Genomic DNA, 241,010 nt, shown 5'->3' on the forward strand with positions numbered 1-241,010 from the left:
ATTAAAATTAAAAAATTTTGTTATATGAATTAAGTATACAAAATTTTCAAATTTTTTAATAAATTTTGATATAAATATCTTTAGTAAAAATATAACAAAATTTTGGTTGTTATATAAATATTCATTAAATTTGAGTTATAAATAATATTTTTTAATAAAATTTTAATATATTATTAATTTTCATATTAAAATTTTTATTAAACCATTTAAAAAAAAATGTCATAAATTTCAACGTAAGTTTTGTTTCGTATTAACATGATTCTTGAAAAACTCATATCTTGTACAAATGTCAGAGCTCATATCGCTGCAATGACCTCTACCTGGAAAGGACCATTGACATTATGCATTCGAATTACAGCTGCCCCAAGGTCTTCTGCATTTGGATCTCTAATTTCTACACCTATTCCACCATCCCTACTTTGCCACGCCATTGAAATTTACCTTTACCATTTCAGTATTTGGCGTTGTCAACTTCTATTGTGAGGCTGCGTGACTACTCTGCCTGACTTGAGCGTTAATGAAGTCTGCCATGTATTTTCTGATGAAGAATGCAGTTTCTTGTGGGTTTCTTTTATGTTCTTCGGGCTAAAATTTATATGAAAATTTTTAAGTAAAATTTATAAAATTTATTTATAAAATTGATTTAATAAAAAAAATTTTAATTTATAAATTAATAGAGTTCAATATAAAAATTATTAAAAATATTATTTATAATTCAAATTTGATCGATACTTATTTAACGATAAAAATTTTATCACTATTTTTATTAAAAATATTTATTTAAAAATATATATTAAATTTTTTTTAAATTTTGTACTCTTAATATATGTAATAAGATCCATCAATTTATTAATTTTAATTTTAATTTAATTATTTCTAATAGATAATTTCGTAATTTCACTTAAAAATTTTTATCTAAATCTTTCCCATACAATTTTTTATTTTTCTCTTTCTGTATGGCTAAAGAATTCTTATAAATTATAACGCTCTCAATCCCATATTAAAAGAATATGTGGATAAAAAATGATGTATATGTAGAGATCTAAACTTAAATATATTAAGCGTTTTTTGTGAGACAAAACCGTAAAACTCTCAAGTTAAAGTGAAAAATACCTCCTAAATTGGGTATGACTCTATGGAGAGTCAACTCTAGAATCCTAACGTTTGATCTGATCTTGGACGTATCCTATATTGAAAGAAAAGAATATGTAGATAATGAATGATATATATGTAAAGATCTAAACTTAAATTTATGAAATCTTTTTTATAAGATAAAACTGTAAGACTTTCGAATTAAAATGAACAATACATTACAAATTAGGTGCAACTCTCCACATAAATAGCTCTAATTGGCTCTAGTTGAATGAATCACGCCGACTGTTGAACTCAGGTCGGGTGCCAATGATGTTTAATTGTTGTAGAATTGTTTATGAACCTGAGGGGATTATAAAAATTTTGCTTCAGTCAGTTTTTGCTTGGTTAAATTAAGATTTAGTAAAATTCTTTTAACCGAATATTTAAATTTTACTTGTCTATGTCTTATTAAAACTGTTGGCAACCCATCGTATTTTAAAAAAAGTGTGACAACCTATAAAAGAAATCCAATTTCAACGATCTTGCATTTTTCTGTCTAAAGGAAAGAAAACACTTAAAAAAAGAAAGAAAAGTACGAACTCGAGAGCTTATTTAATTTTTTTATTTAATTTAGTTTATTTATATAATTATTTTTAAAAAAATAATATTTAATATTTTTAAATTTTAAATTTCAACACCTATAATTTTTATTTTTATTTTATATAAAAAATACGTTATTAAAAATTCAAATATTTTAAACTGAACCATTTCAACCAATTCTCTTAAGACAAAATTGTTTTATTAACTAGTTTGGATAATAATTTGAATGGAAGGAATAACTGTTGATATATAAGGCGGTCTCATAATTTTAAACGTACAAGTGTAAATACTTGTAAAAATTGTACTTATATCTGCAGTAAAAGAATTATATGATTTTCCTTTATATAACTTAATCCATTTCAAAAAAAAAGAGGGGGGGGGGGGGGGAGTCATGATGACGAAACACCAATGACACAATGAAAAAGTCGATTTCAAGATCCGATCCGGCCAATCTACATAATTTGGTGATTGTGGTTATTATATGTATGTATGGTTCTCAAATGTGAAATGCTATACCTAACCCAAAACTTTGGATCCAACTCGGCTATGTTTTATTGCGTGGTCGGCACATCTACAAATGTTTAGTCAAATCTGTATTTTTCCCTTTGATGGCGCTAACACGATATGACTTCCAAAATCCAAGTCTTTCTTGCAAAAATATTTTTTTATATTGATATATTTAAGATTTTATTCTTAAAATACTCAGTTATAAGAATCAAATTTTAATTAAAAAGAAAAAGAAATTACTCGTCTTACCGGATTAATACTTCATGATTGACTGTATATATCATTGGGTGTTAGAAATATTGTGTGATCTAAAATTCTAAATCTGAACCAATAGGTAAGGTGATGAAATAAATTTGCATTTAACATAAATATTGATTATTTCTTTAAATAAAAAGAAACTAGCAAATAATATTCAGTGGTTTAATAACTGGCTCAAAGGGAATGGGTAGACTGTGGACGTTGGCCTTGGAACCTGATTGGATCCCTATTTGATAATTTTTCTTACCCAAACATTAAATAACAAGGTTATAATTCAAGGCAAGGATCAAGACTTTGACAGGGACATAATTGAAACTTGCTCTCTAGCTGATCAAGTCCACTTAGGCACTAAATGTGATGCACGCCGTTGCTTCTTGGAAACCAACAACCCGTTAGGTCAATCTCAACCATGAAATTTTTTTTTTTTTTTCATTTGAGATCAAAGAACGAAAGTTTTCTGATAAAGAAATTTCAATAGCCGGCCCTAAATCAGGGCTTTAAAGAAGGGCCTAAGTTTGGGCTTATCTACTTCTGCTAACCCAAGCCAGAACCGCAATAGTAGGTTCATAACTCGGTTCACTGTCCCAAACTGTCCAGCTTGAGCTTTCTGTTTCAACAATGTTGTTTCAGACATTGAAGTTAGACACACAAAATGCTCCTATTACCTACAGATTGGCAGACAGCTATGAGACTGCAGCCCAATCAGACAGCTGAGGGGATCAAGATAATGGATTGAACCTGCCTTGTTCATGTTCAGTTGTTGTTTCTTTCATACAAAAGCCTGCTGTGTTCAGCATCTCCATCATAAACAGCAGAAGCATCTCATGATGCACTCTGTCCTCACTCTCATCACTAGATTCCCTCGTGTATTTTTTTCTTTTAAATGCGCCAGATACACATACATATATTAAAATTTACAACTTACAATAATTTCTTGATCTTGGTGGAGAATCGATGAATATGGGACCTGTAACTATTTTTTGATCAACTTGATATATATTTTCGGATTAGATGATGATATATGTGGAATTTAATTTTGATATAATTTTATGCATAAGTGATATCATGATTCATGTGAGTTGGAGGAGCTTATATTAGGGGTTGGATGTACTTAGCTATTGAAAATAGAATCAAGATCATGATTTCAAGGTTGGTAGTTTGGCAATGAAGAAAGTTTAAATTAGTAGAGCTGTAAAAGGAAAAGCATAGCTCTCCGGAAGAAGGACCACCACTCCAAAGAAACTCAAAGAATAGATTAGGTGACATGCAACTATCATGTCAAGAGTATTATTAGTGGGGATCTGTTCTTCTTCTTCCAATAAAAATTTAGTTTGGGCTATGAACAATCAACTGCAGGTCAAGTTTTTTAACTGCTAGCTGGATATGAGATTATTTAAGGACATAAAAATGGAAACCCATCTCTTTAATTAGTCCAATTAGGTGAATGAATCTGTCATAATTGTAGTTTAGATGTAAAAAAGATTCCAATTTGATTTTGGAGTGATGACCATGATCAATATTAATCATATTTATCACTCCTATCCTGCAGAAAATTACATCCAAAGAGCCAAATTGCATGTGACATGAGATATTCGGAAAGAATGATTTATCAGAAACGAATAAACGGCATGAACTGAGAACAGTCAATTTTTGCAAGTTCATTGAACCGCCATTACCAAAGATTTCTTTCATTTGTTTTTTGGTTTTCTTCCTCTACATTGAAACATTGAATCTAGAAAGCTAAACCCATCAAACTTATCTTTACAAACATGTCAGGAAGATCTTTCTTTTTAAGTTATCAAACTTAGAATCAATATTGACCATATATCATCATGATTAGGGTTCATGGTCCTCTGTCTCACAAAATTTTAAGCTAAACAACTTCCCAATGAGTTTAACAAGAGCATGAGAATCCGTGGCCATGTGACGTGCCATGATTACCTAAATTTGAGTAACACAAAGCCTCCGGCTTTATCAACTGTCTGCAATAAATTAGTCATTTTGGACTTTCGGATGAGTTGTAAATGGACACATTAATTTCTTCTTTAGTTCAACCATTCTTTTGTTACAACAAAGGCAGTTGGAGAACACATTAAATTTTCTAGCTGAGGTTGAATCTGTCTTTGTTTCGACTTGGAATCATTAAATCTATTGGTGGAACTGGCTTGTCCCCTCATTGAAGTCAGGAATTTTCCATTGAGCTGGAAAGAAGGTTTTTCTCAGAAAGAAAAGTTGTCTAGGATTTAGATAATGTAGGGGCAAAGGCTGTTCTATTTTGCAACAAACCACATGGTATGGATCAAATAGGCCAAACACAAATTAACTTCCACAATCCTGCCTTTCTCTTCAAGTGGGCACATCACCAAAAATTGGTTGTGCTTGCATGATTTTTCATGAATAATGATATTCTTTTGAAAATTTCGACATATTTGTCAACAAGTTGGGGTACTATCTGGACAGTTAAGACTTAAAGATTTTTTCGTTCCATTGTTTTATATTTAAATTTGAGGAGACCAGGATTTAAAAGATGGATCATGCAATGTGTAGTTCAAAACCTAAACAAAATTCTTTAAAAAATCATTATCTCTATTGATGATAATATGAAATTTTAAAAACATAATTTATGAAAGAATAGAAGATTATACACATTTTGCTATGTACCCTAAGTTAGTGCTCTAATCGTTTGGTTGTAACAGACCAATTATTGTTGATAGTAGGAATTTTCGAAAGATTTTTATTTTTGTCACCCAATTTTGTGTTGGATTCAAAGAAGAGTCCAGACATTTCTCCAAGCATCAATCCCACCTTGCATAGATTCTGCTGATGCAAGTTTTCAGCAGGAAATCTGCATCAGGGTGTGCATACCAAAAGCAAAAGTCTAAATAGAATTAAAAAGAAGCAATTTAGAAGTTTGTGGGCAACTGATGAGATTCTTGATGCAAAATTTTATGTAAACAACAACTATAATATTAGTAAAACTAAGGATTATTTTGGGGATGTATTCAAAAGAAGAATATGATAAAATCTAAGCAAATTTATATAAATTTTTTATTCAAATTTTTAGTGTCATTGGATTGAGTGGATTGGAGCATTGCATGTGAGATGAAGGGAATAAAAGATTGGATAAGAAAAAAAAAATAATGATCAAATCCGAAGTTTAATTTAACTAATTTATATAATTATTTTTAAAAAATAACATCTTACAGATTTGATATTTAATTTTTAATTATACTTATTATTTCTTTCTCTATCCCTAGATTATAAATTTTTTTGCATATAAAAAAAATATGTTCACACTTTGTCCGCTAGCATGAAGTTTAATCAACTACTATATTTAAGATAAATTTTTATGTCAAATTTTTACTATCCATTCATTGAATTAATCACTCCAAGCTCCCACCAGTGCTGTTCTGATTTCCAAGACTTATTAAATCAATGAAAAATATTTTTAAATGAACAAGTAATCAAAATCTTACATAAAAAAATGCTTACCTTATTAGTTTTCATTATACCAATCTCCTAACTTTATGTTAACATCAATTAAATTTACTTTTTCACATTTAAATAAGGAAAATTTGAACTCAAAAAGAGAACATATAATCATAATATCTCCGTTAAGGTTCTCAATGAAACACGTTAATCCTTATAAGAGATTTTAATTTTTTTTAATTTTACACCATTATAATATAATAATTCAACAGCATATTAACGTCTATTGATCCGAGTGATAAAGAATTCAATTTTTTTAAAATAAGATCTCAATTTTGAGTTTTATGAATAAAAAAAATGAACTTAAAAGAGTTTATTCACTTAAAGGATTCGACTTGACTCGAATCTAAATTAATCGAAATTTAAAGTGATTATTAGACACCAAAAAATCTTAAACAAAAAAAATAGCTCGGCAGTATGACCTTTCTTTTTATATTAACTTCATTATTTGACCTCATCTTTACTTTGTATCTGGCTTCGCCCTGGTTTCAACTAACCTTAACTACCTTGTTTCTACCCAAGTTTTGGGTATATTTATAATTTACAAATAAACCCAAAAAACAAGGTTTCGGTTTAATAGATGAACATGGTAACTACTAACTAGTAAGCAAACAACCAACAATTGTCACCCAATTCACGGGGTTCAACAATAAAATATGAAGGTGTAGTGCCATTTGTTATAGCGGTTTTTATATCATAATTAACATAAAAATATTATCTAAAGAAAATCTCTAGTTGGTAGAACATCTTATTCTATAAGATGATGTTTAATGCGTAGGACAATAGATATGATAATACGATAAATTATTATATTATATTTGATTTATGGATAAAATTATAAAGATGATTATCATTTTTTTAATATAAAATGATTTAATTTTTTTAAAATAAAAAAATTATTTTTAATTCATAAAATTAAGTTTATATATTTTATTATATTTTTAAAAATTATATCAATAATTTAAATTATATAATTTTTTTAAAAAATTTAATTAATAATTAAATTATTTTATTTTAATTTTTTGTATATAACAAATATAAAATATAATATTATTATTTAATTTAATCATATTCGTAATATCATTTTATTTAAATTTATTATAATTTCATATTTGAATCATATCCGAAATTCCACTGGATCCGATACATTAGGAAGACTTTTTTCTTTTAAAAAAATTAGTGTCTTTAACATTTTGGTTATAAAAAAAAAAAAAAAAGGGGAAAAAGCAGGCGTGAAAGTGAAAGGTGTCAAAGTTCAAAGAAAAGGCCATAACGAGGTCACGTGAAACCCAGAAATGGGCCCAGGCCCATATCACAATATCCACGATAATTTGGAACATATCACGACAAAACAACAACTACGTATAATTTTTCGATACTTGGTAGCATTAGTAGTAGTATTTTTTTAATTTAAAAATATTAAAAGAGTAAACCAATGAAATAAGATGGATGCCATTATCATCAAAGTACGAGATGGGGATGGATGGGTCGTTGTCGAGTAAACAGGGGATTGTTTTCATCTCACACCACTCTAAAACCCAGTGAAAGTCAGTTTGTATTTGATAAAGGGAGCAGCAAAGTTGTTCTTGTCAGAATTGGCGTGCGTTTTCATTGTAAGAATGCAGACAAGTGAAACCAAAACCCATAAACAAAAGGTTGAAAACTTGAAATTGGTAACTTTGGTGGGGTCCTTTTGTTTTTGCTTTTGCTTTTTGCTCGTTCACAAAGTGTCTTGCTTTACAAAGGTGAATTGTAAAAGGTTTACGCTTTTTCTGCAAAACAGTGGTCAAGTTTGGTTTTTTAATATATTTAAAAAAAATTTGGATTTTTAGAGTGAGAGTTGGTGCGGGTTGAAATCAGAATATATGTGGGATAATAGGGTAAGTATTTTGAAGTGGTGGCAGTGGGGGTTGGGGGCGGTGTGGTGCTGATTCGAAGGAGAGGAAAGAGAGAGAGTGGGAACATCCTGAGATTTGGCTTTTTGTGGGAAATGTTAAGAGGGGGAAGGAAGGGATAGGTGTCAAAAGATGAGGATTAGCTCATCTTTTTGATGTGATATTTGGTTGGGTAGTTTTTATCCTATGTGGGGCTTCTTTTTTGGTTCGGTGTTTCTTTGGTGTGTCCTGGCTAAAAAGATAATAGTGGTTGCTTCATGCACTGAACAATAAAATCCTGCTTGCTCTTTGTCTATTGATGACAGACTTGGATTCTTCGTACTTGGAAGAGTGAGACTAAAGAGAGCTTCTTTGGGACATTCTAACGCTCTTTTCTAGTGACCCCTCCAAGGTATGCTCAGATTCTAAAGCTTCACTTCTCTTCTTCATGTTTTTGATTTGGCTTATTTTTTAATCAAGTTGTCAAGCACTTTGTTTTGTTTCAGTTTGAGGTGGATTCAGTCTTTTTTTTTTTCTTTGTTCTTTACCACAGAGGAATAATTCAGTGTAAGTTATGATCTTGTTGATGTGATGCCATTTTTTTGGGTGGTCTATTTGAAGTTTTTTCGTTGTTTTTGGTCTCAAAACAGCTAAGTAGAGACGTTTTGGGGTTGTATACTTGTGATTTTCGAGCTGAGCATGAATTCTTGTGGTTCAATTGTTAGTGCTTTATTTTGGTGAAAGAGTATGTTCCTGAATTGATATCTGTGTCACATTTCTGAATTTTCGATTATGATAATAAAATTTACCAGTTTCTCCGCTCTACTATGGAGCAATTTTATTGGAATTGATGATTAGTTGAGTAACTTTTTCTTTTAGAAACCTTCAAAACTGATGCTTCATTTTCACTAATTTGTTGGCTTCTTCAACTTACACCGAGAAATGTTGTTCCTTTTTCTTGCAGGTTTTCTAGCTTAAGCAAAGGAGTAAAAAGTTAAAGGCTTAACAGAAGAGTTGTAAAGGAATGTGCATTCTGGGTTTTGGGGTTTAGAGATTTTTGTGGACCAGAAAAGTTCTTGGTAATGTTGTAGGTGAGAGAGAGAGAGAGAGAGATCCTTTGAAAATAGAAAAACAAAGAGAATAAGATAAAGAAATAAGGGAAGGGCGGTGGTGTCAGTTTTGAGCAAGTGGGGTTGTCTTTGGTTTTGAGAATTATATATGTTTAAGAGTGTGTGTTGCCCAGCTGACCTTTTCAGCCCGGAGTCCTTGCTTTCTGTTACCAACCGAGGAAGCAACCCACTTCTTTAGGGTCTCTTCTCAGTCAAAGTGACCACTTTGCAAAATCGCACTCTCTCCATTGATTCCTTTCTCCCTTTATGTGGCCTCATTTTGTGTGAAAGATTAGGTCATACTAAGAAATGCACATGATCCATCCCTTCCAAAGATTGAAATTGAGATATTTTAACATTAGGAAGCTCAGATAGTGGAGATTTCCTTTAGTGGTGATTTTGGTACTGATTTGTGCCACTGGAATATTTGTAGATTTAAGAGGAGGTGAAATTTTGAGTGTTAGAAAGAGAAGAGGTTTCGATCTTTCTTTAACAAGATGAAGTTTATGAAACTGGGATCTAAGCCTGATTCATTTCAGACTGATGGAGACAATATCAGGTGAGTTTGAGATCTTCCTTTGTGAAGCTAACAATTTAAACTCATTATCTTTCTGAGTTTTTCTTATCTGGCACTGAGAAGTGCCCTAAATGCCCAAATCTTATCGTAAAAATCATATTTTTAAGGTGGAATGATTTTTGATACATCATGAGTAATATTGGGGTACAAATTATTATACTAAAAGTTTTGTGTTTTCGAAAACCAGAGGAAGCAAATGTATTTCAGAAATGCCCATAAATGAGCTGGTCGGCTTAGTATCAGCCATCAGGGTTACATTAGCCATATAGATCACATATTTATTATTGAAGATTGAAGTAGCTTCCCTTTCCTCAGTTCTGATATCTAGATACCAGTTCTTCTTGTAGTGTTAGATTCATTTCTTGTTTGGTTGCATTCGAGGTTGAGCACAAAGTAATACCCGAATACAGAGCTCTACCACTAGTTTTCCCTAATAATTTTCCACATTGATAGTTGAAAGAACATGTAACAGTAGAGAGATATGAGAAATCAATCATTATCAACCTCTGTTGAAAGAAAAGAACAAGAAATAATTATGTTTTGGGTAAAAACTACATCAATAGAGTATGTTTGGCAAGCATGTGTTAAACTTTGTTATGTATTTCTCAGATGTATTCAGGAATGATCGAACATGTTGCTTAATTTTGAACTCAAAACCCTTTACTATTTTAAGATACTTTGATTCTATGCTAATGTTAATTAACTAGGTTTGAGTTATGATTGTAGTGACTTAACTACTACTTTGTGTAAACCATAGTTTGTTGTTCCTCTTTTTTTTGTTTTGACAGAGAGAGACAGAATGACCTTGACTAATTCATGAAACTTTTATTTTTATGAATTGAATATTAACAATGTTTTTCTTTGTAAAGTTTTGTCCTAATTCTGCTTACATTTTCCGATATTCAACTTCAGTGACTATTAGTGCATTAATTTTTACTGACATGACTGGACAAACATTTATGTCAGGTATGTTGCGACTGAGTTAGCAACTGACATAGTCGTTAACGTTGGGGATGTGAAATTCTATCTGCATAAGGTAAGAACCTATATCAATCTGTCATCATGCAAAGGATACATTGCTAAGTTTATTTGATAGGTCGACATCTTATTTAGGACTTTTGTTTCACACAATTTCCTACTGGTGCATGGATTATTTCTGTGAATCTAATCATCATAATTGTGTCTCTTAATGGTCCAAACTTGTTGACCAGGCAAATAAGTTTAATTTTGTCTATATAGCAATTATTTTTAGTTCCCCATACTTTTTTGGTTGCTAACATCTATAAGTGTGATGTTTTTGTAGTTTCCCTTGTTATCCAGAAGTGCACGTTTGCAGAAGCTGGTTGCAACATCAAATGATGAGAACAGTGATGAAATCCACATTCAGGATATACCTGGTGGACCTGCTGCTTTTGAAATATGTGCTAAGTTTTGTTATGGTATGACAATCACTCTCAATGCATACAATGTTGTCGCAGCTCGATGTGCGGCAGAATACCTTGAGATGTATGAAACTGTTGAGAAAGGAAACCTTATCTATAAGGTTGATGTCTTCCTGAATTCAAGTATATGCAGGAGCTGGAAAGATTCTATCATTGTTCTTCAAACAACAAAATCTCTACTTCCATGGTCTGAGGAATTAAAGGTGGTCAGCCATTGCCTTGATTCCATAGCTTCCAAGGCTTCAATTGATGCTTCAAAGGTGGAATGGTCATACTCCTATAATAGGAAAAAGCTCCCATCAGAGAATGGAAATAGTCCACAATGGAATGGTGTAAGACAACCACAAATGGTTCCAACGGACTGGTGGGTAGAAGATCTCTGTGAGCTTCACACTGATTTATACAAGCGTGTGATAACAACAATTAAAACAAAAGGCAGAGTTTCTGGTGATGTAATTGGAGAAGCCCTAAACGCATACGCCCTGAGAAGATTGCCTGGTTTTAGTAAGGGTATGACCCAGAATAATGATTTCATAAAGTATAGGTCATTGGTGGAGACCATTCTGTGGCTGCTGCCCACTGAGAAGGGAACTGTTTCTTGTAGCTTCTTGCTTAGATTATTAAAAGCAGCAATTTTGTTGGATTGTGGAGAAATGGAAAGGAATGAGTTGATGAGGAGAATTGGTCAGCAGCTTCCAGAGGCAACAGTGACTGATCTTTTAATTCAAGCTCCAGCTGGAGAAGCAATAATATATGATGTTGACATAGTTCACAACTTAGTTGAGGAGTTTGTGACTCACGGTTCACAAACTGACCCCACTGAAAATGAATTCCAGGAGAGCAGAAGCCCCAAGTTTGGACCAGATGCTTCTAAAGTGTTGGTAGCAAAGCTAATTGATGGTTACCTAGCGGAAATTGCACGAGATCCAGATTTACCTCTTTCAAAATTTGTCAATCTTGCTGAAAATATAGCAAGCTTCTCAAGACCTTCTCATGATGGACTTTACCGTGCCATAGACATGTATCTGAAGGTAATTTCTAAGAATCTCATCTCTGGTTTTTACGATTGGAAATTCCATCGTTTCTCTCTTTCCTTCATTCCTGTACATCAAGTTGAACTATTTCTAAAACAAAATATAGTTTAAATTGACTAAATGTGTTTTTATAAGAGCTATACTATTAATTTCAGACTAACCACTAAAACTAGTTTTTTTTCTTCTCAATACAGGAGCACCCTGGAATCAGTAAGAGTGAGAGAAAGAGAATTTGCAGGTTAATGGACTGCAGGAAGCTGTCAACTGAGGCCTGCATGCATGCTGTGCAAAATGAGAGGCTCCCGTTGCGTGTTGTTGTGCAGGTCCTCTTCTTTGAGCAAGTAAGAGCTACAGTATCTGCTGGCAATAGCACGCTTGATCTTCCAGGGTCCGTTAAAGCCCTTCTTCCTGGAGGGTCTCATGGCAGCTCAAGGTCCACTACAACTAACACCGAAGAGGATTGGGATTCTCTACCAAAAGCTGAGGATATCAAGGCTTTGAAAGGGGAGCTTGCTTCTCTAAGATTAGGCAGCAGTGGCAGCGATAGAAACGGAAATGATGCTGCCAAAAGTGATGTCGAAAAGGTTGCCGCTAGTAGAATGAAAGGTTTGGTCATGTCAAAGATCTTCTCAAAACTTTGGTCAGGTAAGGAAAGAAATTGTGAAATTAGCAGCTCTGATACATCAGAGAGCCCTGGATCAGTTAATGCAGAAGAAACAAAGTCCACCCCTTCCAGAAGTAGGAGACATTCACTATCTTAGTTCAGGATGCGCTTAGCAGAACTGGAGCATGCCCTTGTCTGGCTTTATAAAATTGTCTCAAATGACAGTAGGAGATTAGAACCGACTTTTCTAGCTGGTTTACCACTTGTATTTTTCAAGCAAATGGAATGAGGTTTCTTGAATAGCCTGGGAATTGATTTGTAACAGAGATTCACTGCCCACCTTTTGTTCCCTGCGAGGTGGAGGCTCTAGCTTTTTCATTGTTGCAGCCAGTGAAAAGAAAACAAAATGAATGTTTAGGTTGCCAAGTTTCTCAACCAAAGTTGTGGTATCATGCAAAAATATCCAATCTAAAACTAAAAGTAGGATCCCAATTTGCCAAAATTCCAAAGTAATCAAGCCATCCCTGAAAAATGGAAATATATTTGTAAAATTTAATGAATAAAAACTAAGCCTGATCTAGGGCAAGTTTTGGTTTACTGTTGTTACAGTGCACGTTGGTTGATATAAACAACTAAGAAAGGTAAGCACAGATTATAATAGGCGGGCAGTGAAAAGAAGTAAAGCTATGAAACTAGCTTTCTTATTCCTGTTCAATAAAATATTTTTTCGGCAAATTTCAGATTCCGATAATGTTAATGCAAATAAGATTTTGGCAACATCTTTCATTTCTTCAATTTGAGCTCAACATTTTGAGAGCCCAATTTGATCCCCACCAGACTTTAGACCATAGGGAAAAGTTCAGAGCCTAAACAAAATTTTTTTTATTAGACATACGCTAGATTTTGATCTTTGATCATTAAAATTAAGAATGTAATATTTATTAATAGATCATGTAACTAATAGCAAATTTAAACTACTTTAAAGGGCTAAGAGACACATTTTCGATCAATGTGAGTTTATTCTTATTGATAACATATAATTCTCTCGTCTTTATTTATATTCCAAAATATTAGTACTCCTTTCATCCCATCAACACTGTTATTTGCATATATTTAATTGTTTCATGACTTGTTTGAAAAATTAAAAAAAAAAAAATCTCACTTTCTCTTATTAGCCTTAATTTATAACTACAAGCTTTTTTCATTTTCTTTTCAAAAGGAGAATAATTCAAGTAAAAATATCTTATAATAAGTGAAGGTCAAATTTCAAATTAAAATTTCTAGATATATTCATGGAAAAAAGAAATATCTTCAATTCTCCTTTCTTTTTTCCTTTTCTTCCATATAAATTGGCAATACTTTGCTTTTATGTGCAAAAATAAATTTCAGTTGTATGATAAATGGGTAATTAATATAATAATAGTTAAAATATCCTATCGAGTTTTCATCCAACAATTACTACCATAAACATACTGCAACTCAGTGGAATTTTAATATTTTATACCACTGAATTACAATTTCATTTTTCTCCATTGTCTTTGTTTTTAATTTTTAATTTTTCTTTCATTCTATGAAGATAGTGAGCTGAGGCTCGACCTATGAAAGAACTAATCCAGGGAAAAAAATGGCAGCGTCCCAACTTATATCCAATGGGCCGACACCCATGAGCTAATAATACCTATGTAAAACCAAAAGAACCCATGATAAAAAAAAAAAAAAAAATACCAGATGAATGCAAAAAACAATGAGGCCGACGATCAGATATGTAGCTCAGTAATAACGAGCATACTCAAATAAGATTTAGGAATTGTTCTCATCTGAAGAACAACACAAGATTTACCATCAATATTAGGACAAACATGAAAGATGGAATAAACTAAAATTTCCCTTTGGGGAGACAGAAAAATCAGAGACATTGAAAGACTTCTTAACTGCTAGCTCAACCACGACACAAATAATCTTCGGTCAGACTACAAAGCCAGGATCCCACCATGCACTCATGAAATTGGCATGCTAGCTACGACTTCTGCTGCTTTCTGCGTTTCTAATTGGGTCAAAACAAGGATGAGCCTGCATTATGATAAAAGCATCCAATTAGGGAACTTCCTTGGCGAGATAAAGGTCACATTAAAAGATAACTCCATTACTACTAGGTGTCTTTAAATGCACACAGACAGACAATCCAATGGCTATACAATTTATCCGAAAGCGGTGTCCAGCAAATACAGTGGGTATTCTTCATTAGGTTCATAAACATCAGGAGTTTACCATTGCTTCTTATGCAGTTGGCCTTTCTTGATGATCATATCGAAGCAACTTTTCAAGGAAGTCAACCGCCTCAGGTAATGCCCGATGTTGATTCTCAACATTAATGAACTTCATCCAAGGTTTGCGACTATGCCTGTATCAAGAAGAGAATATACTTCTCAACAGAAAATAACAGCACTTCTGCAGCATCAATCTGACTAAGAGATTATACACCAACCTCCCGACAAGGGCCGCAAGATGTGGATTCAAATCTATGCAATACTTATTTAGATAAGCAGTTAATTCATCTGTCCCAAGAGCCTATTGCAGCAAAAGAGAAGGAAGCTATTTAGAACTATTAGGGATTATTTTTATATCCCAAATATATCCAATTTTAAACACTCAATGAAAGGACTCTCTCACTCTCCCTAGACCTCCGTGATGCATAATAGAAGTCTGGTATTTTTTCAAAAACAGCACCAATATTACAATAATGAATAGGAAAAGAATATCTACACAAGCCTCAACAACAAAATAATGTCATTACAAGATTGGCATGTACATAATGGAATACAGTTCTGCCAGTTCAGTGTTACTTAAAAAATCCAGTTCACATACCTTGGCTATCTTGACCAGTTGATCATAATTATCACGCCCGTAGAAGAATGGCTCCTTTCGGAATATCTGTATAGCACAACCCTTTAAAATAAGCATCTCAAGAGAGAGAGCATCAAATATCTTGGCGATATATCAAATTTCAATCCGCCTCTGCTATCTGCCACCCATGGATGAATATGCAAGCAGATAAAGATATGCTCATCTAATGGTGATATTCTACCCCATAAAAATGTAGGACACTAATATTTGAACAAATTCAAAGGGTCCTGGGAGGAACAAATCCAGTAGCCTGATTGCCAATGACACCATATATTGAGGGCAGCTTTTGAGCCGAGACATCATGATGATCAGGCTTTCCAAAAGACATGTCCAGGTCTACTTGCATAACACCACAAATATACACAAGGAGAATGCGATATATGAATGCCAGGGAAAGGACAATGAAAGCCTACCTTTGAAGAAGTGATCTAAGCCTAAAAAGGTAAAATAATCCAAAGGTAGTACTCACCATTCCAGCAAACATACAACCAAGGCTCCACAAGTCTAAAGAGTAATCATAGTCTTGCAAATCAACAAGGAGCTCAGGACCTTTAAAATATCTGCAAACCAGAAGTGAAGCGATAAAGGAACCAAAAGTAATGCATAAAATATAGTAATGAGAATTGTGAGACATGCAAACAAATATGATATCCACTAAAAAGCACCTATTTCTAATATGTATTAAAACCCTTAAACTAACATATTGTCAGAACTAGAAGTAACAGGAAGTTATATAAAAAACAATGCACTCTACTGCTCTTAATAGGAATTCTTATACATCTCCCCCCTTCCTTCCAACCCTTTGTCCTTTTTATTTCCAAAACATACTAAGTCTTTAATTCCCTATCTTTCTTCTTCTAACTTTACTTTTAAAATTTTCAATGTTACATTAATTACATGTTATTTCCTCAAACCAAGTACAAGAAGCAATAAGCAATGCAGTCTTGGTGATTGCTTATAGCCTACACACCTGCTGTTCAACTCTAATTTTTGAAGTTTCAAGTTAAAGTACAAGCTACAATACCAAGCACTGAACTTCACCCACTTCTCTTATTCTTGACCTGAATTATCTCATGTAGGTTTCCCAGATGTATTTAATAAATTTAAACAACACTGGGAATTAACAAGTGAAAAAGCCTTTTACCTTCAAAGTCAACTAACTGTAGGAAGCAAAATTTTCAATAAATAATTTATACCAGTTACCATAATTTTATTTAAATCAACTTCCATTACCATTTCCAGAAGTAAGTTATCCAGTTAAAAAAAGCTATGACAAAATAAATAGGTAATTTTCGATAATGTTATATTTAAGACAGATAAGAAGTTTGGTGCAATCAAAAGGATGTCAAATAAAACAGATCATTGCAAAAGGAGAAGAAAACGAAATATGGCCAGCCACTTGAACAATAGAGAACTTTAAAGAAAAAATGCCAAAAGGGAAACAAACCTTGAAGCAACCCGAACATTGTATTCTTTCCCTGGATGATAGAACTCTGCAAGGCCCCAATCAATAAGACGAAGTTTCCGCTGCTCATGATCAATCATCACATTATGGGGCTTCACATCTTGGTGAATAATACCTTGTGAGTGGCAATAATCCAATGCCTAAAATAAAAGCTCACAATATTTAAAAGATTGAACCATCTTTTCTCTTTCCAAAGAAAAGAGGAAAAAAATCAAAATTCACATTGTAAAAAGATCTATCTAACAAACAAAGTCTAGAGATACCAAAATTTTTGGAATCCATGGCAAATAAACATGCGCAAGCAGCCTTAAAATAAAAATATGACTATATCCCTGACATTACAGATGTATATTCATAAGTACTTACAAACACAATATATACATAATAAAAAGCACAACCAGGTCATCCAATTTCTTTTACTTACTTCCAAATCTATGGCATGCATGCTCATATAAGATCCTTCAATTTAAAGTAGAGAGAACTAGAGCAACTGTGTAGGTATATTCTCAGACAATAAGAGTGTTCGAAACCTTGGGTCCATCACTTAGATACACTTCAATTTTCATCACAGAAGCCAATAATAATCTCTTTCCAAAAATATTCAACAAATTGCAAATACATCTAGGAACATTCTAAATATTTCTTAGAAACTAGAGCCAAAGATTAAACTGGGTCAATGTTATTGAGAAAGCTAATAATCCAGCTCCACAAGCATGTATTATACAAGATATGAATGAGGCCTATAATTTCCACAACATTTACACTACCGTCTTAATACCCTTCTTGATTTATACAAAAAGTAAAACAACATTTGATGACTTGCAAAGAAAAATCATTACATACACATCTAGTTTAAAGTTTAAACAACAGAAATACAATTTTCTTTCTTTGACCCAGAAGCTTGGTTCCAGAACCAAATGAACCATTCTCATCCTCCACCATGACCCCTAACCTAATCATCTAGGTTTGAACTCAAGCTTTCATTACAACGAAAGCTTTGAGACAAATGGTAACATGCTTTTAGGCCTATAAATATACATCTCATTTTCAATTTCAATGACAATAAGCATATATAAAGAAATAAAGCAAGAAGCGAATCATTTACTTGCCTTCAGAAGTTCATAGATATAATATCGAATATCATAATCAGACAGCGTTGGATAAAGCACTTGAAAATCTGTGTTATTCACATATTCAAATATAAGACTCGGAGTCTTCGATTTCTGATCCCTAACTATATTCAGCAACTTCACAATATTTGGCCCTCCACAAAGATTCTGCAGTATTTTAATCTCCCTCTTAATCTGCATTCCAAACAGTCATTTTTAATTAAACATAAACACATATAAAATCGATTGAAGCAGTACAATGCAACGGGAACAAACCTTGTTCTTCTTGACCGGTATAAGAATCTTGATAATGCATTTCTCGTTATCCGTACAATGAACCCCCTCGAAAACCTCACTATATTTCCCTCCTCCAACTTTCCTCACCACCTCGTAATCATCCTGTTCCCTGCTAAAACAGTACTCAAATCAATTAATTAACCAACTTTTTACGATCTTTCAGCCAACCAATTAAGCTTGGCCTAATATTCCAGCCAATATAAAACAAATAAAAATTAAAAACCCCACGATTTGAATTCAGAAGCAGTACATAGCTAAATTCTGCATTGAAACAAAAAAAAAAAAAAAAACGCAAACAAAACAAAATACGGGTAAGAATACGTATAAAATACAGGCTTCGTAGATAGAGGGAGAATACGAAGAATAATACCCCCATTAGACAGTGAGGGACTCGTAATCCCAATATTCCTTAGGACGAATAACGTTGACATCGGCCTAAAGCCTAGACTTAGATGGAGCGCCAGGGCGCCGAATAGATTTTCCGGTCTTTTGAGCCAGGGTTTCGGCTTCTTTTAGCTCCCTTAACCGAGGGTCTTTTTTCTGTTTTTGTTGCTGTATTTGTTGTTGTTGAGAGATGGGAGAGGAGGAGGTTATGGAAGCCATTCCACAGAGGAAGGAAAGGGGAGAGGGAAGAGAGAGGTGAGAGAGAAGGAGACGGTGGAGATGGTGGTGAAGAGAGATTGTTATCAAATTCGAGGGCCTTATGGCAATTTACAGCTTCCACCAAAAAGGAAGGAAGGCTTTTATCCGCTGCCTGGTAGCATTTTATTCTTTTTTCTTTTTTTGTCTGTTCTCCCTTTTTCCACTTTTCCGAAGTAAAACGGCACCGTTTACTAGCTTAATCAAAACGCTCCGTTATTGATTGGACTCAGCTATAAATTTTTAAAAATATAATAAAATATGTAAATTTAATTTTATTAATTAAAAATAAATTTATTCACTTTAAGTAAATTAAATTATCATATATCAAAGTAATGATTAATTATTTTTTTAATTTTATCTTTTTTTTAAATATAAATAAAATATAATATAAAATTTTTATTATTTTATTATATCTATCATCTTATGCACTAAAAATGAATTGAATTTATAAAACAAATTTATTGTTTTTTATTGATTAATTAATTATATACTCTTTATCTTGTAATTTTAAGATAATTAGAGAAATAATCTCCAATGAGACTTTATTTTAAAATTTTTGGATTAGAATTAGGACATGAATGAGATCAAGAGAGTTTATGAAATAGTAAACTTTTATTTTATTGCAAATTATGAAAAACTTTTTTTTTTTTCATATGTTCTAAGCTATATGAAAACATACGAAGGATTTGCACTTTATTTTTCTTGATATAAAGGAAGACCAAAATCTAGGAAATAAAAGAAAAGAAATTACAAGTTTCAGAGATATGATTTTTAACTTTACAGTAATTTAATTTTTAAGAAAAAATGAACCATTTGACTCACTTGCTAAGCATTGGATATGATTTGTGCCTTGATTTCAACTTTGTAGGCGCAAAGCTTATTGCTTAGGGTTTGCATTCATGATTTCTTCAACTTTTCATAAAAGTAGTCATTCAAAGACAATACCTTGCATACAAATGAAAGTCATTATTCTAATAACAAGGGCATAAAGCCATAACTAGAACGACAGAATCCACTACGGCACCTCCTTTTGCCTTTCTTTTTTTTTTACGATCCCAACATCAGTAATCAGCGTCTTTGCCATTTTTTCTATTCGTTGCTTCGCAAGCACACCTTCACTTTGAAACAACTATTTTGTAATAATATGGTTCAAAATATTTTTTTTTAAATTTTTGAACGATTTTTTTTCTTAAAAACAACCTTGTTTGATGCAGCAAACTCATTGATGTTATGGGTTTTTTTTTTTTTTTTTTTCTCTTGCCAAACCAACTTCTCCAAATGGTTACCGATAGAGCATTGAAGGTTGGCGGGCACCACCATTCCAAGTTTCATGACCATGAGTCAGACAACCACTAAAAATTTTTTTGCACATATAATTTGAAATTTTATTATAATTACCAATCATGTCAACATGCAATATCAATGTCTGAACTGACATTACATTCCATTTTAAACTCGTTAAAATAAGTTAAAAGTTCGATAGTATGAAGATTTGATCCCAACTAAAACTTTGAAGCTCTGATTCTCACACTATTTTATTTATTGAATAAGATTTATATAAAAAAAAAACATACACTTAATATTTAATCTGATGATCGATTGCCCCAACACTTCTAATTTTTTTATTATTCTTTCAATGTGAAAAAGATTAGCATCCCATGTATTTTTTCTCTCTTGCACTCATTTTTTCCCCCAATTTCGTGGTGTACAGAAAGGTCAAAGAATAGGAATTGATGCATTACCATTGGGTTTGATGTCTAGTTGTCTACTTCATTGTAGTAAGGCTTGCATTGATTTGTCTCCTGACATTCACGATATACTAAATCCAAATGGGCCAATACACAAAATTTGTCAACGGAATTAATTGAATTGATAAAATCTAATATTTCATTTATAAAATTTATATTTGAATTTTGTTGTTAATAATTTTTTTTATAATAATTTATAAATTTAATGTAAATTTTTTTATGAAACTTGCAATTTATTTTAACATGAATAAAAAAAAAATCTCCCTTCATTTTATTTTTTTTTTAATTTTCACAGCTTAAACATTAAAACCCTACAACCCGTTCCAATTTCCAACCAATCCATTATCCGCAAAACTGGAACAAGTTTTGTCAAAAAGGGTTAGCCCATCCACATTTTCTGCCCTTTCAGCTAACCCTTATAAAGTAAAAAACGTGACGAAACAGAACCCTTCCCAACTCAATCACGTGAAATGGGTCAGCTCGTTGTCCAGCCGAACCAATGCCGAACCCATCTGTCTCTAGGACCAAAAACTCGACCAAGATATGGTTGAAGACTTAAAGTCCACCATAAGAACAGAAACAAACAGAAGCGGGAAACTTCGAATTAAGGAAAACAAATGGTTCACAAAACCTGGTAGCCTGTCTGTCCCAACCTCCAAAACTGACCAATATATAAAGAAAATATCTTTGGTTTTTTGTTTTTTTTTTTTTTTAAATCTTGGTTTCTTTAGGGTTATTCAAGCAACAAATTAATAAGAAAAAAAAAAACTGTTTCTGCAAACGCGGCGGCTATGGAGGAGGTGAGACAAAGCTCTGCTTGGGTGGCTCGTAATTCTTCTCACGTTACTGTCGATTCTTCAGGTTCTTCTCTCTCTATCCCTCTGTTTTTCTTTTGCCTGTTGTTAAGTTTTTTAATAGAAAATGTGTTCCTTTTTATTTTTTCTTAAAAAGAATATGTATGTGGTTTTCTTGGAGTGCAGGGATTGAGAAAGTAGTGGAGAAAATAAAAGAGTCGATTCCGAAAGTGGAGTGGGATTATGAAGGGATTCATTACTTTGATAATGGACCCCTCACTGTTCAGTACCTTTTTGTTTTGGATACCTTGAATTTCTGTTTTTGGCCTGGTAAGTTTTTTTATTATGTCATTGTTTGACTATCAATTCCCTTACTGGGTTTTCTTTTTATACATTTGTTTTGTTGTTTTGTGGGAATAGTTTGAGACTTGTTTGAATTACCATTGATTGATATATTTGAGTGCTAATTTTATGGATTATGGTCATCAACTGTGTAGTCCGAGAGTATTAGACTCTTAATTTCAGTTATCAGGATTCAAATTCAGACACCTCAAATACCAAAAAAAAAAGTTTTATGGGTAATGATTAATGATAGTGTTTTGACTTGTTATAATTTGTCTTTGGAAAAAGTAAACTATTGTTTTATTGGAATTCTAAACTTTACATTGCCTATTTTGGGAAAAAAGTGGAAGTTAAATTTATATTATGTGTTTATGCTTTATTGGACATTGATTGAGAATCTATTTTAATGGTCTTATCAGTAATCCACATGAATAGGTTTTCATGTTTCATTGTGTTTTTTTGTTTTACCACTTTCACTTTACCCGCTGGGCAGTTTTCTTTGTAGCATAGTTACATTTCATGTTACAAAAGAAGAATTCTCTTCCATGATCTAAAAGGACCTTATGTTAAGCATTTGTTAGTTGCTAACCGCTTGTTACAACAGCCCTTTAAAAAGATATATATATATATATATGTATGTATCTAATTGTTCACATTAAACTTGTAGTGTGGTTGTGCATTCATTTTTGTTGCCATTAGTGAGTTTTAGTTTTATAAACTTATATTTTTCTTTCTTCTGTATTGGGTATTCTTAATAGATAAGGATCTAAATTATGATCATTTGGCCAAGGGATTAAAGGAAGCTTTGCTGAATGACAACTCTGCATTTGATGCTGATCGTCTCCAAAAATACACTGGTAATTCTGCTTCATCTTGAATAACTTTCAGTCTTGTAATGTCATCATAGAAATGTTGTGCTCTAGAGAAATTAAAAGAAAATGCTCCTGTTTACCTGTTTTCCTAATTAATAATTATTTTAGGTAATAAATGAGACAGAATATGGTATTGTTTATGTGTTTGGCCATTCTAACCTTCACACTGGGGAAAGCTCCTCAACCTGATAGGAAATGATGGATCGATCTTTGTTTTCAGGTCCTCAACTGCGTGAATTATTGAAATGGCCTAGACCACTTCCTTTAGAGGAGGAGCGGGTTCGTCTGTTGCATGAGGTCGAATATTCATTATACACTGTGTGACATTCGAGTTAGCCAATATTTGACTAATCACTAGGGGTTTTTCTCTCATCTCATAAATATTTATCTTCAAATTTCTTAGTGTTCGAATTTCATAGATAACATGGATGGTATTGCCTAGTTTCTCCATCTTTATCTACTTTTTCTTTCATGAAATTCTCTAGTGTAATAAGAAAATAAGTTGTTGGATTTTACAAATTTCACGGTTTAGGTTGGGTTTGAACTGGAAAGAAGCTTTGAGGGTATGGCATCCAAACTTGTTGAATCATGTGGAAAATCAGCTGTGAAGCTTGTTTCTCTCATTACACGTCATTTTCCGGGTACATTTTTCATCTGGTTTTTTGTTATGTTGTCCTATATAATAATAATTGTAACAATAATATTTGAAGCATGTAGATATACTTCAAGCGAAAATTTATCATGCCAAAGAATTGAAACATTTACTCCTTGCATGACTAAAATATTGTAGGCTTTCGAGATCACTCAGTGTACAAAGGCCACCAGGTATTCTTCTATAAAAGAGCACAGATATTTGCTTCTGACTTGTGGGGTGCATTCAAGGGCCAAGGATATGGAGAATTTAATGACATTAGCTCAATCACTATGTTTGCTGACTATATTGTTCCAGCTGTACTCCAGCAGCTTGGTGTACTGAAATATAGTTCTACCCTTGCAAGCATTATTGAGGCTAGCAGCGAAATAGGTGCTGGCACTGAAGAGGAAGTTGAACTACGAGCTTGCTCTATTTATGCTGTGGAGAAAATGAGGGAGTTATTGAGCATAAAATCAGGAAAGCAGGTAGGGCAGAACTATTTTATGTATTTTTACTTCAATTGTGTGAAGCAATTTTGAATCTCACATGCATGGACGTTTTTTCTTTTCCTCTTTATTGGTTTTCTGATTTCCATCAAAATATTGTGTCACCCATTCCTTAAACATGTATGTACACTAGTTCTTAATGATGGTTTATGAGTTACATGTGTGTAAACTCTCTTACTAAAGGTTTCCATGTCCTTAAATTAATCTTGTGGTGTCATCATTTCAATTATTTTTGTTGGAAGAAATTGATTTCAAGTTAATATATATTCCTTTGGTGAGGAAGTCCTTGGAAGTTTGACGTATGGCCTAGTGATTGGCCTGCCTAAAGCTGGCATGCCATGACTTTGGAATAAGTTAGTCCATTACTGGGTCTTCATCTGCAATTTTAGCTGCAAGAACAATCTTTCATCTGGATTGTATCAAACAGAAATAACAGGTTATGATGAGGATGTTTTGACGGTGTTTATGTTATACTTCTTTATTCTATATTCCTTTGCAGTTGAAGCAGGGGCCAACTTAGGTGATATTAGTCTTTTGCACTTCCTCAGTTTTTTTCTTTTTCGTCCTCTTGGTAATTATGCAACATTTTCTTTTTTGCTCTTTTTCCCCATTTACAGGTTCTGAGTGTGGAGTTAGATCTTTGGCTCTGGTCTGTTGGTGTCCAATGCCCATCGCTCCAACATCATCGAACACTGTCAATATATTACTGAGTAGATCATAGTCCTAGTAATCTACCTGTTATATGCTTGTAAGCAATAGAACAAGAAAATTTTGGCTTGGAATGTCCAAGGTAACTTAGTATAAGTATCATGTTAGTCAATGACATCCTTTTATGTGTTACTGGTTTCAAGGATCACAGTTTTCTAATTCAACTGTCCAGTTGATTTAAAATCTAGTGAAAGATCTAATGAAAAAAAAAAAATCAGTCTCATGCTTTATTTTCTGAAGGAAATAGTTCCTTATAAATGCATCTGTTTACCAGCTAAAAGCAAGCATTTTGTTTCGATGTTTGTGTGTTTATATATTGCTGGCTCTTTTATGCCAGTCCGTAGATGATTGGGCTGGTTCTTTGAAAGGGGTCAAGTGTCACTATCATCTATCCAACATACGTGTAATTGCAATGTCGGTGTTGTTGGCCAGAGGGGAGTATGCAGAATTGTTCTTATAACATACAACATTCTCTTAAGGATATGACCTTGGCCAGTGATTGTAACAGTTTTTCACTGAGACAGGAACTGGAGTTTATTCTGTCACATTACTGTTTTTCCATCCATAATTGTTTCCAAATGCATAAAGCCCAACTAGGCGTCGAAATGTAATACAACATTGCAGTCTCTTGCTTTTAGCTCCATGGACTTTAGTTACATCAAGGCAGCTGGATTCTTTGTTGTGGGAAGATTTCCATCGTAAGTGCATCTTAACACATCTGGTTTTCTCACTACCCGAGGCCCTACTGGCACCTTTCCAGTTTTTGGACGAATGTCCTGCAAATATGCCACTGTCTCTTAGTTGAAGCAAGGAAAGTTAACGGGTTGGTAGAGTTTTAGGAGACTGGCAAAACTGGAGTGACAATAATATGTGTTAATTTACTGGAGAAAGCATACCTGGTCAAAGATAGCAGTTGGAATTGCAAGAGTTGCAACGGCATTCGGTGAATCCACAATTCCGGATATTCTTCCTTCACAGGGGCAGCAGGATAACAGAAGGTAGATCTGATGGTCACCGTTGTTTCTTCTGGATCAGTAATAACTTAACTATATGCTATTTCTTTTTGTGTAGAAATGTGTCCTTGAGTTTTTATAGTGTCAGAATTGAGGAACGGACCTGTTCTTTGGAGTACCCGAACTTAGAGAGGTAGTCAATAGCATTGAGTACTGCACGTTTATATGCAACACTTGCATCAAGGAAATGTTGCCTTCCACTCTCATCCACGCTTATTCCCTCAAATACCAACCATTCTGAGAATCTGGGTTCAACCGGGCCAATCTCGAAGATTGGGTTTACATGAAGTGGTGTAGGCCCCATTGGAGTCAGGTACTCTTTCATTCCACCTCTTATGATTTCACACCTATCAAACAGATAAAAAATAGGCAAACAATTTAATATATGAGAAAGTCCAATAATTTTATCAGGGAGATTTTCTACTGGATTACTGTCCATTTTTGTCTAAATTGTTTAAGAGGAGCCTGAAGTGGATTCCTAGCATAAATATAGTAAATGTGAAAAATACGAGGCCTGAAACTCACTTGAGCTCTAGAAAACCACTCATCTCAATTGCTCCGCAGAAGGCGACTTCACCATCACCTTGAGAAAAATGCATGTCACCGGTGCTAAGATTTGCTCCTTCTACAAACACAGGAAGATATATTTTTGAACCTCTACTAAGGTTTTTGATGTCACAATTTCCTCCATTTTCTCTTCCTGGAATAGTCCTTGCCGCCTCCTTGGCAATCTTTTCCCATTCAGCAGTTCCATTTTTTATCTGCATTTTGGCGATTATGTTACATGTTAGCATTTAATCACTCTACTATTAAGAAGTCTCCTGGCTGGAAATTGCAGCTAAATAATTATATTATGGTCTACTAATTCCGGTGAAATCTCGAACTCAGCTTTAGTCGGCAAGACATTGAAGTATTGGTCAAGGAAGTTGATGTAAACTTACCTTCCCCAAATGGCAGCCTTTGGTTGATGGAAGGTTTGCCAATGGTCGTGAGTGCAAAACTTCACATAGTTTTAGGGACTTATGGCCATTTTCTTCTACTTCTCTTTCTCTTTCATTCCATATATTCAGAAGTTCCATTGATGGTGCAGTCCCAATTACTCCAGGATGAGTCAAACCAGGAAATCTCACCCCTGCTATGCATATAAACCTTTGTAAGCAGATTCAGCTGAATCATTTAATTTTCAATCTTTAGGTAGGCATGATAATAGAAACACAAGGGAATTGTTTAAACGCTTACAACTAGTTTTAACATAGGGAATAGATGGAAAATTCACCCGGTATATGAGGAGAGTAGGCATAAATTCCTTCAAAATACCAAATAGCTTTGGCTGCACATGGAAAATGGTCTGTCAAAAAGCCCCCACCATTTTCTCTGTCAAACGTGGCTGTAAAACCCCATTCATCCCCTGGCAGAGGACCCAGGTTAGAAATTTCCACTGCAAGAAGATCACCAGGTTTGGCAGGTATGCCATCGTTGTCTAGAACTCTTATCGGCCCACTGAGATAATGAACCTGTGTCATTTATATGATGTTTAAGCATAACAAACAGATTTCAAAGATGATTCTATTCAATTAATTTCTCTGACAGAAATGATCTATTGATCTTACATTTCCTTTGCTAGACGTGTTCTCTAGCTACATTTAACAAAAGAGTTTCATGTACTCACAGTGGAGCCGTCTATAAATTTTACATCAGTTGCAGAATCATCATCTTTTATGATACCTCCAGTGCAGTCTACCATCTCTACTCTAAAGACCTCACCGACTTTAACATCGGCAACCGAGGGTATTTCAGGGTGCCAACGGTTGTGAAGAGGTATAGCTTGTTCCCATGGCTTCTTCTTCATGTCTATTGGCACCACTAGTCTTGGAGTTGGAGGAGCCATGGATTAAGCGGAGGGAAAAACAAGGAGATCGTGGAGATATTAGTTGCAGAATTGTTAGTCTAAGGCAAATGTCACCCATTGAAGGAAGTTTCGACTCTTAAAAAATACTACTACTTGCTGACAAATGGGGATTGACCATTTTTCCAATGTTCCATTTTGTTTTTACGGAGATACCAAGGTTCGCTTGCTGAGCAACAGAGCTTGAATTTACATATATTTTTTACAAAAAGACAAGCAAGTGATTGCAGATAAAATTGCTAACTGGAAACAATGAAAATTGTTTACTTGAAAATATTTAAGAAGCTATATAGGAAAAATTCTATGTTCTAGCAGCAAAAATTTGTGCCTGACATTTTCATTGAGGTATTTGCTTTTAAACACCTGGAGTAGAAGTTGAAAAAAGAAACTGGAAGAAGATCGAACTAGAACTCACAATAGAGTTATCAGCATGCTTGACATCATCAATAGAGTAGTCATTTGTAATTCCACCGCCACTAAAATCCATCATTTCAACTCTGAAAACCTCTCCAACCTTAACCTCTGCAACAGCTGGTATGTCGGGGTGCCACCGATTGTGGAGGGGATGTTTCTGTTCCCATGGCTTTTTCTTCAGGTCTATTGGCACCACGACGCTTGCACCATATTGAGCCATGGCTCAGTATAGAATTGCCACCTCGGTTTTTGCTGAATGCAAGAAACAGTTAGGGATTATGATAAAATGAAAGACTCACAATTGCCAGCGACCTTCATTTTGACAGCCATAGGTTGTGATTTTTCTTTGAAGAATGGACTGATTTGAGTCTTTGATTTTTGACATATAACCTGGGATTTTTTTAGGACAAAATGACAGCCATTAGAGGGTAATCCACAACGATAAAGTGCTAAACCTATGCCTAAAGCTTGTGCTTAGGAGATGACAAATTTGAGCCACTGGTTAAGGAATGATACCCCGTACTCGATGGAACATTTTTTGCATCATGGATATGAATTTAAGTGGTGTCTGAGACTGATTTGCTTGGACACATCTTGCATTTGACGTAACCATCCTTTAGCAAAAACTTTGAGCCAAAATGAAGTCAATCTAATTCATTAAATTGCGGATTGATTATATTGCTTACTTCAACCGAAGAGTTGGATCGTTTCCTTCCATCATTTTGGGATTCAAAAAAACTTTCAAAGCTAATCCAAACCCTCTTAGCCGACCCCGCAATTTTGAATTCTTAGAGCTTCTACTTTTTCTTAAAGAGAGAAAAAACTTCGTTCGGCTTCTAAACTTTCAATATGACTAAGCTGATGTCACCACTCCAATTTAATGAAAGATGGGAGCATTGGACCTCAATCGTTTCTGTCAACCAGCCATAGAAGAGAGTGTATAAAAGAATGAGTTGGTTTAAATTTATGTCGTTGTGATATACTTGTGAAGAGCACTTCCAATCATTGTCAAATCAATTGCAGGCTTTTTTGTTTTCCTGGGGTTCAATGTTCTTCCGAAATAAACTTAAAAGGAAAAAAAATAATAATAACAATGTGCTTTTCATTTGTTGTATGAGTAAAATCTGCAAGCTCTTAAATTTGGTAAGCTGTAAAGGTTCCTAAACTTTAAGGGCCAATGGCTGAACAAGCCTACTAGGCATGGTAATGAAATCCAAGGTTCCTGTTGTTTCTGCTTTAGGCTTCCTTGAGTCAAGCTACATGGAGGCAGCTGGGTTCCTTATGATGGACAGATTTCCAACATAAGTATATTTCAGGATATCTGGCTTTCTCACTAGCCGAGGCCCAACTGGAACCTTTTCAGTTTTAGGATGAATATCCTGCCATTTTGTTATGGTTTTAAAGTCTTTACAGTTTAAGCTGGTATTAGAGTTGCAGCAGCAAAAACTTCATTGAGGGTACAAGTGTTAATTTTCTTCATAGATTTAAATTATACCTGGTTAAAGATAGCAGTTGGAATTGCAAGGGTTTGCTAAATGAATGTGCTTGATTGTGGGAGTTCTTGAAGGAATTATGATAACAAATGTTAAGGGAGCAAACCTGTTCTTTTGAGTTTCCAAATTCAGAAACGTGCTCAATGGCATTGAGTAAAGCAAGTTATAAGTGTCATAACGACTAGATCTGTAGACTTATTGGTAAACATTCACTTAAAAGTCGTCACCAATATTTTTTTTTAAGTGTAACTGACTATCAACCGAATTTATTCATTTTCAAAAAGAAATCCTAAATTTGACTCAAGTATTTTTAAAAGTTCAATTCAATATTTATGAAACTAAAATTAGGTTTGAGAGGACGATTACGTGTGAGGAATGTTATAATATCCCCACAATGCCTATTCAAAGATAGTACCAGCGTAATTTCGTGTTATCCATTAAGCTTTAAAAATTTTATCGAGTAATTAATTATTAAAAATTATTTTTAATTGACTCTAATTCTTTTGACAGAAAATTAAAAAAAAAATTTCATTTCAGGAGTATACAAGAAAACTACTATTTTTCTTGCATAAGCTCCGTCGTCGGATTATTTAACATTAAAAAGTTTTAAGAAAAAAAAAAGGAATAATACTTAACCTTTCATAGGGATCTTTTTTATTATTTTGTTTTACTTTAAAAAAAATTCATGCCTCTATGCAAGGAAAATTGATACTTTCAACTTTTCTTAAAGCATTTTAAAATTTTTATCTTCAAAAAAAATTAATACCTTCAACTTTTCTTAAAAAATATATTTTTTATTGAAATCTTATTTTTTAAAAAAATTGATACTTTCAATTTTTTTTTAAAAAAATCTTTTTCGAAATTTGTATTTTCGAAAAAAATTGATACTTTCAACTTTTCCTCAAAAATACTTTTTTTGAAAATTTTAATTTCAAGAAAAATTTATACTTTCAATTTTTCTCAAAAAATATATATTTTAAAATTTTTATTTTAAAAAAAAAATTGATACTTTCAACTTTTCTTCAAAAATACTTTTTTGAAAATTTTTTTTCAAAGAATATTGATACTTTCAACTTTTCCTCAAAAATATTTTTTGAAAATTTTTTATTTTTAAGGAAAATTTATATTTTTAACTTTTCCTCAAAATTTTTAAAAAAAATTTTATTTTCAGGAAATCATTGAAAATTAAAAAATATTTAATTAAATAAATAAATGATTTCAATTTAATCAATAAATACATAAGCAAAATAATAATAATAATAAATAAATAGATAAATAGAGAAAAAAAAAAAACCTTGGTGTTGCTTGGTTGGGCTTGAACAGAGTGCGGCTCCAAAGACAAACTTGGTTAGAACAGCTTGGTGTGCACCTCAACTCAACGGCTCAGGAGGGAGGAATGAAACGGGTTGGCAGGTCAATATGCAACGAGTCAAGTCGGATTTCAGGCAACATACGGATCCTACCCACTTTTTAACTTTTCAAAACAATGTCATTTTGCATTGGTATAAAAGGTAAGAATTCTTTTTTTTCTTCAGATGTCTTTTTCCCTCTCTATCTTTTTTTTTGTTTCCCTTTCTAGGTGATTTTTTATCACCGTTTGCTGTCGAATGTTATCGAAAAAATTATCAATTTCTAGGTTTTATCGTCGAAAATTGGATTTTTCGTCCAAAAGTCACCGAAATTTTGAATTTTCGTCAAAAAATTCAACCTAATTCTGGAATTTCTAGAAAATTCCCAAAAAATACAAAAAAATTCCTTAAAAAAAAAAAGCTAATCCTCCAATCTAAACAATGAATTTATCAGAAACTTTATATTGTAAACTATAGCTTCTTTGAAATTTTTTTGATTCTGATTGCCTCTTATTTTTTTCCCTCTCCTCTCTATATGTCCCTATTGTGATTATTGGATGATTTATATAGGGCTGGGCATGTGAGTTTGAAAATAAAAAATTCCTTATCCTCTAATATGTTTATCTCATTTAAAAAACAAATCATTTTCTTGATCCTATTTTTAAATTTTTTATTTAGCTATTTTATTAGGAATAAAACTCTGTTTTCATTTATTATTTTATTTTTTATTCTATTGTCCTTATCTACAACCCATCGAGAAATTTGATTTGAAAAGTGGGTGTCTACAGTTGCCCCTCTTGGCATGTTTTTTATGAAATAAAGATTATGCAAAGACGTAGACACTCATCATGATCTTATTCAAAAAAAAGAACAAGTCAGACTAATATAAAGTCTGAAGATAAGAAAGTTCATATTGGACCAGAATTCAAGATGAATGACTTGAACTAAGTCGAAAAAAGACTTGGCGCAAATCGAAATCCAAAAACGTAATGATTTGGATCGAATCGAAATTTGAAATAAATAACTTGGACAGAACCAAAGAAAGATCTGACATAGGCCAAAATCCAAAACAAAATGACCTGGACCAAATTGAAGTATGAAATAAGTAACTTAACTGAACTGGAGAAGAATTTGGCATAGGCTGAAATCCAAAATAAAATGACCTGGATTGAACTAAAGTCTAACATGAATAACCTAGACCGAGTCAAAGAATGATCTGGCATAGGCCAAGATCTAAAACAAAATGGTTTGGACAGAACCGAAGCCTGAAATGAACAACTTGGATTGAGTTGAAAAAAGATCTGATATAGGCCAAAATTCAAAACAAAATGACCAGAATTGAACCGAAGTTTGAAATGAATAACTTAGACTAAGTCAAAGAAAGATCTAGCATAGGCCAAAATCTAAGATAAAATAACCTAAACAGAATCAAAGCCTAAAATGAACAACTTGGACTAAGCCAAAAAAGGATCTGGCATAGGCCAAAATCTCAAATAAAATAATCTAGATTGAACTAAAGTCTGAAATGAACAACTTGGACTGAGCCGAAAAAGAATCTGGCATAAACCAAAATCTAAAACAAAATGACTTGGATTGAATCAAAGTCTGAAATAAGTAACTTGACTGAATTAGAGAAGGATCTGGCATAGGCTGAAATCTAAATGACCTGGATTGAACCAAAGTCGACTTCCCAACAATTACAAAATTCAAAATTTCAAAGGTTCACGATTTAAAGCATTTAAAAATTTTATAATAAAAAACTTATAATATAAGTTGAAACTCAAAGATTCGTAAATTGAGTTAAAAAATTGAAATTCAATTATTCACAATTCAAAAATTTGCAAGGTTCAAAATTTTGTAAGAATTTTTTGTTCACAAAATTTTAGATTCACAAGAATTGAAGAATCGTAAGATTTTCAGATTTGCAAGATTTGAAGATTCGTAAGAATTTCTTATTTATAAAATTTTAGATTTGTAAAAATTAGAGGTTCACAAGATTTTCAGATTCACAAGAATTGAAGATTCGTAAGAATTTCATATTCGAAAAAATTTCTAGTTCACAAAAAATTTTAGATTTGTAAGATTTTTTAGTTCACAAGAATTGAAAATTCACAAAATACAAAGATTTACATTTGAAAAACTTTCTAGGGATTCACAATCAAAATTTCAAAGGTTCTCATTCAAAAATTTTAGATTTCATCCAAGATTTCAAGGATTCTGATTCAAAAACTTTGGGGATTCACATAAAAAATTTTCAAGATTCTCATTTAAAACTCAAAGCTTCTCATTTGAATTATTAGAGATTTTTCTTGAAGGTCTTACAAATCATCCTCAACATTGAAAATGTTTCTTTAAAAGGTTTCACAACTTTAAAAATTGGGATGTTTTCCTCGTCAAAAATCTCATCATGAAAAATTTCTTTATTCTAGGTTTTAAAAGTTCAAAACTCTCATAATGACACAACTGCTTTCTTAACGATGCAAATGCAACAATTCTCACAATAATACAGAAGCCATACTCTAAACCACGATTCAAATATCTACTACATGAAGCAATGCATGACTAAACCCTGATGCAAATGCAATTATCAAAACAAATATTTGAAGATTCACCAAATTATGTACATTCATTATTTAAACAACAATGTAATGCAAATGTCACTAAAATCAATACTATGAAATCCTAATTAATTGTGATAATAAAGTTCTCAAGACTCCACCATCTTACATTTCTTTTTTTAACTTCCCAGCACTAACACTTTCGAAATCAATTCACCAATTTCATTAACTAATCCATGTTATTTTCAACATTTGGTCATAACTCATGTATTATATTGGTTGATCCATCACTATATTCACCACTTGGGTGCCACATTTACCTTTTCAAATTAACTTCTTAACCTTCTTTCATCTTTTTTATTTTTTTTTCCCTTGTCATCTTGGATTTCTTTTCAAAAGAATACACGAATCTTATATGAACATCGTCATTCATTCATTATCATTTCAATTCATGGCAAACACAATGCAATCATATATTTTTTCGATTTATTCTGGGAAAGCCAAAATGAGTGAGGGTAAAGTAAATTGAGAGAACAAGTTTGGTACAAAAATAAATATATCAAGGAATAAATTCAAAGCATGTCACTATGGTAAGTGTTTGAATGGTATAACAATATCCAAATAATAAATATTTAGATAATTTTTAACATTAATCTAAGATTCTTTTTAAAAAACTCATTCTATTGACTTTCAAAATCATTTTGAGTTTCACACTTTGCCTTAGTTTTGAAGGTTTTTCATATGACATTGATATTCCATATTGAACTGTCATTCTGGTTTTCAACTCAATTTTTTTTACCCAAATCTCCTTTTTGGGTTTTCAATTTGAGTCTTCATTTTTTCTCTTTTTTTTTTCTTTTTTTATTTTTTTTTCACTTTATCCATTATTAGTATCCTCTCAAACATCAATATCTAAAACATAAGAACATAGCATAATTTCATTGCTCTGTCACAAGCATGCCTTAGTTCAACAAATGATCATTCAATTTGAGCATTCATATTTATTTAAAATAGACTTTTAAATATTGTAATGTAGGCTATGGTGAAGGGTCATAAAAGAAATAGATAAAATAGGCTCAAGACATGTGTTTAAATGGTTCAAAACAAAGCATCATTTTCTTTTTTGTTATGCAACTTAGCATTTTACCTTATTCCATATCATTTCACTATCTTTTTTCCTTTTTATTTATCCTATTCCTCATAATAAGGTTCTCACTATTTTGCCCCAAATCACTTATGGCATTCATTTTTCTTTTCCTTTATTGTTGTGTTAATTTTTTTGTATAAAGGGTTCTTCTTTCTTTTCACTCCCTATATTTGAGATCTTTTGTGATCTTTTATTTTTTTCAAGTAGATTTTTTCAAAATTTACCCCCTAATGTGGAGAGTGATCTTTGGTTGAGGTTCTTTAGAAAAAAAATCATAATAAGCTCAAAAGGGATAGTAATAGATGATTTTATTTTTATGAACGGTAAAAAAAAATGGTCATTTTTCATCTCAAATGTGAATGCCTTCTTTAAAGTCCGTATTTTAAACAAAGACAAATTGATTAGATGACTTCAAGACATGTCTATTTTCATGAATGATATCTGCTTACAATTTTTTTTGCTCAAATAATCTCCACATATTAATATGAATAAGTTTTCAAAAATAAATCCCAAAATTATTGTTTATAATTATCCAAACATTCATCATTTAGAATTTGAGAGTGGGAATAAAAAAGATATGGAAAGTAATAAAAATAATGATTTGGATGAAAGAAAAAAAATAATGAAATGCATCAACTTGCCTTTTATTAAAATGATAAAAAATAAAATCTTATTACATAAAAGAAATTTTAGCATTACTCTAAAAAAAATCCAAGCAACTTTCAACTAGTAATTTGTCTTTCCCCAAAATTATGCCCTTGTATGATTAAGTGAAGGATTTTTGTTAACATCTGATTTTTTGATTCGTCAAAACTCACCAAGCTTTTTCGAATCAAACTTTGCACCTTATGCTTGAAAGCAAGGTAAGTTTTTATAGAATGACCCACATTCTCATTATGGTAATCATATGTGGTATTAGCATTATACCATTGGGGATAGGGTATAGGGTATAGGGTGGCTTTAATGATTCTAGAATAACTAGATATACTAAGTTATTTTTAATTAGTTCTGAAAATAACTCAAAGTAAGTTATAAAGATAGGATCAATGTGGGTCTTTTCTTAATTATTTCGATATTTCTTTAAACCACCCGCTTAGTTATTAGGCATTAAAGCTGATGTAGTAATAGGACCAGGCCCATATACAAGTGTTTGAAAAGTTGATCGAAAGACTAGGTATAGAACAAAATGGTAAGAGATTGGTGCAATATGGTTAATGGCTAGATAATAATTAAAATATACTGGCTGTGGCTATGGAGCATAACTTTTGAACTATTGTCCTTAAAAACTCATAGCTTAAGCTTCATTTTCTTTTCTTCCGGACATTCCACCATTTTTTATACTGAAGGTCTCACCTTCTTCAAGCTTGCCACTCTTAATGGCATACTCTATCATTTTTTTGGATATCACCATATCGTTAAAATTCTTGGTGGCATTTTCAATCATTTTTTCATAATATAGAGGCTTCAAAATACTCACAAATAAAACCATCATTTTTTTTTTAGTAAAAGGTGATTAAACTTGAGTAGCTACATCTCTCAACCTTTGTGCATATTCTTTGAAGCTTTTAAAAAGTTTCTTTTTCATACTTTGTAAAGATAAATTATCTGGAGCTAAGTCTATAATGTATCGGTATTGAGTGATGAATGCATTTACCAAATCATTTCAGGAATGGATACGGGCTCCATCTAACTGGACATATCACCTCGCGACTGAGCCAGTAAAACTATCTTAAAATATATGCATCAATAATTTTTCATCATGAGTATGGGTAGTCATTTTGCGATAATAAATAGTAACATGAGTTACTTGGCATTTGGTCCCATTGTATTTTTTAAATTTGGAGACTTTAAATTTTGGCAAGATAACCATGTCTAAAACTAAGAATAGTTCAACTACATCTATAGAGCCAAAATAATCCATTCCTTTGATAGCTCACACTTTCTCTTCTAAAAGCTTTATTTGTTACATGCATGAGTTTTCCGTTATCTTAGAAGTCTTCACTTTTAATCTCTCTTTCTTCTTAAGACCATCAAAATCAGAAACCTCAATCGGATCATACACATTTGCCCTAAAGGTAGGGTTAGTGTAGCTATGAAATGGCACTTCAGGATATGCCCTAAAAAATGGCATCCATAGGGCTTGTGTATTTTGAGGAGATTGGCCTTGATTTGAGCCAAACCCGAAAAAGAATAGCGGATCCACAATATCATGTTTCTCATTTGAATTAAGGGTCTTTTTTACTGTTTTGCTTTTATCTAATTTCTCTAGCATCTTCATCATTTTTGCTAACTTCTTTTTTATCTTTTCTTGAGCTTTCTCAATCTTATCCATGCTGCTATTTTGCTTCTGTTCCATTTGTTTTGTTCGTAATTGAGTATTGTATGGATGATGGGTAAGTTAGATAGGAGTCTTCGACAGTCGAGCTATCCTTGAACCTTTGATTACCACAAATCAAGATGCTTGCATTACTATATGCTCATGTCATGAAAAAATGATTATAAAAATAATTTTAATATGCAACGCCCAAGATTTCAAGTTAACACATGTGAAATGAATGCAAAAAATATATGCAGTTTAATGTTATTTTGCTTTACACAAAAGAAAAATATGTGAAAGGAAAAACATTCAACTAACATGCACTTTTACATGATTTCATGCAACATGTCATGTGCAAAGGTTAATTTTCACACAAGAAAAATCAATTATTGCAAAAATGTAACTTAATTATTGGTTTTTTCTATAAAAGGGGAAGGTAAGGCTCTAATTGCAGGTTAGGTTCTTTATGCTCACTATATATGGTTTAAGGTTGATAGTCTAAGAGTTCTCAAATTGTTCCTCTCATCCTTGTCCATCACAAACTAGTGAGGCACTCTAATCCTTGCTCATTATACGCTACAAGCGAAAATGATTCAATTTGAGTGAGAGTATTTTTTTAGCCACTACGGAGGCATTAAAATCTCATGAAAGTATGGTACTTTACTCCCTACTAGAGGGACAAAACTCGAGTATAGAGCTTATATTATGCGCACGCATATAAATGGCATCATAAATAAATAAATAAACAAACTTCTTTTATAAAAATCAATTTTATTAAGCTTTTGGATAACACAAATTTATTTGTTGGCTTGACTCTCGACATATCCCGAATGGAGTCACCAAACTGTCATAACATTTAAGTCCATGGACCTATCGCTAAACATTCACTTAAGAGTCACCACCAATATTTTTTTTATTTAGGTGTGATTGATCACATAACCGAATCTGTCCATTTTTAAAGAAAAAATTCTAAGTTTGACTCAGACATCTTTAAAATATTGATTCAATGCCTATGAAACCAAAACTAGATCCAAAAGTGCGATTACATGTGAGAAAGGTCATAGCACCCCCACAACATCCATCCTAAGATGATACCAGCGTAATTTCGTATTATCCGTTAAGCTTTAAAAATCTTACTAAGTAATTAATTATTGAAAATTATTCTTAATTAACTCCAAAACTTTTGGTATAAAATTAAAAAAAATTCCTCACCTCAAGAGTATACAAAAAAAATAATATTTTTCTTGTATGGGCTCTATCGTCGAATTATTTAATATTAAAAAATTTTCAAGAAAAGAAAAAAGAATAATACTTAACTTTTAATGGGGATCTCTTTTATTATGTTATTTTATTTTTAAAAAAATCATGCATTTTGAAAATTTTATCTTCAAAGAAAATTGATACTTTCAACTTTTCCTCAAAAATATATTTTTTTAAAATTTTAATTTCAAGAAAATTTGATCCTTTCAACTTTTTCTCAAAAATACCTCTTTTGAAATTTTTATTTTCAAGAAAAATTGATACTTTCAATTTTTTCTCAAAAAATATATTTTTTAAAATTTTTATTTTCAAGAAAAATTAATACTCTCAACTTTTCCTTGAAAATACTTTTTTGAAATTTTTTATTTTCATGAAAAATTGATACTTTTAACTTTTCCTCAAAAATAATTTTTTTAAAATTTTATTTTTAGAATATCATTGAAAATTAAAGAACGCTTAATTAAATAAATAAATGATTTCAATTTAATCAATAAATACATAAGTAAAAATAATAATAATAAATAAATAGATAAACAGTGAAAAAAAAAACCTTGGCGCAGCTTAGCTGGGCTCAAACAGAGTGCGGCTTCAGAGACAGACTCGACTGAAGCAGCTTGGTGTGCGGCACGACTCAACGATTCAGCAGGGAGGAATGAAACGGGTTGGCGGGTCAATGCACTGTAGGTCGAGTCGGATTTCGGGTGACACGTGGATCTTACCCACTGTTTAACTTTTCAAAATGGTGTCGTTTTGCATTAGTATAAAAGTTAAGAATTCTCCTTTGTCTTTAGATGTCTCCCCACTCTCTCTCCCTTCTCTTCTGTTTCCTTCTCTAGGCGATTTTCGATTGTCGTTTGCCGTCGAATGTCACTAAAAAAATCGTCAGTTTTTGGGTTTTATCGTCGAAAATGAGATTTTTTGTTGGAAAGTCCCCGAAAATTTTGAATTTTTACCGAAAAATTCAACTTAATTGTGGAATTTCTAAAAAATTCCCAAAAAATGCAGAAAATTTCCCTAAAAAAAAATAATCCTCTAATCTAAGCAATGAATTTCCCGTAAACTTCCTACTGCAAACTATAGCTTCTTAGAAATTTTTTTTTATTCTGATTTTATTTTGTCCTTCCTCTATGTGTCCATGTTGTGATTATTGGATGATTTATATAAGGCTAAGCACGAGAGTTTGAAAATAAATAATCCTCTATCCTCTAATCTGTTTATCCCCGTTTAAAAAACAAATCCTTTTCTTGATCCTGCTTTTAAATTTTAAAATTTTTATCCAGCAATTTTATTAAGAATAAAACTCTGTTTTCATTTATTATTTTATTTTTTATTCTATTATCCTTATCTACAACCCACCGAGAAATTCAATTCTAAAAGTGGGTGTCTACAATAAGAAACACTTGCATCAGGGAAATGTTGCCTTCCACTCTCATCAATGTTTATTCCCTCGAACACTAGCCATTCTGAGAATCTAGGCTCAGCCAGTGCAATCTTGAAGATTGGATTTACATGAAGCCAAACAATTCTTAGGAGATTTTCTCCGAATTGATTTAAACCAGGCTGAATTTTTACATTGTCAATCCTAGTATTTAAATTGAATATTTGAATGAATAAGATGCCTATAGAATAATGTTTCTATAGGCTGACCTAAAAGCAATTTTAGAGAGAGCCCTTGTTTTTATCTGAAAAACTCAAGAACATGCATCTAGCATGCATATCCATTGCAGTTGTTTCTGATAGGAAAAAAGTTTTAAATTAGAATATCATTGGATGTTGGGTAAATCATGTTTGTTGCATGGTTGCTTTCATGTCTTACAGAAGAGAAGTGATTGACATCTTTTGCATATGTCTGTCAGTTCAAGTGCTCACCAGATTTTTGTACCACTACCTCAATTTAGTTTACTCAATCTTCTTGTCTCATGGTAAATTTCTCATTGTTAAGTTGCATGAAGCGTGATTACTTCCTTATTAGATATTTTCAAAATAAAATATACAAAATAATCCTACATTGAAAAAAAAATAAAAATAGACAGTTAAGTTTGTATAAAATAAATAGATAAATCTGTTCAAAATGAACAGTTTTAATTATTCAAAAATAGATAATTTTTATCTATCCAAAGTAAACAGTTAAGTCTGTAAAAATTGACATTTATCTGTTTATAAAAGGTTCTTCTTATTTTATGAAAAATATAAAAAAATAATTTTTGAAATTCTCCCTTTCTCATCAAATTCTAGATTTTTTTTTATAAAAATTTTGTTGCAAAAAAATTTTACAGAAGTTCGATGATCTTGTGATACGTTGATGAATACTCAGTAAACTAATTTTGTATAATCAATCATTAAGTTCGGTGATTTTGTGATACGCCGATGAATACTTGATGGACTAATTTTGTGTAATCAATCATTAGGCTTCATTATATCATCAACGTTTATTATAAAACTTTGTTAGCCAACTGAACTATTTTCAATATTTAGACATGAACATGATTAGAGAAACATTTGGGAAGTAATTTAAGATACTTCTAATTGATTAATTGGGTTTAACATAGGGTATGGATAGAAATTCACACGGTATCTGAGGAGAGTAGGCAAAATTTCCTTCCAAGTACCAAACAGCTTTGGTTGCACATTAAAAATGGACAAAAGCCTCCTCCATTTCTCTATCAAGTGGTCGGTATAGCCCCATACATCATGAGGCAAGGGACCGAGGTTACATATTTAATTTCTACTGCTAGAAGGTCGCCTAGATTGGCTGGTATGCTATCTTTTTCCACAACTCTTATTGGCGCACTGAGATCATGGGTCTTTGTCATTTATCAAACAGACCATTATCGACAAGTTTCAAAGATGATTCTATTCAGGGAAACTCGCTCGCAAAAGCGAGCTTTTAAGACAACTCCTCTCCAGTTCTAAAATCTCTGCAAGCAAGCCAACTTTTAGCATCTGCAACTGAGGGTGTAAAGTTGCAGAGTTTGCTCCCAGCGCTTCTTCATCAAATCTATTGGTGCCACTAGTCACCGAGTATCACCTGGGAGTGGGAGGCCATGAAGATATTTGTAGCAGACTTGTCAGTCTTAGTCAAATGGTATTCATTGGAGGAAGGAGGTTAATACTTAATACTCCAATATAATTACTGGCTGAAAATGGGACTGACAATTCTGCCAATGGTCCCCATTTGCGTTCTACTATAGGACAAACGTACAAAGGTTCAATTGCTAATGTGAAAAATGCTGGAGGCAACATGTTTTACAAGTTTCTGAGAAGAAGAGAAAAAAGGGGTTAAGCAAGCAAACAATGGCAACCAAAATTGCTAGTGAAGGACTGTAATGATTTCAACTGTAAATAGCTGCCCTCCCTTGACCTCTGCAATAGCTGGTCTGTCAGGGTGCCACTGGTTGTGAAAGGATATTTCCGTTCCCATGTCTTCTTCTCAGGTCTATAGGAACCACCGTCTTGGACCACATTTAGCCATGGTTCAGTCCAGAATTCCAGGCTTGTTTTAGCTGCACACAGGAAAAGTTAGGTATGTCAATAATGAGGAGACTCATGGGAGTTGCCGACGTCCTGGAACGTTCATTATCAGTTGAAAGATTGACATCCATGACTGTAGGTAATAAGTAATTTTTTTTTAACTTAGAGGATGGACCACTAAGAATTGATTGAGCTTTGACATGTTATTAAAAGAAAACAATAGTAATTAGAGGGGTAAGCTAAACAACAATAAAATTCCAAGCCTATGACTGAAAACTGAAAAGCATGGGCTCCGGAGATAAACCAAAGTGAACCACTCATTAAGGAATGATACCCTGTACTTGGTGGAACTTTGATCTTATCATCCCAATTGAATTTGAGTGGTGCTTGATTTGATTCAACATCGTACATTTGACGTAACCATCCATTAGCAGGAAAAAAAAATTGTACAAAACAAGATGCCGCTTTAATTTCAAGACTGCAAGACTGATCACATTTTTGCTTAAAAATAACCGAACAGCTGGACTTGTTTACTGGCCTTCAAGCTAATCCAAATTGCCCTCTTATCCGACCCTACAAATCGGAATCTTTGAGATATTGCCTGCATTTCATGATGATTTGAGCTTTTGTTTGTTCTCATAGAGAAAAACGTCACTTTCTTCTGCTTTATTTGAAGGATGGTCCCGGAAACTCCCCCAGCTCGGGCTAGTATTACTTTCAGTAAGACTCGGATCTAAAATTTATGACTTGATTGCCAGGTCATCAGTCCAAATCAAAAAAGCAGAAGATAATGGGAATTTCATTTTGGCTCTTTCAATATAAAAAATTTTGAAACATTTTACAGATTACAGTGCTAGCATTTCTTCCATTACCATTCTTATTTGTGTTACTGAAACAGAAAATTGAAATGATGTGGCTATCTGAAAGAGTAAAATATTTGTATAAACTGATGGGAACTTATCCTGTCTTGTTAGGTACGCTCTTACGATGATTGAGCTATCCTTAAGTAACCTAATCAATTATTGAATCTAATTCAATTAATTAACTAATACAAAGAAAGTTGTTAGGTTTTATCCATGACACTCGAGTAGCATGGTAAATTCCTTTTGACAGATTCATCGTCAATAAAAATTTAAATTTAATTCAATTGAATCATATAAAAATTATCTTAAAATTACATCACATTTATATAAAAAAAAATCATTATCAGGATGAGATGAAACATTTTAAAAGTTAGAATTAACCCATCTCTACTAAATTATTTTCAAATTTTATTTCTAGAAGCTTTTTGTAACCTGCTTAATTACCTGAATTTAAGCTTATCAATTGCTAGGGATCTCTAGTTCAGAAATCATGATAAAGGGTTGAATTCAGTTCTCAATGAATTAACGTTGAAAATTTTAACTTGGGGGACTCGTATTCAGAGAAAAAAAGGAGTTCCCAATTATTCTACCATTGAATTTTCAGTTGATCCAAGAAAATAATTTATGGGTTTTGTCCTTAAGCCAAGATTAGGTAAACTTGCTCAACCTTTTCCCCACTAATTCACATCCTATTACTAAAGGATTATGGTCAATGCAGGGTGGACACAAGCCAGGGAGGCAAAATGAAAAAAAGAAACAAAGTCCAAAATGATAAAACCGAACGACTTTATCATCATCATCAGGCAGAGCAGGACGAGGCAGTTTACGTGTTGGGTGAAAGATATATCAATGATTTCCACAATTTCATAGGAAAGTGACTTCCCTCGCCCAGTCCCAATGCCTGATAAAGTCATTAATCTCCCATGAAATCTTGTTCCTCACGGCCGCAGAAAAGGATTCTACATTGTGCCCACATAAAAAAATAAACACGCGGACACACTCTGAATACATCAAAGATAAGCGTTCTTTATTGGTTCCAAAGTTCAATGTTGTATATTATATATTTTTTTCTCTTTTGAGCAAGTGGGGTGAGGAGAGTGACAGGATTGACACAGTGGATAAGGACGCCACGTCCGCAGATAGACACCCATGACGTTTCCATTTGCTCACAATTTCTCTAATCACGCGCCGCATGTACGGCTACTGTATATAAAAAAAATAAAATTTTATTTACACTTTATTTTATACTTCTCAAATTTAAATTTAAATTTTTTATTTTTACTAAATACACTCAATCTCATAATAATTGATTTTTTTTCATACCTTAAACATTTTTTTCTTTTTTTTCTCTTCAATCTCAAACCTAAATTAATCCTAAAATTATATATATTTTTTAGTTTTTAATTAATTAAAAGTAAGATTTCGATATTTATTTCATTTTGTTTGGTTTAAATGCATACAAAAATAAGTTAATATTTATGAAATAAATTTCATAAAATTTGAATTTCTTGAAATTAAATTTTTGAAAATCTAAAAAATTTCTCAAAAATAAAATTCTAAGAGCCTTTAAAACTTTTCGAAATACCCTTTGAAAGCTATTTTTGAAAAACTTTATTTCTAAAAATATAACATAAATTTTAAAAATTCATTTCCAAAAATATAACTCAAAAATAGATTTTTGAAAACATAAAAAAAATCAAATTCAAATACTTATATGAGAAAAAAGGATGGAAGAGGAGAAAGAAGAAGAAAAAAGAAAAAAAAAAAAAAAAAGAAGAAAAGGTAAAATTATAATTTATTAAATGATAAATTTGATATTTATTATGTGAATATTTTTGAAAAAAAAAAATGATATTGTAAATAAAATTTTGGATAGTGTATATAAAAGCCCAAAAAAAAATCCTACTCTGAATTCGTTGATGCAAATTTTGTCACGTCTATCTTTTCTTTCTTTCTTTCTTTTTTCAATAATGAAACTTTGTGTCTTGAGTTAATTATTTTTATATTTAATTCAATAATTAATACATATTTACTTAAAAAATTAAATTTAGTTTTCATAACATTTTCTAGATGATTTTAAAATTATGACATGAATTTTGTTTATTAATATATATTATATAATATATATATATATATATTGTCCGAAAGAACTACTTTAAATAATAAAGATTATTCTATGATTTTGAGAAGAACGAGCTTTTTGTTTATATCAAGATATCAATCAAATATGTCGATTCGAAAAAATTTTATGAATTATTCATACTATATATAATTTAAAGTCAGTGAATAATTGAAAAAAATTATAAAAAATAATGACAAAAAATATAAAAAAATTATCATTACATTTATCATTATGTTATAAAAAAAAAAAATCTACTTGTGTGTGTATATATATATGGAATGATAGACGAATAGTATGAAGTGTTTTCTTGTCTTTGAAGAAAATATTCGAAGTTTGACTGACTTGTTTTAATGTCATACTATATTGTCTTATCATTAAATTAAATTATATTTAAATCTTCATGAGAAAATTCTGCAAAGATGTCGGTAATTGCTATGTTTTTTCTTAGCAATAACATAAGTATAGGAAAATATGATCTCTAGAATTAGCGTGTTGGCTTTGTCCGAATTTTCTACGTTATTTTCCACACTAATAATGTTTATGCTAATAGCACAAAGTAGCTTAATTATTTACTAGTAATTTGAAATCCCTTAATTTTGATCAACTGTATTAATCTTGAAGCTTAATTAATTTAATTGTTTTACTTCATTTTATGGTTTGAAAACTCGATAAGTATCCAAAGACTTTTTTTTATAAAAAATTATTTGATATATTGATAGTAAAATTTTTTAATTTCACAAGCAGAATTTAGATAATAACACATGTATTTTTTTTTAATTAATTTTTTTAAATATATAAAAGATATGTGTCACCATTTTAATTTTACGTACTAAAAAAATTAAAATTTTTATGGACCAAAAAAATTAAAATTTTTATTTATATAAATAAAAAAAAAAGTTGAATTGAATTGGTAATTTCTTCTTATAAATTTAATTACTGATTTAAATTTTTTTGGATGCATGTATTTTTTGTGATCATGACTTGCAAGATGCATGAAGAGAAAGGAAAACCAAATGTAAAGATTTTGTTTATAATTAATATTAAAAGAAATTAATCCTAATTAATTACATGAATTTGTTGTGAACAAGGAGTTTATACCAATGCGAAGCAATAGCATGATTCTTCATGTAAAAAGCATGAAAATTTTGTGTGGGAGTTTTTCGATGAATATGACAATAATTATTTTGTCAATAATAGAATTAAAATTATCAAAGTAATTGTTTCATGTTAAATCACACTCCAAATGTGGAGTTTATAAGATAATATTATTATATTTACAATTTTGAAAAGATTTCATATGTTTTCTAATTTTCTTTATTAATTATTTTAAGAACATAAAACATTTATAAACCTAAAGCAATCAAATCGTAAATAAATGTTGAGGTAAAACCGCAAAAGCACAAAATTATAAAAAAAAATCACATGAAAGGAAAAGAAAAATAAAGCTTTAGTACTTGTTTGCAGTTTTTTTTTTTTTTTTTAACATTTGACTGCTAATTTTTTATAGAATAAATAAAAAATAATTTTCATTTGACTCCGTTAAAAAAAAAAGGTATTTTTGTGAAACTTGATTTTGAGGTCAAAAACCTGAAATTATAAAGTAAGAGATCAATTAGAAGTAAAGATTGTAATTGTATCGATGTTTATACTTTGATACTTAAGTTAATGCTAGAAAAAGAAAGGAAATAGTGAAAATAGGAACATAAAGAATGGGTAGGCTCCCTTGATATGAGATGGAATATTTATACTTGTCTAAGAGGCATAGCCGAGCCAATGAGGTCCATACTAAGTAATCGAATCTAATAACGAGTGTGGCTCAACCTAAGTTTACATGTCATGCAAGTTTTCAATCAAGGTTGACATTTAGACCTAACCAAGTGAGTTGTTGATTTGGCCGTTTAGATACAAATTTTAATAAATTAGGTTGGTCTATTGCATGAGCTTAACAAAAACGTTTAGCATATTCTTTTTGATACATTGAGATATTCTCTAGAGTGAAATGATAAATTTATCTTTATGATCATTAAATATTTCTATCAAAGGAAAAAAATGTTTTAAAAATTGTTTTGTTTATGAATTTTATGATTTATAAATAAATAATTGTTAATGGTGTTCCTAAGATGTCTTAGTTGTAAGGAGCAAGGTAAGGTGAAAAAGAAAGACAACGATGACCTATAACAAAAAAATACGTAAAAGAATGTCAAAATTATTACTTTAAGGTATGCTTTGACACTTAAGTCAATATAATGCTTAAGATAAAATTAGGAAGCAAGACAATAAATTGTGTGTTAGAAATTTTAATGGATATGAGAGAGTTTAAAGAGTTCTCGAGTCTAATTTTTGTTACCTTAAATATTTGATTTTTTTATCTACCTTTTGCTTGAAATTAAGAGTGATGGTTCGATTGAGACAATTGATAATTGATAAAATATTTATGTGAAATTTGAAAAAGGTCATAAAAATTACATTTAATAAACTTAAGCAAGCATAAATTATATTTAATAATCTTAACCAAATTGGGTACTAACGAGTCATTTATTATTTGATTGCCTTACCAAGTTGTTGGTGGGACCTTCGATGAGTCTTTCTTCCTTTGGTGGATGGTGAACCATCCCTTTAAAGCAGGTGATAAAATTGTTTAAACATGCTTTCCGCCATTTTTTACACTCTTTTTAATTATGCCTCTAAGAATGATTATATTTCCTAATATGATACAAAACCCACATTAGTCTCTAGAAATACAACTTTTTTTTACTAAATATTTAATTTGAGAAGAAAATTTAATATCGTTATTTATTTCAAGACTATACATATTATTTCAAACTAAATGTTATGAAATTCTAACAAATTGAAAATTTTTAATGAGAATGATATACACATATTGTTAACTTTTTTAATTATAGCATGTGAAAAAAAAAAAAAAAACTGACTCATAAAACAATAAAAGATTTTTAAATAAAAATTTAATACTATTTTCATTTTCTTCTCATATCATTTCTAACATTTCTCTCTCGTTCTTCAAATCCCATAGCCTCTCACCATTTTCCTATCAGATTTGCTTCTGTATTGTCTCTATCCCCCCCCCCCTTTTTTTTCTTATCTCAACTCGGAATTACTAAGCCAACTAAAAATAAATACTTCTATCAAAAACCCGTTGGTGCCTGTTCTTAATTATCAAGTAAAAATTATCAGTTCAAGAGCCAGCCAAAATTCCGGAAGAAAAAACAATAATACTACTTGAAATATCCACTGTCCTATATCTTTATCCGTTTTCTTTCTATCAAAAAACTCAAAAAAGCACATACCCAGCCCTTAATCCCCTAATGGATATTAATTTTTTCCACAGATATTGCCAATTCTAATGCAAGGGCTATGTAGCTGAGTTTTTTTTTTTGGGTGCATGAGATGTTGGGGATCTTGTTTCGTCTGCTGGAGAATGAATGGTTCGGGCATGCCAAACCCAGACTTGAACTTTTGAATATGGAAAGCTCACAGTTGGGTTCTTTGAGGTTCGTTTGATAATGGTTGATTTTCTTGGTTTTAGATTTTTTTGTTAAATAACTTGTATAGGTTTTGGTCGATTTTCAAGGATTTGAGTTAATGAGTTGCTTTGCCAATTGAAAATTTGAGGAATTTGTAAGAATTGGTTATAATTTTGTTCTTTCTCCCTAATGTTTTCACTTTGGTTTGATTTTTGTAATCAGAAATTTAATATCTAAAAATTAAGCTTTAATTTATAATTTTGTGAGTATAAAACTATGTGGGTCACTTAGCTAAACAAAAAAAAAGACATGTCAAACCTAATATTAAATCTCTGACGTTATTATACGTACATTTTGTTATTTTTTTAATTAAAAAATTTTAAATTATTATATCTCAATAATATTTAATTTAATTCAAATAAAACAAGACGTTTAATTTTGAAAAACGCTAACATCTTAAAAATTTACTCCTAAATTTAATATTTAGCTTATTTTTCCCCACTAGCATTACAATATAACTTCACCCCACAGCTCCAGGGATTTTCAATTCATGTGCATGCTATGCCATCACTCCTCACAAATCAGACCCCTTTCCATTTTTCTTTTTAAATACCCCTCAAACGTAATATTACTTTATTTCAAGTTAAAAAAAAAATCATAGGAAGAAGGAAAAATAAATAAATAAATCATGAAAGGCCATCAACATCCACTCAAATGTGATACTAAAAATGGAAAAAAAAAAAAGAAAGGAATCCAACGGTGGAGCGACAACCATCCGCGGAAACCCGGAGCCGCTCGCGCCCAAGACTTTGGAATCTAACGTCCCTCCCTTTCCCTTCCCCCAATCTCAAAGAACTGTACCCACACTTTCCCCTATAAACGCACCCCACCCACTGCCAAACTAACCCAACCCTAGAGTTTGATTTCAACCCTTTTTCCCTTTAAAACCCTCTGGAATCTCTCTCTTGTGTCCCCGTACCCTCTCCCATCCCAAACTTAATCTCTCTCTCTCATCCTGCTCTTTGCCAACCCATTTTCATTTTGCCATTTTTTTCCTTCCTGTTTCTTGTAATCCAAGTAACAGTCAGCTAGACACAGCCAGCAGCGAAGTTTTGGGAATATCTGGTTTCATGTTAAGGAAGGGAAGAGTGGTTGGTTGAGCCATGAGTTGCAACGGGTGTCGAGTCTTACGAAAAGGGTGCAGCGAGTCTTGTATTTTACGTCCTTGTCTGCAATGGATCGAGAGTCCTGAAGCACAAGGCCACGCTACTGTTTTTGTTGCCAAGTTTTTTGGGCGTGCGGGGCTTATGGCTTTCATTTCCGCTGTTCCAGAATCTCAACGTCCTGGTACGGGTGCACAACTTCATTTTTCAATCTTACATATTTTGGGTTTTCATTTGATTGCAGATTCTGAAAGTCTTTTGTTATAAAACTATCCGTCAGCTTTATTCCAGTCACTGTTGTTCGAAGCTTGTGGGAGAACAGTGAATCCTGTGAACGGAGCTGTTGGACTTTTATGGACTGGAAACTGGCATGTTTGCCAAGCGGCAGTTGAAACTGTGCTACGAGGAGGAACTCTACGGGCGATGCCTGAACTTATGGCTCCGACACCAGCATCCGACGAAGCATCCGAAGCAACTTGTACGGACATGTGGAAGTTGCAAGAAACATCAACAAATCTGAACTCGAACCGTCGGTTTTCCAATTCAAGATCTAAGGTTTCACCTAAGCGTAAAAGGATTGAAGAATTCAATAAATTACAGCCGTCCGATCTAGATCTTTGCTTGACTCCAAGCTTTACAGGCAAGCAAGTACCGGATAACAGACGACCAGGGACTCCGTCTATGAACTCGGAGGAATCTGTCATGACGACGTGCTCTGAAAGTGGGTTTGCAGATCACCAAGGACAAGGCGAAGGAGCAGATAAGAAGTTACTGAAGTTGTTCATTTGAAGAGAAAAAGTCTTTTTTTTAGGTGAATCTAACGTTGAAATGATCTAGTTTCGCTGTAATATTCTTCCTTTCTACCACTACATTTCTTTTTTGGGGTTTAGATTATTTTTGGTGTACTTCTGGGGATGGGTTTTCCCGGAAATGATTTTTCAGGCGAGTTTTTGTAAATTTCCGGCACAGGATTTCTCTCTTTTTTATGTTTTAGTGTGTTAAAACTGTTAAAAGAGAGAAAAATGAAAGTCTGTCGGAGATCTTAAAAGCATCTCTTTTTTTTTTTTTTTTTTTCTGTTTATTACTTTGTAATCCTCTTCTTCTTCTTCTTCCTCTTTGGGCTTTAGTCATAACTGTATGACAGGAATAAATCAAACTTGTTTTTCTTTTTTATGACAATTTTCCCAATTTATGATCTCGGATGCTATATTGTCTCTGAAGAATTTTCTGATTGGTCAGGAAATGAGTGTGATATTCCCTGTTATATCCTTAACCTGAATCAGAATCCATCTCTTCAACAAATGACAGGAGAAGATATAATATAATCCAGGCAAATCAAACATTTTTAGCTGGAGAATATAAACATGATTTGAAGTTTTGTATGCTCCAACCAGGTGTTTGATAATTTTTATGTAACCCCAAGTATCCTGTTCCCGTCCTAGTACTATCCAGGTCAATGAAAATCCATACACGTATAATTCTTCATAAGAACCTCAAAAAGCTACATTAATAACCACATATGGTAAAGATGCCGATGTTAGAAATGCAAGACCTAATCCATATTTATCTTAAAGCACCACATTCTTGGCTTTATTGCTCAAAAAATTCAGTCTCCCGAATTGAATTGTTCTGTTTGACGAAGTCAGACACTTGAATCAAACTGTTTTGTGAAGTAGCTAATTCTAGAAGTAGGTTTCAAGCTTTGACCTATCTTGATCAAAATTTTCTCCAAAGCCAAATACGTGGCAATGAGTGTATGCCTCCATTGTCATTGGAGGTAAGCTGAAAAAAATGTTTCAGCAGAACCAACAAAGCTATTGTCTTGTACCTAAAACTGTACTCATCCTTTAACCTTTCTTCCATGGTCACTGCATCGTGTCCCCAACATTCCAAAACAAGCGCGTGTCATCCATTCATTCATTCGTTCAGGCATCTAATTTTCTCCTCACAGTTATCCACAACAAATAGATTAAAACACCAGTGCCGAATGAACAAGCTTGCTAAGGGCTAAAGGCAAAGTGATGCAAAGACCAAAGAGGGAAATTTGAGAAACTGTTGGGGCCATCGGGAGAAATGGGGACATTTCGGCGCTGGACAGATACACCTGATTGCGGGGCAGGCGGCTTTTGGAGAGTGCATGAGGCGGAGACAGCATATATTGAAGGGGGCGAAACTTGGAAATAAAATTAAAAATTTGAGGGCTCTTTCAATTTTTATTCATCAATCTTGTGGGGTCAGGCAGGGGGTGTTGTGGGACCTACAAAAGTTTGCAATTTCTACGTCTCATTCACCCAATGGGATGTCAATCGTACGTCTCATTCACGCTAAATTAGGATTGAAAGGGTTGAGTTTGATTCAATTACAAAGCTCAAATTGCAGCATAAAACATGGTAGTTTTTTTTATGAAATTATATTTATAAAAATTATAATTATGATTAAATAATTATCATGTTTAATAAAAAAATTGATAAATAAAATACATTTAAAAAAATATATTAAAATACTTTGAAATTATAAAATTTAATTCCCTTACAAATTTTTTTGATTTGAGTAGTAAGATAAGTTGTACTTTAAGTGCTATTCGAATGTTAATTTTATTTGATATGAACAAATATTATTTAAATAATTCACTAATAATTTAATTAATGATTATTTGCTTTTAATTTGTATCGAAATTGAATTTAAAATATTTAAATATATCATACATGTTAAATAATTATATTTTATGTCAATTGATTTATACAATCATTCTTAAATAATATCTAATAAAATATGCAATTTGTTCTTTTATCTTTATATTATTATTAAAAAAAAAAAAAAACTTGTGTGGATTATTTTTATCTTTTTTTTTTTTTTTCAAATTTTGATCTATTCCCTTCCACTTAAGGGTATTATTATTTCCTCCTAAATTGGCAAGTGGTGGGAGCCACATCATAACTTCAACTCATTAACAGTAGAACATAAATGCTGAGGAGAGGGTACAATAATTGTTCATGAAACTTGAATTATTTAATTTTTAAGAAATAAATTTTAGAAGAGAAAATTTTGGTTTTTTTTTTTTTAATAAGTGAGCAACTTAGGGGGTTTTCGTTTTTATTTTTATTTTATTTGTTTCCCCTTTCTTTAGCTATTATTTCTGCAACGCTGCGTTTCGTCCCATTTGTTGCTGCATTTTGATATTTTGATATTTCATCTTTTTATGAAATCAAATTTAAAGTCCATTTGAATTGGTGATGAAATTCATTTCAATGAAATTAAAAATAGTGATGAAAGTAAGATTAATCATTATAATAATAAGATTAAAATTAGTTATAAAATATATGTTTAAATATAAATGTAATAATGATAGTGTGATAAATTATGATAAAATTAAAATAATTATTTAAAATATTAAATTAAATTTTATGTATTACAAATTTTACATGTAGTCAAATAATTAAAATTAATAATAATAATAATAATAATAACAACAACAACAACAACATATTAAATAATATTTTTATTATATTAAATTAATAAAATTATTTTATAATTTTTAGATAAAATCTTTTAAAAAAATTAATTAAATTATAAGGATATAATTATCTCTTCAATATAATTATAAGGACAAAACAATAAAAAAAATTTTAAAAAGGCAAATGGCATTGGATTTAGAAAAAAAATTTAAATATCATAATTAAAACTACTAAATGGTTTTTCTTTTTTTTATTATTTTTTAATGAAAATGATACCTGCCTACTTTTTTTATGAATAAATTCTAATTAAGGAATCTTTTCAAAGGGTTATAATAAGTACGAACGTCATTAACCACTCTAATAAGGTTGAAAAATTAACAAAACAAAATGATTATCTAGTAGAAAATGGGGTTTAATATGTAAATTATGTTAGTATGTTTCAATTTGTTCCTTCTTTCTTTAATCAAATAATAATGCTACCACCTTTTTCGTGCAATTGGTGGATTGGTATTGCTAATCAAAAAAGAAATCATTGACTTAATAGAATAAGTAAACTTAGTGTGCACTATAGATGAATTTAAAATTTAATTTAATTAATTCATTTGATTATTTAAAAAAAAAAGATATTTAATAAATATAAAATATAAACTTTTACTTATAATCTGTTTTTTATTTTTAAAATGTTGATCCGTATTAAAAAGTGAATAAACCAAATTAGAATAAAAATTTTTATATAATTTAAACAAAATATTTAAATTTATTTTTTAGATAAAAATAATTATTAATTATTCAATGAAGTATTCGAGTGTTTATTAAAATTAATTTAAAATTAAAAAAAAAAAGGCAATACAGGTGGGAAGGGGGGCAGAAATCAGAATACGAAGGTGGTGGACAGCACCATAATTGTGAAACAAGAAAATGGAAAGAAGGTGTGACGCGGATTTCACCAACGCTCCGTTTCGTTGAATTGAGGCAACCACGACAAATTCCAAGCTTCTTGGTGCAGATGCAGATATATTTTTTAAAATCTTTAACTGATCGGATTTTATTAGTTTTGATTTAATATTTTTACATAATACTTAAAATTATAAATTCCTTAAATTTAATATGAATTTATGGATTTGATTCATTAATTTTAAAATTTTATTTTTTTGTTCTTTATATATTATTTTAATATAATTTTTAATATATTTAAATAAATTTAAATATAAAATAATTATTTTTATTTTAATTTTATAAAAAATTAAAAAATATATAATTATGTTCAGTTTTTTTTTTTTTTTCAAAATTTTTACTTTTTGATCTAAAACTCCACCTAAATTTAATATATATTGTACTTGATAAAATTAATTCTGCCCAGCTAGTCTCTTTTAAAATTAATTAAAGTGGACTTGGATTAAATTATGTGAAATTTGTTTGGCAGATATTATTTCATGTAAATTAAGACTATGAATGATCCATTGAAAAGGAGTTTTATGCTTTTCTTAAAAATTGAATGGATATGAACTATAATTTTAGTTCAATAAATTTATATAATTATTTTTAAAATATAATATTTAACATATTTAAAATTTAAAATTTATTTTATATACAAAATTAATCCAAATTTGTAAGCAATTAGCAGAAATACGTTTTGATTTAGATTTTCAAATTCATTAACACCCCTTTATTTTTCACAAATATTCAAAGAAAAAAAATGTAATTTTAACTGAAAGAGTGTGAATTAATAGGGTATTCTACCCCCCATAGATATACTTGGTGAAAAAAAAAAAAAAAGCAAACCTATTTAACAAACAATTAAAAACACCAAATCAAAAAGCGCAAAGTTGGGGAATGATCAGAGCCATTAATTAATAATTATTATACATTTTTGTTCATATTCTTTTAGATTGCAAGTTGGAGCAGCTTCGTGCTCAGGGTCCTACCTGAAATTAGATGGGGTGACGTTGCTATCCCATATATTTTAGGTAACCTCATGTTGCCTTTTAAGATTCGCAATAGTCTGCCGCTTGCTTCTTTCGGCCCCTTTCCTGATAATAAATATTTATTATATTAATTATTTAAAATATTTTAATAATATATATGATAATTCTCTACTTTCATTTGAAAATAATTTTTTAATGTAAGAAATCGTGCTGCATAATTTATTTTTCAGTAATTTTAAATAATAAAATCAATAATATAGTTGAAAAAAATTTTGTTTTCAAAATTTATTGATTTTGGATTTTTTTTAGGCTTTTTAGTAGTCATGAATGGGTAATGTTAACTGTAAGCTTCAGCGGCAGGTTGGTAAGGATTTCTTAGTCTGATCATTTGGTAAGGATTTCTTTTAAATTGTTTTCCTATTGTTTTTTATTGAAAATGGTAAAAATTTCATATGGGGTATATGACATAACTTTACCAAAATGGTAAGAATGGTTTTTGTTAAATTAAAAATAATAGTGATGATAAGATTATTTATTATAATAATAAAATTAACTATTACAATGATGAAATTAAAATCAAGGTGAGATATCAATTTATATACAAATGTACTGATGGTGATGAAAGGAGAGAAAAACTATTAAGGTAATTAGATTAAAATTTATAATATATTTAATATTTATGAAATTAATAAATTATTAAAAAATATAAAAATATTTTATATTAAATAATAATTTTATTCATAAATAATTGAAAAGTAATAAAAATGGATTGAATAAAATTTATTTAATAATAAAACTTATTTAATTATTAATTAGTTGATTATATAAAATTCTTTTATATTCACGTATAGTATTTATGTTTTATGTAAATTATATAAATATATATAGTTAATGAGTGATTACATTTTCATTTATGAGTAAAAGTTTTGTCAGAATATAAATGCTGGGAGCATCGGTTACCGGTTCTCTCCTTTTTGAGGCCAGCATGTGGCGAAAACAAGTACTGCATTAATATTACTGCAATAATGTTGGGGTGAATTTAATATTTTATAGACAGTACGAAACCCGAATAAAACATTGATTTTTTTTTTTTTTGCTATTTGTTATTTTTTTATTTTTTAAAATAAATAAAAAATAAATGATAAAAAACTAAAGATAAACAACAAAAAAAAAAAAAACGAAAATATTAACCAAATTGAACTTAATTGTGGAAAAAAATTGCTAACATTGTTTTGAAGGCACTTTTTCAAATCACCATAATAACTAACAAAGTTAATAGCTCAAAAGAAAATTAATAAATTGATTTGTTGTGTCAACATTATATGATTTTTTGGATAAAATAGTAAATTTTAATTTAAATAATTAGGGTTTAATTTATGATAAATTTTAAGTATAAAAAATATTTTTCTAGTGCAATTGTTTTTTAATTATATTAATTCTCCTCTATTTTATTTTTTGTTCATCTTTTATTTTTGGGATGTCTTAAAATTATAATTTATTTTTTTAAATATCTAAAATTTTTATTTTTTATATTTTTAAATTATTATTTTTATATATTTTTTATTTTTTGACATTTAAAATTATGAAATTTTAATTTTAATATTAAATATATTAAAATTAAAAAAAATTTAAAATTGGATAAAAATTAATATATGAGAAATATTTTGAGATGGAATGAATAATAAAATTCATCACTTTTTATAAATTTAAAAATCTAGGAAAAATTAAATGTAGGAAATAAAATGGGTGATATGTGAAATGCAAAGGTGATAGCGAAAGACAGTGATAAGGAGCTAAAATGGGATAGCTGTGGATTTGCCTTTAATGGATTGGAGCACGACGTGTTAGGTAAGAAGAAGATGGACAGAGAAATAGGAGAAAGGGGAGGGGACAGAGGTTCGTGTAGGAAACGAGGACTTCACGTGAGGGTATGGCCCACACCCCGGCGGGACAATTAGAAATAAGAGAAAAAAAAATGAAAAAGGTTTGGCCGTGTCTGGGGACTGGATTGGGATTTTGGAATCGATTTGGTTGGGATTGGGGCATGGTTCCTGCTGCCTTGGGGTAGCAAGTGATGGTTGATTCCAAAAAGCTAGTAGCCCCCAAAACCCTGGCGAGGGGATGCATGGCATGCTTTCTGACGTTGGAGAATGTTTTTCTTGTGCGTGAACGTGTCAGCTCCACATCGCCTTCCTTTCGTCTCAAGCCACAGTTATCAAAAACAAGGCTGTAAATGATTCGAAGAACGTATGTTAATAATTTATTTGTTTATTTTTAAAATTCTTCATGTTTGGTTTGTATACGATAAAAAAATTATTTTTATTTATTTATGTTTAATTTATTTAAATAATAAATTATTTTAATTTTATTAAATTAAATAAATTTATTTGTAAATATAAATAAATATATATAAATAAATATATTCACAAATAATAAAAAAATCATAACTAAATAAAAAAAATTATAAACGAATATAAATAAATTTAAATAAATATAAATAAATTTTAAAATAAAATTAAAGTAAATAATAAAAATATAATTTTATTAATATTATTATAAACAAATAATAAACAAACAAATTTTAAATAAATTTATTCACGAATATAAACGAATCAAATATACATTTATTCGTATTTAATTTATTTAATAAATAAATATAAAAATATTATCTAAAATTATTTGTTAAGCTTAATAAACGAATATAAATAAATAAAAATTGAATATATTCACAAATATTTCGTCGAAAGTTATATTCATTTGCATCTCTAATCAAATATTATTATTAAAAATAACATTTAAATTCTTAACAAAATTTTAATTAATCAAATAAAAATAGTAGGATAAACATAATATATATTATTATTACAATATATGTAAAGGGTAAATGAAGTTGTGAAGGAACTTTAGAAGGATTACTTTAAACAAATTTTAACTCGAAGCTTGAAAGTTGAAGTGTAAATAATTCTCCAAGTATTTGGGCCTTCTATTCAAAGTTAATAGGCCCAAAAAAAGGAGGAAGATGGACCTTTGCAAATGAGCTAATCCAAACGCTTCAGGGCTGATAGTATGTTTGGGCTAAGGCCTGTTAACAATTTAAAAGGGAGGTAAAGATACCAAGGGCTCTAACTTAGGATTGAACCATAATTGCCCTAGAAATCAAAGTTGGATGCCAATAATCACAAATAAAATTCACCAATTATAATTTAAAATTATATGAGATTTATTAAATCTTTATATAGAATTTATATTTATAAGTAGTAAATTATATATATTGTATTAAATGTCATTATTTAAGTTGTTTATATGAATAAATTAAGGTGGTATTTGATAAATTGAACAAATTTGTCACTAAAAATAAAGCATAAAAAATTTAAGATTTAATTTATGATAAAATAATTTGATATTTTATTAAAAATTAAATGTTAAGTAAATTTTTTATTAATCTTTTATACAAATGAGATGTAATTTTATAATTATTTTCAATTGAAAATTTTTAAAAAAGAATAAATTGTTAAAAGAAAAGAATATGAAATTAATACCATTAAATTATATTTTTAAATAAAATTAACTTAATATATTAAATAGTTAAAAATTATTTAATATTTTTTACACTTTTCATTAAAAAATTTTAATTAAATAAATTTTAAAAATAATTTATCGATCCCATTGAAAATATAAAACTATCATTGATGCTGTTCTCTTACCAAACACAACTCACAACGTTGGGAATCCACGTCATATCAACAAATTTAACAATCACGTTATTTAATCAAAGATTACTCCAGCATTTTAATAGTAAAACATTGATAAAGTTTGTGATTAAATTAATATTATTAAATTAAAGTAATATAAAAATTAAAATTATATAAATTATATTATACAAAATTTTCGTAAAGTTTAAAAATTTTTGACATAATTTGATTCAAATTTTTTTTTTATTTTACTTTTTCCTGGAAGCAGCATAAAAATAGCATTTTTTTTTTGGAGGTACACCATTTTGGTGGGCGTTAGACTGAAAAAAAAAAAATCGTAAAGTATGCAGAAACTCACACGTTGATTGGACGATCCGAGCATACAACGACAAAAAAGGTTACCAGCTTAGCAGTTTACAGTTGTTTAAAAAACGCATGTGTTTCTTTGACCATGATGACTCCAAAAGAAGCTTCGAAAAAACCGAGTCTTGCTTGCTGCTTGCCCTAATCGCTGTTCTTTCTACTGTGAAGTTTCTATTGGAACAATAATGTTTAAATTTTTTTGCTGTAAATTTAGTTCAACTCAACTGAGTTCAGTTACGTAGTTCGTTAATTCAGGTGGGTTTTGCTTTATTTCTATTTTAGTATCTTCTGTTTATTACATTTGCTGTTTTACTGTCTGGGTTTTTTTTTTTCTTTTTTTTTTGGTTTTGTTGGGTTTTATGAATAAAGCTGAAATTTTTACTGTATGGAATTAGTTCATGTCTTATTTTAAGTTTTTTTTTTTTGTTTAATTTGAGATTGGTAGGTTTAGATTTTGTGAACTTGTTGTTCCGGGGTTCTCTTTGATTTGTGGTTTTTGATTGATTTATGAGTTAAATGAAGTTAATTTATTGTTTAGTGTGGTTTCTATCTGGGTTGTTTTTTTCTTCTTTTTTGAATAAATGGTATTTCATTAATCCCAAGAAGCAGGAAACCTGCTACCAGTCAACAAATCATATATGGTTTTTTTTTTATTATTATTTTTTTAATTTTAGTAACTTTCTGTAATTTCAGTAGGAACTGTTCGACTTTGATCATCCTGTTAACTTGCTATGTTGATAGTGGACTTTTGGGTTTTGGTGATTTTGATTGAGAATTAAGTTGATTTTATCTGAATATTGATATTTTTTTTTGCTGAAATTTTAGATTTTGGATGATAGTGACGAACTTGGAAACTGAAATGCCGGGTGGTCGGCATTTTTCTCGAGTAGATACTTTAGAGCTGAAATCTCAGATTGAAAGGAAGATTGGGCGTCTAAAAGCGGAGAAGTACTTCAATCTGCTCACTGGATTTTTAAGCCTTAAGATTAGCAAACCTGAGTTTGATAGACTCTGCATTGGTGCAATAGGGAGAGAAAATGTTCGTCTTCACAATCATCTCCTCAGATCAATTATTAGAAATGCTTCACTTTCAAAGACTCCTCCATCAAGAGAGAACAAATTGGAAGGTTCTTTAAGTGTTAAATTGGCAAATGGGTATCAAAGAAGTAATCTTCAGTCACTGTGCAAAGACATTCCTCAATCCCCTCGTAAAGGCAGGACCCCAAATCTTCGTGATCACAAGTTCAGGGACCGTCTAAGTCCTTTAGGGCCTCATGCGAAGAGCCATGGTACAGCTTGTGAAGATGCACTTCCTAAAGTTCAAGAACAGCAGAGTACTACTGAGTTGCTTTCATTGGGTAGCAGGCCGCCTGGCTCTGTGGAGGATGGAGAAGAGGTTGATCAAGCTGCAGGAAGTCCAAGCATTCACAGTAGGAGTCCTGTTAGAGCTCCACTCGGCATCTCTTTGAATGCTAAAGGAATGCAAAAAGTACCATGGAATGGATTGGCATCTGCTTCTGAGACTTGTCAGTGTAGAGGTGAACTTCCTGATAGCAGTTCTTTGAGGAAGAGGTTGGAACAGAAGTTGGAGAATGAGGGATTAAACATCTCAGTAGATTGTATCAATTTGTTGAACGATAGTCTCGATGTTTTCATGAAGAGATTGATAAAACCCTGTTTGGAACTGGCTGGTTCAAAGAATGGACAAAATCTTATTGACCAATGTCATAATTGGTCCATGGCCTCTTTGAATGGGATGCAGCCTGTGAGATATACCCAAAAACAAAGTGGGTCCATTTCTGCATCAATGTTAGACTTCCGGGTTGCGATGGAGCTAAATCCCCTGATTCTTGGAGTAGACTGGCCAACACAACTCGAGAAGGTATGCCTGCTTGCTTCAGAAGATTGAACCGTAACAGATTGGCCCGATTATTTGGGTTGGAGCAGGTTCCAGCCAGAGCAATTTTGAGATATTTCAATTATAAAGTCCACTCTAACATTGATCTTGATCATACCATTTTTATAGAACAGATGAAGTAAATAAGTATAAAGGCTACATGAGTTTTGGATCAAGCTGATTAGATTGTATATAGGTCATGGCTTGGATTTATCATGGACGTGTGTGACATCTTGACATGGTGAAGTCCAACCATATTGACACTTTGTGAGAATCTACCTTTTACAAATAGGTTAAGCAACTATCCCCTTAATATCTATTGTTTTTTGTTGCTTTAGTAAACACTTATTTTTAAATAATATAGTGCATCTTTGAGTTTCCAAGCCTGCTATTGTTGAATTTGTCATGTGAGCTTTAATCATCTATTTTTTTTTTCCCTCTGATATAGCCTATCATTTTCTTATATTAATTTATCCTTCTGTTTGTCTGTTTACTCCTTGCCACCATAAACTCATTTACTGTAGTGGCTTTTGGATGCTAGTTGGCAACAAATTTATTTCATTCCTTCTATATCGAAATCAGAGCATTAGAATGCAAAAATTATTCTTTTGAAGGGCGCTGTAGGATTTACATGAGATTGGATGCTTTTCACTCATCTTATTTCCTTCTCCTTACCCTTTTATCTGCAACTGTTTTGAATCATATGATTGTGAAAGTTTGTCATTCTTACCTTGATAGATCAGTCTGTTCTCCTTTCCATGGCTTGAGAGTGTTGAATTTGAACCTTTGGTCTTTTCCGGATTTTTTTAGTTAGGTAATTTGGGCACATAGGTCAAAAAATAGAGGACATGCTTTTATAGAAGCCATTTGTTTTATAATTGTGCACATGTAGAATGAAGAAACAAAATGTCGGTGGTGGAATTTTGCTGGTTGAACTTAAGGCTGCTATCTGATACAAGATGGTGTAATGGAATCTGATTCATTCATGCATTTCATATGTCTAGCCCTGCTCTTCTTATATTTCCCTCACTGTTTTCTTTTTCATATCTTGGATTAGTTGGCAACTTGGCATTTAAACTCTAATACCGGTGCATCCAATAGGCATCATTTATCTATCATTGATATAAGAAGTCACTACTATTGCATTCAATAGTTCGTATTTGTGATGACAAATGCAAAATTATTTCTCAAATTCTTAAGGGTGACTTGATACAGAATGTTAGAATGACTAACGTTCAATGTCATGATGATGTAAGGTGGACTCGTTCCCAGTCAAAAAATAGCCGGTTGAACTTGTTTTTAGTACAAATCATTTATGAAACTTCTGACTTCAGTTTGACAAATAAAAGGAGTTGAGCCAGTCTCTTACCTTCTTTCAGAATCATAATGTGTGTTTCAAGAAAGTTTTTTGAGTTCATAAAGAACCCTGGCATTTGCTGGAGGACCTCTGGTTTTTGTTTTGGGGACGTATGGTGCTCTGAGTTTGTTGGTTAGACAATGGGCTTTAAATATCAATTCAAACATATTAAGTAAACAGCACCTCTCAATCAAAGTAAGCCTGTTTTTATTCATGTAATTAGGTTTATTGGATGATACGGAGCAACTTCTTTAGTTGGTTTCACAGCAATTACTCGATTGCAAATAGTTTGTTATGCAGGCTGCGTCTTAATTCTATGGCCCATTCTACTTTCCCATACGGAAAGTACAAGAAAAAGTAGTCTAAATCTATCTATTCTTGCTTCTTGGTTTTTCTCATTTAAGAAAAAGAAAGGCTTGTGTTGGAAATTGTGGAAATTATGTTGGAAAACGTGTAAGAAAAATCGGTCTGGGCATTCTTGTAAATAAATGGGATGAGAATCATAAAACCAAGGGAAGATGGATGAGTGATAAGTTCTTCAGTCTTCAATCTTGAGTGTACTTGTTCATTCAAAGGATCAAAAACTCAGTGCTGACTGTGATGTTTGGGACTACAAAAGTGAAAGGAAGAGGAAGGAGCAAGAACCAGGAATGCAAGGAACATTATCCTTTGGCAAAGTAAAATACAATGGCAGATTTTAATTTCTTGCAATTTGAAGCCAAACATTTATCACGGGCATCTGAGATGGGGTTCACATCTACCAAATAGATCGATGAGAGGGAAAGCAACATGACCTCGTCAATTCCCCAGGCATACGCCAGACAAGCATCACAATCTCATAAATTTTTCTCGGAAATCAATCAATGATGAACTACTATTGAAGAAAACATAAAAGATAAATGGTAAATTATTGAAGCCAGATCAGGTTGACATTAAAGTTTGGCATACACCAGACAAGTATCACAATCTCATAAATTTTTCTTGGAAATGAATCAATGATGAAATATGAAGAAAACATAAAAGATAACGGCAAATTACTGAAGCCAGATCAGGTTGTCAATAAGGTTTTGATTTTAGTTCAATTATGATTAGTTCTTCAAGTCTTCTCGAGTTTTTTAACCTTTTCTTTTTACAAGTATATTTTATTGATATAAGATTTCATAACCTTTAATCTTTACTTAGTTGAAGGGTGTCCTCGGCGTTGTGTACAAACCATTCAAAAGAGATCCATTTGGGGAGACTATCGGCTTCCTATAACAAAGACAATTTGCGGGCCATTTTGCCTTTTACTTCTTCTGTCTAGGCTTCATTAGCTGAAATGGTCAGAATTCGGAAACCCACCCCTAAAGAATCAAGAAAAGTTGACAGGTACATCAAAACCGAACATTTATTTTACATCTAAAACAGGCTCAAACAACGTTTGCTGTCTCTGTCACTTTTATTTATTTGACTTTTATGATCCTATCCAATCCTCCTTTCCCATGCAATATTAATAATAATAATAAAAAAAAAACCACATTCTCTTAACTTATTACAACACCAAGTAATCTTGCTAGAAACTAAACAAACCATGTTTCAAAACCTGACTTTGTCCAGCAAAAGTTCAGCTTCCAGAATCTCTAGGAAACTTTTCTCAGTTAAAGGCATCGCAGTTTGTTCGAATGTTCCCGTTCTTCCCAGTCTTGACACCTACCCGGCCCAGCTTAGTAATGGCAGTGATAAAGGCTTGGTTAAATGCTTGTGAGTTGGCGGCCCAGGCGTTTACAGTAGGCTTAGACCTTGGGTCAATGAATAAAACCTGGTCGGAGGTGAAGAGACCCTGGCCTTTCTGCAGGTTCTGGTAGTAGACATTGTCAAATATCCTAGGTGTGTTGGGGTCCATGTTGATGGCTATCCTGGGGTCCACATTCCTGGGGCACATTTGCTGAAGTTGGGTTGCATAGGCTTGGTTCAGTGTAGGGTCCACTACATTTTGAAGGCTGAAATTGTATATTCTGTTCGCAAATTTGCCGCAATGAGAGAATCCAACGGTGTGCGCAGCTGTAAAATTTAAACAACAAAGGTCATTTAGTAAAAGCCAGAATCAATGCCTATGTATGTTTTTTAAATATGAAAAAACTCATGCTTATGTTAGAAAGCTGACATTCACGTTGCAATCATATATACTATCTTAACGTCTATATGATTCATGATTTAACGTCCAATTTTAGGACAGGACACACTCAAATCTTACTTTATTGTTTTTATAATCTATGTAACTGATGCCAGCTAATATAAGATGCAAATTACATTAGATCCATTCACAAGGGACATAGTGGCCTGTCAGAGGGACCAGAGAGAAATCTTTTCAGGCTGTGATTGGTCGTTTAGTAAGGGAGGTAGTACCTGAAAGAGCAATCATGTCTGTTTGGGTGAGTCCATTTGCTGCAAACAGAGAATTGAGCTGATTCAAGTTGAAAGATGGTGGAGGCAGCTTTCCATTTACACTGGCAGCTGTGGAGCTTAACCCATCCAATCTCCCCAATTCAACAGCAAAAGATGGTCCACCAGACTGCAATTATCATCACATTTACCAATTTTTATTAGCAATATGACAAGCCATTTCTTCTTTAGATTCAATATACATATCTGTATTATGTGAGAAGCAAGGTGATATCAAAGAAAAAAAATGTGGGGTGAAAGGAAAGGGGACAAACCAGAGCAATAACATCCCGGGTTGCCATGGCCAAGATATCAGCACAAGAGACCTTGTTTTTGCAGCTTGGAACTGCATCAACTGCTTCTTTGGCTTTGATGACAGTATCAAATCCATCTCCAGCTAATGACAGGTTATCAGGGTGATCCTTTTCAGCTGTGTTGCCACCAGAGGATGCAATGATTACTGAAGCATCACAACCCTGTTAGTGAATCCAAAGAAACCAAAGATTAGAAAACAATAATTCACTCCAACATGAAAGGTAACAAATTTAACCAATATGGACAAAAGGTATCCTTCAAATTGTGCAAAACCTGAACAAAACAATCATGGAAGAAGAGACGGATAGTTGCAGGAACTGTGACAAAAGTTTGGCTGAATTTCTTGGTGACTGCAGCTCTAACAATGTTTTCTACATTGGGGCAAGTCTTAGCATAGTAATTTTGTCTTAGTTGAGCTGATGCCGAGTCAGGAAGCAAACAAAAACTAAGAGCAAGTGACAGCACAACTATAAGATTAATGAACTGACCCATTTGATCAAGATATTGAACAATGGCAGAACAGAGAGGGTGTAAAGATTTATATAGAGAGGAAAGGCTTGGAAAGATTAATGAAAAGATAAAAGCATAGGAAGAAGTTTCCAACTAGCCGCGAGCCAGTTGGATGAGAATCTTTTTTAGCAGCAAAGAAAAAGTATGTAATATTTTAATAATAGAGAGAGAGAGAGAGAGAGAGAGAGAGAGAGAGAGAGAGAGAGACATAGCCAAGTTTGAAAGAGAAGTTAAATGTTTCGTTTCGCTCTACTCTTGTTATCTCATATCCATTAAATTTTAAATTTTTTTATAATTTTATATTCAAAATTTATCTCTTCATCTCCGTCAATGGTTGCTTTATCACTGTTCTCATCGTCGCCCTGAAACTTGTTAGACTATTATCTTTGAATCCAGCCTGTAACCAAAATAAATTGAATCCATCCCAGATCGTGGTCCAAGAGAGAGTGGTCGTCGAGAGAGATAAGGTGGGGGCTGAAAAATGGAAACAACTAAATTCGTAGCATGCACGTTTAAGGCTAGTTTCTATGTGCTTCAAAGACTAGAAACAGTTAAGATTCCGAGCAAAACAAACCATTGCCTGCTTTGGAGATCTCTTTCTTTACTTTTTTTTTTCCTGTCGAATTTTTTCAGGCTTTGGATCATTGCAATATTTTATGAATATATTAGTCAAATAGATAGTATGATCATGGTTAGATTAGAACTAAGTTTAAAAAAGAAATATGAGCTGTAGGAAGAAGGGGTGCATCAAAAATGGGCCATGCTTTTTATAAAGAAATCACTGATTGATCATGCATTGTGAAAATGGCCCCGTCTAGCAGTTTGATTCTTCCTTGCTATAACGTGCAGAGTTTATAATTAAGCAATAGTACTTGAGAAAGTGACAAAAAAGGAAAAAAAAAAATAATAGGAATCATCAATCAGCTAAAAGTTCTTACTTTCTTTCTCCATGGTTTTCCATTTTAATTCATTGTTTTCAACTTTTCTTGATCAAACACATGTCGATCCAATATTATATTTACGCTCTAAACATGCAAAATGAAGAAAATATTACAAACACACTTTGCATCTTCAATTAAAAATACATCCAGCTGAAGAGTGAAAATTTTCAAGATCTGCAGCTTGGATTGTTCATCCAGCGCAGTTAAAACTAGTCACAGTCATGGATGCTACAAATGCTCAGAGACAAACCAAACAAAGAAGAAATCATTGCAGCACACCAATGAATGCATGTTTCTAATAATTAAAACAACGTGATCAACACATGTATTTTTCTTGGTTTTGGCTGTTATATCATACTTTCAGACAAATCCTGGCCCAGAATTATATATGATGAATTACACGGATATGATTGAAAAAAAGGAGTAGAATTGGAATATGATGGCTATAATTGGCTAGTCATCTATGTAACCTTTCTTTTCTTTTCTTACTTTTCTGTAAAAAGATTTTCTTTTCCTCCTTGGCCTAAAGCAAAACTTGTTTATAGCTTTATCCAGGGCAGCCCTTTGCTAGGTGTCACGTTCTTTTCTGACGCTGGGGTTAATTGTTTGCTTGAAAATTGAGGGAATTTTAAGATTCCATATATATATATAAAAGCAAACAAAATGTTTGGAGAAAAAAAATAGAAAATAAATTATACTTCAGTATCGTACACTTAACTTTTGATTTTGGAAGCCCACTTAATTCACGGGTATCAGGCTTACTCTGATATCAATAGTGAAAATTCGCATCCAATGAGATTTGTCTACTTCTGAAAATTTTATTATTTTATTTTATTAAATGTCTCACAAATATAATTTAAAATTTTTATACACAGCTAATGAAGGTGGACAAAAGTGGTGAGAGGTGAATATTTGGTACATTGGTATTCAGATTTAAATCTCTTCATGATTTTTTATTAATGCGTGATTTGTAAATTCGAAAAATCATTAAGTGAAAGTTCAATAAATTCGTAAATCTTAATTAAATTAACGAATTATTTTGACTTTGAAAATGGAATAACCTCCTCAACTCTTAAACTTTTTTGCATAAAAAATTATTTATATATATAAATACAAGATCTTCATAATATTTCAATGTACAATTATAACGTTACATTGAGTTATACAACCTTTACTAGCATATGAAAAGGAAAGTTCCCTTTGTCTCTTTTTTCTTTTCTTGTCTGCCATGTGATCTGCTCAAATAAAACCAAAATATAAATATAAAAAAAAATAAAAAAGAGGGAGAGGGGATAACATTTTTGCATGAAATTTGTTCATAAAAATTAAATGAAAAAATATAAATTAAGAAGATATATAATAAAATGAGGACAAATAAATTCAAGGTCACCATAACTGAAACTATCATATCAAATCACCTATTCTTTATCTCTTCCTTTGGCATTTTTCGTTTTGGGAAACATATAATAAGATTATAATTTTATTTTTTTTCTAAGCCACATTAAATTATATATATTATCCTTATGATCACATGCATCATGTAGAATTATGGGATAAAGGGAATTGAGCTGGCAAACGATCTTGTCAAAACAACCAAGTTAGACACGCATCAATTCATTATTGAAGGAAGAAAAAATTTGCCTACTCCTAGTTAAGAGTTGAGAAGAAAGAAATAGTCAAAAATACTTCAACATTTTCCAGGCAATTGTTCAAATTCCAAGCTATAGATGACTGGAGCAATCTTTTTTTTTTTTTCAACTTCAAAATTTAATGTCTAGACTTGAATTGATCAAAACCTTGACAAAAATGGTAGTATCATAAATCCTGAAAGATTTATTAGGAAATGGTCGGTTGAATTTGGACCGGGAACTTCCAACATAGCTTTTGGTTATTTATGGAGTTATCTAAATTAAAGGTCCACACTATAGCACTCACATGATATAAAGTAATTCAAGAAGAAACTTTCTTCCAACATATTAATGCTTCATTTGAATGATTAATGGAAAGAGATTTGATTGTATCACTATGTTATTTTATCATAGAATTTTATTTTTAATTGTATTATGGGATTAATTAAGTAATTTCTATTTGAAATTGTTCATCCATAGTGAAAGTTCAACTCTGCTGTCAAAATATGCCGCCTTAATTTTGCTGGACTGAAGGAATGTTCCTTTCAATTATGGGGTTCTTCATGGTATCCTGACAAAAAACAATTCTGACAGAAAAAAAAAAGTCGGTATAACCTGCTTCTCTTCACCTTACTGACTTGAGTTTATAAAAATTAATTAGGTTAAAACAGGCATCACTTCTTAGTCTTTACAGGTCATAGATCGTTTTCTCCAGTTACCCTTTATTCCACGAAAGTCAACCGAGGAAAGCAACCAAACCTGATGGTGATGATAGTGATTCTATAAAACCAACGTCTGGTCCGTTCAATTAACAAAGAATTATCACCCTCAACGTTGGATTCAAGTTTAGTCAGTGAATGTATGATCATCTATCTTAAATTATCGGATAAAGTACATATTGCTCTAACTTAAAAGATTAAACAATTTATCTTAAAATTTTTTGAAAAAAAAAAGAGATAGTGATTCTATAGTTATATTTATTTATAATTATCTCTTAAAATAAAAAATTTAATATTTAATCAATAGATCATATTATAATTGATGATATCGACAATCAACCGAGAAAAGCAACCAAGCTATACAGTGATACTGATTATATATATATAATTGAGTATTTCATAGATTGAATCTTAATTATTAAAATTAAAATTTAATATTTTATCAATCACACCACGGTTGGTGATGTTGATATTTTTGGAAGCTAAGCCTAGCGAGTCATAACCCAATACTACCAATTTGTACGACTTGGACACTGGAGGATTCACATACCTGCATGAGTTTGGGTAAGGTGACCAATTAGGCCTTCAAAATTATGAGAAATTGGGCTCTAGTTGGGCTTAGATTTTGAGACCAAAAGCCACCCATAAGCCCGATTAACATATTTATACAAATATTATTTTATTAAAAACATTATTTTTTATATATATTAGAATTTTGTCTTTTTTAAAACACTTCAAACTTTATTTTTGTTACATTTCAAATTAAATTTAAAATTTTTATTTAAACTATTGATATATAAAATATCAATATCATAAAAATATTTTTAAAATTTTAATATAATTAATAAAAAATTAGTGAACTATCATTTTGAATCAAATAGAAATTTTCATTTTAAAAGTTATATACAATTTTTTTATAAAGAAAATTATAAATATTAAAATTAAAACTCAAAATTTATTAAATATCATCACTTAAAAATAATTACATAAATCAATTAATTTAAACACCGAATTCAATTTATTTTTCTTTATAGGTTATTTTTTTTCTAAATTTTTCTTCTCCACATTACATGATTGCCACATCCATTTATCATAATCTACTTGAAAAATGGGTCCTGCAATCGAATCTAATATCCTATAAAAACAAAGGAAAATGTTAAATTGCACGAACAAACAGACTTTAAACAAGGAGAAGAATGTGTGGCTAAGGTGAACATGGCACAGAAAGGAATGGAAGGAGACAAAGTATCCAAAATGATAATATCTACCCCACTTGAAACAAACAAATGAATAAAGTTAAAATGAGAAATTTGAGTCCACATTTGTCCTCTCCTCAGGTCATGCTACTGTCCAAGCCACGTCATGCTGCATTTCCAAAACCCACTTAATAATAATAATTATTATTATATAAATTCAAATAAGTAGTTTAATTCTTGACCTGTATCCGTCGGCTTCAACTTGATTTGATCGGGTCAATTTTTTTTTTTTTTTGAAAATTAAATTTCAAGTTAAGTAGGGTTAGCTTTTAGGCAAAAATTATTAGGGTGGGGTTTTAAATAAATTCACTTTGACTCGATATATATATATAATATTTATTATTATTTATTTAATTATATATTTTATATTTACATTTTAAAAAATAATATTTTATTAATTTTAAGTTGAATTAAAATAATTATAATTTTATATAATATCAAGTTTAATTAAATTTAAATATAAAATAATATAAAAAATTTAAGTTAAATTTAATTAAATTTAAATATTAAAAATATAAAATCGAATTAAATTAGATCGAATTTGTGATGAAAAAAACTCGTTTCACCCCGACTTGTTATCATCTCTAAAAACTAACTTACATTGGGTTTTTTTCCTTTCCTTTTTGTCATTTTTGGCTATGCCAAAGTGTTGTTGTTGTTGTTGTTTTTTCTTTTTTTTTTTTTCATTTAATGCAACGAATCCTGTACGGATACTTCCTTTGACTACTAGGACTTTTTTTTTCCCATTCATTTGAAGTCATTGGTTCATGCAACAAATTTTCGTTGAAGTTGTCTTTTATAGCAAAACTGGATTCATCTTTTGAAACCATTTATGGGTCTGACTTAGTATTTATGAAATCAAAGCTTTCTTTTCAAACGGTTTGATGGACAAAATTATATCTTTTTATTAAAAGAAAAGGTGATCTTAAGCTTAACTTTCCCATTTAACCTAATTTTAAATTCATATAAAAATATTGTTATATATGAACTCAATTGGTTGAAGATCATCAGTTTATATGGCATAACTCCTGAAAGAAAAGACTGGGATTCATACATTTCTTCATGTGGAAGAAATTTTAACCAGTTTCCAAACAATCTCCTTGACTATGAAACAAAAACAAACAAAATAAGAGAATCTAAATCTAGAATCTATATACATGCATAGAGAAATGAAATAATTATAGGAACTTCATCAAACAAACATTATATCATGCATGTAGCTCCATTAGTGGAGGAAGTTAGGTATATATATCTATCACCAAGTCTCAAGACAACACTACTTCAAGTACACATGATTAAATCTATAAATCTAATATGTCATCAATGGTAGACATATCTTAGCACAATTACCTGTTCATGACAAGCTAGTCTCACCACAAATACTCTAATAAATATCAACTTTCTCTTTTTAATATGTTTATTAGATTATAATAATTTCGAGTTATATAATGAATGTAATTTTCTTGTCTCATAAATTTTATATTTTATTCTAAGATTTTATAATTAAAACTTTTAAATTGAAATTTTAAATTTTAATTGTTTGTGGAGAGTCATACTCAACTTATAAGATATTATTTATTTTAATTTAAAAATCTCATGATTTTATTTTACAAACAGTACTTTCATAAGTTTGAGTTTAAATACTTATTTATATATCATATTAGATTTTCAGAATCGACTAAATACTTAATTTATAATTAAACGTTTAGATGGTTACTCAATTCAAGACTAAACGTTTTTATTTTATATGAATAAACACTAAACGTTATCAAATTGTAACAATATAAGATTTTTTCTAACATAATTGAGAAAGTGTATTACAAGCATTGTCAACTCAAGTAAAATATTGAATTACATAACACACATGTCATTTTTGCTGATGTGGTAAGTCAATGGTATTTTTTTTTTGTTGATGTGACATTATTCTTGTCCACATATTCAAGATAATAAAATATTAATTTAAATTATAATTTTAAAAAATTAATTTAATTAATTAACTTCTAAAAAAATTTTATCTCTCAATCTTTTTCTCATGTTGCCTTTTTTAGAAACTTTTCTACCAGTCAACAATTTTACTTTCTTGCTTGTTTCCCATAGAGAAATCACAATTAATTTTCAATGTATTTCTCTTTTTTCTTTTTTTAAGTTTTCAAATCAACAAAAATTTATTGAAGCCCAAACATTACAAATCTCATTCATAGCAATTAGATTTGTAAAACCATAAGGGTTTAACCTTGAAATAGAATCATAAAGTTTTGAATCAGCAAAGATTCCTTTCGTCTTTATCCATGGCAAAGTTAGGGTTTTTTTTTTAAGGTAAGATTTTTTTTAATCAAAACTCTAAAATAGAAAAATTATGGAAATGGCTTTTGGTTTTGAATATTGAACATTATCTATTGAGAAATCAAAGTTTTGGGTGTGTTTAGTTGTAGAAAAAATTTTTAAATTTTGCTTGGATTTTCTTCTGAAAGTCTGTAAAAAGGAATATGAGATTATATTCTTGAGATGTTGGCTCCAATTACTCTAGAATCTTTTGCTCGTGGGTTTTGCTTTTCAGTTAAGTTTTTTAGGTATATTTGGCATTAGTTTTTTTTTTTTTAAAATTAAGTTTAGATTTTGATTGTTACTTGAAATTACATATTGATTTTGATCATTGATTAAAATTGTATCTGGGTTTTGATTGTTCATTGAATTATATCATTTTAGTATTTTTTGCGGTGTTATAAACTCTTTTTGTTAACAAAAAACACAAATAAAACCACGGTATCATATTATATTATATGTTAGGATTCTAGAGATGACTCTCACCGTATAACACTTAACTTATTTTAGTATAAAATTGAGGTGTCACAAATTTTCTCTATTAAAACTTGATGTCTTAGTCAAGCCCAACATAAAATACAGACAGAATCATAAAATTAGGATCACACTAGACATTGAGATTCTAAAGATGATTGTTACTGTGTAATATTTAACTCTTATTTGATTGGTAAACGCGTTGATACCATTTGTGGATACCTACATTAAATGTGTGAGATATTATCAACTTTAGCTTAAAAATCTTACGATTTTATTTCACAAAAAATGTTTCACAAATTTAGGTTTAATTCTTTACTTATGTATCATAACAAATTTTTAAATTTTTTCTATATGAAATAGGAATATCACATTGTTCGTGCAGATGCTTTTTGAAAGAATGTAAATAATTGTATATAAAAAATTATAATTAAAAATAAAAAAATTATAAAATTAAGATTTTAATTGTAATTTTATTAAATATTATCTTTTAATCATGATTATAGGTATCAAATAAATTTTTTTCTCTATCAATAGCTTAGAATTACATAGATTATATAGTGACACAATACGAATAAAAAATATAAAAATAATACGGGTTAAAATTTTAAAAAAATTATAAATAAATTTAATAAAATTAAAATTTTATATCGTTATGAAACTATGGTAAAAAATTTTCAAATAAAATAAAATATAAATATAATATTTTATACTATATAATAATACAAATTATCATCTTTACGTGGAGTAATGCCCTCGACATGTTCCAAGTAGAAGTTGCTGTTAATGGAATTAAAAAAAAAAAAAAGTGAGCATGGCGTGTTGTTCCACTGACTTACATTGCATAATTTTAATTTTCTATCCAAAATCTTGTTTGGAAAGCATTAAAATAATGGTTAGATTCTGATCATTCCACCATCATTCATCATTATCGTTCTTAATATTTTAATGACTAATAAATTTTGATTGATTAATACTTTAATTTTTACCTTTGTACTTACTCGTGATTATGAAAGTAAAACCAATAATTTATTCATGTTTCCCAAACATAGATGATCGTGACTCTTTGATCTTCTCAATAGCTAACTGATAAAACATTATTCTTTTTTTTTTTTAATGTCATGACATAGTCACGTCTCTTATGAAATGTTAAATCAAAGACTTTGGACTCATGATCCAATGAGTTATTATTACGAGAGAATAATTTAATTTGTTAACTTTTTTTTTTTACAATATTTTAAAACTATACTTGGTATAGCTTTCTATATAAAATTTATATAGCAATTTGAATTTAAAATTTAATATAGTTTGTTGATACAATAATTTATATAAATAATAAATTTAAAATTTTAGTATCCATTAAAAAATTAATGCAATTTAGATTGCAAGGAAAGGGATAAAAGAATTAAAAATATAATAAGCCGAATAGTCTGAATAAACATTTAAATTTGCATGATTTATGAATGCTGTCATTTGGTTTTATCTCCCATATATATTTGGATTTGGTATTTAACACATTGATCAAATTTCATTTTATAATCTAAAATATATATATAAAAAATAAAATTTTACAATCTCAAATATAAAAAAAATTTCCTCTATCCGTATCTATTTTTCTTGCATTGATTTTTATGGAGTTTAAAAAAAATTGATTTTAATATATTTAATATTAAAATTAAATTTTTATAAAATTAGAATGTTATAATTTTTAATATCAAAAAATTAAAAAATAAAAAAGTAAGATTTTTATATGTTTAAAAAAGAAAATAAAATATAATTTTGAGACATCTTAAAAAAGAAATGAGATAGAGGAAGTAAATAAATCAAATTTTGGTTCAGATTACAGGTTTAGATGCAAGCTAGTGAAATTAGAAGCAAATGAGAAAAAAGAACAAGTTTTGTCCCGTAAAGACATATCCTTAATTAGAAAATGTGGTAGTGGGAAAGCCATTTGAGATCAGTGCTTTGCCACTACATCTTGGTTATATGTGTATTTATCCGACGACATGGGGTCATTAGACAAACTCCGTTTCTCACGTTTTGTGACTTCGGCTTTCCCCTTAATTTCACTGTCATCAAATCAAACGGTGTAACGCCCAATCTCATATTAAAAGAATTTATAAATATAGTATGATATATATATATTTAAATCAAAATTAATGAGATATTTTTTGTAAGATAAAATTATAAAACTTTCGAATAAAAATAAATGATATTTCATAAATTGGATATAAATCTTTACAAATGCTATCAGAACATTCATCAATCGGTAAAAATTAAGTATTATATCGTAAAAATCACTTAATGCTATATGATGAGATATCTCAAATTCAAATGATATCAAAATTATCACCAGTCAATAAAAATTAAATATTACATTATGAGAGTCATTAAATGTTATACAGTAAAATATCTCTGATCTTTTATTGAAAGAATATATTGATATAGAATGATATATATATATACACGTAAAAATTTAAATTTAAATTAATGAGATATTTTTTATGAAACAAAATAATTAAAACAAATAATATCTTGTATAGATACGAATCTCCACAATCGGAATGTAAGAATAAAAGAAAACACTAAACGTTTGTAGTCTATGTTTTATATTTGTAGCAAGATTTTGTCATCTGCGTAAGCATCAGAGTGATCAAATTGATGTTAGTTAAAGTACCCCTGGTTAAACTCAAGAATATCTACATTTTTTTTTTTCAAAAATGCTTGTATTCTTTGAATCAATAATGATCTTCCCTCTTTTTTCTCTTTGAAAAAATCTCTTGAAAACCCCAAAATTTCTAGCTACTTTAAGCTTTTCCAGACAGCAGATGACACATTGAATTGTTGAATCCTGGAAAGATGATTTTGGTGTTGTGACTCAAATTTTGATGTGTGGAAAGCTCAAAGATCCAGGGAGGACATCCAGGAAACAGAAATGGCAGTAATCAGATTCCTCAATATCATGTTTTGAAATCCTGTAACACAAATTGGTGGGGTTTGGGTGAGGGGGGAAACTAAAAAGGAAAATAAAATAGCTTGTACCCTTCTCTCCTCACTAACTTCTGTAGCACTGATACTGTGAAAACCCGAAAATTTTGACATTTTCTGTTGTTTTCTTTGCTTTTTCTTCTCTTCTTTAATGTATATGAGTACTGTACCTAACAGTGATTAATTGTTTCTAAATTTCCTTTTCAAGGTGGGACCAAATGGCAACCCAGGCCTATCACCTGGCCCCCTCCCCGCTCTTTGTTCAGACTTTTCAGCAGCCCCAATGGACCCACCGCCCCATACGGTTGCTCCTCCCCTCACCGGCAACGCGTGCTTCCATGTCACTCTCTCGAATTTTTTTATTTTCTTTTTTTTTTTTATTAAATCCCAACTTTCTTGTAATGCATAATTCATTATCATATTCTACAACTCTGAGAGCCCAGCATGCATGTGATGATGTGATTTTTTTTCCTTCTCATGACAAGAATGGGCGACATGGATTTTTATTTTTAGTTACATTTTAAAGTTTTTTATTTTTTATTTTTTTAATTCTACTGTTTTGATTATTCCTGAAAACCAAATCCATTTATCTTCGTTTATATGGTCCTGGATGAATCCCCCTCCAGTATATACTATGTACAGCTATATTTTATGTTCTATATATCCCATAGAGTATAGACCTGCATATGCCATAAAAATTATTATTATAAAGATTTATACAAGTACATTTAATGTGTACCATTTCTTTTCCTTTTTTTTGGTTGTTGAGAATATAGGGGTCCACTTATCTGGACCGTCGATTCTTGATTGATTTCCCAACAACCCTCCCTCACATGGGTAATCAACGGCTATAATCATTGTGTTGAGGTCTTCTTTGGTGTGGGGGTGAAACCGAATCTAACAACTCAGATCCAATGATCCCCAATCTTTATTTATACTACCACATTGTACAGATAAAATCCATCATCTTTCTTTCAATGCCTCACCAGTTCTTCAACTAATATAATCATTATCAAATAGAATATATTCAAGATTTGCCTTTGCATATTTTTCCATTTGGGATATCTATATATCTGATATATTTATATATAAATCAGAAATCAAGATCTTTTAAGTTTGTGCAGTGTTGGATTTTAGATCCTGTGGCCAGTCTTTAACTTTTGGGATAGTTTTTGAATAGGGTAAACCCCCCCGCCCCCAACTTATCGTACGGCAGGGATGTAATTGTCGGGGGACCAGGAGATGCCACCTTCGGCTCCTTCATATCAATTTCCACTAACATTAAAATGGAAAACATTAAATTTTTTATTTATATAATTGAGAGAAAACTGTTACCAGGGATATGGAATTCTTGGGTGCATGTGATTCACCTTAACAAGCTAAGCTGTTCTTTTTTATGATTTTCTGGACAAAGTAGTGGTAGGGTTAGGCCTTGTGATCTTCAAATCCAATTATAGAAATGTAGATATCCTGAATTATATATATCTAAGCAAATACATGTTTGAGTATTTTTATATCTAATATTATATAACTTGCATTGCTGGACCTGTCTGAGGCATCTCTTCCACAAAACTTGAATGTCATTGGCTAAGGGACTGGGATTTGTTTGGCATGCCTCAAAACACCCAGATGCACCAGCACATTGGTTTCTGTACTGTGAAAGAGAGAGAATCTTAATTCTTCTTCCTCAGCTTTTTTATATGTAGTTTATTTGAAAGTTCTGTGCACTATATACTGGTGAGGAATGTGAGGACAAGGTCATCTTCTTTCTCTGTCAAAGCAAGCTGTGGCTCAAGTTGAGCTTCAGGAGGAGTTATATAGCTTTTTTTTTTTTCGCCTTTTCTGATCTTTTTCCTTTGCAAAACACAGTTCCCTTTTCTTGTGCTCTTTCGTTTCTTCTCCAACCGGTTGGTAACGTAAAGCTGTGATCTTCTTAATCGCTATAGCTCTTGAAGAATCTCTAACAGGTCAGAATATGGTCTTTCTTACCATCCTTTTTCTTTTCTCAAGCATGAATCCATTTCAAGGAGAGAATAAGGAGATAAAAATACAGTTTGATTTTGATATTAGGGAATTTGTTTAGATGTTCACTTGTCTTCCATAAATGCATTTGGTTTTTTTTTTTTTTTTTTCAATCTTTTGAAATCTAACAGGTTCATTGATCTCAAAAGAATTCTTCAAGAATTTCCTTTCAACATGATACAATGATCCTATTATTACACACAATTACCGCCTTTCATGTTTGCATGATTTTTTCCTTCTTAAGGAATGAATTTTCAGATTAATGATGATCCTTTTCATAAATTTTCTGATTACTGATGATCCTTTTCTCTTCTCCAGTCTTACTAATCAAGTCTGCATATCCAAAACTTCTCATTTACTTTCATGGATGCTAGTGCAGTTTGATGTACATGTCAAATATATATATATATATATATATATATATCTCTGAAAGCTAGAATTCTTTGCTGGAATGAATATTTGGGCTTGAAAATTTTTAAAATCATAATAAAAATTCCTTTGAAAGTAATCTCTTGGTTTTCTGATAACCAATATATCCAAGTATATTTCTTAAATCCTGAGAGAAAAAACACTGACGTCCCTCACCATCTAAAATCCTTCTTATTTTTGTTCCACTCCTATTATTTAAGTTTGAATGCCATTGTTAGGTAATTATGTAACTATTTACTGATTTTAAAACTTTAATTTACAAGAGATCAGCATGTAAGACTGAATCTGAATGGTATTTCACTGTTAAGTAACCAGAAGATGCAATTAATTAGATGGAGGAAATTATAATTAAACATAATTATTGTTTTGTAAATGTAGTTATAAAATGGTTACAATTGGATATGATTGATAAATTCAGAATGTTTACCAGAAAAGAAGTATTGAAATATATATATATATATATATATATATATATATATATATATATATATAACCAGAGGAGAAAAAGATAAATACTGATTGATTTTGAAGTCATGGGTGTGGATCGTGTGGGAAAGATGTATTGGAGCCACATGTGATATGTATGCACCATAGATAATGCTGCATAATGGAAGATATTTTGTATGGAAGATTATCAGTGTGGCCCAAAAACATGTGAACAAGCGGACAAATTATACTAAAAGTAGTTGATGTTATCATACTTTCATATTAGTGTTGGAAACATTAATGCCCATCATCCCTTTTCTATTGTGAATAAAAACAATCCATCACCAATTAAGGATACTCAGCGTTTTTCTGATCTTTATTATTATTATTTTTGGCAATTTTGCTCATTTTACAGGTGGAATAGTGAAAGGTGATTGAGCATTGGAGTAGATATGTGATCTACTTTTTAAGCAAATTTATTGGAAAGAAAGGGATCAAATCCCAAATTCAACTCTTTTTATCCTTAGATATTCTTTTCTTGGGATAAGCCCATTTGCATATTGTACAAGAAACTACATTAAACTCCAATGGAGAAGCTTCTTAGGCCGTACGATAAGGAGTGTATGAGGATGGCAATGTTAAAACATGAAGAAACATTCAAAGAACAGGTATATATTTCTTAATGGTGTATTTGTCTTCATCTGTTATAGGTATTATTTGTTAATGTTCTAAGCTCGAATCAATGTTTCAGGTCTACGAGCTTCATCGTCTATATCGAATCCAGAAGAGATTGATGAAAAGCTTTGAAAGCGGCAGGCCTAATGGAAACTTTACCTCGAAGAATAATAGTCAGCTTGGGAATATGCATCGGAATTCAAGGAGACTTGACTTGGAACATCCGGCTGTTGAGGAATACAGTGTAGCAGAATCAGATCATGGTAACAGAATGTTAGAAGTCATAGATGAGAGCGAGATTGAGCTGACGTTAGGGCCCACAAGGTACATGCCGAGGAAGAAACATGGGACTCCCCCTCTAACTTCGGATTCTGGAGCAAGCTTCTCTTCTTCTTCCACTGAATCCAGTCATATGAACAGGACAAGTAGTTCCATGACCAAACAGACCAGAAGAGAAGAATTAAGTGAGCGTGAGCTGGGACTCCTCCAGGTCACTGACATGACATTGGGGTATCAAAATGGAAGTAAAAACAATATTGATCTTGAAGAACAATTGAGACAGGAGAGATTAAAACAGCCTCCTTGGCTTTTCCAAGTTCTAAGTATGAATATGACTTGAAAAAAAGAAAGAAAAAATCTTTCAAAATTGATATGATTAGATTTTAGACTGCTTCTTATGGACTAATTTTCGGTGATTGATCTTTGCGTGGAAGTTTCTGCTTAGTTCTTTTAGCAAAAATGGGTGATGGAGTCTTTTGTAAAGATCACTTATTTCCCTGACTTGCAAAACCCATTACCATACATATTGACTTGATATTTTGTTGAGCTCAGCTTTCCAATCAGTCAATCCTTTCGAGTCCCACTTTGGATGACTTTTGAGTACAAGATAACACCTTTATATTTTTCTCTTTGATTTGATCAACCTTTACCGTATGACCATTGTTTTAGTCTAAAAAATCTATTTACAGGACTTTTTATTTTTGTTTTTTTACCAAAAAAAAGGTTGGGAATAGAGAAAGATATGAAAGTTTTGGAATTTGAATTTTATATCTGTTAAATGTTATTTAAAGATAAGTTCATTCACAAGACTTTTTATGGTTTAACAGGAATACTCACATATGTAAAAAGTTTGTCGAAGGGAATTTATGTTGAATGATGCAACATTTAAAAGTGCAAGTTTGATCCCAAAAAGAGATTTCTGGCATCTTTCTAAATATTTCTTTTAGAGTAGTTAATTTGTTCATATGTCCAGATTGAGTATAAACAGATGCTATAACAGTTGTTTAGCATTTTTCTAAGAAAGAGAAAAAAAAATCTACAATAAATCAGGAGACCAAGTGAATCTAAAAAGAAAAGCAGGCCCATGTCATATGGGGTTGCCGTGGTCTTGGAAACAGTCAAACAGGGTTCCATTTTTCCATACATGATTTTCCTGGCAACATATTTGTCAAATTGCCATCAATGATCAAACCAGTTTGGAGAAATCTGAAAATGAAGCATTTTCTTTACCTTCAAGAGCATGTAATTTTTATGAAAGACATTTTTTTTTTTAGTTCTCTCCAATTGTAATTAGCTCTTTTTTTTTTATTTTTTATTTTGTCTATCTGGCATCAGGTGCAGCTGAAACTTCTATATTACAAGAACCAGGCTTGTGATATAAGAGCAATTATGCCTAGCCTAGAGAAAGTCTGAAACCATGAAAACTTGAGTATTTGGGAACCATCTTTTAATATCACTCATGCATGCCTTTTGCCGCAGACAACATATACAACTGCTAGCCTGTCCCTTATGCTGCAATTGCTTTTCCAAAGTTCTTTATCTAAAAGGTGTAAATAATTTAGATACAGACCCGACACTCTGCATTAACAGTACAAATGGTCCGTTTTAGATTAAGACGAGTTTAAGATTCTAACCCTTTCAGGACATTAATTAACCATATTTCTAGGTTTTGACAATTTTGAGTTTAAATGTCTTCAAAGAGGCAACCAATTTCTTTTGTTTTCTTTTCTCCAGGACACCTGTCTGATATAACCTGCTGTTTGTTTTAACCCTCTTAGGGAGTAAGAGTCCAAGGAGTGCAAGTAGAAAGTAATATTTCCACACGCCTTTTTTTTTTTTTTGTTCAGTTACTTCCTTAGGAATAGGATTAGGGTTGTCCAGAAATTTTGAGTTTAAATGTCTTCAAATCCTCTCTTTTGTTGTTAACATCCAGATGAATATATAGTATTTATTTCTGAAGCCAAAGACTATTGTATCTCAAACAGCAACTTTCTGAATTATATGTCCTGCAGAGTTAAGCACATATGAAGTTTAAATCACATCACCTATAACTTTTTTTTTTATCCCCAGTGGCTTTTTGTGTAAAAAATATTTTTTTCCCTAATCTTTAAAAAAAAAAAAAAAGAAGTTTGGGAGAAGGGCAATTTGAACTCATCAGGATTTCCTGGGGAGAAAAGAGGCTACTGCTTTGACTATGCTATTGCTTGATCACAGCTACGGAGAAGTAGCCTTCAGGACGCAAAAAGCCAAAAACCTCCATGATTCCACTTCCTAGCTATCACCATCCCTTGAATAATGTGTTTATAAAACATAAAGATGATATTATTTACAGCAACACCACACAAAAGAAGCAGACAGAAGGGGTCCAAGGGTCGTGGTACCCCAAAAAACAAAGAAGAAAAAGAGAGATGACAGCTACAAGTTTTCTCAAGCCTTGAAGCACAACACAGACATTAAAACTCTTCAGAAAAGTACTGGTAGAGGCAAACCAATGTGTCAAGATATGGAGTGCCTCCTATCTTTGCTGAGCCTTGTTCGACCTTTGGCACCGGAAGGTGAAACTCCATCCGCGCGCACAAAAAGATAAAGCCGTCCTAGCTTCTTAGAAACTGAATTCATAAATGATTTTCTAGGCAAATGAGGCTTATCAGATGATGGCATAATATTTCCCATAGGACTGTTTACTGCTGATCTAACTGATGATGGTCTTTCTATTTCCTTCAATCTCATTTTCATTTTTACTAACTCTAGTTTCAGGTCCTCGTTCTCTCTTTTTAATCTGGAAAGTTCATCTGAAATTGAGTGGATATCTGAGGGGTACAAATTCGTTCTGGTAGAAATGGCAGGGGTATCCCCCCTTGAGATGCTTCCATTCATGACATCTCGAAGACGTTGTTGCTCATAGTAAAGAACTTGAACCACGGTCTGGACAGGAAGGCGGTCGTTTTGAGTAGCATGAGCACAGGCCTCCCGAGAGAGTTTCTGGCAATCCATCAAGCTGCAAACTTTCTTCCTCTCCAAGTCAGTTATAGTGGGGTGAGCCTGTCAATTATTATCGAAAGGTGGATAAAAGAGACTGCATTCAGTAAAGGAATCACACTAAGATACGAGAGAACTATTCATCCAAATAAAGAAGGAAAAAGCAAGAAACGCTAAAGGGTGCTATTGATACTTCTAACAGTCCTATGACAAAGCAGATTTACTTGTGGATCAAAAAGATCTTAATATTGCCAATGGTATTGGAAATTTGTGTATCTTAGTAGTAAAATATCTTGTATAAGAAAGCTTCAGAATCACCATTACTGCATTGCGTTCAAAGTCTTGAAATAGCCAGCACAGTAACAGTAAACTAAGGCATTCAAAGGGTTATTCGAAAATCTGTGATTATTTGAAAATTACTAATAATATTTGGCATATAGAGCATGAATATAGGAAGAAAATGGTATTCTTATTTGTAATCACATAAGCTTAGAAAATATAATCACACTAACTAATCATAATCGTTGAATGAGTAAAAAGTTGCAGCAGATTCTTAAGATGAGGACAATTATATAAAAGAAATGTACCTTCAGGTAGATATCTATGGCTCTATACATTCCATCCTCCGTTACCCTCAATTGTTCAGGAATGAGTTCAGCGAGACCAATGAATTTTGAGACAGATAGGTTATGGTCAGATGCTATTTCAGCTACGTTGCTCTCCATTAGCTTTCCCACCCTTTCCGTGTCGCTTGGTGGAGGAGAAATATACCCATCTTCTTCTTTGTAGCCAAAATGGCTCCCTTCAGTTTCATATTCTAGGTAATTCATCATGATCCGTTGTACTGTGTCCACATCAAACAATATATCCCCAGTAAAATAACAGGCAGGAATCAAGAGATCATCCAGAACAGCCTGTCCTAATTGCAAGGCCATCCTTTTCTCTAAATCAAGTCGACAAGCAACAGTTGTTTCAAGGTGTACTGCTGCTCGAAGCAGCACAGATAGAAAGCTCACAGACATTGCATTTTTCTCCCTTGGCGGAAGACTCACTATGGTCTACAAGACAACCCTCTTCTCATGTTCTTGACTTGCCTCGATTTTCTTCCTCCCCTTTCCAAACATTTCCTGCATGAAAGAAAAGTCTGCACTTGAGACATTAACCATATCAGGTAAACAAGTCAATTATGTTGGTATGGGGTCTCACCAAACCTCTAAGAGCTTTCTGTGCGTAAAGCATAAGCACAGGACCAAGAGCATATTGTTTAAACCCTCTTGCTATCATTGCAATCAAAACCCGTTGGAAGATGTCGATTCTAAGAACAGCTAAATCTTCAGCCCACCAATCAACAATAGGCTTCCAGTTAGAAATTGTTGAAGAAATTGCACTATGATTGCCACTCTCTGACCTGCCAGACATACAAAACTGGTTCTTTTTGCAAGCTAAATATGCTATCGCATCTATGCACCGGCCCACCAATTTAACTTTCTCTGAGAGGGCGAGGAGGTTTTCTGACATGTGCAACACAGAAACTGCTCCTGCTAGGCTCTTAAAGTGCCACTTCATTCAAGTGGGCTTCAGTTATTCCCACAAGGTTTCCAACCGCATAGTCCTCAGTCATCTCAAGGTACTCTGCCACACATCGTAGCATGGCAATGTTTTCAGTGCTTATCTCAAAATTTATCCCATAACAGAATTTAGCTGCGAATTCATATGATTCTGCTCCACCTGGAACATCAGGAATTTCTATGTGTGAAAGATCAGTATCATTGGATTCTGATGCCACTTTCCTTGTGTATCCACAGTTAGAGACTAATGGAAACTGCAATTGAAGTAGGAAATAAGTTTTAAAAATGCACGATTCTCTGTCATTAACAAAACTAGGAGCTTGATGCCATACAAACCATAGATGCTATTATGCCTCCATGGTTCCCAAGACATCGAGAATTGCTTTATATGTTGTTACAATATACATGTTATGGCTGTTTGTTTTTCTGTTGAATGGAAATGGAGTCATACGTTTCAAAAGGAACATAGGAAATGAAGTGCTTGCATTCTACCTTATGCAGTGAAAAAGAAGCTCCTCCAACATGAACAGTGACATCACTGGGAGTCTCAATCCTGGAAAAAGAATCAAGTTATCAACTTCAGTGTGCTTTTCTTTTCTTTTTCCTACCTGAAAAGCAATTTAAGCAGCCAGTTCACGAAAAAATGGATCCCTGGTTATAAAACAAAGATACTAATCATACCACTCGCTGGTTCTCTTCGTGGCTGTAGACAGAAGCTCCTTTTTAGAGGACATTTTAAGACTGGTGGGTGCAGTATCCTCCTGATCAAGATCCACCATGGCAGAGACTGAAGGAATTTTATCATGATCATGTCTGCATCTCCATCACATCATAGATAATGAGAGCCTAGGAACAGAGGACATATCATTTCCTGTACTATTTTGTTTCTTTTTGACCTTTGTTTTTCAAATGTTAAATGAGAAAAGTCTTCCACCCAATAATGAGAAATAGAAGCTCAAGCTGAAGCTCTCATCTCTCTAATAACCTGCATTATCCGATTTCAGCCTTACAAACAATCATCAGAACTGGTGTACAACATTTAAAATGAGTGGCATTTTGGGTATTAAGGGAATGAAATGAGGTGAATATAAGAACATAGATGAAGATAATAGTGTGTGGTGTGGGTTTAGGGAGTTTTGTTGAAGAGATAAGATGGCTTCATGTTCCTTGGCGGCTAAAGGCAAAAGCTTCCACGTGGGAAACATTCCCATCCACAAAAGTTTCCATCTTCTGTTCTCTGTTGATCTTTCATTGCACGTTAAACAGCAGCGTTCAAAACCAAACCTATCCGGCTCAAAAGGAAAATGGAATTTAAAAGAAGATAGCATGGTTCCCTGTCTGACTTTGGAGGCTTAATTGGGTCTTTATTTCAAGTCAGATGGCCCTCATAATTATGAGAAACCAATCCATGGATTGTTAATGTTATAGTTAAAAGAAAAGCTGTTATCAAGAAATTTTGTGTTTAACTTTCTGCTTCACATGCTTCTGTACGGTGTAATAATCGGAACATTTTGGACAGAACACTGTTCCAGGCTGCTTTTAAGCGTCAAATCGACATTCAAGTCTAGCCCTGTAGTAATTGTGGAACAGATCTGTCTACACGTGAGTGACAACTTGTTCACCGCATTAACGACTTTCCAATGCATCCAATCAGCATTAATATGAAGGTTCAGCTGAGAAGGTGAAAGGATAGTGTTTAAGTTCAAAGCAAACATAAGATATCTTACACCAAAATTTCCAAACTGACCTATCTAGCTGAAAAGTCTTCAACTATGTTGATAGTTTATTGAACAGAAAATTTATCACTTGATCTCCAACCCAACGTAAGATTTCACATCCAGTAACTGCATCGGGTCCATAATTCAAATTCACTTCACAGCTCCTCCGGTCCCATTCGTTGGACTTCTTGGTTAGACTAGATTAAAAGGATTCTTGTCTTTAGTTGCAGGCAAATTGTCCACTATGTTGATCAAGTGGTACTGCTTTCCAGACTACTTTCAACTACTATGGACAAAACCCTAAGAAAAGAAGAACAAAGGAGAAGCTAATTGGTGAGGTTGGGCTTTTATAGTGCTATTTGTTCAATCTCCATAGTTCGCACAAAATTCCTGGGACAATTTCATAGCAATGTTGATTCTAGTACAGTCCAGTTCAAGGGAAAGGCCAAAACTTGAATAGAAAAGGTCACTTCATCATATTCATGGGAAACATGGCACCTTGTTGGGGGTCACAATCAGGGCAATGAGTTTGATTACCACCCGAGAACCGAGTTGGGATCCATAGATTTCAGAAACGTGTCAAAAAATGAGGCAAGCTGTTTATCATGCCAGAATCTGTCCCCATACTCACTTGAAAAAATTGCTAAGAGTTTCAGCCACAAAAATGATGGTGAACCTCTCAAAAGGAAAAAGAACCATTTTGCTAATTTGCTACCATCAAAGATTGTCCCCATCCCCTGTGAACTGTTCCAAAAATATTTCCTGATAAATTAACAGGTCGATTTCAGTGATTCATTTGGAAGTAAGATTGCAGCAGTATATCATGTAGGAACTCCTGATTCTGAAACTGATGCGCTGAACACTGCCAGGTACAAGAACTTCAAATGTAAAGATACCTATCAATCTTTAAATGACCGTAAAAATTCTTAAAAACCTGGTTGTTTTGACCTTATTTGAAAGTTTGTTAGCAGGAAACTTACCATTCATGACATGCAGATATATAGTCCAAACACAACACAAGTGAACTTGTCATGTGGTGGTGATGATGATTAGGACATTACCATGACAGATACGAAAATAGTTGATCACGATTGATTCAGATTAAAAAAAGGGTGAAACAAATGTGGAGATAATTGGGGTAGTTATCAAACAAATTGAAAAAGCAGTTCTTTTCGAAGCTGATCAAGAAGAAAAAGCAAGATGAATAACGCCAAAAGAATACATTCCTATGGACCAAGTTCTTTTCTGTAAAATTACTGCCAACCTTAAAAAGGAAAGTAAAAAACATCAATCTTTTAAATATATGCTCTTTTTCATTAAAAAGAAAAAACTTTCCTCCATTCCAATAATAACCTGTCACATCACTAGATTCTCAACTTATGAAATTTCATAAATGAAATTTGTAAATTTTTTTTATTAAAATTAATTAAATAAAAAATTTAAATTAATAAATTAATAGTTTAACGTGAAAATCAATAATATATAAAAAATTATTAAAAATATTATTTATAATATAAATTTAATCGATAATTATTCATAAAATTTTTTAATTTTTAATTTTAACTTTTATTTATTCCTTTTTAATAAAAATTTTTTTTCACCAATTTCATATATAAACTTTCGTACAAGTCTTTTTCCTCCTCAGACTCCCATATTTCCAACCCAAACTGCCCTCCGATATTTCCAAAACAAAAAGGTCAGATCCCAGCTCAGCTCATCGGAGCAAACAGAGGCGCACTGCGCACACACCTCACCCTAATCCATCCCTTCCATTTCTCTTCAAAACCAAAATCTTCTGAATCTAAGCTTAGACAAAAATCATTCAAAGAAAGAAAAGAAATGGACTGGCTTGGCTTGGCTTGGCTTGACTGAATGAAATATGCTCGACGCGCCACCAACCAACCACTTTTACTCCGCCTGTTGCTAGTTTGCGCCATCGTCTCCTGCCGCTCTCCCTTCGCCCACGATTGTTACGATAACCGTAAGATCGACGAGACCTCCTGTCCCTATCGCAGACAAATCATGTCCAAATCTCGCGTTTATGCTGACGTCAACGTTCTTCGTCCCAAAGAATACTGGGATTACGAGTCTCTTACTGTTCAATGGGGGTAAATTTTAAATTAATTCCTCGAAATTATCCTTGATCCTTGATTAGGTTTGTCCTTGATTTGTTTTAATTAAAAGTTAAACTGGGTTACATCAACTAATTCGAATTTTCTCTAATTAGCTTAACTTAACGAAATCTTCTAATCTTATTAATCGTGCTTATTTAAGCATTTCTATGACCTTTTATATATAATCTGAATGCTTATGTTAACTGTTCGATTCGGTTCGTGATCGGTTTTTTTATTTGTTTTTTTATTTATTTTTGGTATTCTGTTTTACTATGATCTGCTTTAGTGATCAAGATGATTATGAGGTTGTTCGAAAAGTTGGGAGGGGAAAATACAGTGAGGTTTTCGAGGGCATAAATGTCAATACAAATGAGCGCTGTATAATCAAGATCCTCAAGCCTGTCAAGAAAAAGAAGGCTAGTACTTATTATATCTGTCAGATTTGATTAATTGTTTAATAGAATTATGTGAAGTAAAATCTTAGGGTAAGGTTGCGATGATTATAAATATGATCTTTATGATTATTGTAATTATTGGCAGATTAAGAGAGAGATAAAAATCCTTCAGAATCTATGTGGTGGCCCAAATATTGTTAAACTTTTTGATATTGTAAGAGATCAGCACTCGAAAACGCCTAGCTTGGTGTTTGAGTATGTCAACAGTACAGATTTCAGAGTTCTTTGCCCTACTTTGACAGACTATGACATTCGCTACTATATATATGAACTTCTCAAGGTAATATTATGCTCCTCATTCAAACTTTTGATATATAAAACTTTGCTCCATGGTATTCGTTTGGTGATTGTTTGTAGTTTTATGCTTTACTTGATTGGATTCCAAAAATTGATGGTCTTTTGTAAGCTTTTGGAGGATTTGTGGTTTTCATGTTTGTATTATAGGATGATAGGAAATATTTCTTTGCTTTGTAGGCATTAGAATACTGTCATTCACAAGGAATAATGCACAGAGATGTCAAGCCTCACAACGTCATGATAGATCATGAGCTACGGAAACTTCGCTTGATTGATTGGGGACTTGCTGAGTTTTACCATCCTGGCAAAGAGTATAATGTTCGCGTGGCTTCTAGGTAATGCTTTAAAGACATCATGAACCATTTGACTAACTTTCCCGCTCATATACCTTTGTATATTTTCAAGATTGTTTTTTCCTTCAAGACCTTAAAAACAGACCGGCCATAAATATCAGTCCATGATTGAAATAGAAAAAGAAAATTATTTTGGGGGTTAGTTACGCGTATGCTTGCTGTGTTTGTACCTTAAATTGGCTTTCATTGGAAACTGAATTTGCTTTGTATTATGGGCATACAGATAAAAAATTTAGCATGAAACTCATTAAACAAGTTAAGCTAAGGGAAATTAGATTGGTACTACATTTAATTTTCTTTTAAACAACTATTAGCTGGGCCCTTGAAGAAAATTTCTGCCTTTTCTTTAATTTTTTATACACTCAGTATTAGTTTCGACATCCTAGGTGTGAAAGAGCTCAGATTCTTTTGATCTTGCTATTCTTGGATGCCAGAACCTTCTAGAAAATGAAAGACCAATAATGTTTTCCAAGCAACTGAACTAAGCAGATTTGCATGTTGTTCCATTTTAATAGCTTTCTAAACGTTTCTTTCAGTTTACTATTCCATCTACAATCTGGATTCAGTTCAGGGAAGTTTAATTTCCCTCCTTATTTCTCAGGTACTTTAAAGGGCCTGAGCTTCTGGTTGATTTACAGGACTACGATTATTCATTGGACATGTGGAGCCTTGGTTGCATGCTTGCTGGAATGGTGAGAAATACCATTATTCTAGTTTAAATGTATTGAACTTTCATTTGGAACTTCAATTTTGGGTGCATGATAGAGTAGTTATGTTGTTTAATTTGTTTGTTGTACTTGTTTATTGTGTAGATATTCCGGAAGGAACCATTCTTCTATGGCCATGACAACCATGATCAACTAGTTAAAATTGCCAAGGTAATATGTTTCTGCAAATTGGCTGATGTTTTTAATATTGTTGTTGTTTAAGATTAATTTTTCTTATCATTTGTCTTGTTAAATTAAAATTTTGGTTAGGATAGTGTGCCATTTCTAACTGCTAACGGGATAATTTATTGATCCATATCATTGTCTTGTACCTTGTCTATCTCATATTTTATCCATCTTGCTGTTACAATTTACGTCTGGAGTATCAATGTTAACCTTTTCAAGCGCCTGGTATTGTTGTTTATTCACTATTCTTTCTAGTTGCAGCATTATCCTTGCAGGTTTTGATTTAAATATTTATTCTGTCTTCCCGACCATCACTTGATAGGGGATAGGTACCAGGGGCATACTTTACATGGACTGTTAAACAAGAAGTTCTATTTTCACTTTTTTTGCAGCTTTTCCTAAAAAAGTATTGCCAGATGATGTTGATGCTGCAAAGTTTTTGACTGCTATTAATGTAACTTCAGGTGCTAGGAACTGATGAGTTAAATGCATATCTGAAGAAATACCATTTGGAGCTTGATCCTCAACTTGATGCTCTTGTTGGAAGGTACATTAAGCATGAACATATCCAATATGCAAGGTTGTACCTAATTATAAACAAATGCTCTGGTTGCATTAAACCATGGCAATGCACCCTGAGGTGCTGCAGTTTCACACACAGATGACATCCATCTGGTGGACATGTTAATTGTTTGGAATGGTTAACCCTTTCTCTATTAACATTTTGTTATATTGTTTTTCAGGCACAGCCGCAAACCATGGTCCAAATTTGTCAATGCAGATAATCAGCATCTTGTTTCTCCGGAGGTTATTTTTCTTCTTTAGGCAAACATCGAGGAAATTGAATACTATAAGCTCAGTTACAATGCACTAATCTAAATGCCTTAATAAGTGATATTCATTCTTTAAGCTCTTTAAACTTTCAGGCAATTGATTTTCTTGATAAGTTGCTTCGGTACGATCATCAGGAAAGGCTAACAGCAAAAGAAGCTATGGTAGGTCTATCTAACCTTATTATTGCATGCCTTCAAATTCTCTACCATTGCTTGTCATGATGTTTTCTCTCATGCAGGCCCATCCTTACTTCTCCCAAGTGAGGGCTGCAGAAAGTAGCAGGATGCGTACTCAGTAAATGGTACTTTCGGAGTTCATTTGTAAATCAGTCACTCATTTGAAGAGACTTATTGTGCTTAATGTTACATAAATTTTTGGAAGTTGAAGGGTTGTCTAGGAAACATTTACAATCGTCATTCTTCGCCTGAGTAACTTAGTTTGTTCGAGAGAGTATTAAAGTGTTTTTTTTTTTTTTTTGGGTACCTTTTTCTTTATTTTCAATATGGTCTGCACGTGATACTCTAAGGTTCTCTCTTATTAAAAATGTGGAAGACATATCTGTAATTAAAAGACAAATCATTGAGAAGATTCAATAAAAAAGAATGTAAGATAAGCACCTGAATTTCATTTCTCACACATCAAACCTCCCGTTTCTAGCTTAGGGATAGAGAGTTTAGGAGGGCTTTTAAAAGCAGAACATGAGTTGCTGCCAACAACTGAATACGGGTGAGAATGGAATGATCATTCTATCCAACCAAACATGGCTCGCGTGTATAAATCATTGTTGACGCTTTCCATAAGGAAATGATTTTCCAAACAAGTCTACATAGCATTTTTTTGTTCCAACTACATCACTTCTGCAGATGAGGAAAGCAGGCATAGACATCGGATTTTGGATGCTTGGCTTCAGCATGTTCCCTGCACTTCACCTCTGATGTCTGTGCACATAAATGTCTGCATGCATACCTTGCACTGCATTTTAAGTAAATAAATTGTTACTCAACAATCACCAATAATTAAGCACATCAATCAGATAATGAAGTTAAATGCTAAATCATAAAAATCCTTGCACTCCATGCATAACTTAAACCTTTAGATTCTAAAGCATTCATCCAAAGTTCCAATAAATGATTTACTCTCACTTTAGTCCCATCAGCAGAAGGTTTAAAACCCACGAAAAGCAGCACTAAAGGATATCATCTTGAACATGCTAGTAAGTTCATCCACAACCAATTACCAAATAAAGAGATTCCTCCATAGCCAATACAATGACATTAGTCCCCTACCCCAATCACACGGCTGCTTCTCACGCTTCCAAATGCTACTTCATAATAACACATATTTCACTCCTTTTTTCTCAAACTTTTTTCCTCTTTCATACACTACCCGTAAACCAACAAGAGTAAAAGAGGAATGAAGAGGACAAACAACAATGCACCACCGACCCATACAAACGGTGCCTAATGGAAACACGTTGAACGTAAGGATGCATAGATTAAATATATAAATGCAATTGCAAACCAACTATAGCATGTCAACATAGAATTTCATTTACAATTTCAGTTACTAGCCGTAGGCACAATTTTTAAGTGTTAAATACACAAGCACGCAGACTATTCTACAACATGAAAACTAATTATATTGAAAAAAAATGGTATTTGAAGCCACTTTCATAAGAGGAAATGTTTCCTCTTCCTCTGTGAAAAAAACTCAAATATCAGATTTCATCCCATCCTTTTTAGTGTTGAAAGTAACAGCCCCAACCAAATCAAAACAATCCCACATATTTAGAAGCTACAATGAAACAAAATATCAGAACTTTTCATTGCTTTCCTCTCTCTATAAAAAGACCAAAATATCTTCATATTTCAGCTTTCAATGAAATGGAAAAAAGGGAAAAAAAAACCAACCTTAGGCAATTGCAACCCATATAAAAATCAGCAAAGAAACAAGAGAACGAAACTAATAATGGTTAATAAATATATAAACACAAAAATTACCTGAATCGACATCCCTTTCTTGTTTGATTCTAGTTGGCTTCCTCAAAAAGCATTAAAACAAACAAATATAACCAATACAAAGATCTAATCCAAATGATAATAAAAAACTTTCCAAATTTTTACTTTTTCTCTAGTTCTTGCTAGGAAAAGAAAAGAACGGTGAAACCTTTTGCGCCGGCTTTAGCCTTCTCGACGTTTCTTTCACGCGCCATCTTGGACTTTTGTCCATTGCCGCGTCCCATATCTGATCGATTTGGCGTGAATATGACGAACCTCAAAAACTCTACTTTGGTTAAGGAGAGAAAAGATTCAAACTTAACCAATCAAATTGCTTTCTGCCATATTTATAGAGCGGTGAGAGATATAATGATAAGATCACTTATGTTTCCGTCACGGACCAATTATTTTGCTGGCTTTGTGTCGTGTTACATGGTTTTGATTTGATTGAAGTTTGAGCAATTAACACTGACAGACATGAAATCAACGAGTCATCTCCGTGCAATATTTTTTGGACTTGAAAACTTATGACGTCGAATCATAATAAAATATTATATTTTAAATAAAAATAACGTATCATATTTTATGTAAATATAGAAATATAAAATATATATTTTTAATTTTATTAAATTTATTTATAATTTTTAATAATATTATTTTTATATTTTTTATTTATATTATTTTCATATCTAATAATTATGTCATATTTTAAATTATTAAATCTGAGTTTTTAATTAATAATTTTCTTTTAAAGTTAAAAAAAAATTTTATTTTAGTAAAAAAAGTAAGAAGTGTGAAAAATTATAATTATATTTTTTAATTATAAACTTGGATGTATAGAAATTAATAATGTATAAATTACATAATACAAATGCATTTGAAAAGCATAATTTATATGTATTTTTAAAAAATATTTATTTTATATTGTATAATTTAATATATATTTCTATTGATGATAAAAAAATTATTAATTTTATTGTTATCAAATAATTTAACAATGGCAATGTAATTGTGAAATGCGATCATTAGTTAAAATATAATCTCAAATATAAAATTCTTTTTATTGTGGTTAAATTATTATTAATAAGTATAGATTTCACATGATAGTTATTAATACTTATTTATTTAAATTATTTTTTATAAGCATTTTGTCAAACAAGTAGAATTTTATCCTCGCTTTTTCTTTCTTTTCCTAATTTGCTTTCTTAATTCAATTTAGTCCAATAATAATTTTATTTTCATTATTCTTTACTTTTTAAAGCAATTTTATAAATTACACAATATATAACATATAAAAAATAGGGCTATAAGCTTAATAATTATCGAGTTTGATCCAATTTGATGGATCCAATAATTATTAGCTCCCCAAATTAAAATTTTGAGGTTTTTTTTACTATTAATGAATGAAATTGGCAATCTCATAAGTTGAGAAGCTACTTTCATCCATTGACAATACTTTCCACCAGTTGATACACTACCCAACAATGTTAGAAGAGAAAGTAAGGTTAGGTTTAACAAATGCATATGTGCTGTCCAATGACAACAAATAATTCTCAATTTCTAAATTCATTGCCCAATAGCTGCACATGAACTACTAGCAATGTTCAGTACAGATCATAGCTAATGTGGTCAAGCCATTGTCACTTGTCAAAAAAACTTCTGAAATCGACAAGGCAACTGAAATCTACCTCCCAATTTCATTCATTCTCATCTCTCAATCTAGATTTAGTCTAATTGTGTAGTAGTTGATAGGATGATCATTGTTTTCTGCTGTTGTCCGATGATGCAACAGAGAAAGTACCAGTCTTTGCACTTACCAGGATCAATTTTTTTCTCTTTGTTGATTTATCAGCCTTGACAAAATGGGCTGGGGGCCTGGGGCTGCCAGCCTCCTGAAGTAATGATTGAAGGTAGGCCTCAAAGGAACATATATTCCTCTTTATTTTGTCCCGAGTAGGGGGAAGAAAGCACCACCGACACGAGAGCAACAAAGTTGATGGTAACATCGAAAGGACAAGACAAGATCAAGGGGGGCTGAAATCGTGAGGAGGATAACCAGGAGATGTCTAATCTTGAGGTTGTGAAGGAGTTTAAAACAGACTATTTGAAGAACTCATTTGTTTTGGTTTTACTGTTGGATAAATGTAAGCTTGAATGAGATGTTCATGTATCCATTTTCCATTTTGAATGCTTCAAATCATGTCAACTTCTTAAATTTAAACTTGAATCCGTAAAACCAAAACAACATTAACTTAAAAAAGAAAAAAAAAAAAAACCTTGGATGTGAACTGATTGCACTCAGACTTGAAGTTATAACAGGCAACAGTCCCCAATGTCTCATTGGGTTCCAAAGCTGTAAAAAGAGAGAGAAAGAGGAAGAGTGAAAGAGCTGATACCTTAACCACTTCCTAGTCCACAAACAGAGCAGTTAGCGGAACAGTCCTTTTCCAAAGAGCTGTCCCTCTTTAATCTTTAAACTCTCCCTGGGACCGACCAGCACATTTGCCATAGCTCCAGCTATTGCAGTTTCCAAAACACCAAAAAAAAAAAAAAAGAAAACAGAACATACTTTGCTTTGCTCCTCAAAATCCGACTTCTCCTATCCCTTCATATATTATTTTCAACCAACAAAAAAGAAGCCCAACTCTTCTCTCCTCTCACTTTTTTCCTTCCAATTCTTAACCAAAAACCAAGGTAGCATGGAACTTATTCTTGAATTTGTGTTTACTGTTTCTCTTTCTTTTATTCTTTCCTTCATTCTTGCTAAGCTTCTTTCTTTGTCGTCTATCATTGATCAACGTCTTGAGGCTGTGTCAAGATCATGGATGGAAGTCACAACTAAATCAGAAAAATATGTTCTTCAATGTGAAAAGGAACTTGGGTCTGTTTCAGAAGTTGTAAAAGTTGATGCATTAGGTGAATCTGTGGAAGAAAAGAGTACTCTTGAAGAGTCTTTGAATGGTAGTTATGGATCAACAAAACTAACGGAGGAAACTATGGAAGAAATTAGTTGTGGTGAGGAGAATTTTGTTAATGAAACCACTGAGATAGAACTAGCTGAAGAGGGTGAAGAAGAGATTGAGGTTTTGGAGTGTGAAAAAGAGAATGAAGGAGATTGCTTAAAGGAGGGCTTATCTGATGAGGATGATGATGATGATGGTGATTGGGAGGAAATTGAAAGAACCGAATTGGAGAAGGATTTTAGTGCTGCAGTGTGTTTTTTGGAGTGTAGAAGTAGAGCTGATCAAACTTTGAAACTTGGCAATAATGTAAAGATGCAATTGTATGGACTTCACAAGATTGCCACTAAAGGGCCTTGCCATGAGCCTCAGCCTATGTCATTGAAGTTGTCTGCTCGTGCAAAATGGTAAAATTCTCCTCTGAATTTGGGGGTTTAAACTTTGTAAATCTTGTTTGTGCTTTCTCCATTGAATTTGAAAAAGAAAACCTTTTAGGTGTTTGCCTTTGATTTTTAATTGCAATCTTGTGAATGAGGATTAACTTTAAGCATCTAAAGCTGTTTGCTTTTGTAAGGTTGATAGGATTGTCTGAACTTGAAATCCATAAATACATTGAATCAAAATCTGGATATTGGTTTACTTGAGATCTAATCTCATCGAAGATGGAATCCGATTGAAGGGTATAATCCGCATGGAAAATGTGTTCCTGTTCATGATTAAGAACTTCATAGATAGACATGCATAAAGAAAAATGACTAGAATAGACTTGATGAAGACTGGAAGTAGAGAACAAAAGCATATTGATAGAGAAAATGAATGAAAAGAATACAAAGAAAATGATTGTGGACTGATGGATTGAAAATAGTAAATTGAATCCTAATTGCTTTGTCGGTTCAATTTATCATAACCAATTGAGATCCTTTCCTTTGTTGCTTTTTGCCTTTGATAGTCTTCCATCTGAGTTTCTGGATGATTGCCCATCATAATTGTAGGATTTTAACTGTTCAATTCGAGTGATTGAAGAAACTGGTTTTTGTTGTGATAGGAATGCCTGGAAAAGACTTGGGAACATGAGTCCAGAAGCGGCCATGGAGCAGTATATCACCCTTCTTTCAAGAAGCATCCCTGGGTTGATGAAAGATGACATTTGGGTAAGTATACTTTCACCGCACCCTGCGGTTTTCTGGTCCCTTTAGTGATTATGCACCAAGGGAGAATCCGGGGTTAACCATTTATGTTCCTTGCTTGTTTTGGTGTTCTAGGAGGATGGTAAACAGTATTCTGCAGATCTCAAAGCATCATGGAAACTGCCTTTGGATGTAAAAACGATGCCAGCAAATCAACCAATAGCTGTAGATTACAGGTAATGGTACAAGTACTTTCATATAGGATTGACTCAGGACAAGAATTCTTAAATTTCCTTTTCTTGCTTGGCTTACTTTTCCACTGATCACAACTCCGACAGGACTTTTAATGAATCAAAGGCGCGCATTTAAAGTTTTGACAGGACAAGATCTGCTGTTTACACACCTGGAATAAGGTATTACATCTTGCTGTTTCATTTTGTATGTTCATAGTTTGAATTTCCTATTTTCCTTTAGTCTGGCACACTCGAAGGTAAACAGGAAATTTTAGCGAATGGTTCTGGATGTTGATGTACTTCAATTTTGCAAATTATAGATAAAACTAATGGCATCATTATTCCCATAAATGTGCTCAAAAGGCAAAGACCTGCTTGAAATTGCCAATTGCGGTTCCACTATAAACAGCTTAGAGAGATTCATTAAGCCGAATCATCCCTCACAGTCACAAGTTAAAACTGACGAGCTGGAATGTAGTTATATTTATAGAACCTTGAAGAAAAGTTCTGTTCCAGATCCTCTATTATTTTACTTACCTCCTGAGTTCTAATCTTTGATTTCAACAGTTTTATCACAACAACATCTACAGTGTCAATTTGTGAACGTGTTCCCTAGATAAAACCAATTTTCAGACCATAAGCAGACATATGCAGACACAGTGGTGGCTTAGAACTTGTTGATACAGTAAACTTAACAATATATGCTACCAAAACGTGTATGAGTTTGACCAATGGGTGGCTAGCTCAAGTGGCAAAGAGAGTGTGCTTCTCTCTTTATCATCTGGGTTTGAATTCGTTAGGAGACTGTGAGAAGGTAATTTTTCATGAATGCACTAGGATCGAAGTAGATAAATTAGCTTGGATCAGCTTGGGAGGAGGATGTATTAGACAAAGCCTCGGAACCCCTGCCGCTTAAAAAATGTGTAAAGTTTTGAAATTTTAGGGAAACCAAATGGCTGTCAGAAATACTTCCTACTCATGCAGCCATTATATGCAACTTCAGAGTTTCTTTTCCACAGGATCCAACTTACAGAAGATTAGGATATAAATTCTATGAATCACTGATATGTGCTTTGACTTTGAGCTGCATTGGATACCAAGTCCTTTAAAACTTACTTGTGTTCACAATTCAGGAAAGGCAACTGGATCATTGCATCCTATGCCGGTTTGCTCTTCATCAACCAGCTTTCATCTCAGAAATCTCACAGCTTCAAACAACCATGGATAAGGAATTTGCTTAAAGAACAATTGTCAGGAGCTTCTGCTTAGTAATATCCAAAATATATATTACAGTGCTAATAATCAACTAACACTGTATTTGTACAGCTTTCAGCTTTGTGAATTTTTCTTTTTTTTTGTTTGAGTTGGGATGTACAGCTTTCAGCTTTGTGATATTCATATTTCTCATGTTTTTCCATTTCTGGACCAATTTTTTCCTTTTTTTATTTTATTTTATTTTGAGAAATGGAGATTCGAACCGGTTCATTGAATAGAAGATTAATTGTTACTTACATGATAGTTTCACATGGAAAACCATAAAAATATTATAATCTTTCTTGTCAATTTTTTTTTCCTTCGTTCTTTTGCAACTTGAACTTCAAATTTTGGTTGGTTGTTAATTTATATATCAATTATTTATACTTATAAATTTACAACTATAAGACAAACTATAAATAAAAAAATTACAATATGAAAATTAACAATATTTAACAAGTTTCACGTGAAATTAAAATATTTTACCTACTCTTTTTTAGAACGTTTAGCATGACATTAGCACGTGAAACTCGACTTTTCTTTATTTTTATACTGTAATTTTTTTTGTACTAAAAAAAAACTATTTAATTAAGAATGCCTGAAGTAAAACTAATCCAAATTTGATGAATATTAGAGAAAACACAAACCTCTATTTTCCTATTGATAATATTCAAATTTTAAATTTTTCATAAAATTTTTTTTCTGCAGTGAAATTTTATTTTCCTAAGATGTCTTAGCTTCTTTATTTCAGGTTAAAATTTTTCTTTAACCCTTTATTTTTGGTTTTAGAAGTTTAAAATTTAAAGACAGAAACGGCACCGTTTTCCAGGAAAAAACCAAAAAACCGATTGCCTCTTTTGGAACAATAAAACGGCGCGTACTCAAGCTCCTGAGAACGAATTCCTCCTCGTTTCTCGGTTCTCAGTTGCTCAAAATGCTTTAACCGTTGCTTTCCATCTCCTCCTTAATTCCTGATTCGATTTAGGGTTTTCCGTCTGAGATCAAAATGGGAGTTGTAATCGAAAGCTCAGTTTGGGAACCAAGTGCCTCCGTCTACATCTTCATTTTCCTTTCTTGTTTCCTCTCACTTTCTCTCTTGCCTGTCTATCACTCCAAAGACGCCCCTACAAAATCTTCTCCTTTCTCCGACAACCCAACCACCTCCTCTTCTCTCCGCTTCCAACGTTACTTTCTCCTTCTCTATTCCCTTGCCTCAGGTACATTATCAAAAAGATTCAACCTTTGTTTTTTAATTGCGTTTTCTTTTCTAAATTAATAGCGGACAAAAAAAATGAAATTTGATTGTTGATCTGATTTCTACGTCGTCGTTTTCGCAGTTTTGGAAGGATTATGGTCGGTCTGCGGAGAGTTTGAGCTGGTTTACTATGGAATAAGCAAGGAAGATACTGTGACGCTTATGCTTATTGGATTTGGAGCTGCTCTTTTTGTTTGTTTCTTAGGTGTTGTCTCTGATTTAATGTGAGTAAAACTAAATCTCCCCATTTGTTTTATTTAATCACTTTAATGCCTTTGTTTAATGAATTAACCAATGTTATTTATGGACTAATGGGTCGTATGAATTCTGAAATTTTGATGGTTTTTCTTTTTATTAATGCAGGGGTCAAAAGAAAATTTGTTTGCTGTTTTATACCTTGCACATTATTGTTGGAATATGGAAGAGGATCACATCAAGTCCTAGCTTTTGGGTAGCAAATGTATGTTTGTCTTTGGCAACATCAATATTTTCCTTCAGTTTCGAGACATGGGTCGTTGTTGAACATGACAAGGTTGGGGCAAAGATACTTTTGGCTCTTTCTCGATATGTTTCTTGGTTTGCTAACTAAAAGTGAGAAGTTTGATCATGATGTTGATACTTTTTTTTTGTTTTTTTGCAGCAGGGTCATAGGCAAGATATTTTGAATGAAACATTTTGGTTGATGACTTTTTTTGAGTCTGCATCTTTGATTGGAAGTCAGGTGATTGGCAATTGGTTGGTGAGTAGTAATTTGGAGAAAGGGATTGCATCTCCTTCTACTGCAGTCATCTCACTGGCGATAGTAGGCATCATCTATATGTCCAGGGATTATGATGGGACTCCACAGTCAGTGACGTTTAAGGATTATAAGGTGTCCTTTTGTACATATATTCTTGGTGGTAAGAATTTTGTAGTTTCATTAGTGATTTAATTCTCTCATCTTTCATGGAAGAGAACTCGTAGGGCTAGAACATTTCAAAATGACAATTTTAGTAGTTCTCTCATATTAGCCTTATTTGTAACTAAACACAGTTATAAGTTTTGGATGTGTGGTTACATGATCAAATACATGAAATCATTTAGGATACATTGGAGTTTTTCTTGAAATTCACTTTTCTTTAAATTCCTTTCAACTGTGATGACTGATTTGACTGCTACATGATAGAATGATGGGTTTTGGGTGAGATAATAGCTTTGACTCATAGTGGTCTTCTTTTACCACAAAGAAAAAATGTTACGAGTGGTGGCTAAATTGCTTGTGTTCTGCAGATAGAAGGATATGGCTACTGGCATGTGCACAAGCTTGCCTACATTTTTCCATTGTAGTTTTCTGGATTCTTTGGGCACCAACACTGGTGGTAAGATCATATCTGTTGTTGAGAAGAATGTTTGATTAGTTCTCAATTTTTTATTTCTTCCCTTTAAGTTTTCTAATTGTCTTCTTGGAAGCTTGATTCTTTGAAGTGTACCAATATAAGATAATTTTACATGTGAGTTAGGCTGATGGTCGAGAAGTGTATCTAGGGTTGATCTATCCATGTTTGCTGGGGGCAAGGATGTTAGGAAGCACAGTGTTTCCATGGCTTATTAATGCATCACTTCGAACTGAGGATTGCATAGCATATGCATTTATCATACAGGGTTTTCTTTTGTCCATAATAGCTTATGATTACCAGGTTTGTGCATGCTGACTCTTTGTATATATATTTGTATTTATATAGATTAGGGCCACTTGTTCTTGTTACAACCATGGCTTCAGAGTTTGCGTGGTTTTGCTTGCAGGAAATTGGAGTTCTGGTAACACAGTTTTCTTTATTCCATGCCTGCATTGGCCTGATTCTGCCTTCACTTGCAAGATTGAGGACAATGTACATTGCATACTGTTTTTCTTTTATCAAGTATTAAAAATCTTTTATTGTGCAGTGCCTCTTATTTATAGAAATTTAGTTTTAAATCATTCTGCTTTAATCTTGTTTATGTAGGTATGTGCCAAATGAGTTGCGTGGAGGAATGATAAGCCTTTCTCTAGCTCCGGCAAATGCAGCAATTTTGTTTGTTCTAATGCAGGTGTGTCCCTCGCCCAATTTACAATTGCTTGCATTCATCCATGCACATCTGCATACATGTATGATTTGTCTTTTGGGGAAGAGGGGAAATGGCAGTACAAATCAAGATACACCACTTTAACCTCCTGTCACTTGCTGCTATATAAATTGGTTAAGAATTCTGACTTAAGGCTGACCAATAGTTATTTTGAAATAAAATGCTGAGTATGAATTCAACAATTGTGTTTTCTTTGGTGCCTGTGCTTATCTCTTGTCTGGAGCTGTTGAGGGTAGGAAAAATAGACTTTAGCATCTCCTTGGTGAATCTTGTGGGAGAATTTGGAGTTATGATATGTAATACTACTTTCTTTTCCAATGAACTTACAAGCTAGCTTCTTAATTTTGCAGAGAGGCTACTATAGGACCATTGAGAATGCAACAATCATAGCATTTGCTGCACTCGGACTATTCGTTGCAGCTGGTTGCATGCATGTTTTGAAGCGGTGGGGAAAGCAACCATATCAAAACTGGCACAAATTATGAATTTTATTGGCCCATATTTGCTGACGTGGATGGTTTTCTGGAGTCTGTCATTAGTTACTGATGGAAGCAAAGGATTAAACAGAAAATGATCCTGGACCTTAAATTTGCTGCATAAGCATATGATGGGAGGCATTCAACATATGCAAAAAGGTAAAAAAGAAGAATCTAACAAAATCCAAGTTTCAATGATTAATGAAGGTAAGCGATAATCGCATAGGATTTCTATTGAGAAACTTCAAGTGCAGAGGTAGTCAGCCAGTAACAATTGGCCATTGAATTTCCACTGCAAGTTGTCTGTTACAAGGGCAATATTTCACAAGCAATTTCGACTCTGCTCCACAAATTCAGCCGGAAATAATAGGACTAATGGCAAGATATCCATGAATGAGAAGGTTCAGTTTGAAAGTGGATTAATGCAGCAGTGGACCTGACTGATGAGAAGGTTGAGATTTGTTTTCAAGGAGTTAGTATTAATAGAGTTGCAAAAACTTCAGGCATGAAAGATTCATTGAGAATCATCTTTTGTTTGAAACCAAGTTTTATTTTCCTTTAGTGGGGTTTTATTTGTCGTAGTTTAAAGGTTGTTTAAATTCGAAAGACAAGAAGATCCTGCTTTGTTTTGTCATTTTGATTTACGGCTGACAGATTCTTTTTATAGAATTGAGAATAACAAAGAAAGCGTTCCTTCATATGCTGTATGTAGATCAACAGGCAAGGCATTGGAGTCGTCCAAGTTGACTGCCGTGTCTTGGTCACTGGAAAGCATCAGAAGGTTATGCATCTGTTATTATTTAGATCGCCAGTATTTATCAAGTGGAATTGGACAAAAGTAGATTTTGCAGACAAGACATCATATGAAAATGATAGAAAAAAATAAAAAGCAAACAAAAATCTTATATGAAATTTTGTGTTTCGTGTGTTGTCATGCAATCGAAATAAAAATAAAGATGCAAATATTCGAATTATTAGATTTAATAAGAGAACAGAAATTTTTTTCTTTTGCAAATATTATTTTATCCTTTTTGCTATTATATCTAGACACATGTGAAATCTGTATAAACTTATTCTTCTTTTTCCAACAAATACATGAGAAAAAAGGATCAACCTATGTGCAAGAATTTTTTTTATTGGTATTTAATGGGAAAATTTTGTTATAAACAAGAAAAGTCAGAAACTCTAAACAACTTGACTGATGTCAGGAGGCTGAATGCTGAATGCCAGAACTAAAGAAAATTTTGATCCCTTATCCACTTGGTAACCACCCATTTTGCCCCTTTGATTACTGGACAGCTCCCGTGAAGTGATGTCTGCAAAAACATCCATCAGATGATGAAAAATAAAAGAACAATACAAAAGTTGCTAACAAATTTGCAATGAGAGAAAGGACAAAGCAATGGAAAAATGCATACCGGATCAATCGTATTATTGGGGAACAATGAATAAAATAGAAATCCATCTCCCATGCGTGGCTTCACTTTCAGACCAATGCATTTTTTGAAATCATAACTTCCATCCATGTTCAACCCATTCTGCAGATGATCAGAAGCTATTGGAACCATATATTTTATATTCAGAAAATGTCAAACCAAAAATAAAGAACTGGAGAAGCAGAGGTTTTGACCTTATTACCTCATATGGAAATGCAGTTTCCCCTCCTACTTCAACATCTGATAAGTAAACCAAAAAGGTAGCAACCTGTTTCTCAGGTGCGTGAGCTTTGCATGCCTTTGGAGAGAGGAAAACAATGAAAATCATAGATAGAATAGCAGCAGAAAAAAGGACATACCCTTTGGCTCTTTTGTGGGCCATATATTTCAGAAGGGAACGCGTCTAAATGTGAGTCATACTTTTGACCAAGCTCATAGCGCAAGACATTGAAAGCCTGAAACAATGGAATATATCCCCAGAACTACATGAGGAATCAAGCTGATCTGAAAAGAGGGAGAGAGAAAGAGAGAGTAAAGAAAAAGGAAGTCCTCAATTAGGCTCTTCCTAGCAGTAAATTGTTAATTTATCATGCAATGATATACCTCATAATGAGTCCTTGGAAGCTTTGTGGCCTTTGCAATTTTTTCTTCAATGGCATCCAAAACCCCAGTACTATCTTGAGAAACACTAAGAAACGTGCCCATGCTGTTAATTAACAAGAAACTGTTAGCTGAGCTTAGCAAATAACATTTTGCTAGCAAGAGGCCGCAGCTGAGACGAGAGAAAGTGTTGCGGAGATTTGAATTCTAGACTAATTGGATACCACTTGTTACATGAATCAATTGAATTAAACTCTGAAATCGCTTACTAAATAACTTTGCAACTACATATGTAGTTAGTGTGCATACCTTGTTCGAACATTCTGCCGCTTATGTTCTGATTCTCCCTTCCTCAAAGCCAATTTGGAGGGTTCAAGGTTTGACTTTGCCATGTTGATTATGTGTTGGCATTGCTCTGGAGTTGCAAATTTTGGAAAATAAAAAGCCCGCGGCCTCCAACTTATAACCTGGAATGAATTTGATCATGCATATTAGAAACATCAGAATCGGTTCTAACAAAATGTTACCACTAATAAACAAAAAAATAAAAAAGAAAAAAACCCAAAGCTGAAGAACCTGAAAAGGAATAACAGAAATAGAATCATCTCCAGTTTTTCCATGTCCCATCAAATCATACTCCATCGAGTCCAGCTGCCTCTCTGTTCTCCGCCTAACTCCCGAAACCCACTTCCAATGGTAAAAGGAAATAAAACTATCAATTACAGATTAAAAAAAGGAAGGAAATGACAATGAATATGAAAGCACAAATGAGAAAAAGAAAGGAAAGTTGGGAAGAACCTCAGAGCGACGGCTCGAACTGAGGAAGCCAGCAATGAAGAACAAAAAACAGAAAAGAAAAACAGCACGTAAACCAAACCTTGCTCTGGAGTTCCAGTTCCAGTTCCAGTACCAGTAAGCTCTTGCTTTGGCTTTCATTTTAGGAGTATAATCATAAAGAATCTGAGAGGTAGACATTGTAACATGCAAAATTCAGTATAGCTTTTGACTGCAAAACTATGTATGTTGTTTGTTCTCTGTCTTCGTCTGATGTTAAACTTGTAGCCTGGGAGGATACAGAGCGGAAGTTTTATTTATAAGACACAGAGAGAAATCAGAAACGAAATTTTCCATTTGGGAAATGGGAGTCAACGGAAATAAAATATAGGCGATCAGTACGCGGATTTGTGTTATGAAACTGTTGTCTCCTGTCTTTTTGGCACACCGGATTACGCCCTCTTCCCGTGTTTTCAATTCTGACAAAGTTGAAACTTTGGTGACAAAGTTGAAACTTTATTATTTCCTACTTTGTATAATCTTATTTCCATGTTTTGGTTGAGATTTTCTCAATTAGAATTTTGGGTCAACGTTTTAAAAGTTTTAAACATTTTAATTTAATAATTTAAGTTGATTTATTTGTTTATAAATTAATAGATAAGTGCCAAATTTATATATATATTTTTTATATAAAAGAGATCTAAAGAAAAAATATATATATTACAAGTAAGGAAATTTAAACTTTAAATTTGTGATATGACCCTTTAAAAAGTGTTTGATAGAAAGTGATTCGTTTAAAAATTACAATGATTTACATTTAGTAATTATATCATTTGTTCGATAATAATTTAAAAATTTTATATGATAATGATTTTAAATTATTGGAATGATAAAATTATTGCCTAAGAGAGTGCATTGATTCTAAACCTACACCATAGGAAAGTTTTATGGCCATAGAAAGTAATTTTTAATATTATTTTTGATTAATTTATTCTTGTGAAAAAAATTGTTAATATTACTCTAAGAAATTGGTCACTAAAAATTTTAAAAAACTTTTTTTTAATTATTTATTCTAAAAAAAAGTTTTATGCTATAAATTTATATTGACTAGAAACAAATAATGAACTTATTTAATAATTATTTTAGAAATTAATTTTATCAAAATTGATTTATATTTTGTAATTTTCTATAAAATACCGTTTACCAAATTTATAAATTATTGATTCAATAAATATTAAATATTTTATTTTTTTATAAGGTTATGTTAGATATTTTGTATTATATGATTTATTTTTTCACATAATATAAACACAATAATTTATAATATGATACCAAATATAATAATCTAAAATCATTAATTATCAAATCACTTTGATAATTTTATCACCATGATAATTAGATCACTACAATGGTTTTGAAAATAATATCAAATGCTACTTTAATGTAATAATTCTTAATATTGTTTGTGTTGAGTGCTTGATTTTAATTTTTTGTATATTTTATGTATGATTTTTCAAAAAATGTTGAAATTTTTAGTTTAGGCAAAGTGATGAACCAAGAAGGAGAATGTAAAATTGCTTGCAGAATAAATAAAGTTGAAAAAACAGTGTAGAGTTATTACATATTTTTACACATCTGAAATCTGTATCACTGTACCAACTGATTCTTTGTTTTTCAACATTCACAAAGGAGAAGATGTTACCCTAAATGGGAAAAAATTTTATTGAGTAGAGGTTAATTGGATACAAAGACAAATCTAAGCGAATTTGTGAATCAAGCATCTAACTATAAGTAGACAGGAAATCTAAAAATCTTGTTGATCTCTGATCCACTTTGTAGCCACCCATTTTTCTCCTTTGATGACTGGACAGCTCCCATGAGCTGATGTCTGCAAAAGCAGCCATTAATGTTGTTTCATAGTCCGATACCATGTTGTTTAAGCCTTGAATTTGACAGATTAAATTGAAAATAATAGAAAACACTTACTGGATCAATTGAATTATTTGGGAACAATGAATAAAATAGAATCCCATCTCCTAGGCGAGGCTTCACTTTCAGGCCAATACATTTTTTGAAATCATAATTTCCATCCATATTCAAGCCATTCTGCAGATCAGAGCATTGAGGCTTGAGCAACTACCAATCCATATGTTTCTATTGAGAAATGTTCAAACCAGAAGCAAGAGGACAAGCAGGAGTCTTGAAGTTACCTCAAATGGAAATGCAGTTTCCCCTCCTTCTTCAACATCTGATAAGTACACCAAGAAAGTAGCAACCTGAGTGGAGGTTAATCGAGATTTATCAGAATGTTTCATTTAATAATGATCAGCAGAAAGTCTTTTTTTTTTTTTGAAGTTTTTGCACATTTTAACCATTCCCGTGTTTCCATTGACAACGGACTTGCTCTATTGTACATACCCTTTGGCTCTTCTGCGGGCCATATCGCTCAGGATCAAACACATCATAATGCGAATCATATTTCTGTCCTACTCCATAGCGCAAGACATTGAATGCCTGAAACATAGTGATCATATCCACAGATAATTTGGATTAATCCATTTGCTGATCAATACTTTTGCTTTTGCTATTTGTTTACGCTCTCATCTCTCCGGTGATTGTTATGCAATAATTGGATTTACTATGATACAATACCTCGTAGTGATCTCTTGGTAGCTTTGTGGCCCTTGCAATATTTTCCTCAATGGCATCCAAAATCCCAGTCTCATCTTCATCAGCACTAAGAAACGTGCCCATACTGTTTAACAAGAAAATACAGGCGAAAAATAATGTATATATACATATATATATATATATATATATATCACTGCAAATATAATGACTTCCATCCTAACTATTTTTGAAGAAATTATAATTTGCAGAATTCGGAAATCAGTTCTACTCTTAACCTCATTTACCAAATCATACCAGTGACTTTCACTTTCTGCACTGCCAATTTATTCAAAAATGATTTATAAAGCTAACCCCAGAGTGATTAAGAGTTCATTTGGATGCGTGGTGGGAGAACCCATGCTGTGTATGTTGTTTTATTCAAACACAGCTGAGGGAGTCCCTCCCACCATGCAAACAAAGGGACTTTAAAACAGATACTTCTTACCATTCATTGAGTTGAAACATAAGGTATCTTTCATGAATATGATATAAAAACCACAATAATTTCACATTAAAAGTTTTCAACACCTAATCAAGGTTCTATGTTCTTAACTGTCACAAGTTCATGAAGACAGGCATACAGGCACGTGCACACACTCATATACATCGGCATATTAAACATAGTACCTTGTTCTAATGTCCTTGGGCTGTTCAGTTTCTTGCTTTGTTAAAAGCACAGTTGATGGTTCAAGTTTTGGTTTTGCCATGTTGATTACTCGTTGGCATTGCTCTGGAGTTGCAAACTTGGGAAAATAAAAGGCACGCGGCCTCCAGCTTATAACCTTTTATAGATAATAGAGTCATATCAAATATAATTCATTTTATCAGAAGAGATCAATTTTTCACATCCAAAAAGACCAATCAAATTACCAACACATTCTTTTATCAAATCGAACTGTAATAACAAAAAAGAACCTGAAAAGGAATCATAGAAATAAAACCATCTCCTGTTTCTCCATGTGACATCAAGTCATATTCCAGTGACTCAAGCCTCCTCGATCTCTGCCTTTCTCTAGGAACCCCCTTTCAAATAAATGAATAAAAAAATCAACAACAAACTGAAAACTCTACCATTTTTTCAAAGATGAAAGTTAATCAACTACCTGAGAGAGAAGGTTGAAAGCAAAGAAACCAGCAATGAAGAAGAAACAGCAGAAAAGAAAAACGCTGGGAAACCCCAGGTTTGCTTTGGACTTCCTGTACAAGAAGATGTAAAATCTGCTTTTGGCCTTCTTTTTTGGTGTATAATCGTTAAACATTTGAGTGCTACTCATTCTAAAAGGCTTAATCACTACAAAGAGAATTAAAAATCAAAGAAAGAAAACAAAAGCGCTGAAATGTTGAAAGCCAGTTAAGATAAAGTCTACTTTGTTTATAATAATCTGCTATTGCTTCTTTGCGGGGAAGGTATGATCATAACAACTAAAAAGGAGGCAGAATCAGAATTAAGTGAGTTTCCAAAAAGTGATGGATTTGGTAAGGTGAATGAAATTAAAACGCAATCAGATATATGACCTGTTCTAATGTTAAGACTTTTAATTTTAACGATTATAATTTAAATTTTGATAATTTTAAATATAAAAAATATATATTAAAGGGGAAATTTTCAACACCTGATTAGGGTAAATAAAAAAAATTAGAAACTAAATCTATGTTCGGCACGTTGATTAGGTGTTATCAAAGAGTGAAGACAGCCATGATGTAAACTTTAGGCGACGAAAAAACAAACGAAAAGACTCTCATTCGACTTTGACCCACAAGCCAATATTGGTTGATTCCATGGCTGAAAGTGAAAATATATCAATGTTCAAAAGAAAATAAAAGCCGACGAAATTGCTGATGAGAGTTACATTTGTGAGGTCAAATATTTGGGCAGTTGCAGAAGATTAGAAATGTAAGAAAACCCGAATTGAATTTTCTTTTTTCCAAAGGCCGCAGCTCATAAGGGAGAAAATCCTAGATCCATCGCTCTCACAATCTCACTCTCGCCCGTGGAAACACGAGGATTGCACACAAAAATAGCGTGCAAGGCAACAATTGCCACAGTGCTTCAAGCTACGCTTCCAAACTCTCCTTCTCGGACCACAAAAAATATTGGCAGTTGTTTATTTCGTGATTATCGGTTTCATCCACGTAAAAGAATCATCAATGAAAGATGACAAAAGCATTTGTATCGTTGTTTCTGCTCCACGGAAAAGACCCAAATGAATCTAATCCATGCCCTTTTAAGCAGTGAACTCAACAATCATTTGTTCCTGCTCTTTTCCTGTTCGTAAAACATACTTAACAGATTAGTTGGCTGCTTCTACTTCGGGCAATAGATGCTTAGATTAAATGTTTATTGTTCTCCAAGTGTTCCTAGTCCAAGACATATCAAGCTTGGGAGCAGCTATGGTTCATGCTTAACTACGTATCATAACTGACAGAAGCTTCCTCGGGGGGTATCTGTCAGGGTGTTAAAAGATGAGATGGACGATGGTATGAGCAGTGGCTTTCCAGGCCGGAGCTGGGAACCTGGCTTGGAAATTGAGGTCCCTTTTGAACAAAGGCCGGTATGTTCAAATCAAAACTTTCTTCATATGATGTTCACTTGCAGAGATTAAAAACACAGATATTTATGTTAACTTTCTTCATATGATGTTCACTTGCCGAGATTAAAAACATAGATATTTATGTTATCATAGCTTAGCAGACAACATATGATCATTATTGAACACTGAAAGTTCTACCGGCGTTAGCATACGAGAAAAGAATAATGTAAAGCATGAAAAAGCAAGTGATTTGCCAGGCATACGTGGATTCTGATTCGGATGTAACATTCTTGTAGGCTATATTATAATCAATGCATTTCTTATTCATACTTACAATCATCTGTTCCTGAAATAGGTGAACGAGTACTCGTCTCTGAAAGATGGACCTCTGTATTCGTGGGGCGAACTGGGACCGGGGCAATTTTTCCTTCGTCTAGGAGGGCTCTGGCTAGTAACTTTCACAGTTCTTGGAGTCCCAATAGCAGCTGCAAGCTTTAATCCTTTGAGGGTAAGTCTAAGAGCAGAGGAACTGGTGCAGAAACCATTGCATTATCACCATTTGCATAAATAATGTCTCAATAATACATAAAAGAATTAATGCCAAATTATACTTAAAAACTACTGATGAAGGTTCTATTACTTCTATGATGGGATCAAATGGAGATAAAGGATTTGAACCTTGTACCCATTACCACCCACCTTTTAACAAATAAATACATGATCACTCCACTAGACCAAAGGGCCATACATAAATTTGAAAATTCATTCAAAGATTACTAGAAGCAACTAATCACACAAGCAATCAAGAGAATACTAAATTTATGACAAGCTACATATTTTCAATCCCAGAAAAAGTTTGCCACTTAACATTCTAATTCACACCTTGCAGGAACCTTTAAGATTTGTGCTTGCTGCTGGAACAGGAACTCTTTTCCTCATGTCACTAATTGTATTAAGAATTTATCTGGTATGACTGTCTTCTTTTCAGGTTTAACTATTTTGTTGCTGTGGTAAATAAGGATGTTTCTGTCATGGCCATTTGTGAATCATTTTGGGGATATATGATTGTGTATGCCATGCATATGTAAGAACAGAAAATATATCGTGATAATATTGGAGCCTCAGGTCTATTCAAGTCTTTCCTTGATTGGAGACATGGAATCAAAATGTCTAACATGCCAATTAGCTGTAAGAACAAAAGCATAATACAATTGAATTCATTTGAGAGGCTACATTTAGAATAATCATTAAGCAATTTAACAAAAAATGTCATAATGCTAGATGATTGCACAAGCTCAGCACCACAAAACTTCTCATAAATGAAACAACAAAAGAATTAATTTAAGATACAGCTTGTCCTTAGTAGCAACCATATACAGTTATTGTTAATTATCCATAATTCCAAAGCTTCAAGCATCAATTTCTTTGGAACTTTAAAACGTTAATGTTCAGCATGTTGCAGGGATGGAGTTATGTTGGCGATAGACTTCTATCAGCAGTAATACCATATGAAGAGACAGGATGGTATGATGGTCAAATGTGGGTAAAACCACCTGAGGTTAGTACATATTGTTTCGTTCTTTCTTTCTTTCTTTCTTGTCAGGAGAGGAGCAAAGGAACAATCAAGGACAGAAGCCCGAAGTTATTCTTAACAGCTGCTCTAAATTTCCTTCTTTTTTTTTTTTTTTGCCACAAGCTGCTACAAGTTTCCAAAGCAAGAATAATTATTAAGTTTTGAGCATTCAATATTGGAAATCAAGTGAAATGGACCACCTTGCTAAGATTGAATTAAGTTCCAAGGGCAGCCAACAATTCCCAGATGGTTCATAGAAAAGTGGCTCATTGAAATGTCTTGTCTGAAACAGAAAGCGTAGTCCAAATACTAAAAAACCTAAACACTCTGCCTAATGTATGTAAAAGATTGAAATTTTCGAGAAACTCAAGTTTCAAGCACAGCCAATTAGAGTTGCTCGTTGAAATCAATTGAACTAAAACAACAAGAATGAAATATTCTTCATCAGGCAGATACCATTTCATGCACTACATTGATATCCATAATTCCTTTTTCCTTTGCAGGTCCTGGCTCGTGACAGATTGTTGGGCTCTTATAAGGTACTAACATATGCAAACAACTTAGTCATTGTAGTAGATAGCATGCAGAAAAAGTTGTGCTTATGAAAAAGGCATGCAAGTTTCACATAAAAAATTTTTGCCTCCAGGTTAAACCAGTTATCAAGTTGTTGAAACAGACACTAGTTGGAACAGGAGTCGTACTTGTTACAGCAGTATTTCTATTTATCTTTGCGACGCCAGTAGAGGATTTTTTTAAAACAGCCTTTGCCACAAAGGACAACCCATCAAATGTTGTTGCTTCAAAACCCAACACAAAGCTCAATATAAGGTACATGGGCATATGAAGATCAGCAGATAATTCAAATTCTCAAGGTTTTCTGCCATTCTCACAACATTTCCATGTATATTGTAGAAAAGAAGAGTTGCTTCGACTGCCAGTGGAGGTTATGACTGATGATGATCTAGCAGCAGCTGCTGCAGAGGCTGGTGCTGGAAGACCAGTCTACTGCAGGGATAGATTTTATCGTGCATTAGCAGGAGGGCAGTACTGCAAATGGGAAGATCTACGCAAGTTGTTAGATTGCATATTGGTCACTTTGAATTTTTATATGGTCAATTTGCTTTGAAAATTGTACCTGTAGAAGATTTAAATGCCAAAATCTTCTCCAATTATTTAAAGCCATTAGAAAAATCTAAAGGAACAAGAAAGAAACTAAATCCAACAAGAACTGAAAAGGAAAGACAGAAGAAAATAGAGAAAATTTTCAATCCCATCGGGATGGTTGAAGTGATGAAGTCATAAATAAGCTATTTTATCTTTAATTATAATTTTTACCAAGATTACTTTTGTTTACTTTAGCATACCCAACGGGAGATGACTGATAAGCCCACAAACCTTTACTCTTTTAATCAATTTTCGGAATTTTGTAAGCCAACTCTTTATTCTTTTTTAGGCACAACTCTATTCTTGGGTGATAAACAAATTCAATTAATCTCTCCATAAGAACTCATTAAGTATTGAACAAATGAAAATGAATACCATATCAAAACTCCATGATCAATGCAGAATCTTTTCAATTTCAGTTTTAAAAATCACTGTAAAGTTATGGCAACACAAAGGAAATTTCAACAGAAGATGTTTCTGGACCTGTTTTTTTCACAACCAAAACACAAACAAACAGATATGTTGGCTACTGTCAATGCCAATCCGGAAACTTCAGCCTTTCATTTTTCAAAGTAAAATCAAATTTAAAGTGGTCCATGACCTTAAATCTCCTGTTTTTTTTTTCCACATTTTACAAAAAAACTTTCTCGTATACAATGAAAAATACATGTCGTTCCTTTCCTGCTTGATCAGCGAAGGCAAAAACACCTTTCTAGAACAAAGTAAAAAAAAAAAAAAAGACCCAATGAGTCCTATTCATCCATGAAAGGTCACCCCGTTGCCATGAACATTCAAAATCTTTAGAGCTCCATTTTGCACCACATAAATCACAATCTATCCCATAAAACCAAACCCAAGGCCACCGACTCTAAAAAGTTACACACCCATTTCTTTTTTTGTAAAATAAAAACAACACCAGCCCTCCTGTCTCTAGTCTCTATTAGTCTCCATCTCAACAATATATATGCCATTATCAACAGTTCAACTTTTCTTTTCTTGAATAGACCCAAAAGAATTCCATTCATAAGATGGAATCCTAGAGCTTGCTTTGCTGCCCAAAAGACAATTGACACTGTGAATTAACCTAAGATTCTATTTTTAACTATTTCATGTTTTTTTCTTTCCAAAATTTGGAAAAATTTTGCATGCCAATAGTCTTTAGCTTTAGCCCCACTAGAGCACAAAATCCAACCCCCCATTTGTCCTCCACGAGAGTATTGATGAAAATGAGAGTGCATAAATACTAGCTTGGCTGGCTAATGGCCAGCCTAGAGCCCCTCACTTTCTTTTACTCCCAAACAAGGAAGAGACCCTGTTTGCTTCGCCTGCACCGACTTATGGCATTTTCTATTGTTTCTTTATTGCTCCTTTTGCAGTAGCTTATAATTGTTTATATTCCACTTGTCTCCCTATTTCTCCCCCCTTCTCTTTCTCTCTCCGCAATTCAAAATTACTTTGTTCTTGCTATATAAATCCAACTTTTGCACCCTTTGCTACATCCGAGGAGGACCCAAACAGTGTTTGAATTTCAAAAGTTTCAGTTTGTATTAACTTTCAAGCCATGAAGAGTACCGCAATTAGTTGTGTTGATGAAGAAAAATGGGAAGCTGAAGAAGAAGAAGAAGCATTGTCATTGTGTGATCTGCCAGTCAATTTGATTGAAGAAGAGAACCAAGTCCAACCAAGGAATGAGGAAGATGGTGAATCCCAAGCAATTAAAACAGAAGAAGATTTCAAGTTTGGCTCATGGGGTGGCTCTCTTTCAACAGAACCAGAAATGTGTTCAGCTGATGAAGTGTTCTTTAAAGGCCAAATTCTACCCCTGCGTCTCTCAGTTAGTTCAGACAGCGGCCTGACAAGGTGCCGCCAAGATAGCCAAAACACTAGCCGGTGCTTGTCAAGGTCAGAGTCCATGGACCATGGTTCATTAAGCAGGTTCACAAGTGTTAGTAGCAGTAGCAGAAGCAGCAGCACTAGAAGTAGTCATTACTCAGCAAGTAGCAATAATTCCTCCACGGTTACAGCAAGAAATTTCAATTCAATTACCAATTCCAGTTCCAATTCCAATACCAAGTCAAAGCCAATTAAAATCAGAAACAACTTCAACACACATCCAAGTCCCAAACCCCAGATAAGATTGTCCAAAACTCGGCCAGTCAATGTCAGCAGCCGAAACCAGAAATCATCAATGTGGGATTTTTTCAGGTTAGGTTTGGTTCGAGCACCAGAACTTGGATTGCAAGACTTGAAAGTTCGTAGCAACAACAATAACGGTAATAGAAACTCTGTCAGCAGAAACAGCAGTTGCAATAGCAGTAACAGCAGTTCAAGCACCAAGAACAGCACCAGCAAGATTGTTAGCAACAGTGGTACTGAAGTTGCAAAGAATCAGCTAGATTTAAACAAGGGTTTCTTAGAAAAGAGAATAGGGTTGTTTGGTGGATGTAAGTGTTCAGTTAATACAGTTGAAACGGTTCCATTGAACAACACAGTAGTCATCAAAAGTAACAAGAACAATGAGAAAAAGAAAGCAATGTTGCATTTCGCCATGGAAGCTAAGAAGAAGAAGAAGCTGCTGCAAGAATTGAAGATAAACAAGAAGATGAAACAGAAAGAAAAGAAGAAGCAAGAAGGAAAGCAAGCTTTATCACGTCATCGAACGTTTGAATGGTTAAAGGAGCTTTCAGTTTCACATGCAAGCTATGTTGATGAGGCCTAAGCAAAGACCCATGAACAATCCCTCGCATGCTACCCTTTTTCATTTCTTTCATCATTATCAACTTTTTTTTTCTTTTTTTGGTTTAAGTTTTCGTTATTTTTTACGTTATAGCATATGGAAATACTTCAAAGTGCAGACTATGTATGTAGAAAATCTCTCACTGTCTCTTGAGAGATTTGAAGTTAATTATTGAATTTTCTTTTGATTATATTTGTCCATTCACGTTTCTGATATGTGAATAATTGATGATTGAAAAGATGGGTGGGAAATGATGAGCATGAACAAATATGGCGATGGTTGTGGAGAATGATTGAAGTGTCAACTTTAACAGGACATTGAAACCGCAATTCGTGACTGTCACTAAAGCACACAACCGCAATGAAACAGAGAAGCGCACAGATAAAGGGAAAAAAAAAGAAATTGAAAACATGCAATTCAAAAGAAAAGCAAAAGTAAAACATGGAAGGAAGGAATTTGGATAATATCTCTTTCAATTTCAATCCCATTTTGTTCTTTTGATGATGAGAGGTTTGATCTTGCTCCGGATAGCCAAGAAAGCTGCTTGCTCAACCAAAGAATGCTTATCCACAACAATGCATGTTGGGCCCTCCTATAGGCAAAAGAAATATACCTAACTGATTATTGGAAAAGTGGAGAGTTTTCTAATTATTGAATCTATGATGATTTCAGTTCATTCCAAACATGGTGCGTGATAGACAACAATGATTCATTGGACCGTGGCTCAAGTGGGCATATTTTGATGTGAAGTTATTGTTGGTGCGCAAGGAAATCTGATTCCTATCAACTCTACAACATTGAAGTATCAGGCCAAGTTGGCCCAACTAGCTTGGAAACTAAAGCAAGGCCTAATCCATGAAAAACCATTTCTTATTTGCTTTGTTTTTATTTGTTAAAGGGGGATTTTAATTTGTTCAAGTAAGAGATCATATACTGTTTTTTGTGAACAAAGTCAAATAAACTGAAGAATAAAGCATGGCAATCTTACTAGTCAGCCACAAAACACACTTAAAAATGGCAGCTGCAAGTAGCAGACCAAAGAGACCAACGAAATTGATCAACCAAACGTATTCAAGAACTTTAAAAAACAGTAACTTAAAATTTTCAAAACGATTCCAACAAGACACCAATCTTGTTCAACTACAAGATCTTGTCTTGAAATTTTAATGGCATGCATTTGAAGAATTTAATTAGACCCAGGATTTTTTTTTAGCTTCTTTATGTCACCCACATTTGGTTGTTCATCAAAAGCAGCATAAAAAATAATAAAACACATTACAAGGTAATTAAGATGGTACGTCACTTTCCACTGCCGACAAACTTCAAGTGTTTTCAACAAAATGGAGTGTTATCAGATTTCTTTATTGTTTTCCCCATTTCGGCAAGGAATTAAATCTTACTCTTATAAAACATCCTTCATGAGAATCAAAATGTTACGTGTGTTTCTTACAAGTGTAAACTGTTTGACTTTGGGGTAAGAGTTTAGTGATATGTTTTCAGACATTGCCATAAGAATGTGAGATTGTGAGTGTCAGGTACGGCAATGAATTTCTTGTTCTGATTATAATTCACATAATAAGACAAAAATTGAGACCTTGAAAGTCAAGTGACCAGGCCTTGTTGAAAAAAAATGGTGAAATCTTTTTTTTTTTATTCTTTGTTCCTGTCCATTGATTTTATCGAAGGGTGAGTGGTGATACCTATTTTTTCTTCCTTTTTCTCCCATTACTAACAATACCAAATATCGCCACTTTCAGTGGAAATTAAAAGGAAATCAACTTTCAAATCAATCAATTGGCGATTAGAAAAAGCTTGTTCTACTGGTATAAAAAAATCCATGAAACTTTTTCAGCGTGATTACATGATGCAAAGATGGAAAAATCAGTTTGATTTTATCATTTTTTTCCGAAGAAATGATAGTTTGAAAAAAAAAAATCATTTAAATTCAAATTTTGTTCAAAGCTACCTTGTAAAGATACAAACAGAATTCATTAAAAAAAAAAAAAAAACCCTGAACCTGAGGTTTCAACAACCGCCAGCTGTTTACAAACCTTAAAATTTTGCTTAGCTTTGCCTATTCTCTCTTGTAATCATGCAATTGCAAGGTAAATTCTCACTTGCAATGTATTTTTCTCTTTTATTTTCTCCAATAGCAACACATCAAACCTTTGTAAGAAGAAAAACTCTACTTTACTTACAGCTAAAAGATACAGTATGATTTGTTCCAAGCCGCACTAAACAAAAATTGGGTTCATACATCTCCCATGGCTACTAAACAGTGAAGGAATTAAAATAAGGAAAAAAACAGGACTAAATTCTTCAGAGAGTTTGAATTTGTAGGTATCTAATTTTTCAATGGAACAAAATGGCAAAGCGTAAACGTGAGCTTCACGGCTTCGTGAAGAATTTAAGCAGAAGATTGAGGGCTGATTTGGATACTACGCGCGTTCGTTGCTAAAGAATTGGATTCTAACTAGCTGCCATGCACTGGATAAGTTTTCCAACATCAACGTCAATTCCTCTCCTCTTTTTCTTTCTTTCCCTTCTTTTCTTGTTTGCTTAACCGTTTACTTTGAACCATTCCAGTTTGGACCGGAAGTTTTCGACCATCCTCCTGTCCTGTTTGAAACTCCCACAACATACCAATATCAACAAAAACAAAGGAATAATATATTCCATTATATATCACACATTTCACAGCCGCACCCCCTTTAAAATTTCCTGGAAAAATTCCTTGCAAACCCCGCAGTTTTTCCCTGGAAAAGAAATTCCCCATTATTTATTATTGGGACAACTTTTTTTTTATCGTGAAGTTCAACAAGTTTTCTAACAGTCAAAAAGGATGTTGGAGATGTGCACAAGGCCATTGGAGAAGTGCTTTGGAGGAGGGGGTGGAGGAGATGGGCTGTTGTGGCATATGGAGTTGAAGCCACACGCTTCAGGAGATTACTCCATAGCAGTTGTGCAAGCGAATTCTTCCTTGGAGGATCAAGGACAGGTGTTTACTTCCCCTTCCGCCACATACGTTGGCGTCTACGATGGTCATGGCGGACCTGAGGCTTCCCGTTTCATCACTCACCACTTGTTTCCTTTTCTTCATAGTAAGTGCATGTTTCTTGGGATTTTTTTTTTAGATTTTGAACTGGTTAGAATGTTTAGGACAGAATAAAAAGAAAAAGAAACTAATGATAAAATATAATCTGATTCCAAAATAACATTTGCTATAAACCAAAGTAAACAAAATTTTGGTTAATTCATAGCTCTTGTCAATTATATAGAGAAACAAAAGTTCATTTTTTTTGCTGGTTCAATTATGGTAGAGTTTGCATCAGAGCATGGAGGGTTGTCAGCAGAAGTAATAAAGAAGGCGTTTGATGCTACTGAGGAGGAGTTTTTGCACTTAGTGAAGCGATCATTGCCAGCTAGACCACAGATTGCTTCAGTTGGTTCCTGCTGTCTTGTTGGGGCCATTGCTAACGATGTTTTATATGTGGCTAATCTGGGAGACTCGAGGGCAGTGCTTGGCCGGAGAGTGTCCCCAAATGGCACTAATAATCTGGTGGTGGCAGAAAGGTTATCAACTGATCATAATGTTGGTGTTGAAGAGGTGAGGAAGGAGGTTGTAGCACTCCACCCTGATGATTCTCACATTGTAGTGTATAACCATGGAGTTTGGCGGATAAAGGGCATAATTCAGGTACAAATTTCTGTATTCTTCTTGGTTTCTTCAGTTAACTGTCTTAGTGGTTCACAGTTTTCGATCTTCTGTTGTTATAATACCATAAATTTGTATGGTTGTAGATATTAGTTTTAACAAGTTGCCCCAATAGCAAATGCAAATCTGCATTTCTGGTTAATGTTGAAATTTTTATTAGCATTGACTTTGCAACTTTATGAGCATTTGATCCATTTTGTGATATCCTGGTGAAATTTTATGTTCCTACTACGCTGCTTCGTCAAGAATCTGCAATTCAAATGGCAACTTATGTGCTCCTAATTCCTTATGTTATGCTCTACACACCAATTAAAATGTGGGGTTACCACCATTTCTATATTGAAGAAATGAACCTTTCTATGATAAATTATCTAGGCATTTTTGCAGATATGTAGATCTTCAGAACCCTTTTATGGTTACCGAAGTCTCTTTCATATTACGAATTGACTTCACTTTCTTAGTCGAATGTTTAGCCTTTCTCTTGGGTCTATCATGTAGTTTCTAATTGTTTCTTTGAATATTATGATACGCCAATAGATCAATCAGGCATCTAAATCTTCTTTTAATATTTGATAGATGCACACTTTCTTCACCTTCCTATGAGCATTAAAATGGCTATAAAGGTTTGAGATTTTCTGACATTTAAAAAGTTGAAAATTATTGGAGAAAATCTAGCTTTATGCTCAAACTCATAGATGTGGTGCCAATGCACCCAAAACATTTTTCCATCTCAATATTCCTTTTGTCTTCCACTGCTTGCGTCTTTGTTTACATTGCAGTAATTTATGAATCTCCCAGATAAAATTTTCTTTTCGTGTTTAATATTATTTTTCGAGTATTTTAATTTATAGTTATTCCTGGAAAGCAAAAGATTATTTCATCTGAACTAAAAAGGAAGAGCAAAATATAGCTTTGGTTTATGATAGAAGGCATGATATTCTATTCTTTATTCTGTGGTAGCCCTTGAATCAGTTATATGTGTCATTTAGAAGTTTATTATCCAAATGATTATATTCCTATCCTATAGAAGTGTATTAGGAAATCTTCAAACGCAATTTCTTTGAGTCGCATCTGTATTTATTCTTTCTCTGCATATCACATTTCCACCTGTTCCGGCACTGTCGCTCTCTCATCTGATATATTAGGTGTAATGAATTCAAAGAGTGAATGGTGAGGTATAGGTGAATCACAACCTTGAATGTATTGTCTTGTGATGGTACATATTATAATAACTGGTGAATGAACATTTATATTGTATACCTGCTGCTGCTTGTGACTTCCGTGCTTTCACTTTGCTAACACAATTTGTAGCACTATGAGTCAGAAATAAATTTCAGTCTAGAACTGAAAACAAAAATGGTTTCTCCAATTCTACTTTGGGACCATTCTTGTAGAATGAAAAGAGTCACATGGTATCTGTTGCTCTAGTACAACTTTATGACTGTAAATGTGCTTTTCTTTCCTTCAAGTTGATAGTCTGATTCTGATATCATCCCTGGAATATGCACCATCTGAGTTAGGAGGCTTTAACTAAAACTCTTCTTCCTGTTAGGTCTCGAGATCGATTGGAGATATATATCTGAAGAAACCTGAGTTCAACAGGGATCCTCTATTTCAGCAGTTTGGATTCCCAATTCCTTTGAAAAGACCTGTAATGACAGCAGAGCCTTCTATATTAATTCGGAAGCTGAAGCCTCAGGACTTGTTCTTGATATTTGCATCAGATGGTCTTTGGGAGCAATTAAGTGATCAAGCAGCTTGTGAGATTGTTTTGAAAAGTCCTAGAGTAGTATGACTCCATCCTAATAAATAGTTTCATGCACTTCTCGTTTATAACTTTATCAGTCACTTTCACTGTTAATATACTTGGTCTCAAATCATTAAATATTATGCAATGTGATGATAAAGGTGATGATGATATATCCTTCTTTCATAGGGAATAGCAAAGCGATTGGTAAGAGCTGCACTTCAGGAGGCTGCAAAGAAAAGAGAAATGAGATATGATGATATTAAGAGAATTAAAAAAGGAGCAAGACGCCATTTCCACGATGATATCACTGTTATAGTGATATACTTGGATCATCCTTTGGGATCTTCTAATGGTAGATCCAAGGATCACAATTTTATTGACTGCACTAGCGCCCCTGTTGATATCTTCTCTCTTAATGCCAAGGAAGCAGATGACGCATTCCATCCTGGCCACTAAACAGCACAACCAGGACAAAGGGGTGCTCTCTTGTCTAGTGAATGAAATGATATATCAGGTTGAACCGGTCCTGATCAGAAGAAAATGGGATTTTGAAATAATGATCCTTGGAGGTTGCTGTACATAATTCTGTGTCTTTTAGAGGTGCTAAATTGAAGCTGCTCCTCACTTCCCAGCTTGGGTTTTTCTTGGTCATCTTAAATAGTTTCCTCTTTTATATGGAATTACCTATGCATACCATTTGTTATTTTATTCTGTAAGATAATACACAGGAAAAATAGGGAAATTTGTTTCTAAACAATGTTTTCTATTTATAATTTACATGCCAGTCATCCCTTGGTGGCAAGAAATTAGTTAAATTTTGGATGTTGTTGCCTTGTTGGGGTGCAAGAAGTGACAATTGATTACATGATTTATGCACCCTATGGAAGACTTTAGGGCTCTATGGATGCATCTCCCTTGACTCCACGAATAATAAATCCATCTGCAATTATAGGGTTGTTGGCTATGACTATTGGTGGATCTAGAAGGAATTTAGATCTAGTGGCATATATAAGTAGATCTAGAAGGAATTTAGATCTAGTGGCATATATATCCTACAAAAGATGCCTCATAAGTTTAGGTTTAAGCCTCTACTTATATATCATAGTAAATCTTCAAACATCCCAATGTGGGATTGGAACGTTACAATATAATAACAATATCTCAAGATTAAACAATCTTGTAAGAGAAAATTTGAGAAGTTTCAATAAATTTAAAGATTAATAAATACCCACGAAATTGGTAGGTAAAAAACTAGAAATTTGATCTCCCCCGTTTAGACTGAAGAACAATAAACCGTAAACACACTGATAAAATTTTAACTCAATCAAACCACAAATTGACCTTAATCAAACTACTTGATCGGAATTACACAAAACTTTTTTTTCTTCTTTTTCTTTTCACTATTTTGCCGCTACACTCTCTTGTTTCTCTTTTCAGCCATATAAGGGTTTAAAACCATATAACTAAGCATAAAATAACTAAAAAAATCTTTAGTGAATAGGATTTAGTTTTAGGCCATCTCTACATAAAGGAAACTAAGCCCAGCAAATCTCTTCATTTTCGACTATGTAAAGGGAATCACCATTCCGATGATTGAATGATAAACTTCAAGCTTCTTTTTTGGTAGCTTTACCAACTCAAAAGTACTATTATCATGCAAAGACTTCATCTCATCTTGCATGGTATTAACCCTTTTTTTTTGTGTTCATCTTTCATGGCCTCTGCATAACATTTGGGTTTTTTTTCGTCAATTAGTAGCACATACTCACAACCAAAATACCATATGGAAGGTTGTCGATCTCTAATAGATCTCATGAGTGAAACTTCTGGTAAAACCTCTAGTTGAACCTCTGATACTAGTGACTATTCATAAGTATCATCACCTATCTTAACCTGTGTAAGACTGATATCAACATCACCTGTATTGTATTGGTTATCTTCAACATATTCAACCCTATAGGCACATGTGTTAGAGAAACTAGATCTAAATCAATCAAATCATCATTGTATCATGAAACTAATGTATCAGTCTTATGAATATCTTAAAAGGTTTGATTTTTAACAAAAAATAACATCCCTACTTCTCATAAGTTTCTTCTACATTGGATCATAAAATTTGTACCCAAACTCATCATGGCCATAATCGAGGAACACACACTGTCTAGTCTTGACATCAAGCTTGGATCTCTAATCTTTGAAAATATGCACAAAAGCCTTACATCCAAAGGTGTGTAAGTGATCATAGGACACATCATTGCCTAATCAAACTCTATCTGAAACATCAAAATCTAAAAGAACACATAGTGAGAGATTCAAAAGATGTACAACTATACTCAAGCCTCACCCTAAAAAGATTTTGATAATTGTACCTGTGAAAGCAAACATCTCACTATTTTCATTAGTGTCATGCTTATCCTTTCAGCTAACCCATTCAACTGAGGAGTTTTAAGAGGTAATCTTTGATGTCTAATTCCCTACTGTCTACAATACTTATCAAAAAGTTCAGTGTATTCACCATTATTATCAGTCCTTATGCATTTTAATTTCAATCTTGTTTGTCTTTAAACTAAAACATGAAATTGTTTAAATACATCTAACACTTGGTGTTTTGATTTCAAGGTATAAGCTCATATCTTCCTTGAATGATCATCTATAAAAGTCATAAAATAGATGAAACTATCAAGTGTTTTCATTATTATAAGACCACAAACATTAAAATATACTAAATCAAGTATACTTGGCTTTCTTGATGGAAGGGATGTCTTGAATGTAACTCTTATTTGTTTCCTTGCCAAGCAATAATCACACTTTTTCAAGGATATATTCTTTACTCCAGAAAAAAGATTTTTCTTGGCCAAAACCTTCAAACCTTTCTTGCTTATGTGACTAAGTCATTTGTGCCAAAGCTTAGTTGTATTATCAAAGCTCAAGCACAAGAACATCAAATAATATTCAAATCGAATATGTCACGCAGCGAAAAAAATCAAATTATCACTTTCTTGTGTGAATCTAGTAGGAATCAAATAAATAGAGCTAACAAATAAATCACCAAACCACAAGTACAAAAACACAAGCAATTTACGTAAAAAACCTCAATAAAACAAGAAGTAAAAATCACGGGTAGCAACAAATAATCTCTACTATTAAAATAATGAAAATACAAAATTCTTTTTAGCTAGAACTAGAGATATACAATCACAATATCTCAAGATTAAATAATCTTAGTAAAGAAATAATATTACAAAAAAAAATTAGAGAAGTCTCAGTAAATGTAGGGATTAACAAATACATATAAAATCAGTAAGTAAAAAACTTAAAACTTGATATTTACCGTTTAAACTAAAGAACAATTAGTCGTGAACACACTAATAAAATTTTAGCTCAATCGAACAATGAATTAACTTCGATCAAACTACTTGATTGGAATTACACAAAATCCTTTTTTCTCTTTTTTTTTTCTCTATTTTGCCATCACACTCTTTTGTCTTTTTTTTTTTTTTTCAATCATATAAGCGCTTAAAACCCTATAACCAAACCTAAAACAACTAAAAAGTCTATGATAAATGAGCTTTAATTTTAAATCACCTCCACGCGGAGAAAACTAAGCCCAACAGGATGCATGAGCACTAGTCACCTTTTGTTTACACAATAAAATATGTCTGTTCTCCCGTGCGTCTCATAAATTTCATCCCTTCTTTTTCAAGATTGGAAATTGACAACAAATAAGAATTCCAAATTCTAATAGCTAAAAGTCTCGTGCTAACCATTCATCAGTCCATCTAATCCTTATCATATACGACTATGTTTTTAGAAACAAAAACCAACAATTTCCAACAACTATGTATTGAAAGATGCAATTAATACCATCCAAATCTAGCAAAAGCTTTCACAAATAAAAAATTATACATATATATATATATATATTTGCCGCTTATGGCGCTTAACAAGTTAACATGAGGCAAAGGTCTAGTTCACTTTTGGAATAGTGAGAATGCAGACTGAAAATGCATATCTTGTTGTTATTAATTGCCTATCACTGATTTATGAGCTATCGAAAGTCAAGACAGATCCTTTCAGCTTCTGTTCAGTTATCCTGTCGAGGCCATTTGCCATATGGGGTGTCAGGTAGTTGCGCCAGTCTCCAACCTTGTTTTTCCTAAACGAATCGTTGTCACTAGCATTTGCCTTCACAAGACAGCTCCAAAGCCTCCTACGTATAAATGGGTTTATTTTCCTTGCTGCAAAAAGAAACAAGGAAACAAGCGTATCCTTTGGGTCTATGCCAATCATGCGGCCCTTTAAACAGTAAAAATGTAACAACGTAAAAAGTAAGTGCCTTAATCCAGGCGATGCCTCTCTTTGGAGTGCTGCAAACAATGATACAACTTGATTCAGCCTTGAAGCATTCTTGAGCTAGCATGATACTTTCCAGGCGATATGGGGTAACACCAAAAGCCTTGGAATAAGCGGAAAGGCTGGAAACCTCTCCAGTCTCCAGCCATTCTCTTCTGGTAGTGTTAATATGATTTCCCTGATTCCTTCCATGGCTTTTGGGGAGACAATTACATCTTCCTTCCCGAAGTAAATCAACTTTTGTTATGTGGTTCTCTTGAGGACACACCATCTTTTTTCTTTCCCAGAAAAACAAGTTTTATCTTATAACTTGATTGTTGATTAATTAGTCAGCAGGACAGAACACGATTAATTGGTGGGATATGTCGGCCATGAATTAGTTGGAGCTTTAACTAACAGCTATACGTTATTGTCCAAGAAAAGGCTCTCCGAGGGAATAAAAAACAAAAAGTGAAAAGGAGAAGGGAAACCGGGAAAAAGCCACAAAAGGTGAAAACCTTTAAAAGTGTTAACTTTGCAGGACCAGCTGATTGAAACAAGTGGCTGGTGTGCCGTTGAAAAACGGGAGCTTCAAAGTCCAAGCCCCTTTACATCAGCGCTACTCCTTTTCGGTTGTATATAAAAAGAGATTTGGATGAACTGTTCATCAAATGATTAGTTTTTAGTTTTTAATTTTTTATATTTATTTTTTAAATTTAATAAATAATTTTAAATAATAATAATTTATTTATTAAATAAATAAAATATAAATAAAAATTTATTTTATTTATTTATATTAATAAATATATTCGTTTAAAATTTATTCATTTATTATTTATTATTTATTTGTAATAATATTAATAAAATTATATTATATTTTTTATTTTATTTATTTATATTTTATTTTAAAATATATTTATATTCATTTAAATTTTATTTATTTAAATTTATTTAATTTTGATTTATTTATTATTTATAAATATGTTTATTTATATATATTTATAAATATATTTATTTAATATTTATGAATAAATTTATTCAATTTAATTGAATCAAAAATAAATCGAAAGTAAATTAATTATTATTTAAATAAATTAAATTTAAATAAACAAAATAAATTTTTTATGCAAATCAAATTAAATTTTATTTAAAAATAAATAAATATATTATAAATATATTTTTTCTATCGGGAGAGTAAAGCCTTATATTAAAAAAAAATTAAGATTCGAATTTTAATTTTAATATTTTTTATAAAATTATTTTAATCATTAAATTAAACAGTTAAATATATATATATATATATATATATATATATATATATATATATATATATATATATATATATATATATATACACTCATTCACAATGGGTTCCTTTAAAGTTGGGTAAAGTAGAAGTCACCTCATATCGCTAGGATAAGGATTAAAGAGATAGATGCCACTGGTCCACCCACGAATTTGGCTCCAGTTTCTTTTTTTTTTTTTGTTTTTTTTCTGGTTATGGAATAACCTTGACAGCGCCTAGCCATGCGGCATAATCGACGGGACGTGGGTGCCGTGGCTGGAGAAAAGATGAGAACGAAATAATTAAGCCATATTAATATATATTTATTTAAATTATATCATATAACTATATTATTAAAAAATTAATTATTAATTATATATTACATATAATAATTAAATAACAAATGTTTATTTTAATTAATTAATAATAAATAAATAATTTTTAAATAATATAACTCTATAATATAATTTGAATGAAAAATTATACGTTCACATGATGTAATTCTTTCAAACAATTTTCTATACTGTGTATTTTTTTAATTGCAAATAGAAAAGAAGTTATAATTATAATTAATTATTATATTCATCTATCATTAAATAATTAATTAATAAATTAAAATATAATTAAATAATCAAAATCATAAACAATAAAATTTAAATTTAAAATCATTCTATAATCTTCTTCTTTCCACTAAATCAATTTTTCATTAAATATTATTATTATATATATTTAAAATTGCAATAAATTAAGATTTATCATTGAAATATAGTGTATCATTAAACTAAAAATTTTAATCACTTTATCAATAAATTACATGATTATTTGTTGACACAATTCTACATGTTTTCCACGTATCACAATGAATACTCGAATTATTTCCTATCATCTAAATACATGATTATGCTTAATTTCATTTATATATTATAACTTTTTTTGCAATTTTACAATTTTATATATTATCACTCTTTTTTACAATTTTAAATATTCCATATGGAAATTATTTGGATGTTTGTTATATTTATAAGCACGAAACAAAAGTGGTATGAATGGGTGCTGTGATGAAATTTTTCGCTCTTACCGATAAAAGGGCGGAAGAGTTGTGCAATGAAGGGAGAACATGTGATGAGAAGAACTATAGCTTAGATAATTTCCTTAAACAATATAGGTAGATTAAAATTATATTCCCTTTGTACCTATGTGTTTGTTTTGTATTGAGTTTTACGAAATTAAAAAAAAAAAAAAAGATTTTAATGTATTTAATATTAAATTTAATTTTTTTATAAAATTAAAAATTTTTAATTTTTAATGTTAAAAAGTAAAAATAATTTTAAAATATAAAAAATTTGGATATTAAAAAAATATAATATTAAGATATCTCAAAAACAAGATGGACAAAAAAAATTGAGACGAAGTGAGTAATTGTTTTCTTGGATAACTGGATAAAATTTTAATAATTTTTAAAACAATTTTTTTTTTTTATAAATTTGATGACAACTAATCAAAAAAAAGAAAAACAGAAACAAAAAGTGAGAATGGGACTTTCTTCCACCACTTGCAATCAAACTTTGGATCTCATTGTCAGGTCCATCTACCAAAGGCCCATTTTGTGTGGAACCGGACCTGTCGATGTCTGGAAACAGTTTAGTTCGACCATTAATGACAGGTTCATGATCATTCCAAAACCCCTCTCAACCGTATGATTTAAAAACAGTAACTCTATGCCCAATGATACTGTAGAAAAACCCAATAACCTTATCCCAAGAAAAATATCGTCTTTGTGAACCGCCAGCCATTAATGCCCTTGAAGCGTCACGGAAATCAATTGTAACAGATATAAATAAACCCACATGTGACAGATAATTCACTTTATTTGGGATTGGCGGCTTTGGGGAAGAAAAATAATGGGTATTGTGGAAGAAGCTCACAACGTGAAGGTTTTGGGGGCAGGGGATGGTGTCATAGTTTTGGCCCATGGATTTGGGACCGACCAGTCGGTTTGGAAGCACTTAGTTCCTCACCTGGTGGAGGATTTGCGTGTGGTTTTGTATGATAACATGGGAGCTGGAACTACCAACCCAGAATACTTTGATTTCAATCGTTACGCTACTCTTGAAGGTTATGCTTATGATTTGCTTGCTATACTTGAAGAGCTCCAGGTTGATTCCTGTATTCTTGTTGGTCATTCTGTTTCTGCCATGATTGGTGCCATCGCCTCCATTTCTCGCCCTGATCTCTTCTCCAAAATCATCATGATCTCTGCTTCCCCCAGGTAAAATATATGTATATATACATATACTAGTAGCTTTCAGGGAGACGTAAGATATATTAAATCATTTGTTTCAAGTTATTTTTTTAGTTAAAAATCTATTTTTATATCCAAAATTGAACCATTTCTATTATTGATGTTGTTTTAGGTATCTGAATGATGTGAATTACTATGGAGGATTTGAGCAAGAAGACTTGGATCAACTTTTCGATGCAATGGGAGCCAACTACAAAGCCTGGTGTTCAGGGTTCGCACCGCTAGCCGTGGGAGGGGACCTGGAATCCGTGGCGGTTCAAGAATTCAGCCGTACCCTCTTCAACATGAGACCTGACATAGCCCTTAGCGTGGCTCAAATCATATTCCAAAGCGACATGAGACAATTCCTCAGCCTTGTCACGGTCCCTTGTCACATCCTCCAAAGTGTCAAAGACTTGGCTGTCCCGGTCGTCGTGTCCGAGTACTTACACCAAAACCTGGGTGGCGAATCCATCGTTGAAGTCATGACATCCGATGGTCACCTTCCTCAGCTTAGCTCCCCTGAGATCGTTATCCCAGTGCTCCTTAGGCACATTCGTTTCGATATCAAAGCATGAAATCAAGTACTACTACCAGTTCGGTTAAAGCTAAATCAGGGTTATTTTAGTACTAATCTTGTTTTCAATTTTAATAATCTTGAAATGTTAATCTCAAGTTGAAAAGAAGTTAATTATGATTTGAAGCTAATTCCATTGGCGACCGTAAGGCGGCTGGGATTTTCTTTTTCCAAGCATTTCATTAATTTATTTACTTGTTTTGTTGACTGCTAATACTTAATTGGAAAATGACGTGTATGTTCGTAAGTGGGGTGATGTGTTCGACTGAGCACCAGTCACTAAGGAAACAAAAGGTGCTCTGATTCGACACTTGTCAAAATGGGCGGCCTGGTGCCAGGGGTTTGGTTTTAAGAGTGTCAAAAACTCAAAAACGAGCTTAATTCTTCCAGTCGTCAATTAGTCATGAAACAATTCTTTCATTTGTAAATGAATTAAGCAAAGGGTCCCACCTTTTTTCCCTTCCTCATAAAATAATTCCATGTCTCGACAAGGTTTGAATGCCTCGTTGAAATAATGCACCTTAATTTCGGATCGATTTGGTTTTTTTAGATATTATTGAAACAAATTTGTTAAAAATAATATTTTATTTTATCTCATTTAAAATTATGACATTTATATCATGAAAATGTATAAGTATATTTATATATAATTAAATATATAATTATTAACAATATATTTTAATATATCCCCTCAAGTGATTAAAGAAAACTTTCACAAGAATTTATTCTTAAAAGGGATGGAAATTTGAAAAAAAAAAATCGTTTGATAAATATATCAATTAGTTGTAATTGAGAACAAACAAAAGGGATTTGAAGAAAATAATTTCAAATAAGGTATGAACAAAGTGATAAGAAGTCTGTATATGCTTTGTGTGAGCATGAAAGATTGGATTAGTAACAAATTGAGTAGCATTCATATTATCAAAATATATAGAACAAGGTAGTGCAAAAGGAAATCTAACCTCATTCAATACATAAGAAATCTAAAGTATATCTCGATAAGTTATAAAAAGAGCCATATACTTTGCTTCATTACTAGATTGAGCAATAAAAACTTATTTTTTAGTATATCAAGAAACATGATTGGAACCTAAAAAAATACAGTAATCCATTGTAAAACATCTAATGTTTGAACAATCAACCCAATCAGCATCAATATAACATACCAAATTCGGTATAGTGTAAGATAATAATCAAATACCACAATTGATAATTCCTTTAATATATCTCAAGATTCGTTTCATAGTCTGAAAGTGAATATTATGAGATGTATGCATAAATTGACAAACTTGTTGCACAGCATAGGTAATGTTAGGTTTAGTAAAGGTAAGTTATTGTAAAGCTCTAACAATGATGGGATTTGTGATGGGTTGGAAAGTAAAGTTTCATCATATAGAGAAAGCTTCTTACTAGTAGTTATTAGAGTAAAAGTATGTTTACAATTTTCCATACCTAAACGTGACAATAAAAATAAAACATATTTTGTTTGTGTAAACAATAAATGTTTAGGTGTATGATGTGCCTCTATGCCAAGAAAATAATGAAGACCAATGAGATCTTTTATTGAAAATTATGAAAAAAGCTGTGAAATAAATGAATGAATAACATTTAATGAAGAGCCAATGAGAATGATATCATCCACATAAAGTAAAAGTAACATTATGTCAGATAAGGAATGCCACATGAACATGAAGGATCTGCTTGACTGCTTTTGAAACTAAAAGCATGAAAAGCAAAACTAAATATCTGAAACCAAGCTTGTGGAGCTTGGTAAAGACCATAAAGAGAGTGATATAATTTACAAACATGATGAGGATGATTAGGATCCACAAACCCTGGAGGTTGTGTCATATAAACTTTTTCATGCAACTTGCCATGTAAAAATATATTTTTGACATTTAATTGCCTAATGGACCATCCTCTACTAACAATAATATGGAGAACAATTCAAATAGTGGTGGACTTAATAACAAGGCTAAAGGTGGAGTTAAAGTCAATACCTTTTAGTTGTGTGAATCTTTGGCCACTAATCTTGCTTTTATACCGTTCAATGGTACCTTCAGCTCATTCTTTGATTTTATAGATCCAACGATAACTAATAACATTCATGGATAAATTACAAGGCACTAAAGACCAAGAATTATTTTGCATCAAAGCATAATATTCATCATTCATAGCTAAAATCTATTTTTCATCTTGACATCCTTCTTTGAAAGATTTTGACTTAAAAGATGGATAATTTGTAGCATATAAAGAGTATAGTACTTTAGGCCTTTGAGTACCATCTCGACTTTGAGTAACTATAGGATGTATGGTTCTAGAACTAAAAGAAGTGGATGGCTCAGATGATGGTTGAGCAAAGGGTGCCAAAACACTTGTATCAAGTTCAAAATTAGTTGTATTTTGAATTGAAGCATTTGGTAATGGTTTTGACACAATTATAGTAGGAGGTATAGGCAGAGATAACTTGAAACTAACTTCAGGAGATGTAAAAGAGTCAATGGAATGAGAAAAAAATCCCATGAGCTATAAAACCAAAATATTCTGCAAAAGGAAACCAATTTTTATCAAAGACAACATGCCATGAGATATTAATCCGATCATTAAAAAGATCTAAACAACGATATCCTTTGTAGATTGAACTATACCCTAAGCAGACACAATGGGTGGATTTTGGAGAAAGCTTATCTTTTTTATAAGAAACTAAATGAGGATAATAAACACATCCAAAAACTTTCAAATGATTGTAGTTTGGCACAGAGTTAAATAACACCTCAAAAAAAAATGATTACCTAAAACTGATATAGGAAATCGATTGATAAGATAAACAACTGTAAAAAATGGCTCAAGCCAAAAAGATCATGGTAAGGAAGCTTGAAACACCAGAGTCAGGCTCATTTCCTCAATATGTCTGTGTTTTCGTTCTGCTAAACCATTTGTTCATGGATATGTGGATAAAAAATTTGAAGAAAAATACCATAAGATTTTTAAAATCATCATTAACAAGCTCATTAGCTCCATTACACTAAAAAATTTTGATCTTATTGCCAAATTAATTTTCAATCATAATTTTAAAATTTTTAAAATAAGTAACATTATTGGGATGATGCTTCAATGGATAAAACCAAGTATAACAATCGAAATCATCCACAAAAATAATATAATAGCAAAAATTAGTAATAGTAGCAGTGGACGGTGGCCCATAAAGATTACAATGAATTAATTCAAGAACATTAGAAGTTATCCTAGCAATAAACCAAAAAACAAATTTTTTTTCCTACTTGACAAGCTGTATAAGTTAAGTTACAAAAAGAAGAATCCTTAAGATAGATAAATTTATTAGATTTTAACTGTGTTATAATATTGCTAGCTAGATGCCCAAGTTATCATTATCAAATTATTCTAGAAACTGAAAAAGAACTGTCACTGAACAAATCTTGTTGGTTGCATTGTCTCACACCAACGAATCGTTCAACATCTATTGCAGGAATCACATAAAGGTTACCTTGAATTGGTCTATCCAGAAGTACTTTTCCTATACAAAGATCTTTAATAACAAAACCAAGGAAAACAATGAAAACCATAGTTATTGTTTTGGTTAGCTTAGAAATAGATAAATTTTCCTTTAATGTTGAAACAAATAGAATATTTTTCAATGCTAATTTTGTATAACTAAGACATATAGCAAAATCACCAATAAGAATGATGTTTAGAGAATTACCATCACCAATAAAAACACTTTTATTGCCAGCATAAAAAGTGGACTGATGTACCAACGATAGATTGAAAGTTATGTGACTAGTAGTACCTAAATCTGTCAGCCAATAGACATCATTGTCATTGTCTATTTGAGCATTAAATGAAGTATCATTTGAAGTAGTAGTGGAAAGATGAAGACTAATAAAAAAATTACTTAGACTATGATCAAATTTATTGTAATGGTATTGACATGTCTAGTAGTATGGTTGCATTAGTGACAAATCTGACACTTTATGATATGGTTTGCATGCTAAAAAAGTGAAAAATTCTTATTATCTCGGTTATTTAATTGAAAGTCTCGTTGAGGCATATAATTTATGCAAGAAAAAGATCAAGAATCATGATAATTATACTTTTGATTAACCTGTTAAGTGCACCAAAAATCATAACGAGAATTATTAAAGTGCTAACCTTGACAATTTGGGTGAGTTACCATGTCTGTCTCATAGGAACAAACAATGGCATTCATAGGTTGTAATGATAATACCGATATTCTTTTCAAGCGCTGCTTATGAACTAATATTCATGCTTTTAAGAATAAAGATAATTGATTGATATTCAATGATATTTGACAGTCTATTCAAAGTACAAGTCACCAATTTTGAATCAGAGGTAAGATGATTTATGGCCACTAAATTATCAAAAATAGATTTGATTTTAGGAAAATATTTTTCAATAAACATAGTTCATTTACTCAAACTCTATAATTTATCATGCAACAGATCTAACTTTGCTTGATATTATTGATGAAAAATAGTTTCTAAAGTTGTCTAAACTTGGTAAAAAGATGACAAACTCAAGACCTGTGCTTGTGCACTTGGTGACAATGTTGCCTTTAGATAGGAAGGAACAAATTGATCCTTTTTTATCGACTTTATACATGCAAGATTGGATATAGTTTTATTATCTTTATTTATTTTTAGGAAAAGGTGCAATAGTACCATCAATATGCTCCATTAAATCACTGCATAATAAAAAAAGTGTTATCTCACTATGCCAATACAAATAATTTTTTGAGTTCAACTTAATGAAAATAAGGCTAGAAATGTTAGAGAATGAAAGAGATTGTATAAAAGAGGAGTGGTTGTTGAAAGCCATTAGAGGGTTTAAAAAATAATATATTATAAAGAAAGTCATTGGAGTAAAATAATAAAAAAGTAATTGTTTTTAGATCAAAGAAAAAGACAATTATTTGGATCAGAATTGAAGATGATGAAAAGAGAGAATGCCATTGCTCTGATCCCATGAAATGAATCTATAAAGAATAAATTTTTTACCCTATCATATTTAAGGTTATGACATGTATATTTATATCATGAGAGAGTATAAAGATATTCACACATAACTAAATGTATAACTACTGACAACATATTCTAATAATTATATAATATTATAAAATTTTAAAATTTGATTTGAATTCAAATAGAACCTTCATATAATTTAAATTGAACCAAATCAAAATTTATCTTTTCAGTTTTGTTTATTGATTTTTAATTTTTAAATATTATTTAATATAAAATTTTAATATATTTAAGTAGATTTTAATATAAAATTTAAATTTTTATTTTATAAAAATTTAAATATATATAAAAACTAAAAAATATATATAATTCGATTTAATTTAATTTTTTTTTATTTTTTACCTCTTAATCCAAAATCTGATTTAAATCTAATATAAATATATTTAATATCTGAAATTGATTCAAACTAAATAAAAAAAATCAATCCAAACCAAATATTACAAATTCAATCCATCTTCGATTTTTTTGATATTTTTTCTCATCCCTACTTTAATCTCATTCTTCAAATTGAAGTTGAAATTGCAACATAAATTTAGCTCAAATTAAGCAATGTAACGCGGGCTAAATTTGGCATTGTAGACTATGAACAGCTTTTTTTTTTTTTTCCATTAGCAGACAAAACAAAAATGTAATCGGAGTTTTTTGTTTTACGCCACGATTTTTATTTATATGTTTCTAGAGGTTTTTTAGTCAAATGGGAAATTAATCGTGAGTTTGAACTTCACCGATTTTGGAATTTCGAATTTTGGAATCTAAGTTGTGATTAAACATAAAACCATTGTCTTGTAATAGTAACCACAGTGTCATGTCATTGTCTCGTTGACTTGTGGTTCAATGGTTTTGTACTGTACCATCAATTTTGTGCCGGCATACAAATCAAAGGCATGCGTTTCGAGATGTTGAAATAATTCCTCAACGAAGAAAAAGAAACAGAAAAGGAAAGAGGGGGGGTGGTGGTTAGAGGCCCAAAAGCAAGGGACCGTAAGTCCGTAAACTCCGAGTGGCAACCCACGCACATGAAGACGAGCCGTTGGCAGGCAGGCTCCATCTCTATTATCCAATTTTGAAAGACCAAAACTAAAAGGGGTCAAAACCAGATCCACACGCGAACCCTCACCTGACCCCGTTTTTCCCCCCATCACTTTCCTCGCAGCTTCTCATGTTACTCTTTTCCCAACTCGCTCTCCTGCTTCAATCACCATGAACTCAGCTATCTCGGAGCGAGTCGAACTCGCCAAACTCTGCCGCTCCCGTGACTGGTCCAAGGCAATCCGAGTCCTTGACTCACTCCTCGCTCAGTCTTGCGCAATCCAAGACATCTGGTCCGTTAAAACTTGTTTCCATCTTTGTCCCAATTGATCTTCAAATTTTTACCATTAAATTTTTTTTTTCTTTACATTTTCATTTCGCTGATCGGTGTTTCCTTCGATAACAGCAATAGAGCGTTTTGTTATAGTCAATTGGAGCTTCATAAGCACGTGATTAAGGATTGTGATAAGGCGCTACAGCTTGACCCTACGCTTCTTCAAGCTTATATTCTTAAAGGTATTTTGTTCTTGATCCTTAAATATCCAACTGTTTCGGTTTTATTTGACATGTTAATTGCATTGTTTGGCACTTGATTTCCTGGCCTTTTAATGAATTCAGTTTGTTGTTATTTGAAATTTAGATTAATTTTAGATGCTTTCCCAATTCATGCATCCCTTTTCGGTCCAAAAATTGAGTTCTAGGCTGTGTATTTATAGTACTAACCAAAATCCTTCAATTCTGGTGATTTTGCTGTAAATAAGAGAATTTGGAGGGTTCAGTTGGGTTTAATATTTGCTTCTGAGTCACGTAATGCACATTTTATTTCAACATCAAACCTAACGTTCGAGTTCGACTTCTTGAAATTTAGTTTGCTATCATAGAGCACAGACATGCTCATGGGTGATAGAGCTGAATGAATATGGTAATATAGAACCTTGATGCCAACAATTAAGAGGTACGAAGTGTATCTCAAGAGTCTAGGTTGTAGCATTGATGCTAGTTAGAGTAAGTACTAATAAACAGTTGATGCAATTTACTGATAATTAAACCAAGAACAAAGATTAAGCTTTCTCTCTCTCTCTCTCATTTGAAAAGTCCGTTGTGGTTTTACGACATCAGTTTGGATTAAAACTGTTCGGATAATAACATAATGATAAAATTGACTGATCTAATGTAGAATTTGTAATCAAAGTGGTGTTTCCCCTATCTTTAGATTTTCTTTAGAATTTTGTGTATGCTTTATGCTATTGATGATTTTTTGTTATGTATCTCTGTGGGGCATCCTTGATGCTTTTTTCTGAGTAATCACTGTTTATTTGACTGTAGACAGCAAAGAATATTCTCTTGTCTTTAGGATAGGGTGCTCAAACTCAGTGCTTTTATTTCCCTTGTTTAGGCTGTGCATTTTCTGCGTTGGGAAGGAAAGAGGACGCTATTGCTGTTTGGGAGCAAGGGCATGAACATGCATTGCGGCAATCTGCTGATCTGAAGCAATTGCTGGAACTGGAAGAGCTTTTGACGGTAGCAAAACCAGGCAAACAAGACATAACTTTTACTAGTGACAAACATGTGGCTGACCCTAAGTTATCTAACCCTGTATCTGAATCAAGACTTTACATCAATGGAAAGTCAAATGAAACTTTCAAGCATCAAAATAAATACAATACATCTAGATTATTGCAAGAACATAGTGATAGATCAAAGATCTACAAAAAGTCTACTGACAATTTTGAGACACACAATAAAACAAGTGATGAAGAGAGGAATAAATCATCAATGTCTTTATCTGAGTTAGCATCTGACACCATTGACAAAACATTTGAAAATTACAAAAGTCTCAATGTGTTAAGTGATGGATCTAAATTAAGTGTGGAGTCTGTTGATGCTTCTGAGAGCAGTAGCATTTCTGGTGATAATTTTGACATAGGGTTAAGTGATCAAACTTGTCCGAATGAGATGCCTTGTGTCCTGACAAATGGAACTCATAGTAATTTTGACAAACCAAGTTATGCTTCAGATTCATGTAATGATCTAAGTGAGAAATCAGAACAATGCAGTAGATCCTCTGTCATTTCCAGTAAGTCAAGTGATAAAACTGAAAGTCACTCTCTGCCATCTAACATATCTGACATACATAATGAAATAACTGATGAAACTAAGAGGAACAAGAAGTTTTGTGTTGCTAAGATTTCAAAGACCAAGTCAATCAATGTAGATTTTCGCTTATCAAGGGGCATTGCACAGGTATGTTTTCACAAGTTTTGCGGTTTTCAACTTGGTGCAATTACCATTTGTACTGTAAACAAACTTTAGTCTTGCATTCTGTTTGATCTTTTTTTTGCAGGTTAATGAAGGGAATTATGCTTCTGCCATATCTATATTTGACCAGGTACATCTTTGGTTTCTTTAATTGTTGTAGTTGGGTTCTACCATGTTGGGGTGGCCTTTGTGGTCTTTTTCTGTCTTTATTATATAAAAATTTTACATATGTGCTTTTATTTTTTATTTTTATTTTTACTTTTTTGATATCATGCAGATACTGAAAGACGATCCTACATATCCTGAGGCACTAATAGGAAGAGGGACTGCATACGCATTCCAACGAGAACTTGAAGCCGCTATTGCTGATTTTACAAAGGTACATATATCTTCATGATTCTGCAGTCTATATAGAAGTGACAACTTCTATTTTATATGCTCCTTATGATTAATTTTTCCTTTAGGCTATTCAATCAAAACCATCAGCTGGTGAGGCTTGGAAAAGGAGAGGCCAGGCTCGGGCTGCTATGGGAGAATCTGTTGAGGTGAGGGTCTTTTATAATTTCATCCTCATATTGTCTTTCTATCCAAAGGAAAACTTCTTGCAGTGTCTTTCCATAATTGCATGAGATCCTCGGCTTTGGTACATTGATATGGTCAACCAGAACATAAAGGTTTACTTAAGACCTTTAAGTTAGAGGCTGATTTCTGTTGCTGTGCATGTTACATTAGTTTTTCCATAAAATCATTGGATTTTGCGAAGAGAAGGGAGAGGGATGCAAAATGTCAATTTATGTTATTTATGAACTAAATGATGGAGAGTTTTAGTGCCTGTCACTACATTATATTTCTGAGTATATTTCATTTGTGAAGGAAATAAAGAGCTTAGTGCTTGTCATAACTCAAATTTTACATCTTATGCCAGGCAATTGAAGATCTGACCAAAGCATTGGAGTTTGATCCAAATTCAGCTGATTTATTACATGAAAGAGGTAACTTGTTTAATCCTGCTATTTCATATTTTCATTTCCTCCCCTTCCTGCTTGCAGTTGACTTGCTCATATGCTGAAGAAATTTTGCTCACCTTTTTATGTCCATTTTTTTTTTTGCTCAATATGAATGTCGAAAGTAGTTATGTACATTTGTGTCTGATTTTTCAATTATGTTTTTTCTATCTGATCAGTTATAAATTTTCATATTATATCTCAAAAGAATGTTGTTACAAGAGAATAGTGACATCTTTGTGCCTAAGAAGTGATCTGTGGAATTTTTATTTAATTCAGGAATAGTGAATTTCAAGTTTAAGGATTTTGTTGCTGCTGTTGAAGACCTATCTGCATGTGTGAAGCTTGATAAGAATAGCAAGTCTGCATACACATATTTGGTTAGTATTAAATGTCTTTAACCTTGCTGTTTCTGGAGGAATCTGATACTTTTTGGAATTTTGTCTCAATAACTTGTGTTCACTCTGGTAGGGAATGGCATTATCTTCAATAGGTGAATACAAGAGGGCTGAGGAGGCACATTTGAAGTCTATCCAACTTGACCAAAGTTTTCTTGAAGCCTGGGTTCATCTTACCCAGGTAACGATTGCTGATTATTGTGCTTTATCCACACAATTTCTATCAAGGCATTGCTGTGCTCTTAAAGCTAAAATTCCATGATTATTCACAAAAAAATGTGTCAAAATGACCAAAATAACTTTTTTCTACTAAATTTTTTTCTGGCCTAAATGGTAAACTCAGTTTCCTAGCTGAGAAGTTGAAAATTGGCTGGCATATCCTAGCTGACGACTGAAAAATCCCAATTTTGATAGGATTCTGTAGGTCAGTGCCAGCAGCGTATGAAACTGACAACAATTTGTGTGCATTTTCCTAGAAACTACTACTTTATGTTTTAAAACTAGTTTTCTCCATGAATTTATTGCTACATTACTAGGAAATATCCTTGGCAGTTTTTTAGCGAACAGAGTATGGTGGTGAGTGACCATGTGTATGCATCTGTGAGAACTATTATTTTGCCTAATAAAATTAGTTTTTTTTCTATTAAGCTGCTTTAAATGTCTTGCGGCATGACTAAGTGATTCCCTGGCAGCTCTATCAAGATCTAGCAAACTCTAAAATGGCTTTCGAATGTCTTCAACAAGTTATACAAATTGATGGAAGGTGCATTTGTCTTTGCCTTCTTAGCCATCATATCCCTCCTATAACAGTGTGTACTTTTTTTTTCCAGACTTTACTAAATTGTTTCATTTATGTTTTTCTAAACTTGATGTTGTTAATGTCTTTCTAATAGGTATTCTAAAGCATATCATTTACGTGGGCTACTACTCCATGGGATGGGAGAGCACAGGTGTGTTCAATCAACTATGTTTTTGTGAATGGTTTAGTTTTCTCTGATTTAATGCAATGTATTTAATCATTCTTATGATGATACAAACCATCTGTGATATAATTGTTCTCTGAAGTGCAACTATCTCATGACGTAAATATTCTGATGTTTAAAATATTTCATCGATCGGTATGATGGCCCAATTGTTATCGGAGCATCTGCTATTTAATATTTACAGTCAGTTGTTCGTGTATAGGTCAACCATCAATATTATTTCTCACCCCTAATCTTTATTACTTGATCTGTTCACTTGAGGTCTCTCTTCATTAGCAATATTATTTTTTTCATCTCTGATTAAGTGACCCAAATTTTGCTCCTAATTATTTATTACTTGATCCGATCACTTGAGGTTGTTCTACATTTGCACTATCATTTCTCATCTGTGCTTAAGTGACCCAACTTGGCTGTCGCAGGAAGGCTATTAAGGATTTATCAAATGGGTTGAGCATTGAGAACTCAAATATTGAGTGTTTATACTTACGAGCTTCATGCTATCATGCTATTGGAGAATATGCAGAGGCGGTAACTAAGAATTTGAATTAAAATACTTTGTTTCATTAAATTATAACACTGCATTGATTGCTTTTTGGCATTAGTTTATTGTACTAAAACTTAACATTCACAGGTCAAGGACTATGATGCTGCATTAGATGTTGAACTGGACTCAATGGAAAAGTTTGTTCTTCAATGCTTGGCCTTCTATCAGGTTTGTGTTGAAATAATATAACTTTTGTATGAAATTTGCTTCATTAGGTTTTTCTTTCATATGTTTCTTTTCATTGAAGGAATTATTAGCATACTCACCTGTCTGTTTCTTTCATGCTTTCGCTTGTCATTAGTACTAACCTTCACCTTATACAATTTCACCTGCACCTGAAACTGGATATTTCTGTTGAACCCAAAAGTTATTTTGTTACTTGAAGATGAAAAAAGGTGTCATATGCATGTATTTTCTGTGTTTTCCCTCCTTTTTGTTTTCTATATGATAGTGGATGGCTTCTTATTGTCCCAAATTCTTTTCTACTCTTGACTTTTTGGGGTGTTTTAGTTTTTATAGTCGAGGTGTGTCTAGGCACAAAGGTGAGGTGTAATACAGCAAAATAGCCTCTCTCACCTCTCAAAGTGAGGTGGCTCTATTACAGTGCATGCCTTTTGCTCCCAAGTGTATTCATTGGTTGTATGCCCTTCAACTTAAGGCCAAATACACATGTTTCCATCGTATTTTATGAACTACCCTTCCATATATATATATATATATGTGCAATTTTTTCATTTTGTTTCCGGTGCAGTTATTTTGATATTACCATTTTATGTATGTTATATTGAAAAATGGAATTACACATTGCTTAAAATGTGCATTTGGAAATCTGTTCTACTTGAGTTTTGGGTTTATTGTTGTTTTGAAGAATATGCTCAAGACACAATAGTTTATAGTTTAGTTGGCTGTCGTAATGATTATCTTATTTGACAATAGTTGTTACTTTCCTTGACTTGAAAGCAATAGGGTCTCTGAATTTGCATTTCTTCACTTTCAGAAAGAGATTGCTTTGTACACTGCTTGCAAAGTCAACAGTGAGTTTTGTTGGTTTGATATTGATGGAGACATAGATCCACTGTTCAAGGTAATTATTCATAGTGATAATCATCATTAAACTTAAAGCTCCTTGTTGCGTGTATGCCTTTTTGTTTTGTGTTCTTTTTTAGTTCACTGGTGTATTTCTTTTGCACAAAAGTTGTGCTTGTCAATTTTGGCTTTATGTTACTTGTAAGAAAAATTAATATTTGTCTCTTCCATGGCTTCAGTTTTCCATCATTTGAGAGTTTATCATATTTTTGAGAAATAAAATCAGTCTACCACTCTAAAGATATAATAAAGCAAATTCCTTAAAACTTCAATTATTTTCCTGGTGGAGATTTTTCTTGTCTTTTGGCCTTTTAGTTTCTTATACTTGTTCTAATGTAGGAATACTGGTGCAAGAGATTGCACCCCAAGAATGTATGTGAAAAGGTTTTCAGACAGCCTCCATTGCGTGATTCTCTGAAGAAGGGAAGGCTTAGAAAGCAAGATTTTGCCATTACAAAGAACAGGACTGCTCTTCTGCTGGCTGCTGACTCAATTGGCAAGAAAATCCAATATGACTGTCCTGGTTTCTTACCCAATAGGCGTCAGGTGAATAATTTTGAGAATAATTCTAAAGTACTTTTGGATTTTTCCCCTTCCCTGCCCTCCCTCGGTGTCCTTTTTGGCTCCCTGGAAAGTCAGTTTACATCCTACTCGTTCTCGTTTAAGATTTTTCCTCTTTCTTAAATTTAACAGATTTGATGAAAAGTATGAAACTCTTTCTGAAAGACTACAGTTGTTACATGTTTGTTTCAGTTTGAAACATTCTTAAAAGGTCTGTGTACGAAAAAAAAACAAGGATGGATTCCTATATGTTTGTATGTATAATATAGCAGCAACAAGGATGTTGTTGGTTTTATTACAGTTGTTTTCAAGTTTCAAGCATGTCTATGTATGTGCTTGCCCCACATTTTTATTATTTTGCCCTGATACCAATCAGAAAAATGTCACAATATGTTTTGATAAAATAACTACTTAGTTTTGTCTCATATCTCAAGTTAGGTTAATTTCGACATTAAGATTCAGCTTTATACTAATTCTGTTGAGAGTCCGAATGACCTATGTAGCTTTGTAATTCTCATATTTTCTTCCTTACTCTTGCTCACCTTTTTCGCCATTGAAAAGGAAAAAACAACTAAAAAGCTTGCCATCAAGTTGCTTTTTTTTCCCCATGATCTCCCTTGGTTATAAACTGCTTTTTTTTCCCTGCATTTTGGTGTATTAATTATTTTACATCATGTGGTATGTGCCAGCATCGTATGGCAGGATTAGCTGCCATTGAAATTGCGCAGAAGGTGTCAAAAGCATGGCGTTCTTTGCAAGCAGATTGGAAGCATTCTAATAGAAGCTCAAAAAATGGTAAGAGGGCTCGAAGAAAGGAAAGAATCAGTATGGCTAGCCAGAACAGAGGTGGTGCTGGTTGTAGTACAAGCAGTTCCTCAGAAATATCACCTTCTTATGGCATTACTGAAGATGGATCATCTAGTCGCCCTATGATGTCATGGCAAGATGTTTATTCATTGGCTGTCAAATGGAGACAAATTTCTGAGCCTTGTGACCAGGTTGTGTGGGTTAACAAGTTGAGGTCTGCTATCTTTAACCTTATTACCTACACAATTATACTAAAATGTGTTAAGCATAATATTCACCTTATTGTTTGTTGGCATCTCTTGTGTTGTCAATCTATTATGGGTTTGACCTTGTCATCTACAAATTTCTCTGCTATCTTGTTCTGGATTTTTGTACAATCCTAAAGTCTGCTTTTTATTGATTCTTTCATTATTTATTGGTTTCTCCCCCAACAGTGCATACAAGTCCCACCTGGTCATATATGCAATTACCATAATTGAATGCTGCATTTATTGCAGTATTGGTTGTTTTCAATTTGGAGAAAATCTTATAGTTCTACTCAGGATCATACATCTCAATACAAATAAACTAAACATATGCTGTTGAAGATCCTGAGCATATTTATCACCATTATAGTACCTAGGATAAGTCAGATGACATTTTTTGAATAGTTTCAATTTTTACTGAGGATTTCACACTAAAATATATGATTGGTTACTGTGCTTGTGCCCCACTGTTTTGCTTTGCAGTGAAGAGTTCAATTCTGGATTTGGTTCTCACACACCAATGGTCCTCGGACAAGCAAAAGTTGTTCGCTATTTCCCAAACCATGAAAGGTAAATATCTGGTTTGATTCGTTAACAACAGGGTTGTTATATATCCTCATTGTTTGATGATATTGCAGAGCATTAGATATAGCAAAGACTATCATGAAGGATAAACTTTTTGTGCACAACAAGGCAGATGAAATTATTGATCTATCCAAAGAGGGGAAATCAGAATATGTAAGTTCTGCATGATTGGTTTAGACCTGTTATATCATTTTGCCATCACCTTTTTGTGGAACATAACATCTTCATGCAATTGGAGTATTTAATAGTCTGCAATGATCTTGTATCCTCTAAATGAGCAATCCTGAAAGAGTAACTTTTCACTTTTCCAGTGATAAAGGGATTAGTGTTGGTTTGACATAGTTGTAGGTTCAAATCATACCATTCAGGAGAAAGGAATAAGAAAAAAGTTAGTGTCTGACAGAATGTACATTATTGTGTATTAGTTACATAAATAGGACTATGTTGTTGCTAACATTTAAGTTTTGACATCATATGTTAATTGCTCTGATTGTAAGTTAACCATGGCTGACTGGCTGTCATGAAATTTGAAGAATTAGAAACTTAGATGGACATTTAGAAATTTTTGAAGTGATTTGAATTTTGGCAATCTATTGCAAAATTGATGGCCGTGATAATATAAAAAGGATTTAAATTTATGGATGTTTAAGATGCAATAGCATTCCTTACTAAAACTTTAATATTTAGAATATATCAAGTACTTAAATCCATTAACTGTTTGGTTAAAGTCACATTCTGAAGAAATTTTGTTCTGTAATACGTCCTTAATTGGAATTTTGGTTTGATCTCCCTTGTAAGAGTTAGAATATGCTTTAGTTTGTTATATATCAATTTTAATTTGAATAAGCTAAAATTTAATACAAAAAGAGCAGATTGATTGGTAGTGTGTGCATAGCATCAATTTTTTGACGGTGGATAAAATAAGTAAAAGAAAAAAAATTGAAATAAAAATATACTTTATTTTTACTTGTGATTAGTTATATTCTTAGTAGTAAATCTTTTCCGACATTAGAGCACTAAGTCTCAATACTCTGTATTTCAATTTTTTTATATGTCCTGTTCCTCAAATTTTCTGTAAACCAAACAAAGCCTAAAGGATTCTTTGAAGTTCTTTTACGTTTTATCTTATGGAGTCCATGGTTCTGCATATTATGACTTTTAAGTCATATCTTCTGACTGATTTTGAAGTGCAAATAGTTTTTCGATGTATCTGCCTTTATAAAAAAAATTCATGTATATAGCAATATTAACATACCACTTGCAGATTGTGCATGCAAAATCTTGTAATGATCTTTATGACATTGTGGGTGAGGACTTCTGGTTGGCTACTTGGTGCAACAGCACAGGCGTTGAGGGGTAAGCTTCCAACAACTTAGAAGGATGATCTTTCTTAGAATCTAAAGTTTCTTGTCATAAGCTAGTCATAAAATACTGGTTTATTCTTATTTCAGGAAGCAACTTGAAGGGACTAGAATTACCTGTGTGAAAATGTAAGTCTATGTCAACTTTTTTCTTTTTATTTCTTAAATTTATTTGTTATACAGTTCTTTTTCTTTTTCAATTGACTTTTGTGGTTGAAAAACATTGAATGTTTCTTACAGGGGAGAGCATGGATATGACTTCGCAATCAGAACACCTTGCACACCTTCCAGATGGGAGGAATTTGTTGCCGAAATGGGAATTGCTTGGGAAGTAAGCTGCTCTTGATCTCAAACTTGAGCCAATAGTCAATAATTATTAGCCAGACTTACTCTATTAGCATTCTGCTTTGCCAAAAATGTTGTTACTCCATATTTGCTCTAACTATCTCAGATAATTTCATACTGATTTTCAATTTTAGCAGATATGTAAATGCCTAAACATACAACTTACTATTGAAAATGGCATTGAATTGAGTTCCAGTGTCTGCTGGGTTCTTATTTACTATGTAGATTATCTGTTTCTCTAATGCTGCAAAATCCACATAAAATTCAGGAAGCAGCAAAATCCTAATTAGCTTTTTATTTCTATCGATTGACAGCCCTTGCCTTTCCTTATGGTATTACTTTAAGTATCTTTTTCTCTTTCTTCTATTTGTTTTCTGATTGATTGTGACATTTGAATTTACCAACTATGGGTTTGCAGGCCATTTGCAATGCTTATTGTGGTGAAAATTATGCGTCCACTGATTTCAATGTCCTTGAAAATGTGAGAGAAGCTATTTTAAGAATGACATATTACTGGTATGACATGTGATATGGAATGCAAACGGTTGCTTTATGTTTTTACAATTTCAAGATTTTAATGCAAACGATACTTGATTGCTTTTCAGGTACAATTTCATGCCACTCTCAAGGGGCACTGCAGTAGTTGGCTTTGTTGTTTTGCTTGGATTGTTACTCGCTGCTAATATGGAGTTCACAGGCAACATTCCAAAAGGTGTGCAGGTTGATTGGGAAGCCATTCTGAACTTTGATCCAAACTCCTTTATCGATTCCATTAAGAGTTGGCTATATCCATCCATAAAGATTACGACATCTTGGAAAGATTTTCCAGATGTAGCCTCGACTTTTGCAACAACAGGATCAGTTGTTGCTGCTCTCAGCTCATATGATGATTGAACTCTCAACTCAAACGGGTGGGTCAGAAGTAGTCGAATCTTTCATCATTTTTGCATCTCTCAATCTTTATGATCTTAAATGGCATATGAAAACCTTGGGTTTATCTTTCGAGTGGCATCATTAAACATTATGAGTTAGACGACTGCACTTAAAATGATTCGAAGTGAATATCAATCATTCTATGATTATATTCTTGAAATAAACTTGATTTGATCATTAGATGGTATCAGGGAAAGACCTCGATTTTGAGGGTTGTAGGAGTAGACTCATCATTTATTGATCAACACATAATTTTTCTAATCCAAACATTGTTGCAGAATTATTGACAGCATAAATGTAATTTGTGCAGTTGCTCTTGTACTGGAGTGGGTTGTTCAGAACGCTCATACATCAACCGCAACCTCGGACAGTTATCAGTTCGGGCCAGATTTCTTTTTTTCTGCACTGTCTTGCGCTGTTGTAAAACATGTGTTGTAAATCAATTTGTTGTACAACATTACAAAATAATGTTGTAAATCAAATGTCTCACATCTGGATAGATATCTTTTCTTTGGCAGTAGATCTGGCGATCTGGCTATTCGTGTCTTATGAAATATTTGTATTGAAATTAGTGTATTTGTGTTGTATTTTATACTAAAGTTATATATTATAATTCATATTGATTCAAAAATATTAAATTTTTTTTGTTAAATTTATGTATAATTATTGTTAAAATTTTAAATTATTTTTTTATCATATTTGGCAGTACAGCATTGTTTCAACAGCCCGTTTGGACAACAAAATGATTTTGAAATTTTTTTAGTTTGATTTTCATTGCTTGAATTCGTTGTTCTCTATTGCAAATTCTTCTTCAAATTACTCTCTATCGTGCAAAAACAAATTCAATCAAAACTTTTTTATTTACAAAATAGATTATTATATTTTGATAATTACCTGCCCAGCTTATACATGTGAAATTCCAAATAAATTAAATTATATGTGAAAATAATATTGTTTTTTAAAAAGATTTTTTCCCCAAATTCAATCATTTGAATGCCTCCAAAGGGTAAATATTGCCTGGTCAGTGGTGTCCGGATGGTTCTTTGAATAGGGGTAAGGTTATGCTATTTGGCCAATTTCCAAATATGATTTGGATTTAGGATAAATTGTGTTTGATTGAAAAGTATGTTTTACTACTTTTATAGGTATGGTTGAATTAGGACAATATTTTACTTTGTAAGAAATAAGATAGTACGATCGGTAAGAGATTAGTTAATACCAAAGATTTTTGTTTAAATTTCTTTATTTTTTTTTTAATTTATATTGGTTAAGAGGTCTTAATTTGTCAAAATCCCTCTTTTAGGAGGTAATAGCTGGACTATGGATTAATTAGTAGACATTAAAAAATTAGTGTTATCGAGTTCGAAAATTAATTTAATTAATTTATATAATTATATTTAAAATTTCACATTTAATAAATTTAAAATTTAAATTATAATAACTATAATTTTTTTTTGCTTAAACTGCAATCTCATTTATAAAAAAAAAATAATAATAACCATTTTATCATGCAACACATACTAACTCAACCTTTTTCTTCTTTATGCAAACAAAATTAATGATGTTTTTAAAATTGAAACAAAATTAGTGATTGATAATTTATCTTTGGTTAATTATTGAAAGTGTCATCATCAGCAGTCTTAGTAGATTCACCATATTCTCCCTTCTCAGGAAGAGGGGAGGTCCAGGCAAAGGGAGATATTCATATAGGTTGGTATAAGATTGAAAAAAATTCAAATGCATTATCTGCTCATGATAGAAATCTATCCCTAGTTTTAATATTATAAGAAATAATGGAAAAGTATGGGTGATTTCTATGTAGCTTCCATTTGCATTTGTAGTTCAATTAATTGCATTGGTCAAAGGGAAAAAGAATTCAAGTTACAATGGTCGTGGGTTCTTCTCTACCATGGTGATGGTGGCTCGAAACCACATGAAAATTGAACAATATGTTTTTGACAAGTTGCAGTATGGACTTTTAGATATAATTTTTCCAATGGGATTGACACTTCAACCTTGACTCTTGACATTTGACACATTGACCCTCCAAGTTAAAAACAGAGTGCCCCAAGTAGAAAAGGATGAAGAGGTCATTTTCCTTGGCTAGGCTGCATATCATAGGTAAACTTTCTGATTATTCTACCATCCCTCCTACTGTTTATGGTTATCAAAGGTCAGTTATTGTTGATCATGGTCTCTTTCCTTCTCTTACTGTGTGATGGACAGCACTTGATTATCTCTCATCCCATTTTGGCATGTGCCAATCCAGCAGGGATACTGATGATGCCTTTTCTTCGTCTCCTGCCTGCTTTTGCAACTATAGGGTCTTCTACAATAGTTGGCATATCTAAGACACCAACAAAAAAGGGGAAAAAAACATCAACGAACTGTTCTGAAAAAAGCAAAAGATTTTGCAGTAAGATCAAAGAAATTCCATTGCATGTTAACTAATATCAACAATGGCAATGTTTACAGGGTTCACGTTATAGGCTTACCAGGGAAACCCTTGACCTTAGCATCCATCAACTTCAGCAGCAGTTCCTGCAGCTGGTATTTTCCTTTGGATTTATGTAGTTCTTCCTCTTTTATACTGCAAATTTTTGACTTGGCATTTGCAAATAGCCACGTGGCATTCATCTGCTTGTTGATCATCCTTGCTGCGTAGTATGGGATTCTGACACGCTTGGTGTGCTCGGATTTTATGCGACTATTGATGAACATTAAGCAGTCCATCAAGCTCTCTTTGGCCAATCCTTTCATGTCATAAGCCTGTGACCTTCTCCACAAGCTTTTACTGTGAGGACTAGCTGAACTTGATGAGCATAGAGCTCTAGTTGTGTCACTAATGGCGGCCTCTGGGTTTTTTAGTAGCAGAAAACACTGAGCTCTGTTGCTGTAAAGAACAATTCTCTCTTTTCTAATGTTTAATGGACACAAATCCAAGGCCTTGGAGTATATCTTGCAAGCTTGATCAATTTTACCAGACCAAAACTTTTGGTTGCCTTGTTTTTTCAACTTCCCAATAAACACTTCTATCTCTTTCATGTCTTTTTCAGACATTATTTTGTCTCTCTTTATATTCTCCACCTTCAATTTCCATAATTCTTCTAATGCTCTCTCAGCTTTCTTGCTCTTCAGCTTCAAAAAACCATAATTGATTTTGTAGTAGTCTTGCAACAGTGTCTGGGTGATTGTTTCTCCCACCCATTTTCTTTCTCCAAGGCTTCTAAGTTCAACTAAATCAACAAGAGACAAAGCTGCAATGTCAATAACTTTGTATCTTGTATCTGGGTCTTTGAGAAGCAACAAAAGATCATCAATAGCCATGTCTTGCCAATCATCTGAAGATCTTGAAATATTGCAAAGACTCACCATTACTTCTTTCAAATTTGCTACATTTTCTCTTCCTGTTTTGGAGGAACAAATAGTTCTTAGCAATCCAATTCCAGCAGGAGATGTGAGATTCACTAATCCGCCCCACATTCCACACAAATTATTCAAGAACTCTTTCTTGCAGATCAGGTTGAGAGACCTCTCCTTGCATGCAAAGCAATTCAACAGATAAAGTGACCAACATTGAAGCTGACTAGCCCATTCCTCAGCCTTCCTGAACTGCAACTCCAATCCTCCAAGTCCTCTTGTAAGCAGGTCACAATGATATTTCGGTCTCTTCCTATCTTTTATTCCAACAAACTCTTTATAAACCACTTGAAGGCAATTTCCAGCTATCTCCATCGTCAAATTTACGATCTCTACTTCATGCTCAGCAACAGCTTCAAATGTTTTGTCATGTCTGGCCAAGTGACCCAGTGCCCGGACTGCAACTCTTTGCTCAACCCAACTCATCTTACCTCTCAAAAGCTCCATTAATGGCAAAACAACACCTGATTTAACGGCTCTTTCTGCAAATTGGGCTTTGTCCATCGTATATGAACCGATAATATGAGCAGCATAGTAGGGGATATAGATGTTCTGACCTCTAAGAAGCCAATCCTGATCACTGATGCCTCTATGGATCAGTTTGGCCATGCATTCAAATATACCGAGGGAGGGAAATTCTGGATCATCAGGTTGAGTCATGGAAATGTTCCAGAGCCCACTTAAGACCAACACGTGTTCTTGGTCATCTCTGAGAGGCATCTCTTTGAAACATTCTCTGAGTTTTGCTCTTCTTAGAGGTGGTTCTGGCTCATTCAAGGTGCAGAAGAAACAATTTGGCTTGTTGCATGGTGGCTGTGAGTGCATCTTGGCAGTGTTATTGGCTTTATTGTTTAGGTGTGGTGACTCCATAGAAGGAAAAGGAGAGTTGGAATCCAGATGAGTTTCATCTTCAGATGAATATGACAGGTAACAAAAAGGCTGCACTCATCAGTTTCTTTGAGCTCTCTGGTGGGTGAAGAGTTACAACTAGGCAGCTAAGCTGAACATGAGGCTATTATGAACAACAGGAAAAAGTAGAGAGACAGAGAGCCAGAAAACGAGGTTAACCGATATTTTACTAATGGAACACTTGTCAGGCTAGAGCCACAAAGAAGTAGGACCCTGATTAGCTAAACTTGGAAGTTTCATGCGTTACGATATGTATAAAAACCATATTCATTGAAGGAACACTTGTCAAGCTAGTGCCACAAAGAAGGAGGACCCTGATATAGCTAAAATGGGAAGCTTCATGTGATAAAAGGAGGACCCTGATATAGCTAAAATGGGAAGCTTCATGTGATAAGATGTATAAAAACCATATTCATTGAATGACGAATATGCTTGAGGTAGTATCCAGATTTTAAATCAAATGTAAAATAAATGATCAGAATATTAGACATTTATATATGCAAAAGCATTAAAATGAATACCATACCAAATTTCTCTTCTTCCAATCTATGTTGAAAGGGTCAAGACTCAGAATTGGATGCTGGCTATAAATTAAATTCAATTCAATTCAATTCAATTCAATTCTTATTGCTGATATGCCAAACTCACATATGCTATATTATTAGACATATGTTGTTCTTATTGCCTAAGCAATTTGATTACACTTGACCTACATGAATCAGTTCTAATCTGGGGAAAAGGTTGATACATTCACCTAAAATGGAGGTTGTATGATTCAATCAAAGAGTTAAAAAGACAGCTATCAACGATATAGACAATGGACCACACTCCTCTTCTAGCCTACGAATAACATGCACGCTATAATTTTGAAATGAATCATTCAAATTTCAGAGTGTAAATGTAAACCCCTTGAAAAGCAAACTGTTAAAACATTTTTTTTTTCTGAACGAAAACTTGCAGTTGCAGAAGTGTGTACAAACTGAGTAATCATTTTCTACAACTCGCTCCCTCTAGATCAAAGTAAACTGAAATCATGGCCCCTCATATGAAGCCAATCAAATGCAGTTTGTCATCAAAATAATCTATTCAAAGGTGCTTTTTAGTTTGTTTCCAACTCAAAAAAGTGAAGAACTCATAAAAATATGCAGTCAAGTACAACTGGGGCTGCTCTCAAGAAAATGCGGCTTCCGATTTGAAAATGTATGATTAGTTCTATACTTTATTTTCGCTAACATGGTTTTTTTATTCTTGTTGATGCAAATGCAGATACTATATGCAACTTGTAACTCTATACTGGAAAGCATGATTAACTCTACACAGTTTAGTTACACTAGCTAGGATTAGTATCTTAATTAATCTGCCTAAGAGAACATGTATCTTTCCTCGGATGTTGTTAACTGTGATTAATGATTATAATTAGGATCTATAGGAGTTATGTTCATATCTTGACATATGTCAATATTGAATAATAAGATGCATGAAGTTCAGTTCAGTTGGTAGTTTCGCGTGCTCAGCATTGATTTCCAGGCACATGAGCTTACCAGCTTATAGCATGGAAGAGAAAGCCTAATTAATTAAAATAGCTTGCTAAAAGAAAAATATTTTTCTTGGACATGAAAAGGTGTGTAATATAATATTTGATAATTCATTGGAACACTTCAATGTCAAATCAAAATATTTTAAAAATTTAATATGATATATAAGTAAATATTTAAATTTAAATTTATGAGATATTTTTTATAAGATAAAATTATAAAATATTCGAATCAAAACATGATTTTATTTATGTTTTATATTAGGTTTAATAAAGACATCAAATTTTAACAAAAAAATTTATGATATCTTAATCTCATATCGAAAGATTCAAAAAATAAATCTTATTTCAAAATATTAAAAAAATTTATTATAATATATAAATAAAAACTTAAACTTATGAGTTAAATTTTATAAAATAAAATCTCGAGAACTTCATGTCACAATGTACAATGCCAGATTAATTCAAAGCGGACGTCAAGCTGACATGTAACCAGTCAAGCCAAACTTGTGAATCTGATATCCTAGCCCAAAGATATATTGATTCATACAAGCTGACCCGAAAGTGGCCCATGATTTTTGTTGGATGGGTTGCCGTAACTCTGCTCAAACCAACAGAAATTTTGGGCCATACTTGGGCTCACATATGAAACCTTTGGGCCTTTCAATCCAATACAATATCCAATTCTAAGGATTAGCTTTGACAAAAATAGTTCAGGTTCAGGAGAGAAAATTGAGTGATTTGGCTCCGAAAGATTGGCCGAGTGAACTTCTAATTTTTAGATACAATCTATCCATCATAGTCACTCTGAACGCATTTGCTCAATTAACATATATGAAAAAACTAATGTTAGTGTTATAATGAAGGGTATAATTTTATAAAAATCAAGCTTACTCGATAATTATATTATAATGATGTTCAATTTTAAATACCGATTAAAATATTTTAATTTTATATTTAAATTATGAATTATTTATGTTCGGTATCTCCTTGAAAAAGATAACCGATCTATTATTAATTGGTTAGGTAAAATTTCATTCATAATCACTACTCTCTCTCTCTCTCTTAAACTTGTCATGAATTTAACAAACGGCTTATTCTATCTCTAATTAAAAAGGAATTTGGTCACAGCTCACCAGCAAGTAAGAAAGGTAGTTGATTTAGAGAGTAACTTGAAGAAGGAAAACAATGGAAGAAAGGAATTAACAAAGTATCCAAGAACTTGGGCATTACTAAAACTATGGAAAAAGAAAAGGAAAAGTTGGTACATTTTGTGAAATTTTTGAGTTTTAGTGTCACCAAAATTTCACTACAATACAGGAATAATTAAAGGTTTAATTGATTGAAAAAGAAAAGTAAGAGGACAAACTCAAAAGCATGGGTTCTTAAGTAAATCCCAAAATGTCATATAGAATCTTTTCACTCATCTTGTCTTTCACCTTTAAAAAGAAAAAATAATAATAAAAAAAAAGATGGTAAAGAATCTGATGCTCTTCCATTGTCATTAATTAACATATGATTTTAAAATATTAGGGAAAAAAATAATGAAGCTATTGAAATCTGATCTGTCCCTTTCCTTATTAGACTTACCAATATAAACTACATATATTAATTGCCAAAAAAATTAAGTAAGCTTCTTGAAGATGTTTGACAACCTAGCTACTGGTTATTTCAACCAATGATTTTTTTTTTCTAAACTATAGGAATATTATTCAAATTTCACCGTCAAATCAAATCAAATCAAATCAAATAAATACAATTAAATTCATTTACATAAAAACAAAAGAAAAAGCTAAATATTTTAAGCTTATTTTAGCATTTTTATTGAATGGAATCAGCAATTGTAAGTCTCTATTTAATTTTGTAATGAAAAAATAAATTCACTTCAACTAATGTTTTTTAATCAAAATTTATATCTTACCTGATTTTACATTCATAGCAAACTATAATAATTACTATGCAATTTAAACATAATATCACATCAAGTTTATTATTTTTAAAAATTAAACCCTTAATAGATTTACAATTTTTAACAAAATGAAAATTTGGGTGTGTTTATATCAATGTTAACATAAGGACATCATAATTTTGAGGAAAATCGATATATTTAAATTTATATACATATATTATTTATATAAGTTTGTATTGATTTACGTTAATCATTTTAATTTATATTGATAATCTTAATTGATACATGATTTTTTTTATTTTTAATTTTATTCTTCTTTTTCTATTTTTATTTATTTTATTTATTTAAAATTTACTTTTAATAATTCATCCAAAAATAATATATAATCATTAAAATAGATTATTAAACAATAAATTATTATTTTTAATTTTTAATATTATTTATTTAAAATTAAAAATTTTTAGATATTAAATATTTAAAACTTTAAATCTATGCTTACATATAAATATATCAATTATATGTAATAAAAATGTATTTTTCTAACAATATTAAATAATACCACATCAAAGCAAATTGATACCAATATTGTAAAATAACAAAGAACAAAGACGATACCTCCATTTATTAGGTACCGATAAATGGCACGTTCACGGACGCAACTTTTCCATGGGACCCACAATTTTTAGCCGGTGACCCTCCGTCCTCCGATAATCCCATGTAAGCCTCACGCAACCATCCGTAACAGCTTACCCAACAATCATTGCCGCTAACCCTCTCGCTGGCCTCCTACTATTGGTTTGTCACCTACTATTGGTTTGTCACGTTGCGCAGCATGACCCCACCGCAAGACCGTTCCAGCTGTCTCTGCAGTCCATTAATTCATTTCCTGCCCAACAAAATTAAAATAAAAACGCATCCTAACGCGTAAAATAATTAAACCAAAGGTTTAATTTGAATTGAATTATAATTGCAAATCACATGCACTAATTTTGGAAGCCCTCTTCCAAGTGGGCCCCTAATCCAGGCTGTGTTGAGGGCCAAAGTACACTGTGTTAAGCCTATTTGTTTGTTTGATTGTTCGATGCCCGTGGCCCGTGGGCCCCAATAGGTTCATCCAACGGCTATTTCCGAACCATGCAAGCGTGGGGCCCTTTTATTTTTTACGGTCCAGATCTGTCTTAACCCGTTCGTTACTTTGATCAGCATCGTCATCATGATTTATTTATTGATTCTTTTTCGTTTATTTATACTCTCTCTGCCACCATTTTCTCCTACCACTTCACTCCCTTAGTGACAACTCTCAAACGAATAAACAAAAATTAAAAAAAAATATGGACCGTGGAAGCGCGTTTGCTATTGCTTTTATTTGCATTGTGGTGGTCGGTGTCGGTGGTCAAGCTCCGGCCGCCGCACCCACTAAGGCTCCGCCGGCAGCGACTACGCCTGCTACTGCTCCCGCTACAGCTCCTGCGAGTAAACCTAAATCGCCAGCTCCAACCGTTGCTCCTACCACTTCTCCACCAACTTCTTCACCACCGGCTGCCGCTCCAGAGAAGTCCGCGGCGGTTCCTGCTCCATCTAAATCTGCTCCTTCTTCTTCTCCTCCAGCTGCTACTCCAGAAAGTTCTCCACCGGCTCCAGTTCCTGTGAGCTCTCCTCCAGCCAATTCGCCTCCGGCTGCTGCACCGACAACTCCTCCAGAGAGCTCGTTGTCTCCTCCGGCTCCTGTTGCGGCACCAACCACTGCTGAGGTTCCCGCACCAGCTCCAAGCAAGAGCAAGAGCAAGAAGAAGTCTAAGAAACACAATGCTCCTGCTCCTTCACCTGATTTGCTTGGACCTCCCGCTCCACCTATCGGAGCTCCTGGACTTAGCAGCGAAGCTTCCTCCCCCGGCCCTTCTGTCGCCGCCGATCAGGTATATTCTACTTTTCTCACATTTCAATCTGTTTTGCTTCTACTTACACCGTACGACAATGCGCTCCCAGATCTAAATATTTAGTTACACGGCGTAAGTTAGCTAACTCGACTTTATAATTAGATGTCTCAAAATGAACTTTAGAAATTAGAATGTGGAAATGGATAGTGGCTCAAAGTTAAGAGCATGTTTCGTTTAAGGGCGTTTGAATGACGCGCCGCCGAGGAAGGTGGAGGTATCCATTAATTATTTTGAAAAAGATCCAACGGATCTCGAGGCGATCTATACGGCACTTAAAGATCAGTAGCAATTAATGTCAGATCGTACATACGCGATGCATGGAAGCAATAATTACAGCAATCCGTGTATTTATATAATAAAATCCAATTTTTTGTTGCATTAATCAAGGAATAATTCTAAAATTATGAATTTTTTGGAAATAAAATAAAATTGCAGAGTGGAGCAGAGACAATGAAGAGCGTTCAGAAGATAATTGGAGGATTGGCATTGGGATGGGCAGCCATTGCTTGGATCTTCTAGACAGACAGAGAGATTTGAATTCAGTGTTCGTTTTTCTTTTTTTGTTTTGTTTAATTCCTCTTGTGTCTCACATTTGATATATAATCCCATTTATTTTACTCCATTTGTTTCCTTTTAAAGACTAGTAATTCCACTGCTTTATTCCATTTAGTATTTTTTTTTTAACAATTGATTTATTCTACGGTTCTATTTTTAATAAATCATAATATTTGTTTAGCAATTTTTTTTTAAATGAAGTGAAATTTTTTTGCCTATGCTTATTATTTGTTTGTTAATAAATAGGTTCCAGTAATTTTTTTTTTTAACTCAGTTTGAATTGGAAAATAGTGTATAATTTTTCAATGACAGTTTTGTCAAATCCAACCAATCTAAAGTCCAAGATATTCCAGGCAGATGAGCCACGAGTGGACGTGACTGTGAAACGCATATTATTCTATTATTATATGTAAAAACGTTTGATAATTCACTATTTAAGGCTGCAGTTCTTGTCTTTTTTTTTATCCTCCGATAAACTTGTATTGTCACAATTCATTCAGGATGGTTAACCACTTAACCAATGGGTGCATGCCTGTCTCACTTGAAACAATGCGTGCCATTCTGATCTGACCCCATGGCTCATCAGCTGCAGTCTAAATGCACCGACAAATGCACAACTCACGTATGACCCAGGCGTTATCTGCTTGGAAGTATCTTCTTTGTTTAGAATTCAATCATTGCTTTTTTTCTTTTTATATTGGGAAGTGACAATTTGAATTTTGTTTTTTAGCAGAAAATCGTGTTTCAATTATTAAATCAAATATTTGGGTGTAATTTAATCATTTCATTTTAAAAGAAAAAATAAAAAAAAGGGTAGTTGATCATAGTAGTTTTCGTTAATTTTCGTTGATAAAGAGTGATTTTCATTTCCAAAATTCAAGAAAATGCTGATTGTAACAGGTTAATTTAGATGAATGATCCAAAATTCAAGGGGAAAGGATGTCAAATTGAGTTCCATTTTCAGGTATAAAAGAAAAACAAATTTCATGGAAACTATCAAAATCAGCTCTAAATAATAGCCTTGGGATTCTCCTTCAAATCAAAGTTCCGTTATTGATAAGCAAAAATAATCTTTTGATTCTGTCAAATTATACGAATTGACAAAAGAAAAAAAAAAAACGTACTGACATCTGAGATCTGAGTCACCTTCAGAGTTGGGACCATAAAGTACCGAAGCAGAAGGCACCTTGTTGTTTTTTTGTTTTAGCTTCAGCTGCAACTCATCCATTTGATTTCTATCACAAAATGGACTTTCGCAGCCTCTAGGAACCGAAAGCTACCATGGACAGTCAAGTAATTATCCTAGTTGATGCTAATAAAACTTTGCATCACTAGAAAGAAAGATTTTGAAAAATTTTTCATGCTCAAATCTCAGCGTCACATGTGAATTTTATTCGAGAAATATTTAGTACATTATTAATGAATTTTTTAATTTTATAAATGAAGTTAATAAAGTAATATATATTTTAATATATTTAAAAAATTAAAAAAATTAATTAAAAAACTCAATTTGATAATTTATTATTATTATTATTATTATTATTATTATTATTATTATTCTATGTATTATATCAATTTTCTTTTTTTATAATTGACAATTAAATAGGACTTTTATAATTCTTATTTATGGCGGTGAACCCACTTCTCACATGGATGTGTCGGCTTATCATGTAAAACAAATGCCAATTGGTTATATCACTTAATGATTTTATTTCCCTTTACTTATTTAATTATTTTTGTCACACCAATTCTTTTTTCTTTTGTAGCATAATTATAAATATATATATAGTAGTAGTACTAAATAAATTATAAAATTGAGACAAAAAAAATAATTAAGAGACCAAAAGAAGTGCATAGCTTCCTTGTAGGCCATCCACAAAAGAGAAAGGAAAAAACCAAAGAGAAGGAAAGTATGTTTGCAAGGGAAAAGGACAGAATCAAGAATGTTTTTACTTTGGGGTCGTCTATTTGAAGGCATCTTCAAATGCTTTCTTCGTACCAATTACCAAGTGCCTAAAAAAGTGATCTATATGCTTCCTGCCGATGCAAAATAAATAGTAATAGTTACTTTATAATTATACGTAAGTGTCTGTTAATTTGACAATGAAATTTGTTTTAACATTCAAGATTAATGGTGCTATGATTGAAAAAAAAAAAAAAAAAAACCCTTTGAAGCATGCAAGGAGTTGATTGGTTAGAGCTAGAGCTAAAACCCCAAACTTGTGAAAACCCCATCTTAAAGGTAAGGATATGATATCAAAAGCTACCTTAAATAGAATGCTAATGTGCCATAAAATGGTTACCCATTATTCATTTCCATGGATATTTCCAGGTTATAGGTTCGTCCACTTTTTCTTGCGTAATTTCTGTTTTCTTTCTCTTTTTTTTTTCCAGGTTAATTGTTCAATTATTGTTTTTGAGAACCTATAGTTATGATGGTCTGATTAAATGGAGTTGACTTTTGATTATGAAGAAAACCCTGCGGTTTAGAATTTGTAGATATTTGAGGTAATGGTAATGTCATTTCCATGAATCCAAAGTGGTATTGCAATTTAAAGCAACATTTGTTTTTTAATCATTGTTTTAGGAATGCCACTGATGGGTGTAATCCAGCTGAAAAATGTTGACCCTGTGAACTGATTGACCTTCGATAGATTAGGAAAGCTCACTTGTTGAAACTCGACTAAGAACTTGAAAGAGTTTCCTTTCAGTTGCTGAAGAATAAGATTAACCCAACTTGGTTTGGTTATGGTGGGATGAGTGAGAGACGTTGTATAAACCCATTTTTCTGATCCATTATCTCTTTGATTTGATGAGCCATGGTTATACTTTCATATACGCATTTTCTTAATATAGACATTTGGTAGCCAAATTGTGGGTTGTTCATGGGAGTTTCAGAAGAAAATAATACCCATTTTCTCAAGGTCTCTCAATGCTGCCAAATTTGGGTCTTCCACATGGCCATTCTTACATCCTGTGTTCAGCTTTACCCATGTATCCAAAGAAGAAAATAAGAAGCTTCATTCGTGCAAGGCAATTTGTGTACCATCCTTCCAACTCCAGCTTTGAGGCCTTTGGTACTCTGATGGTGAAATAGTTGTTATCAATCATATGATATGACTGGGAACATGTTGGCTATAATTCATCTATAGGAAAGGTGAACAGTGTTCTAGGACTCTGTTAGTTAGAAATATAGTTCCAAAATATGGGTGCACTGAAATGCACTTTATTCTCTGATTATATATTTTTATCTACAGTTTCTAGTTACCCAAGTGACCTGTTTCTTCAATCTGAATGAAATTTGTTTCCGTATGGTAAAATAATGTGAATTTCATTACGTCTACAGATAGTATATATGATAAACAAAATATATAGTTGGCTTCAGATTTACATTAGAATCTTTTGAGGATTTGTCTTTTGAAAAATGAGGAGATTTTCAAGCTCTTTCTGCTAGTTGTTTATGGTTCATTTTCCCTGGGAATTGATCTACTACATACTCGTATCTCATGGATTTCTCAAGCAACATTAGCAAACTTTCACATTTCTTATTCTGAGATGGGATAAATTGGATAGCAGTTAATTGCCTGATCATATATTTAATTTTACGTAATAACCATGAGCAATACACAAAAAATATAACACCACAATCTCATGTCAAGATATTTTGAGTGTCTATTATGGTATATATATATATTGAGACTTAAACTTATGCTTACACGATATTTTTTTTATACAAAATTATGAAACTTTTAGATCAAAACAGATAATACATTCAAATTTGGTGTGGAGTTTTCACCTAGAAATAGGTAGTTGAACCTAATTATATCTTGGGCAGCTCTATGTTGCTTCTTGTAACTTTAACTATCAGTACAGATGGTTTTCTTCTGTGTTGAACAATCAGCATGTAGCTGGATCTGACAATGGTTGCTTGTAGTTGTTCAACGTTAATCATATGCCAGCCAAACTAGGAGACGCATGTTGTGGCTCTGATGCAGTGGATTTTGAATAATTAACTTCTGTTCATGTCAACTCAACAGATGACCGGTTCGTTGCCAGTGGAACTGGATACTCAAAAGGCATTGTTCTTAGCAGTGGAGGGCGTTTACAAGTGTTAACTAATATGCATCGAGAACCTATTAATGTTGCTAAGTTTGCTTCTCATCCTCGTTTGAAAAAGATGTCAAGATGTGGGAATTGAGTGAGAGACCAGAGAGGCCTTGCTATACTGCTGTGGTATCTAATTTCTTGTCTCTGTAGTTTTTTGTTTTGTTGATTTTATGGGATCTTTTCCAGATATTTCCTCCCTCGAACAGCCTGGACACCTCAAAGAACACCTAATTAGTATTGATGTGATATTGACTTGATCGAAAATGATCTGTTTAAATGGGTTTAATGGTTGGAAAATGATTGAAGTACATGCTAAATGCTAACGCATCATCACAAATTCACAATAAGTCACAATCTAGTAATGAAACCTATCAATAAGTCACTTGATACAGACATAATGTCATAGATCAATGTGTTAAGGAGTCAAATAACTATATCAATCATGCTCAAGCCTTTGGCCTGGTGACTAAAGGTTTTTGAAAAGACATTAAGGGCCTGGTTTGAAATCAGGTCTTCTTACTCCCTTTTACTTATATTAAGATTTTACACTCATGATGTAACCAAAAAAAAAAAAAAGAACTATGTCAATCTTCTTAATTATTGATTACAAAGATAGGAACACGTTTTCATTATTCGAAAAATGCAAGGTTCGATTGGAGTTGAGGCAGGTGATCATCTTAAATAGAAAAGAATTAGGGTCTCTGCAGAAAAGGTTTAGGTATCTTGTCGATCCTTAGCATTTATATATGAGGCAATTGTCCCCGCACCCCACAAAAAGGACCACCTTACTGCTTACAGTCTGTACCATAGCTGCAGCCACGAGCATTTCCTTTTCTTTCTTTTTCTCCATAACTCCCAAATGAAAAAACGCCTCTATAAATACCTTGGCAAAACCTGACAAATCCGTCAGCAATGATAACTAGCAGCACCTGGAGGGCCACAAAATCACTCGACCTTTTGTTACCCCTTTTCTCTACCTTGCTTTATATACCTTTACCATCCATCCCACAAAGGATAAATAACAAAAATGAAGTTTATATTTGCAACTTTGTTGTTTGTTTCCCTGGTTTTGAGCTCATCTTTTGTCCAACTCTCCTTTGCCAAGCCCGTAGTACTTCCTCTTTCTACACTTGATGGCCCTCCTCCACGTAATGTTCTTTACTCCTTAGTCCTTACCCATGCATGCATGTGACATAATTTTACGTAAAAATAATCTACCAACTATAATTCATCCTTTTTGAGGGGTTATATATATATACTTATATACATATATTTGTGATAAACTTTTTTTTTTTTTGTGTGTGTGAGAGAGAAAATTATTAGGTTTCTGTGATAGCAAGTGCGGGGAGAGGTGTGCCAAGGCTGGAGTCAAGGACTGGTGCTTGAAGTATTGTGGGATATGCTGCCGAGAATGCAACTGTGTTCCTTCAGGGACCTATGGCAACAAGTCGGAATGCCCTTGCTATCGAGACAGGTTGAACTCCAAGGGCCAGCCCAAGTGCCCTTGGACACCTCATCAGATTCACCCTAATCCATCACCTGTGTCTTATTATATATAGTATCGTATTCCTTTGCCAGTATCAGTTCGTCAGTTTAGGGTTGATTCTGCCACCATTCTCTGCCTTCCCATCGGTTCTGAATTCTGATCCGCCGCTTCTTTGGAAAGCAATATGCTGATAGCTATCGCCCATTAATTATGTATAAATTTTATAATTATTTCCTTCAAATAAATCTGTGACTTCGACTTGTTAACTCAACAATATATATATATATATATATACATATATATACATATATATATATATATCATGAAATAAAATGTCTATTTTAGATCTGTTTGATCATTATTAGTATATTTGTTACTTTTCTCTACTAAAAAATCTAACCTCAATTTTATGTATAAGATCTCCAAAATATCAAAATTCACCCCTTTAATAATTTTGGGCTTGACGTTACTATTTTATCAAAATTTGTACCAAAATTAATTACATACAAACTTATCATTAATTTTTTTTATCTATTTTAATAAACTTTATTTTCATCACAAATTTCAAAACTTATATCTAAATATCAATCACATTACAAAATCACAAATCTGATTTTAATACCATATATCATTTATAAAAATTTCGTACTTAATTAAAATATTATTTATTTTAATTTAAAAATTTCATGATTTTACCGTATAAAATGTACCTCACGAATATAAGTATAGATTTCTACGTATATTATCGCATCATCACATTCTGTAAGATAAGAGGCGTGATTTGCATGTGACACAAAAATTTATTATGAAGAATTTTTTACAGAACTTTTTGGGACCCGCCTGAACCAACACCTCGTGAAAATGCATACTTCAGTCCTATCACTATGTTTGATTTTTTACACCAGGTTTGAGATCGGCAAAATTTGAGACATGGTTCAAACAATATTGAGGATACCTCTTGCTGGTGCAGGAGGAAGAATAAACAAAGTTAAAAACTGAGATAATCCTAGCAAGAAAAACCACTTTTTTTGTAGCTCCTCCAGGAAGCTGATTGCTAGCTGCAAATTACAAGGCAGGAATAAGGTTGTGATAGAAAGTAACTGCAACAGATGATGGATTCCTTACTTACACTCAGCAAATGAACTAAGAAGCTATTCTCCAATCTTCCTGCAGTTTCCATATACTCTTTTCCTCCCATTGTATATAAACAATATATCATTGTTGAATGAATCCACTAATATTGTCTCAAGTTTCATTCAAGTCTGTACAACATGGGGAATTCCATGGGGAATTTCATTGGAAAAGGTATGCTATCTTTTTTCTTCTCATGCCTGCCTGAAATGAGAAATGTTCCTCAACTTTTTTTTTTTATTCATGACAGGGTTGCCATCTACACAGATGTTAAGCTTTGTGTTTAAATCACTTTACGAACAGTTCGCTGAAACAGAAATCAAGGACTTCGATGATTTCCGTGCTGCTATTCTTGATACCTTGAAGTAAGAAATTCCTATTTCATCCACAATTTTGTAGAATAAAATCAACATGAAAAAAAGAAAAATCGGTTTCTCCTTTTTTCAGATGACATTGCCTATATGTAAAGCTAGGAAGTAGGATTCTTCACACATGAAGACCACAATAAAGCAAGGGCATCGCCTTATTTATTTGTTTTTGATCATTTCTTTTATTTGAAAATTATCTGATTTTTTGTTTAACAATCTTCCATTGATTGTAGTGTTATTAACTCAGCATTGCCTGGTAAACATTATGATGCTCCTGCTCGCAGTGAAGTAGAGGTCAGTCTATTTTGATTTAAACTTTCCATATACTATCTCTCCTGAAATGATCTTGTGTCACTTACACCATCAGTATTTCAGAAATGTTTTGAAGAATGGAAAAATGAAAGAGAGGCAGCTAAAAAGGAGGTGTTTATTCAATTTATGAAGAAAATAAAGCTTAGCAAGCTGGATTACACAACTATTTTGACTGGTATAGTAACCCCTCCGGCGGCCATGGCAGCTAAGAAAGCAGGAGAACTTTTGCCACATTTGAGTATGATTAAGAATATTCCTGATGTTGCTTTTGTTCCATTAGTGACCATGATTGCCCTAGTCATTTCCAAGCTGTCCAGAAGGCTTTACAGGCGAAGCCTGCAGTCCGAACCCAGCCGATCCATGTCTTTTAATGGAGATGAGACCAAAGACCTTGAGCCCGTGCCAGAGAAGCTTCTTCTAAAATGAAAGTAAAAAATAAAAAAATAGAAATAAAGTAAAGAAGAAACATGTGATCTCAAGCTTGCCTCAGTCAACCTCACACAGCAATATAAAAAAGATGTCGTAGGTTTTATACAAAATTGTAATTTACAAAGCTAATGTCAATTAGCATCATTAGCAATAGCATGCATATATGCATACTGTTATCCCAAGAAGTCAAATATTGGACAAGAGAGCTTTTCTTGTCTTACAAAAATATAAGTGCATTGCTTGGATAAATCTAATGGTTTTCGCTTAACTGCGAAGACTCTTTGTAGCAGGGCAATTTACTTCGAATGTTGCTGGTTTTTTGGCCAGGGGCTTCATTTGAGGATAATTTACTAACCAAAAGGGTTAGGAAAACACCCACGTAACTTAAAGACAGCACTTCGTTTGATGACTTTGTAGTCAGAGACCGCACATCATCTAAACTGAACGACAATGTTCCCATCAGGGCGAGAAGTGCACGTACAGATCATCCTTGAAACATGAAACAAGAATATTGGAGAATAGACATTGAGCATGAAAAGTTTACCACTGCTTCCAGAAGTTGTTTGCTTTGAACACATACAGATACAAATTCCCAACTTAATAAATTTAGCTAACCTGATAATCTCTTCCACCTACTTGTGTCTGATTTTCGTTTCCCTCTCTTCCTTTTGTTGTTAGGGCGCTTTGACTTGGAAGTTGAAGATAATTTCACATTTAGTTGAACAGAAGGGTTTGTAGGGAGGTCATCTCCTGGGGCAAGAACAGTAGAAACAGGCTTAGGCTTTTCAATTGGTATCTGCGGCTCCTCTGACTGCTGAGTTAAACCACTTCGAAAATTAAACAACTCTTCCTTGGCAGCCTGGTTATGTATCAAAACATCATCCTCGGTCTGCAGATAGAATGAAGATCACTTTGAATTATAAATGAAAACGAGATGATTGAAATACATATTTGGAATCCAAAACTAGCTAATATTCATAACATCTTTTCATAAAAAAATTCAAAAAGAAACCTGACTACAGAAAAACAGGGATCATAGAATAGTGTGAAATACTAACCAAACAAGTAAAGAGGGCATTGCAAGAAGAGGAAGGGAAAAGCAAGGAGGATTTTCTCCTTTCATATTAGATGTGCAAATGAAAAACTTTCTTTCTCAGTCATTATTCATAGATAAAAATAAAATAACATTTTAGCAGGATCAGCACTAGCAGAAGCAAAGAATAAAACCAAAAATCTAATTACAAAGTACAATCCTTTGTTGTCCTCTACTACGGCCTTTAGCAATGGCAAAGGAATAAAGTGTAAACCTTAAAAGAAGAGAAGAATTGTTAGCAATAAAAAAATGATGGAAGAGAAAATCTAAAGATCAACCAATCAAGAAGAAGAAGAATATGTCAAAAGAGGAGAACTCACATTTTCATAAGAAATCCCAGCAAGATGCTGACCTGTGCCCTCAATAATATCAGGAAAAGGCATCACCTCTCCATGACTTGAAACTGCACTTCCAGGCATAAAAAAATCTCCCATGTTACCCTCAGATAGATGCTGGGATGAGGCACATTGAGATTTAACTGGGATTCTATCTCCACTCTCAGATGGAGAAGCACGATTTCTAGAACCAGTTAATGCATTAATGGAAGCGAACTTTCGAGGACTTTCATTCACCACCTTGTCAACTCGGGTCTTTAGTTTGCAAACTTGTGATTGAACCAGATCAATCTTTTTAAGGATCTGTTCAGACCAAGTATCACCATCCCTGAATTCAAGACTTGACAATCCATCATTAAACCCAAAGTCATCATTGCTGTTGACTGTTTTGTTTCCTGCAGAAATTATCAAGTAAGAAAATGGGCAAAATCTCAAGTAGTGAAGGGAGGTCAATTTTGCAAACACACATCACAAGGGTTATTTGTTGAACCTTGTTCTATTATCTATAAGCTACAAAATCACCAAAGCCGAGTCAAATATAATTCTTCTTACCTAAATTACCATTATCATCATCCAGAGCAGCAGTAGCAACAATAGATTTCTTACTCTCTGGAAGCAAAGAAAATTTACTGATCAGATTTGTACTTGCAAATACATATTTCATGAAGAATGATGAAGTTCATACCATAAAATGAGAAGAGGCTATGATGTGACATATAAGATGCTAAATCAGCAGTATCTTCAACTCGCTTTCTTTTCCTCCTCTTCATTGCTTTTTTTCTCTGAATTTGACAAGAAAAAGGTTTTGACTTCACGTCAACCCCTTCCAATGTGAACTTCTCATATTCAAACTTCTTTCTCTGATCATATTCTGCAAGTTCTTTATCATACGTCAATGCCTGAGACTTAAATTCCTTAAGCTGCAGCTCTAACCATTTACACCGCCACATAAGGGGATGTATAAACCTCCTCCAATGATCTGTCAACTTTCTCTTCCTGGAAAATTTAGGAAAAAGATAAAAAAAACTAAAAAAAGCAACAAATTGGACATCAAATTGTACAAAAATATACACTTCGCATAAGGGTAAGATAGTAACGGACAGTTTATTATTTACCATTACTTTGCCAGCCAAAACAGTGGAAACAATAATTCTTTCAGCAAGCATCAATATAATTTTTTTGAAAGGAGCATCAATATGATTTTAAGTAGTACATTTGTAGTGATTTTTTATAAACCACAAAATTGAAAACTTTTCATTAAATATCAGTAAAATAACAAATAAATGAGAGCTGAAAAATTTTCAAAATGAAAATTGTTCTTCACACATAACCTTAGCAATTTTAAATTTCTAAGAGTGCGTTTGGTTAAAGAGAATCCACAAATTTTTCATTGAAATCTTGATGATGGATATTTGTTTTTCATATTTGATTTAGGATAATTCGATTACGAAGGAAAATGTCAGATTTCTAACAGTACCCAAAGTTTCAGAATAAAAAACCCACCCCTCCCTCTAGTATTTTAGGATTCCGAAGGAAAAATTATTTTATTTCCAAATTTAACCTGAATAAAAAATTTGTCATATATCCGTTGCCCTTTTGAAAAGTAAATCTAAAACTTAGTTTTAATTTTTTTTAAAAAAATTTGTCTTATTTTTAATTCAGTTTTAATATATGAGAGTTAAGACATTTGTAGGAAAAAAATACCTTAATTAATATTAATTAAGGTGTTTTTTCTTACAAACACCTTATTTGATATTTTTTTTTAGAATTTATACAACAGCATCCAATAAGGCATTTCTTTGAAGAAACGCCATATTTGATCCATTCAAATAAGGTGTTTCCTTTTTACAAACGCCTTATTTCATAAATAATCTTTCAAAATCTTTACAAAAGTAAATAAGGCATTTCTTTGAACAAATGCCTAATTTGATACTTTTTCTAACATATTTACAAAAACAAATATAGCGTTCAACTCTTCCAAGCGTCATAATTGATTTTTTTTATATTTTAATACAATAATTATGGCTTGATGTCTAGTTAAACACCACAATTAGATATATTTAATTAAAAAAAATTAAAATCTTTCTTTTCCTTTGCTGTTTAAGGCATCAGTTGTTGTTTGGGTTTTTTTTGTTAAAACAAAATGAATGGTTATCTCCAACCAAACGAGTGAATTTGATAATGAGATACTCTGAAAATCAAACAAAACCCCAGATATCAAACTTTCCCCAGAAATCCAAGATTCCGTGAATCAAATGAGCCCTAAAAGTTATTCTAAATTTTCAAAAAAAAAAAAAAAGGAAAAAACGCAGAAACCTTAATAGTTGGGACAGCAGTGGAAGGTTTAAGGATCAATCATCATTCATCACGACCAATCTCCCAGATAAGTTTATAAACTAACACAAAAAACAAAATAGTTCAAACTACAAAAAAAAATACCTCATTTGAAACAATCCATCAAACGCTGATCCCAATGGACTGACACCACATAATGCTGATTGAGCTTCAGCATCACTTATCGCCGAATCATTCTCACCCCCTGACACCGTCCCACCAAAAGAACTTGAATTCTCGGTGGCATCCTGACATTCAACTACAGCCAACCTATCCACAACAGAATTTGTGCATTCAGTTATGTTAATCTCCATATCCTCGTTTCCTTGGGATATCTTTGCTTGTCCTACTCCATACAAAGTTTCTTCACCAAAGTTGTGGTCCTCGCAATTACTCACACAATGCATAAACTTATCTTTCGAATCATGAGGCAAGTTTCCATTTTCGTTATTACTCGAAACCACTTCCATCATTGTTTTCGACTTGTCTTTAGGCTCAGAGTCAAGGCCCATAATAATAACAACCAGAAAGACTCCTTCAATTCATTATAATTCAGTTAATTACTAACTCCCTGCAAAATTCACATCAATAATTTCAACATTACCATTTTGAATAAGCTGATTGAAAAACATAAACAAACTAATAATAAACAAAAAAATCGATTTTTTTTCCACAAATAACAAGTTAGAAGAATAAAAGAAAAAAAACCTACACTTTCGGTCAAAGGAGACAGAGGAAAAACCAACATTTACACATTGAAATCAACATAAATCGCGAAACCTTAAACCGCAGAACAGGGAACAGAGAAGAGGAAAAGGAGAACCTGGCATTCGAGTCTCTTTCCAGCTGTGAACTTTGATTGGTGGACTAGGAAGCCAAGTCACCGCGGGAGAATGTTCGCTGCCGCCGGTGACGACGGTTTTTGTTTTTTTTTTTTTTTTGAGTGGTAAGAAAATCGAAATCTAAATAACAATAATTAATAAAAGGGAATTTGCGAGGGTGTGAGTGTTGAGGAGAAAAGATCAATGGACCATAGCAAATAAAGGAGTGATCCGTCCCCACGTGATTTCTCTTTTGAGCCTTGGCCCTAATCATTTGGGCTGTTTTGGGCCACTTTTAAAAGTAAAATTCCCTTATCCACTCCTTTGAAAAAAATTTTGCTTTCTCTGTTTACGAAATTAAATATATAATTTCATACCGAATATAATATACAAATCAACAATGAATACATAATTTTTAGGATAAATTATATTTTTGGTCACTCTATTATAATTTTTTAGAAATAATTATTAAATCAATAAAATTTTTAATTTAATCACTAAAATTTAAGTAATAATTTTTTTTATCTCTTAACGATTAGGATCCAACAATGTACTGACAATGACTTGTCAATGGAACATGCCATGTCAACACATTGTTAGAAAGTAACTGATATTGACTAAAATAAAAATTTTAAAAGTTAAATAATCATTCTAAAAACACAACTATAATCGAGTACCAATGATATATTTTACTCTAATTTTTATTTTAAAAATATATTTCATTTTTTTCATATAAAAATATATAAATAGAAAAATGCATTTTTTTCATGTTTCTTATTTTTCTAAAATTTAGCCCCTTGGAAAATAAAATCTAGAAAACAAATTAGTGTAATACATATATTTATTTTAAAAGCGACATGAAGTAACAGTAAAATCCGAAATAGGATTTAGTTTTCAACAAGTATTATTTCTCAAAATCATGGAAAATAAATCATTAATTCCCTGCTCTTCGTTGCCTGCAAAGAAACATACCTTACAAATCAGTCTGAATATTTAGTAGTAGTTTCTGAAAATCAGTGAGTCAAAAAATAATGATGGAGCATCAACCAGGACAAAGATTGTTCATCGGTTCTCATCCTGCCCAAGCTCGTTGCAAAGACTTGAAAGACTCGCATGTATGAAATTCTTTTCCCACATTCACAATTTCACATATAAAAAAGTGTCACAAGAGGACTCAATCAAATCCTCCACAATTTTTTTTTTTTTTTTCTCTACAACAAACCCTGTAAATGCAAGCAACAAAATCTTCACATGCATTATTTGCAACATTAAATGTACACAAACTGTATAGACCCAAAACCTCGGATGGCAATGAAGGTTGTTTTCCTACTTTCAGCCTCTTCCAGCATTACCATGTCGTTGGTTTCTGAAGTAGCTCAGAAGGGCCTGTGCCTGCAACCAACAGAAGCTTATGATATTATTTGCCGAAAAGGTAGAAGAAAGAAAGTGATATAGAAAACCTAGCAGAAGCAGTATACCTTCTCTTTAGCTCTGGGGGTGCCAGACTGGGACAAGGCCACTAGTGGTGGAACAGCTCCTTCTTGGAGCACCATACTGCAAAATCTATTACTGGTTGTGCAGAGCTGTAAAAGAGCAGCGGCGGCATTTTCCTTTCCTCTCGCTGAACCCAACTCAACAACCTCGACCAGCACGGGAATCCCACCCTCCACACCTATTGCAGTCCTCCCTTCAGGAATTGTAGCAAGATTTGCCAAAACAGCAACTGCCTTATCAACCATTCCAGCAGCTGGATCCATCAACTCCACAAGGTGTCTTACAGCACCAGCTTGCACAATCCGGCCCTTGTTTTCATGAAATATTGACAGATTAAACAAGGCTGTAGCTGCATCTTTCTTTCCCCTAGGAGTACCATTCCCCAATAAATCAACAAGAGGCGTGATTGCCCCAGACCTTCCTATCTTAACTTTGTTATCCTCAATGACTGAGAGGCTGAAGAGAGTGGCAGCTGAGTTTTCTTTAGCTTCAGGACTTCCTGTCTCAAGGACATGAATCAGAGGCTCAATTGCATTTGCATTAGCTATAGCTGTTTTATTGTTATCATTAATTGATAAATTAAGAAGTGCCGTAACAGCATTTTCCTGAGTCTTTGTATCTGGTGAACGAAGCAAATCAACTAACAAGCTAATGGCCCCACAGTTTGCTATTATAATCCGATTATCCATATGGTGCTTGGCAAGTAACCTGAGTTGACCTGTGGCCTCTCTTTGAGAATCAACTGAAGTGCTCTTCAAGTCCTCTACCAACTTTTTGACCTCAGTTTCAATGCCAGAAAGGTCAGCCCTGTTCTCAATAGCAGGAGAAGAAACTATCCTTGGAATGAATCTCTCTGATGGACGGCGCCAGATTATTTGGCTTCGAGATCGTGCATCCAACAGTCGAGGAGGGAACTCAGGTTCTCTCTGTGGGTTGGCTGAGCTTGCTGCAGGCTGCGGGTCAGATTTCACCTCTCCAGAACCATCGCTACTGTAGGCAGCAAGATGAGTTGACCCCTCAGAAGTCCCATTGGCATCTCCCACTGCCCCTCGAGGAAAATCTGAATTAGAAAGCATACTAGAGGCTGAAGCGGATCTTGTATGGTTCTTAGATGACTGTCCAGCATTATGAAATTCTTTACTATAAGGCGACATAGTGGGTTGGCCAACTGAATCACTATCCTGTTGTTCCAAGTTTGACCTGTCTTCAGCACAATTTACTGATATTCTTGCAACATCCAGATCCTCTCCATTTCCAGCTGTTCCTGGCAAGGAATCCTCTGAGGTAGACCGTGGATGCAGTGGGGAGGTTCCCTCCTGATGAAGTCCACTGGGGGTCAGTAGGTTCTTACCAGATTGACCTGTAGACCGTGACTCAGGAGACATTGATTGGCTGCTTCTAGAATGTGGATGACTATTTGAATCCCTTGACAGGCCAAACTCTGCATTCACAAGAAGGGGGTAGGGCTGGTTTAAACTCGTGGACATCATGGGAACAGGCAACTTCACATTGTTTGACTCACACCAGTTTGCAATTAGTGCCTTTACTGTGTAATTAGGTATAAGATTGGTATGAGCCAAAGTCTGCCGCGTCTTGGGGCACACAGTGAGCCCAAGATCAATCCATTTCTTGATGAAAGCCCGCTCATAGGTTTGTCCCGATGCCACAATCACAGGATCAGTCATTAGCTCTAAGGAAAGAGGGCAGCAGAAATCAGCAGGTATGGGAACTGGGCTACAGGTCTGAGATTGTTTTAGTGAGACAAGGCGGTCATGCATGCGAGTTACAAGAGCAATTATTTGATCAATAAACTCAGCTTCAGCAGTTTTTTCAGCTTGTTCAGCATTCTCCTTCAACTTTTCAAGGGCCACAGCCTCTATAAGAATCTCCTGGTTTGACCTTAAGCTCAAATTCTCCGCAATTTTCACTAGTATTTCTGAGCTTGGTCCAACACTATCCACTTGATCCCTTATGGCTTCCCTAATGACAGACAAAGTTTGTTCATATCCCACATGCTTAATTTTCTGCAAGCAATGCTGCAATCAATCATGCCAATTGTTAGACATCCTGAAATGTGGATTCTCTTTTAGTGTTAAACCCAGAAATCTGAATCAAAAGAGCAGCTATTTATTTTCTCACATCTCAAAACTGTATGTTAGATGCCATTCATTCTCCGATAGATGACTTTTCATCTGAGTAATAACATTTTGGTAATCACCGAGAGAATATAATAGGTATGCTCTATTTATAACACAACTCGAGTACAAGCTTTAAATAAATGTAAAAGCTTCAATAATTTTTGGTCATAAATTACCTCAAGAGATGCTGAACTCAATTCATCAGGCAGATGCTGAGGGGAAGACTTCAAGAACTGGAATATATCCAGGCTAGAATTTCGAATCTTTGATATTAATGACTCAACTTGCAGAACCTAGAAATTAAGTGGAAGAGAAGATGGTTATCCAAGTGCTTTAACAATAGAGGCTCACACTAATTGACTAATAGTTTGTTCCTAAAACAGCACCCATCTATAGCAATTTCCACCAGAATATAATCAAACATTCAAGAATCACAACTTAGAGGCTAAACTTATTCCAAAAAGCCATACAATCCAATAATTGCTCTAACAAAAAAACATGATAAAGTTCTAATAACCATAAGAGATGAGAAGAAAAAGAGAACATAAATAGACCACATAGGCAGAACATATGTCTGACTAGTTATTGCACAATCATTTAGTGTAAAATGACAACAATAATCTACAACAAACATCTCACAAGGAAATATTAATGCTGACAAGAGTAATTGATCAAAGCCTTACTATATCAGGAGTACGCCAATACCTAAAAGGTTAGATAGGTACTTCTTGCCACTAGTGAACTAAAATTGCCAAGTAATGTTGTGAACTGAAAATATAACTTTAACTTACAAAGTAAACTTTACTCAAAAGGGGTTGCCAGCTTTCAAATTGCTCTCTCAATTCTTCTGTACAGAGACCCAATCCTTCAAATGCCTTGGTAAGCACTTCATCAGAAGTAATTTCTGAATCAACAATTGCGATAAGAATCGGCTTCAACAACTTTAGTATCTCTTCTGCTCTCAGGTAGAACTTCTGAACTGGTTCTAAGTTAATGTTCTCCGAAGATGACAAATTTAAAAATGAGGAAATGTTGCTAAGAAGTGCTTTTAACATAGATATCTCCATATGATCTGTGTCAACAACAAAAAAAAAAAAGTAAGAGGGCCACAAATAAGAAAGAAGAGTAGAGAAGGAACAACTGAAAAAAATAATAGGCAAACTACCATGTATAGCATGCAAACCATATCCTAATCAATTCATCAGGTTTGAAGTCCCACATGAGATGTAAAACAAATGAAGTCATATTATTGCATTAAGATGACAAGATTCAGGGTAACATAAAATAATCACTAGATGATGTACCAAAATATTTCATAAGGTACAAGGTTTTAAAAACTATTTGGAAAAAATTAATTGTTTGACATATTCCAACATGTCAGTAACTTCAAAGTAATATTATCTTCTTAAAGTTCATGATAGCTGGCCTACAGCCCACATTATTTTAGAGTAGCCAAGTTTGTCTCTCAGTTATCAATTTTTTTCCATTCACTTAATGTCATTCCAGAATTTCAAATAATCATATGTCATGTAGTGGTATTTGCAACAAAAAAATACCCTACAAAAGGATCAGTGATTTTCAATGTAACGATCACCCTCCAGTACATCTCTTTGCATACTGATGACTGTAATTTTATACTAAATTTAAAAAATTTTTGTGATCTTTGATGAATTTTTACCATTTTTCCCTTAATGTGCTTAATTTCTTGTTTTTTTACGTGTATATGAATAATTCGGGCATTCTACCTAACTTTGGATCGAAAAGCCCTAAGAGTTTGCATGTTCTGCATGGTTTGCATGAAATTCAAAAATTCATGCAAAGGTGGTTGACTAGCGTTCAGCCAAAGCCCAAGGAATTCAACATATCCATTCTGCAGTACATGCAAAAAATGCAAACCCAAAATCATGCCAAGGTGACAAGCCTAGAATTGATCCAAATCCACATGCAATGCCAACCCAAGAAGCCCAAAATCATGCAAGTGTATTCGGCCAAGTCAAAGAAGAGTGGTGCATGAGGATTCTTTCAAATTCCATAAGAGTTTGAACTCAAGTGAAACCAATCAAGCAAGATTGGGAGAAGAATTCAAAATGGCCAAATCTACTTCATATCTCCATTTAAAATTCAAATGCAATTGGCATGGCATGGACACCTAAGCAAGAACAGCACCAGTGAACCAATCCAAGCTCACCATTTGGCCACACAAGAATCCAACTCAACAATCTCTTTCCTAGTCAGCATTTCAACCTTAGCTAAACAAGAACACTTTTTGAATTTAAATGAGTTTTAACTAGAACCAAAATTTCTAGGTTCATCCCCCTACCCATGGCCTTGTACTATAAATAGGCCTCTTTAGCTAACTTGTAGAGCATCCCATTTTCTCCATTCCTCTCTTCTTTTCTAGTTTCGGTTTAGATCTAAGTTTTCTTGTATTTTCTTAGTTAAGTTCGGCCAAGGTGACAGACTAGCCAAAACACCCCTTGTTTTCAAGCTTTCTCCTTTTTAATACAAGTTCTTTTACAGCTCTTTCATTTACATTTCAAGCAGTTAAAGTTCAAGTTCATTTCCTATTTCTATGTTATGCCGTTTACTTGCTTAAGGTTTAATCACCTTGCAGTTTTCTTGCCTTCCATTTCATTTACATTTTTGCAAATTTATTTTCCTTGTTCCTTTTATATTCAGCAACATCAAGTGCTAGCAAGTAATCATCTTGTGTAGCAGTTTAATCGGCCTCCATAGCATCATTGCATTCGATTTTATGTTTCTTAAGTTCAACTAGCTTTGTTTGGCCCTTGTTAGTTAATTGGCTTCACTCTCGCCATTTGCTTACCCATTCGGCCTACACTTCATTTCCAAGAAATTTTAGAATGCCTCAGTTTTGTTTTAACCAATCTCCACCCAACCTTTGAAGTATCTAAATATAAGGCCAAAAAGATTAATTTTGGTAATTGGTTTCTAAGCACCCATTAGCTAATCCTCAAGGGAACAATACTCATTCATAACTTTATTACTTGATGGCGATCTGTGCGCTTGCAGGCTTAAAAAGTAGCAATCATATACAGCGAAGGACATCCCATAGATGAGCTTAACATTCAATGTTATCAAACCAATCAAAGAAAATGCAAAGATTCATCTCAAAATATCATCATTGAGCATAACCAGAAAAGAAAGAAAGGAAGAGTAGAGAAACTAAAGAAATAACCAAAGAAAATGATGCTCAATAAACCTCCAACACAAATCAAGAAGGTCGATTCAAGCATAAATCATGACATGAACCAACTGGAGAAAGCTTTCAGCCTAATTACTTTGGTTCAATTGCCTAATTCTTTTCTCATCATTCAACTTAACCTAAAGAAAAATCATCACTGAACTAGGGCAATCACATATTCTGCCAACACTGCTATCATCACAGTTCTTTTGTTGCAAAACTGATATAGGGACAAAATGCATAAATTAATCTGCAAAGTTTGAAGCAAAAAAGTGAAAGAGCAAAGTCCAGATAAAGTAAAGACATAGTACATACCTTTTCTCGTAAATTTTAACAGAAAAATTCTTTTCAATTACTGATCGTTGGAAAACCATATTATTCCATGAAACTGAAGAAAACCCTTTTGAATATCCATATCATAGCCTATGTAGCTACACTAGCTAGATAACAAGAACCACAGATTCTTGAAATCTCAACTTTGCCAACTAGCAATCCCTATACAGAATCAAAATATTAAATCAAGATTTAACGAACTTAAAATACTAAGAATGAAAACAAAAATTAAATGTAAGTACAATGAAACTTTAAACATTCAATATAATATTTATCACCAAAACACCCTCTGAAATTACAGCAAAGTTTCCTTTCAAAGTTTATTATGCAGATAATCTTCCTAGCATCCATCAAAACGTAATTAAGGTAAGCCTAAAAAAATAATAAAAGCAGTCACCTCTCCAAATCAAACATAATATGATCCCAATAACAGCATAGTAAAATCAGAACTTAATCAAATCAATTTTGATACGTTGATGATTTTGGCACGCATACATATTCGTGTTATAGTCATAAAAAATAATTACTCTTTGAAAATCCAATTTGAAGCCGTTTTTTGCACTCTCACAACAGCTAAACAAACTAATAACTAAAATTAACCCTAAAACCCCCTCAGACCTTCTTAAAATCTCATTTACCCAGAAACCCATTTAGCCTTTCCATTTCATACTATCAACCAACATGATCATACAGAAAGTAATTAGATCAAATACGTTTCCTTATTATTTCAAAAACAAAAAAGTCCAAATAAGTAATTAGCCAAAATATTCAGAAATTGCAAGGAAATGATAGCAAAGGGAATAAGAGACACCTCAATCAAGATCTTTCAACAATTTTGATGGGTCTATGATCTTTACAAGTAACCCCAAACGCCGGCTTTGATTCTCTAAGTCGTTAAACAAGAGCCCAAATGCATATATCAAAATTAAAAGTAACTAAACTAAAAAATAAAGAGAGATTTCAAAGCCAAAAAAAAAAAAAAAGTAAATGAAAAAGGAAACAGAAAGATATTGAAGAAATGGTACCTGAAGTAGCTCTGAATTTTGGGTTTCCTTTTTTTGGGTCCCTTAATCTTTGTAATAAGGAAAAAAAAAAAGGAAAAAAAAAGACAAAAACCCAGATTTCGCTATTCTGTTGCTGGGTCTTCAGGCTTTTTTTTTTTTTTTTTCCAATTTTTGGGGATTAAATATTTGGGGGTTTAGTTAAATATTTTTTGTTTTGTCCTTTGCAAAGATTGCTTTGCTTAGCTGGAGAGTAGGAGTGGGGCATTATCGTCATTTTGGAATTCCTTTACGAATATTTTGATTGGAATTTTGGGCATCGGTTTTTTTCTCCAACAAACTTCCTTGGACCTAATAAAATATTAATAAACGCTTCTCATTAAGTAGACGGTGCCGTTTTAGCTTTTCGTTTTCTTTAACGACTGTGAAGCAGACATTTCGGGAACATGTTGCACTAAAAAACATAGAGAGATAATTAAGCATATCTTCAAACTTGGTCTGAACCTAATTCTCCTCCCGAATGATGCCAGTAATTTGTAAGACAATTTGTTACATGCCAATGAAAAAAAAAAGAATGCAATTTCTTGCATGATAATGGGACTCAACAGGGAAAGACGTAATCAAAATACATGTCCTACGTTAGCATATCTAATAAGTTTTTAAGGCATTAGAAGCTTTTAGAAAATGTGTTAAGTTAAGAATTTTTAGGAAAAAAAAAAAGTTAGGGGTGGGGGCCAAAATTAGCAGTTAGCACCACAGAATGGCTAAAAATCTGATGTAAACTAATCATGCATCTAGGGTCAACTTTTCTATCAAGAACTATATATACGGCGGCTGTGATGGTTGCAATCCGCTATCACTGTAGTTTCCGTAGTTGGATGTAGCTGGCATTGTAAGAGGGAGTTGGACTTCTGTCATCTTGAGAATAGTAGTATAATCTTTGATCATTGGCTTGACGAGCACAAGCAGGTTGGTTCGGTACTTGACAATTATTAGGGATTTAAACGAATAAAATTTTAGATAAATTATTTGTGCATATTTTTTATTTTTATTTATTTATTAAATTTAATAAATAATGTTAAATTATATTTTTTATTTATTTATTAAATAAATTAAATATAAATAGATATTTATTTGATTTATTTATATTTGTGATTAAATTCGTTTAAAATTTATTTAAAATTTGTTCGTTTATTATTTATTTATTGTTCGTTTATAATAATATTAATAAAATTATATTTTTATCATTTATCTTAATTTTATTTTTAAAATTTTGTTTATATTCATTTGAGTTTATTTATATTTGTTTGGAATTTACTCGTTTAAATTTATTTATTATTCATAAATATATTTATTTATATATATTTGTAAACATATTTAGTTATTTTATTTATAAATAAATTTATTTAACTTAATTAAATTAAATATAAACGAATTTTAATATTTTATTATTTAAATAAATTAAATAATTTTTTATCGAATATGAATAATATCTAAATATTTTTAAAAATAAAACAAAAAAATTATAAACATATATTTATTTGTTAATATTTGATTCGTTTGCTAATTTAATAATTATATGGGTTAGGACCCGCGTAAGGATACCTTCCAGGCATTCCTGCATGTGGCGCCCTCTCGTTAAAAACAGGTGGCACTGGCCTACTAGGAGGTCCACGAAATCCTCGAAATCCACCATTGGGTCTTGACTTCTTCCGCTGGTGTTGTTTACCAAAATCTCCTACTTTCTTCCTATAACCAAAAAACTTCTTTGGGTTTTAGTCCGTTTGTTTCGTAATATTGAGCTCAATTTGAACAGCCTAAATTTCCGTAACTCCCAGGCTCCCCACCTCAGTTTCCAGTTTTAGCTTCCTTGGATTGCCATTTGCCACAAATTACTGGTAAAATTAGCAGGCGTCAACGGTAAAGAACAAGGAAAGGTAAAAGTTCAAGATTAAAAGAATGCTAAAAATGTAGCAAATCCATCAGTAAATCAATAGAATTACATGTTTGTTCAAAGCTGGTTCACATATAGCCAGCTTGAACAAAATTTCAGGTACATTATCGAAATAACATAGTTTGGCTCCTCCAAATGTTTCAAAAGAATGTTATATTTAGGGCATCGCTCTCTCCAATCCTCTGTATACAGCAGGATATGATAAATACATTCTTCAACGATAATATGGAAACTAAACAACTGCGTTGTTTGAAACAATAATTGAGACAAAGTAAGCTACTAAAATGAACTTTGTACGTAAAGTCCCTATAAGGATCCATTCGCAAAAAGGATTGCTTTAAAGTAGAGGACTTGAGATCTGTGAAAAATAGTGTTTGATGGTCCCTAACCTAAAACAATTGGCAGTAAGCATTTCCTGCTTCTGATCTCGTGTCCAAGACTGATCACTCAATTCCCTGTGTCTGTTTAGAGGGTACCGAACAGCGCCAAGCAGATAAAGTAAAACCCCGAGAAACAAGGTATATTATAAAGGTGAGATATGCACCCGTAAATGCACACACTACACTTGCGAACATTACACCAGTGACTTCGGAAGAGAAGAAGTCAAGCAAAAGATATCCATTAATAATTATCACCATCGCAGCCACAAGCCATGCAACTGTCTGCAAAAGATAGAGGGGAAAGTTTAAGAAGAGGGAAAATTAAACTGCATAAACAAAAACAGAAGCACAAAATTATAAGATGGAAGCCAAAAGCTAAGCATGGGTTTCCTACAGAAAAGAAGTGACGCAAATTCTTGATTTCATAGGATCTACAGCAGTCAAGGCAAGTAAACAAGGGATAATAAGAATCTCTAGACCACAGAAGTTAAATGCCTACTAATCCACATAGCTTGAATGTTGATATGGCAAATTATCTCAGTGAATTTCCATTCCCATGTCTCCCTAATTCCTCTGGAAGGCAGAAGAGAGAAAGAACCAAAACTCTTACAAATCTTAGACACGAACTCATGTGGAGCTTGAAAATTGGGGAAATTTTGGTAAATTGATGCAGGGATGAAGATCTTGATAACCAAATGTGTGGAATTTATAAGCTAGCATAAATCAGTAGTTGGCGCTTGGCATAATGAAACAGTACAGGCACCCGGTTCATGACCAAGTATCCAAAACAAGTTCAGATATATCTATAATGTCAAGGAGATGTATAACAGTTTACATGAGTGGAAAATGTACTGAATCTAGAACTCTCAAGTGGCAATTTCTTTTTAGACAAAAAAAGTTGTTTTTGCTCCCCTGCTAAAAAGGAAGGTAGGAGGTTAACTACTATTTTGTCGCAACACCTTTATCAATAACCTGATTTCAGATTTTATCAAACAAAAAGCAATGAGCTCTTCTGAAATAAGAACTGATCATGATCTGCAGCTCAGCAAGACAAACAGCCACTGATCAAAGTTTACCAATAGAATAGTAACTCATGCCACAGGCAACATCACTTACGGCAGCAGATGTACAAATGCATTCAAATCAAACAATTTCACAGCAAAAATAGAGCATCATATGGGAAGAGAATTTTAGGCGCCAGCTAGTGAATTAGATTAGAACTATGGTAGGCAAGCCAAGTTAACATATTAGCAAGGCGCAAAACATGGAAATTAGCGGCATACCTTGAGCACAAGGCCAATTTTGAAGGTCCCCATGATTTGCTCCTTGGATACCAGACAAAGAAGTGGGATAAGAGCAAAAGGGATCTGAATTGACTGAAGCACATTAAGCCATTCATTTAAGACATCTAGCGCTGCTTCAGAAGTATCAAAAATAAGAGCAACTATAATAGTAGGAATAATTGCAAAACTCCTTGTGATTAATGCTCTTAGCCATTTTTTCAATCTCAGGTTTAGGAAACCTCCCATGATAAACTGTCCGGCATAAGTGCCAGTAATTGTGCTACTTTGTCCAGCTGCTAACAATCCAATTCCCCATATATATAAAATCGGGAATAATCCACCTCCATATTTTTCTTGAAGATACTGCCCTGCATTCACAAGGCCAATACTACTGGCTAGTTTTGTACCATAAAATGCCTTGGCAAAGACAGTCGTAACAAACAGATTAATTATAAAGGAAATTATAAGTGCCACAGTGGACTCTATTGAGTAATAATTGAGAGCTTCTTGCACCCGGCCTTTCTTGCTGCGATCAATTTCTCGTGATTGCACAAGAGCAGAGTGCCAGAATACGTTGTGAGGCATGATAATGCAGCCCACAACTCCCACCGCCTGCCGTATGGTTTTGGAGCTTAGTTTTGGAACCAAAATACCTGCAAATATGAAAACATTTAATCATCAGTCAGCTGCAATAAGGTATGAAATTTATTAAACATATAGAGAAAAGAAGGAAAAGAAAGAGAACCAAAAAAAATGTTACAGCCTACAATGAAAGGGAGTTCCTCACCAAGAAGAAGTTCGGTGCCACTGGGTATTGTTTCACCGAACATCCAAGCAAATGAGGCTGCCATAGTTGCAATGAGGACTGCAAAAAATGCTTCCAGCTTCCTCACTCCATAGTTTTCAAGAAACAAGAAGATAAAACTGTAACAATGCAAAGACAGGAAGAACCAGGTGAGCATACTGCGCTAAGTTTTTATGATGTTCTGGCGAGCTACTTCCAAAATATAAGAAAATAAATGAATTTAAATTGGATTTGACAAAACTATAACTTTAAAAACTCCTACTTTTACAATTTGATCAGATGAATTGAGTTTTTTAATTACTTATTAAAGCTTGAAATTTGATATCTATGCCATCAAACTAAGTTAAAAAGAAAAAGAATACTTACCAATCACAAGCTGTAATAACCACACCAGCCCACAAAGGCAAAGCACCATTACTCAAAATCTTAATAGCAATGGCACTACCAATCACTTCCTGGATATCAGCTCCAATCAAAGCCATCTCTGCCATTACCCATAAAACCATCCTAGCCCAAGTCGGATACTCTTCTCTACACAGCTCAGCCAAGTGTTTCCCCGTCGCCACACCAAGCCTAGCCGCCAACAGCTGAACCAACAACCCCATAGCAGTAGCCCACATCAACAGCCACAGCAGGGAGTAACCAGCTATAGCTCCGGCTTGAAGATCCCCTTCTAAATTCCCAGGATCCAAAAACGCTATTGACATTAAAAAACCCGGTCCAGTGAAAAGCCATAGCTTTTTCCAGGAAAAGGGTGGGACAACCAATGAGCCTTCCTCGTCCAGTTCATTGATCCCGACGATGTGGACTTTTTCACCGGACTCATACGCGACATCCTGGTCGGAGTCCTGGTCAGATAACAAAGGAATCTGGTTGTCTTCCGGTGGCATGTTCGGGTGTGGTTGCGTTCACGGAGGATCGCTTTTGCTTTTGGTTTTAGCAAGGGATGAGGAAAGGAAAAAAAGAGTGGCAAAGTACCTGTCTCCTTCCCACTGTCTTGTTACTCTTTCGTGGCTTTTTCATTTCCATTCTTTTCCTTTTTTCTTTTTTTTATAGTACTCGTTATTTCGGGAATATCTATAATTTGCCACGTGGATAAATGCGATGGCATCTGTAAAGTACAAAAACATTCGAATGAGATATCATGGAATACTATTTATTTAAACAACTCCAAGTTTTTTTTTCAAAATTGTCAAATTTTGTTAAAATTAAATAATCAAGAAAAAATATAATTATTGTCAATTTCTTATAATATGTTTTCATTAACTAAAACCAAATTTAATAATAAATTAATAATATTGTTAATTAAATTATTTTTTATACATTATTTAATTTCACAAATAAGATTAAAAATAGTAACATCTTTTATTTTTTAAATTATTTTTTATTATTTTAAATATATATGTTATTTTGTTAATTTTGATGATATTAAATGTAATAAATTATTTTAATATAATAATATTTTATCATTTTCGTTAATGACATCTAAAAATTGGATTGTGGTTTGAACAATAATCTCTGTTAATAACTATCTTCATCAAAATAAATTTACAAGGGATCAACGCAATTCTATTACATTGCCGGTTACATCCCTTCGGGCCCCACTACACGACTACTGTGAAAATTTCCGGTTTTCTAATCGAACACTAATCATTCTTATTATGTCGTATAAAATATTATATTTATATTATATATTTTATAAAATTTAAATATTATAATTTATGTTAATATAAAAATATAAAATATAATTTTTTAAAAATTTTAAAAATTTTAAATGATATTATTTTTATATTTTATCATTTTAAATTACGCAAAAAAAAATTTCAATGCGGCGAAACGACGTGACACCAATAACAAGGGATGGCGGCTTTTAAAGGCCGACGAGAGCGAGACGAAACCACGACAAAGGACGAGCCAAAATGACGCCAAAGTGTGTGGGGACGCAGGGCAAGCGTATTTTTTGGCCGTTCATGGCTTGTGGTAGCACGAGTTTTTGTGTTACCTTTTCGCAACGTATTTTAATTTCAATTTTTAACATTGGCCTTTTTCTAGTAAGGCATGAAAAAGAACCGCAATGCTTCCACGTGAAGGACACGCTCCTTGCTCTGACCCTTCCTAATGAAACGCTTTGACTTTTTTTTTATACCAAATAGTTAAATTTCGCTTTTGCATTTATTGATACATGTATAAATTTTATATTAAATTATTACATTTTTACTATAATTTTTTATTTTTATATTAAAATTAAAAATTAAAAATTTTACCAACAAATCAAATATATATTTAGAAATTTATAATTATTTGAATATTAATTAACTATTATTTGTTTTATCAACAAAACCATTTAAACACAATTATTGGAACATAAAAATATAGACACCTTTCTAATAAATTAAATACTCAACTGCATTGATTGATATTTGTAACTTCTAATAAATAAATACACCATCAATGATTGGTGGTGATTAAGAATGTAAATGATACATTAGTACTCGTAAACTATTCGGATTCGATTCGAAGAAAACTCGAATTCGGATCGATTATTATCGAGTCGAGTTCGAATTCGAGTAGCTTGACTTATCGATCGAGCTGAATTCGAGTATTTTTATATCCGATTCGAGTAGCTCACTAACCTAATCGAGCTTTTTATATTTAAATATATTTTTATTATTTTAATTAATAAAATATTTCGAGTCCGAGCACGAATAATCGAATTCTTATCGAGTATACAAATCGAGCTTATTTTTACATATTAATCGAGCTTAATCGAGCGAGCTCGAGTAGCTCGAATTCGATCACGAATCGAGTTCGAACCGAACATCAAACTTCGAGTTGTGAGTCGAACTCGAGCTCGAACTTCTCATTATTCGACTCGACTCGACTCAACTTAATTACACCCATAGTAGTGACTATCCTTTGTGCTTGTCCTTATCATTCACAGGTTTAGTAGCTTTGAATCAGTTAAATATGATGATTAAGGTTAATATCATAAATAATTTTAAATTATAATAAAATATTTAATATAATATTTAAATTATAAATATATTAATTAATATTACATTTTAAAAATTATTTATATGTAAAGCATCATAATTTAAAATTAATCATATTAGTATAATATTAATTAACATATTTATAATTTAATTATTATATTAAATATTTTAAAATTTTAAACATCATATTTAATATTTTATTATAATTTCAAAATTATTTATAATATTATCCATGTATTAATAATTGAGTTAATTGCAACACTGGATTCCATACTAGATTCTAGGAAATTAACACACCGTGTATTTCTCATTTTAGAACAAAAATCCTCAGCCTAAAGCTAGCTAGTCACTCCGATGTGGCATTGTTGGGGCTCAAGATCTCAAATAGTTGCAGCTTTGGAGTTGACTAGTTGAAATGAATGCTGCCTAGGTACAGCTGTCGAAGCTGAGGAACTCGAAAAATACTTGTTTGAACTTCACTCAATCTCATTTAATAAAAAAAAAAGTTAATAATTTGATACTCGAAACAATTATATTTAAATTAATCTAAATTTGAAATGAATTTAATGTGATCAAAATAAACTTAAATTACGTTGATTTAAATTTAAAACTCAATAATTTGAATATAAAATAACTTGAAAACCGTGATCCAATAGTTTTCACAAAAAAAAAAAAAAAATTGTAGCTTGTCTAAAGTTTAAACTTGTTCCATGCATCATTACTCTGCCATGGATGCAGTCAATCATCCTGAATCTGAAAACTTACATTGAAAAAAAAATTCCCACAGAAAATAAATTTTCTCTCAAGGAAAAAATATAAGAAAGAATTAATGGTGCTATGGAGCAAATAGTTTTCTGACTTTGCCAATGACTCTTCTGCAAACTGGGCAGACCTTATTTTCCCCATCATAAATCCTGCAAAACATGTCCCATAATTAGATTTCTAAAGCCATCATTTAGTAAGGAAAAAGGGTAAAAAATTCACTTGTTTTAATAGGGACCTTTGAGCACAGTCATAGCAGGTAGCACAATGGCCACAAGGAACAAAGAAACAATTCCTTTGCTCATCATAGCAAATGACACAAATCCTTCCGTCATATAAATCCTCCCCACTGCTACAACTTCCTGTTTCTTCATCCTCTTCACATGTTCCATATGTTAATGGTATTGCCTTGTCAGAGCATAAAGGGGTAGTCTCAGATTCAGTTGCTGCTCTCATGTCCTCCTGATGATATCCACTCTCATCACTGAAGTCCGTCATATACTTCAAAATCAACAACACTATCAACACCATCACGGCTGCAGACATATTTAAAGCATTCAATATGAATATGAGAAATTGGAGAAAAAATTTTGCGTTATTTTTCATCCATGAAATGTAGAGATTTTCTCTCTTTGTTTCTTATAATTAAGTCCTCACCTAAAACTCCTACATAAGCCAACAAACGTGCAAAGAAATTAAGGGCGTAACACCATTCAAGTAGATCGTTCTGAATCATCAAGTCAAAGTAACACTGGTGATTATAATAAAAAGGAATGGAATTTTTTTTTTTTTTTTTGTTAGTTGAAGATATGTAATTGGCAGGAAACTGGAGACCAGGCCTTACCTCACTTGACAAAGTCACGGATTGAGAGTTGCCATGGTTGAGTTTTAGTTGATTCATTGCATTTAATATAGAGCACATGGCTATGGATTTTGCCTGCTACGTAGCTGTCTTCTTTTTAACTTCTATCAGCAGAACTAATAACAATTAGAACTTAGAAGCTTCAAAAAGTGCTTTTAAACTATTCATGTAATTTTCATAGAATTGGAAAACAAATGTCTCTTGAACAGGAAAATTGTGTATGCTAATGCTACTGATTGTTCAATGAATCATAAAAAAATAAAAAAATAAAAGAAACCAAGTGCTCAAAATGGAGTGAACGGATACTTTCATTGTGTAAAAAGTACTCATTTATAGAGAAAATGTACTACAACCACGATTATAATGTCTAGCATTGAAATTTCAGGAGAAAATATTCCTACATTACCTCTAAACACCTTGAAACAGAGCTCAGCTCCAGCTTCTTGATTTGATATTGGTCCAGAACTGGTGCATCTCAATTCTCAAAATACTTTCACACTTTTCAAAAGGCTAACGAATCTTAATGCAAAATGGTGAAGAACCTGGAAGAAATACTATAAATCAGCAACTGCATTTTTCTATAAAAACAGGAGCAGGACAACTGAAGCTTCAGGTTCACCCTATCTCTTCGGACGGGTTGAAAACTAGAAAGCGGGCGTTTGCATCCCAGTCCTGGACAAGATATGGAAACAATGCCCGAAACATAATGATGGGCAGCAAAATTTAGACGAAGGAAGAATGGTAGTTGTTCGAATCTTGCTTGGGCCACAACTAACACCTTTGAGAGCTATAGCAGGTAACTGCGCTGCCAAGTCTTTCTGATTTGAATGGTAGGTTAATGAGATAGCTCAGACTGCCATATGCCCATAAAAAGACAAAAAGGTTAGCAGTCTAGAAAAATTTATGTGAACATGAAAATTTTAATATAAATGATTTAATTAAAATTTTAATAAAAAAATTAAATCGACAAATTAATAAAATTTAATGAAAAAATTAATGATATGTAAAAGAAATTTAAAAAATATAGTTTATAATTTAAAAAATTATCATTTTTTATTAAAATTTACTTTTTTAAAAATATATTAAAATTTAAAATTTTTTTCAAAATTTACATATTTAATTTATATAACAAAATTTTTTAATATATTGATTTTAATTTAAATTTTTTAATCATTTTTAAATGAAATTTTTATGAAATTCACCTAAAAATTTTTATTTAAAATTTTTTTTTCAAGCATATGACATTGGTTGAATGGTTGGCACATTATTTGACTCTTGCTGAAAACAAAGCCTTCTTTTCCTAAATAAATTTAAGTGTTCCAAATCAATTTGAAATGTTTGCTGATAATTACCAACGTATGTTTTTTTGAATGGTAAAAGATTTGATTTTTTTTAAAGTAAAATTTTGATTTTGAATCTTGTAAACGGAGAAAATAAATTAAAAAAAAATTATTTTTTTTATAAAATTTGATTTGATTCGATTTTAAATTAATTAAAATTTAAAATAATTATCGGATATATAAAGTTCTCCGACCAAGGCAAAATGTTTGCTGATAATCTAGAGAAAAAACCTAGCTGATAATAAACGAGTATAAGATGGGGGACATGGGTCATAGGCAATAGTAAATTTTGGTGAATGATCAATTTGGGATGGGGTCTCTTGGCTGATGGTTTGGCAGTATGTATTGAGGTTCATCAATTATTTGGTTCAATATTGTTTCAAGACTTTTTTATTATCAAAGCTTCAGAAAATATCTAAATTCAATAACAATAGAAAAAAAAAATACTGGAGAATACAAAGGTCATCTTTCATGATTGTGACTTGATTTGGGCCTTTGTCCCTAGCAACATGGGTTTTGTACTGAGCACACTCCTTGTCTTGTCTTGGCCCATTTTTGCTCCCATTCAGGATAGATTAAAATGCACTTCCAAAATGTTAATTTTTTTGTTTGTAAACAAATGAGTAAGTGAAAATAATGCAAACCAATGATTCCATGAGCCGTAAGGATTGAAAAGACAAGATGCGATCCTAAATTTATGAGGCAAAAAATATTGGTATTTATGGATAATTATAAGTGCATATAACATTTGAAGACAACCAGCTTTAAGGATTAATTTTGTTCATATGTCAATTTTACTCGTATTCAATTGAAAATTAGATTTTTTTTTATTTTAATAAAGATGAAAATAGATATTATATTGTTGGTATGGGAATAAAGATGAATGTGATTGTAAATTTTTATTAGGTATAAAAATGAAGATGGATAATATAAGATCTGTTTCATATGTATATCTTATATATATTTATATATATATTTAGTAAATAAAATTTTTATTAAATAATATAAATTATTATTTTAAATTAATTAAAATTAATATATTTTTATTGAAAATTATATTAATATATTTATAAAAATTACTTCAGTATACAAAATTAAAACAAAAAAGATAAAATATAAATTTTGATTATTATTGTTTAAAAAAATTATTAAAATTATCCATATCTATTAAATACTTATGAAGATGAAAATAAATTTAAAATATCCATTATATATGGATACTAAAATAAATATAATATAAAAATAAAAAATACTTTACTTTCTTTATACCTTATCTATTAGCATCTTTACCTGTAATAAAGGCCCTGTCCGTTAAATGGTTTGTATTGGGCCAGTATAGACAAGTTATAAAATACTATCCAGAGACCCACGCAGAAACAACCAAACCCAAATATCCTACGGCTTCAACCCTTCCGTCCTTCCTCATCTGAATTCCGAATGATAAACTCGGATTTGGTAGGTTGAAGCGTGAGTTAGAATGGAGAAAAACCAAAACCAAGTTAAACGAGGGTCGAAGCATGAATTATGCATAAGCATTGTAGCAGAGGTACATTTGGAAAGGCAGTCATTTTTAGAGATATATAGCCTAAACGGCTGAAGGCTGAAACTTAAAAGCAAACGAATCCTAACATTGTCGGCGCCGCTTATAAGATTTGCATTGGGGTCACGGTCCAAACTCTATTCTAGAAATATAATATCAAAACTAGCACTCGGAATCAAATTGAATTCAGAGTTTTCAAATAAAATAATAAGACAAAACTTACATAAAATTATTTAAATGAAATTTGTAAATTTTTTAATTTAATAAAAATTTTAATATAAAATTCAAATAGATAAATTGATAAAGTTTAATTTAAAAATTAATAATGTGTAAAAAAAAATTATTAAAAAATTTATTTATGATTCAAATTTAATTGACACTTATTTAATAGTAAAAATTTTATCAATATTTTTATTAAAAATATTTATTTAACAAATATATCCAAATTTATTAAAAAAATTTTAAATTTTATACATTTAATCTATATGATAAGATTTTTCAATTTATTAATTTTAATTTTTAATTTTGATTTTTATTTATTCATTTTTAATAAAAAAATTTCATGAATTTCACCAACAATATTTTATAATATTTCATGTAAATCTCTTCTAGGTTGACAAGAATACTTATTGTGAAAACACAGTTGTCCAAAGCATGGCAGCTAAAGTTGCGGAAAGGGGTTAAAGGTTGATTTTGCTTTGTACTATAGTGGTCCTAAACAAAATTAAAGAGGGGGAAGAAGAGGAAGAAAATCTTTTATCTTCTATAAATGGTTAATCAAAAGTAAAACATAGTTAGGCAGAAAGAACTAAGATGAAAAATGGGTAGGGTTAAAGTGCAGCTGAAAAAAATTTAGAACAAAACTTATAGGCATATAGCTTTTGCCAAAAGGAAAAGTGGGTTTGTCAAGAAAGCTTATGAACTTTTGTCAACTAGGTGTAAACTATTTAATTTGATGTTAATTTCAGATTTTCAGTACAATTTTGAAAGGATCATCTGAGTAATTCTCAAGGCAAATATAATTCCTTTCAGTTGATCAGCTGGTGCATTATTACTCAGATGAGACTTGAAGCTGGTTTTTACATTCAATCACCCCACCATCTCTAGGTTTGCCTTCTCGTCAGATTGGTTGGTCAAGTGATCTATAGGATGGTGACTGACTGACCGTACTGTAATTTATTTTCTTTTACTAATTTCCTGATAGAACCAACAAATTGGACATTGATTCTCAATTGCAGGATATATGCTTGTCCGCTAAATATGCACTTTAATGTAAAAATTTAATGATTTGAGTAAATTATTGTGTCATATATATGTAGTAATGTAGGCAACGGCAACAAGAAGCGCATCGCAGCGCGAAGCGGGGAGTTCTATTAAGGACTTTCTGCAGCAATGGTTCAAACCTTGACTCCAGTGTCTGGTTTCTCCATTGATGCCAAAAGAATGTCAAGGACAAGGGGGGACAAGATAATCTTTTTCGTGATGCAACCAAAGCTTTAAATCTCTCTCTCCTTTGGCTTTAGGCTTTAGCTTCCCTCAATTATTAGATTCCAAAGAAAAAATAACTGTTGCCTTCGCCGATTGTTCATTAGATACTTAGACCAACAATTACTAATTAATCATATTTCATCAAAAGTAAGGTTCGGTATTGTAATTTTCTGTGATTTTGCCTGGATCGAAAAACTTTAGTTTCATCGCCTTTTGTGTTCACACTTGAGAGTTGAGACGGCAAAATTTTGAGCTCTTGTTAGGCTTTAAACGACATGGACGATATTCAAAGATTTACTTTCACAAAGATTTGAATCACCTTTGAACGACAATATTACTGTTTTATACAAAGCCAATTACTTTAACAAACGACAACTTGCTTTTTAAACTATGTTAAAGCTAGCGGCTGCATCGTGCATGCATGTTGAGAGGTTTAATTTTGTAAGCCATTTAAAGGTAGAAAGCTTGGGTTTTTTAACTTTTTATTATGAGTCAATTTTCTTGCTTTTTAGCTGCACTTTCATTGATGGTAATCAGTTTTGCTTAGCTATATAAAATCACATGTCTCTTTCAATAAATTTATTAAGTTAATGAATGGCAATTACTGCTCACAGGTTCAAAAAGCACATATTGTATTTGGAAACTTTGAAACAAAAATTGATAATTTGGTAAATTAGGGATAATGGAACTCAAAACCTTATAGAATGATTTAATTAAATGTATGTTCTTTTTAATTTTTCTTTTGATTTAGCCTAACAGCTTATATATTGCTTCTTAATTCAAATCGTTGTTGTTCTATCCTCCTTTTTATTTATTAATTTTTAAAAACTTGCTTTTAAAAAAAAAATAGTGAATGTTGACTTTTAATTGAAAAATTCTTTAAGGATATATATTATTGCATAAACACTTTAAGAATGTGCAGAAAATCATGCATCGGATTAATTGGTAAGTTTACTTTTATGAAGAGAGTGGCAAAAATAGGGTTGGCTATAGTTGAAGAAAAAAAAATGACGTACCATATATAATTTTGCTATAATAGCTAGCTAGTTAGCATATGTGCATTATGTTTATATTTACTATATATATATATTTATATATATGAATTAGTTCAGTCAAGAAGGAAAACCTTTTTTAAATAATAATAGTAATAAATGCTGTCCTCCAAATTAATATTATTTTTTAGAATTTTACAATTTGCAAGGCATGTGCAAAGCTAACTACTATTTCACCATTAAAGTGTTAATTATTAATTATGTTTAGGGCAATGCTACATGCATTAAAGAATTAAAGAATAAGCTTAGGTAGAAAAAACTCTAGCAAAAACATCATTAATTCACACACCAAACCAAAGTGATTAGCCCATGAATGAGAGTTAGGAAAATTGATTAACCTTTCTAAAATTCTGAGCTTTGGACATGGAATATTGCTTTATGAACTATATGATTCATAATGAATAAACAATAAATTAAATTCATTAATTATTGTTAAAAATATTAGTTTTCTTGGTCTATTATATTTGTCTTTTATTAATTTTTTGGATCAAAGGAACTCAATATTTAATTTAATATAATATTTTAAAAATAGTAAATAAAATTTATTTGATAACAAAAAGAATATACAATAGACCACACAATCATCAAATCAGCTTTAGAATAAGACTGCTATATTATTTACTCAAACAAGGAAACAACAAATAGAACTATGGCTGACATAAAGCCACAAACAGAACCCATTCTTCATATACATCCATTCATTAACAATCTATTGCATCCTTCCAAACAAATGACTTGAGCAAGAGCAAACCTAGCCAGTCATCACAACAAATTCTATCCTCACAGACGTTGTTGACAGAGGAATATGTAGCACGTGCGCTAAAATCCATGCAGAAAAGAGCTGGAGATGTAAAAGTAAATTGACAAGAAAACCATTGAAATACCAACAGATTTACAACGTTTGACGTTGCATGACTTGCATATCTTCAATGTCTTTTCCTCAACTTTATGAAAAGGAAGAAAAGACCGATGTAAGAAACGATTGCAAGGGACAAATAAACAAACAAACATGACATGGAGAAAAACGAAAGATTACATCATGCGTACACAAAGATTATATCAACTGAATTTATTACACAAACATTCTTGAGTTAAAAAAAAAGAGGGAAACGATGCTGTTGTTTTTTGGTTGGTGGCCAGGCAGATTATTTCTGGGAGTTTTATTCTTTCCCCAACATTATGCAGTGTGTGATCAATGACGTCGCTCCGGGGTCCAGTGTGGTAAAGCTGGACTGAAATGTTTTGAGACAACCCTTGAGTCGAGAAGTTCCATGATTGGGGTGAAGCTGACGCATCTTGGAACTTTGTATTGATTTATAGAGGCACCCCTTGAAATTGCATAGTCCATTAACTCCTCAAATGTGCCGTTTTTCACTACCCTTATCTCGAGTGGACCGATTGAGTTGTCTGCAACTCGGCTTTGGCGGTACACCGTGTTCAGTGATGCCTCCATTTGTAAGCAGCATTGGTTCAAAACTTCGTCTGTTGGGGCATTAGCTGAGTCTTTGACAAGTAATTCCCAGTAAATAACGTAGTGACCTGGTATTTGTTTGGTGTCCGCGTAGCTTGTGTACTCAACAACGCTGGTATTGAAATCCTTTAGCAAGACGGAAGCATTTTCAATGGCCTTTTGCAACTCAGGTTCATCAGTTTTGTCTGACTCGATGCTCAACAGAACGTTCTTTCTCCTAATGAAACGAAATTGTGGAGCTGCGTTGTGGAAACCGGTGACTTGAAGGATATCACCGACCCTGTAACGACACAACCCCGCATAAGTGGTGATGATGAGCTCATATTCTTTGCCGACCTCTAGATCAGCGAGATCAACAAGACGTGGCGGTGAGTCACGAGAAAGACCCGAAGTGGCTGACTTATGAGGCAAGAACTCAAAGTAAGCCATGTTTGGCATGATAGTGTATGAGACTTCGGATGGTTTGCACATTGGCTTGAGGTTCAACCCAAAATAACACTCTGACGAAGCATACATGGTGCAAGCCATTGGCAAGCCACCACTGTAAAATTCAAGGGTGGGAATATATTGAGCCATGGCTCCTGTTACGATCACATCAAGGTATTTAGTGTTTGGCCAAATTCTTGTGATAATACGTTCCCATTTCTCCCCCGAGCATTCCTTGATAATGAGCTCAGCAAGTTCTAGGTTAGGTTTCAAGATTTTGCTCATACATTCTCGAATTGAAGCATCAGTTACTTTACGGTTTAAGCTTCCCGTTGCAATGTCCCGAGCGAGTTGTTTCCAGTTGATTTGAAGGAAACGAATGGCCCTAAGCAGGCCAGAAGCGAAAACGGCACCAACACGAAGGACCTCTTCCCTCATGATCAATCCACAGAGCATCTGGGTATACATGCTCTGAAAAGAGTCGACGCAAAGAATGGCTTCGTTGGGGCTGGTGTAAACGTTGAAAGCGTCATATGGCCTGGTCTTAAAGTGGTCACTGTTGTAGTAGCTTGTAAGAACAGGGCGTGCCACGAGCCCTCCAGGAGTCTTCGTTTCAGCTTTCACAAACAAGAAATAAAGACCCTTCCCTTTGTCCAATCCCGGAACGTAACTGTCACCACCAAAGACAAAAATATCTAACTTTGTTTTCAACAAAAAATATCTTTTTTTTTTCCATGTAAAAAAGCCGTTGAAAAAAAAAGAAAAAAAAGAAAAAAATAGGACAAAATATACTCACAGATTCATTACAGGCATGAGAAGGCTATACAAGAGTTGACGACGATCCAACTCTTCATGAATTGTTGGCATCAGCTTCCTTTCTCCAGCTGAAGTCCCAGAACTGCACATTCAACCAAAAAAACAAAAAAAAAATTAAAAACTCCAAATCATACACAAATAAGAATACCAGAAAAAGCTCCATTAGTTATGGCTAAAATTCTCACCTAGTGAGAAACTCTGAAATTGGGTGAGCAGATAAGATAGGAGACTGGTCACCACTGGCGATCCTTTGGATCTCAGGCTGGAGATCCTCATAAGTTACAACAGGGATTTTAGACTTGAATGTTTCCCTGTCCGTAGCTCCATTAAGCTGGAACCGTTTGAGATACTCTGTCTCGGCATTTCGACTTAGGATCTCACTTAAAACCCTCTCTTGAACAGACTCAACATATTTTGTCATCTCTTCAATGAATTGAAGAGCTTTGGCATCTTTGTCACAAGCAGGAGCGCCAAGTGGAGACGGGAGAGTTGAATCAACTGCCATGTTCGATATTGAAAGGGAAAACCAAAAAAAGGTGAACTAAGTAATCTTAATAAAGCGAAATTGATTGCTATGGTGTGCGAGAAGCTGGGGAAAGATGGGTTGCTTATATAGGGAAGCCAGGCCATGAACTTTTTATGTGCCATGTCAGCACTTGTCTAATCTAGGGCCGAATGGGAATTTTATGTTGCTGAAAAATATTTGAGGTGTCCCCGAGTTGTAGCTTTGAAAGGAGACATGTGAGCCCCACGACACGTAATACTGATTATAAAAACCCCGACATGTGGGTCTAAGTGTCGTGCCATGTCATCATGGGTTGAGCTTTTATGTCTAGCCTAGACGTCAGCGGGACCACCCGGCTCTTTCTGGTTCATCAGTTGGTCTAGCTGATGGCGACCCTTGCCGGGTCTTGCAAGGAAAGAGACGGCCAAGCTACGGTCCAATTTGGTGTTGCTTAGGAGGGAGAAGTTTACAACAACTACTACTAGGACTATGATTAATCAAGCCCTTAATTACAATTAAATTATTAATTAATTACCACAGAAATCAAATTGGAATTATTTAAATAAAATATATATTTTTTAACAGAAGAAAACATTTTAGGGTCATAGTAGAAATCACGTGGAAGTGACTAAAAGGGTTTTCCTTTTTTTTTCCTAAACTTTTTTAAATGAAAGATTTGGTTAGAACTTAGAATTTGTGTTTTGTACTTGTTCTTCATGCCGAATTTCACTAGTAATAATTTTATATGATAAGGGTAGGTGGGGTTTTGTTACATTTGATTTTAAAATCATTAATTCATGGCAGTTGCATTACAAATGCCATTGTTTTCTCCACCATCTTTTGGGAATGGCTGTTTTTTTTTTTTTTTTTTTTGATAATTCTTCTTTGCAGTTGATTGAATATTAAATCATAGGATTGATTAAAAAAATTTTCAATTGTAAAATCAAACATTGACATTAAAAGGAATCCTAAGAAAAAACAAATGTAAAAATTGATTTATTTAGTAATATTGTACTATAGAATACCTAGAATGCTAGATCTAGATTTGGAGGTAGGCACCTCAATTTTAGATTATAGTAATATCTAGTTGTATGCCAACCAGCAAGATATTTATTATCATTATAGATATTAAATAAATCTATATTATGTCTAAATATGGAACTTTTCTTTTTAATTTTGTTGTTTTCTAAGCTAATTAATAAATATGTGTTTATAATTTTGTTATCATTATCAAGTTTTTCACTCAATTTTCTAGTGAACTCATCATGTTTATGAAATTAAATTTGTTAAATAAAGTAGGTATAAATGACACATGCTACGGCTAATAGATCATGAGGGAACAAAACCCAAATTTTTTTCTTGATAAATTAAATGAGCATTTAATTAATTTATTGGTTGCCAACTTCATGTTGTGCCATTTTGAAGGGAATAATTAATAAAGGTAATCTAGCAAAATTACTTTTGATGAACTAGGTAAAAACGAGAGCAAATTCCCTTAATATGCTTCATTAAAAATTACCAATTAATATATTATTATTATATATATGATCAATGCCTCTATGTTTCACATTTCATCCTAAAATGGATAACATCATTAATTTTAACTTATGACATTCATGTTAAGATTCCTTAAGTTTAATTATCATTTTGATGTTGATTATTCTTACGTAAAGTTTAATAATAATGAAAATATGTGACAATTACAAGTAAACATAACTCTCGTGTTAAAAATGAATTATCATAAATCTCATATTTATTTATTATCATTTTTTAAAAATAAGATTGGACTTTAATCCTAACAATTATAATTCTTTACCATGTTCTAACTTTTTTCAATACATTCATGAGTCAACCTCCACTAGTTTTTTTTCCATCCAATCAAATTGAAATTACATGGCTTGATTGTCTTCTTGTACGGAATAATTATAGCAAAAGAGATTGAGCTTGACATTAATTAATTACCTTTTAAAATGGGAAAGAAAATTAATAATTTTGAAAACACATATGACAGATGTATTCTAAATGTTCGATTATATATGGATTAAAGGCCAATTATGCCCTCTCGAAAGTTTTTCATTGTTGGTTCATAAAAAGAAATCAAGACGTAACATATACTAACAAAAATAATTTAATTTCTTAAAATTTTTTCATAAATCTAAACTTAATTATAATGTAAAAAAAAAATGCTGTGACATATAAATTAAACCTGTCCATGAACAAGGCACAATCTTCCATTTATCAATCTTAGGAAAGTACATTGAAATTGTACCATAAAAATAAACAGTTTTTCAACTTTGCAAGGCAAGAAAAGTTTTTGATATTGTTCTAGTGGTAAGCAAAACGTTATTCGAACTCCATTGATCATGCCAGCATGGTTAGGAATAAGTCCATTCTCTCTAAATCGTCAGCCATGACATTAACAGCATTTGATTAATACAGATGTTTAATAACAAATTAATTAGTAAAAATTAGAAAGATTGTAGCAATGTAGCCCTTGGGATTACAGCTGCCAATGTTGCCGAGAGCTGTGGCCAACCCTACCCTACAATTAAAACGAAAAAGAAGAAACTGTTTCTCCACATGCTATGAAGCCTACATGTGATGGACTGCGATTATACTCTTTCTGAGTTTGTCACGCATCATTATGTCTACGCATTCAAATGATATTATCCCATGTTTATTAAATTTTGATGTAGTTTTATATTAAGTTGAACTTCATTATTTATTGTCAATTAATTTTAAATTATATACTTGATAAATTCAAATTTAGTATAATACGGGAATATTTTAATTTTCATTTTTTTTACATAATAACAATATGCCCTATAATTAGATTTATCAATTCGTGTTATCGTATCATGTAAAATATTATATTCGAGTTGTGTTTTACACAAAAATTTTGTGTTATAGTTTGTATCGATATAAAAACGTAAAATACAATTTTTTTTTGTTTTATTAAACCCATTTATAATTTTTTTTTATAATTTTAAACCTTATTATCTTCATGTCTTTTGTTCGTATCGATTTTGTATCATATTACTGTATCATATTTTAAATTGTTAGGTCTATTTATAATCTAATATATAGTTTAATTAATATACCATTAATAGAGATTTATCAGGGGAAAAATTCAACTGTATATGAAAAACATATTCATGGCAGAAATGAACTAAGATGATTAGAGAAGTAAGCTATAAAAGTCTAACAGAGATGATTTAAACTAATCAAAAAAATAATGAAAAAAGATTTTACCAAAATTTCTTAAACAGATTATTCTCTTGATGTCTAATTCCATCACGATTAGGGATTTTTTTTTTATTATATATGGAGGAACATATTTCATGGATATTGTCTCCCTCTCTATTACCCTAAGCAAAGATGTCGACCTCCAAAACGTGCAACCCTTTATGTGATTTATATTTTATATGATTGTGACCCATCCTTTATCCCTAGGCCAATTTTGTAGTCTAAGCTTGGAGGGGAAATTCGAGTGATTACAAAGAAGTTTCAAGGTGATCAATAAAAAATCTAAGTTTTGGGTTTTTGTATGATTTTTTTTTTCATCAAAATATCCACTTTGGCCAAACTCTTGTTTCAAAATCTTACTACATTAAACTAACTTAATTACTTAACCCTACTCTTGTTTGATTTTTCACTCAATTGAGTTTTACTTCTTTGATTGTCTTCAAGGGAACATGGTCAAACTAGATAACCCATGAAATCTTCATATAACCAGCCATAACCCATGAAGTTATTGGTTAATCATTCCTCAGTCCTTTCTTTTATAAAGGTTCTTAGCTTAAATCTTATTCAAACTATCGAAATGAAAAAAATTCCCATGTTAATAATTAAAAAAAAAGATATATAGAATTCTCTTAATCTTATTTGTAAAATTAAAAGAAATATATATTATCAACAAAAACAAATTCAATCTTTAATTAGTTCAAACTCCGAGAAAAGTACTACTAGAATTTTTAGTTTAATCATTGAGATCAAAGGATAATTATAAAAATAAGTAACCACCAAAACATCAAAATGTCCACATGCCAAATGATCAATTGCAATCATAGGAGCCCCTATTATCCAAAAAAAAAAAAAAGTAAAAGAGAGACCATTGAAGATCAATAATATCGTTGTATCATCCAAAATCAATTGTGGATCCTATTTAGGCAAATAGAGTTGAAACAAGCACAAAGAAAGGGCCAAAATCTGGAGGAGAAGGCACAAAGAAACATCTTGGCGAAAAGCAGGAACATGAAAATGACGATTCAAAGTCACGGGCACAAAAACAACTGAACATGGAAGGGATACAGCTAGCTTTTGTGGTCCCTGACGCCTTTGAAAGTCTGCTGTCAAATAGCCAGAAAGAGTACGCAGGAACATTTCCACCACCTTGTTTTTCATCTTTATCTCTTCATAATTTGAAACCTTGTAACACTTGGTTCATTAAAAGATTCTGCTCATTGGAAGCAATTTCCTTATTTTATTCATTCATGCACACTGGCTAAATTTTGTACAAATTCGTGAAATGAAGACTTCCAACTTTGAGCTGTTTGGTTGTCTTCGTTAACGTAAAAATTTTTCAATCTTTTGAAAGCAGAAACCTTTGCTTCTCATCTTTTTTCCATTTCTCTCGACACCTACTTTTTCACTTGTCTTGATCTATATATTGCATTCGATATGCACTGTCTCCACTGCAAAAAAAAAAAAAAAAAAAAAGGGTTTTCAGCCAAACAGTCCTTGTCATCTTTTCTTTATTGATGTCTGGTAATTGAATTTACTATCTGCAAGTACGTTTATGACTCAAATTCATTTCATTACTTAAAAGTATGATTTTATATTTCCAGATGCATATTTTCCCTTATCGTTTCTATTATAATTTTTTCAAGATCAACAACAGTCTGGTTTTGTCTCAAGCCAAAGGGAGCATTGATGAAGTGGCCAAAGGCTGTAAAAATTTGAAGCATATAAAAACATGGTAAAAAAAATGCCATTAATTCTGCTCTCATATATATAGGCTACTTGTATAATGGAAAATACTAGGAAATGATGCAATATCAATATTCAGTAACAATTTCAGTGTTTCCCTAAATCAGGTTAAAATTTATGTGTCGCGATTTTATTTCCATATAATCCTTGGTTCAAATGAGCAAAACTAAATAGTTTGGGGAGTCCATGAACTCCATGTGAGGTTGGTCTTTTTAGTAGTTACCATCTAGCCTGAAAAATTAACATCACTTTAACATGTCTCATTATATGTAATATAGATAAAAGTTTATCACGTGATAAATTTAAAAAAAAACAACAAGCAAGATTAACGGACAAAAAAATATAATAAAACTTGAGCTCTTATAAAATATTAAGATTCAATCTAAAATTAATTGATTATAAATAAAAAGACTCAACTTAATTATAAGATAAAAAAAATTAATATTTAACATTCGTTAGATAACATCATTTTATCACTAATCTCTCTAACAAATTTATATATATATATATATATATATAGAGAGAGAGAGAGAGAGAGAGAGAGAAAGAGTATTTATTTGCTTTGTGTTGGTTATGCATTTCATTAGTTATTATACCAATATATATATATATATATATATATATAAATATATGTTCTGGAAACCTTCTCGCCTGTTATTAATTAATGGAAAAGAGTGACAAGACTACATGATAGAAGCTAGAACAAAAAAGAAATGAAGCCAAAGGGGAATGGAGTTGCAGAAAAGCATTAAAATTAAAAGGAGAATTTGGAATAGCAACATAAAGAGGTTCATTGCATCTCACAAACTGCAAATGAAACAACACTAATAATGCTTTTTAAGTTTGAAATAATTGGTTGAAGGATAATGACCTTCATGTGGGGAGGATGATGAATGCATTTATCAGCTGTTTCGTATTGAGAGTGACAATTCATATTCAAATCTATACATCTACTTATATTTGGCAAATACAAAACAAAATCATCTTTCATTTTTGCCTCTTTCTTCAGTATTCATTCAAATTTTCTTGCAAACTATACAGTCACCGGCCAAGGTGTAGCCCACCTGCTTTTGTCATCATACCAAAATGAGTAGGAGTAAGAAATGTCAAACCCAAATACATTGTCCAGAGAAACAAAACAGATTGATTAAATGGTGTCCTTTGGATCAAAAAAATTCACAAAGTGAGGAACTAAATTTGAAGTTGTAAGCTTTTATCATCCACTAATTACTTGTCAAACAGGTGAAATGATTCAACGTGATCTTTTACATCATCCTATCCGAGCCTTTTTTTTATTTATTATTGTGACATTGTCAAATAAAATATTTTCTACTAATCTTTCAGGACTAGTAGTGTAAGGATATTTTCATACATGAATTGGCAATTCCATTAATTACTTGTCAAAATGATCATGTATTATCAAAAAACAACAAAACAAAAATGTTTATGTACTTATCTTTGAATTCTTATGAGGTTTCCCAGTGATAGGAATTTGTCAATATATTGTGAATAATATCACGCATGCATGCTTGTATGCTTTCTCTTTCTTTCTCTCTTCAATGTGGTCCAGCACCTCTGCATGATCATGACTTGCCAGGACAGTGAAAAAAGGGAAGAAACAAAAACAACGAGATGGTAGTGAAACATCATGTTTTTTTAAATATAAAAGGAATTTAATGTTACTTTCCTATTCATTTCCATGAGTTAATCGGCTTCTTTCTCAGTTCTCAAGGGTATGAATCATACCTGATTACATTCCTGAATTCTGCTTAATTATTGCTCGGTAGTAAAAAGGCCGGCTCATAGTTTCTTTAAGCAATAGCACCGATTAATTAAATCGTGCTATGCATGGGGGCATTTAAGGCATTTAAGAAAGTCAGTCAACCCATTAATTGCAGCAATGACCAGTTAACAACATCAGACATCGACATTTTTGTCAACGTTTTCAGATTTTATTGGAGAGTAGTGAAGACCAAATGGTACCCAAGATCTTGGGTTGATTTTACTGAACTAAATTAAGGATTTAAACCTATTCCTTGATTTTGTTCAGATATAATGAATAGGGTCTAGCTTAATATTTCACTTTCAGGTCCGCAGGGATATTCATTTATGCTTAGATTATATATGTATGTCCTGAAGTGAGCAACATGGAACCAGAACCATTTCACAATACTCCCATACAATCCAAATTATAATATATATATATATATATATATATATATATATTAACCTAAGGGCTGAAGTTTTTCTGTTTTGTATAGAGTATAAACTGTAATAAGAAAAAGGTTGGCTTGACCAGCTTGCAATTTTGGTCCTCGGGCCTGATACCTATAACAGCTACTCTCAGCCAATAATCCAATATACACATTAATACCTTTTTTTTCCTTCTTTCTCCCCCTTCGTTTAGCTTCATTGTCCAGTTTATGTTGGAACATTTTCAATAATAATATATCATATAAAATATATGTGATGATAAAAGTTATGTGATTATTTATTAAGAATTATATTTGAAAAATTGAGTATATCTAAATAGACTTATATTTGAACTATTATATCTATATAAATAAACATCTATTTGGATGATCGTCGGTCGCCAAGAGATGTTTATTTTTGCAATTTCATGTGAAATTTTGATGAAAGACAACAAAGTTAGACAAAAACATTCATTTTTAGATTACAAAAGTTAATTCCGGAATTATGTGATATAAAAATTCACATGAATTCACAAGATATGTTTTGCATAACTAAAATTTTTTTTAATTATATTAATTTTTGTTCAATGGAAAATGCCACATGCACCGATGGTAAAATAATCTCTTAAACATTTGGGAGCCAAAATTAGAATTCTTAGACTCATGTTGAATTGTATATGGCTATTACCACCGAATGATGAATTTAAATTGGTTGAATCTATTCAATGTTTAATGGGATAATTGAAAAGAAAATGGACTAATAATAGTGGAACCCATGGATTGGCTCGTTAACAATAAAAGTAAATGGAAGTGGGATGCATGTAGGAATTCTTCTTGGCTTTGCCTATGCATGTCTCGATGAACGTTAACATTTCTTTTTGTCCCTTTTTGAGGCTGTTGTGGTCATTATTGTTATAATATTTTGTGCTTTTGTGCAAAATGTTTCTCCTGGTTTTTCATAATGAAAAATTTTAGACAGTTCTTCGTGATGGAAGATGAATAAAATATGCTATTGTGTATCCTTTGCAGGATCAAGTGCCATGTTCTTGGAATCTTGTTGATTCTTTGTTGCCATGCACTACACATAGAAATGCGACCTAAATGTCTTACAGCGCATATAAACATATATTGTCGTTTCAGTTTTAAGAACACATTGCGAGTATCAATGGTGTAAATATTTTACATTGCACAATTTGGTCAAGGAAGCAATGTGAATTCATGTTGGCCGAAACATATGATTGGACTATTCTACAATTTTTAAAATCAATTACGTGATTTTGATTAGAAATGAATTTAAATCATATATTATTTGTATTTTTTTACACAAGGGCAGAATAATGGGAACAAGAAAGCATAGGCCTTTATATTTAAGTACACTATTCTGACATGAAAATAAAATTTTCTTTTAAAATGTGTTTTGTAGTGGTCATAGGTTTAGACCAAATGATGCTATTATTATATGTAATATGATTCTTTAGAATCATATTTCATGACTTTTATTGTCATTATGATTTGGATATAAATATAATAATCACAAAATATTTGTGAAGGCATTTGAAATTAGAGATAAATATTAATAAACTTTAATTGCAATTTCATGAGAAATTTTGATGAAAGGCGACAAGGTTAGACAAAGACATTCATTTTGGATTACAAAAGTTAAATCCGGGATTGTGTGATTTCAAAATTCACAAGGTATGTTTTGCATACCTTTTATTATGTCTAATTGCACAAAGGCATATTAGTCTTATAAATAAAGTTTAAATTTATAAATACAAAATATTATTATGACCCATTTGGGTGATAGATATAGTTTTGATTAAGACTATAAAAATGATTAAAAATGTCCATGACAAAAGATGTGTACATGTATGATATTTTGATAGTCACTTGGTAGGTCCATCGATGGCCCTCTAATATGACTACATTTTAAAGAGATATATAAAATACCCTTGTCTATATATGTAACTTGTTGATTAAAAAAAGTCATCATTTGAGTGACGTACACAACAAGTTTTAAGTCTTGTATTGCCTATGATTAATAGCAATGGAAAATGACAAAAGATTGTCTCGTTACACTAAAGGATTTGAGGTCTCTTTGTAATAATTTACTTGATGAAAAAGACAATATGATGTATGATTCATAATTTGGCGGCAATGACCTAAGAAATATATAAAATGAACAAATGTGAAACTATCATGATAAGAATAAAAATAAAGCGATCACTATGAACTAAAAGAATTTATGATAATTGTACAAAGAATATCTATAATGATAAGAATAAAAAGAATATCTATAATGGCTGTGGGAGAGCCACTGACGATTGTGGTGGAAGCAAATGTCAATCTTTTGCCAGACCTCCTTATTGAAAGTGACTCCAAAGTTGTTATCTCATGGGTGAATCACATTAGCGAAAACCCATGGAAGTTCAGTAATGTTATCAACCGCCTCAGTCATTTACAAGCTGTCATAAAAAATATTTCGTTTGTTCATGTATCTAGAGAAGCTGATCACTTAGCGGAATATCTAGCCAAGTCGAGAGTGGATAGATCCACTGACTTGATTGCATGGTTGTAATTTTGTACCCCTCTTTGTCCTAATAAAATCTCATTTTTCAAAAGAAAAAAAAATCTATAATAATTGTATTACTGTAGAAAGAGCATTCCTTAAAGAATAGATATACATACATGATGGAGGTATTGATCTTATAAATCTTCAATATACAAATTAGTATAAAAGTTTCACCGTATGGTATGAAAAATTAACATAACTATATTAAAAATTTAGGGATGAGATTCAAACCTATAATATAAAGTTACTCACGATGAAAACTTGACTTAACGTTTAATATAATATCAAGTCTTAAAATTAATGAATTAAAATACATTATCTGTATATAACTACAAGCACCATAATCTTATATTTTTATCGCAAGTAAAATGTTTGGTACCAATAATGATAAGAAAAGAATGAGGTTATAATTTTAATAGACTCATAGCATAAATATATTAAATTGTTATAGTTACAAGAACGCTCTTAATTCTATTATATATAATGAGTAGGATCTAACTAAATATATTACTTTTAGGTCCCTAGGGTTCATTTATGCTAGATTATATACATGTCCAGAAGTGAGCAACATGGATACAGAAGTCCAGAACCATGTCATAGTACTCCCACACAATCCAAATTTAAAAAAAAAAAAGAAACCTGTATTAATTTTAACCTAAGGACTGAAGTTTTTCTGTCTTGTATAGAGTATAGACTGTAACAAGAAAAGGATTGTCTTGACCGGCTTGCAATTTTGGTCCTCGGTCCTGATATCTATAACAGCTACCGTCAGCCAATTACACATTCATACCTTTTTTCCTTCTTTCTCCCCCTTCTTTTAGCTTCTTTGTTCCAGTCTATGCCATGAAAAAGTATGGTTTACTGGTAAAATTATTTACTCCCCCACAATTAGGTAGTTATGGTTAAGAATTTTGTTTCATGAGTACTGCATTTTTTGATGAAGTTATGAGTTGAAATCTTTGTTTTTTCCATGATCGAGATGAATCGAGAAGACTGGGATACGTGATCCTTGAATCAATAAGGTCTTGGGCCTTATCATCAACAATTAACTCTTCTGATATTGAAATAATGATCTCTTCTATTTCACTATAGTTTGTTTTCAATGATGATCACTTACTGGTTAATTTTCAAACCTTCGACCTTATCTAATGTAAGTTTTTTTCTTGGTCGGTCAGTGTCAACCCACAAACTTTCAACAGTTGTGGCCATGACTATGAAAGAAGCTTGTCGGCTTAGGTTTATAGGCTAATAAAAGAAGAAAGGAGGTTAGTTCCAGGTCAAGGATATCTAAACCCATGCTGCAAAATTCACATGGCTTATGTCATGGAGATAATTATAGGTTTGTTATTATTCTCATTTCTAAGCCATCTCAATATTTTTTTTATTTTTATTTTGGGTCTAGGCTTATAGTCAATTGCTCTCTGTCATCACATGAAAGATGCTTCTAGGCTGATTAATTGGTTTTCTTTGGTCAATCTACAACCTATTTTCATATTTTGGCTAGTCTGCATAGAGTAATTCAGTCTGCTGCCTTCAATTTTTATACTAGATAATTAAGTTGGGAGATTATTGAAGATTGAAAATCAAAACTAATGACATTTGGGGGAAATATATGTGATCATTACAATTCAATTATTGTCTCAACCATCTATCAAATTGTATTTTCAACAGTAGATATTAATAAAATATTTTATTCTTAATTTTAATAATAAAAATTCAAATAATAATAATAATCTCAAATATCAAAAAATTGTATTTACCAACAGATTCGAAAGGATTTAAGCCTTAAATTTGAAAACTATTGAGCATGCTTTTTTTTGGTGCAACTAATAAGCATGCATTGCTATCATTAGTTGTGAAGCTTTTTTTTTTCCTTCTCCTAAACAAGTAAGTTTCATGATAATAATGGAAACAAGGAAAAGAAAGTCAGCTTGATGGGACAAAGAAATTTTAGTCAAGTACAATTGTAATCGAATTCCATTTATCCAGTCTGAGATATTTTAGTAAAATTTTGCTTTATTGGACGGATTGATTTAACTACTTCGAAGTGCCCAAGTTATGACCCTGCCATGCTATTGATTGACGTTAATCATTCATGATGGACTTTGGATTTGGAGCAAAGCCCAAAATCATCGTCAAGCACAATGTTGGAATCCATACTTGAACTACTTCACGAGTTGGTCATAGCCCAGACAGAAAGGAAAACTATTCTCATGCAGAGCCGGCAAGTAACAGCAAGATTGGATAGCAAAGCCTATAAATTTTAAGGAAAAAAAAAAAAGAGAAAATTTCCCAAAGTGAGATAGAACAGTTAGATAACACTTCTACAACCGAAGATTTAAGTCTAGCTTTTGCAAATCAGGTTTTTGCGTTGGCAATTTATCAAGGAGCAAGCTTCCTGGCGAGATTGAATCCATAGATTCCTCGAACATAAAGGGTATCCATGCCATCCCAAACCGCGGACTGGAATCACCAAATCTTGCTACCATTGCAGACCCTTCTCTGATAGGCTTGTGAACAAGAGAATGAGGCTGGACCCCTAGTGATCGAACCGCAATAGAATTGAAAGGAAATCCCACTACTGTCATCATCATCATTTTGTGAGACTGGAACCTTTTAGCAGCTCCCCTTTCCCTCTTGTGTGCATTCTGGTGGCCACCCAAGGCCTGAGAACTATAAAACTTTCTCATGCAAAAGTTGCATGAGAAAACTTTGTTGCTGGCAGGCTTTGATTGATTGTCACACTCTGCAGCTGTTGCGGGCTCACTTCTGTTGAGCCCTAAACTCAAAACTTCCCCGAAGTTATCTCCAACTCCTTTTTCATTGACTGATTTAGCATCTTGATTGTTGACTGATGTCTCATTTATTTCTTCATTATCCCTCAGGAAAGCCATATATCGCACAAAGAGTCTCGACTCAGACAGGTTTGTATATAGGAAGTTTTGGACATAAAAGGGCTTCAGGAAATTGTAGATCAGCTGTGGTTTCCCATCTGATGATGCTTGAACATTTCACAACTATTAATGTTGGCCATGTCAAACTTCGGATCCTGTCTCGAACACTACGGATGGACAGGCTTTATGTTATCCAAAGATTGAATAAGTACAACAGAAAATCAGGGTAAAAAGTTATAGCTCCTTTACCATGTTCATAAAATATGTATCAAACTTCCTACCAATTGGTAAAAGTAGCTTGTCCAATTACTTCAATTCAAAGTACCCAAGTAAATTACTTTCATCTAACTGAGATGGCCCCAAGCATCATGTGCTCTATATCCTATTCACCCCACACCATAATTTTCAATCTCTTTTGCGGGACTTGGCCAATTGTGGGCCACTCCTTGCAAAGGGTAGGTCTGCTTACTTATATCTGGTAGAATTTTTGTTAAGATGGTTGCAGACATTAGAAGGAATCCTGTTTTTCACCAACGTTCAAAAAAACAACACCCTTTTTTGGGTGTTTATTGAATCAGAGAACTGACCATTTTGGCAGGGGTGGTGGCTGGTAGGCAATGACATTCAATGATTCGTATCCGCACCGTGACTCTTATGATATCCTGTACTTACCATCCTCTGTACTTGAATTTAAAAATAGCTAGATCTAGACATGTAGATTCAAAGTTGTCTTTTCAAATATAAAATATGTTTCATGAATCAGAATTTTCAATTTTTTCAAATACGGTCCGAGGTATCATCAGTTTTTATTTGAATCTAATCTCATCTTAGACAAAATTAAAAATACATTTTTTTCATTTTAATACATTCAAAATTTTATTTTTGAAATGCTTTCAACGAAAATGGAACCAAATTGATAAAAAAGAATTCTTCTTACAAACTGAAGTAACCCTTTCAGGATCAATTGTCATCAATTTCATATAAAAATAAATGATCTGATGCTAAATCAGTCTAGTGATGTCAAGTTTGCTAAAACATGTAGAAGCAAAGGTGCATTAGGTAATCCTTTAGTTCATGATAAATATAATAACATTAGAATTATTAAGGGGGTTTAGGGGGCCCAACTGCCCAAGAGAACTGACAATAATGGCGATAAAAAAGCAGGGCAGGGGATTTTCAATTGGTTTCTTTCTATAAACGAGGATCAAATGTGTGTGTCGTGATGCAGTGGGCAGTGTGTATGTTCAGTAGAAGTGCGTTGGGAACCACTTGTGCGTATTCTCAGAATCATTCTGTTCCAAAGAAATATCAAATTTTAAAATCTCAGCTTCCCCACATTGGGGTGTAATGAAAGCAGCTATGATGCTGAAGCTTCAGGAGATCAAAAAATTGTGGTGTTGGAATGCTGAGTCAGAATTTTGAGCATTAGACTTGTCTATCAGTTAGTTTGCATATATACTGTTCTAATAAGAAATAAACAACAAATAATTCCCATAAAATAGTAGCAATTCTCTCTACTTCAGATATGCTAAGCAGGTAAGTCATTTTTTCAAACAGAGATACTAATAAAATCACTAATACCCCAGCTTCAAGAGTCTTATCTCATATCTGACCAACTCTAAAAAAAATAAACTTTTCGTAGTTTTCCATCTGCTAAACATAGTCATAAAGAAAATTATTGAAACCCCACAAACTTGAGCATGAACTTTCATTTTGCACTAAAAATGAAAACCAAGGAATGTTGTATTCATGGTAAAACACTTTTAAGAACCAAATTCATGAGTCTCTGAATGGTTATCAAATTATCATATTGTACTTAAGGGCATTTTTGGGTGGGAATGGAATTAGAGAGGTGGAGATTCTGTTGGTGTGGAAACTGATGAAGGTTGAAATTTACTGGGACTGATATATAATCAGAAGTAGTTCCCTAACTATGGAACAAAGGAAGCATATATGATATGAATCAGGACTGGCACATGAATGTAGATATATCAAATCTCTGTGTTGTCTTGGTATCAAGTTTTAAAGCATTTGATTACAAGGATAGAAACAGAGCAATAATTAAGGATGCCATAGAAATGCTGGTTCGAAAGGGAATTGTGGAAGAAATATATGCTTCCACACATCAAAGAAATAAGTAAAGAAAGATAAAAAGGCCAACAGATAATAGGAGGCCAATGCCTCCCAACTGGCTGCGCACATTGACTCTGGCAACATAGTGAATGCCACTCAATTTGGCATTTAAAATGATAGATTGGTGATGAAGAGATATCGAATAAATAATAAAAGTGATTAAATGTGCATTTTGGTTTTGAAAATCTGAAGACAAACCATTAGAAACCACATTGTTAATGATATGTTTGCACCGAGTTTCGTTTTCATTTTTGACTTAGTGGGAAAAGTTTTGGATAACTACCCTTCAAATGGGAAAGGAATTCACAGTTGTCTAAGATATGTGAGACCGGCCCAAAAGATTTCTAAGAACTTGAAGGCTGGGGAAGCTTATTTTTGGCAAACATGGCGTGGCGAATATGAAGAGTAAATGCTACTCTTTTCATACATGGTAGTTCAGGAAAATGAACCAAAAAAATCATTCTTTGCTGCCAGTGGGCGGAAGGATCTGGTTCCCGGAATGAGATTATAATCCAACTAACCAGAGACTTAAGGATTCTTTCTGATTACGGATGGATGATTCAGAGCTAAACAATGCTGTACAAAGCAGGCTACTAGTTCACAACTAATGCCTAATCCACAAAATAATAACAAATTTCCCTTTTCATTCAAAAGAAAATACCTAACTATAACTGATTATCTAATCTAAGAGCAGGAAACGTGGCATCTTCCCCACAGAGAGAAGCTTTCCATGTTGTTACATTCTAAAGTCTAAGACGCATAACGTATTGTTTGCGAAACAAGCAGCAATCCCGTCACCTTCCCTGTTCCAACATACTTCAAATATACCCCCTTTGCCAGTATATGTCTTTACAATCTTCCCTTCCTTCAAGGACCAGATATGCATCGATTTATCAAGAGATCCACTGGCCAGATACTCCCCGTTTGGGCAAAATGCAACAGCGTATACAGGGTCCCTGGCAGTTTAATCAAAAGAAACTTGTGAGAAAAACCAAACTGCCTAAATCATGCTAATTGCTCATTTCACCATCAACAAGGCTTTAAGTGACCTTATATAATTAAAAAGGTATTCTATGCTGCCATCATTTAAATGGAAGAAGCAAGTAGAGAAGAATAGATTCGATGGATGGTACCTGTGTCCATTCAAGCAGTAGAGAAGTTTCCCTAGTTCCACATCCCACAGCTTCACCGTAGAGTCAAATGATGCACTACATGGAAAAGAAATGAACAAAATGTTAAGGAAAACTTAAATGAAGATTCACAGCAGCTCTTGTTTTGCAGTCTACACTCTACATGAATTTCATTGAATTAGAGAGGAGTCCCTTGGAACTAAAAAGGGGAAGCCTTGGAACATAGAATGTATTAGACGCATGTTATCCTTCTCTTTTACTTCCCCTTTTCCTCTTCTGGTTAAGTTAGGTAATACTGCAATATTGTTGCATCCCTGATAAATAGCTATTTAGACTTCTTTAACTTTGTTTAATCCTCAAACCATTGCATCTTAAATTGTGATCAATCAAGCAGTTGCATCCTCAATCAACAGCCAGTACAGTTTGTAGAAACAAAGCCTTTATGGCACACTGTGAAATATAAATTAAAATTTTGAAAATTATCATCCACAAATATGTACTGAAGAGAGACAGAGAGAGACTACAGAAATATAAAGGATACAAATGGGCAATTACATCTTAATCTATAGCCTAAATCAAGTTCAAGCTTGAAAAAATTATATGTAAGATAGGTGTTTTGCTTTTTGAGACTACTGAGTCAGGTTGGTCTATCAACTGGCTTCAAATATCAGACCTAATAATAAACATAAGAATGATATGTATGCACAAATCGTGATCCAGCAAACAGAAATTAAAACAATTTCTACTACACCTGATGGCATATATCTCCTGCAGAACAATTGCTCAAATTTTCTCCTTAATTTACAAATGAATGCACCCAGGCATGTTCACAAATGGATTATATTGAAAAAATTGAAAGCTCAAAAGTAACTCTCCCTTAGATCATGGACATACTTGTCCTACTTCATACACCATATCTGCAGCGAGACTTTCCATTAGTTGAAGCATAAAAGAAGAAAAGAATGAATACTAATACATAAAGACACAGCAACAAAAAATAGGGACTAAAAACCAACAGAAACAAAGCTATAATAATCCAGAAAGCTGGCATATTGTTTCAAAATTATTTTTTTCAAAAAGAAAAAAATCAGACAAAATGCAATCCAATAAAAATGTATAATTCATGCAATAAAGGATGTCTGTTAAGTAATGATAAAAAAGATAGTGTATACAACTTTTGCAGTAATATCATCAGAGCAAGAGGCCAACAGTGAACATGTATGATCCCATTTGACACAATTTACTTCACCCTGAAATGCACAAAGTTCAAATATGTGAATAGAAGAGCAGAAATAAATTCAATTCAAAAGTTTTGCTTATCAAAATCCAAAAGCAAACATTGTTTGTAGTCGGTAATTAAAGCCCGTGGGTGGCAAGTTACAGAAGTCATAAAGGCTTTTTCATTGTTGTAAAAGTTTCCTAGTAAATTGTTTCTCAGAAAGAAAAATGTAAAAGAATATGGAAATGAAAAACATTTTTTATTCTTGAAACTGTTTCCTGTAAAAGAAAAGCTTGAATAAAAAACTTGGAAACTTAGCCCTTCACTAGATGCAGATAACAAAATTTATAGAACAGAAAGGGAAAGGGAAAGAAAGAAGTAGGAGGCGAGGTATGGAGAGATGGTGTATAAATATACATTTCATATAACCAGCAACTATGAGAAGTATTAGAAGATTGGTATATCAGTTCAAGCATAAAAGAGAGAGGTTAGAGTTCAGCATTTCCAGCTCAGATTGAACCTTGACCTCAGACCTAACTGTTATTAAGTCTTTTCTTTTATCAGATGCAGGTAACAAAATTTTAAATAGAAAAGAAAGGTTAAAAAGAAAGAGGGGTAAGGAAGATAGACAAATTTAAGCAAGACAATACAGGCAGTAGGAGGTATGCATTTCATACAACCAACAACCATGAGTTGCATCAAGATTAGTATATCAGTTAAAGTATAGAAGAGGAGGATTAGGTTTGGGATGTCCTTGTTACTTAGAATCTTATTTTGATCCAACAGTTAGCCCACTCTTTTGGATAAAACCAAAAGAATCACATAAAGAAATTATGAGATTGTTGGACCAGTAAGAAGAGAAACAAACCTGATGCCCCGCAAAGGTCTTAATAGGGTGGGTTTCTCCAATCTTGCAAACATATATCATATGGTCTGTGGAGCTTGTAGCAAATGAAACATTGTTGCGCCAATCAACATCAAGGGTTGGACCTAAAAGGTCAAAATGATGAAACTCTAGATGAATGAATATTGGTTATGCGACTAAAAGCCAAATCTTAATGCTTACTCCAATGGCCCACCTGTGTGAAATTCAAATTGCTGTTTCCATTCCTCTGCCTTTACATCCCACACAACTGCCATCTTATCAGAGCTTCCAGTAAGAAGATAAACACCCTTCTTGTTCCACTTCAGAGAAAATATAGGTCCTTTGTGTTTACTCAAAGTAGTCCTGAGTTCACCTAACCAAGAAATAATTGAGTGAGAAAGAGGAAGAGAAAAAAGGGGGGAGATAAGTAGTCAAACACTCACAATCAGTCAAAAACATATACCAGTGGAATTATAAATAGCTAAAAGAGAAACAAATTCAGTTAAAACCACAAATAAACCTCTTATTTTGACAGGGTAACCAGCTAATGATTTAATAAAGAAAAAAATTATGAACACCAAAAAGCACATGGAAAAATTGGGTATGAACACCAAATCAAAGGCTGGTTTAACAAAATAGATTTTGTGGCCTTTAATTGCAAAAGTATATCACCTACAATAACTGTAGTACAATTAACTAATCAGAATTTAAGTTATGTAGGGACATTAAAATATTATGTGGAGTCCACATTTACAAGTGATGGACACCTACATAATTCTTGATTGTGATTGGGTAATTGTAGGATTTTAGGAAAAAGAATTGCAGGTGAAATGCTCCCCTACAGAATGGCATAAATAAAAAAAACCCAAAATGACTTACCATTTGTCATCCAAATTCTTGCTTGGCCATCATATGAACCTGTTACACGAAATGTCCCCTCACCCTGAATACAGGCAGGCAAAAAGAATGATATTTTTTCCATATCAAAAAGAATGACAACCAAATAGGCAAGCAGCTAAAGTGCCATCTATAGCATTTTCAATTAAGTTCACTTACTGCACAAGAACAATTAAAAAGACGCACATTAGACAGCAATGTAAGAATGACAACCAAATAGGCCAGCAGCTAAAGTGCCATTTATGGCGTTTCCAATAAAGTTCACTTACCGCACAAGAGCAATTAAAACTGCACACTTTAGACAGCAAGGATTGGAAACAGAAAACAACTGCAAAGCAAAAGCATTTGCATTAAATTGCAGTCCATACTAACCAAACATCCATTAAAAAAACAGAATGGTACAATTACATTGGTCAACTTCCCATCTGCTTGAACAAAGTAAATCTAGTCCACCTAAGGATGACACACCACCACGTTTGCTCCATCAGCACCTGACTGCCCAAAAAATGGCTGCCACTCCAAATCCACTGCTCAAAGAACTAATTTCATTATATGATCATAACAGCTGAACTAATCAGGTTCATCCTATGATCTTGAGAAAAATAGATCCGGATTCAACCTAATTCCTGCAGCTAAGTATTTTAGGAAAGCAAGACGTATACCATAAAAAAGATAACTATTCTTTGTTGCTTCTTCTATGTTATATCTCTAGTTATTTCTTTTATTACAGTCAAGCTGATTGGTTCTCTTGCATAGTATTAGCACTATAACAACATGTTATATAGAATTGCAAACCATAACATCAAATTAAGGGAATGAGAATATAAAGTGTTGGACTCCATTGGTGATCTGTAATAAAGGAACCAAAAATTTGTAGGAAACTTAAGCCCACAACAGTGACAAAACTCACATTCCAATCGAGTGTTGTCGCATCTTTGCTCTTCTCATTTGTTCTTCCTTTTACATGCTTCAGCACTAGAACATTTAATGAACTGTTTTGTGCACCAGATTTGCAAAGCCCATCAGCTATTGTCCAAATACGAGCTGTTGAATCTCCAGACCTACAAATTCAGGCAACAAAAGTTAAGTGCAAGTGATATAATGAAACGACGAAACTTCATGAATATAAACTGGTTAGTGACATTCTGCTATCATGACATCCAACAACTGAGATTAAAACCAATAGCTACAAACTTATCAATTGAATACTTAGATGACATGTAAATCAACAGAAAACAACAAGAGGAACCAAGTCATATATAACGAAACTCTTAGCATAGAGCAGCAAGATCTCAGTTTAACTTTTTCTTTTTTTTTCAAAAGATCTCAATTAATGTCAACAACAGTGCAATTAAGCATCTCTGCTAGATAAGGAGAACTTCAACTTGCCAGTCCTACAACAGTACTAACACCAATACACAGGAAAACAGATCCTATATTCACACAACCAGAGACTGCACAAATTGCCCTTTTGTTTACAGACCACTTATCCAATGAGCAGAAGGATTGATCAAAAGGTTTTGCTACCAGCATCCCTTAATTTCTATCTTTCAAATGATTCGAACCTCTAAAATTGCACACTGAACTAATACACATGGTACATCTCATGAAGCAACAGAAATCAGCAAGTTCTGACAATAAAAAATGCTAAATGACTAGAAATTTATAACAAAGGTGGAAATAAGTACATATGTGAAAGAACAAACCATCAACATCAGAAACATTTCATCACAGAAAAATTCCAACCCTGATGCAAGAAGTGAACCAGTTGGACTCCATGCGCACGCACAAAACTGCAAAAATAAATGCTCAGAGAGAGAGAGAGAGAAAGAGGAGAGAGTAAAGAATAAATGTGTGCACATGAAAGTCCATCTAGGTATATAAGAAAATTCAAAAAGGCTTAAACCTCAGAAGTGTGCCCTTCCAAAATTGTAACATCAGAACTAGGAATTTCACAAGCCTCCTGAGATGCTAGGGTTGACTAGTAGCAATATCCATAGGTTCTGGTCCTACTAAACACAACAATGCAATATAAATGAAAATGAATGACCAGCAACACTCGTTAAGAGTGCTAATTTTGCAAATCTATATGAAGACAAATTTCATGTGAATTGTCAAATATTCAATTAAAGAAAATGTCAAGGCTAATAGAAAGAAACAGATATCAAACCAGGAAGAAATATAACAAAGGAGTTAACTAACCTACAGAAGTTCCGTTTTCTTCATGCTTGACAGCATCCTTTTCTTCTTGATTCATAAACATATCTCTTATAGCAAGTTCCTTAGGTTGCTTTTCTTGCTCCTTACTGCTTTTCAGCCTTCTCCCCTTCCTTTTCACCTTCCTTCTCCCTTTTGTATCTTTCTTTCTCTCTTACTTGTGCACGCTCTCCTTCATGCTCCCTGTCAACCTCTTCATCTTTATCTTTGTCCCTATCTTTGTCTCTATCCTTTTGGATATTCTTCCTTTCCTCTTTTGTCATTTGCTGCAATTGATTTACATCCTTTGTTATTATATCCAAAGGTTGCAAGATTGAGAAATCTTCATCCATTTCTACATCATTCTGCAAACTCAAAATGAATCATGATGAACATATGCTCTTACATATCCTCTCACCAAACCCCCCAAAATAATAACAATAAGCATGCTAACATTTCTCAAATTGGCTTCCATCTCCAAGTACTGAAGTACCTTTTGAACAAATGTAATAAGCACCCCTGGCGGAATCAAATTCCCATCAATAGTACCTTATTAATGCCTGCCTCATATCCTAAAGTAAATGCTGAATGCGTAAAACCTGCAGGCATTTGATAAGCAGAAGATAAGATATATTGGACACTATTTACAAGAACTATTCATTTGACGCTTGAAAAACAACAAAGCAGAACCAAGGAACCCTCCACCTATTTTTCTCTATACAACCACCACTATGTTTGGTATCAAGTTAATCCAATCTCTCCTAATTTTCTCTTCTATTTGAAAGAGAAGGAAAGGAATGAAAGCTGTTTTTCCTTTCTTGTGTTTGGTATGAAGGATAGAAAATAGAGGGAAAGAAAGAGGTTAGGAATAAAAATGTAAATAAAAAGGTTAATTCAAGTTAAATAGTGTTTTCCTCCTGAGATGATTGGATTTGGAAGGAACAGAAAGGTACAATTCCATTCAATTTTCCTTCCCTCCACCTAGTTTCCTCCTAACAAAAGGATGGAAGGAAGAACTATTTTCCTTCCACACTTCCTTATTCTAATTCTACCAAACTCAGTGTTAGTTAATAAACAAAATCTGAATAGTACATGTAGGATGTGTTTGGTACACAAGATTATGTAGGATAGGATAAGATGATATTATGAATAGGATTAAATTAAATAATGTCATCCTAACTTGCATTTGACGTGTGCAAGGACTAAGATAGGATAATTTATTTATTAGTAAAAATTATCCTTCCTCAAAGTTTACACAATTTAAATTATTGATATAATTTTTAAAGTTATAATAGAATATGTAAGTTCAATCCCATGGATTAAAAATAATCCTCTCCACTTTGGAAGGATTGAATCATCAGATTGATTAATCCTCATTGTAATCCTATCCCTTCATTTAGATACAAACCAAACATAATATAAATGATTATCATTCTATCTTATCCATCATCCTATGCACCAAACATAACCGTAAATTTTCAATTCAATATTATGACTGTGCAAAATGTTAACCAGGATGTGTCTGTCTCAATCATTGCAAAGATTATAAAAACTAAATAACTAATATTTCTGAAACTGAGAGTTCATATAGGGATTCTCATCTAAAGATATCCGGTGCCCTAGCCGGCCGCATTCTATCACGCCGGTAATAAACACTATGAGATTGAAAACCCTAGCCAGAATAATAGCCAATATCAACTATCCATTTTCACGGATCAAAAGCCACAATGTAACTTAAGAACATTATAATACAAAAAATTAATCTCAAAATTACAGGTCACACGCTTCAATTAAATATTTTTCTCGCTTATTTTCTTTTACATTAAACGAGCAACAATAATAACAGATTAAAGTTCGTCACTAATTGCAAATACAGCGAAAAAAATTTCCCCAGGATATAGAATTAAAACGAAACAAAAACAAAGAAATAGAGTTAAAAAAAAAAAAAAAAAAAAAAAGAGATCGCTACAAAGTAAAGGAAATTTTGAACTGACCTGACTCTTGAAGGTAACGGAAGACGAGGTAATTCAATTTGACGGAGGTGATGGAGATCATTCTTACGAAAGTAGCCTAATCCAACGGCTGTGATAGAAGCTCAGATTATCATTAGATAAGCGACGCAAAGCCTTTTATTTTGCAGATGCCAAGAGGCTTTGGGGTCTCAAGATAAGAAAGAGACTATTATTTTCTGACCTTTTTTTTTTAGATTTTTTATTTTGTCAAAAGGTTTTCATTGCTCTGGGCCTAATTTACCATTGGTCGAATTTGGGCTCAATAGTATCCCACAAGACCTGTTTAATTTGACATTAATGATATGAATAATACTATATTTTAAAATATTATTATTATTTAATATGAATATGATATGAATAATATTATATTTTAATTATATTGATAAAATTAAAATATAAAATATGATTATATTAAATTTATATATATATTTTATATTATTTTTATATTAAATCAACGTGGCGTACTTAAAATTATCAAATTTATTTTACCTATTCAAAAGGATCCTGAATCATGAGATCATCCAACAAGCTCTGAGCCAGAGAGGCTTGAAAGCAAGGAGATCAGTGATCAGGCTTATAGGCTAATGGCATTCGGGTTGGGAAGAAGAGCTTGCCTTGGAATGGGGCTAGCCCAACATGTGTTAGGGTTGACATTGGGGTCACTGAATCAGTGTTTCGAATGGCAAAGGGTGAGCCAGAAGAAAATCGACACGACAGAAGGGCTAGGGCTCACTATGCCTAAAGTTGAACCATTGAAAGCCATGTGTAAAGCAAGTCATATTGCAAATAATGTTCTTAATTTCTACATTTGTTCAAGGTTAATAATTTTCCTTCTTCTTCATTTCTTTTTTGTTTAATTTGATAAAAAAGGTTAATAATTATTTTATGGTACGTTGGATTGTAACGTTTATCTATTAAAATTATTGAAATTATTAAGTATAAAATTTAGATAAAAAAATTCATATATTTATATTATAATTCATATATTTATATTATATTTATATCATATCAAATATATATACAACATAAAAAATTATAATATTAAATTTATATCAACACAAAAAAATAAAATAAAATATTTTTTTAAATTCATATATAATTTTTATTAAAATTTTAAATTATATTGATTTTATATCTCTTTTATATAATTTTCGTATCATATAATTATATCATATTTAAAATTATAAGATGTAATAAAATTAATATCGTTGTAATTAAATGATGATAGCTCTTAATACTCCTAACTTCCAAGTTGAAATTATAAGGATCTAGGATATTAAATACAAGGCACGCAAAAAAAAAAAAAAAAACCATTGCTAGTTAAGCTGATATTAGATCATTAATCATCACTCTCAAAACAAATTACAATTTTATTATTTCAAAAATATATACTAACCATATACTTTTATCACCGTCATCATCAATACTTATCCAAGAAATAAAATATTATAATTAATATTATTTGGATTCTCCGAATTGTTGATGTGTATGTATTTTAACAAATTTTAAAATACTAATGATCATGCATGTACCAAATATAATATTAATGGTCATCGAACTAATGGTTTTGTGCCTATTAATTAATTTTATTAATTTATTCCTGGCTGCTATGGAGCCATCTCAGTCTCCAAGCCAACCAAAATAGGCACACTTTGAGCTCTGTATCAATTATATAATACGAAAGTCGTCAGATGATTTCTGGGTTAGTATATAATGATTGCTCGAACTTTCTGGGGTAGTAAGGGTCGGCTCGTCCTCATTTATTGATAAACATTTCAGGGTTTTTACCGAAGGGAATAAATAGAAATCTCCAAGTCGGTCTATTTGGGTAAGTAGCAAAATTAATTTTAGTGAGATTAAAAATAAATATAAAAAATATTATAATATTATTAAAAAATATTTAATGAAAATTTTATTTTAAATAAATTTTATTAAAATTGATATTTAAATTTAACTAATGAGATTATATGCAATCTTATCACACCAAAAATATGATATAATCCAAACCTAACCTAAAACGAACAGGAATTCTGCCGTTTAATATTGATCTTCAGGTGACCTTGGAAAAGATTATTTAACAATAACTCTTTCAATGCAAATACAGCAAAGAATATCAGAACTCAACTCATGAGAAGCAGATTTCCAATCATGGCAGAAACCGTGTTGCTATATTCGTCTTTCTTCAGTCTTTTCCTCGTATTGTTTTTCAAGCTTTTGTTAGGAATTAAGTACAAGTGTCATGGATCATGACTTAAGCTTCGATCCGCGTAGTTTCAAGATTCAGACATTCATTTATCTGATTTCTCAAATTAGTTAGATCGTCATAGTTCACACCGTTGTTAAATGACCGTTCTAACCTTACGATTTTATCTAACAAAAGACATCTCATAAGAAGAAGACGATGTGAACCCTTTTATAATCTAATGACTCTTATTTTATGTTCGATGTGAGGTTCATGACTCTTTTTTAAGTTCGTGACATTCTTTTTCACCCAATATGGTGATGCCCTCGTCACGGAAGCTGGCTATCTTACCTACCTCTCTCGAAGTACTTGACGTGGGTCGAACGATTTAAAGTTGGCCTGATACCAGTCCGAGACTTAAGTTGCTTCAGAATTCAGACATCCACTCATCAAATGTGTCAGATCAACCTGACTGTCACGATTCATACTCTTGTGAGATATTGTCTGCTCTTACCTTTTTAGCATTACAATTTCATCCTACAAAAATCATCTTATAATTTTATCATACAAAAATCGTCTCACAAGAATAAAACGATGTGAACAATTTTATACTCCAGTAACTTTTTTTTTATGGTCAATTTCGAAACTCTTCCTTATATCTGCGACATAAGAACCTCCCACCAAGCCCGTTGGCTCTTCCATTTCTGGGTCATCTCCATCTCTTAAAGAAGCCCCTCCATCGAACACTCCACAATCTTTCCAAAAAGCATGGTCCAGTCTTCTGTCTCAGGTTTTGGCTCACAACTTGCGGTCATCGTATCATCTCCCTCGGCTGTTGAGGAATGCTTTTCCAAAAATGACATCATTTTTGCAAACCGCCCTTGCTTTACCCTAAACAATTACATAGCCTACAACTGTACCACCCTTGCCTCATCATCCTACGGTGATCACTGGCGCAACCTTCGCCGTATAATCACTCTTGAGTTGCTATCATCTAATCGATTAAACATGTCCATAGGCATTCGAAACGATGAAATCAAAATTTTACTACGCAAGTTATGCCACATTTCAGCAAATGATCAGCTCAGCAAAGTAGAGTTAAGACCATCGTTTTCGGAGCTGACGTTTAACATCGCAATGAGGATGATAGCAGGGAAACGATACCATGGTGAAGAAGAGGCTGGAACCGAGCAAGCAAGGCAATTTCGGGAACTTATAGGAGATTTTTTTTGCTTATGGAGGTGCGGCATATCCAGGTGTGTTTTTGCCAATTTTCAAGTATTTTGATATTCAAGGTTATGTAAAGAAGGTCAAGAAGCTTGGTAAAAAGTTAGATATGTACTTTCAAGGTATGATTGATGAGCATAGAAGGAATAACGGAGATCATTAAGAAAGTGGAAATACCATGATCGACCATTTGCTTTCCTTGCAAGAATCACAGCCCGAAATCTATACAGATGAAATTATCAAAGGCCTTGCACTGGTTAGTGATGTATTTGTTTGCTTTTGGAAGTAGAAAACAAGTAACAATAAAAAGGGAAACTAACCTATTAAAAGTATAGCATGTGTTTTAATTTTTGTTTACCATAAAATTTTTACCATGATTCAACTCTTACATGCATAATATAGTAGCAGCAGGAAGTCATACAACAGCAGTGACAATGGAATGGGCAATGTCTAATTTACTTAATCATCCTGAGGTTTTGAAGAAGGTTAGAGAAGAGTTAGATGCTTTTATTGGCTCTAAACAATTACTAGATGAGACTGATCTTTCCAAACTACAATATCTGCAAAATACTATTTCCGAGACCTTTCGATTATACCCGGCAACCCGTCATAATCCCTCATATGTCCTCTGATTATTGTACAATAGGAGGATATAGCATACCCCCTAAAACAATTTTGCTGGCCAATGCATGGGCTATTCACAGGGACAATAAATTATGGGATGATCGAACAAGTTGCAATCCTGAAAGATTTGATAACAATGATGTAAATCCCTACAAGCTATTGCCATTTGGTGTGGTAAGGAGGGTATGCCCTGGAATCGGCTTGGCCAACCTCATCTTTGGCTTGACTTTGGGGTCGTTGATTCAATGTTTCGAGTGAGAGAGAATCAATGAGAAGCCAGTTGACATGGTTGAAGGGACAGGTGGTCTAGCCATGACCAAGAGTGAGCCACTGGAAGCCTTGTGCAAAGCTCGTTCAATCATGGAAAACGTTCTCATTCAAGCTGTACTCTAAAGTACTGCTAATACAATTGTTCTTTTTTGTATCTTTCCTTTCAACTTTCAAGAGTGTTTGGTTTTTCATTGTTGTAATTCTAAATAAGAATGCTATTCTTGGTTGTAATTTTTCAATATCTTTAGCTGGAATCTGGCTTTTCATTCCAATTCAGATTTATTCCAGATTAATTTCACCAAATTGGACAATGTAATTTAGATATCTTCATTCCACCAAAGATGTGCTTGAAGTTGATACATACGAACTGATATCTGATAATTCATTATACTGTGGCTAAGGATAAGAATTAATTGGTTGGGAATCACGTTAATTTCCCTTTCCAAAACTCTAATGAGCTCATGTGACAATTATTGTTTAAGCAAAGTTGGTACATCTGTGTAGATCTAACAACCATGACTCTGACTAGAGTTGGAAGAAACAAAGACCTTGATCAACAACACAACTGTCTTGAGACCATTGAACAGAACAATACTTCCAATGCCCTTTTCATTCTTCTCATAGACAGAAAAGCCTACATGAATATCTGATCTTCCTCAACGTTAGGAATCCAGTCATTAGTTGCTGGGTTGCTTTTGAATGTTGGCCTATTGACTACCATTCCAGCACCCTGGCCATTTTTCAACTGAATATCATATCCATTTTTTTCACCTCCTTCTCTCATCACTCTTATAAACCCACTACCAGTCTGTCATCAATAAACAAAAGAAAAGAAAAAAAAAAACAATTTAAATTCAATGAAAAGTAAAAGGACAATTCAGAGATCAGACAAAACAACAACACTATAAGAAAACAACAGGTAAAGAACAAAAACCGTGTGATGCTCTTTGTTGATGGAATCCATCTCCCTGTAATATTTTGTCTCCACAAATTCATCTTGCACCACAGCATCTCCTCCCACCGAAATCTTCACCTATGAAAGCAAAATACAGGACCAAAAAAGGGCACCCATAAAAAAGGGTAAAGAGTCTAAAGCTTGAAAGACAAAGCTGATGGAACCACGTTAAGGAATGCATACATGAGATCGAGATTGAAGACAACGTAACTTGTCTAGCTCGGGTATGTTTTGGTCTACAGCAGGAAGGAGATTGGAGGTGATTGTTGCTAAATCAGGTTCACTCCTGTTGGGCTTGGTGGTTCGTTTTGGGGCCAAGGAATCGAACTGAGCTCTGATCTGATTGGCGATTTGTTGCTGTTGATCTGCGTCCAACACTTCATCACTCCTGCTTGGTTTACTCACCGCCCATTGACCCACCATCTTGATCAACGACTTTTAGCCTTACGTTTTGTTTATTTCTTGTCGCTATTGATTGTATTCTCTTTTTAGCCACGGAGAAGAGAAAGTGAATAACGACTCTTGGCGATGTAGTGAGTCGGCAATCTATTGCATTTATAGTGAATATAAAAGTTGAAACTATGGGCTTTAAGATACCGCTTCCTTTTGCACAGTAAAACTAGATTTGAGTTCTATTGGGATTTTGGTGCAGTACAATTGAGTTATCACATGATCGGATGAATTTAAATATAATTTTACTAAGATTTATTTTGCATAAAATTTTTATTAAATTTTTAAACTATAATTACAATAAATTTTTTTAATTACAGTTTTAATAATTTATATTATTATTTTTAATTTTATCTAAATTAATATTTTTGTAAATCCAAATATAACATAAATCTGTTTGTTCAAACATATCTTTTATTATCTATGAAGCACATAAACATAATACAAATATAATATTATACAAATTTGATAATACGATAATTTTAAAAGTTTTGAGAATATTGATATAACTAGAAATGATAATAAAAAAATTTATATATTATAATTATCAATTAAAAATATATAATAAATATTAAATTAATTTTTAAAAGATATTAAATCTTGTAAAAAAACTAATGATTAGATCTCATTATTTATATGAGAATTATTTTTTTAATTTTTATTATATTTAATCAAATTCGACATTTGATTTGTCACAAGTGTCAAAATATTTAACATGAATATGACACAAATACGCGAGAGGTTAAAAAATGTCCGCGCTTATGGTCTATCAAATTCCAATCTTCACTTGGGTTCTATAATGATAAGTTGGGAGGTCTGGGCTTTTCTGAGCTAGCCTCAGATTTGGCTTTTTTGAGCCTTGGACCCAATCATCTAAGAAACTCTGTTTCTGCAATTGATCGAGCATGGAGTGGAAAATGAGAATATCATTAGTCAATGACAGGGATAGAAGTGTTTAACATTTGGATTGGCATTACTAAAAGGTAAAAATGGTGTTGAAACAATTCATCACAACCTAACTAACTTGATATCATCATTTTCCTCTTTTAACAATTTGAAGATATTTACCATGCAACAATAGTAGCAAATACCCTCTGATCACAGAATTCTTGCTTACAGTCTACCCTCGGAAATCGATCATCTACTTCATCTACTGTATCAACAATGAGGGGCTTGCTGGGAAAGATCAGAATATTGTATATGAACGCAATCACTTTGGGTCTTTTCTCCACCAGGGATTAGGTTTATAAATTGCTTCTTTATTAAAGTGAACCAGAAAAAGATTATCCTACTTTTGGACTGCCCCCTGCAATAATTCATCTACTTTCGAATCTTTTTGGTTTACCTAAAAGTAGAGGAAAAAAATGTACTGGTAAATTCTTTAATGAGTTGTTCATCACATAGAAACGGACACGAGTCAATGAAGAAAATGTTACTCCACTGTTAATAAAATTACCTTAATGCATCACATGGAGACAGACTCTCAATTTCTGTTCTTCCTTTTACCTTCACTTTTTCCTGCTTAAAATACAGGTCAACAACTACGCGTCTATCTTTAACATCTTTTCTTTAAGATTTGTTTTCATTTAATTAGCCATGTTTGATTGATTATCAATTTATCACCACCTTTATTCTGTTTCATGGTGTCCATAACCTTCACTTCCACTGTAAAAAAAGTTGGCTACTAGCATCTCATTCCTCCTATGGAAAAGCTTCACAACCTGGAGATTCTTTGCCCACTATTCATTGTTCTCCTTCCCCTCCAATTATTTTCTCTTCTGCCTCTCTCATCAGCTTACACGGCTCCGGATGAGTACTTCATCAACTGTGGATCAAGGTCCAATTTCACAGGCAGTGGAAGCCGGAACTTTGTTGGTGACCTGAATTCTGGCGTTTCCTTCCTTGTTGGACAAAGCAGCCCTGTCTCGGATGCAAGTTCCTCAGCTGGCATATCTCCACTCTATGAGTCTGCAAGAATCTATCGACAGCCTTCTTTTTATGAGTTTGCAATCAACCAGAACGGCACTTACTTTGTACGTCTCCATTTCTTTGGTTCGTCCTCTTCTAATTACTTAGCCAATGCTATATTCAATGTTTCAGCTTCAGGATTTTGGCTACTATCAAATTTTAGTGTCAAGAATAATTCTGGTTTACCTGTCATCAAGGAATTTTTGGTCACGATCAATTTGGGAAGATTTAAAATCAACTTCATACCTTCTGGAGGATCACATCTAGCTTTTGTAAACGCCATTGAAGTCTTTCTTGCCCCTGAAAGTTTCATCCTTGATTCTGCTCCTCACGTTGCTCCTACAGGAAGTAGAAATTCTTTTGATGGTTTGACCTCTCTGGTGTTACATACCCTCTACAGGATTAATGTTGGAGGGCTTACCCTCACACCAGAAAATGACACACTGTGGAGGAACTGGATACCAGATGATAACTTCTTGTTTAATCCAAAAGCTGCTAGGAACAGTGAATTTTTCACTGATACACCTAAATACCAAGCAGGAGGAGCCACAGAATATACTGCCCCAAGCCTTGTCTATAAGACTGCAAAAGAATTGAATATAGATGATAGCAGGCAATCGAATTTCTTCAATATAACTTGGAGTTTTAGTGTGAGTAAGAGTTCTAAACACTTTGTTCGAGTGCACTTTTGTGACATAATTAGTGTTTCTCTTGATGTTATTATTTTTAATCTCTATATCTACGACAAGTTTGGTCAGAGGATCAGTCCATATGATAAAATGGGCCAGTTGGCAGCTCCATTTTACTTTGATTTTGTGGTTGATTCTGATGAATCAGGAATCATGAACATAAGTGTAGGCCCTCGACATGATTCTCAGAATCCAACTGCTTTTCTGAATGGACTGGAAATAATGGATTTTGTGAAGAAATCAGAATTTGATTCGTTCCCAGAGAAGCCTCGAAGTAGAAAGACTAGTCTCTCTGCTATAGTTGGTTCCATTGTCGGGGTTGCAATTGTCTTTGTTTTGATAGTAGCAGCGCTTCTGAGTTGGAAATGCAGGAAAGCAAAGCCTGAACAATCTTCAAGTTGGCCTTTGTCTCTGCCTTTGTATGGAAGAGGGAGTTCTTATAACAGAATGTCTGACAAAGCATCCAATATGTCCCCTTCCAATTTGAATCTTGCTCTGAGAATATCTTATTATGAAATTGAGCAATCAACCAAGAACTTTGATTCCAATTTGCTGATTGGAGAGGGCGGATTTGGAAAAGTCTATGAAGGAATGTTTCGTGGTACGAAAGTGGCCGTGAAAAGGAGTGAACCAGGACATGGCCAAGGCCTGCTGGAATTCCAAACGGAGATTGTGGTCTTATCTCAAATTCGCCATCGTCACCTTGTTTCCTTAATTGGATTTTGTGAAGAAAGATCTGAAATGATATTAGTCTATGAGTTCATGGAGAAGGGGACTCTAAGAGATAATCTCTATTATTCAACTGCCAATCTTGAGAAATCATACAGTGCACGAAACGAATTATCTTGGAAGCAAAGACTCGAAATTTGCATTGGTGCAGCAAAAGGCCTTAATTACCTACACACTGGTTCATCTGGAGGAATCATTCACCGCGATGTTAAGTCAACAAACATCTTGCTGGATGAACAGTTTGTGGCCAAAGTTGCTGATTTTGGTCTTTCAAAATCAGGCCTTCCTGATGTAGAACATAGTGTTGATGTAAAGGGTACCTTTGGTTATCTTGATCCAGAATACTTCATATCACTGCAATTGACAGATAAATCTGATGTGTACTCTTTTGGAGTTGTACTCCTGGAAGTACTTTGCGCTAGGCCAGCAGTTATCAACTCAAATAGGAGGGAGGAAGTCAACTTAGCTGAATGGGGAATGCTTTGGCTGAGGAAAGGTGAACTTGAGAAAATTATTGATCCAATGCTAGTGGATACAATTAATCCCAACTCATTGAGGAAGTTTGCTGAAATAACAGAAAAATGCTTGAAGCCATCTGGTAGTGAAAGGCCTATTATGCGTGATGTGTTGTGGGACTTAGAATATGCATTGCAGCTTCAGCTAACTCCATTGAGCAGGGGGCCACTTGAAGACAGTACAACTAATGCTTCATTGGAATTTTCGATGCCTGTTATTAATCGTTTACCTTCCAATAGCTGTCCAACGGTTGATGAAGAAGATGCAACTGTATTATTTGATAATGATTCAGTTGTAACTGCCAGTGAAGTATTCTCAAAATTGAGGATTGGTGAAGCCAGATAATCTCCACTGGTTTAAAGGTAAAACTATATAGTAACTACTATTTTTTTGGTATATTTTTCTGTTTTATCAGCTTCCAGTGAGTCTTCATGCTGCAAAACGACTCACATCCAGGATGATTTGCGTGTGGTAAATTATAATAGAGATCACCTTTGGAAACATTTTCCTTTCCGTTTCTCTCATTTTAGGACACGTCCTTGTGTTTTATCAGAAACAGGCCTTGCAACCCCATCAAAGTACTTCGTTCAGTGCAGCTATAATAAGTAATCTCTTATGTTATCTGGTTTTTTTGGTTTCTATAATAAGTAATCCCCTGGAAATACTTGTTGCGCCTGAAGCAATAATCACAATAATACAGAAGTAATAGACAACAATCAATAATCAAATACGCAGGAAAAATAAAGCACATCAAGATTTACGTGAAAAACCCTCCAGTGTAGAGGGAAAAAAATCACGGGCCACCAGAAAAATTTTCACTATCAAATAATAGTTATACAAAGTTCTTCTCTAGCTAAAACTAGAGCTAATCAACAACTAGAGAAACAATTGGAGAAATCTCACCAAATAAGTGACTCAACAAATACACCCTGGATTTGTTCTTAGAGAGCTTCAAACCCGATCTTCATCGTTCAGAATGTAGAACTCTGAATCATAAACCTCCTGACAAGGTTCCAACTCAATCGGATCACGGATCGACTTTCGTTCAACCAATTCTCCCTTCTCCTTTTTCTCTCTTTGCTTTTCCTGGCTTTTTTTCTTTCTCTATTTGGTTTTCGACACACACCTAAAACAACCCCACCTCTTTTTTATTAAGTAGCTAGGGCTCTGTGTAAAATAAAAGATCAAGGCCCATGGCCTTTACTTGGTCCAAAACCACTTACATGGGATTGGACCTCATTTTCCTAACAATCTCCCCCTCCAGCCCCATTAGGAGAAGATTCATCACCATAGCAGTTTCATTTGGAACTTACCTTGGCCAGGAAACTCATTCCGGGCAAGTTACTGCAAAGCTCAAGCTTTTTCCTGGGAAGTATCTTAGTCAACATATCTGCTACATTCTTATCAGTATGGATTTTCTTCAATAACATCTGATGTTCTTCAATCACTGAACGTAACCAATGATATCTAACATCAATGTGCTTTGTTCTAGCATGATACATGGTATTCTTACTCAAATCTAAAGCACTCAGGCTATCACAAAATATCACATACTCTTTCTGATTCAACCCCAATTGAAGAAGAAAATATTTCATCCAAAGCATTTCTTTACATGCTTCGGTTGCTGCAATATACTCAGCCTCTGTAGTTGACAAAGTAACACACTTTTACGACTTAGATTGCCAAGATACAGCTCTTCCTGCAAAAGTGAACAAATATCCTGAAGTAGATTTCCTACCATCAAGATCGCCTGCCATGTCAGCATCAGTAAACCCTTCTAGAACTGGTTGTGAAACTCCATAAGTCAAGCACATTTTTGAGGTACCCCTCAAATATCTAAAAATTCATTTCACTGCTTCCCAGTGAACCTTCCCTGGATTAGAAAAAAATCTGCTCACTACACCAACTGCATGAGCAATGTTAGGCCTTGTATAAATCATAAGATACATTAAAGAATCGATTACAGAAGAATAAGGAATACTAGACATAGCTAGTTGCTCTTCCTTAGACACTGGACAAGATTTTTTACTTAGATGAAAATGGTTGGCAAGTGAACTGCTAACTGATTTAGCATGTTACATGTTGAATCTACCAAGCACTCGTTCAACATATTTTTCCTGTGACAACCACAGCTTTTCAGCTTTCCTATCCCGGATAATATCCATACCAAGAATCTACTTTGCTGGACCTAAATCCTTCATATCAAAGGACTTAGATAATTGTTCTTTCAACCTGCAAACCATACTAGCATCTTGTCCTACAATCAACATATCATCAACATATAATAATAGGATAATGAAGTTACCATTAAAAAATTATTTAACATACACACAAGAATCCGCTGCTATTTTTTTATAGCTATGACTCACCATAAAAGAATCAAACTTCTTGTACCACTGTCGCGGAGCTTGTTTCAAGCCATATAAGCTTTTCTTCAATTTGCAAACTAAGTGCTCTTTTCCTTTCACTTCAAAACCCTCAGGCTGATTCATATAAATGTCCTCTTGTAAATCACCATGCAAAAATACAGTTTTAACATCAAGTTGCTCAAGTTCAAGATTCAAACTAGCTGCCAATCCCAGTACCACTCGAATAGAACTCATTTTTACAACTGGAGTAAAAATCTCATCAAAATCGATGCCTGGTTTTTGAGAAAAACCTTTTACTACCAATCGAGCTTTGTACCTCACTAGTTTGTCACCATCCTTTTTCAACTTGAACATCCATTTATTCTTTAATGGTCTCTTCCCTGTTGAAAGTTTAACAAGATCATAAGTACCATTCTTTCGCAATGACTCCATCTCTTCTTTCATTGTTTTTAACCAATGCTCTTTATCCGGAGTAGCCTACACATCTTGAAAGCTTTCTGGCTCCCCTTCACTGGTAACTAAAATAAAATCTGAACTTGGATACCTGGTAGATGGCTTGCGCTCTCTAGTAGATCTCTTGGGCTGAGACTCTACATCACTTGATGTCGAAGGTAGCTCTCCATGTTCAACACTCTCAGGTAGAGAGGATTGCTCCTCCTACTCAAAACTAATAGCATTTGGCTCATCACCAACTGTAGCTGACTCATTCATATCCTCAAGTTCTGTTTCTTGCTCATTTTCACCATCTGTGGCTCTTTTCTGTGGAATCTCTGTCGGTGTTGAAATATCACACTCAATAATAATCTGTGTAGTTTTCTCATTTTTCTCAAAGTCTGCTATGGTTTCTTTTTCATGAAAGACCACATCTCTGCTTCTAACTGTCTTTTTCTTTACTGGATTCCATACCCTGTAGCCAAATTCCTCATCACCATATCTTACAAACACACACTGTGTAGCTTTATTGTCAAGCTTTAATCTCTGCTATTTCGGCACATGCATGAATGCTTTACACCTAAAAACTTTCAAGTGAGAGTATGAAGTATCTTTCCCTGCCCACACTCTTTCTGGAATGTCAAAGCTCAAAGGAACTGATGGTGACCTGTTAAGTAAATAACAAGCTGTGTTGACTGCTTCACCCCAAAATGGTTTTGGTAATTTTACCATCTTCAACATACATCTGACTTTTTCCATAATTGTGCAATTCATTCTTTCAGCTATACCATTATGCTGCGGTGTTCTAAGTTATGTCCTCTCATGCCTCATCCCATGCTTTGAGCAATACTCTTCAAAGCCTTTAGATGTGTATTCCCCACCATTATCAGTTCGAATACACTTCAAGGGTAACCCTGTCATCCTTTCAACTATGACATGAAAATTTTAAAAATACTGCAGTACCTGACTTTTGTATTTCAACATATACACCCAAATCTTACGTGAAGCATCATCAATAAAAGTAACAAAATATCTGTTACCACCTAATGACTCAACCTCAATGGGACCACATACGTCAGAATAAATTAATTTCAATTTATTTTCTTTTCTCTGAGAATTTTTACGAAAAGAAACTCTATGATGCTTACCAAACAATTGAGAGATATACCTTTGGTCAAGGGAATGAGAGAGTGCCTTGCCAAAACTTGTAACCCTTTTTCACTCATGTGTGCCAGCCTTTTGTGCCATAAGTTTGCTGAAGCATCATTTTCAACGATATTTACCTGGTTACCATTCAATTGCATCCATGTCTTATACATTGTGCAGCATAATTTTCCTCTTGCAACCTCCATAGATCCTTTGAGAAGCTTTCACTGTCTATTCTTTTATCGACTTTCATATCCCTTCTTATCAAGAACATTAATAGCAAGCAAGTTCATTCTCATATCTGGAATGTGTCTGACATCCCTCAAAGTCAACATATAACCTGTACCAGTTTGTACAACAATATCACCAATCCCAACAATCTACGACACACTCTTGTTTCCCATCTTGATACAATCAAAGTCTACTGCTTTGTAAGTTGTAAACAACTCTCTCTTAAGAACACAATGATATGTCGCTCCTGTGTTAACTATCCACTCAATGTCGGGATCACTAACATGATTACAATCACCATGTATACAAATCAAAGTAACTGAATCACTATCTGAATTTACTGCTGCAATATTGCTATCATTTGAACTCTTGTCTTTCTCATCTTTTCGCTCTTGTTTCAAGATTTTACAGTTTCATTTTATATGACCCGTCTTACCACAATGGAAACACTTCACTTTACCTCTAGACTTGGATCTATGTTTAGACTTATCACGATCTTTTGGGTCCTGACCTCTGTCGATATTTTTACCCTTGTTCTCTGTGACTAGAGCTTGATTCCCAGGGTTTACATCTTTTGGCCTTGCTTCTTCGTTAAGCATACTGTCCTTTATCATCTTCAATGTTACCTTATAATTAGGAGCTGAATTAAGAACAGTCACAACTAGAGTATTTCAGTTGTCTGGCAATGAACCCAAAAAAAATAACGCTTTCATTTCATCATCTATCTTAAGCTCCATAGTAGTCATCCGATTAAATATATCTTGAAAATCACTCAAGTGTTCTGTAACAGATCGTCCATCCCTGTACTGTAAAGTTGTAATCTTTTTAACAAGCATAACTTTATTCATACCTGTTTTTCTCTCATACAATGCTGCCAATTTTTCCCAAACAATGTGAGCATCTGACTCCTGCGCTACATGATGAAACACGCTGATATCAACCCATTTTCTGATTGTAGCCAGCGTCTTTCTACCTAGCTTCTTCCAGCTTTCATATTTTATATCTGCTGGTTTAGTCGAATCACCCAATACTGGCTCATACAAATCTTTGCAGTATAGATGATCTTCCATCATAGGCTTTTAAATTGAATAATTCGATGTTGTCAATTTTATCATGGAACCTATATCACCCCCCATGATCTCAAACAGAATTTACTTCTATCCTGGGTTGCTTCTGTATCGATGTCTCAAAATAACCCTTGCTCTGATAACACTTGTTGCGCCTGAAGCAATAATCACAACAATACAGAAGCAATAGACAACAATCAATAATCAAATACGCAGGAAAAATAAAACATACCAAGATTTACGTGAAAAACCCTCCAGTGTAGAGGGAAAAAAATCACGGGCCACCAAAAAAATCTTCACTATCAAATAATAGTTATACAAAGTTCTTCTCTAGCTAAAACTAGAGCTAATCAACAACTAGAGAAACAATTGGAGAAATCTCACCAAATAAGTGACTCAACAAATACACATTGGATTTGTTCTTAGAGAGCTTCAAACCCGATCTTCACCATTCAGAATGTAGAACTCTGAATCATAAACCTCCTGACAAGGTTCCAACTCAATCGGACCACGGATCGACTTCCGTTCAACCAACTCTCCCTTCTCATTTTTCTCTCTCTGCTTTTCCTAGCTTTTCTTCTTTCTCTGCTTGGTTTTCGACACACACCTAAAATAACCCCACCTCTTTTTTATTAAATAGCTAGGATTCTGTGTAAAATAAAAGATCAAGGCCCATGGCTTTTACTTGATCCAAAACCACTTACATGGGACTGGACCTCATTTTCCTAACAATACCAATCAGCCTTCTTCCAAAGAAAGAATCTAGAAACCTTAAATTGGTTATTAGTCAAAACAAGTGTCTTGCTGCAGGTTTTATCCTGCTCACACCATTGAATTTTGAAGACCTAATATGTTTTGTAGAAGAAAATAAAGTATAAAAATAAAATCTATGATGTTTCTTCATTTGCAATGCAGAAAATGCCACAAATTACAGGGCTATATTAGTTTGTAATTTATAGAGAAGAAAAGAAACACAAACTACTTCAAGTTGCCAAGTAAACAACAATACCAAATGCATGAAAATGTGTTTGCAACTCATAAATTGCTATATGATTTGGTAAAATTTCTCTTTAACATGAAAAATACATCCCTTGAGACATTTGCTATTGGCCTAGTGTATTTTTTTTCACCCGCAGCTGATAACTCATAACTATACCAGACACAATCAACAAATTCCCTAAAACTCTACACATGGTAGCTAGATAAAGAACGATATGAATCCGAAGGAGAGATTACTAATGACCAGGACCTTTTCTACTAGGTCCGGAAGCCATAGTTGTCACTTGCAGTTCTGCTAAAACCAGACCGCTCATATCTTCAGCAGAATTTGAAGTTGAACCTATCCTAACATCTTTATCCCCGGGAACAGCTCCCTGGGTTGCATCTCCAATCTTGTTTGTTGATTGAAGAGGCCTGGAAAAATCAACAGAAGCCGAGTCTGAACGAACAAGCATGGCCGATAACACTAGAACGAGACAGAAGTGTCTCATTGTTAATGTTGTTGTTGGTTTATGGTCGTAAGGAGGTGACCCCCTTTGTATAACAAAAATTCTTAATCTTTCAAAATATTCTGCCAGTAAAGAGTGGAGCTAAAAAGAATGGTCAAGCATCTCCACTGAATGAGGTACCGTCGCTTTTATTACAAGGGGTGGTTTGGGTGGCAAAGGAAAGGACGGTTTATGGTTTTTTGCAGCGGTTCCATCAATGGAAGTATTTGACTGACTTAGGCCTCGTTTGGATGTAATCGGATCTTCCATGAGAGACCAGTTGCCATCTATTTCTATGCCAATTGATTGGTTGAGATTCAAACGGATTTTTGATGCGACACGATTAGCTCCGATCACCCACTACCATTTTTTCCTCCCATGAATTCTAATGCAACTTTTTTTTTTCACTTAACTTATAGGGACAAAATGTCCCTACAACTTTATATTTCTTTTCTCTAATCTTATTTTTATTTAAAATTATAAATTAATAAATTAATAAATATTATATAATAAATTAATAAATGAAATTTTAATTATTTATCTTTAAAATTATTAATTATTATTTAACATAAAAATAACATTTAATTTTTAATCATTTATTAATTTTATTATCACACTTACTATCACAAAAGAGTGGAATAGGAATAAGTGTGTCAACACCTAAATCCATAAGTAATTAACTATTGCTACCCATTAGGAGTACCGCAAGTGTACAGATTACAAAAATAATAAAGATCGAAAGTATTTCGGATTATCTTCTCTTCAGAGATTGAGAATTTTAAACCTATGGGTAAGTACCAATTTTGACACTTCGGATATATTTGGTCAAACCGAAAATCTTATTTTTATTAAATAACCTACATGAAAATTAAACCTTACTAAATATTTAAAATCTAATTGCTACAAATTATGAAAAAGGTAGCTACTGAGAACCAAAGCTTACTAAATGTAGAAATTACTAAAAATGAAAAGTTGCTAAAAGTAAAAAATTAAACAATTAAGCAAAAATTAACTAAGGAATGAAAAATAATTTAAACACACTTAAACAAGAATTTAAACATAAAAGTTTAATAATTTAAATGCAAAAAATAAAAATAAAAAATAAAACTTGCAAGTGAACCAACCGAAATTCTTCCATGAGCTATGTGACTAATTCTCCTAAACATGCATTAAATATAGATAAAAATAAAAACTATTTTACATGGTTAATCTAGACCTAAAATGGAACCAAATAACTATAGGAACCTATGCAAAAACTAAACACAAATGGAAATAAAAATTTACACAAACCGAAATACGAGAATGCATGGAAACTAAGACCTATGAACTAAGATGCTAAGAAAATATAACCCTACCTAAGGAATTTGTAAAAACTGTTTTCCTAGCATAAAATAGACATAAAAACAAGCCAAAAAGGCATGAGAAAGCTTTGTTTAAACTAACCAGAAATGCTTAAAAAAAACACTCAAGTTGGAACATAAAACATAACCAAAACTATGAATCAAGTGAGCTAAATGCAATCAAAACTAATCATAGCTACATGTAAGGTGACAAACTGTTTTATAACCTCAAAATAGACTTAAAAATGAACAAAAAAACATGCAGAACACTCAAACCAAAAATTGCACACAAAGTGAAGAAAAACTACTTGAAATAATGCATGAAGAATGGGAGGAAAAATGCATGAAAAAACAAACCTATATCTAAGGCTAAAATCAACCAAGCAATAAACACTTAAATATGATTTAATAACATAATAGAAGCATAAAAACAATATGTAAACAGCAACAAAAAATTAAAAGGCAGGATATAAAAACTAGGCAGAAAAATTAAAGAGCAAGAAATAGAAAATCCAAGTAAATAAACACACAAAGATCAAGCTTGTAGAGCCCTATGATGTTTCCATCAACTAAGCATCCAAAGCCATCCTTTCCAAGCTTCAAAGAGCTCCAATTTCATGAAAGAATTGCTGGAAATAGATAAGACATAGAACTAAAATTTGAAAACAAAAGCTGGCAAAATCAAATGTAAACTGAACTTGAAATATAATAGGGAAATACAAGAAAGTTTCAATATTTGTAAGGAATGAAAATTAAACAAACTAAAGAATAACTTAAAAGGCTATAAAAGTGCTATAAAATAAACTAAAAGTAAGAAGAAAATGGTGTCTCAATGAAGATCTGTTTGGCTAGTGAGCGTGCTGCCAACAACCTTGATAGAGATACACCTAAACTAAGAAGAAAATTAAAAACCGAACAAGCTTCATCCCAAAAGTCCCTTAAACATAAGTCAAACCCTTATTAAATACATGCAAACAAAATGAAATCATTCCCCAAAAGTCACGGCAAAATCAGCAAAGGCTACCCTACAAGTCACATTGATGTAAGAAAATGCAAGAAGAAAAGTCCTGCTTTAAGCAATGGCAGGTTCGGCCTTCCCTTTTATCTCTTTAAAATGTCTTATTTTTCAGCCCTATCATAGGTCTTTTCTCAGCTCATAAGTGGTTTCTTGAGCAATGCAAACTAGCAGCCATACTTGACTTTTACTTTTCATTGTGTTCTCACTAGTTGACTTGTATTTGTTCCTTTTGCTCTATTTACTTTTTTATAGATTCTTCTTGGTATAAAATGAACATTTAAATGTCATCCAATGTGACTTAATTTTAGCTTCAATTCATCTCATTTAACAGCTTCAAGTCTTGCAAGAATCATCCCCAAAAATAGCCCACAAGTGACATCACTTGATGCTTTGTTTAGCTTGAATTTCTAGCCAGCTTTTGCACCATGTTTGCTTCCAAATTTAGCTCATCAAATCAACCACTTAAACTCAAAATTAATATTTCAAATGTAGCTCTAACTTAGCTCAAAACCAACGTTGAACTTAAGGTAAATATCATTGCAAATAGCCTTGAAAATTAGTCTTTAATTCTATCTAATGTTGATGCCACTTAATGCTTGTTTTCTTCAAGTCTTTAGCTAGCACCTTACATCCCATTTGACCTCCACATTTAGCTCTTTAATTCAGTCACTTTACCTTAAATTTACCCCTTCAAGTGTATTTTCAATTTAATTCCCTTAATTTTTTATTTTACATACATTTAGGACAATTAAGACATTTAGGTAGAAAATGGATTAATTCAAGCAAAAATCAAGTATAGAAGTATTATAATTTAACATAAAATCCCTTGATAATTCTATAAAAAATAAAATTATCATCGACATAACCACATAATTTCTGCTGTAGTGTCTAATAAGGCTCTATACTCTGCTTCAACACTTTAACGTGTCATAACTTTTTATTTTTTGCTTTTTCAAGATATCAAAAAATCATTCTAAAAAGCATAATAACTAGTTGTAGAATGTCATTCATTAACATCACCAGCCCAATCAAAATTAGAAAAAACACAAAATTTAAGTTTAAAAGTTGATAAGAACAGTAAATTTTTATGTAGCATTCCTCTCAAATATCTCGATATCTTAAAAACTGCAACAAAATGAATTATTCGAGGTGCTATTATAAATTGGCTTACAACTTGAATTGCATGACTAATATCAGGTCTTGTAACTGTCAAACATATAAAACTACCAACCAACTATCTATACAAAGTAGCATCATTGAGAAGTTCTTCATCAATAGCTTTCATTTAACATTAGTTTTAAGAAGAGTGTCAACAGTTTTATTATCAGATAAGCCATCTTTAGAAATAAGATCAAAAGCATATTTCACTTAAGACAAGACATATCCATAAGATGAACAATCAACTTCAATTCTCAAAAAATATTGTTATGGTCCAAGATCCTTCATTTTAAAGGTTTTGCTAAGATAACTTTTTTATATTCTAAATACTAAGCTTATTATCTCCAATTATCATCATATCATCAACATAGAGAAGCAAAAATACAATACCTCTTTCAGATCGATGAATAAATAATGTCGAATCATAAGGACTTTGCACAAATTCAAAGTCAAGCATAGTAGTGTTGCATTTTTCAAACCAAGTACGAGGTGCTTGTTTAAGGCCATATAAAGCTTGTCAAAGTTTACACACTTGATTAGTTTGGAAAGACAATCTAGGAAGAGGTTTCACATAAACTTCTTCACGAAGATCTCCATTTAAGAAAGCATTTTTTTTACATCCATTTTTTATAAAAGCCCATCATCAAATAGAAGCAATAGCTATAAGTGTTCGAACAGAAGTCATTTGAGCTACAAGAGCAAAGGTGTCTTCATAGTCAATACCATACTCTTGTGTAAATCTTTTTGTAACCAACCTAGCTTTATATTTTTTGATAGACCCATCTGATTTAATCTTTACATTGTACACCCATTTACAATCCATTACAGATTTTCTATATAAGTTTTCTCTAACGCATCTAATTTTTTTTTCATAGCTGTTTGTCAAAAAAGATTAGAACTTACTTCATAATACGATTTAGGTTTATAAAAAAAAAAAAAACGGTAGGTAAGAAACAATGAAAATCATTATAACATTTTGAAGGAATTAGCTTACGTGTTGAACGTTTAAGTTATGGGACAGACGATTCTGAAGAATTTGACAATGGTGGTGCATGATTGCTTATGATAGAATCAATAATGGGACAAACTTCATTTGGATGAATTTGTTGAGTTAGAGAACTTTGAGACACATGAAAAGATTGATTAGAGTCATTTAAATCAATAAAAGGATCAAAAAAGACAAAAGATTTATAAGGATCATTGGTAGATTTTTTTAAAATGAGGCAATGAATATATCAAAATATTTTTTCAAAAAGTAACATACTGAGAAACACGAAGTTTTTGTGCAATAGGATCATAGTAACAATATTTTTTTTGTCCAATACTATACCCTAAAAACACACAGATGGTAGTTTTTGGAGATAATTTATCACACTGAACTTTAGGAAGTGAAACAAAACATGTAAAACCAAAAATACGAAGCTTAGAATAATTAGGAACATTTTTATACAAACATTCAAGAAGAGAAATTTCTCCAATAATAGAAGAAGGAATACGATTGATAACATAAACTGAAGTAAATGCAGCTTCTCCCCAAAAGTTCTTAAGATAAGTGCAGCTTTTCCCCAAAATTTCTTAAGAACTAATGAAGATAACAACAAGGCTTTTGTGGTTTCCATGATATGATGATACTTTCTTTCAGCAACACCATTCTACCGAAGTGTATCAATACAAGATGATTCAAAAAGAATACCTTAAGAAGCAAGAAACTCTTTTAAATTACTTGATTGATATTCCCCAGTAGAATCAGCACAAAAATGTTTAATAGTTTTAGAAAATTGAGTTTTGATTATGGCAAAAAAATTTTGATAAATTTTAAATAAATCTGAACAATGTTGAAACAAATAAATTCAATTATATCTCGAATAATCATCAATAAAAATAACATAATAACAAGAACCCCCATAGTAGGTAAACAAGATGGGCTCTACATATTAGAATGAATAAGATCAAAAAAATATAAAAAAAAATTGATTCACTTTTATTGAAAGGTAAAGCTTATTATTTTGCTAGTTTACAACTGATATAATTATTGGACGTTTTTTACTTAACATAACCTAACTTGCCACTAGATACCAAATATTGAAGTTTAAAACAAGAAACATGTCTTAACATACGATGCCAGAGGAAAAAAATTGAAAGCTTTTGAACACCATAAACTAATAAGGATTTTCGCACAAAAGGATGATCAAATTGATCACAATGATGATGTGACACATGTAAATTTTCCAAATAAATAATCTTTCAATTTTACAGCCTGTCCTAACTACTTTTCTTATTAAGCAATCCTACACCACACAATCACTAGAGCAAAAAATGATATTAAGACCTTGATCACATAATTGACCAACAGATAACAAATTCATGGAAAGTGATGGAACCAAAAGAACATTATCAAAAGAAACATTTTGAGAACATGAGATAGAGCCAATACGAGTAGCAAACACATTTGAACCATTAGTAGTATGAATAGAAGGTGAACAAGTAATAGGATTTGAAGAGTCAAAGATAAAATTATCAAAAGACATATGATTAAAAGCTCCATAATCAATGATCAAATCCTTAGAATTAGTACCTAGAATAGTTGACAATGCAAATGTAGAAAAATTATTACCCATAGAGTTATTACTCATACTAGAAATAATCTGTTGAATAATCTCTTAAATTTGATCTATAGTGGAGTGAAAGTTAACTTTAAAAGTTTTTATAAATGACGTTGTAGCAACAACTCGCTCCATTTAACACAAGCCAAATTTTTTTTTCAATTCTAGGTAATTATGCATTGTATGTCCCAACTTGTGACAGTAGTAACATTCCAAGAAAGCCATAAGAGAAAAACAATTCAAAGCCAATACACTAATCACCCATAACAAGCCAATGAATAAAAGTAGGAAAAGATCAATGCAATTCTAATTTCACAAAACCCAAGCTGTAATCAATGGCATAAAAACTAATTCTACCCAAGTTCACAAAATGACAAAATAAAAAAAAAAAGATCAAATAATAGCAAATCAAAGTGACCTGAAACAAAAAGAAATAGTAA

General features: G+C 32.8%; 28 protein-coding genes, 1 long non-coding RNA gene and 5 pseudogenes across 51 annotated transcripts; 18 read left to right on the forward strand and 16 right to left on the reverse strand.

Moving 5' to 3' along the window:
• Window positions 1-8,123: 8,123 nt before the first annotated feature.
• On the forward strand, window positions 8,124-12,879 carry LOC111299940 (phototropic-responsive NPH3 family protein NPY5-like). Of its 2 annotated transcripts, XM_022895476.2 has the most exons (6): window positions 8,124-8,214; window positions 8,309-8,369; window positions 8,767-9,470; window positions 10,455-10,524; window positions 10,792-11,961; window positions 12,159-12,879. In XM_022895476.2, the coding sequence occupies exons 3-6, from the start codon at window positions 9,409-9,411 to the stop codon at window positions 12,723-12,725; spliced, it is 1,869 nt and encodes a 622-aa protein (XP_022751211.1). In that variant the 5' UTR covers window positions 8,124-8,214; window positions 8,309-8,369; window positions 8,767-9,408; the 3' UTR covers window positions 12,726-12,879. The 2 variants fall into 2 exon arrangements, with proteins under 2 accessions (XP_022751211.1, XP_089604007.1); XM_089747881.1 differs by lacking the exon at window positions 8,309-8,369.
• A 1,686-nt stretch (window positions 12,880-14,565) lies between these two features.
• LOC111301047 (casein kinase II subunit alpha-like) lies at window positions 14,566-19,076 on the reverse strand (annotated as a pseudogene). Its single transcript, XR_016330148.1, has 9 exons — window positions 18,714-19,076; window positions 18,323-18,452; window positions 18,047-18,241; window positions 16,920-17,077; window positions 15,942-16,032; window positions 15,434-15,499; window positions 15,054-15,136; window positions 14,837-14,969; window positions 14,566-14,638 (listed from the first exon to the last, which is right to left on the reverse strand). The product of XR_016330148.1 is annotated as a casein kinase II subunit alpha-like (transcript).
• A 2,135-nt stretch (window positions 19,077-21,211) lies between these two features.
• On the forward strand, window positions 21,212-24,748 carry LOC111299942 (uncharacterized). The gene is made up of 7 exons (XM_089747883.1): window positions 21,212-21,594; window positions 21,714-21,857; window positions 22,628-22,726; window positions 22,962-23,038; window positions 23,274-23,382; window positions 23,532-23,860; window positions 24,499-24,748. Exons 1-7 carry the CDS (start codon window positions 21,525-21,527, stop codon window positions 24,589-24,591), a joined length of 921 nt encoding a protein of 306 aa, XP_089604009.1. The 5' UTR covers window positions 21,212-21,524; the 3' UTR covers window positions 24,592-24,748.
• A 283-nt stretch (window positions 24,749-25,031) lies between these two features.
• On the reverse strand, window positions 25,032-28,374 carry LOC111299941 (uncharacterized). Of its 3 annotated transcripts, XM_089747882.1 has the most exons (8): window positions 27,924-28,110; window positions 27,272-27,470; window positions 26,879-27,116; window positions 26,544-26,734; window positions 26,128-26,363; window positions 25,706-25,949; window positions 25,486-25,593; window positions 25,032-25,365 (listed from the first exon to the last, which is right to left on the reverse strand). In XM_089747882.1, exons 1-8 carry the CDS (start codon window positions 27,965-27,967, stop codon window positions 25,243-25,245), a joined length of 1,383 nt encoding a protein of 460 aa, XP_089604008.1. In that variant the 5' UTR covers window positions 27,968-28,110; the 3' UTR covers window positions 25,032-25,242. The 3 variants fall into 3 exon arrangements, with proteins under 3 accessions (XP_089604008.1, XP_022751213.2, XP_022751212.2); XM_022895478.2 differs by lacking the exon at window positions 27,924-28,110 and having other exon boundaries at window positions 27,272-27,894; XM_022895477.2 differs by lacking the exon at window positions 27,272-27,470 and having other exon boundaries at window positions 25,086-25,365; window positions 27,924-28,374.
• Window positions 28,375-48,892: 20,518 nt separating this feature from the next.
• LOC111300718 (LOB domain-containing protein 37-like) lies at window positions 48,893-50,320 on the forward strand. The gene is made up of 2 exons (XM_022896334.2): window positions 48,893-49,331; window positions 49,428-50,320. Exons 1-2 carry the CDS (start codon window positions 49,148-49,150, stop codon window positions 49,934-49,936), a joined length of 693 nt encoding a protein of 230 aa, XP_022752069.1. The 5' UTR covers window positions 48,893-49,147; the 3' UTR covers window positions 49,937-50,320.
• Window positions 50,321-58,675: 8,355 nt separating this feature from the next.
• On the forward strand, window positions 58,676-60,862 carry LOC111300719 (uncharacterized). The gene is made up of 2 exons (XM_022896335.2): window positions 58,676-58,837; window positions 59,408-60,862. The coding sequence occupies exon 2, from the start codon at window positions 59,415-59,417 to the stop codon at window positions 60,489-60,491; it is 1,077 nt and encodes a 358-aa protein (XP_022752070.1). The 5' UTR covers window positions 58,676-58,837; window positions 59,408-59,414; the 3' UTR covers window positions 60,492-60,862.
• Window positions 60,863-63,205: 2,343 nt separating this feature from the next.
• On the reverse strand, window positions 63,206-65,212 carry LOC111300720 (peroxidase 73-like). The gene is made up of 4 exons (XM_022896336.2): window positions 64,846-65,212; window positions 64,533-64,733; window positions 64,222-64,387; window positions 63,206-63,876 (listed from the first exon to the last, which is right to left on the reverse strand). The coding sequence occupies exons 1-4, from the start codon at window positions 65,062-65,064 to the stop codon at window positions 63,470-63,472; spliced, it is 993 nt and encodes a 330-aa protein (XP_022752071.1). The 5' UTR covers window positions 65,065-65,212; the 3' UTR covers window positions 63,206-63,469.
• Window positions 65,213-76,706: 11,494 nt separating this feature from the next.
• LOC111301049 (uncharacterized) lies at window positions 76,707-79,741 on the forward strand. Its single transcript, XM_022896563.2, has 3 exons — window positions 76,707-77,377; window positions 78,703-78,955; window positions 79,039-79,741. Exons 2-3 carry the CDS (start codon window positions 78,875-78,877, stop codon window positions 79,579-79,581), a joined length of 624 nt encoding a protein of 207 aa, XP_022752298.2. The 5' UTR covers window positions 76,707-77,377; window positions 78,703-78,874; the 3' UTR covers window positions 79,582-79,741.
• Window positions 79,742-81,525: 1,784 nt separating this feature from the next.
• On the reverse strand, window positions 81,526-90,670 carry LOC111300721 (BTB/POZ domain-containing protein SR1IP1-like; annotated as a pseudogene). Its single transcript, XR_016330001.1, has 6 exons — window positions 90,629-90,670; window positions 84,470-84,773; window positions 84,281-84,341; window positions 83,427-84,042; window positions 82,808-83,347; window positions 81,526-82,283 (listed from the first exon to the last, which is right to left on the reverse strand). The product of XR_016330001.1 is annotated as a BTB/POZ domain-containing protein SR1IP1-like (transcript).
• LOC111299944 (casein kinase II subunit alpha-2-like) lies at window positions 87,150-90,929 on the forward strand. 2 transcript variants are annotated; one of them, XM_022895483.2, is made up of 10 exons: window positions 87,150-87,614; window positions 87,907-88,036; window positions 88,161-88,355; window positions 88,550-88,707; window positions 89,327-89,417; window positions 89,538-89,603; window positions 90,083-90,165; window positions 90,362-90,425; window positions 90,545-90,613; window positions 90,691-90,929. In XM_022895483.2, exons 1-10 carry the CDS (start codon window positions 87,379-87,381, stop codon window positions 90,748-90,750), a joined length of 1,152 nt encoding a protein of 383 aa, XP_022751218.2. In that variant the 5' UTR covers window positions 87,150-87,378; the 3' UTR covers window positions 90,751-90,929. The 2 variants fall into 2 exon arrangements, with proteins under 2 accessions (XP_022751218.2, XP_022751219.2); XM_022895484.2 differs by lacking the exons at window positions 90,362-90,425; window positions 90,545-90,613; window positions 90,691-90,929 and having other exon boundaries at window positions 90,011-90,164.
• Window positions 90,930-91,016: 87 nt separating this feature from the next.
• Window positions 91,017-92,949, reverse strand: LOC149513868 (uncharacterized). The gene is made up of 2 exons (XR_016330003.1): window positions 92,453-92,949; window positions 91,017-91,424 (listed from the first exon to the last, which is right to left on the reverse strand). It is a non-coding gene; the product is annotated as an uncharacterized LOC149513868 (long non-coding RNA).
• Window positions 92,950-94,791: 1,842 nt separating this feature from the next.
• LOC111300723 (uncharacterized) lies at window positions 94,792-98,186 on the forward strand. The gene is made up of 5 exons (XM_022896337.2): window positions 94,792-95,816; window positions 96,455-96,560; window positions 96,672-96,772; window positions 96,875-96,949; window positions 97,903-98,186. The coding sequence occupies exons 1-4, from the start codon at window positions 95,149-95,151 to the stop codon at window positions 96,903-96,905; spliced, it is 906 nt and encodes a 301-aa protein (XP_022752072.1). The 5' UTR covers window positions 94,792-95,148; the 3' UTR covers window positions 96,906-96,949; window positions 97,903-98,186.
• Window positions 98,187-98,859: 673 nt separating this feature from the next.
• On the forward strand, window positions 98,860-102,555 carry LOC111299945 (uncharacterized). 3 transcript variants are annotated; one of them, XM_022895486.2, is made up of 9 exons: window positions 98,860-99,240; window positions 99,361-99,502; window positions 99,642-99,810; window positions 99,922-100,177; window positions 100,548-100,636; window positions 100,778-100,954; window positions 101,061-101,146; window positions 101,261-101,345; window positions 101,732-102,555. In XM_022895486.2, the coding sequence occupies exons 1-9, from the start codon at window positions 99,030-99,032 to the stop codon at window positions 101,864-101,866; spliced, it is 1,350 nt and encodes a 449-aa protein (XP_022751221.2). In that variant the 5' UTR covers window positions 98,860-99,029; the 3' UTR covers window positions 101,867-102,555. The 3 variants fall into 3 exon arrangements, with proteins under 3 accessions (XP_022751221.2, XP_022751222.2, XP_022751220.2); XM_022895485.2 differs by having other exon boundaries at window positions 98,863-99,240; window positions 99,919-100,177; XM_022895487.2 differs by lacking the exon at window positions 100,778-100,954 and having other exon boundaries at window positions 98,861-99,240; window positions 99,919-100,177.
• Window positions 102,556-102,804: 249 nt separating this feature from the next.
• LOC111299946 (putative prolyl 4-hydroxylase 9) lies at window positions 102,805-105,032 on the reverse strand. Of its 3 annotated transcripts, none has more exons than XM_022895488.2 (8): window positions 104,692-105,030; window positions 104,470-104,580; window positions 104,203-104,360; window positions 103,897-103,999; window positions 103,653-103,748; window positions 103,496-103,561; window positions 103,276-103,395; window positions 102,805-103,173 (listed from the first exon to the last, which is right to left on the reverse strand). In XM_022895488.2, the coding sequence occupies exons 1-8, from the start codon at window positions 104,866-104,868 to the stop codon at window positions 103,090-103,092; spliced, it is 915 nt and encodes a 304-aa protein (XP_022751223.1). In that variant the 5' UTR covers window positions 104,869-105,030; the 3' UTR covers window positions 102,805-103,089. The 3 variants fall into 3 exon arrangements, 2 of the variants coding, with proteins under 2 accessions (XP_022751223.1, XP_022751225.1); XM_022895490.2 differs by having other exon boundaries at window positions 104,771-105,029; XR_016330005.1 differs by having other exon boundaries at window positions 103,145-103,173; window positions 103,276-103,412; window positions 104,692-105,032.
• A 1,298-nt stretch (window positions 105,033-106,330) lies between these two features.
• LOC111299947 (putative prolyl 4-hydroxylase 9) lies at window positions 106,331-108,803 on the reverse strand. Of its 3 annotated transcripts, none has more exons than XM_089746867.1 (8): window positions 108,441-108,803; window positions 108,253-108,360; window positions 107,965-108,119; window positions 107,320-107,422; window positions 107,086-107,181; window positions 106,878-106,943; window positions 106,654-106,773; window positions 106,331-106,555 (listed from the first exon to the last, which is right to left on the reverse strand). In XM_089746867.1, exons 1-8 carry the CDS (start codon window positions 108,609-108,611, stop codon window positions 106,472-106,474), a joined length of 903 nt encoding a protein of 300 aa, XP_089602993.1. In that variant the 5' UTR covers window positions 108,612-108,803; the 3' UTR covers window positions 106,331-106,471. The 3 variants fall into 3 exon arrangements, 2 of the variants coding, with proteins under 2 accessions (XP_089602993.1, XP_089602994.1); XR_016329538.1 differs by having other exon boundaries at window positions 106,528-106,555; window positions 106,878-106,915; window positions 108,441-108,750; XM_089746868.1 differs by lacking the exon at window positions 106,331-106,555 and having other exon boundaries at window positions 106,637-106,773; window positions 106,878-106,915; window positions 108,441-108,750.
• A 632-nt stretch (window positions 108,804-109,435) lies between these two features.
• Window positions 109,436-112,871, forward strand: LOC111300724 (protein CONSERVED IN THE GREEN LINEAGE AND DIATOMS 27, chloroplastic-like). 2 transcript variants are annotated; one of them, XM_022896338.2, is made up of 7 exons: window positions 109,442-109,889; window positions 110,224-110,376; window positions 110,758-110,835; window positions 111,331-111,426; window positions 111,945-111,980; window positions 112,088-112,269; window positions 112,354-112,871. In XM_022896338.2, the coding sequence occupies exons 1-7, from the start codon at window positions 109,806-109,808 to the stop codon at window positions 112,565-112,567; spliced, it is 843 nt and encodes a 280-aa protein (XP_022752073.2). In that variant the 5' UTR covers window positions 109,442-109,805; the 3' UTR covers window positions 112,568-112,871. The 2 variants fall into 2 exon arrangements, with proteins under 2 accessions (XP_022752074.2, XP_022752073.2); XM_022896339.2 differs by lacking the exon at window positions 110,758-110,835 and having other exon boundaries at window positions 109,436-109,889.
• An 813-nt stretch (window positions 112,872-113,684) lies between these two features.
• On the forward strand, window positions 113,685-115,565 carry LOC111300725 (uncharacterized). The gene has a single exon (XM_022896342.2). It carries the CDS (start codon window positions 114,167-114,169, stop codon window positions 115,322-115,324), a length of 1,158 nt encoding a protein of 385 aa, XP_022752077.2. The 5' UTR covers window positions 113,685-114,166; the 3' UTR covers window positions 115,325-115,565.
• Window positions 115,566-117,916: 2,351 nt separating this feature from the next.
• On the forward strand, window positions 117,917-121,563 carry LOC111299950 (putative protein phosphatase 2C 63). The gene is made up of 4 exons (XM_022895495.2): window positions 117,917-118,443; window positions 118,663-119,039; window positions 120,610-120,846; window positions 120,994-121,563. The coding sequence occupies exons 1-4, from the start codon at window positions 118,185-118,187 to the stop codon at window positions 121,261-121,263; spliced, it is 1,143 nt and encodes a 380-aa protein (XP_022751230.2). The 5' UTR covers window positions 117,917-118,184; the 3' UTR covers window positions 121,264-121,563.
• Window positions 121,564-128,287: 6,724 nt separating this feature from the next.
• Window positions 128,288-129,456, forward strand: LOC111299951 (putative esterase D14L). The gene is made up of 2 exons (XM_022895496.2): window positions 128,288-128,693; window positions 128,839-129,456. Exons 1-2 carry the CDS (start codon window positions 128,326-128,328, stop codon window positions 129,281-129,283), a joined length of 813 nt encoding a protein of 270 aa, XP_022751231.1. The 5' UTR covers window positions 128,288-128,325; the 3' UTR covers window positions 129,284-129,456.
• A 5,582-nt stretch (window positions 129,457-135,038) lies between these two features.
• LOC111299948 (suppressor of RPS4-RLD 1-like) lies at window positions 135,039-147,120 on the forward strand. Its single transcript, XM_022895492.2, has 24 exons — window positions 135,039-135,664; window positions 135,778-135,887; window positions 136,768-137,615; window positions 137,716-137,760; window positions 137,908-138,009; window positions 138,095-138,175; window positions 138,556-138,622; window positions 138,914-139,014; window positions 139,106-139,213; window positions 139,725-139,795; window positions 139,926-139,982; window positions 140,435-140,543; window positions 140,647-140,727; window positions 141,557-141,643; window positions 141,985-142,191; window positions 142,896-143,227; window positions 143,742-143,828; window positions 143,897-143,996; window positions 145,108-145,199; window positions 145,295-145,333; window positions 145,445-145,535; window positions 145,968-146,065; window positions 146,155-146,460; window positions 146,793-147,120. The coding sequence occupies exons 1-23, from the start codon at window positions 135,543-135,545 to the stop codon at window positions 146,441-146,443; spliced, it is 3,324 nt and encodes a 1,107-aa protein (XP_022751227.1). The 5' UTR covers window positions 135,039-135,542; the 3' UTR covers window positions 146,444-146,460; window positions 146,793-147,120.
• A 1,115-nt stretch (window positions 147,121-148,235) lies between these two features.
• Window positions 148,236-151,221, reverse strand: LOC111300726 (uncharacterized). 3 transcript variants are annotated; one of them, XM_089747884.1, is made up of 2 exons: window positions 148,978-151,220; window positions 148,236-148,874 (listed from the first exon to the last, which is right to left on the reverse strand). In XM_089747884.1, exons 1-2 carry the CDS (start codon window positions 150,770-150,772, stop codon window positions 148,723-148,725), a joined length of 1,947 nt encoding a protein of 648 aa, XP_089604010.1. In that variant the 5' UTR covers window positions 150,773-151,220; the 3' UTR covers window positions 148,236-148,722. The 3 variants fall into 3 exon arrangements, with proteins under 3 accessions (XP_089604010.1, XP_022752078.2, XP_022752079.2); XM_022896343.2 differs by having other exon boundaries at window positions 148,236-148,829; window positions 148,978-151,208; XM_022896344.2 differs by having other exon boundaries at window positions 148,733-148,869; window positions 148,978-151,221.
• A 4,285-nt stretch (window positions 151,222-155,506) lies between these two features.
• Window positions 155,507-156,861, forward strand: LOC111300727 (uncharacterized). The gene is made up of 2 exons (XM_022896345.2): window positions 155,507-156,170; window positions 156,627-156,861. Exons 1-2 carry the CDS (start codon window positions 155,586-155,588, stop codon window positions 156,708-156,710), a joined length of 669 nt encoding a protein of 222 aa, XP_022752080.2. The 5' UTR covers window positions 155,507-155,585; the 3' UTR covers window positions 156,711-156,861.
• Window positions 156,862-161,637: 4,776 nt separating this feature from the next.
• LOC111300728 (snakin-1 pseudogene) lies at window positions 161,638-162,685 on the forward strand (annotated as a pseudogene).
• Window positions 162,686-163,505: 820 nt separating this feature from the next.
• LOC111299953 (uncharacterized) lies at window positions 163,506-164,576 on the forward strand. Its single transcript, XM_022895500.2, has 4 exons — window positions 163,506-163,644; window positions 163,721-163,835; window positions 164,072-164,132; window positions 164,214-164,576. Exons 1-4 carry the CDS (start codon window positions 163,611-163,613, stop codon window positions 164,574-164,576), a joined length of 573 nt encoding a protein of 190 aa, XP_022751235.1. The 5' UTR covers window positions 163,506-163,610.
• On the reverse strand, window positions 164,251-169,351 carry LOC111299952 (uncharacterized). 2 transcript variants are annotated; one of them, XM_022895497.2, is made up of 7 exons: window positions 169,165-169,351; window positions 168,447-168,912; window positions 166,693-167,003; window positions 166,560-166,616; window positions 165,993-166,402; window positions 165,195-165,468; window positions 164,251-165,068 (listed from the first exon to the last, which is right to left on the reverse strand). In XM_022895497.2, the coding sequence occupies exons 2-7, from the start codon at window positions 168,851-168,853 to the stop codon at window positions 165,064-165,066; spliced, it is 1,464 nt and encodes a 487-aa protein (XP_022751232.1). In that variant the 5' UTR covers window positions 168,854-168,912; window positions 169,165-169,351; the 3' UTR covers window positions 164,251-165,063. The 2 variants fall into 2 exon arrangements, with proteins under 2 accessions (XP_022751232.1, XP_089604013.1); XM_089747887.1 differs by having other exon boundaries at window positions 165,052-165,468; window positions 169,165-169,345.
• Window positions 169,352-170,278: 927 nt separating this feature from the next.
• Window positions 170,279-177,667, reverse strand: LOC111299954 (U-box domain-containing protein 4-like). 3 transcript variants are annotated; one of them, XM_022895501.2, is made up of 7 exons: window positions 177,358-177,662; window positions 177,144-177,218; window positions 176,315-176,494; window positions 173,586-173,866; window positions 172,971-173,087; window positions 170,641-172,692; window positions 170,279-170,554 (listed from the first exon to the last, which is right to left on the reverse strand). In XM_022895501.2, the coding sequence occupies exons 4-7, from the start codon at window positions 173,859-173,861 to the stop codon at window positions 170,495-170,497; spliced, it is 2,505 nt and encodes an 834-aa protein (XP_022751236.2). In that variant the 5' UTR covers window positions 173,862-173,866; window positions 176,315-176,494; window positions 177,144-177,218; window positions 177,358-177,662; the 3' UTR covers window positions 170,279-170,494. The 3 variants fall into 3 exon arrangements, with proteins under 3 accessions (XP_022751236.2, XP_022751238.2, XP_089604011.1); XM_022895503.2 differs by lacking the exon at window positions 177,144-177,218 and having other exon boundaries at window positions 177,358-177,667; XM_089747885.1 differs by lacking the exons at window positions 176,315-176,494; window positions 177,144-177,218 and having other exon boundaries at window positions 177,358-177,499.
• A 1,617-nt stretch (window positions 177,668-179,284) lies between these two features.
• On the reverse strand, window positions 179,285-182,782 carry LOC111299955 (metal transporter Nramp3.2-like). 2 transcript variants are annotated; one of them, XM_022895505.2, is made up of 4 exons: window positions 182,122-182,782; window positions 181,738-181,874; window positions 180,951-181,603; window positions 179,285-179,949 (listed from the first exon to the last, which is right to left on the reverse strand). In XM_022895505.2, the coding sequence occupies exons 1-4, from the start codon at window positions 182,643-182,645 to the stop codon at window positions 179,731-179,733; spliced, it is 1,533 nt and encodes a 510-aa protein (XP_022751240.2). In that variant the 5' UTR covers window positions 182,646-182,782; the 3' UTR covers window positions 179,285-179,730. The 2 variants fall into 2 exon arrangements, with proteins under 2 accessions (XP_022751240.2, XP_089604012.1); XM_089747886.1 differs by having other exon boundaries at window positions 179,429-179,949; window positions 181,711-181,874; window positions 182,122-182,766.
• Window positions 182,783-185,338: 2,556 nt separating this feature from the next.
• Window positions 185,339-187,066, reverse strand: LOC111300729 (E3 ubiquitin-protein ligase APD2-like). 3 transcript variants are annotated; one of them, XM_022896348.2, is made up of 5 exons: window positions 186,779-187,063; window positions 186,355-186,476; window positions 186,168-186,237; window positions 185,749-186,046; window positions 185,339-185,662 (listed from the first exon to the last, which is right to left on the reverse strand). In XM_022896348.2, the coding sequence occupies exons 2-5, from the start codon at window positions 186,430-186,432 to the stop codon at window positions 185,584-185,586; spliced, it is 525 nt and encodes a 174-aa protein (XP_022752083.1). In that variant the 5' UTR covers window positions 186,433-186,476; window positions 186,779-187,063; the 3' UTR covers window positions 185,339-185,583. The 3 variants fall into 3 exon arrangements, with proteins under 3 accessions (XP_022752083.1, XP_089604014.1, XP_022752082.1); XM_089747888.1 differs by having other exon boundaries at window positions 185,349-185,662; window positions 186,355-186,473; window positions 186,779-187,066; XM_022896347.2 differs by having other exon boundaries at window positions 185,370-185,662; window positions 186,355-186,488; window positions 186,779-187,050.
• Window positions 187,067-192,642: 5,576 nt separating this feature from the next.
• On the reverse strand, window positions 192,643-195,088 carry LOC111300731 (putative indole-3-acetic acid-amido synthetase GH3.1). The gene is made up of 3 exons (XM_022896349.2): window positions 194,691-195,088; window positions 194,486-194,587; window positions 192,643-194,359 (listed from the first exon to the last, which is right to left on the reverse strand). The coding sequence occupies exons 1-3, from the start codon at window positions 195,008-195,010 to the stop codon at window positions 192,985-192,987; spliced, it is 1,797 nt and encodes a 598-aa protein (XP_022752084.1). The 5' UTR covers window positions 195,011-195,088; the 3' UTR covers window positions 192,643-192,984.
• An 11,695-nt stretch (window positions 195,089-206,783) lies between these two features.
• On the reverse strand, window positions 206,784-207,853 carry LOC111300732 (zinc finger protein GIS2-like). Its single transcript, XM_022896350.2, has one exon. It carries the CDS (start codon window positions 207,655-207,657, stop codon window positions 207,088-207,090), a length of 570 nt encoding a protein of 189 aa, XP_022752085.1. The 5' UTR covers window positions 207,658-207,853; the 3' UTR covers window positions 206,784-207,087.
• A 2,460-nt stretch (window positions 207,854-210,313) lies between these two features.
• On the reverse strand, window positions 210,314-218,275 carry LOC111301050 (WD40 repeat-containing protein HOS15-like; annotated as a pseudogene). The gene is made up of 16 exons (XR_016330149.1): window positions 218,092-218,275; window positions 216,552-216,696; window positions 216,104-216,462; window positions 215,808-215,910; window positions 215,648-215,694; window positions 214,812-214,962; window positions 213,884-213,947; window positions 213,219-213,377; window positions 213,008-213,129; window positions 212,096-212,170; window positions 211,792-211,837; window positions 211,672-211,688; window positions 211,341-211,440; window positions 211,143-211,215; window positions 210,924-210,998; window positions 210,314-210,746 (listed from the first exon to the last, which is right to left on the reverse strand). The product of XR_016330149.1 is annotated as a WD40 repeat-containing protein HOS15-like (transcript).
• A 2,645-nt stretch (window positions 218,276-220,920) lies between these two features.
• On the forward strand, window positions 220,921-222,916 carry LOC111299956 (cytochrome P450 81Q32-like; annotated as a pseudogene).
• LOC111299958 (uncharacterized) lies at window positions 222,716-223,894 on the reverse strand. Its single transcript, XM_022895506.2, has 3 exons — window positions 223,551-223,894; window positions 223,347-223,445; window positions 222,716-223,220 (listed from the first exon to the last, which is right to left on the reverse strand). Exons 1-3 carry the CDS (start codon window positions 223,788-223,790, stop codon window positions 223,047-223,049), a joined length of 513 nt encoding a protein of 170 aa, XP_022751241.2. The 5' UTR covers window positions 223,791-223,894; the 3' UTR covers window positions 222,716-223,046.
• A 1,515-nt stretch (window positions 223,895-225,409) lies between these two features.
• LOC111299959 (putative receptor-like protein kinase At2g23200) lies at window positions 225,410-228,222 on the forward strand. The gene is made up of 2 exons (XM_089747889.1): window positions 225,410-225,850; window positions 225,983-228,222. The coding sequence occupies exons 1-2, from the start codon at window positions 225,521-225,523 to the stop codon at window positions 228,062-228,064; spliced, it is 2,412 nt and encodes an 803-aa protein (XP_089604015.1). The 5' UTR covers window positions 225,410-225,520; the 3' UTR covers window positions 228,065-228,222.
• Window positions 228,223-241,010: the final 12,788 nt, after the last annotated feature.

This window comes from Durio zibethinus, chromosome 18 (assembly GCF_047325235.1).
Source record: "Durio zibethinus cultivar Kanyao isolate XHJ-2024 chromosome 18, ASM4732523v1, whole genome shotgun sequence".
Lineage (NCBI taxonomy): Eukaryota > Viridiplantae > Streptophyta > Magnoliopsida > Malvales > Malvaceae > Durio > Durio zibethinus.

What these genes read in the sequence shown, in the direction of transcription:
- LOC111299940 (XM_022895476.2), top strand. Translation starts at nt 9,409, where the DNA reads ATGAAGTTTATGAAACTGGGATCTAAGCCTGATTCATTTCAGACTGAT. An exon ending in TGAAATTCTATCTGCATAAG is followed by an intron (nt 10,525 to 10,791) that starts GTAAGAACCTAT and finishes ATGTTTTTGTAG; the next exon opens with TTTCCCTTGTTATCCAGAAG. An exon ending in CCATAGACATGTATCTGAAG is followed by an intron (nt 11,962 to 12,158) that starts GTAATTTCTAAG and finishes TTCTCAATACAG; the next exon opens with GAGCACCCTGGAATCAGTAA.
- LOC111299942 (XM_089747883.1), top strand. Translation starts at nt 21,525, where the DNA reads ATGGAGGAGGTGAGACAAAGCTCTGCTTGGGTGGCTCGTAATTCTTCT. An exon ending in TCGTCTCCAAAAATACACTG is followed by an intron (nt 22,727 to 22,961) that starts GTAATTCTGCTT and finishes CTTTGTTTTCAG; the next exon opens with GTCCTCAACTGCGTGAATTA. An exon ending in CATTACACGTCATTTTCCGG is followed by an intron (nt 23,383 to 23,531) that starts GTACATTTTTCA and finishes AAAATATTGTAG; the next exon opens with GCTTTCGAGATCACTCAGTG.
- LOC111299941 (XM_089747882.1), bottom strand. Translation starts at nt 27,967, where the DNA reads ATGACTACTCTATTGATGATGTCAAGCATGCTGATAACTCTATT. An exon ending in AGCATGCTGATAACTCTATT is followed by an intron (nt 27,471 to 27,923) that starts GTGAGTTCTAGT and finishes TCCAACTCCAAG; the next exon opens with ACTAGTGGTGCCAATAGACA. An exon ending in CTACTCTCCTCATATACCGG is followed by an intron (nt 26,735 to 26,878) that starts GTGAATTTTCCA and finishes TATGCATAGCAG; the next exon opens with GGGTGAGATTTCCTGGTTTG.
- LOC111300718 (XM_022896334.2), top strand. Translation starts at nt 49,148, where the DNA reads ATGAGTTGCAACGGGTGTCGAGTCTTACGAAAAGGGTGCAGCGAGTCT. An exon ending in TCCAGAATCTCAACGTCCTG is followed by an intron (nt 49,332 to 49,427) that starts GTACGGGTGCAC and finishes ACTATCCGTCAG; the next exon opens with CTTTATTCCAGTCACTGTTG.
- LOC111300719 (XM_022896335.2), top strand. Translation starts at nt 59,415, where the DNA reads ATGATAGTGACGAACTTGGAAACTGAAATGCCGGGTGGTCGGCATTTT.
- LOC111300720 (XM_022896336.2), bottom strand. Translation starts at nt 65,064, where the DNA reads ATGGGTCAGTTCATTAATCTTATAGTTGTGCTGTCACTTGCTCTTAGT. An exon ending in TCCATGATTGTTTTGTTCAG is followed by an intron (nt 64,734 to 64,845) that starts GTTTTGCACAAT and finishes ATTCACTAACAG; the next exon opens with GGTTGTGATGCTTCAGTAAT. An exon ending in CCCGGGATGTTATTGCTCTG is followed by an intron (nt 64,388 to 64,532) that starts GTTTGTCCCCTT and finishes TGATAATTGCAG; the next exon opens with TCTGGTGGACCATCTTTTGC.
- LOC111301049 (XM_022896563.2), top strand. Translation starts at nt 78,875, where the DNA reads ATGGAGAAGCTTCTTAGGCCGTACGATAAGGAGTGTATGAGGATGGCA. An exon ending in AAGAAACATTCAAAGAACAG is followed by an intron (nt 78,956 to 79,038) that starts GTATATATTTCT and finishes TCAATGTTTCAG; the next exon opens with GTCTACGAGCTTCATCGTCT.
- LOC111299944 (XM_022895483.2), top strand. Translation starts at nt 87,379, where the DNA reads ATGAAATATGCTCGACGCGCCACCAACCAACCACTTTTACTCCGCCTG. An exon ending in ATATATATGAACTTCTCAAG is followed by an intron (nt 88,356 to 88,549) that starts GTAATATTATGC and finishes TTTGCTTTGTAG; the next exon opens with GCATTAGAATACTGTCATTC. An exon ending in CTTGATGCTCTTGTTGGAAG is followed by an intron (nt 90,166 to 90,361) that starts GTACATTAAGCA and finishes ATTGTTTTTCAG; the next exon opens with GCACAGCCGCAAACCATGGT.
- LOC111300723 (XM_022896337.2), top strand. Translation starts at nt 95,149, where the DNA reads ATGGAACTTATTCTTGAATTTGTGTTTACTGTTTCTCTTTCTTTTATT. An exon ending in TTGTCTGCTCGTGCAAAATG is followed by an intron (nt 95,817 to 96,454) that starts GTAAAATTCTCC and finishes TTGTTGTGATAG; the next exon opens with GAATGCCTGGAAAAGACTTG. An exon ending in CCAATAGCTGTAGATTACAG is followed by an intron (nt 96,773 to 96,874) that starts GTAATGGTACAA and finishes CAACTCCGACAG; the next exon opens with GACTTTTAATGAATCAAAGG.
- LOC111299945 (XM_022895485.2), top strand. Translation starts at nt 99,030, where the DNA reads ATGGGAGTTGTAATCGAAAGCTCAGTTTGGGAACCAAGTGCCTCCGTC. An exon ending in TCTCTATTCCCTTGCCTCAG is followed by an intron (nt 99,241 to 99,360) that starts GTACATTATCAA and finishes TCGTTTTCGCAG; the next exon opens with TTTTGGAAGGATTATGGTCG. An exon ending in TTGTACATATATTCTTGGTG is followed by an intron (nt 100,178 to 100,547) that starts GTAAGAATTTTG and finishes TGTGTTCTGCAG; the next exon opens with ATAGAAGGATATGGCTACTG.
- LOC111299946 (XM_022895488.2), bottom strand. Translation starts at nt 104,868, where the DNA reads ATGTCTACCTCTCAGATTCTTTATGATTATACTCCTAAAATGAAAGCC. An exon ending in GTTCGAGCCGTCGCTCTGAG is followed by an intron (nt 104,581 to 104,691) that starts GTTCTTCCCAAC and finishes TACCATTGGAAG; the next exon opens with TGGGTTTCGGGAGTTAGGCG. An exon ending in TTCCAAGGACTCATTATGAG is followed by an intron (nt 103,749 to 103,896) that starts GTATATCATTGC and finishes CCATTGTTTCAG; the next exon opens with GCTTTCAATGTCTTGCGCTA.
- LOC111299947 (XM_089746867.1), bottom strand. Translation starts at nt 108,611, where the DNA reads ATGAGTAGCACTCAAATGTTTAACGATTATACACCAAAAAAGAAGGCC. An exon ending in TTTCTATGATTCCTTTTCAG is followed by an intron (nt 108,120 to 108,252) that starts GTTCTTTTTTGT and finishes TATCTATAAAAG; the next exon opens with GTTATAAGCTGGAGGCCGCG. An exon ending in CAAATAATTCAATTGATCCA is followed by an intron (nt 106,556 to 106,653) that starts GTAAGTGTTTTC and finishes CTGCTTTTGCAG; the next exon opens with ACATCAGCTCATGGGAGCTG.
- LOC111300724 (XM_022896338.2), top strand. Translation starts at nt 109,806, where the DNA reads ATGGACGATGGTATGAGCAGTGGCTTTCCAGGCCGGAGCTGGGAACCT. An exon ending in TCCCTTTTGAACAAAGGCCG is followed by an intron (nt 109,890 to 110,223) that starts GTATGTTCAAAT and finishes TTCCTGAAATAG; the next exon opens with GTGAACGAGTACTCGTCTCT. An exon ending in TGTGGGTAAAACCACCTGAG is followed by an intron (nt 111,427 to 111,944) that starts GTTAGTACATAT and finishes TTTCCTTTGCAG; the next exon opens with GTCCTGGCTCGTGACAGATT.
- LOC111300725 (XM_022896342.2), top strand. Translation starts at nt 114,167, where the DNA reads ATGAAGAGTACCGCAATTAGTTGTGTTGATGAAGAAAAATGGGAAGCT.
- LOC111299950 (XM_022895495.2), top strand. Translation starts at nt 118,185, where the DNA reads ATGTTGGAGATGTGCACAAGGCCATTGGAGAAGTGCTTTGGAGGAGGG. An exon ending in GGATAAAGGGCATAATTCAG is followed by an intron (nt 119,040 to 120,609) that starts GTACAAATTTCT and finishes TCTTCCTGTTAG; the next exon opens with GTCTCGAGATCGATTGGAGA. An exon ending in TTTTGAAAAGTCCTAGAGTA is followed by an intron (nt 120,847 to 120,993) that starts GTATGACTCCAT and finishes CTTCTTTCATAG; the next exon opens with GGAATAGCAAAGCGATTGGT.
- LOC111299951 (XM_022895496.2), top strand. Translation starts at nt 128,326, where the DNA reads ATGGGTATTGTGGAAGAAGCTCACAACGTGAAGGTTTTGGGGGCAGGG. An exon ending in ATGATCTCTGCTTCCCCCAG is followed by an intron (nt 128,694 to 128,838) that starts GTAAAATATATG and finishes ATGTTGTTTTAG; the next exon opens with GTATCTGAATGATGTGAATT.
- LOC111299948 (XM_022895492.2), top strand. Translation starts at nt 135,543, where the DNA reads ATGAACTCAGCTATCTCGGAGCGAGTCGAACTCGCCAAACTCTGCCGC. An exon ending in TCAAGCTTATATTCTTAAAG is followed by an intron (nt 135,888 to 136,767) that starts GTATTTTGTTCT and finishes TCCCTTGTTTAG; the next exon opens with GCTGTGCATTTTCTGCGTTG. An exon ending in TCTTACCCAATAGGCGTCAG is followed by an intron (nt 142,192 to 142,895) that starts GTGAATAATTTT and finishes GGTATGTGCCAG; the next exon opens with CATCGTATGGCAGGATTAGC.
- LOC111300726 (XM_089747884.1), bottom strand. Translation starts at nt 150,772, where the DNA reads ATGGAGTCACCACACCTAAACAATAAAGCCAATAACACTGCCAAGATG. An exon ending in TAAGGTCAAGGGTTTCCCTG is followed by an intron (nt 148,875 to 148,977) that starts GTAAGCCTATAA and finishes TGCTTTTTTCAG; the next exon opens with AACAGTTCGTTGATGTTTTT.
- LOC111300727 (XM_022896345.2), top strand. Translation starts at nt 155,586, where the DNA reads ATGGACCGTGGAAGCGCGTTTGCTATTGCTTTTATTTGCATTGTGGTG. An exon ending in CTTCTGTCGCCGCCGATCAG is followed by an intron (nt 156,171 to 156,626) that starts GTATATTCTACT and finishes ATAAAATTGCAG; the next exon opens with AGTGGAGCAGAGACAATGAA.
- LOC111299953 (XM_022895500.2), top strand. Translation starts at nt 163,611, where the DNA reads ATGGGGAATTCCATGGGGAATTTCATTGGAAAAG. An exon ending in GCTATTCTTGATACCTTGAA is followed by an intron (nt 163,836 to 164,071) that starts GTAAGAAATTCC and finishes CATTGATTGTAG; the next exon opens with TGTTATTAACTCAGCATTGC. An exon ending in CTGCTCGCAGTGAAGTAGAG is followed by an intron (nt 164,133 to 164,213) that starts GTCAGTCTATTT and finishes TCAGTATTTCAG; the next exon opens with AAATGTTTTGAAGAATGGAA.
- LOC111299952 (XM_022895497.2), bottom strand. Translation starts at nt 168,853, where the DNA reads ATGGGCCTTGACTCTGAGCCTAAAGACAAGTCGAAAACAATGATGGAA. An exon ending in TAGCCTCTTCTCATTTTATG is followed by an intron (nt 166,617 to 166,692) that starts GTATGAACTTCA and finishes CTTTGCTTCCAG; the next exon opens with AGAGTAAGAAATCTATTGTT. An exon ending in CTGGGATTTCTTATGAAAAT is followed by an intron (nt 165,469 to 165,992) that starts GTGAGTTCTCCT and finishes TTCTATCTGCAG; the next exon opens with ACCGAGGATGATGTTTTGAT.
- LOC111299954 (XM_022895503.2), bottom strand. Translation starts at nt 173,861, where the DNA reads ATGGAGATATCTATGTTAAAAGCACTTCTTAGCAACATTTCCTCATTT. An exon ending in TGAGTTCAGCATCTCTTGAG is followed by an intron (nt 172,693 to 172,970) that starts GTAATTTATGAC and finishes GATTGATTGCAG; the next exon opens with CATTGCTTGCAGAAAATTAA. An exon ending in CCCCCAGAGCTAAAGAGAAG is followed by an intron (nt 170,555 to 170,640) that starts GTATACTGCTTC and finishes TGTTGGTTGCAG; the next exon opens with GCACAGGCCCTTCTGAGCTA.
- LOC111299955 (XM_089747886.1), bottom strand. Translation starts at nt 182,645, where the DNA reads ATGCCACCGGAAGACAACCAGATTCCTTTGTTATCTGACCAGGACTCC. An exon ending in ACTCCCTTTCATTGTAGGCT is followed by an intron (nt 181,604 to 181,710) that starts GTAACATTTTTT and finishes TCATATTTGCAG; the next exon opens with GTATTTTGGTTCCAAAACTA. An exon ending in AAATTGGCCTTGTGCTCAAG is followed by an intron (nt 179,950 to 180,950) that starts GTATGCCGCTAA and finishes TATCTTTTGCAG; the next exon opens with ACAGTTGCATGGCTTGTGGC.
- LOC111300729 (XM_022896348.2), bottom strand. Translation starts at nt 186,432, where the DNA reads ATGTGCTCTATATTAAATGCAATGAATCAACTAAAACTCAACCATGGC. An exon ending in CCGTGACTTTGTCAAGTGAG is followed by an intron (nt 186,238 to 186,354) that starts GTAAGGCCTGGT and finishes TTGATGATTCAG; the next exon opens with AACGATCTACTTGAATGGTG. An exon ending in GGCTTATGTAGGAGTTTTAG is followed by an intron (nt 186,047 to 186,167) that starts GTGAGGACTTAA and finishes ATATGTCTGCAG; the next exon opens with CCGTGATGGTGTTGATAGTG.
- LOC111300731 (XM_022896349.2), bottom strand. Translation starts at nt 195,010, where the DNA reads ATGGCAGTTGATTCAACTCTCCCGTCTCCACTTGGCGCTCCTGCTTGT. An exon ending in ATTTCAGAGTTTCTCACTAG is followed by an intron (nt 194,588 to 194,690) that starts GTGAGAATTTTA and finishes TTGAATGTGCAG; the next exon opens with TTCTGGGACTTCAGCTGGAG. An exon ending in CTCATGCCTGTAATGAATCT is followed by an intron (nt 194,360 to 194,485) that starts GTGAGTATATTT and finishes TGGTGGTGACAG; the next exon opens with TTACGTTCCGGGATTGGACA.
- LOC111300732 (XM_022896350.2), bottom strand. Translation starts at nt 207,657, where the DNA reads ATGGCTTTCCTGAGGGATAATGAAGAAATAAATGAGACATCAGTCAAC.
- LOC111299958 (XM_022895506.2), bottom strand. Translation starts at nt 223,790, where the DNA reads ATGGTGGGTCAATGGGCGGTGAGTAAACCAAGCAGGAGTGATGAAGTG. An exon ending in GTCTTCAATCTCGATCTCAT is followed by an intron (nt 223,446 to 223,550) that starts GTATGCATTCCT and finishes TTGCTTTCATAG; the next exon opens with GTGAAGATTTCGGTGGGAGG. An exon ending in TCAACAAAGAGCATCACACG is followed by an intron (nt 223,221 to 223,346) that starts GTTTTTGTTCTT and finishes TATTGATGACAG; the next exon opens with ACTGGTAGTGGGTTTATAAG.
- LOC111299959 (XM_089747889.1), top strand. Translation starts at nt 225,521, where the DNA reads ATGGAAAAGCTTCACAACCTGGAGATTCTTTGCCCACTATTCATTGTT. An exon ending in ACCAGAACGGCACTTACTTT is followed by an intron (nt 225,851 to 225,982) that starts GTACGTCTCCAT and finishes CCTGTCATCAAG; the next exon opens with GAATTTTTGGTCACGATCAA.